The following is a 261,992-nucleotide window of genomic DNA, read 5'->3' on the forward strand; positions in this document are numbered from 1 at the left end:
TGGTCTGGGAAGATCCCACATGCCGCAGAGCGACTAAGCCCGTGCACCACTGCTACTGAGCCTGCGCTCTAGAGCCCGTGAGCCACAATTACTGAGCCCACATGCCGCAACTACTGAAGCCCGCGCACCTACAGCCCTGCTCTGCAACGAGACAAGCCACCACAATGAGAAGCCCGTGCACCGCAATGAAGAGTAGCCCACGCTCACCGCAACTAGAGAAAGCCCACACGCAGCAACGAGGACCCAACGCAGCTAAAAATAAATACATAAAATAAATAAATCTTTTAAAAAATACGTGATGAATGTAACACAGTTTCCCATCTTTGCCTTTAAATTGAGTTCTGCTCTCTCGGCAGGTGGTATAATTTGTTCAAGGCAGCAAAGACTCGGCCTCTGAATATCGCGTTGTCTTTGAAGGAACAATGGGCTGGTGTTGATGTCTGCCTTTAATCTCAATTTAAATATCATTTGATAGTACGCTTTTGTTTCAATGTCCATATTCCTTAATGGTACAGTTAAATCTCATGACACAGAAATTCAATATAGCGAAACTTGAAAGGAGAATTTGTATGTATAAGTATTTATTCAATATATGGTATTGTTGACTGAATTAAAATATGTGGATCCCTTGGCTGATGTTCTAATAAAAGGACTCCTTCATTTGTTCATTTGTTGCTATATTCCATTTGTTACTTTTCTCTGTTCTCTCATCTTCAGTTCCTATGATTTTGCTCATTTCCACAAGTGCTTGGGCACTGTTCCAGCCTACTCCCCACTAGAAAATATGGGGAAGGAGGATTGGCAGAAATTGGCTGATGCAGGCTTTTTATATTTTCAGTGGTAGAAGCAGTATTAGATGTGTGATGAACTGTCTTAGGATAGTCCCCAAATTTAGGAAGCTTACCCCTCTCTGCTAGATCTTACCTAGATTTGTTCCATCTCATCAGGAAGGAGCTGCAGCGGTTACTCCACTCTCTGAGCCTCCCATTCCCCTGTAAAATAGTTACTTTCTGCTCTCACTGACTGGTTCTGTCCGTTTGCCTGCCAGGTACAGTACTTATATCTAGTAACAAATGCTGATTTTTGATACAGAAAGGGACACTCCTTTGCCCACATATTCCATGTGGTTTGGACAGGCTGACCTTAATCCCTGCCACGCACTAGACAGACGGCCAAGCCTGGCCAATCAAAATAAGCCATACTGCCTGGCCCCTAGTTTGAGCAAGGCCATGTGACAAGCCAGGGCCAATGAAAGCCTGTCTACATATGAAGTCATCCTAGAGACAACTGGAGGAAAACACTGAGCCCCTGAATCCAGCCCTGCTAAAGCTACACCTGCCACAGGATTTTCACTTTTATAAACTAATAAATTCTCTTGTTTATTTAAACTACTTTGAGTTGTTTCTGACCCCTGCAGTAGAGTCCTATTATTCTTCTCAGGAGACAAAATCTCTCCCCTCAGCCCCAAAACCACATACAAAGCACACAACTTGATGAGTCAAAGCTGATCAAACTAAGAGCCTTTATAGATGTCTCTGGAGAGATGGGGAAAGAAAAAGATAGGATATAAATAACCATTATGTACAACGTCCAATGGTAAAACCCTCCCCTTCACCTCTTCCAGCTTGAACTCCAAAGTGTCTGAAGCAGAGAATACAAAAATATCCATGTTCTGTCCCCAGGTGCTGATGGAGAAGGGGCAGCTCAGGCCTAGAAACAAAGTAGGAAGCATTAGAAAGGTCTGCCCCTCCACCTCCCCTCCCTCTCCCCAGTGAGTGGAAATCGGTGGAGAAGCTCTGGCTGAGGCTCCCCACTGTGACCTCTTGAGGCCCAAAGGTCATCCAAAGAGAAGATGCCAAGTAGCTCAAAACGATAGCAAAAGGCATGCAAGATAGAACTAAATTAAGTCAAAACTGAAAAATGGGCAGAGGACCTTCCAGAGACACTACCCTCTTCATTTTACAGATAAAGGAGAGCTACAGGAAAAGCAGGAGCTGCCTCTGCCCAACATGCCCAACGTGCGCAGGGTGGGGAAAGGTGGGTAACTACCTCCCGAGCATAGATACAAGGAGCAGATATGACGTAAACCGAACGAGCGTCTCCATCTTCAGGACGATTCCAATCTGAGGACGGGCTGCGGGAGGAAAAGAGTAAGATCCAGACACTTTAAATTCTCATATCTTGTTTTCCCACCCACCAAGGAAGGGAACCCAAAGCCAACCAGAGGAATTGTGAAACGACCCAACCAGAAAAAGGTTGGAGCTGAGATAAGAGAAAGGGACCAATCAAGGAAGGCCCATCAAGGAATCAGGCCAATTGCACTACGGAGATTGATGCAAGAAGCCGAGAGGGACAAGGCTTACGTCTGCGGCCAAGCCCCTCACCTCGGGCCATCCCCGGCACCTTCCCGCGTCCTCATGTTGTTGAGTGCATCAGGGAGCGCGTGGACCGATGGCTCCGGTGTCCCCGCCAGCAAGCGAGATCCAGTATCCCGGCCAGGGCCACGGCGTCGCACGTGGACCAGCAAGAGCGCAGAGCCGGCCAAGCCTGCGGCCACCAGCAGTCCCAAAGCCGGTGGCAAAAGGAAACGCTGCGGGTCCCCGGACCTCAGACCCGGCGGAGCCACGGGCAACGCGCCTGCGCCGTCGGGGTGAACCGGGAACTCGCACCGCGCGCCCATGTAGCCGGGCGCGCAGGCGCAGACGAGACCGGAGAAATGCGCGTAGCAGCGCCCGCCGTGGGCGCAGGGGCGCGCGGCGCATGGGTCGGCGCGCTCGCGGCAGTCGCGGCCACCGAAGCCCAGCGCGCAGGAGCAGCGGCGCGCTCCGCCGCCCTCCAGGCAGGTGCCGCCGTTGGCGCAGGCGCGGCTGGCGCAGTCATCCAGGTCGTGTTCGCAGCGTGGCCCCGCGAAGCCCGCGCGGCAGCGGCAGCGCAGGGCGTGGCCCAGATCCAGGCAGAGCCCGCCTGTGGGGAAGAGGGCGTCAGGGGCGCGGCTCGATTGAGGGGAGTCCCCCAGGCCCGCCGCTCGAAGCCTGCCCGCGATTTCTTCTCAGCTCGGTGATCCCCGCCCTCATTTTTTCTCTGGGCGCCCCTCTACCGTCTAACTCTAGGGCCAGCCTCTGGGAGTTTGCCTGTAAAACCGACCCGCCTCTTTTCCCCCGGTGAAGTCTTGGATTAACTCGGCCTCACACCTCTTTGATTCTCTGGGTCTCTTTCTCTTTTTCTCTCGGCTTTAACCGTACTGAAATAGTTTCAACAGTTCTGGAACGACGGGTTTGAACCACCTGGCCTTTGCCTGTGCCTTCTTCTCCCTTTTCCCTTCCTCCTTTTCTCTCATTCTTTTCACCTGTTCTCTTCTCGAGCTCATCCTCCAGGTCTGTGCTCAGGTGTCCCCTCCTCCAGAAAGCCATCCGATTCTTCCTCCATCCCAACCCTCCTCTGGCTCTATCTCAGGGTAACACCAGAATCCTCCCCATAACCCATGAAGCCCTACAGGATCTGTCCCAGTCACCTCCCTGACCTCATCTCTCACCAGCCTACCCTCACTCCCTCTGCTCCAACCACACTGGCTTCCCTGCGATGCTGAACACACCAGGCATATTCCTACCTCAGGGTCTTTGCACTTGTTCATCCCTCTGCCTGGAACATACTCTTCCCTCATATCCCCCCACGGCTGCCTCCCTACCTGCAGCATGGTCTTCCTTACCCACTCTAGCTAAAATGTCAACCTGCCACCCCATACACACTACTTCTCATCCCCCTTCTGGCTTTTTTTTTTTTTTTCATTTTTTTTGTTTGTTTGTTTTATTTTTGGCGGCACCTCACGGCTTTTGGGATCTTAGCTCCCCGACCAGGGATTGAACCCATGCCCCCTGCAGTGGAACCACAGAGTCCTAACCACCAGGGAATTCCCTATTCTTAGTTTTTATCACCACAAAACCTCCTATATTTACTCATTGATCTTCTTTATTGTCTCTCTGCTCCATCAGCTCTGTGAGGGTGGGGGTTTTCATCTCATTCCCTACTGTATCCCCGGAACAGGGCCTGGCACACAGTAGATGCTCAATAAATAGTTATGAGATAGGAATGTCACCTCGCCCATTTTACAGAAGAACAAACTGAGGCTGGGCAGAGGGGAGCCCAGCCGCAGACCGAGAGGAGGCAAAGTCAGGATCCCCACCCGGGACTGTGTGAGCCAAGCCCTGCTCTTGCCCACTGACCACGCAGGGGCCCCCACTCCCCACCCTCACCGCTCTGTGCTCCCCACCTCACCATTCCGGCATGGCTGCAGGCTGCACCGGTCTACCCTCTTCTCACAATTGGAGCCTTGGAAACCGGGCGGGCAACGGCAGATGTAGGCAGAGTCGGGGTCCGCACCTCCCACACACAAGCCGCCGTTGAAGCAAGGTCCATCCGCACATGTCACCCCGCTCACCTCACACCGCAACCCGTAGAACCCACGGGGACAGGTGCATTCGAAGGACCCCGGGGTCTCCTGAGCACAGGCAAGAGGACTTTGGATCAGCATCTCCTTAGAAATCCCATCCCTGTCCTTAGTCTTTTTTCTTTTTTTTTGGCCGCCCAGTGCGGCATGAGGGATTTTAGTTCCCTGACCAGAGATTGAACCCATGCCTCCTGCGGTGAAAGCATGGAGTCTTAACCACTGGACCGCCAGGGAAGTCCCCCCTTCCTCAGTCTTGACCACTGGGGGGCTGCCCCTGGTCTAGTCCCACCTCCTAGGGTGTAGGGGCCTCACCGAGGAAGTCCCTGAGGCCGAGACAAACTCTCTGGTCCACGTTTCTGGGTCTGCACACCCAACCCCACAGAGGGGAGGCTCTGGAGGCCCGGAGAGATCCCGCTCCCGCCTCTACACCTTTGCTGCCAAATGCTGCCCGCCCTGTCTGCCCTCCCCGATGCTGTCCTCATGGCCCAGGCCTAATTCCAGGTCTCAGCTCTAAGCCCACCTCCTCCATGGAGCCTTCCCTGGATCTCCCCTTCTCAGGCCCTCCCCCTAACTTGAACGCTGAGTGTTTCTCACTGTCCCGTGGTGGCAGTGTCCAGGTGGCCCACACCAGGCTCTGCTTCATCCCAGGCTCACTCCCACCACCACACCTTCGCTTCCCCCAGGCCACTCGTCCGGTCTAGCTTCTCCAGTCGCCTCCTGTCTGCCAAGTGGGGCTTACTTCAGAAGCCCCAGCCCGGGTCCATCTTCAGAAGCCTTCTCTGATGCCCGCCCTTCCCTAATCCTCAACCCACTCGGCCCCACCACCCCTACCTTGAGCTCTGACTTGTTCTCTACCCCATAGGCGGGGCAGTTTGTGGCCCGATAGGATCCCTCATCATTCCCACATCTACACCTTTAGGTGCCACCCACTGGGGCTGCTCTCCCCAACATGTCATCCTACTTCAAGGCCCCAGATGCAGGCTGGACACCTCCAGGAAGCCCTCCCTGATAGCTGTCCCAGCCGCCCCCCCCCCCCCCGCAAGGCTGTTGTCTCATGGAGCCCCGGACAGGGGACTCCCTGGGAAAAGTATTACCCAGGATCGGGGGGTGGGGGTGTGTGTGATACTGACACTACAGCTGCCTCCGTTGGCACACGGATTCCCATCACAGGGCCCAGGCCCGGGTACGAGGCATCCAGTGGTAGCAGAGGATGGGCCCCTGGGGCTGAGGCAGCTGCTAGTGGAGACAGGGATTGTGCAGAGGGGCCCAGTCCAGCCCTCCAGGCATCGACATTCATCGGGCTGCTCACAGAAGCCGTGCTCTGGGCTGCAGCCTGCTCGACATGCCGCTATGGGGGAAGGAGAGGCAGAGGGAAGAGGAATATTGATGAAGGGAGGATAGGAAATCAGAGAAATTTCTGAGCACCTTCCGGGCATCACTTGTTTCATCTTTGTGACTGTCAACCCAATGGGCTAGATGGTATTGCGACTCTCAGTTTACAGACAGGGAAACTGAGGCCCTGAGAGCAGGGTGATTTACCCAGCTAGGAAGTGGCACAGCTAGGATCTGAACCCAGACCAATGAGTTCCAGAGTCTGTGCTCTTGGAAGGAGAATGGAGTGGAGGTTCCCAGGTCTGAGCTTGGAGAGAGGAGAATGAAGGAAGAGGATTGAGGAGGGACCCTTGGCCTTTCAGGGGAAATGGGAGGGCCTTGGATTAGGGGAGGTCTGGGAGGATCTGGATAAGCCTGAGGGTCCTAGGGGATTCAGTGGGGCTCAGACATTGGGATATCTAGGGTGGGTTGGGGGACCCCAAGCTTTAGAACGCAGTTGGGTCTAGAGTGTAATCACAGGGAGGGAGGATGGTGGAACCCCTGGGGGGGATGGGAGGAGCTTCCAAAGCTCCTGAGTGGGGGTAGGCAGGGCCCCAGAATTAGAACAGCTTTGGGGTCCGAGCATCTGGAAAGGGGTGTGGGTATGGATTAGGGGAGGAACTGGGGGTACAAGGGTGGGAAATGGGTGTGCGGTTCTTATTGGGGAGACAAGTGTGCTGGGAAGAGGGAAGGGGGCTGGAGTGCCCAGGCAGGGCTGGAGAGAAGTCTAGGGTCCTTAGCTTCCCAGAAAGTGGTAGCTGGATCATGGGAGCAGGCTGAAGACCATGAGTGAAGCTGGCGAGGGGTTCTCGGGTCCCCAGTTCCCTGAAGAGGGTAACTAGGTTGTGAAAGGAGCCGGAGGGGCCGTGACGGGATGGGGTGGGGTTGAACGCAGGACTCACGCGGTGCCTCGCATTTGTCCTCAATCTGCGGGCAGGGGCGCAGTTCCGGGCCACACCGCGAGGGGGCGCCGCGCGAGCGGCAGAGGCGCGCGCACGCGGCCCCAACGGCCGGCGGCTCGCAGCGCGCGCGGTAGGAGAAGCGCAGCTCCCAGGCGCCTGCGCGCTGCACGTCCCAGGCCCACGGGCTCCCGGCCGCCAGGCGACGCCGGCCCGCCACGCGCGCCAGCAGGCTCCAAGCGGGCCCTGAGGTGAGAAGGGAGATGTGCTAGGCTGCGGCCCGCCGCGGTCTCGGGATGGAGACGGAGCGCGCAGGCTCGCACTCTCCCTTCCCATCTTAAGAAGCCAAAACACCCCTTTTGAGTTCTGAGAATGGCAGTTACTTAGCAAGGCTGCAAACTCCCCTAATGCGCCCTGGGATCTTCGATGACGCGAACCCTATGACCATCATGATGATAACAGTTCTCCCAGAGAAGCCGAAGTGCCCCTATATTTTGCCCCAGAATTTTTGTATATTAAAGTAGCTATGAGACCCCTAACACCCTGGGACATATGATATCCCTAATATGGCCAAAGGGCAATGACAGGTCTTTGAAGTGAGGTCAAAAACACCCCCAAATTGTGTCTCAGGATTTTCCTATACCAAAATGGTGACAGAACCCCCCCTCTGGGCCTTATATAGCATCAAATTCCCCCTCGAATTAAGGTTAAGATCATCCCATATCCCTCCCTGAAACCTCTCTGGTGAAACTGCAGCGTCCCAAAGGGGCCCTGAGGCCCTCTGTATGGACAAGGTGGCAGAGCTTTGCGTACAAGAACCAGAAGGTAACTCATATTGTACCCTGGGTTCTCAAAATCAGATGGTGACAGAGCAGGACTGTGAAACGCTGCTGCTTCGACTCCAAGATAGTAAGAGAGCTTCTTCCCGCCTCTCCCTGCCCCCACCCCGCTTTGCCTGGTATCAGGACATTTCTGTGTCGACATGCCAAGAGCCCTGGGGCTGTCAACACCCAGCACCACACTCCGGGAGCTGTGATGACATCATGGGTCCAGCAATCCCATGAATGCCCCACCCTACAGACAGCCCCATGTCACCCTCCTGGACCTCACATCGGGCCCCAACTCCCTGGCTCTCCCACACTCTACACTGAAATCCCAGAATTGAAGATACTCACCTCCAATCTGTTCTCCTAACTCCTCTCTCCAGGTTTCAATGATGAGAGAGAAGGTGCCCTGGTTGGGTGGAGGAAGGTGGAGAGGGAAGAATGAAGACAGTGGTCAGGGCAGGTAGGTACTCAATGAAGCCCAGATTTTAAGAGGTAAAGAGTGATGACCATTCCAGGGACCAGACAGGCAAGGGACAATTCCCAGAGGCTGGCCCAGGCAAGGAATGACTGTTTTGGCTTTCTTTATTGAGCACTTACTATGTGGTAAGCACTATACTCAAGATACCTGGTTGAATCTCTCAAAAGGGACCACTGTAATGTACCATGATGATCCCATTTTACAGATGAGGATACTGAGGCTGGAAAAGGGAAAGTCACTTGCCCGAAAGCATAAGCATCTAGAATTCAAAAACAATTCTGTTCACCTTTATGCTTTTGGGATTGTGGGATGGGAAGTAGGATTTTGGAGGTGAAAAAGTCATGGATACAGGCCCCAACTGGAAGGTCTGAGAAGAGATAAGGTGAGAGGATATTGGGGGTCCCCAAGACAGAGTGTGAAAGTCTCCCTAGGTGCAAGGAAATTTGGGGACAAAGATGAGGATACCAGTGTTTAAGGATCCCCAAGGAACAGGGGTAGGGTCCTGTGAATTGAGGATTTCTAGAAGGTGAGTTTGGGGTTCTGGGAATTCAGGGTTCCAGGCATGCAAGGCTGTGATCTGGGATTCCCTAGAGGGAAATTCGGAATCAGAAAATTTGGGTTTATGGGTAGGGTTTATGGGTCTGAGAATGTGAGATTCCAGATGATGGAGTTACTGGGAATTTGGGGTCCCCAGGGGGCAGAGTCTTGGAAGTTGGAGGGCAGATGGCAGTCGAGGTTTGGGTAAGGCCCCCAGCACGAGCGTGCCCCGGGGCTGGGTCTCACCGGCCAGGCGTCCCGGAAGGGCACGCGCATGAGGCCGTCTGGCAGCGGCAAGTCAGGCGCTGGCGCTCCGGGCTGCGCAGTGTAGACCGGTCCGCGCGCACTCAGCGCCGCGCCCAGGGTGCACGGAGACTCGGCTGCCTCCTCGGAGATCCCTGGCTTCAGGCAAACCCTGAAGAAGAGGCGGCAGGTGTCCCCGGCCTTGCAGGGGGACCGCGGGGCGCCCGGGCCTGGTCCCGGCCCAAAAGAGTGGATCTGCAGCTCGAAGACGCCGGCCGGCCGTGTCTGGGGCGGAAAGGGGTACAGGGTGAGGGGACTACGGGGACCCAGACGTCTCATCCGCCCCGCGCCCCCCTCCCCAAGACCCCCGGGTCGCACACCCTCCCATCCACCCTTTCCACTCGGGCTCCGACCTGGGGAAGGAAAAAGAGCGCCAGGATCACCGTCGGGGAGAGGAGCTGGGGCATCTGCGGGGAGACCATGGCCTTCCGGAGGTCTTGGGAGCTGCAGCTGCTGGCTCCGGAGCCTTATATCTGAGAGGACAGCTCCGCCCCTTCGGGCAGCCGCCGGCTCCAGGGGACCCTAGGGGAGGAGGTCGCAGGGGAAGGAGAGCGTGCTGGAGCAGCCGTGAGACTGTGTCGTGGCCACAGGCAACGCAGTGAGTGTACATCTTATATGCGGTTGTGGGCATGATTTGTGTGGCTGAGGATAGGGTGGGGTGGGGGGGGTTAAGCTTGTGTGTGAGGTTGGATATGATTTTAAAACTCTGTGTGTGGTGTGTGAGCCAGAGCTACTGGAGGGTGTACATGACTGTGATTGTGTGTCTAGGTCAGATTGTGTGGCTCCACATGTGCTTGAAATTGTATATGGTTAAGCCTCTTTGTGAGGTTGTAAATAATTCTAAGATTCTGTGTGTGTGTGTGTGTGTGTGTGTGTGTATGTATACACGCACACACACACCTGCATGGGAGAATGGAGATGTACATGATTTCATGGTTGTGTGACTTTTGAGATTCTGTGGCTGTGTAGATGCTTCTCTGTTCAGGTGTACAAAAATGTGTTAGCTCCTGGGCCACTGTGTGTAGTCATAGGAACCTGTGACTTTGTGGTCTGTGCAGGTGCCTCTAGGTGGCTGTGTGTGTTTGTGTGTGTGGTAAGGTCTGTGCAAGGTTGTGAATGGCTGAGGGTTTGTGTGTGAAGGAGGCTGGGTGTGGGAGGTCCATGAGTGTAGCCCTGTGTGGATACGATGAAGATCCAGTGTTCTTTGTGGACCCGTGTGTGTGTGTGTGTGTGTGTGTGAGCACGCGCGCATGCTCGAGTGTGTTTCCCCTCCCCAAAACAAAGCCACCCTCCCCAAACCCGCATCACGGATGCACCAGACGCTAGGGCGAGCAGCCCCCGCCTCAGAGGGGGCTCCCAGCTGTATGTAAATGCTGCCATCTGCTGGGCGGCCGCGCCCCTCCCCCTTTGGGCCGCAGCTGGGCTGCCCGTTTGGCCTCCGGAAGGTGTGAGCAGCAAATGGGCAGGAAATTCGGTCCTCACAGATCAGGGGCCCGCTCCCTCACTCCAGGATGAATGGGGGGCGGGGGCACCCGGCGCCCTCCAGAAGCTCCTTAGTATTCCAGGACCACCGCAAGGAAAGCCAGTTAGAGCAGATGTTCCAGCCCTCCGGTCCCAATCATTTACTCTGCCAGGTGCTGAGCAAAGCCCTTTAGATGGAGTAAACTTTTTTTTTTCCAGAAGAAAAAAATTTAACACTTAGAAGCTAATAATTATAGGGGGAGATACAGGTTCAATTATATACGTACATATTTTTCTTTTGGAGAAGGTGCTCAATAAAGCACAGCCCAGTAGAGCCAGGCATACAGTAAGTGCTCAGTCATTTTTAATGAATGAAAGAACTCAATCTAAACAGTTTTTGTCATAATCCTGAGGACGGGAGTCATGGAAGGGTTTTGAACAGGGGAGGGCCATGGTCAATTGTGCAGAACATCCCAGGTTCCTTTGCACAGGTTTTTCTTCTACTTGATATATTCTTTCCACTTCCTTCTTTTTAAATTGTTACCAGACTTCACCTCCTATAGGAGGCCTTCCCTAACACCCCCCAAGGGGGTCAGGCACCTCTTCTGCGTTCCCACAGCCCCTGGGGACTCCTCTATCCCAGCCCCAACCACTCTGGCCTATGAGGTCTTTCTAAGCACAAATCTGACCATGTCCCTCTCCTACATAGACTCTTCCATGGCTCCCCAGTGCCTCCCAGCTTCTGAAATTCTAAGGTTGACATTTAAGGCCCTCCCTCCACATCCCCCTACTCAAACAGGTTCTGTGGCCCCAAAGCACAGAGCCAGACCTTGTGGACCCCAGTTAATGGGAGGCAAATTAGGGCCTGTACTGGGGTAGGTAAAGGAGTGAGCCTCCCATTACAGGAACTATTCAAATGAGATCTGGACAGTTATTAGAAGCTGTGGGAGAAGGCAAATTCCTGCCGTGGATAATAACTGGGGAGGTAACAATTTCCACGTCTGAGATAGCTCAAAATTTTTAAAGATTGTAAAAATAGCCAGCGTTTATTGAGGGTTTCTGCCAGGCACGATAGTGTTTCATGTGAATTCTCTCAAGTCTGTACGTGTACTTTAAGGGATTTCCAAGCATCTTTTTGGCTATCTAGGACTTTTCCTTATGTGCCCACCTTAGAGCCCACAGAAGGCTATGCTGAGGTGACATCTGCAAAGACCTGAAGGAGGGGAGGGAGTGAGCTATATGGATCCTGGGGAAAAAACATTCCTGGCAGAGGGCATAGAAAGTGCAAAGGCCCTGGGGTGACCATGCCCGGCACACCCAGATATCCCCATGGTTTGTCTCACTTCATTCTGGTCTCTGCTCAAATACACCCTCCCAAGAGGCCTTCTCTGACTGTCCCATTCAATCTAAAACAGCACTCCTGTTCCCAAACCACTCTATCTCCTTACCATGCTTTCCTGTATGCATTTATTTTACCCCAAGAAATATCTGACCACTTTCTGTCTCCTCCATGAGAACATCAGCTCCTTTTTTTCTAGAGCTTTTCCTCTAGTTTGTTCACCAGTACACCCTTGTGCCTAAAATGAGGCCTGGCAGTCAGTACTTAGGATATATTTGTTGAGAAAGCAAATGAGAAGTACTATTATTAACCTCTTATGAATGAGTAAACTGAGATGCTTGAGACCTTGCCCAGGGTCACAGGGCTTGCAAGTGGCGTGCAACCTGGGAATGCAGCCCCTGCTGGGATATGCCTCAACACTGGCCCAATCCTGCCCACTGGATGACGCCCTAATGCAGCCCTAGCACCGAGCATTTGATATAAACATCCTACGCCATGTCACGTAAGCAGCGTCTCAGAGGCCACCTGGCACAAGTCAAACCTTCTCCTCCCATCCAGCTTTAAGCAGGTGTGACCTGACAGACAGCACCATCCCTGAACCAGCATCAATGTCGGGGAGAGGCCTTGGAGGAACCCACTGGACACTGAAGCATGTGCCACCCAGAGTGCTAACCTTAACCCCCAGGGCCACGGGCCAATGGACAAACGTACTTCCTCCTTTCATGCCCCGTGGATGGACAGATCTGAGTCACATTTCAAAAGCTTCTCAGAAGGTCCCATGGGTCACCCCCTGTGGTCGGCGAGCACTCACTTGCAGTGGCTCCCTCCGTCCACAAACCCTCTCCCCAGGATCATGTTCCCCAAATACCTTGCTTTCAGTTAGGAGTTTCCAACACTCAAAGCCACCTGCAAAGGAAACACAGGCCCTCCCTCAATCCTGCAGATGCTCACAAGCTAGGGAATCCTGAGGATATCGAGGAAACTCTCTCCTGGATTACAAATGGTACACCTCAGGGTGGGGGTGGAGGGCTGCAAATGTTACTTATTTGTAGATATCTGTGAGCCTTGCTTAAAAATCTAGAGTTCAAGTTCAATCTGGCCCACACAGTTTCAAATACATTTTAATTCTTTTCACAAATACCAGGGAAGGGTTTTTAAAAGTATCCAACTGGTACAAGCACTAAATGCTGGCTAGAGCAGGAGAGGCTGAGACAGCCGGGGGGCAGGCAACTGCCAAAATGGTACAGGACATTTCAGTCTGGGAAGAACCAGCATGGCCTGGTAACAATAAGCCCCACTGAATATACATGCAGCCTGCGCATGAGCTGTCCCATTTACTCCTCGCAGCCACTCTATTACAATGGGTACTATCATCGCCCCCATTTTAGAGATGAGGCAAGGGAGGCAGAAAGGTGCTCCCAAAGTGCATACAGCTGCCATCTGAGTGCCTACCTGGGGGACCTCACTGAGCCTTCAAGCCTAGCCTATGAGGTAGGGACTATTATTTCACAGACGTGGAAACTGAGGCACCGAGAGGGGAAGTAACTTGCTCATTTGCTTGTGATCACACAAGTCAGGACGTGGCATAGAGCTTGGATCCGAACTTGGATTTGGGTTTATAAAAGTCTGGAGGGACTTCTCTGGCGGTCCAGTGGTTAAGACTCCGTGTTTCCACTGCAGCAGGCTTTGATCCCTGGTCAGGGAACTAAGATCCCATATGCTGCGCTGCTGCGCGGCCAATAACAACCAGTCTGGAACTCAACCCTCCTAGATAATACCCAAATGTGCTGTCCATTGCAGGAGCCAGTAGTCACACGCGGCTATTTAATTAAAATGAAACAAAATTAAAAATCTCATCCCTCAGTTACCCTTGCCACATCTCAAGTACTCAATGGCCCCATGAGGCCACTGGCTGCTCTACCGGACAGTGGAGATACATGACACGGGGTACACATCGCGGAAAGCTCCACTGCAGAGTGCTGCTACAGTCTGTTTTAGTTAGGAGCCAACATTTTTAAATTGGGAGATTTAATATAACAACCCCTTTCCTGGCTTCTACTGAAAAACCAGAAGATCAAGCAACTCTAGGCCCACCTTCCCACAGGGCCATGGTTGGCAGAGCTGAGCAGCAGCTGCCCTCGTGAGATGGGGCAGGGCAGCCTCTGGTCCACTGAAGCCCCATGCGCCCACACTTCACACATTTACACAGCAGCCTGGCGGCTACCTGTACTTCAACCCACAGTGCCATCCTCTCTTCTCTTTTCCATAGGGAATCTGGGGCCAAAGAGGGAGATGCACTTTCACAGACCACGTGGCACATGGGAAGACACGGCTAGGGCAGGGCCCTACACAGGTTTTCGGATTCCCAGGCCAGAGTTAAAACCAACCATCACCCCCCAGAGCGCCCTTGCTGCTCAGCAGCCGATCAGCCGCTGTGGGACGACCCCCGAAGAGTCCCACACTGCACCCTGATGCCCCCATCTGGACACTCTCCGGACACAGCAGTGTGGCGTCTGGGATGAACTTTATTGGACATGTGGTTGGCCAAGCCGTGGTCTGGGAGCACTGGGCCTGGGGCCCAGAACCCAGGCACTGAGTTTGAGGAGGCCCAGAGGTCAGGGCTGTTTGGAGCGAGGCCACAAGCGGCTGGTAAGGGAGCCAAAGAAGAGGTTCTGCTTGCTGGATTTGGAGAGCTCAGCCAGGCGCTGCTGCTCCTCCTGGAGTTGGGGGCAGACAGAGTGGGAGAGTCAGCCCAGGGGCCACCTTCCTTAAACCTTTGCCCAGCCCAGACACAGGATGCACCCAGAACCTAAGGACCCAGTTCAGACACTGGCAAAAGCCAGCTTTGAGCCACAGAAGCCCAGACTCAAATCCCAGGGGGCCTGTCCCCTGAACCCTGGGAACCTAACCCAGGCCCTACACTGGACTACAACATGTTGCTCCCTAAGCCCCCAGTGCCCAGTCTTGAGCCCTAAGACCCCTGTCTGGATGCTGAGGGACCCCAGGCCCAAATCTCCAGGGATTCCTCCTTTGGGTACTCAGGAGCTCTAGCCAGGAACACAACCCCAAACTCGATCAACCTCAGCCTAGACTCCTCGGAATCTCTTTCTCAGACTCAATTCATATTCTTATCCCCACTTAAAAATTAGAGGATCACAGGTCATCAGAACTCCTTGCCCAAACCCTTGGGCCAAGTGTCCAAGGATCCCTCTTCCCAGACCTGATCCAAACCCCCACCCCACAAAATACGAGGACCCCCAGACCATCAAGGCCTCTGGACCTATCTCAAATGCTTAGCGTTTCCTGCCTCCTGTGCTCAGCGCAGGCTGCAGAATCAATTCGCCCCTCATTAAACGGCCCCCTGGGATGGGTGGTGTGAAAGAGAAGGCAGTTGCTCAAGGTCACACAGCCAGAGTGGAGACAAGCTGCTCCAGGGCTCCGCCTTCAAGAGCCTGGGGAACTGACGGTGACACCCCCCATCCACGCTGGGAAGCTGAGGACTCACCTGCTCCAGCCGGCTTTGCCGCTGCTTGAAAGCCTCCAGTGGGTCTTCCTCCAGGGCGTAGTGCTCCAGCACAGTTCGGACATCCTCCACACCATTCAGAGCAATGGCTGTGGGGATAGCAGGTGGGGGTCAGCCAGCTGACGGTCAGAGGGAGGCAGGGCCCGCAAGGGTAAAGGTCAGACCGGGGTGGGGTCAGAGCTACGTGGAACATTTCTCAGCATTCTAAAAGGGATTCCCCTGAATATTCCCAGGCATCCCCTAAACATTTCAGAGAAGCATCCCAAACATTCTAAGAAGCTTCTAAAGACTGCACGATGCTCATGGATCTCCTGCATCGCAAGTCCCTGGTTTCATATAAAAAACAAGCCAGAATCAAGCATCTTATCATTCCTCTTGAATGTCAAAGGCTCCAGGGTCAGAGGCCAGGAGGTCAGGGGTCAGCCTTACTCTTCAGGAAGGCAGATAGGTCCAATAAGACCCGGTCATCGGAGTTGCCATTCCAGGGCCGCAGGGCGACACCGTTGTAGGGCTGTAGGCGGAAGGCTTCCTTCTTGCAGTCCACGACTACTACTCGGGCTGGATCCCGATTCAGACACGAAATGTCCTGGAAGTGGATGACAGGTCAGGTCAAGGCCTGTGCTCCTTCCCTTCCCACCAGGAACCCCCAGAGGGAGAGAGAGGTGGACAGACTACACATGCACTTGGTATCACACACTGGGATCATCACGACACGGCCTCCCGAAGACCAGGCTGGGATGAAGACATCAAACCTAGCAGGGAGCAGAGGAGCTAGTCACACAGATTCCTAGACCCAGGGCCTGGTGCTCAGGCAGGCTGACTTGGAGGTTCCCTGGGGAGGGAGGTGGCACTTGTGTATTTAACCACTGCCCCAGGTGATTGTGACAAGCTGCACGTTTGTAAACTTCTCACAGATAGAGGTGCTGACTGATCCACAGCAACACACAGGGAGTCACACAAAGACAGGTACCCAGACAGACCCTTCAAGACCCTCAATCACAGCCCATGTCCTTCCGAACCCTGAAAAACTACACAGACCCCCAGACCCAAGACACAGTGAGAAACCCAACAGACACCAAGACCCATGGATACCTGGACAAAGACCCACAAAGAGGCCCATTCACAGCCCCACAGACTCCTGGACCCCTGGATATATCATTGGTCACAGCAACAGACCCCAAGTCAAATTCCAACACAGTCTCATTTAAACTATTATAATTACATAGTCCCAGAGACACTCAGCTCCAGATACAGAGACAAAAATCCACTTCCAAATGTCATGTCCCTACCCCGTACTCCCAACTGTTTTCTTTGGAGAGACCCCATTTTCCCCTGCTCCCACTCCCAGATTCTGGGACAGAGAAAAGGGCGTAGAGGCCCAGCCCAGGCTGGCGTCAGGCTAGTGTCCTACCAGATTCAGACCTGGGGCAGAACCAGAAGCAGCCGGTTGCTTCTCAACCAGAAACAGATTGAGGCTGGGGTCAGAGCTAGGTCCTCTTTCCTTTGGGAAGTGCCAGCCCTCCCCCAAATCCCAGAGCCCCACCATGGCCCCCACATGGCACCTTAACGTGGTGCCCATCCATGTATCTCGTGGCGTCCCGGAACAGGCGGTAGGAGATGAAGCCGTGGGGGTCCACGCTGTCGATGAGTGGAAAGGCAGTCTGGGGGGTGGGGTCGGGGGGAGAACAAGGTCAGGCTGAGCCTTGGCCCTGCAGCTCTCCCTCACCTCCTGCCACATCGACCATCCCGCCCCTGCCCCGGGGGCCTCACCATGCCAGTCTCTGATGTAAAGATGACGATTTCATACAAAGGGGCGAGCTGCTGGAATAAGGTCTCGATGCCTGGACGCTTCTTAAACCTCCAGCCAGTGGCCAGCTGGAAAGGCAGTGAGAACAGTGAAACACTGAGACCCAGAGGTCCCTGTAGCCCCAAGAGGACAAAGACCCAGTCTCGGGGGATTCCCGGAACCAGAATGCTCTCTCCATCTCTGTGGCTCTTGGAGGGGTGCAGGAGCACATGGCTGTGGCTGAGGGCCCAGGAGTATGGAGGACGTGACTCCCCTATGGCACTTACTGTGTGCCAAGGCACACTTACAACTACCTCCGGGCTGCGGAGTAGCACAGTTGAGGGAAGCAAGGCAATGAGGGGTGATACCTCTTCCCCTGGATCACAGAGTGGAACTGGGGCCTCCAGAGTCTATGCTCTTAACCACAGCATCATAAGCCGGCCACCCAGCCCTATCTGGTGTCCCTAACCCGCTGCCTTCCCCAGGACACACCGACCACTCAGGGTGCAAGAGGACACCAGTGAGCTCCAAGACCAGTGTGTATGGTGGTTGGTAGTACGGCTCCCGCAGAGGGTCTGGGAGAAGGCAGGGGCTGGTGGGCTCGATGATCATCTGTGAAAGAGAGATGTAATGGGGGCACTCAGACAAGGAGGCAGGAGGCTGGGGGTGAAGGGATAGGGACTGGGCCCAGGGCTCCTGCTCACCTGTCTATAATCTTTGAAATATTTGTATGTCCGGCGCAACTGCTGTACCAGAATTGGATCTAGGAGAACACCAGGGCACAAAGGGATTCCAAGATAAGCCACTGCTCAACCTCCTGGACAAACCAGGGGTTTATTTATCTACCAGATACAAACAGGTCTAAATACCCACCTGGTTTGAAACAGCTCATTTCCGAGTACAAAGATAAAAAGCAATGACATATCTAACTGCCAGGTATGAACAAATGTTTTTATTCACCTGTCAAGTTTTAATCTGAATACTTATATCCACACACCACCCCAGATATAAAACAGAATACTTATACATCTGCCCACTTAAATCCCACATACATATAAATAAATCTGCTGACATCATGCCAGTATATTTAGTCCATTTTGAACCTCTAGGTTTCTAGATGTGCCCACTTTAATCAAGTATGTGAAATCTAGTTAAGCCACAATAAACATACACACATCTATACACTTTAAACTAGTGGTTCTCAACTAGAAGCAGTTTTGCTCCTCGCTTCCCAGAAAATTCTGCGATGTCTGGAGACATTTTTGACCGTCACAATACTGGCATCTAGTGGATAGAGGCCCAGGATGCTGCTAAACATCCTACAATGCATAGGACACTCCCCTACAACAAAGAATTACATGATCTATAGCATCAGAATGGCTGAGGCTGACAAATTTTGGGTAAGTGAATACACCAAATCCAGTTTAAAACAGAAATCTTACATGACTACCTTCTTCAATACAATATTTTTAGTGCAGTTAAACTACTGTCTGTGGGCCTGCCTTTTTGAAACCAAAATATCGAAACACCACTTAAGCTAATAAACACACACACTTTAAAACTACAAGTTTACCTGCCCAACTTAAATCAGTATACTGCCTTGTTTAAACCAGTATGATTCTACATCTGCCCAGTTAAACCAGCATACTTACCTACCTGCCTAGTTTAAAACAATCAATGTACTAACATGCCAGTTTGCGAACATCCCTACCACAAGTGGCTTTCTGGACCTACCAATTTTATATTTCTCTTGGGAGGGACCAGATGTGATAAAATTAACAACTACTCTCTACTATCCAACTTGTCAGAAGCTCCCTAAGAGCTGGTTAATCATAAGGGGGAGGAAGGAAGGAGGCATTGTTTCGGAAATGCGGAGTTGGATGGGGTAGGGACCTGGTGGGAAAAAAAGAAGCTGTCATAAAGAAGGGGGTGAGGGGCTGCAGATGCTCAGATCTAAGGCACAGGAAGTCATGTGTCTGGCGATAGAAAGCCCAGTTCGCCCCAAGCACTCCCACCCACCTAGGATTCCCCTCCCCCATCTATCTGTCCCTGACCATCTGCTCTTGGGCTGAGGGGCCAGGGAAGGGGGCTGGAGTTTTGTATGCCCCTCCCCCCAAGCCATCCAGCTGCTGACTCCCCTACCTCCCAATGGAGGGGTGGGGGAGCACCAAATGGGGAGGGCACAGTAGAGAGGGTCAGGGGACCCCAGAATCTGTGCTTGTTTACTCACCGTTGTCGAATTCATCGGGAATCTGGGAGGTAGAGAGAAAAATGGAGGGTTTGGGATGGCAGAGGCAGAACCCCATCACACCCAGAAAAGGAATCTCCAGGGCCCTGGGAAGAGTAGGCAAAGGTCCCTGGGAGGGAGAGGTTCACCCCAGGCCAGAAAGAGCCTGAACAGGCCGAATGGGAGGAGACCCACAGGATGGGACCCCTGGTAAGGCTCTGGGTCTCTCTCCAGCTCACCTTGGCACCATTTTCATCCACAGAGTTGTTTCCTGTAAGGCAGATAGTGATGAATGAGAGGACTGAGGATCCAGTCTCCTGGGTTTTACAGAAGGAAAAGGGCAGGGGGCCTAGCCTCCTGGGTCTGAGGGAAGCGGGCTAGAACATCATGGCCTCCTGAGAGAGAGGAAGGGGCTGGTAGCCAGGATACCTGGGCCTCTGAGACAAGAAGGGCTGGGGCAGAGTCTCCTGGGTCTCTGAGGAATGAAGGGACTAGGGGGACGGTTGGAGTTTTGGGTGCTGAGGGAAGAGGTAGCTTAGGGGGGTGGGCCCAGCCTATCCTTCCTTCTCTTCCAATTGACTCCCCCCATAGCTTAGTGCAGGAACCAACTAGAAAGAGTAGAACGTTGAGTAGAGAGGCAGTAGGGAGACTTCCCTCATTTCCAAATTCTAGTTGGCTGCCCTATTGAGGGAGGAGCCAGGGAATGAAGACGGGTGAAGCCCTTAGGGGAAAGAGGGGGAAGTTCCCAAGCAGAATAGCGGGCCAACAGAACAAAACTGGTGGGCAAGGGTACGTTCCTCACCAAAAATATAGATGACGCTCACGGTCCCACCAGCCCCGAGCAGCCCAGCAAGCCAGAGTGCAACTTTTTTGGCATAGCTGGGACCCTCCGAGTTCCTCTGCTGCTGTGGCCCCTGGGTCTGGGCCTTAGCGCCTGCTCGGCTCCCAATCTCTGTAGCCTGCAACTGAAAGGGGGTAGGTTGGCCAAGAGAGGAGAGAAAGAAGGTCAGGGTGATTTGGGCACCCTGGTCTGAGAAGAATCGAGGTTGGGAGCCAGGAAGCAACCACCCACATGGCCTCCAGGTGTTGTGTGCCTGGAGGGGCAGGCAGGAGACTGGGTCTCTCAGAAGGGTCAAGAACTAAACTGTCTGGCGCCAGGATCCCAGGGGTTCAAGAGTTGACAAGCTCTGGTGCCCGGGATCCCAAAAGCAAAAGATTGAAGGGCCTGGAGCCGGAAAAAGCTGGGCAGGGAGATAAGATGAGGGAGCCTAGCTGAACACTGGGATTCCTGGAGCAAGACAATGAAGGACACTCAAGGGGATAGGACGGAGAGTTAAGTCCTCCGGACGCCTGGGGCTCACAGTAGCGGGGTATGGAGGGGGAGAGAATGGGAGCGGGGCCGGAGGGGCAATCGCTTGCTGCGGCTTAGGGCACGGAAGTAATGGACCCGGAGGTCAGAATGACTGGGTCTCTGTCAAGATGGAGGCAGGTCAAATCAGAAGCCCGAACATCTACCTCACCACCACCACCACCACCACCGCGGGGGAAATACCCGCAAGGCCAGGCTGGGACTCCAGCGTCCCCGGATCCTCCCCTTCAAGTATTACCTGAACAGTCACTGGGATGCGGGAACAGATGACTCCCCTCCCCCGGCGCCCACGTGCGGTCGAGGAGGTGGGGTCCAGAGGACGCACTTGAGCCCCCAAGCATCTAGCCCGGGACGCAAGCGCTGCCTACCCCGGGAAGCGGGGAAGAGACCCAAAATGCTGGCGGTGTTCCATTCAGCACCCTGAGGTGCTGCGTCCCAGAACCTCCGGGCGGCGGCGGTCCGCCTGGAACTCCAGGAAGGAGCCCCAGCACCCGGAGGCCACCCCCACCCCCACCCCGCTCACCTGGTCCGGGGCCCGAGGGGGCGGCGTCGCGAGCCTCGCGCACAGCCCCCGCGCGCCTTGCCGGAGCCCGCTCCGCAATCGCAGGAACGGCACCGCTGAGGCCGCCATCTTGCGCTGACGCCACGCTACCCCGCCCCCTCACTCTCTCCCCGCCCCGGGCCGGGGCCGCGGCCAATGGGTGGTGCAGGAGAGGGGCGGGTGGACGGGAGCCCGAGAGAGTCAAAGGGCTGCGGGCGCACTGCCGCGGGCACTCCAACTAGGACTGGGAGACAGACGGCACCACGCCCCCCTCGCGCCGGACGGCGTTCCACCGCCCACGCCCCAGGTCGGCGCCGGACACCCACTGCTCCGAGGTGAAGCGGAAGCCCTAACGGAGGGAACCTGTGGCTGCGTGATTTGTCCTAAAACCTGAAAGCCACCTTCACACACCTTCTTACTCACGTGCGGCCCAGAGGCCTCATCCGTCTTCCTTCCCATTCTCCGAACCCTTTCTTGCCCCTCCTCCCGTGAGCTTCTTAAAATGGGTCTGGAAAACCAGCCAGTTTCATGGAGGTTCAGCCAAAAGAACAGCTGCCCGTATCTGGCGGACTCGGGGTATTAAGAGGAAGTCCATGAATTAGAGGCTACAGGAACCACGATGAATCTTCCTCAAATTATTTTGAGAGGAAAACAAGTCATACTGTTTATGTAAACTTTAAAAACATGTAAATCACCACACAACATTTAGGGACATTTACTAAGGTAGTAAATGTACAAAGTCAGGAAAAGACAGGATTCAGGGTGCGGTTACTTCTGGAGGGGAATGGACTGGGTGTGCTGCTCGAGTGGGTCCTTACTATCCGGTACACATATGGTTCCTATGCTGGGTGGTGGGGACATGGGTGCTCCTGACATACCTTTTTAAACATTGGAACTATTTTATAATACAGTTTATATTACATTTGTAAAGAGACATGTGAATATCAAATGAGGAAAGTGAAGAAAGGTCAAGTACTAAGCCCACCCTCCACACTGCTCCCCATCCCCACGCCCTTACACAAGCTACAGCAGTTCTGGGTCACTGCTATGTGGGCTCAAGAGAAAAAACTATCAAATGCTGTAACCTGCACCAAAGGAGCAATACAGGCTTCCTGAGGGATACTCACTGATTTTCACTTAACTCGAGCATGAGTAAGATGTAACTTTGTCAATCACATGGCAGGCTCTGTTCTAATAATCTCTTTCCAATGTCTTAAACATTCAACAGCCCTCTGGGGTAGGGAGTATCATTTTCTAGATGGGGAAACAGGCTTTTGTAGGACTGTTATTTGCCTAAGACCACACAGCGTGGAAGTAAGTGGGGTCTGCAAATGACCCCACTTACAAACCAGCACACACACACACACACACACACACACACACACACACACACACACACACACACACACACACACACACACGACTTTTGACCAAACAGCTTTTTATTGAAAGACCGTAACACAAAAGAAAACTGGGGAAGGTGGGGACTGTCCCTGTCGACTCTACTCTGATTCCCATGAATATCAGGGAGGGAGACAGGAACCCAGAAAGGAAAACAAAAGAAATCCTGATCAACCCGGCTAGCCCTGCTCCAGGGCCCAGATCCTGTGTCAGAGCCAAGGGCCAGGAAAGGAAGGAGGGACACTCTCCATCTACCAGATTCATCTGCCAAAGTCCACCCTGCCTGCCTCAGGCCTCCAGGAGCTTCCCCAGGAAGCGGAGGTTGAGGATCTTGAGCTGTTCATCAAGGTCCATGCGGACTATGCCATCCTCGCCATCAATGCTCAGCAGGACACCTGTGGCTTCCCGATCCTCACCCAGGATCACCTTCACCTGGGGGGGGGCGGGGACAACACGACACATGGGGTCACGGTCCTTGGCAGCAGCCCAATGCCCCCACATCCCTTTGTCCTCCCTTACCTTGTTGTTCTTGGTCGGGGTGATGGGCTCCAGGTGCTCACTGGAGATGCTGACAACCTTCTCGCTGTCCTTCAGGTATACGGAGCACATGCCTCCCTGGGGGTGGGGACAGCCTGGTCAGCCTGGCCTGCTCCCAACACAGGACTGATACCGCCCCCCCCCCAAGGGACATAGGATCAGGGCTTATTCTAAGAAGTCACTTTCCCAAAGTGACACAGGGGCAGGAAAGGTGAAGGCTGGGCCTGGTTCCAAGGCCTGGGGTCTGTGGTGTATGGGGACAGGGTGATCAGATCAGCAAGGGAAGCTCCAGCATGAAGCTAACTTAGGCCAAAAGGGAGACTGTTTCTCAGGCTCTTGACTCATCGTGTCCCAAACTGGCCTCAGTTTCTTCCCCACACTCGCTTCTCATCCTGGGTCTCCGTCTCAAGGATGGCCCAAAGGTCCCCGGCACCAGCCAGAGCTCTAGACTTCGTTTTAGTCAGCAACTTCACCAACAACCTCCAGCTCTGAGGCCTGTCCATTCAGCCTCCTGAGGGTCCCTCCCACCTCCCTCTTTCCTCTCCTCCCCACAGCCCTGTAGTACAGCCTGACCTCCCTCTGGGCTCCCAGCCCCGATCCAACTATGACAGAGCAACATAGTGAATTGATTCCAAACCACGGATCTGATCCCACCACTCCCCTGCTTAGATTCCTCCACCACCTACCAGTGCCCTCAGGACACAATCCAAGTTCCCCAGGCTGGCATGTGACCAGCTCCAGCCACTCCTCTGGCCTCATCACTCACCTTCCCCCTTGAATCTTTATGTTCCAGCCACAATGAAGAGACTTCAACCCCCCAATTTGTGCCAGGCTTTCCCTCACCTCCAGGCCTTTGCACGTGCACTCTATCTAGAACACACTCAACCCCTTCCCCAGCCATTTCTCTCGGCTTACTCATGTTCATTCTTCAGGTCTCAGCGCAGTAGTCTCCTTCTGCCGGAAGCCATCCCTGATCCCTTCCAAAGTTGGATAAGGTGCCTCCCTGGGTTCACATAGCTCCCCTTGCCCTCTGGGCTTCCTATATCCCAGCTCTGGCCACTTGGGCTGTCACTGTCTGGAGACGTGTCTGTCTCCCCCACTGGAATGTGAAATCTGTGAGGGTAGGGCCTGGAGCTGTCTTCCTCTCTGGTGTTTAATTAATTCAATTAATATTTACTGAGGGGCCAACAAGGTGTCAGTCCCTCATCTAGGAACTGGGGCTACTTGGGAAGAAAATATAGGCTTGGTAATCAAAGAACCACACCAGGGTAAACTTTAAGCTTTTAAACAGGTAGATAACATGAAAAAGAATTACATGGACCCATAAGAGACAGATCTGAGACAGCCCAAGTGCTTTCTTGAAGGATGAGTAGGAGTTAACTAGACAAAGAATGGCAGGAAGAGAGTTCTAGACAGAGGAAAGTAATAAGCAAAGGCCCTGAGGCTGCTGAGAATTCAGTGACTGAGAAGAATGGAGAGAGGCCAGCAGAGCTGGAGCTGGGAATGCCCGGGGGGCGTGGGTGCCTGGCGCTAAGCCGAAGCCTGGCACAGAGGAGCACTTAGTCCATGTTACTGAACTGATCTTAGAAGAGTATGTCAAAAAGTAACCACACTCCTGGGTGCCAGTCACTGTCCCAGGCCGCTGGGGGCCCAGCCATGAGCACAAAAGGCAGAAGTCCCTGGCCTGTAGAGCTTACGTGCCAAACCTTTCCACATCTGTTTTTCCAGCTATAAATGAGTACTGGAAAATGGGGATAGACAGTTAAAAAGAAAACAGAAAACAGTAACCAGAGAGACTGGGGACCCCAAAGGAAGGGATGCCCGCCCACCCACCAGCCTGGGCGCTTACCGTGACACTGCGGATGACGCCTGTCTGCCCCACCACTTGTGTATCCAGGTAGGTGTCCCGCACCTTCACCTGGATGTCAGTGGTCACCCAGTCGCTGGAGTTCTGCTCAATGCCTGAGCCCGGTGTGTGTGGGTTGTAGCCACCAGGGGAGGGAGCTCCAGGTGTCATCGGACTATAGCCAACAGGGCTTGGGCTGGGGCTGGCCTGTAGGGAAAAAGGGATGGGGTCATTGGGAACAGGTTATTTGGCCTGGTTGTCCCTATAGGCCCAAGGCCCATCCTAGCCCACCACCCTCAAGGGCGTGCCAAGTGAGCAGTACCTGATAGGCCATGGGCGAGGGGGTGGGGTGGTAGCTGGCTGGGGAGTGGGTGTTCTGGTAGCCTGCTGGGCTTGGCGCCACCTGGTGGTAGCTCTGGGGGCTGGGGCTGGGCTGGTAGGAGCCTTGCGGGGAGGGGGCTGCATAGGGGGAGAACTGGTCTGTGTTGTACCTGCAGAGACAAGGAGAGGTCGGGGGCATTAGCTGGGGGCATTAGAAGGGGAGAGAAGGAGGTGGTGGCAGTGGGGAGGGTTTGGACAGCGGTTGATAAGGCCTAGCCCCAGTGGACTCACATGGCTGGCGTCCCTGGCGTCTGCGGGTTGTACTGTGGGTTGACCTGCGGGGACGAGGGGTCTGGGTAGCCAGGTGTTTGGGGATTGGGGGTGCCCCCATAGGCCTGTGGGGATGGTGTAGGCTCATCATCGAACGCGTACTCATATTCTTCCTCAGCCCTGTTGGGGAGAGACGTCTGTTGAGAATGACTGTGGTGATCGCAATGATATAGCAAATGCTTCCAGAACAGCGCTGAACACCAGGCAAAACCAAGGCAACTTCATCCTCACAAACAGCCCCACCCAGAGGCCTCCATTTCACAGGTGAGGAGACTTGGGAAATAGAGATGAGGTTGCCCAAAGTCACATGACCAAGATCACACAATTTGTCTCCAAGCCCAGGTCTTGACCACAGCATGCTACTACGATGGGAGCTGGAAAGATTACTTTGCCCCCAGCCCCAGCCTTGCCTACCCCTTCACATAACCAGCCTGGGGCTGAGCAGAGAACACAGGGTGGACCACACAGACCGGTCCATCACACAGAAACACAGCAGAACCATTCACGCACATGGGCACACACACCCAGTGGCTCAGGGAACCCCGCCCCAGCCCCCAAGCTCCTGGCCCTCACCGTGACGGTGTGTTAGGATTGTTGGGGTCCCAGGCCCCACTCTGGGCAGGAGTGCGGCTGCCATCATGCAGGGGCGTCTGAGAGCCATAATGCGGGGTGCGACTACCTGGAACGGGAGAGATGTGTGTCCATCAGTTCTGTCCTGGCTCCAGATCCCCCCACATTGCCCCTCATCCCCGTCCCGTGGGAGTGCTCACCATCCTGGAGAGGCGTCTGAGAGCCGTACATGGGCGTGCGGGAGCCAGAGCCGTACATGGGCGTCTGGGAGCCATACATGGGTGTCCGCCCATAGGTCGAGGTCATGCCGCCCGGGCGCCGTGAGCCCCTGTAGACACAGAGAACAAGTGGGGTGAGTAGGGCTCTTGCACCACCCAACAACCTCCCTCCCAGCCCTGCCCTGGCCCGTACACTGTGGTGAGGCGCTGACGGTCCACTGAGATGGTCTGGCAGGTGGAGTGTAGCTCCACACGGGCTGTGGACTCCGTGGCATCTTTTACCACGCCAATGTAGCCTGGTGGGGAGGCAGGAGGTCAGGCTGGGTGGGCTCTCCTTCACCGTGCCCCTCCCCAGGCCTCCACACAGTCTTGCAGGTCACCTTTGTAAGGCCCCTGGGAGATGCGCACAGTCTGGCCGATGAGCTCGTTGTCTCTCCGCCCCCGGCCCCTGCTCATGCCGCCGCTGCCACCACCCGGGCTGCCAAAGCCACCACGCTGACCTGGGGAAGAAGACTGTCACCAGTCCCTGGGGCCATCCTCTCATGTGCTGTGCCCACAGTCAGGGTACCCTCCAGCCCCCTCTTCACCTGACTCCCTCCACTCTTGGGTTAGGAGGCTCCTCTGGGGGCCCACCACCAGAGCCCTGGGCTTTCCCATCACAGCCCTAGCCACCCTGAGCTGCACTGTGGTAGGGGGTCGGGTCTTCCCTGGGCTGTGAGCCCCATCATGGTCGGGCCAGCCCAGAGCAGACACTCAGTGAGTGTGGGCTGAACAGCCTCTCTCTTCCACCCCCCAGACATATCCCCACCCCAAATTCCCCTCACCTCCAGCACTGGGGTGCATGGGGCTGCTGATCCGGGGGCTCATAGGGGCAAAGCCACCTACTGTGAAGTTGGTCACATCTCGCGGCTGGGGAAAGGGCAAGAAGTGAACAGGAAGGCAGGGCCTGGATGACAGGCTCCCAGCCCCTGCACCACACTGCCTGCTGCCATTTGGGAACAGTTCCTGATTGAACCTGCCCAGCAGCCTTGCCTCCCTCCTTCTGGTCACAATGCCTCAATTTCCCTTTGGGAAAACAGTCACCCCAATGCCATTGTGGGCCTGTCAATCAAGAGGCCCAGGCCTCCCTTGGGCAAGGAGAATTAAAATGTGGTAGTCAGGAATTTAAACCCCCAGTGACACAGAAACTGCAAGCCATGGGAATTCAGCATTCCACCTGCAGGGCCTGAGAAAACCATCTCCTGGTCCCAGCTCCCCAGATCCCAGGTTTGATTTCCTTTCTGATACCTGGTTCTGTACAACTTCCCTACAAATCCCACCTCAGGAACTCTGCTTTCCCCTGAGACATTCAGGTGGCTCTCTGACCCTTCCTTCAGGTCTCTGCTCAAATGCCACCTGCAGCAGCGCCCATCATTCTCTGTCTCCTTATCCCGTTTTATTTTTCTTCATAGTGCTTGCCATCAGTCCCAATTGTATTATGCATGTATTTATTTATCTGTTCATCTCCAGAGCAGCAGCACTAGAAAGGCAGAGATTTTTCTGTCTTGTTCACTGCCGTACCCCCAGTGTCAAGCACCTAACAGGTGCACAATAAAACTGAATGAACAAATTATTTGGTAAATAGCTCAATATCCCAATAACCCTTTTTTTCCATACTTTGCCAAGGATCTGACACTGACACTTGCCCTCCTAATCCTCCACAAGCCCATTCTTGTCACTCCTGGGGCCAGGGTAGGTCAGAGAGCCGAGTCAGGTGGCCAACAGACAGGGTGCCACCATGCCTGTCTCACCTTCGAGCCCCCTGCCAGCACCAGATGGCGGGTCTTGCAGACAAACATGCCCCCGTTCTCTACCAGTTTCTTGCAATGCAGGAAGGCGAAGCTGCGGAAGAGATGGCGAATCTCGCCCTCCCGGCCCTGGATGGGGAAGGACAGTCACTCTCGTGGCCATGCCCCACCCCAACTCTTTCAGATGTGACAGACGGGCAGGAGCTTATACTCACTGAGTGGGGGCCATCAATGACCTTGACAATGTCTTTCACATGGATGTTGTTCTGTTCTGAGTCCAGGGCCACGGCAAAGCGGTTGTCCTTCTTCCGGGTCACAGCCTGGTGCCTGACAGTCACCACCTTCCCATACATGTTCAGCACCTACGGAGGGAGGGGAGGGGATACTGAGGGGATGAGAGTAGAAAGGGGTGAGGTGGAGCAGGGCTTCCCTACAGTGGGATGATTATTCCTGTAGGAGACTGTCCCAAGCTCTGCAGGACATCTAGACTCCCTGACTCTGGGGCAGGTAATGTCAGAGAACCACCCCCCAGGCACTGGGTCAACCGAAAATGTCCCCAGTCATATTCCAAAACACCCTCTGGGAGGAGCCTCCATTCCAACTGAGCATCAGGGACCTGAGAGATGAGCAGAGGAATAGATGTTAACATAACAGCTAATGTCTACCCATCACTCTGTGCCAGACCCATGCTAAATTCTTCACACAAGATTTCACTGAGGCCTCAAAATTTCCCTCTGAGATGGATGCTGTCACAATTCCCATTTTATAGAGGGGAAATCTCAGGCCCAGAGAGGGCAAGTTACTAGCCCAGGGTCATACAGCACAGAGCAACAGAGCTGAGATGTGAATCCAGAGCCCAGGGTCCTAAGCATTTACGCTCTGTGGCTCCCACACGCACGGTGAAGGGGAGGAAGGCACCAGCAGCACCCAGCCCTTGAGAAAGCACCGAATGCCTGGGTACGTATCTGATGTCACGGATTCAGTCACAACTAACGAAGTATATGCTGCTGCTATCTTCTTTTTACAGGGTGTGATACTGAGGCACCGAGAGGGTAAATGACACGCACTTGCCTGATATCACACAGCTGGCCATGGGTGACAGAGCCAGGTCTGCAACCCTGAGCAGTCTGGGATCTTAGCCACCATGTACGGCCACCTCCCAGGATGAGGAGCTGGAGGGAGAGGAAGCCCCTAGAGTAAGCCTGCCTCTGCGTGCAGCACACACACCTGGAAGGTCTCCCGCTCCAGTCGCACGATGACACCCACGGTCTGGGGGTCCAGCTGCACCAGCTCCCCCCATTCATGCTGGCCCCCGACATCCACACCTGATGCCGTCTCCGAGCAGAGCTGCAGGTCCCGGGGGAGCACCTTCAGCTGTGGGAGACGGGAAAGGGTGAAGTAGGGTCCACGTGGCTCATCGGCCTCGGTCTCCTCCTGGCACATTCACCCCACTCCCAGCCCTCCACTAGCTACCTCGTGCATGGTGAGGTCCGAGAAGAGGATGACGAAGTTCTCCTCCACCCGCACAATGAGGCCTGTGTCGCCCTCGAACCGGCCGGCAATCACCTTCACGTGGTCCCCCATCTTGAAGTACTTCCGAAGTTCCTGGGCCGGGAACTCCAGCATGTCCTAGGGATCGGGTGTGAGGACAACAAGCAAGTCAGGGGAAGTCACCACAACCCATCTGTCTCCCCATCTTCAGATTCCACTCGTGGTCTCAGAAAGACCCTGGCCAAAACCCACTCCAGGCTCACCCCCAACCACAGACTACCCCAGGCCACCTGGACCAACCTCAGCCTGCCCCGGAGACTCAGGATATCAGCCTGGACAACCCTTTACCCCGCACAGAGACAGCCTGTCCCCAAGACATATGACACCAGACTAGACACCTCCTCAGACCCACCTGGAGACAGCCTCACCCCAGACACACCATGTTGGGCCTAGACAAGCCTCAGACACAACCACCCCTAAGCAAACTAAAACCAGTGACCTCAAGATTACTCCATGGTTTCGTCATGCCCTCAACCCACCACGTACACACGGGCAGCATGGTACCCACCTTGAGGTCCTCGTGCTTGGGCATTATGGTGATCTTGTTGCCATCCACGCTGAGGATCTTGCCCTGCAGGTTGATGAGCTCACCCTCACACACCTCCACGTTGTCCCCAGGTTGGAAGTTGTGTTCCCGCTCCTTCCCTGTGGGGGCAGGCACAGGGCTAACTTGAAGGCTGCTCACCATGGGCCGCCCCCTCCTTGGCCTGGGTTACTGACCAGGACCAAATACCTGTGCTTTCAGTCACCACCTCGAGGTCGATGCCCTCTGGCTGGTCCTCAAATTTCTCCAGCTCAGAGAGTGTGGGCTTCACACCCTCCGTGATCTGAGCCCCAAGAGACAAGAGGAAGAGAAGGAAGTGGATGAAAGTCAGTGTCACAGCCCGGCTGAGCGGACTGGAGAGATGGTGAGATTAATCCCCTGGGGATACTCCTAACTTGAGGATCCAAGACAAGCCCAGCTAACCCACTGTTCTGGGGCCTGGACTGCAGGAGGGAGAAAGCTTGGCCTCCCCGCTTCCCACCGCCATTAGCACGACCCCCTCTGGGACCCTCACCACAGCAGACATGGCAAAGCTCTTGAACAGAAAGCCCTTCCGGCTGTAACGGTTCCCCTCGAAGATGAGGAAGTCACCATCAGAGGCAACATCACCCCCCAGGGACCTGGGAGTTTGTGGGGGAGAGAACATTGGAAGTGGAGGTTAAGAGGAGAATCTTGCTGTACCTCAGTCTCCTCTGCTGGCAAAGGGGGAAAAGGGCACAGGATGCCTGAGCCATCCCCCCCCCAAAACACACACCCCTTGGTGAGAGTGACCTCTCACAAAGCCCGAAGGCCCCGCCTCAACAGAAGGGCGCACAGCACCCACCTTCTTGCACCCTGCTGCCCCCCGTCCCTGCTTTATTTTCCACTACAGCAAGTTTGACCCATCTTCCTAACTAGAATGGCAGCTCCAGAAGGGGGGGACTTAGCATCTTTTATTCACTATTTCCCCTATAACAGGGCCTGGCACACAGCAGGCACTCAGTGAGTACTAGCTAGACAAAGTATCAGACACTGCTAACAGTTAACACTCACGGACACATATGACCTCACCGACTCCTCCCCAAAGCCCATGACATCAGTAATATGAGCCTTGTTTCCAGGGAAATGAGAGAAGGAGGCTCAGGGAGGGCACACCACATGGCCAACATGGCCGAGCCCTTGAGTCTGAGAGTCAAGATTCAAATGCAGGGTGGTGGGACTCCCAAGCCTGTGCTTAACTCTAATGGCCCTGCATGTGGGACAGGGGGACCTTAGTTCCTGCCCATGCTTCTAGAGTGGGGAGGGAAAGCCTGCCCCGCTCTCAAAAACGGAGCGCTAGGGAGCAGGCTGAGCTCCTCCTGCCAACTGCTCAATCATCTTCTCATTCCCACGCTACATTTGGCAAGAGGCGAGACTGCTCAGCTGCGCATGTCTGGGCACTGCGTCAGACCGGCTACTGGGGGGCAGGGAAGGGTCACTCTAGTTTGTGCTCAGCAGGGGATGTCCAGATGAGTGGAGACCACTGGTGTAAATGAGTCCAATTCAGGCATGTGAAGTATTAATCTGGCCTGGCCTGGAGGTATTAGCCCAGGCTGGCAAATCAAAAGGCTCATTCTACAGTCCAGCCTTTAAGAGAATGAAAAACTGGCTGCTCATGATGTGTTTCCGGAACAGGACCAGAGGAAAAGTGTCACTGGCTCTTGTTTCTCCAACTCCTCCTCTCCTGCCCTCCCGCTGGAGCCCCCGGCAGCCCTGGAACACTGGAAACCCTGGACTGCTCCAATGCTCTATCCAGCGGGGAGGGGGAGGGAGACACCCTGAGTGGAAGGGGCTCTGTAGCCACAACTGAGGTGTCCAGGCATCAGGAGATGAGGGTAAGAGACTTTATAAAGCCTGATGTGTCGATAAATCTCATTGCAATATGTGATACCATTAATCACACTTACTAGGTGTCAAGTGTTGTTCTGGGTACACACACATATTAAATCATTTGAGTCTCAATACAATCCTAGGAAGTGGGGGTTACTATTATAATCTTTGCAGCAAAGGAAACCAAGGCACAAGGATGTTAAATAACATGGCTAAGGCTATACTGCCAAGTTAACCACTCACAAACCACGGATGGCTCCGGGAGCCCAGCCCTGTGGGGGAACCTGCAAAGGCATATCCTACACCACAGCTCTGGGCACCCGGCCTGGCCCAGCCCAAGGACACTCACCTGATCTTTTCTGCATCAAATAGCCTCTGTGGAGGCCGCTTAAACTTCTTCCTTTTGGCAAACCAGTCTTTCTGTGTAGGAAAAGGGGCATGAGTAGGAAGGGTGAGGGACGAGGGCTTGGCCACCAGCAGGGGTATCAAGCACCCCCTCTCCCCACTGGCAGCACATCCCCACGATACCAAGCTCATTCGGGCCTTGATGCGGTCGTAGTCGATGCGTGGGATCATCTTTAGGGAGATGGTGTTTTGGCTGGGCTCCACGTAATCCACCTGAGAAGGCCAGACAGGTGGTCAGCAGGGGCCCAGCCCTCCCCTCCTGACCCCGGACACAGAAAGGGAAAGGAGATGCCAGGAAGGGCAAGGGACAGAGGGTGATGGGGAAGAAAGGAAACTGCTGACAAGTCCCCCAAATTCACTCTCTAGCCTGTCTTCCCTCCATTCTGAAACTGAGTATCCACTACCATCCTGACATCTCCACCTGGATGTCTAGAAGGTCCCGCACACCCAGCGTAACTGCAACTAACCTCCTGATTGCCCCAAACCCACTCCTCTCCCCATCTTGTCCCTCTCCATCCTTCCTTCTTCTCAGGCACATAACGTGGGAGGCATTCTTCACTCTTTTTCTCTTACACCCATATCCAACCTGGTAGCAAAACTGTCAGCTCTGCCTTCAAAAATTCTGACCTCTCCCCCCTCCTCTACTACTGCAGCCTCAGTCCTGTCCTACCATCACCTGCCACCCAGGCTGTGGCAGCAGTCTCCTCACTGGTCTCCCTGCTCCCGTGGCCCATCCAGTCTATTGCAGGGTTTCTCATCTGGGTAAGCCTTTGTCGTGGCGGCCGTCCCGCGCCTTGACGGATGTTAGCAGCACCCCTGGCTTCTAGCCCCTAGATATCAGACTCAACTCCCTCCCCAGGTGAAACAACCAGAAATGTCTCCATTCATTGTGCAAGGTCCCCTGGGGGTACCCCTGCTTGAGAACCAGTGGTCTAGTCCCAATGCAGTCAGCAGCGTAATCCTATCAAAATCCAAGCCACACTGTATCCCTTAGAACCCTCCCATCTGACTCCAGTAAAAGCCAAAGCTCTAGGATGAGTCACAGGCCCCGTTGCCTTCCTGAACTCATCTCCTGCCACTCTCACCCTCATTCACTCTGCTTCGGCCAGTGACGGTCCTAGCTCATGGGCTGCCTTCTGCCACATCCCTTCCCCGAGAACTCCGCGTGGCTCACTCCCTCACCACCTTCAGATCTTTACTCAACACGCATAGAACATGCACAGAAGATGGTTATCCCTTTCCTGTGTGCTCACAACGAAGTCCAGACTCTGCTTCACCTGATCCTTGTGGGGTTCTGCTCTCTGCACTAGTCAGGGGGCTGGAAAGGACAAAGAGAAAGGAGGGGAGGACAGAACAGAGAGCCCTGGCCTCCTCGGCCACCCCAGCCCAGCCCAGCCCCAGACACCTGAGCGATGTCGTCCTTATAGATGCCCCGCTTGAGGCGGACCCAGGATTTTGGTTTCAGGTTGGCCACCTCCTTCACCACTTTGAGCACATCTGTCATCTCCTTGATGGGCACCATCTGCTGGTTCCAGTAGCCAAGCCGCAGGTTGCCCACGCCCTCGATGGCCTGCTTCACATGGGTCTGCTTGTAGGCCTCCACGTAGATGTAGCCCTTCACATGCTCTGGTGCCACTACCGACTTAATCTGCAGGGGCTGGAGGGCCGAGCCAGTGAAAAGAGACAGTGAGACACGACTGCTGGTACCAGTAATGACCGCCACCTCAGCAGTCTCTCTTCTAGGAATTTATCCCACAGAAACACGTTTGTGCAATGACCCCCACACAGGGACATTCACTGCAGAGCCATTTAGCATAGAAAACAAACAAGACTGGAAATTTTTAAATGCCCCCAAAGAAAGACTTGTTAAGTTATGGAATAACCATATAGACATAACTCGTTTTACTGCTCTTTGGCTTTATAGCACTTTGTAGCTATTGTGTTTTTTACAACTGAAGATTTGTGACAGCCCTGCAGGGAGCAAGTCTATCGGTGCCATTTTCCCAACAGCAATTACTTTTTAGCTAAGGTCTGTACATTGTTTTTTTTAGACATAATGCTATGACACACTTAATAGAACACAGTATAGTGTAAACATAAGTGTTGCATGCAGTGGGGAACAAAAAAATTCATGTGACTTGCTTTACTATGATATTCACTTTATTGTGAGGGTCTGGAACCAGTATCTCCGAGGTCTGCCTGTACCATGAAATACAATGGAGTACTTAAAAAAAACAATGAGATGGATCTATATGTAGTGACACAGAAAGACATCCAACATATGTTCTGTGGAAAAAGCAACTAGAACCAAAGAGAGCTGGAGTGACTATACTAACAGCAGAGCAGACTTAAAGACAAAAATTGTTACCAGAGACAGAGGACATTTAATAATGATAAAAAGTTCAATCCATCAAGAAGATATAAGAATTATAAATATATATGAACCTAACAACAGAGCCTCAAAATACAGGAAGCAAAACCCAACAGTAATGAAGAGAGAAATTGGTAATTCACCAATAATAACTGGCGACTACAATACCCCACCTTCGACAATGGACAGAACAATTAGACAAAAGATCAACAAGAAAACAGAACACTTGAGCAACTCTACAAACCAACAAGACCTATCAGACATCTATAGCTAGAACAGTCTGTCAAACAGCAGTGGAATTCTCAGGGGCACACTGAACACTCTCCAGGATAAACCATATGTTAGGCCACAACACAAGTCTCAAATGTAAAAGGATTGAAATCATATGAAGTATAATATATTCTTCAACCACACAGAATGAAGTCAGAAATCAAAGGAAATTTACAAGGTTCACAAATATGCGGAACACACTTCTAAGTAACCAGTGGGTCAAAGAAGAAATAGTAAGGGAAATTTTAAAATATTTTGAGATGATGAAAACAAAAACACAACATACTAAATTTATGGGATGCAGAAAAAGCCGTGCTTAGAGATAAATTTACAGCTGTAAACACCAATTGAAAAAAAATTTTTTTTCAAATCAATAACCTAACCTTCCACCTTAAGAAACTAGAAGAGAAAGAGGAAATTAATCCCAAAGCAAGCAGAAGGAAGAAATAATAAAGATCAGAGTGGAAATAAGTAAAATAGAGGTTAGAAAAACAATAGAGAAGACCATCAAAACCAAAAGTTGGTTCTTTGAAAAGATCAACAAATTTGACAAACCTTTAGCCAGACTGACCAAGAAAAAAAAGAAAAAACTCAAATTACCAAAATCAGGAATGAAAGAAAGGACATTACTACCAACCAAACTTACAGAATTTTAAGGCATACTATGAATAACTGCATGACAATAAATTAGATAACCTAAAGGAAATGAATGTTTTGTAGAAAAACATAAATTACTACAACTGACTCAAAAAGAAATAGAAAATGTGAATAGACCTATAAGAGGTAAAAATATTGAATTAATAAGCAAAAAACATACACACACACACACACACTCTCTCTCACAGACACACACACATACCCAAAGCCCAGGATTAGACGGCTTCACTGGTGAAATCTACCAAACATCTAAAAAATTAATACCACTCCCTCACAAATTCTTCCAAAAAATAGAAGAGGGGGGAACATTCCCAATTAATCCTATGAATCCATTATTACCCTGATACCAAAACCAGACAGAGACATCATAAGAAAACTACAGACCAACATCCCTTATAAATATAGATGCAAAAATCTGTAATGAAATAGTAGAAGACCAAATCCAGCAACATGTTTTCATACAGTACGTGAATTATATTTCAATTTTTTAAAAAGCACCTAGTTTGTTTCCGTATTCGCTGTGATAGTGAAAAATGGAAACCACCTTATGTTTACTGTCATGGAAAGATGACTATGGTATTGACAAAAGGCTCTCTGCAGAATGATACGTATATAATACCATTTTTTTTTTAATACCTATTTTTCAATATGCAGAGAAGACAGTCTGGAAAGACACACAAAGCAACAGTAATTACTTCTGAAAAATGGGACTTGGGTATGGAGAGATTTTGGCTTTCATGATATACATGTACCACTTCAGTCCCATCTCAAATGGGGTCACTAGAATCTCGCCCAGGGCATAGGGTAGAAGTTTGAGCACATTCAAAATCATGATTTGCAAATCCTGCAACTGTCCACTTGGTCCCACTGACACACACCCACTGTTTTGGCAGGTAAAAGCTATGCACTCAGCCTAACACAAATCATATTCAGTGAGAAAGTTACCAACCAGCACGTCCTGGTTCCAAAACTAACAATTACGCCTATGATAACAATTACACTTACTGAACACAAGCTGCAGAACAAGTCCCGGCTAAGGATTGGACATATTCAAATATACTTAATCCTAACGATGCTGAGGGGCAAGCAAGGGGCGCAACGAGGGGAAGCGGCTTGATAGAGGTCACACAGTGAGGAAGCAGCAGGGGCAGGATTCAAAACCAAGGAGTCTAAAGAAAAATCTGTGCCCTTAATGCAGCATCTGCTGCCTTGCACGCAGCCGGCATTACTTCATGTTTTGTGTGTTGTGTGTGAATGAGCCCTTAAGGGGCAGGGACCAGCTCTGGCATGGTCACAGCTGTATCCTCAGCATCTCCCAATGCCGGGACCGGCCCAGAGGAGGGGCTCAGTGGATTTTGGTAACTGAGTGAAAGGAGAAGGAAGGAATTCTCCTCCCCAAAGGCCTGTTCTGTGATGCACTTAGCCACACTGCCCTATGGTGGGACTCGCAACCAAACAGTAAGAGGGTGACAGCTGCCCACCAGGGTTGGTGAACAGGCAGAACTCGTTCTCAGGCAGAAAAGGCTCAGGGAGCTAGATGGTTGACTTCCAGAGGGGTGCAGAGGCTGGGGAATCCTGCCAGAAATGCAGAGAGAATAAAGACAGTACCTCTATAAGGCATGAAGAACACTTTGATCCAGAAAGTGGTCATTTTCTAGCTGAAGCAGCTCACCTACCAGGCAGTGCTGCTCAGTGCAAGGGGTATCTGGTACCCCTGAACCTGTACTGTCCCTCACTCTGGGCTTTACCTGTCTCTCACCCACAAGTTGCTTGCCTACCCAACTTACCGTGTCTGTAAACTGGTATGCAATGAACTTGCGCATCAAGGAAATGGCTGTGGCCCGTTCCTCCCCAATCTGGAAGAAGAAAGGCAGACTTAAGAGAAATGACAAGATGGAGAACAGGACATAGAAAAGGGGGCAGGAGACAGCAGCAAGAAAGACAGAGTCAGGGGAGGGCAAGATAAGGGTAGGGGATTAAGAGGTACAAACTACTATGTATAAAATAAAATAAAGCTTTAAGAATATATTGTACAACACAGGGGACATAGCCAATATTTTCTAATAACTATAAATGGAGTATCTTTAAAATATTGTGAATCACTATGTTGTGCACCTGAAATTTACATAATATTGTAAGCCAATTATACCTCAATGAAAAAAAGAAAGAAAGAATCATCAAGCAAAAAAGATAAAGTAAGACAGTGGGAATTCCCTGGCGGTCCAGTGGTTGGACTTGGCACTCTCACTGCCAGGGGCCTGGGTTCGATCCCTGGTTGAGGAACTAAGATCCTGCAAGCCACGTGGCGTGGCCAAAAAAAAGATAAAGTAGGAGAGAGGGAGGAGCAAGAGAGATGGAGAGATTACAGAGCAAGAGTAATGGACAGCAAGAAAAACAGGGAGGAGACACTGAGTGAGGGAGGGAGAGGGGAGGGGAGGAGGAGGATGGGGGGAGAGAGACGGATGTAGAGGCAGACAGAAGGAAGAGAGTGACAGATCAAGAAGACCCAGGAAAGACAGAAGGAGAGTTCCCCCCAATGAGGCTGCCTCTCCCATTCCCCTGCCTCCCCCAAGCCATGAGGCCAGAGCACATACCTTACATTTGACAGTCCACAGATTGGGATCCCTGACAGGAGAGGAAAAGGAAGCCTTTTAGTGAAACTGTCTCCTGATCATGAAACATACAAATCACCACACCCATCCTTCTTCCTCTCCCTCCACACCCTCTCCCTTCTCCATCCTTCCATCCATAAGCAGACAGGAGAACAGTGCCAATCTGCCCTTCCCCTCTTTTCCCACCATCCACCACTCTGTGTGACACTGTGACCTGATTTATTTCAGGGAGTGAGCCGTGTGGGCACATCACCCCAGTAAAAATTCCCACCTCGGCCCTCCTGTCCCACCCCCTTACTTGACTCCCGGGAGCAGCTGCTGCTGGGTGATGTCATCCGAGAGCTCATCGGATCCTCCATATACCCTGGAGAGAGAAGGGCCGTCAGGAAGGAAGGGGTCTGTCAGACCCCTGACCCTTCTCGGAAAGGAACCACCTGCTCCCAGCCTCCCATCAGCCCAGCCCACACCCTTACGTCTCTCCCACAGATGACTTTGCGTATTTCTTCATGTAATACTCGCCCAGTTCTTCTTCTCGCTGGTCCCTGGGGTGTGAGGGGGAAAGTAAACAAGAATTGAAGGTTGAGGAGAGGAGGGTGGGCTGACCTGCCCCCAAACCTCCCTTTCCCCTCACTGCTTACCTCCAGAGGTTTTGTAGGCGGCGAGCCCCGGAACGGTCTTCATCCAAGACAACATTGTCGATATTGGAGGCTGCAAAAAAAATGGGCAGATGGGGTGAGTAAGGGGAGATGAAGAGCAAGCAGGGGCCTGGAGAAAGCGGTGCGGGTTAAGGGGGTCAGAGGTGGGTCCTGGGGCAACAGATGCCTCACTGAGGAAACCCCTAACCCTCACCTTCCTATTCTGGCCTACTCAACATCCTGCTTCTCAGTGTCCTCCTTGGGGATGGGGCCCAGCAGTTGGGGACATCCAGCTGTTCCCCATCTCATCGCCACTGCCTAAGCACACCCTGAACTCCATCCCAGCCCCCCAACCCCTTCACCCTGCTACCGGCAATGCTCACACTCACACGCACACATAAACACATACACGCTTTCCCAGGCCAACAACTGCTGGAGACCTGGCCCCAGACCCCCTGCCTCTGGACCCTACGTGAGTCAGAGCCCCCGGGGCCGGGGAGGGGTCAGGGGTGAGGGAGGGTGCCACAGGCAGGAAGGAGGAGATGTCAGGATATGGGAGGAGGGTCGGGGAAGCACACTTTTCAGGTTCTTACCTTCAATCTCTTCTACTTGGAGGAAGAGGAGGTGGTGGTGGTGGTGGTGGTGGTAGTGGTGGTGGTGGTGGTGGGCGAGGGCAGACAAAGTATGAGCCAAATTATAGCAGCGAAATCAACCAATGGGTTGGGGGAAGGGGAAGGGAGGGACACAAGAAGGTTGAAAATCAAAAGTAAAGGCCAGGCACCAGGTGGTGGGGGGAGAAGCCGAAATGTATGAGGCGCACAGAACGGAAAATAACAGGGAAGGGGTGGCACTGGCCCAGGAAGTGGGGGGTATCTTGGGATAGAGCCTGTCCCACCCCCACAGCCCCCAGAAGGGATTCACTGGGGCCCTAGGAGCCCAGAGTCCTCTCCCCACAGCCCCCATCCCCCCAACTCATGGGCCTAAAAGGAAAAGGGTGCGGAGCTGGCCTCTCTGGCAACGACAGAAAGAAGCAAGGTGAGGAGGGTGTGGGTTGGGGTGGCTCCGGGCATGGGGGTGGGGGTGGGCTCTCAAGGCCCTCTCGGCCACACCCCCAGTGGTCTCCCAGAGGTGGGGCCCACACACACCTTTCTCCAGGATGTCCTCTGCTCCATCCTCCCACTGGTCCTCATCCTCATACTCATCGTCCACATCTGAAACGGAAACGCCAGGTGATCAGGGGGGCATCCAGGGAAAAGACGACCTCATGACAACAGCTCCCAGGAAACATCTCCTCTGGGCAACAGGCACTACAAATCCCCACCTCACAGGTCAGGACACTGAGGCTTGGACAGGTGAGGCTCTCACCCAAAGCCTCAGAACTGCCTCAAGCAGTAGGGTCAGGTCTAATGTGCAGATCCGCCTGACTCTAGAAGTCATCCCTCCCCCTACCATCCACAGATCCATTTTAAAAATATGATAAAAATAAGCAAGCAGAAAAGTTCCCTCCCAACTATCAAGGGAAGGGAAAATTGGTATATAGTTTTATTTGTTTGTTTTTTTAAAGATAGGATTTGTGGTTTGTTGGTTTTATTATTATTCGCTTACATCTGTAACAGCCAACCCTTACTGAGAGCGTACTGTGTGCCCTGCCCTCCTCTGAGTACTTCCCAAATTCCTCATTGAATCATCCTGGCAACCCTAAGGGAAGTACCACCATTGTTCTCATTTTACAGTAAGGGCTCTGAAACCCAGAGAGGTCACCTAACTTGCCTAAAGACTCTCAGCTGATACCTGAGAGGCAGTCTGGCTCCAGGGTCCATGCGCTTAACCTCTCCACTACATAACATATACTCTTGTATGTATTGAATATTACACTAAAAACTGAAACAACACACAACGAAAAAATCCAAAGTGTACAGAGGATGTAAGTGTACAGTGAGTCTCCCTCCCATTTCTAACCCCTTTCAATCCCCTTTCTCAGATGCAACTGTGTGACCAGCTTCTAGTCTAGAGGTAATCTGACCTTATACAAGAAATGCATATAAATCCCCCACCACTATTTTCCCTTCACACAATTTTTTTTCCTATAAACTTATTTATTATTTATTTATTTATAGCTGCATTGGGTCTTTGTTGCTGCACGCGGGCTTTCTCTAGCTGTGGTGAGCGGGGGCTACTCTTCACTGTGGTTGCGTGCTTCTTACTGCGGTGGCTTCTCTTGTTGCGGAGCACGGGCTCTAGGCACGCAGGCTTCAGGAGTTGTGGCATGCGGGCTCAGTAGTTGTGGCTCGCGGGCTCAGTTGTTGTGGCTCGCGGGCTCTAGAACGCAGGCTCAGTAGTTGTGGCGCATGGGCTTAGTTGCTCCACGGCATGTGGGATCTTCCCGGACCGGGACTCAAACCCGTGTCCCCTGCATTGGCAGGTGGATTCTTAACCACTGTGCCACCAAGGAAGTCCCCTTCCACACACCTTTTTAACACACTGTTCTGTCCCACCCTCTTTTTTAAAGCAGTACTAGTAGCTTGGAGTTCTTCCATAGCAGCACACACCTCATTATCTGTCCTATAGTTCATTATACCAGGCTCTTATCATCGATGGGCATTTAGATCACCAAACATTTGCAACTGCAAACAGGACCGCAGCAAGTGTCTTTGTTCTTGTATCCTTATGTACCTGTGGGGTGATCTCCTAAAAGGGAATTGCTGGATCTAGGGTCCTGATGTGGTAGATGTTAATGGGCATCGCCACAGGCAGTGCTGAATGTCACTCCCACCACCACCAAGTAGGTGTCCCTAGTGGCCCACATCTTTGTCACATGGCATGTTATCCGTTCTCTTGATCTGAGCCCATCTGCTGTCTAAGACTTTCTCTCTAAGCAAGGACTCCCTCCCTTTCAGCCTTTCAGAAAAGGGCCGAAGCTCTCTGAGAACCAGGAACACCTAGAGCATCTCCTGCCCCTCTGTTCCCTGGTTTCCTCTCAGGTAAGAAGGTCCCAAGAAAATGAAGGGTGGTGTTTCAAGTCGCTTCTCTTTACCTGCGTGTGGGAAACAAGCATTCTCATGTATGGATGGTGGGAGTATCAAGTAGCAACATTTTCAGGAGTTGATATTTGGCCAAAGATATCAAAAAGCTTTAAAAACATATGCATCGGGCTTCCCTAGTGGCGCAGTGGTTGAGAGTCCGCCTGCCGACGCAGGGGACACGGGTTCGTGCCCCAGTCCGGGAAGATCCCACATGCTGCAGAGCGGCTGGGCCCGTGAGCCATGGCCGCTGAGCCTGCGCGTCCGGAGCCTGTGTTCCACGACGGGAGAGGCCACAACAGTGAGAGACCCGCGTACCGCAAAAAAAAAAAAAAAAAAAGCATCCCATTTGTCCAGCAATTTGACTTATAGGGATTTACCATGTAAAAAATCTGCCACGTCTGTGTTAGTTGAAAAAACTACATCTTCATTTTCACTAATCTCTAAGTGAAATTTAGTATTTACATCAATTATGCGCAATGGCAACAAACCACAGTAGTGTTAGCCATGAAATCTGATAATTTTCATAGCACAGTACAGCTATAAATATCTTAAAATATTACTCACAATCAGTGTTACTTCAAAATTAGATTCTTAACAGATCCTCCACTAAATCTTGTTATTTCAATGTGCTAAAAAAGAAGCACATACATCACAATGTTCTCTTAATATTTAGATACTGTATTTCAATATAATTGTTTTCTTTGGAATCCTGTGTATTTTTTTAAATGCATTTCAGAACATGATTCTGAGAAGGGTCAGGGAATCACACTTCCATAGGTTTCACCAGACTCGAAAAGGGGTCACAGTACAAAAAAGATTAAGAATGCCTGATCTAGGTAATAACTTGCATATGTGAGTCTAAATGTTATATGAAGATGCTCAAGGCAATGCTGCTTATACTACTGAAAACTACAAACAACATCAATGTCCCACAAGAGACTGGTTCAATAAAGCACATCACAGAATGGAACAATGTGCAGCCACTGGAAAAAAACAGATATTTCAACAGTGATGATGATGATGATGAGAGCAGCTAAAACTTACAGAGTACTTGCCAAATGTTCAGAAAACTTTCCTTACAAGAATTAACTCATTTAACCTAAACTATCTATGTTATATCTACCTCCCCAAGCACTGAACAGAAAAGCAGTTACAGAACAACAGAGACATTGTGGGTCTATGTAACATAAATAATAACCCTGTTTTCTGAGGGCCTACTGCAGGCTGGGCATTATACTTTGGGCTGCCATCAGCTTGACGTGCTTTACATGCATAGTCCCCCAAATCCCCAAAATATCCCTGCTGAAGTCGGCAGAACTGCCTGTCCCCCTGTACAAGGGGGAAAAGAGGCTCAGACAGACAGGCAGCAACTTGCCCAGGGCCACGTGGAGAAAAGAGCAGAGCGAGGCCAGAAGGGACCTGCATCTGTCAGCCTCCACTACCCTGTCCAGCTGCCTACTTCTAGGTCATCTGAGCTTTTCACGATTAGTAGTTTTTTAAAGGAGGATAATGGCATTGTAACTGGGTTTTAAAAGGATCTATCTTATAGGAATACCTATGAAATATTTTGGGGTTAAATTGTGTATTTGGGATTGGCTTCAACATCATCCAGTGGTGGGTGGGAGTGAGCAGGAATAAGCAAAACAGGGCAGCACTGAGCTGTTCACTACTGATGCTACGTGATGGCACACGGGGGCTCCGTAAACTACCCTACGATTGTGTGTTTGACATTTACCAAAAGAAAATGTTTAAAAAGTACATTGGAGAAATAGAACTGAAGGTGGAAGTCCAGCCTCTGCTCAGCACTCGCCAGCCCTGTCACATACCAGCCTCATCCAGAATGAAGCCACCGTGGCGGGGTTTCTTGGGGGGCCGGTCATCATCTTCCTCCTCCTCTTCCTCATCATATTCCTCCTCCTCTTCCTCCTCCTCTTCTTCCTCAGGCTCTTCCTCCTTCTCACTACCTGCTGCACTCCGCCGCTCCTCCTCTACCTGCAGGGTCAGGTAGGGTTGGGGCACCAGTGTACTGAAACCCCCAAATCCAGACACCATGCTCTCCACCCCTAAATCTGACCTCAGCTCTGCCTGGACGATCACAGCCCCCTCTGCTCTGCATACATGTCCTTCCACCCTGGCCAGGCCTCCCTGGTAGCCATCCTATCTCAGTGACAGCACCGCCATCCACCCAACCAATATCTGGGAGCTGACCCCACCCCCCAAACTAGATCTCCTTGCTAGCCTCCACCGAGCCTTTAAATGTTATTACTCCACTAGGTTTGGTCCTTGGCTCTTGTCTCTCTCCATGCTACAACTCCCCTGGGCCATCTCATCCACTCCCTTGGCTGTGGTGGACATCTCTGTGATGACTCCCACGTCTGTTTCCAGTCCACACTGCTGCCAAGGCCACTGACCGCCTCTCACAGCTGTTCTATGGACATTCTTTGGTCCTTACCTATAAGACCTCTCACACCACCAACCACTCTTCATGCAGGGAAACGCTCTTCCCTTGGTGTCTGCCACATCGCACTCTCCTGGCTTTTCTCCAACCTCTCCGCCTGCTCCTCTGCAGGCTCCCTTTACTGTGCTCACCTCTCAAATACTGGCTTCAATCACCAGGGTTCAACCAAGGGCCCACTTTCCTTCTCCCTCCATGCACCCTCTTCCTGGCCATTTTACCTTCCACGATCTCACTTACTGTCTCTGTAGATGACATCCCATCGGTCTCCAGTCCCCTACTTTTTTCCAGAACTAGAGACCCTCCTGTGCCAGCAGCCTCCTGGATACCTTCCTCAGATGTCCTCTGAGCCCTTCACAACCACCACACCCCAAACTGGCCTCTGTGTCTTCCCCTAGACCTGTGCTTGCCTCCTCTAGCTCCCATCAGGCACCAAATTCTTGACCTTTCTGCTTTCTGAGCATCGTCTCTTCAATCCGTCCCTTATTCCCCATCTGCACAGCCCCTAGCCTAGGCTAGAACATTGCCCTCTAAATCTGAATCCTTGCCCCAGCTTCCTTTCTTGTCTCTTGGCCTCCAATCCCTCTTTTTCATACAAACCACAAAAGGAAATGACCCACACAAAACAGTGTTCCCCAAACTTCAACCTTTCGCTCATTAACTTCATGACTTTTTGCCATGTCCACATCGGTACAACCCATTTATCTAATATTTTCTTTAAATTCACTAAAATTTTTACTTCTGAGGCAAACTTTTTTGTTTTGAAATGTTTCAGAAGTTAAAACTCTTTAAAGGTTAGCTAGTTATAGACAGAAAGTAACCATAAAGATAAAAGTAATGTTACTAAGTCCCAACATGATATTGTTGCCTGCTGCAGGCTAAGTCTAAGGCCTGTTCTCCCTGCCAAACACAGAGACTAGCAAATTTCAGAAAGGTGTTCAAGACACAGTAGCACTAAAGTGAAACTTTCTCCATGACCCAATTAAAAGATAGGGTGTACAACTAAAAAGAAAATAACTTTCTCACTAAATGAGTCAATGTGGCTTCAGGTCTTATTCTTATTCCACCTAAAAGCACTTCTCATTACTCCCCACCTGGAAAACATCCTACAGTCTTGGGAAACTATGACCTAAAACACGAATCTGGGGGACTCCCTTGGTGGTCCAGTGGTTAAGACTCCACACTTCTGCAGGGGGAATGGGTTCAATCCCTGGTCAGGGAACTAAGATCCCACACGCGCACCATGCGGCCAAAAAACAAAAACAAACCAAACCAAACCAAAACAAAAAAACACGAATCTGATCATTTGGTGCCCTGCTTAAAACACAGCCACGGCTCCCTACTGCCCTCAGGCAAAGAACCAGCTCCCTAGCAGCCTGGTCTGGGAGTGCACACTGTGCCCTCTGCCTCTCCCTCTCATCCGCCTCGCTGGGCTCCCCCTCCTAAATGCTAGGTTTGAGCCACACTGAACCACTTGCAGCATGCTCTCATAGCACTGTCCATCATCCATGCCAGTCCTCAGCATAAAAAGCCTTTCTCTTCTGCCTCTTGTTCATACTTCAATCAAAATACCCTCTCCTTTTTATTATTTCTCATAACTTACATACAATTAAATATATTCTTTTGTATATTATCTAATAGTATTTAAAAAATCAAAATCCATTGTCTACCAAAGATAACCCCTAGACATGAATTATAGAGTCCACTTGGAAACAACATACATAGTTACTCATAAATCTTCTGTAGGTCAAAGCTTTTAGCTATGAAATTCTTCCCCCTTCATATGAGGACTTCATGTTCCATAATGAAGGTAAATTGCTCCTACTTTGGGACAATTTGCCTTCTTTATTTAAGTGATACTAGTTAGTCCTTTGGCTGCCTAGAAATTTTAAAAACAACTGATAACTACATCTACTGCCTGCAAGAGAATAAAGGAAAAGGAGCATATGAGGCAATCTCATACATTATTGATAAACACATACAAAGACAATATTGGTACAAAGCTATTTCTCCATATAGCAACTCTGAATTTTATTAATAAATACATATATATATCAAAGATTAATAAAAGAATAAAATTATCCAAAAAAAAAAATACCCTCTCTTCCAGGAAGTGACGCCTGCCCTCTCCCCACCAGGGAAAGTCAGGCACATTCTCTGGGCTCACAACTCTCTGGGCTTCCTCCATCACAGCCCTGACCACCGAGAGCTAGCTCCCTAAGTGAAAGGCCCATGCTAGCTCAGGCATTGCTGGGTCCCTAACACACCACCCAGCCTGGGGCTGGGAACAGAAAATGACTTTAAAAAAATAAGGCTGACCCTTGAATAACATGGAAGTCAAGGGCTTCAACCCTCTGTGTAGTCAAAAATCCACACATAACTTATGGCCAGCCCTCCGAATACAAGGTTCCTCCGTATCCACGGTTCTGCATCTCAGGATTCAACCAATCTTGGATCATGCAGTACAATTTACTATTGAACAAAAATCCACATATAAGTGGACCCGAGCAGTTCAAATCCATCGTGTTCAAGGGTCAATTCTATTTGCTTAATACAGAATCCTAACTAGCCCACAACGTCCCTTACTTTAACAACTCACACTACAAGAGGACCACAGCCTGACTTCTAGGAACCTTGTCATCATCCCCCTGGCTCAGTCCCAGCAGTCTTCTTTCCAAACCTGGCTCCGCATCTTCTGAGGAGATAGCTCTCACTACTATCTCTATGTTACCTCAGGGCTTGAACGTGCTCTTACACAGTCCGTCCTCAGCATCCCCTGGAGTAACCATCTGCTTATAAAACTACCTCCACCTCAAGACAGAGAGCTCATGAGGGTCTCATTACCATCAGGCTTTAACCACAAGCAAAGTGTCTTGAAGCCATGAGTCAGAGACCAAGGACTCAATGAGACAGCTTCAAGTAAAGGCCCTTCGTGTCATCTTCCCTCTTGTCCCATTCCCACCATGGCAAGCTGAGGACTCCCCAAAGGACGCAACAAGGATTGACAATCAAATGCCTGCAGAGGGCAGACAGGAAACGTAAATAAGTAGGGCAGCTCAAGGGAAACCTATGGCACTCTTCACCTACCTGATGTTTTCCAGAACACAGATTTATGAAATCTTTCCTTTTCTTAAATCTGCATGATGACAAATGGCAATTAATATATCCCGGGAACTGGAGAAAATTCCTAACTTTAAAGAAGGGATGCCACTTCTTGAGAAAAGGGCTGGGGTGTCACTCAGATTGCTGGCTCCTCCCATTGTCCCAGAAAAGCAAGAGAGCTTGATTTTTACATGAAATTTCTACAAGTGTTGGCAACTAACTTAAGCAATAAGTTAACGTTTCTATAATCATACTGCCATCTCTTTGTCTGTAATTGTTGCCTACTAACTGTAAACTCTGTGAAGGCAGAAATTTGCCTTGCTCCACTCTCTCCAACGCCTAGAAGTGTCTGGAACATAGCAACAGATGCTCAAACATTTACCTGTTCAACAAACGAGTAAATGAGAAATAAATAAAACAGGCTAATAGCTAATAAAATAATATCTGAAATCAGCTATGTCCCAGGAAATGTTTATTTGGTTCCTAAAACAGTGACATTCAACAGACCCCTTTGGGTTGAAGCTAAAGTGATCCTTTCAAAATATTAGATCACATGCTTCCTTTGCTCAAAACCTTCTCATGGCTTCATCTCACTCAGTTAAGGACAAATTCCTCACCACAGCCTTTAAGATTCGACAAGATCTGGCTCCTGTTACTTCTATGTTGCACTCACTCTGATCCAGCCAAACTGAACTTCTTGTTACTTTCTGAACACCACAGACATGCTCCCAACTTTGCACTTGCAGTTCCCCATTACTGGAACACCCTTCTTCCACATGACATGACTCACTCACTCACCTCACAAATCTTTTTCCAAATGTCACCCTCCCAGACTCACCAGGATCACCCTACCCAAAGTGCAACCAGCACTCCCTATTCCCCTTCTCTACTCTACTTTTCTCCAGAGTGCCTTCTAGCTCACTAAGTGATTTACTTCTCAGTTACGTTTGTTTACCCTCACCAGAGCAAAGAAAGATTCTAAAAATCTGTTTTGTTTACTGGCGTAGCCCAAGGGTAAAGAAGTGTGTCTAGCATGTAGTAGACGCTAGAAGTATATTTCTGGAATGACTGAGCACACCTAAATACAAAAACTAATAGTGAGTTCTTACTATATGCCAAGTCCTTCAAACACATCACTTGTTAAATCACTGGACCTGGAACATCCCGGGTCTCCAGCACCTGAGCCTCTGCTTGACTTGGGCTTGCCTACTTCCCTATCTCTCCCGACAACCTGGAAGCTCCCAGAGGCCAGAGATCCTTCTGATCCCCGCTAAGCTTCCACATGGGCCGTTCTGCCCTGGTCCTGTCCCCAAGCGCAACGCCTCCCCCAGCGTCCCAGCCACAGACCTCGGCCTCCTCGCCGTCACTGCTACGCTCGCTGTCCTCCTCCTCGGAGAAGTTGCTGTCTTCGCTGTCCGACATCTTCTGCTCGCAGGAAAAGACGGCGGCCTCAGCGCTTCCCCCAGTTCCGAGCCCCACTCCGAGCCTCAGTTTCCCCTCGGGTTGCCGGGGAGAAGAAAAAGCGCACTTCCGGCAGCCTTGATCCGGCAACCGTGATCCCAAAATGGGACCACCCCCCGACACACGCCACCCGCTATACCTCCCGAGTCCCCTAATCTGGTCTCTACACCTCCTTGGCCCCCGGCGACTCCCGGGCCTGCCACCACGGCCTCCAACCCAACCGCTCACCGTTCAGGTGCCACCTCCGCCTTCGGCACCAGCTGCTGTTCACACGACGCCTGGCTGAGACTGACGTGACTCTCGCGAGAACCTACCACTTGGCCCCGCCTAACGCGAGATTTCTGGGGCTCATCCCCGGTGACGCACTTCCAGGACGCCATCTTGAGAGTGGCAGAGATGTCTTAAAGTAGAGCGTGGAGCAGACATCTTGGGATGGTCAAATCGGAGTGTTATAACACCCTGGGATCGGCCTTTTCTAGCCAGAAATAAGTGCTTGCTTGAACTTAGTCCAGATCACTAACGTGGTGTGCCAAGCCGTGAGGAAGCATGAGATTAGCAAATAATAACAAATTTGCAAATAAATCAGACTTTATCTCACAGCCTCTGAAACATTCCTAGGAGGTAGATACCCCTAGTTTGTATACAAGGTAACCAAAGCTCAAAAATAAACTATGTAGGGACTTACCTGGTGGCGCAGTGGTTGAGAATCCGCCTGCCGATGCAGGGGATACGGGTTCGTGACCCGGTCCGGGAAGATCCCACATGCCGCGGAGCGGCTGGGCCCGTGAGCCATGGTCGCTGAGCCTGTGCGTCCGGAGCCTGTGCTCCGCAACGGGAGAGGCCACAACAGTGAGAGGCCCGCGTACCGCAAAAAAAGAATCCACCTGCCGGGCTTCCCTGGTGCCACAGTGGTTGAGAGTCCGCCTGCCAATGCAGGGGACGCGGGTTCGTGCCCCGGTCCGGGCAGATCCCGCATGCTGTGGAGCGGCTAGGCCCATGAGCCATGGCCGCTGAGCCTGTGCATCTGGAGCCTACGCTCCGCAACGGGAGAGGCCACAACAGTGAGAGGCCCGAGTACCGCAAAAAAAAATAATAATAATAATAATCCACCTGCCAATGTAGGCGACACGGGTTTAAGCCCTGGTCCGGGAAGATTCCACATGCCGCAGAGCAACTAAGCCCATGCACCACAACCACTGAGCCTGCGCTCTAGAGCCCGTGAGCCACAACTACTGAGCCGGCGTGCCACAACTACCGAAGCCTGCATGCCTAGAGCCCATGCTTGGCAACAAGAGAAGCCACCGCAATGAGAAGCCCGCGCACCTCAATGAAGAGTAGCCCCCCGCTCACCGCAACTAGAGAAAGCCTGCGCGCAGCAACAAAGACCCAACGCAGCCAAAACTAAATAAATGAATAAATAAATTTATATTTTAAAAAATGTATGTAAATTATGTCTCAATAAAGTTGATTTTAAAAATATAGATGTTCAGCAAATATCGTATATTAACGCATATATGTGGAACCTAGAAAAATGGTACAGATGAACCGGTTTGCAGGGCAGAAATAGAGACACAGATGTAGAGAACAAACGCATGGACACCAAGGGGGGAAAGCGGCAGGGGGTGGGGGGGCGGTGGGATGAACTGGGATTGACATATATACACTAATATGTATAAAATAGATAACTAACAAGAACCTGCTGTATAAAAAAATAAATAAAATTCAAATATTCAAAAAATACATATATAGATGTTCAGGATTCACCAGAGACCAATTGTCAAATTCTCTGGGCTGGGACCTGGCCATCAGCATCACTTAAAAGTTTTCCAGGGCTTCCCTGGTGGCGCAGTGGCTGAGAGTCTGCCTGCCGATGCAGGGGACACGGGTTCGTGCCGCGGTCCGGGAAGATCCCACATGCCGCGGAGCGGCTGGGTCCGTGGGGCATGGCTGCTGAGTCTGCGCATCCGGAGCCTGTGCTCCGCAATGGGAGAGGCCACAACAGTGAGAGGCCCGCTTACCGCAAAAAAAAAAAAAAAAGTTTTCCACGTGGTGACTATTTGCAGCCAGGAATGTGAGCCACAAGACTCTTCCTGTCCTCAAGGGATGGGGATGAGTTTGGAGGACAGGTGTGCAATTCTCGGTCCCTTCCTGGAAGAGGAGAGAGGAGGGAGTATCTGAAAGAGAGGGAGAACAACGGGGACAGGTGTGGGCAATTTATCCAACCCTCTGCCCCAGTAGGTCAGAGACTTCAGGCTTCAGATCTCACCTTATATTTTACTTTCTCTCCTCTTCCCCTGGCTTCTGGGGCTCTGGGTGAGATCCTCTGGCCTAGAAGGAGAAGGCTTGGGGTTTGGGAACTGGGGCTGAAGACCGAATCTCCTCTCCCTCTCTCCACGCAGCCTCTCCGGGAGTACCAGGGAGTCTGTATCCTTCCCACGAACCTCCCAGGTTCGTGCTGAGGGCAGATGCTGAGCACAAGCACCCTGTAATAACTCCAAGAGTTTGGCCAGAAAAAGATGGACAGGTCTCTGAGGGTGTCCTCCACAGGGTGGACAAGGGCCCCAGCCAGTCACCCACAGCCAGGACCTGAGGGCATCCAATAGGCGTTGTAGCTGGAACACAGCAGTCTCCATGGATGGGCCCTCCTCAAACCCAATCACAGACAGCTCCAGCCAGAAGCAGCCTAGAGCCTCAGCAGGACACACCTGTGGGGACAGAATGATCTGGTGTCTCTGGGCAAGGACTGATCCCAAGTCCTCACCCCCACAATTTCTGACTTGTGGCCTGGGACAAGCCCCTTCACTTCTCTGAGCCTCAGTTTCCTCGTCTGTAAAGTGGAGCTCTGAATAATCCCTACCTTCTACCTTCACTGGAACTGCACCTGTGTAAGTTAGAAAAAGACACTCCTTCCTTAAAGTACTTCTAAGTGCTGATTTTGTTAGAACGAGATACTTTACTGCCGTCTGCTGGAAATTGACAAATATATCCAAGATGAGAATACTGTCCTTGTAGATGTGGGATTCTTGTGCAGTGTACACCTTCACATCCATACATGATGGCCTTGTTTACCTCATAGGGTCAGTGTGAAGAGTAATTAAGCTAATATGCTGACGAGTACCTGGCACAGGGTAAGCACTATATGAGAATAGCTGTAATCATCACCATCATCCTTTGTTGTGATTATGTGCCAGTCACTGTAGTAGGTGTTGGAGACCGCAGTGAATAAAATATATTTGTTGATGTCCCTGGTGGCGCAGTGGTTAAGAATCCACCTGCCAATGAAGGGGACACGGGTTTGAGCCCTGGTCCGGGAAGATCCCACATGCCATGGAGCAACTAAGCCCATGTGCCACAACTACTGAGCCCAAGTGCCACAGCCACTAAAGCCTACAGGCCTAGAGCCCGTGCTGTGCATCAAGAGAAGCCACCGCAATGAGAAGCCCGCGCTCCGCAACGAAGAGTAGCCCCAGCTCCCTGCAACTAGAGAAAGCCTGCGCACAGCAATGAAGACACAATGCAGGCCATATATATTTGTCAAGGCTGGGGTGTGTCAGGAGCTGGACAACCAGAATACCAGCCTGCCTGTCTCCTGGCCTTAACATGTGCATGTTCTGAGCCTAGTGGGCTCTCCCTAAACTTCCAACTTCAGTAAGGAGCTAATGAGATACCCACCAAAAGATCATCTGCGGTGTAAAGAGTACCATCATTTTTGCTTCCCTACAATGGCGAGGTAGGGAGTAAAATCAAATTTTGGTGGGGGGGAGAGACTGGCCTTTCCTCAACATGCCCCCCACCCACTCCCTAACTAGCCTGCCCCTGTCTGCTGGCTCTTCCCTCCCTACTCACCAGCAACTTCATGATGGCAATGAGGAAGCAGAAAGTCTCCCTTGGGCAGAAGGGTGGTCCTAGGCCTCCCAAGGGCAGCACCAGCAGGAGGATGGTCCAGAGAGGCCACATGGGCACCCTGTCCACCCCCAGACTTTCTCTGGTTCCGGCCTGGGGTCCTGGAAACAAGAGGTACAGAGAGTGGGAGCAAGTTGGAAAACTGGAATAGGTGAGGGAATTGCCCCCTTTCCCTCCCTTCCAGCTTTACTCAATCCACAGATACCCAGGAAATGTACTCCAAGAAGTTGGGGGAGATGGTGACCCTAGAGTAGGGAGGACCTAGGTCAGGGGACTCCCAGACCCACTTCTTTCCCCCCACCCAAGATACCAGACTTAGCAAGGCTACGAGGATCACCGTGGAGAGACTGGAGAGTTTGGAAGCTTCCCCTGCCCCCCAAACAGGCCCATAAGGCAGTACAGAGTGTGTGAAAGCATGTGCATTCTGTGGCCTGTCTTCTCACTGGAAAACACCAGGGTTAGGCTTTATCTGTGTCTGCAGGTACATATTTGGGAGTCTCTGCTCTGCTTTCTACTTCTATTTCTGTTGAAAGTGTCTTGGAATCTTCGTGCCTGCCTGTACCTGCCTGTCTTCTTTCTCTGAGGGTTGGCCTCTCTGCCTCTGGATCTCTGTCACTTGTGTCTCCTGGCTCTATCTTTGACTGACCTGGTGTCTCTCTTCTTTTCCTCTCCTCTGTTGGTCCCGTCTTTGCCTTCTCCTCCATGTGTGCCTGTCTCTCTCTTGTGCTGTGTATCTGTCCGTGGGTCCCTCCAAGTCAGCCACTGGGTCTTCCCTTCCTCTCTCCCCGGGGCCTGGCTCCTCTCCCTCTCTCACCCTTTAGGAGCTGGATTCTGAGCTGCAGGATCCTCCCTCCGGCCCCTGACCTGCCCACCAATCTCCACCCTGTCTTGGACCCTCCAGGAACAGGTGAGCCACCACACCCTTTTGCACTTTGGACTCCAGACCCAGTGCTGCCAGAGAAACTGAGGCAACGGTGGGCTCCCTGCAGCCCTGAGAGGGAGCTCTGGGCTAGGAAGGGAGCATCCTGAGTGGTGGGGGGCCAGGGAGCTACCCAATCCTGAGGTTCCTCAGATGGGCTGGGGGGACTGGGGATAGAGCAGTGGTCCCCAACCTTTTTGGCACCAGGGACCGTTTTCGTGGAAGACAATTTTTCCAAGGACCGGGGGTGGGGGTGAGGATGGTTTCGGGATGATTCAAGTGCATTACATTTATTGTGCACTTTATTTCTATTATTATTACATCAGCTCTACCTCAGATCACCTGGCGTTAGATCCTGAGGGTTGGGGACTCCTGGGATAGAGAATTCTGTGTGGGAGGAGCCTAGAGAGGAGGGTGATTTGGGGGGGTCCGGAGAAAGAGGGTTCTCAGATAGAGACTCTGAAGAGTAGAATTTTGGAGCGTCTCCAAGGAGTGGGGGATTCTAGTGGGGAGGCAAATTTCAGGGGAGACAATTGCTGGGGAGAGGAGGCTCTGAAGGAAAACAAATTCTTGGGAAAGGTAGATTTTGAGGGAGGGGGCTCTGAAAGTGATGATTTTGTGAAAACGGGTTCTAGGGGGACAGTTGCGGGAAAAGCGGATTGGGGGAGGAGCTTCTGAAGAAGGGGGATTCTAGGGCTCGTGGGTCTGAGGAGAGAAAGATTCTGGGGAGAATTATGGCGGGGGGAAAGGGCCCTGAGTGGAGGGAGATTCAGGGAAAGAAAGAGTCTAGTGTGAGGATTCTGAGGAGGGGGTTTTGGGAGAAGACCTCTTAGAGAAAAATTCTGGCAGGAGGAGACTCTAAAAGAAAGGAAGTTCTGGTGAAAGCCAGACTCTGGGGTAGGGGCCTCTAAGAGGAAAAGGATTCTGGGGGGACTCTCTAAGGAAGTGGGTTCTAGGACGTAGGGGGAGTCTGAATCCTGCCAGGTTTCTCAGAAGGGAACTCTAGAGGGGAAGAAGATTGCCGATGATGAAGCAGTAACACAAACCTCCTTCGAAAAGGGCGATAATCGGTTGCGTATGGGAGCGGAGGGAGGTTATTAAAGAGCCTAAATGCAAATGAGAACTGGCGGTGATCAAGGAAGACCAAGGATGTGAATTTCGTCTTGTCCGCACCCTTCTCTGTCAGCCCCCCGACACCCTTCAAGCCCCGCCCCTTCCGCTCCCGGGGCCCGCCCCCTCCGCTCTCTGGACCCACCTTCCCGCTGCCAATCCAAAGCCCCGCCCACTAGCCGTAAAGCTCCCTCCTGTCGCGAAGGTGAGCACAACGCGCCTGCGCAGACCGTGAAAAGCAGCCAGGTTGGGCCCGCATTTTCCTTTTCCGGTTGCGGCGCCGCACGGTGAAGAGCTCCTGTGAACGCTCGCAGCCATGCCGGCTAAGGGCCCTCTGCAGTCGGTGCAGGTCTTCGGACGCAAGGTAAGCCGGGCTCCCGATGGTAGGGGCGAGAGGAGGCCTGGGTCGGGGAGAGGCTTGTGGGCAGGGTTCTGGAGTCGACTTGGGAGCCGGGGCCCGGAGCTCACGTGGCTCCGTTGTTTTCCCTTCGCTTTCCGCAGAAGACGGCCACGGCCGTGGCGCACTGCAAACGAGGTAACGGCCTCATCAAGGTAAACGGGCGTCCCCTGGAGATGATCGAACCTCGCACGCTGCAGTACAAGGTACCGGAATTAAGGATGGTTGTTTGGGTTGACTGGAGGGTTCTGGAGATGGAGATGTTGGAGTAAGTGGGTTCCTGGAGTTCGTCGATCTTGGAAGCTGAAGGGTCTGGTGTCAATAATGGGACGTTTAGAAGCTGAGTAGGGGACAGGAAAATGGGGTATTTGTCGATGAATGGAGTCGGGTGTTGGGGGTTCAGGCGATGTTACAAAAGCTTGAATTGAGAGTGAAAACGTGGATGTTGAAGATTAAGCAGGTGCTTAACTGGGTTATTTGGAAGCTCACTCAGTTTTGGGGACCGAATGGCATGGGGATTACGCAAGTTTATGTGGTCTGATTTCTTGCAATAAGTTAATAGGGATATAAGGTTGTTTATTTCTTAATGTTTTGACTTTTAGGGTCGTATACACTCTCCGACAACAGGAATCAATGTTTTGTTCTTCGAAACATTGTGAATAAAGTAGGGTTTGAATATTGTACATACTTAATAAGCATTATAAGAATTTGAGTTTGTTCTGCTTGGCTGTGAAAGGAGTTCCTCCTCTCTCTGTCTGAGCCTCAGTTTCTTTTTATTTTTTCCCCTGAATAAAGTTTTATTGGAAGGTCTCAGTTTCTTTGGCTCAGAATGGAAAGAGATCCGAGTTTGATTTCTGCCGTTTCTAGCTGAGTGATTTGAGGCAGTAACTTACCTTTTCTGTAAAATAGGAATAATTCCTACCTTGGAGGGCTGTTGTGAGGGTAAATTGGATTTTCCTTGTGAGGTTGTTGGTGTGTGTGAGAATGCATTTGTTAAGTCTATTGCTTTTAAAGGTGAAGAATAACATCTCCGTTGCAGGGTTAGTTAAAACTTAATAAGGTGGTGTCTGAGATTCCTTTGTATAGCAGATAATTGAGTATTGTGGCTTATTCTTACTGTTAGTTTACTCGAAGGCTTTGTGTGTGCAGCCTGTGTTGAGAGCTGGAGACAAATCAGTGACCCTGATGGCTTCAGGGCCTGCCGCCACAGAGCTCCCAATCCAGTGGGGGAGACACATTGGACCCCAGTACCAGACACTGCTCCAAAGTAGTCAAAGCTGGCGTACAGGAGCCCAGAGAAGGTTTCTGGCTCAAACCTGGGTGGAAGCTTCAGAGCAGGGTTGGGGGAGACTTGTGAGCTGAGGCCTGAAGTAGGTAAAACAAAATAGGGTTATAGCATAGTTGTAATTTTTCTGGAAATCTGTGAGACTCAAAGGGAGGGCACAGAGCTCAGGTGGGGAAAGCACGTGACGTAGCTCAGGAGTGGCTTTTCACTGTTTGGGGCAGCCTTGGTGGCTGCAGAGGTGTTCCTTAGTGTTGGGCTAAAGTGCCAGCATTCTAAGAATCAGTCTTAAAGATAGGTAATCTGATGTCCAGAGGGAAACACAGGAGGGAGCCCACCTCAAGTTTCAGGTTGCCTTCAGCGATCTCTTCTGTCTTGGAAACGCCCCTGCTCTGCTGGCTGTGCAGAGTGCCTTGAGTAACAGCCCAACCCTCTTCCACTAATACTTCGAGGCCAGTGGTGGCCGAAGCTACTTGGAGAGAGTTGTGGAGGAATGTTCGGTGAGGTGGCTTGGCTGCCCAGGTTGTGATCTAAAATCCTGTCATGCTTCCTGTTGCTCTAGCTACTGGAACCTGTTCTGCTTCTGGGCAAGGAGCGATTTGCTGGTGTTGACATCCGTGTCCGAGTGAAGGGTGGTGGTCATGTAGCTCAGATTTATGGTGAGTCCCAGGCACTGGGCACATGGGTGGAAGGTGGGTCCTACCCTTGGGTGTTCCTAAAGTTGATGTACCTTTTTTGTGTGTGTGTTTCTTTCTCGCAGCAATCCGCCAGTCCATCTCCAAAGCCTTGGTGGCCTATTACCAGAAATGTGAGTGAGGGTGGGTCCTTCCCATCGGGGGGGGGCAGGTCAAGGTCTAGCTCTGGCACCCTTGCATTTAGTCACAAAGAGCAGGAGGACGCTTCCTGGCATATCTAAATCTTTACCCCTACTTTAATCCCCAGACGTGGATGAGGCTTCCAAGAAGGAGATCAAAGACATCCTCATCCAGTATGACCGGACCCTGCTGGTAGCTGATCCCCGTCGCTGCGAATCCAAAAAGTTTGGAGGTCCTGGTGCCCGTGCTCGCTACCAGAAATCCTACCGTTAAGCCTGTCGTAAAGATCAGGGTTCACCTTTATAATAAAAATGTTACGGGATTTAAGGTTTCAAGGACTATGCTGTGGTCTTCTGAGGTGGTCTTTGTCTAAAAGGAATACAGGAGATGCCCCAGAAGCCTTTCTAGAGGCTACCACTCGTGGTAGGAGATGGGTTGGGTTGGAGAGGCTGGTGGGAGCAGCCCTGGTCTCAGTTTCTGTGCACCTCCAGTAGAGTCCAGTGTGTTGGCACAGCTGAGGTGGGCGTGGTTCTAGGTCATTGGTTGTGTGGGGTATCCTTGTGAGTTTTTTTTTTCCCCCAATCTTTTTGCTGTTGTTTTATTTTTTAATTTATTTTTAAATATTTATTTATTTATGTGGCTGTGCCGGGTCTTAGTTGTGGCATGTGGGATCTAGTCCCTGACCAGGGGTCAAACCCAGGCCCCTTGCATTGGGAATGTGCAGTGTTAGCCACTGCGCCACAAGGGAAGTCTCTTTGCTGTTGTTTTAATGACATGTCAGAGAAGAGCAGGGGAAATGTGTAAGATCAATAGTCTTTACTACAAAGTGAGGAGAAACTGCCTGGATGGAGTCTTTAAGTCAGCAACTAAGAGCCATCCATGCCTGTGTTGGGAAAGGAATTTTCCTTAATGCCAACCTGTAGTGTAGATAGGATTGAGATTGGGGCAGGGGGCTGTAACCACCCCATTGTGGATGGGTGCATGATTTCCCCCTGATTGGCCACATCCTTCAGGATGTCAACAATAACTCCTGAGAAAGTCTGCCACACCCCCATGGCCTCCTTAAAGCAGGTCCCAGTTATGCTCAGTGTGGTGACTGTCCTTATGGGCCTGGGAACATATAGGTCTGAGGACTTGTTCATCTATTGTGTCTGCCATGGGATGATAATAGCTGACTTAGGTGGGCTCTCAGTTGCTACCACTGGGCTGCAGAGATGATAGAGCATTTCCATCATGGAAGAAAGTTCTGTGGGATGGCCCTGGTATACGTATTGGGAAGTACTGTTTGTGAATTAAGTTGCCTTCAGTTTCTTTCCCCATTTTTAAAGGAAGCTAGTGAACATCATTGGGGTGGGAAGGGCATCTGTGCTTCCATACCAGCCTTTGCAGCCAACCTGGATACTTAAGCGATCTGCCCCCAAGTGGGCTTCCTCACTACTCCCCCTGCTGAGTACTGGCAAGAACATCATTACACACTTAATCAAGGAGAGTTTCACAAATTTTCTTTATAAAAGAAGGACTTTGGGATTTACTGACTAGTTGCCCTTTTTGTATGTCTGCCCTACCAAAACCGTAGCCACATGTGGCCGCCAAGCTGGGCTGCACTGATGAGAACATTGTCACAGGAAAATTCTGTGGGACAGCACTGGTGTACAGAGAAAACATACAAAGTGCTTCTTACAGATGGAGAGCGGGGTTGATTGAGCTCCATCTGGTTGCCAGGCTAAGTGTTTACAACATCCCTGTGACGTTGGTGACAGGCAGGTGTCTTCGTGTTAGCTGGTGAGAAAGTTAGCCTAGTGGCTAAATAACTACCTCACCAAGTTTTGCACTGGAGCTGGAGTTAACTCGGGTTAACTGGGTTTGGCTGGCATTAACCTAAACATCCCAAGGAGGGCAGCAGTGTCCCAAAGAAGGCAGTGGACAGCTGCCCTTTTCCTTTTCAAGCCTGTCTTAATTGCAGCTCTAAAGACAGTTTACAAAAGGCAGGCTGTAGTAGACCAGCAAGAAAGGTATTCCTGAGGAGGCGTTGGAGCTGGGGTTATGAAGCAGAGGTAGGAGTTGGGCAGGCAGGAGGAATGGAATTCAGGGGCAGGGAGTAGGAGGGCCCGAGGCAGGCCTAGTGCCCAGGGTTTTCGCACGGGGTCCGGAGACCCCCTTACTGAGACTCTTAGCCCCCTCCCAGAGGCACAGCTGGGACGCATCTGGAGTGGCTGAGGGGGCTTGCCTCTCCTTCCCCACTCCAAGCCTTGGAGTAGACGGCCTCCTTCCTCCCTGCTGCCTCCTCAAATACCAGGAATTCCGGCACCGCTGGGAGCCCAGGCCAGGCTGGGAACTTTCTTTCAGCTGGGAATGTGCAGCCGGGGGCGGAAGAGGGGAGGGCCAGCCTCAGCCCTGACCTTTGTGGGAGGCTGCAGCGGAGCAGGTCCAGGCCAAGAAGCCGACTCAGTCTAGGCCCTGGTGTATGGCATGGTAACCACTCAATAACTGAACAGAAGCCAGCAGCTGACGCTTACTGAGCCAGGACTTACTCAGTTTACCCAGCTAATGACCAATTACCTAGGGCCTTTGGAGCACCAGGCTGCAAGCCCCTTGTGGGCAAGGAATTATTCCCTGTTGTGCCCCCAGTGACAAGAACAGCGCCTGACGCCCTCAAGTAAAAGTGCCGATGGGCTTGGCAGTGTGGATGAGTCCCAGCTCTGCTCCTTCCCACTTGTTTGGGCAAGTCCCTTATCCTCTCTGTGCCTCAGTTTCCTCATCTCTAAAGTGGGGGGTAAGAATCATCCTCACTTGCCTTTTAGGGATGTTGTGAGGACTCAGAGTGAACGAGTTCAAATAAAGTGACTAATGCCTGTGGTATGCAGTTAGTACTCAATAACAGCATTTTTTGTTGTTGCCGTTAATTGATTGTTAAAACCAGACTCTTAGGCTCCTGCCTTGGAGGTTCTCATTCCATGGGTTGGGACTAGATCCTGGGGCATCTGATTTGAACACTGCCTCGGTGAGTCAGGCTTAAATACATTTGGGAAGTAAGGATACGCTCACTGAAACTTTCCGATGATCCTGCGAGGCAGGTATTGCTGTCCTCATCGTGCAGATGAGGAAACCGAGGCTCGGAGGGAAGTTAACACACCAAGTACTAGAAAAGCTGGGACTTCAACTCAGCCATGATGCTGCGGTGTCTCAGAGAATTCCAGGGAAGACTAAACAGATGATGCACTAAAGCACAAGAGGTTAAGTGTTCAATAAAAGCAGCTAGTATGACCAAAGAAACTGCTTAAATTGTGCTTCTCACTGGGCATACCACTGCTGGGAGGAGGACAGAACGATCTTAATATAAAAGCCTTTGTCCCTAAGACCTGAATTACTTTGGGGTGTGGGGGCATATTGAGGCACTGTAGAGGTCCCCAACTAGAGAGAGGGAGTAAAGAGATCTGATAGAAGAATTCGATGGGTGGGTACGAGAACTGGAATACTTAGGAGGGTGGAGAGTGGTTGCCAAGAGAAATAAGGCAGATGTGGGACCCTTCTGCCAGAACCCCAAACCTGATCCATTTTGGCATTAGCGGGGAACTTGTCTCCGAAATTTTGTAGTACCAAGACCCAGAAGAATCCAATTACGGAGGGATGGATGTAAAGAGATTAAAATGGTTGGATGGATGGTGGCAGAGATGGTTAAATGGACGGTTGGCTCGATGGATTAGGAGATGGTTGAGTGATGAGATGTACGAATGAATGGACATAGATGGGAATATGGAGGGACAAATGGATGAATGGAGAGAGTTGGTTGGAGAAGACGGACAGGTGGGATAATAGATGAGTGGATTGACGGAGGAACGGGTGCTAGATGCGGGGTGGGGTAGGATGATGGATGAATAGGGTAGAGAAAGTTGAATAAAGCAAGACATATTGGTGGGATGATGGATTGGAAGACGGATGGACAGAGGGAGATGACGGAGAGATAGCTGGGTGGATAGAATTGGCTAAGTAGATGAGAGGAATAGATGATGGTGGGACACATCAACTGGATAAACTGCTAAGGGAATGAATTTTGAGGGATCTGCTTGGGAGAAAGCTTCTTAACTTGGCCTTCCTAGATAGGCATCAAGCAGTTCATAAACCCTCTAGAATCACACACCAAACTGTAATGGGTCCAGTCTTCAGTAATTCTCAAAGGAGTTTGAGATTCCCCAAATTTTCAGAACGACTGATTTGTGCTGTATCAGACCTCCCCATTCATTGTCGCCTTCTGTCATCCCCCACGGCCCCCAGAATGGGAAAGATACATAATTTCATAATATTAACAAAATATTAATGACATCCCCTTGCCCATCCCTGTTGGGTTAATCCAGGTTAAGTAATAAGGCCCATGTGCCAAAGACGCCAGGTGTTGGAAAGCTGTGGCAATTTTTAGACCTGTGTTCAGCGTCTGGACTTCCGGGTGAATTCTGAGGGTCTGTGGCATCTGGCTGAAGTCTCTGCTTTTCAAGAAGCGCGACATCCTGGCTCACATGTGGAAAGGGGCGTCGGGAGCCCCCTGGGCTCTGCGAAGGCCCACTGATTCCTGGGGGGTTGCCAAGAGAGCAGGGTGGTTCAACCTGACCTGGGCCTTGGCTGGCTGTAGCCGCCCGCCACCCCCGACGTGGATGTTGACCGTGGTGGCATAGCTGAGCCTCCTGGCTGGGGGCGCTGGGGGTTGAGGCTGGGGTGGCGGTGAAGGTGCCCGTGACGTGGGGGCGGAGGAGGGCCAAGGGCCCCGGGAGGCTGGGGGAGCCTCTCCTCCAGGCCCTTGCCGCCGCGCCAGGCTCTGGCTGATGTATGAGGCTGCCAGGTATCTTGACAGGGCAGCTGCGTTGGAGCCCAGGAGCTGCCGGGTTGTGAGTGGGGGACTGTGGGGTGGGCTCAAGTCTGACGACTCTGACCTGGCAACGTGAGAGACCGCGTGGCCTCCTTGTTTAGACAAAACCACCGTGGTCTGGACTCGGGTGGGTAACAGGCCCTGAATGTCCCGAGGGCCCCCTTGCTCAGGCAAAGGTGGGGCAGCTGGAACATGGTCGTTGGTGAGGCTCTTCTGCTCCAACAAAGGTATCAGTTTCTGACCCTGGAGGTCTGTGAGGCTTTGCTCCTCAAGCAGAGGCGCAGCAGCTGGACCCTGGATGTCCGGGAGGCCTCCCTGCTGGGGCAAAGGTGGGAGGGCTTGGACCTGGGTGTCCGTGAGGCCTTGTGGCTGCGGGGAAGGTACGGCAGCTGGAACCTGAAAGTGTGGGAGGTCCCGGGGCAAGGACGGCAGAGTGTTGGCTGGGGTCTGATGGTCTAGGTGGCCTCCATGTGCAGGCAAAGGTGAGGTACCCGGAACCTGAATGTCAGGGAGGTCGTGTTGCAAGGGCACTGGGGTGTCAGCTGGGATCTGAGGGTCTAGGCTGCTTCTGTGTATAAGCAAAGGATCGACGGCTTGGCCACAGGCAGTGGCTGGGGACTGAACAGCCCTAGAATCTCCTTGCTTAGTTAACGGGGTGTTGGTTGAGCTCTGGCTGTCCAGGTGGCCTTCTCGCTTGGGCGTAGGAGTGGCGGCTAAAGCCATGACATCAGAGCAACTTCCCCGCTTAGGCAAAGCTGGGGTGATTGGAACTTGGATGTCCACGTGGCATCCTTGCTCAGGAAAAGAGGTGGTAGATGGAACCGGTATATCCATGTGGCCTCTATGCTCCGGCAAAGGAGTGGCAGCTGGAACTTGGATTTCCGGGTGGCCTTCTTGATCCGGCAAAGTTGTAATAGCTGGCATCTGGCCGTTGGGGGGGTCTTCCTGCTTGGGCAAAGGTGTGGTGGCTGGAATCCGGATATTCCAGAGGCCTCCTTGCTCAGGCAGAGGGGTAGCAGCTGGAACCTGGATGCCCAGATGGTGTTGCTCAGGCAAACTTGAAACATTTAGACGCTGGCCGTCCAGGCAGCCTCGCTGCTTAGTCACAGCTGTGGCAGCTTGAACCTGGGCAGCAGGGCTTAGGGGGACAGATTCCTGGGCGCAGGTCAGCGAGAAGGCCAGCTCACATACGAGCACATGTCCAAAGGCAGGCAGGGGCCCTGTATGCAAAGCAAGGTGGAGAGAGTTAGGATGGATGCCCCCACATGGGCTGCGTCTGCCAACCACATACCTGGACCTCACCTGGCTCAGCCTGCTCACGGGGCAGGCAGGGCAACAGCTGCGGCTGGGCCAGAGCCCGTGGCCGGCGGCGGGGGGCGTTGGCTGATGCCCGGGTCTCAGCCCGCTGCATCTGCTGGATCCGCTCGCTGTAAAGCCGGGCCAACTCTCGCACTCGGGACGCTGACCTCTCCGAAGTTGGGGCTCCTGCCTTCCCGCTTCCGCTGCCTCCACTTAGATCTGAATCCTCCAGGATCAGCAGCGGCTCTGGGAAACCTGGCCGGGCCGGCTGCCCCTGCTCCAGTGCCCGCCAGGCACTCCGGATTTCTGAGCAAGGGCGGAACTCCAGCTCATCTGGGAATTCCTGACCTTGGGTGACATCCCGGGGCTGGAAAGCTGGGTATGATACTCCTTCACCCTCCTCTTGGCCTGCCCTGCTTTCTGAGGAGGGCTCTCCCAGTTTTCCAGAACTGCTTCCAGGGAAGAGCTCTCTCCTGGTGGCTAGAGCCTCATCCGGCTCCTGCAGAGGTCCCTGGAGCCAGGAGTCACAGGGGAGGGTGGGAGCGTTGGAGAGACTAGGAATGTCGGGGACACTGGGTATGGCTGGAAGGCAGGGCATTTCAAAAACACTGGAAATGTCAGAGAGACTGGGAAGGCGGGGCATTTGGGGAATTTCAGAAAGGCTGGGAATTTCAGGGAGGTTGGGTACATCAGGACTTTTGGAAAGGCTGGGAATGTCAGGAATTTCAGCCGCAATGGAACTTTCAAGCCCCTCTAGGACGTGGAGTGGGGAAGGGCCCCGTTCATCCGTATCCAGCTCTTCTTCCTCCTCCTCTTCTGAAGAGTCCCGGCTGGGCGGGGCTTGGAATGCGAGGGTGTCACTGTCGCCTGGCACCTGGGAATCTCCGGGGAACTTGGGAATGTCATGGGGGGGTGGCTGTAGTGGGCACTGAGGAAGAAGCCCAAGGTATCAGGGTGGGTTGGCCCCCCTGACCCCCAGGCTGTGCCTGCCCAGGCCCAGAGCCCCAAGGACACCGTGAGGGGATGCCCGACTCACCCCTGGATCCCGAAGGCCTCTTTGGTTTAGCAGCTCCAGGATTTCTTCAGTGATTGAGGTCCCAGAGGGGTCCAGCGTGGGGGGCCCAGTGTCCTCCAGGTCCTCAGGGGGTTCAGAAGCTGGAACTGGTGGCAGAGGCTCTAAGGGCGGGTAGAGCTCCCCCTCACTGCCAGTGTGCTGTGAGGAAGGAAAGGAAGGAGGGCAGGAGTCCAGGGCCCCATCCCCCTCCTCCCTGAGACAGAGGAATCCAGTCCCCAGCCCCCTTCTTCTTCAGACCCAGCACTTTGGAACCCAAGCTCCCTCCTCCCTCAGACCCAGGAGTCCAGGACCCAAAACAAACCCTGTCCCAGGATGTTTCTCACCTTGAGTCTAGGCTTAGCTGGGGATGAAGACATGAGAAAGAGAAAAGAGTGAGATGTAAGAACAAGTGTTATTCCTTGTCATTGATGAGCTGCCCCTATCACCCCTCCCTCACGAACTCTGGGCATCCCCGGGAACAGACAGACAGACAGGGACGGAGCAGGCCGGGGTGGGTGGTCCCTCACCGTTCTGTGGAAACATGACGTAAGGGTCCTTCAGGGGCTCTGGAGGGAGGACACAGTGATGTCAGGGGCCAGGTCCCACCTGATGCCTAGTTCACTTTTAGGTGAAGGGTACTCACCAGACTGTCTGCGGCCACGGCGGGTAGTGGCGGGTCCTGGAGATGGAGCTATGGGAGAGGCGGATCAGAACCTTGTTAGGAGCCCAGCTCCAGGCTTCTGGGGGAGGAGTGGAGGGAGAGGGAACTCAGGGTTCCATCCCCTTTACCTGTGTTCCTTCGTCCAGGGGTGAAACGTCTAGCATCTCGAGGTCGGGGAGACCCAAGTGGAGGTGTCAGGGGCTCTGGGATAGACTTACTTTTAGGAGCACCTGCAGGGAGAGATTTGGGGCTAACACTTTACTTTTTCTTAGAAGTGATTCCTCTACTGCCACATCCTCCCAACACAGGGCCCCAACTCACAGTGCAGGCTGTTTTCAAGGAGAACTTGTTTTGCCTGAAAGAGACAAGGATGAGGGATGAGGGGGCTGGTCCCTGAGCACCCCAGTCACGGTCCAGGGAAGCTGCTGGGCTTCCCTGGTGGCGCAGTGGTTGAGAGTCCGCCTGCCGATGCAGGGGACGCGGCTTCGTGCCCCGGTCCGGGAAGATCCCACGTGCCGCGGAGCGGCTGGGCCCGTGAGCCATGGCCGCTGAGCCTGCGCGTCTGGAGCCTGTGCTCCGCAACAGGAGAGGCCACGACAGTGAGAGGCCCGCGTACCGCAAAAAAAAAAAAAAAAAAGGGTGCTACTACATGTCAGGTGCCTCACACGACTGATAATGACTAATCCTCACCGCAACCCTATGAGGTTGATGCTATCATTCCTCCAGGTGAGGAAACTGAAGCCAGAGAGGTTAAATTACTTGCCTAAAGTCACAAAGCAGGGATGTGATGGAGCTGGGACTGAAACCCCGGCAACGTAACGCTGCAATTTAACTACCATGTTCTAAGACGGCACCCCCTGCAGTCAGGGTTTTTCGGTGTTACTGGGGGAGGGGAGTCTCCAGCACCCTGAAGACCCCCCGCGGTGGCAGGAGCTGTACCTTGGCAGGGATGGAGGCGGGGTGATTCTCAAAGAAGAGGCGCTGGAGACAGTGAATCCACAGCCTCTTCTCTTCTTGGTTCTTGGCCTGGGGGCAGGGTGGGGTGGAATGGGGAGCCAGGGGTGAGGTCTAGGGACTGGGGGATCCCTGCCCGCCCAGCCCCACCCTCTGCTCACCTGGAGCAGGTGTCTGTGCTTGGGAATGGTCAGATCAGACACCTTGAACCCTAGAGGGTCTCGAGGGCTCTCAGTCACACTCAGGTTGCAACACTGGATGAGGGGCAGAGAGGGGAGGCAAGTTCAGAGGCCTCAGACTCATCCATGTGCCCCTCATGTGTATCTGGGTCCCTACCCCCTAGAAAGATGTCCCCTTTCCCCCTGTCAACCCTCCCCACCAGGCTGGGCTCAGCTCTCCCTCACCAGCCCTCCCCGCCTCATCTGGATCAAGAAGACATGCCTGCCCATGAAGATGCTTGTCTGGTGGGCAAATCCAGGTCCTCCCCCTCCAGGCCTGCACCACCCGTGCATCCCACTGGCCTCACCCCTCCTTATTAAACCCTGCCCCCCCACCTCGGACTCAAGAAAACATGGCCCTTTTAAGCTGGGTTGTCCCTCCTTGCGGATCCTGCCCCCAGCCTTTAGGTCTACAGGTATGCGTGTATAGAACATACCTGGCAGGTAACATTCTGGCCCTGCCCCATCCCTGAACTCACGAAGATGTGGCCCTTGTATGTGTATTCTGGTCCCCGGCGCTTGGCCACGAGCAGCATCCGTGAGAACAGAAAGAGCAGCCGTTCACCCCCTCGAAGTCGGGGGCCGCCCCCTCCACCACCTCGGAATGCGCCCTCCAGCACCAGCTCGCCAAAAGCACTGAGCTCCGGACCGGTCCAGCCACCCAGCCGCCGCTGCACCTCCTGCCGGGACCACGCCGGGTGCAGCGGGCACAGGAACACACCGGTGGGTGGTGTACGCATACCAACACAGGGGGGTTAGCAACCAGACTGCGCTGTCCCAGCCCGCCCTCCAACGCACGGACCGAACCCCGCAAAGGCCATCACGCCCGCTGCCCCCCATGCCGCCGGTCCCAGCCCTCTCCCAGGGGTCACCTGGAGGCGCGCAGCGTGCTCCTGCTTGCGTTTCATGTCATTGATGTACCAGGCGACCGCTGTCATGGACACGATAGCCTCCTCCACCAACTCGCGGCCCCCGGCGTCTGGGCCCTCCACCCAGTGCTTGCCTAGCTCCTGGAGGGCAGCCACCAGGCACCCAGGGAGTGGAAGAGGAACAGAGGAAGAAAGAATGACAAGGATAAGAGAGAGAGACAAATAAAGGCAGGGGCAGAGGCGGAGAGAGACAAACAGGCAAAGACACGAAGTGAAATCAGCTGGCGCCAGCCCCCACTGCCAGCAAGACCCTGCCCCAAGCACCGGCCCAGTTTCTAGGGACCGGATGCCTCCCCAGGCCTTGCCCAACTCGTCCAGGGTCCAATCTCCAGATGTTCACCAGGTGGCCAATGGACAGGACCTTGCCCCTCCCCAAGCAGCCCCCCAGGGGCCACAGCTGACCTGCAGCAGCAGATGGTACTTGAGGATGCGCTGAACAGGCTTCAGCAGGAAGCTCTGCAGGGGCAGTGAGTGGTGGAGCTGGGCCTGGCGCTCCTGCAGCCACAGGGCTGCTGGCGGAGACACTGACAGCTCCCGGAGCAGGGCCAGGGAGCTGGGGGCACAGCACAGGTCAGGGAGACTTGCAGCTACAGTGGGCAAGGCCGGGAGGGGTCAGGGAGTGGCCAGGGTTTTGGAATTCTCAGGGGCCCACCCGGGTCGGGGTGGGTTAGGGAGAGGGTGGACGCTGTCACGGTATGGCAGGAGCTGGATGGGTCCGGGTGGAGGGAGCTTGGCTGGCACATCAGCTCGTGGGCACAGCCTGGGGCCCCGCAGGGGCTCCTTGGCCCTCACCTCGGGTAGTTCATGCAGTACAACGTGTAGATGTCAAAATCCTCGCTCTGTGGGCAGCAAGGGCGTCAGGGAGACCTCAGTTCCCGACTCCCCATGACCCCCCCGCAACGCCTAGCCCAGGCCTGCTCCCCCCTTACCCAGGCCCCAGCCCAGGCCCTCGCCTCACCCTCTGCACGAAGCACTCGGCGATGCCCCCGGCACTGCTGCTGCCCTCCAGGTCCTCCAGGAGCTCGCTGTGGAGGGGAGAGGAAGGGTGAGGGGGCGCCCTGCCCCCCATGGGAGGACTCCAGGAGACTGGGGCCCTGGTGGCCGCCAGGATCTCTCAAGGGATGTCATGTCCATACGAAGGGTCCTTTGATCGCGACATGGGGGACTGCAACCTGCTCAGACTTTGTCCTTGGTTACCATTACATTCCTCGGCCCGAGGTCTTGTTACAGCTGGCATGAGCCTGGGGCATCTCATGGCACAACCCAGGGAGAGGGGTGTCAGGACGCTCAGAGCTGTGATATCTTAAGATCCCACTGTGACCCCGAGACCCTGTCGTGACTCACGAACCTCCTGCAGTAACTTTAAGTGTAATTAGGGAATCCCCTGGCGGTCCGGTGGTTAGGACTCCGCGCTTTCGCTGCTGGGCCTGGGTTCAATCCCTGGTTGGGGAACGAAGATCCCACAAGCCAAGCAGTGCGGCCAAAAAATAATAATAATAAGTGTAATTAGGTGTCATCAAGACACTCGGTGTCATGCTCCTTGGACTGAGTGGCCAACCATTCTGGTTTGTCTGGGACTGAGGGGTTTCCCAGGATGAGCCGGTCACACAAATGCTCACACTGTCATGATGGGCAGGCCCCACACAAGCCTTGGATTCATCACGATCCCAGACCTGACATAGCGATAGCCCCATCTCGCTGCCTGGACCCATCCCGATATTTGGACCTCAGCTGGGCCCTCAGGCTCCCATCCACCTCACTCCTCCACCTCTCTGGATCCTCACTCCCCATCATGACCCCTGCCCAACGTCATGACGCCCCGTGTTCCAGACTGGACAGGGCACTGTGGGGTGCCAAGGTTGGGGTTAGAACACAGCCTGCCTCCCCGACCCCCCGAGGCAGCGCTGCTGCCCATCCCACCCGTCCCTGACCTGCTGAACTCGTAGATGTCCTCAATGTTGGCAAACAGCGTGCCCACCTGCTCCGCGCTCAGCCCCAGAACCCCGCCGTCCAGCAGAGGGCCCAAGTAGTCCTGTGGGAATGACTGGGGTTACAGGGGTGGAGGGGCTGGCCTGGGTCCCCACTGCACTTGGGTGCCTACCCGCCTCACCTCCACGATGCTGCGGAGGTCCCGGACATAGGCCCGCTCCGTCTCCACGATCTCACGGGCCACACGCTCCAGCCTCGAGGGTTTCGCCGAAGCTGGGGTCCCCACGGGCGACAGATGCAGGCGGATGGGGGGCCCCGGAAGGGGCTCTGGCCTGGAGGCCAAGCAGGCTGGGGTGGGCCCCGGAGCCGGGTCCCCCTCTGAGCCCACTGTGCTCAGGGATGTGGAGCTCCCAGAACCTCGGGGGGAGGCCATGGCGGGGGTTGCAGGGGCTGCTGGGGGTGTGGAAGAGGCGATCAGGGGGTCTCCCCAACTGAGTAAGTGCGCTTAGCCCCCATGCTCACCCAGCCCTGCTCAACAGCTCTCCCATGGGCTCCCTGCTCCCCTCACTGTGCCCTGTCCTCTCCCTTCAGGGTCCTCTCTGGACTGCTTGTCTCCATTCCTTAAATCCACCTCCATGTGTCATCCTGGGGGAACTTTATTAATTGGCCTGATTCTGTCACTCCCATGAGTATAACCCCATTCCTGCCCTCAGGGTAAAGTCCAGATTCCTCAGATCCACAGGGGCCTGTGCAAGGTGGCCATTAGAGACCTTTCCAGTCTGCTCTCGTCCCGACACACCACTTCTTACCCTCTGGACTCCAGTCACACTCAGCTTCTTTCAGTTACTCAAATAAGCAGCCTCTTCTCACCTCTGTGCCCCTGCACATACTGCTCCCTCTGTGCAGAACACTCTTCCTTGCCTCGCTCAACTCATTCCTCCTCATCTTTCAATTCTCAGTTTAGATGTCCCCTCCTCCAGGAAGCCTCCCTGGACCTCCCAGATTAAGTTCTCACAGTCCCCGGGGCTTTCCTCATCCCAGCCCTGACCACTCTATGCTGGGCTTCCCCTCTGGACTATCATGGTATGGGGATGGGTCCATCTCCCGGACCAGACCTGAAGCTCTGTGCATGCAGGGCTGGGGCTGTCTTGGTCAGCCTGTGTTGCCAGCACTGAGTCAGCCCCAGAGCGTTGCAGTGTCTTTCATGAAAGAATGAATGCCCAGCAGGCTCCACCCCTCCCTCACAGGCTCACCTGTCCGAGTCTCACACACAGCCGCACAGTCACACACTTCACCTCTGCGGCCGAGGCTAGGGCTGGGTTTGGACAGGCCCAGTCCACGGGCTCCTTCGGGCATGGCTGAGTGGCTCAGCGGCTTCTGCAGAAAGACCCCCTTCCTGGATATCAGGACCCCATAGGCCTCCCTGCCCCCCACGCTCAGAGGCTGGGGGCTGAGAATGAACAGTGTGGTCTAAATCCTGGGAGGGGGCCCTGGGAGTAACTACTGGGGGAGACAGAGGCAAAGTGATAGAAAGAGGGGAGCAAGGAGAGATAACACTGAGAAAAAGATGGAAAGGGTGAGACAAAAGAGTAAAGCGAGCGAAAGAGTCGTCCAAGCTGTGAGTCTGCCGTGTCTGGGGCCGGACGCTCAGGGATCCTGGGAACGTTTGGGCTCCGGCTGGAGCCGAGGGCGAGGGGCAGGGCTGGGAAAAAGCCGTGGGCGGGAGGCCGCGGGGTCCCAGGGGAGGGCGGAGGAGGCTGGGGGACCGGATGCCAGGGTCCTGCAGACGGCTCCCTCCCCCGCGGAGAGCTGCGAGTTGGGGCGCTGGCCCTGAGTTCTCGACCCCCTCCAGCCAGTCCCTCCGTGATCCACTCACTGTTCCCACCGCCGCAGCTCCCCTGCAGCGCCTCCCCACACCCCTCTAGCCCCCAACTCCCGCCAGCTCCTCCGCTCGCCCCCCGCCGGCACGCCCCCTCATTGTTCAGCGGCAGCGGCGCCGCCCCCTCCCCCAACCCGTCGGGGCCCCTCGCCTCCCCCCTCACCTCCCGGGGAGTCTCCAGCCCCGAACCGAGGCAGCCCAGTTCCTATTCGACCCTAGCACGGTCCCCGGGGAGGCGCAGAGCCGGGACTCCTGGGTCTCTCTGCAAGTCAGGGGTTTGAACTTCGGGCTCTCAGGATCCGTGAACCAGAATCCGGGGTCTCTCGGAGGATGGGGTGCAGTGGTCCAAATTTCTTTGGTCCTCTAAATGGAAGATGCTGGGGGCGTCGACTCTTGAGTCTCAGATGGGGGTGCTGGGAACCCTAATTCCTGAGTCTTCTAGATGGGGCCGTGGGGTGGGGGGGCCGGATTCCTGAGTTCCCCTAACTCTAAGAGCAGGGATTAAACCAACTCCAGGAGGGAGCGCAGGGAGCCCCAAATTCCAGGGTCCTCTTGAAGTAGTTGGCGCTTCAACCCCAAACGGGCTGGATGGGGCGCTAGGAGTCCGTATCCCAAGTTCCTCAAACCCGGGGAGTCCTGGGCTCAGCTTTCTGGGAAACTCTGGAGGGAATCTCCGGTCTGGGATCCTAAATTCTTGGAAACCGGGTGCAGGAAGCTCGGCCTCCAGGGTCGCGCGGCGCTGATGTCCCGGACTCCTAGCTCCTCCAGGAGGGGGCGCTGGGCACCTGGATATCTGGGGTCCTCTAGCCTGGACGCTGGGGCCTGGGCTTCGGGGTCCCTCAGGACGCGGTGCAGTTTCGGGAGGCTGGAGTCTGCGACTGTGGACCCCTCAGGCTCCGGGATGGGTGGCGCCGGCTCTGGCGGCGGCGGCGCGACATACATCTGTGGCTGGAGAGCCCGGTCCCAGCAGTGGGGCGGGGGGCGGTCGCCTGGGGCTTCCCCTCCCCCCAGCCGCCCGGGCTCATATCCTGTTCCCGCCCGCAGGGGGGAGGGGCCGCCTTCCGGCCGGCCAGCCAACGAAGGGTTAAGACCCCTCCTCTCTGGTTTCTGAATATTCATGAGAAGGCGAGTCCCAGGCAGGCTACACCCCCACATTCCAAAAGCCTCGCGGACTTTTCCCTTTTACAGCAAGAGCCTTCCAGGCGTGAGAATCCGGAACTGGTAACGCACTTTCTCCTATTGGCCAATCCAAAGATTCCTATTTGTATATGCAAAGACGAGGCGGAGCAATCCATCAAGGTCACGTGGCCAGGAATGACTGAAAGAACCCGCGGCGCAAGGGTGCGGCCGGAGCTCCAGTGGCGCAATCGGTTAGCGCGCGGTACTTATATAACAGTGCGAGCGGAGCGATGCCGAGGTTGTGAGTTCGATCCTCACCTGGAGCACTTTTAGTTTTCTCTTACCGGTTTTTGTCAATTTATGCATCTTATTAATCAACCCGAACATCTATATCACTTAAAAGAATAAACGTTTCGGTCTCCTGAATTTTTAAGCTGGGAGGAATCCTGGGACTCTGGTGACGATCTGTTAGGGAGTGTTTTCTGTTGTGGGGAGATGCCGTTTTCCTCTTGGTCACCAGGGGGTGGTATTGCCTCTTAGATGCCTGGTAATTTGAGTCTGCAAATCAGTAGGCGATGTGTCAGGCTGTGGGTCCTCAGCAAACTGCCTATGTGATACTGTCTCCTTCTCCATCTTTTTGTCTTGGATTCCCGCCCCCCCACAGTCCCCCAGTTTTATTGAAATGTAATCGCCGTATAACATTGTGTTAGTCCAAGGTGTACAAAATAATAATTTTAGTTACGTATAAATTGTAAAATAATTACCACAATGTTTAATTAACATCATTACTTCACACAGTCACTATTTTGTGTGTGTGTGTGTCTTGGAGTTTTCTCTCTTTCTCTCCCCATTTCTGAATCGATTTATTTTTTTTTTCAACAAATTCTGAAGCTTGTGACCACTATGTGACTGGTTCCTGGGTTTAGGGTTTAGGTGTGAGTGATACAGCAGTGAACAAGACAAAGTCAGAGTCCCTGCCCCTGAGGATCTGACATTCTAGTGGGGGAGGAAGATTGCTATAAACATAAGATCTAAGTACATTTGATGTGTTAGGTGGTGATAAACATCTTGGAAAAAATACAGAAAGGTAGGGAGGATGGGGGTTGCAATAATAGTAGTCAGGGACCATCTCACTGAAGAAACATTTGAGCAGAGACCTGAAGAAGGGGAGTAAGCTGTTGGGATACCTGGGGGAGTATTCCAGGCAGAGGGAACAGGAAGTGCAAAGCCCCTGTGGCTGAAGTATGGCAAATGCACTGTTTGGAAGCCAGAGTGACTAGAGCAAGAGTAATCAAAGATGAGAGCCAGGCTGTGTAGGCTGGTGAGGACTTAAGACTTTGACTTTTATGTGATCTGACTCAGGTGTCATGACAGCTTCCCTCTGGTTGCCTAGTGGGGGAGTGGGGAAGAGACTGAGGGTAGGGGCCTGGGCCAGGAGACCAGGAAGGGGCTGCTATGATGGTTCAGGTGGGAGATGATGCCCGATAGAACCAGGGTGGGGGCCAGAGGAGGAGGCAGGAGGGTGGATTGTAATATCTCTTTAGAAGGTGAATCAGACGGGACTGACGTTGAATTGGGGTGTGGGGGTTGAGGAAAGAGTCAAAAGGAATGACTCTCAGGTGTTTGGCACTGGTAGCTGGTGTTAGGTGCCATTTTTGCAAGTGAGGATTTGTTAGTTCGTTTGTTTTCAAGGGGCAGAGAATCTGTTTTTCGCAAAGGGAAGGACCAGAGATGTGTTACTTCTTGTTCTTTCAGTGCCTGTGAATGTCTGCGTGGCTTGCTCTTCCTCTCCAACGTCTTTGGGTTTCTGGGTTTCTCTCTCTCTCTCTTTCCCAAACCTCCTCTCCAAGTATGGGGACCTGAGCCCTTTCCCAAAACGGGGCGCGGGAGCGTGGGTGCTTCGTGGAAGAGGAGATCAAAGGTCAGGGCCTGCCAGTGGGCGAGGGGAGAGGGCCAAGGAGGGCTGAGAGGTCAAGGAGGCATGAGGAGGGGAGGGGAAGAGGAGAACACTCGATGGAGGGAATGGGGTGAAGAGAAATGGGGTGAGGAGGGAGGTGGAACAGAGGGGATGAAGAGTGTGGGCAGGGAAGGAATGGGTGGAGAGAGAAGGAAAGGAGGCCAGAAGGGGGAGGAGGAGGGGAATTGGAAGGAAAGAGAGGAGGGGATAGAGGACGGGGAATGGGCGGCTGGAAGGTAAGGATATTAAAAAGGGGAAGGGGAGAGGAGTGGTGGGGGAGGGGAAGAGCTGGGGAGGGTGGGGGAAGAAGGGGAGGGGAAGGTCGGCGCAGGAGGGTCTGGGCAGGAGGAACTGAGAGGGAGGAGAAGGGGTGAGGTAGGGAGAGGAGAGGGAAGTGAGGGGCGGGGGGAAGAGGGGTAGGAGGCCGCGACGGAAGGGGGCGGGGCGCAGGCACTGACGCGAGGCGGCTTCCTGGCGCTGGGCTCCTCCGCCCTAGTGTGGTTCTCGCCGCCTCTTGCCTTGTATGGTCCGAGGACGCTGCTCTCCCGGGGGCCCCGCCCCGTCCCGGCGCGGCCGCGACCCCCACCCCGCCTGGGGCGCGAGACCACGACTTTCCAAGGCTCAGAAATGTCGAGATCTCGCAATCCCGAACTTCTCGAATTCCGACAGGCCAAGATTCTGGAATTCCGAAGGTCTAGGAGCCCGGAAAGCCAGAGGCTACAGTTCTGCGATTCCCAAACGTCTGGGACACCCAGGGTCTAGAAGTCGCCGAGACCAAGTCTGAGATTCCCCAGTGTTGACATTCTAGAATCCTGAAGGCTTTCAAGCTGCCTCCGCCGAGATGCCGAAAGCCTGAGTCCCCCACACTCTCCGATCCTGGAAGGCCGGGCGGTGGGACCCCAGGACGCCCCGGCTTCCGGGACGACCCCTCCCCCACCCGCCGCGCCGGCCTCCTTCGCTTGCCCTGGGCTCGTGCCCCGGCACATTCCGTCCTCCCCACTCCGCCCCGCCCTCCTCCCTCGGCCCCATGGGGACGGAAACATTCCGTCCCCGCCCGCGCCCGGCCGAGAGCTGGGTCAAGGATCCCGGCGGGACGGGAGCGCCTCCCACGCCCCGGGAACTGGCTCTCCAGGTTCCTACCCGGTGATCTCACCTGGCCCCGCCCTCTCAGGTGAATGGCCGGGCCAGGTGACGTCACTTCCTGCCAGGTAAGCGCCGCTGGCAGCTCGGCTCCGGGGAGGTTTGGAGGAGCTATCGGCTGATTCCATCCCGCTTCTAAAAAAGGCCACACCGTCCTCCCCTCCCATCTCACTACCTCTAGACCGCAGAAGAGCCAGGATTCCAGTTTACACACAGATTTCTTTTATTTAAAAATTCCAAAAAAAATAAAATTTTAACAATATATATTACTTCATATATTATAGTATACTTATAACAATAATTAGTCCATCGTTTCCAATATTACAAAAAAGAGGAAGAAAAATACAAGGGAAGCAGACGACCCAATATATATAAATACTATAAAATCTATTAGAATAAATAAAGTCGTCATAAATAAAAGGCCCAAAGGCGTGGGTTGGGTGGGTGGGAGAGCAGGGGGTTGGCAACGGCTTTGGCTGCTTGTTTTTGGAGGGAAATTTGAGCACCAGGATTCCCCTTCAGGGGAGGATCCAGTCACCATCAGACACCGGAACCTCAGGATCTAGAAAAAATTGGAAGGGGCAGCGGGGGCTTATTATTCACAGCATTGGGCGGGGGAGAGGTGAAAGAGGCCTCACTACCTCCAATTTGCTACATTTTTTTAAGACCCCAGAAAACACTCCTTCCCCCAACAGCATGAACAGCTTGCACACCGGGGACCTGCCCCAGCGTTGGGTCAGGGGAGTGAGTTAATGCACTTTGGAAGGTGGGGTGAAGCTACTTGATTAAGAGTCCCTCAGTTCCCCCGCAGCCTTGGGACCCCTTGTGGAACCCACAGCATAAGAGAACTGGCCCCCCTTAAGATCCAGCTAATCTGCACTAGGCAGTCACTTGTCACTCCGAAACGGAGATACGATTGAAGATGGGGAGTCTCCTGGGGGCTGCAGATGGTTGGGGTGGCCCAAAAACCCCGGCCTCGAAGACAGGCGAGTCAGATCCCCCCAGGCTGCTGCCGCTGCTGGCATATTCGTCAGGATCAGATCCCAGGGAGTGCGCAGAGGGGCTCCGAGCCAAGCCACCCAAGGGCCCCCAGACGCTGCTGGGGGTGGCCCTTCGGCAGGAAGGACAACAGGCTGGGGTGGGGTCCCTTCGGGCCACCGGGGTCCCTGGGGCAGCAGAGAAGGCAGAGGGTGAAAGTGGAAGGTCCCCGGGTGGTGGTGGTGGGGAGCTGGAGGGTGAGAAGGAACACGAGGACAGGGAAAGGCCTGCTAGGCCTGCTGGTGGTGGCGAGGTTCGGCGGCCTGAGGGCAGGCCTGAGAAGCTGATGCTCTGGCGCAGCACGTGGGGGTGGCCGGAGGCACCCAGGTCCTCGCTGGGGTTGTGGATGAAGTGGCAGCGCGAGCCGTAGGGGCAGCGGCCCTGGAGGTAGAACTTGTGGCACAGTTCCGTCTTGTACTTGGGGTGGCGACTGGCCTGGCGCAGCTCACCCAGGCCGTGGGCAAACTGGCACTTGGCCCCATAGCGGCAGCGCCCGCTTTCTGAGAAGGTCCGACATAGCTCGGTCTTGTAGCGGGAGGAGGTGGTGGGGGTCGCAGTAGGCGAGGTGGGTGAGGGCGACAGCTCAGGGCCTGGACGGGGAGCCAGGGGCGCGAAGCCTGGGGGAGGGGGCACCCAGCCGCAGCTGCGACCCTCCACCAGGCTGGTGGAGCGGCCAGGCAGGCGGGCAGCCACCCCAGACGAGCTGGAGTCGGGTGAGCCGAGGCTCCAGAGTCCCGAGGAGGCCCAGGCCGAGCTGGACTCAGTCTCTCCGTGGTCGGAAGGCAGGTCAGGGCTCAGCAACTGGAGGGTCTGTGGGAACAGGGATCGGTCAAGACACCGAAAATGCAGGGTGACGCCCCGCCCCAGCTGCAGGGCACCTAAGAGCTTGCCAGTCCGGTTTGTGGGCTCCCAGACTGAGCCCCACCCGTCCGCAGAAAACAAACATGGGTTCCGGATCGCAAGGATCCCGATTTGGAGGTTCTGAGTTTATTCGCGATTGAAACTTATCCCGAGGGACCCAGGAATCCCGGCTCCCCCGGCTGGATCAGAGGGGCTCTAAAGTCAGGACACACCGCTGTCCTCCAATTTTCAGCCTCTGGGCCTCTAGGGATCTGAGGTTCTCCAGTTTCACAAGTGGAGGAGCGGGCAAAGTTAACCCAGGAGTCCGGATCTCTTCGGTTTTAGAGTTGCCAGAGTCTTCTGGGTCAGGGAGTGAAGAGACAGAAGTCGGCTCCCCCTCACCCTGAGACTCCAGCCCAAGAAACGCCTCCGCGCAAAACCGCACCCTCAGCAACTACCAGGGGTAAGCCAGGTGTGGGGTCATTTCCGCCTGCAGACAGCCCCCGTCTGAGAAAAGTTCTCCAGCTTTCCATCTCCGAGGGCCACCCCACCCGTGTTTGGACCGAGACCAGAAAGTCACGGGCTCCATTTTCACCTCCAGAGCATCACACTGGTCTGAGACGGGAGGCAGGGACCCCGGGCTGAAGTGTGAAGCACTAAGGAGTTCCAGTTTGAGAAAGGAGCCAGGGGTCCCGGGCGGGAGTTTGTGGCGCTAGAGAGCCCTGGTTTGAGAAGGGAGTCAGGCATTGCGGACCTCGGGGTGCCGATCAGCGGGGGCTCACCTCGTAGATGGCGGTGAGATCCATGGCGGCGCAGATGGCCGAAGGCTGAGGTACAGGCCGAAAGTGGGAGCGCTGAAGTCAGGCTGCGGTGGGGTGGAAGAGCCGCCGCTTTTATCCAGCCAGAGGGGGGCGGGGCCTTGAGGAGTTGGCCCGGGCGGGCGGGGCCAGGAGGGGCGCTTCCCGGACGCGCGCCCCCGGCTCAGCCCGCCCAGCCCTGGACCGGACCCCATCCGCCCGGCTCCCGGCCGGGACTCGCCTGAGGGGGGCCTGCGGGCGGTCGCAACACCGCGGGGAGTGCGTGGGGTGGGGGGTGTCGGCCCAGTTTTCAAAGGCTGGAGACTGAGGCGCGGAGAAGGGAACTGGCACGGAGGTGGGGGCAGGGCTCCTGGGGGAATTGACAAGGGCAGAGGCTGAGAGGGCGTGCGATCGAGAGACTGACCGACAGGGGCGGGGAGAGACGCACGGAGAGCAAGAGACAGAAATGGAGAGACCAAAGAGAAAAACACAGGGACACACACAGAGGGAGGGAGTTGCGCACACAGGGAGACATGCAGAGAGAGAGACAGGGTAAGGAGAGGAGGCGAGGTGGGGAGGCACAGATTGAAAAGACAAGATATAGTCGGTCCCAGAGAGACAAATTCAGAGCGGGAAGCGGGAGGGAGGGAGAGTCACATAAAGAAACAGAGAAAAAGGGAGAAAACTGGGAGAAACAAGCATCCACAGACAGAAATCCGCAGGAGCAAAACGGAGAGAGGAGACCCACGGGCCTGGTGGAGAATTCTCTTCTGAGACCTGCCGGCCTGGCACGGTCTCGCTCTCAAACAGCCCAGATCCGGAGACCTGGACCGCCCTCCCCGCCCCTACTCACGGGGGTTGGGGGTGGGTGTGGTTCTGGACACCTGGTGAGGCTGGAAAGGGGCCTCCTTTCCCAATTTCCCAATTCCTCTGTGTCTTCTCACCCTCACGCAGATAATGGCACTTCTGATCGCTTCCTCTGGGCTAGGCACTGTTGCATGAAAGTGCTGTATTTACACACATTAACTCAAAGAGGTATTGTTATGCCTATTTTACACACCAGGAAACCCTGGCAGAGAGAGGCCAAGTTATCCTCCTTTAGTAAATGGCAGCAGCCTAATACCAGGGCCTTAAATTATGTTAAGAGTTTGTGCTCAGAGAAAACTCAAGATTGGAAAGGGGGAGATCTTTATTATGGTGGCGGGTTTCCTTGATGGAAAGCTGTCTCGAATGGCAGAAATGGGTCATCCCCAACTGATGGTCGGATGGGTCTCTAATAAAGGGATGTACCTTGAAAAAACGCTAAATGTGCAGAAATCACTCCCCTTATTGGCAAGTCTTTTATTGTCAAGGGGTTGCACTGAGTGATGCTCTCTTAAGATATGGAGAAGAAACTAATTTTTAAACTGGGTCTCGATGAGCTAGCTGGCTGCCCTGAGTGAAAACACGGGGGTAGAAATAAACCGTTGACACGGAGTGCAGTTATAATGGTGGAAAGTTCATTCTTGCAGGTTGCGACTGCAGGCTGCGGGCTTGTATTGAGGTGGGGAGATTCTGCTAGACACGCCGACTTGCTCGTCCGACAGAGCACGGGGGAATCCCTGGTGCGGCGCTTTCTGGGGCCGAGGGGCCTTCCCGGCCGGTCTCGTGAGCTGGGCGGCTGCGGGCGGCTCTGGCACGGTTGCAGCCTCCCTCTAGCCTGTGACTCACTCGCACGGGGCGAGGGAGGGGGGCTTCCTGGAAGCCATGACGAGGAGGCTAGGCCTGGATGCCAGGGTTCCTCTCTGTAACCAGGGCTTCTGTCGCCTGTAAACAGACGCTCGAGGGCTACGGGAAAAGGGGGAAAGGGGAGGTGCCTGGCACCCGCCACCCGGCTGGGCTCCAAATCCCTGTGCGGCTAGTGGGACTAAGGCGGCGCTAAGACGAGAGGTGGGAGGCACCCTGGGGTCCCCGGTGTCCGGCTCGGCTCTGGCCGCGATCCTGGAGGAGGGATACCAGTTTCGATTCCCTGGAGACAGGGAGCATTTCCCATCCCTGAGTCAAGCAGACCCCCTCCCCTCTCCCAACTGCTGAGTCATCGGCCCGAGAGCCAGGACGCTTCGGACTGGGCGACTCTCGAAGAGGCTAGAGGGGGCTTTGCGCGATGAAGAACAGACCACCCCTGGAAACACTGACGGGGGCGGGGGTCCTAAGAGCCCGGGCCTCCGCCCCTCCTTGCTCAGATCTAGGAGTCCGGGTTTCCAAGCCACCTCCTCGTTCAGACCCAGGAGACCCGGCCCCCAGCCCCTTCCTTCACCAGACCCAGGAGTCCAGGCCCCCAGCTACCCTCGATCTCAAATGCAGGAGTCCGAGCCCCGAGGCCCCTCTCCCAACGGTTTAGGAGTCTGGCTCCCATCCCCCCCTCACCCCCCCCCACCCCCCGCCCCTCCCATCCAGGCCTCAGGCGTCCCAGCCCAGGAGGAAGTTCAGGGCAGGGCTCCGCCCCGCTCCCCACGTAGCCAGCGGGAAAATCCGTGGCACCGGCTAAGGCCGGGAATCCCCTCTGGAATGACGGTGGGGAAGGGGACGGCCGGGGTCCCCCATGGGGCGCAAGGGGGCAGGTCTTGGGCGGGCAGACCGAGGGGGAAAGGGGCGGAAACCAGAGAGGCTAAAAATACGGCGAGCGCTTCCGGCCTAGGGGGAGGGGAACGTTGAGCAGTTTCCAGAAAAACAAGCGGGGACGGGAAACGCGGGGGTGTGAGAGCCGGCCAGAGTGCGCGGGCGAGCTGGGGACAGTGTACGCGCCGGCACGTGTGCCTTGTACGCCCCAGGCGTGATTGACTGGACGGGAGCGGGTGCGGCCGACGCGGGCTGGCAGTGCGCGCGGCTGCGCGGGCCCTGCGGCGTGTGGACCGCGTGTGCGGTGTAGGTGCGAGGTGGGGCTGCCCTGGCGCGCCTGGATGTGCAATTGGGCAATTAGGTGTGGGACACAAGTGCGCCCACTTTCCTGTGTCAACGCTGTGTCCTTACAACCCACCTGGAACGTATGGCTGTGAGAATAAATGCGGGAAACCGCCTATGCCTGCGTGTTTCTGACCAGACTGTATTTACTCTCACCATCTATGGGGGAGGGAGTGTGTACTCAGCTGTAACTGTCTTTGAGGTGGCATCCGTGAGAACGTGTGACTTACATACCTCCCTGCACATCTGTGTGTAGCTCTGAAACACCTTGGGATCTGTAGTGACTGAGTGAGTGTAACTCTTTGAGGGAGGCTGGCGAGAGTCGCTGTCTGTGTCCTCAGGTGTGATGAGGCTCTGTGAGCACACAGCTTGGGAGCTGAGGGTGTGTGGGAGCATGTGCGTGGCTGTAGGCAGCTGTGGCTGTGTGCAGGGCGCCTGCAGCTGACTGTGTGTGTGATCATCAGGTGTGTGAATAGTGTTCCTGTGTCTGTGTCCTCGGGGTGTAGCTGAAAACACCAGGAGGCCAGTGTCTGGAAGCAGTTCCTCTGTGGCTCAGTCACAGGGCAGTGAAACTGAACTTTGGTTCCTGACGTCTACAAGCGCACATGATGGGGAGGGCAGCTGGCCCACTCCTGCGGTTCACACAGGCCTCCGTGAGCAGAGCAGAGGAAAACACGCACGCACACTCGAACCTGAGAAGCATTATCTAAATCCAGCCTCCGCTGCTTTTGATAATGTTGAGCTGAGGGCAGGGCTGAGTCAGCCTGTGATGGGCAAAGTCTGAGATGGGGTAGGAGATAGCGGGTTAAGGGGTGGTTAGAGGGTTGTTTGTATCTTCACATAGTTGGATTGTTCCTTGAGTCTGTTTGTGGGACTGCTCCCAGGACGGAGACGCCAGGGACACCATGGTTGTAGGATGGTGGGTTATGCCATTCTCTGCTAGGGAAGAGGGGTGTCATGTGCGCCTGTGTTTTGCCATGGTCTGTTTTGCCCTGTGTGGCTGTGCATCTCATATGCATGCTTCCCTGGAGTGGGTGGTTGTGCACGAGGCTGTACAGTCTCCCTCTGGGTTTAATAATCCACTAAGAACCTTCACTAAGGTCCTCTCCTATCCCTGCCTCTTCACCGTGGCCCAGGCTTCCACATTATTCCTCAGGCAGGGCCTCTGCACTTACTGTTTCCTCTCCCTGGAATGTCCACAACTTATTCCCTTTCCTTCAAGTTCACTCCAATACTACCTTCTCAGTGAGGCCTTCATGACCTGGGTCAAGGACTTTAACAGGTTTAAAAATAACCTTGTCATCTATTTAACAAATAATAAATACATGTAACATCTATTTACAGATCACATTAATACACGTGAACCACTACCCAACCTAAACTCTCAAACTTTCATGTTTTCCAATAAAGTAACATAATTCTCCATATGCAAATCTTTTTTTTTTTTTTTGCGGTACACGGGCCTCTCACTGTTGTGGCCTCTCCCGTCGCGGAGCACGGGCTCTGGACGTGCAGGCCCAGTGGCCATGGCTCATGGGCCCAGCCGCTCTGCGGCATGTAGGATCTTCCCGGACCAGGGCACAAACCTGTGTCCCCTGCATCGGCGGGCAGACTCTCAACCACTGCGCCACCAGGGAAGCCCCCATATGCAAATCTTGTGTTACTTATTCCCAAATACTTTTCTTTTCCTCCTGTTATCTCTCTCCACTTCTGATCTCACTTCTCTGCTTTATTTTCCTTCTTGGAATTTCTCATTACTTGACATACTGTGTTTTACTTTATCACACTTAACTGTCACTAAAATATCAGCTCCAGCAAGGCAGGGATCTTTGGTTCACACTGTATAGGGCTTGGCCCAAAATAGATGCTCGGCAAACGTGTGTTGAATGAATTCCACTTTCGGGTGCACAATTTCCACCGTGTGGCTGTGTGAACTGTGCGTCCATCATCTCACTGCCCACCAGGTGTCTCCGCAGTCTCCCTGGGTATGGTTTTAAGCACTGCTGGGCCTCATGTCAGGGCTGCTGGGATGTCATGCCCCCATCTGTGTGTGATGTTGTGTTGATGCTGCCTCACAGGGCCAGCTGTACTTCATTCTGAGTGTGTGGGCCTGTGCACTGACACATCTCTACCAGTATGTGGTGTGTGTCCACAGGCTGGAAGCCACTGGGCTCTTCTGAGGAAAGTGTGCTGTACTCAGATAATTGTATCATGTTAGGTGGAAATATAACTTTGTTTTTGTATTTATTTGGACCTTACGTATGGTTAAGGAGATGTGTATGGGTGTCATATTGACAAGGACAAGGTTATGATGGTCAGTTTTATGTGTCAACTTGGCTAGGCTACAGTCCCCAGTTATTTAATCAAACTAGTCTAGATGATGCTGTGAACGTATTTTGTAGATGTGATTAAAGTCTATAATCAGTTGACTTTAAGTAGGTTATCCTAGAAGATCTGGGGAGTCACATGGCGGGGTGGGGGCTGATTCAGTCAGATAAATGGGCAGAGCTGTGGCTTCCTTTCAGAAGAAATTCTACCTATGGGCCGCAGCTTCAGCTAGTGTCCAAGAGTTCTGCTGCCCTGCCTGGAGCTTGGCCCTATGTGCCTGGCACTTCAAGGAAGGTCAGGGAGAAAGGGAAGGAACTTCTGGGATGTGTGTACACACACACACACAGACACACACACACAGACACACACACACACACACACACACACACACACACACACACACACACACACACACACTTGCAGGCTCTGGGTGAACTGCAGGTCTCCATGGTCCCGGGTTTTCCTCACAGATGTGCAGTCCAGGACAGGAGGCCTCTGGGCGGTGCCATGGGAACCAGGGTACAGAAGGTTTTGGGTGGGTCAGTCCCCCAACCAGGCTGAGTCACTTGAGCCTTTCACACCCACCAGCTGGGCCTGGGCTGGTAGCTCCGCCCTGTACTTGCCCAGGCCTGAAGGCCATGGGGAAGCCTGGTGGGGCACTCCCTCCCTGAAGCCCCCTCCCCAAGATCTGCTTCCCGGAGCTGGGGCCCAGGCGCCTGTCTTCTTCCCCGGGACTGATGATTCACCCCTGCTGGGGCCTTTTCACTTCTCCTTTGGGGCTAAAAATACAGGGACCCAGGCATCCAACTGCGCCAGGCTTCACCGCAGATTGCACAACGCCCCTCGTTTGAGTGCTGCTGACGCAGACCCCGGGTACCGGGGGTGGCGGGCTGGGTTGCTCCCCGATCGGGCGTGCTGAGGTCAGGGCCTAGACCCCTCCACTTCCTCTTTCCTGGGTCAAACAGACTGGGGGTTGAGCTGACATGGGAGGTGCTGGGGATCCCTGGATGTGACTGTGGTCCCTGGAAATGAAGCTCCTTCTAGCCCCAGGTAAGCCAGGGGTTCTGGCTTCCATTCTGGCCCCCTGCACAGAGTCCCAGTTAGGAGCTGGGGGCAGAAGACAGCAAAGGGGCACTGGGAGAGAGATGGTCAGAGACAGGGAGATGGGGACAAAGAGATCGGATGACACAAGACGCTCAGAGGAACAGCTAGAAAAAGGAGCAGGACAGAGACCACCCCCAAACTGGGACAGAATCAAGGAAGGACTGAGGGAGAGGGACCCAGTCAGGGTTCCAGAGCCAGGCCAGGTTGGGGGAGAGCCCCTGGAAGAGGTCACCAACAGGCACAATCCAAAGTCCACCCTCAGCCAGGGAAGAGAGAAAGCAGCTCGCAGAGGCCAGGCCCCGCCCTGGGCGCTCCCTGCTGGCCTCTGCTGCCCCCTGCTGGCGCCAGCCGCAGTGCGCAGGCAGGAAAAAAGTCAGAGACACAGCTGCTTTGAGGCCACTCTTCATTCCCTCCTCCACTGCCAGCCCCGCTCCCAGCCCTGCCAGCCCCGCTCCCAGCCCTGCCAGCTCACAGGGCGCCCCCCGGGCCCGTAGGCGGTGCAGGCGTCTTGCCTGTGACCTTGTTGGCGCAGTCCAGCAGGGCAGTGTGAATGTCCTTGGCACAGGCAATCTGGGCTTTGATGACTGCCAGGTACTGCGGATAGGGCAGGCTGTCAGGCTGGACGGCGTCGGGCTTGGTGGCTGTGGGCACCAGTGTTGGAGAGTGCTTGGCACTGTCGCAACTCTGTGACAGGCACTCATGGGCCAGGCGCTGTGGGCAGGCAGGCAAGGTGTGGCATCAGCCTTCACTCTGGGTACTGCCAACCCCACCCCAAGGACCAGCCTGGGGTAGCCTTTTTAGCCTCTGGAATCCTGGGGTCTTGGGGTCAGAGCCTGGCCCTGCCACTCGCTGGGTGACCTCAGGCATGCGGCTGCTCCTCTCTGCGTGTGTTTCCTCCTTTGGAAAATGGGCTTAATAACTACTTCTACTATCTAATAAGGTGAGAATGGTGAGAGCAGCGTGCAAGAGACACAGGCACAGGTCCTGGCAAGTTAACTTAAGTGCTAGTTGATGAATGTCAACTACTATTGTTGTGACTGTCCTGACCCTAGGCTTGGCATTGGCACTAGCTTCTCTGGCGGCACCTGCTCCTCCTGGTTTTCCTCCTACTTCTCTGGCTGGTCCTTCTAGATGCTTTTTAATCTATCTAAGCCTTAAATGTGGTAATTCCCGTATCCCTTCTTCTCCTCTCATTCTCATGCCCTCTAGGGGTTGTCTCACTCACACACACTACTGTTCTGACCTCTGTACTGATGACACCACTTCTGTGCACCCAGCCTCCCCTAAAATTCCAGAGTTCCCATACTCTGCCCCCCAAACCACTCTCCTTCCTGGGTCCCTGTCTCAGGGACGGCCCTACCATTCCAACTAGAGCCCCGGGCCTCATCTTGGAGGCTCCTCCCCCAGCCCGTCAGTCCCATGGCCCTGTGCACAAAGCCTTCTGAGTATCTCTCCCACCTGCCCTTTCCCACTTCCTCAGGACCCTGCTCTGGTGGAACCTGGCCCTCCTGAATCCTGCCATGGGCTCCCAGCCTCCACTCTCAGCCCCTTGCACCCATCCCTCATGTGGCAGCCAGAGAGGCATATTCCTAAAAAAGCAAATGGGTCCATGTCCTTCCCTGCTTGAAACCCTCCATGGCTCCCCAGCACCCTCCAGGCTATATTCAAAATGCAACAAGCACCAACGCCTAGCACACCTCAGCCAGACTGAATTTCATGATGTTCCTAAAGGGAACTTAAAGCAGAAGCTGTTCCGTCTGGCTGGAATACCTTTCTGCCACTACGAGGCTCCTCAGACTGACTTTTCCTTCAAAGTCCAGTTCAAAATAATGATGACAATGAGGATACTACAGGAAACGTTTGCCATATGTCCAGTACCAGGTTAAGTGCTTTATATGCAAGATCTTGCTGAGTCCTTCCCAAAAATCCATTTCCCAAAGGAGGAACCCAAGGCTCAGAGGTAGAGATTGGTGGTCCGTCTGACTCCAAAGGCTGTGCTCTGAGACACTTGCCCTCCTCTCAACTCCTGCCCTTCTTCCATTTTTGTTCCAGCCTCCGCTCAGATGTGCTCTCCACTAGTAGTCTACCCTGAGCCACTTCCTCCCTAAACCTGCCCTAGGCAGGGTCAGGTGCCTTCTCTGGACTTCCACAGCCCCCTGAGCTTCCCTCATTTTAATCCTGCCCCCTCTGCCTGTGCCTCCACGACTCCAGCCCTGAGCCTTCTGTCTATGCTTCCCCCTTCAGAGCCCTCCATGGCCTGAGCTTTTCCCATCAGAGCCCTGACTACTCTGAGCTGTCAGTGTTTGAGGATATATTTGTCACCCCACTGAACTGGAAGCTCTGTGAGGGCAAGGATTGGGCAATATTGTGTCCCCAGCATCAGTTGCAGCATCAGCACAGGTCTGGGCCGCAGGAGGTGCTCAGTGAGCGTGTGTCGACTGACTGAATGAAGGTTCCTGAAGCACCAGGAACTGAGGCAGGGTTGTGGTCACCCGGTGGCTAGGAGACCCCTTACCAGGCAGAGCTCTAGCTGGTCACAGAGTGCGTAGAACTCCTCCAGACACTTGTCAAAGCGCTGAATGGGTCCATCGCTGCTCTTCCTACAGTCCGGGAGAAGAAGGTGCGGAATGTATTTCCAATCTCTGGGACTAAGTGACTACCCAACCAAGTATCCATCAGAAAACCAGGTATAGGCCCAGGAGACCCGAGGCAGGGCCTAGGGGACAGTTAATAGAAGAAGGGGCAAAAAGCGCAAGGTCAGGCGCTAGGGAGCCAGGCTTGAAAATAAGAGAAAAGTGGGGTGGGTGTGGTGCAAGGGGGATGAGTTTCTAAGACTAGGATGGAGTTAGGACAGCCTGGAGAAAGAGGAGTACTCACTGTCCATTGTCAATGTTAGTGTTCTGAATCAAGTTCTGGGCTGCAACCTTCATCAAGGTCTAGTTTAAAGAAAAAAAAAAAAGAGGTGCAGCAGATGGAGAAAGAGAAGAGGTGACACTTTTGGTAGATCTACACTCTTCCTTAAGATACACCCAATCTCAGGCCTCCTCTTCACTTGGCACTTACCCTCCTGTCACTCCAGAGTAACTCCAGCTTCCATTCCTCTATAGCAATAACCACCTGTATTTTCCCAGAGGCCCGCTCTCACCTGGGGTTCTCGCCAATACCCTCCCGGACATACCTTAGAGTCCTCCCTCACCCACCAGTCACGGTCAGTCTCTGTACAGGCCAGTCCTTTCCTCAGGCTTTAACGACCAGAGCTAAGTTTCTCCTTTAAATTCCCTCCCCCTCGAATTCCAGTCAGTCTCAAGCTCATAATTCGCCCTGATCCCACCTCACACTGTCAATCCACAGAGCTTCGCTTTGGCCTCACGAAGAAGATCAAGTCTCATCCCTCTCCCCTGCCTAACGCTCCTTTTGCTCTCTCCCTGACTAAACAGTCCCTCCGCCCGCCCCCGTGGTGTCAGAGAGCCAAATCTCCCGACCAATCACCTGCAGACTTTCCTTCAGCTGAGGGATGAGCATCTTATAGCGCTGCACAGGATCGAAGTCCTGTTGCTGTTGCTGCAAAAGCCCGCTCTGGGCAGGTCCCACAAGCTGTGTTGGTGGTTGTGGCTGCTGCTGGGGACCCGAGCCACCGGCCGAACCCGGACCTGACACACTAGCGGCAGAGGAAGCCGCGGAAGCCTGCTGCTGGGAGGCAGCCATCTTTCTCGCTTCGCGGGCGGGAAGTGCGTCAGAAGCGCGGCTTCCCGGTTTCTTTTTAGCGTCTTGGTCTCTAGGCCCCGTTTGCTGGTTAGCTCCGCCTCCCAGAGAATTTAACCAATGGGGGGAAAGAACCCACCCTCCAACTCGACTCTCAAATCCGACGTCTAGACTGAGATACCGATTCACCAATCACATTGCCTCGCTCCGCCCTTTGCCCAGACGCTCGCCAATCCGGGTGTGGTTCCAATCAGACTCTATTTCCCAGAAGGCGTCGCCGCCTGAGGCGACCTGCGGTCCTCAGAGCACTGGCGGCAGTTGGTGTTCTGGAGCTGTGAGTCAGTCCCTGGCGTTGTTTGCGGGTTTACCTGAGTACTACGTAGTACTCCAGTGTTGCTGGAACTCTTCTCACCAGCCCACCTCACTCCGACCCTATCCCTGAGGAGAGCGGTGTCCACCCGAGCCCTGCCTCGGACTGGGCGTGCGCCGAAGTCGGCACGCCTTTTACCGTGGCTTTTTGAGGCTCTTGTTAGGACTTACCTCGCGTCGTCGCCATGGCGCCCACTATCCAGACCCAGGCCCAGCGCGAGGATGGCCACAGGTAGGCAATACGGCGCCTGACTGTACTGTTTTTCTTTACGTTTGGGTAGGCATCGGCGAGGTGGGAGGGTCGAGCCCAGTTGTCAGCCTACAACCTCACCAGCACCCCCAGGTCAGCCCGTGACGTCACGGAGCGCTCACCCGCTCACGGGGGCGGGTCTCAGAAGGCGTGTTGCCCCCCTCTTTCCCTGCCATGGAGTTCTGGAATTAAGCTCTTGGGGACTTTACCCAGAAGGGATTGAGTTTTTATTCTTCCAGTCAAACGTTTGGAGACCCCTTTTCCCAAAAACAATTGAGCATGTGACTTTTATTAAAGTACTTGAACACATCTCCTTCAAAAGGGATTGAGCACTTGGCTTCATTCATTAAAGCCTTTAGGGACACTGAAAGGAATACGTGACACTCTCATTAGAGCACTTGGGACACCCCTTCCAAGAGGAATTAGCGTTTGTCACTCTCTCCTTCCCTTTTAAAAGCTTGGAGAAACCCCCTTTGCTCTCCTGTCAATCTCTTTCTTTCCATCTTTTGTCAGTGTCTCTCTTTTACCCACCAGGCCCAATTCTCACCGGACTCTGCCTGAGAGGTGAGCTCCACTGTGTTTTCTTAGGACGGGTGGGCCAATGGGGGTTGCGAACAGAGGTGGGGCATCAGGGGCTGGGTTTTGAGCCACTGTGTTCCCAGGTCTGGAGTGGTCTGCCGAGTCAAGTACTGCAACAGCCTCCCTGACATCCCCTTCGACCCCAAGTTCATCACCTATCCCTTCGACCAGAACAGGTGAGACTGCGCATGGGGGTTAGGGAAACGCCTCACTTAGAACATGAGTTCCTTGAGGGCAAGGACTGCTCTTGTTGACTGTTCAGGCATACAACAGTAGCTAGCACATAATAGTAGGTGCCCCGTAAATATTTAAGTAAAGAAGCAGTGTCCAAGTCTCTTCGAGTGCTGCTCGCCTGCTGACTCCAACATGGGGGACATTTCGTTCTGAGTTCCTTCCTGGAGGAGCTTAGCCTCTGGGAAGCAGGGATGTGAGGGATAAGCCTGGAATTAGGCAACCATAATGGGCATGTTTCCCCACCCAGGTTCGTCCAGTACAAAGCGACTTCCTTGGAGAAACAGCACAAACATGATCTCCTGACTGAGCCAGACCTGGGAGTTACCATTGACCTCATCAACCCTGATACATACCGCATCGACCCCAATGGTGTGTTGGGAGACAGGGAGGGCCTCCCCTAGGCTAGTGAGGGCTGGCTGTGGTCCTCGGTCATAGTCCTTCTCTCACCTTGCTCTCTTCTAGTACTCCTAGATCCAGCTGATGAGAAGCTTTTGGAAGAGGAGATTCAGGCCCCTACCAGCTCCAAGAGGTGAGGGGGTGCTGAGTGGGGACTCAGGACTGGCTCTGATGGGAGGAAGGTAGTGGGGTCCTGAGGTGCCCGATTCTCCTGCCCCAGATCCCAGCAGCATGCAAAGGTGGTGCCATGGATGCGGAAGACAGAGTACATCTCCACCGAGTTCAATCGCTATGGCATTTCCAATGAGAAGCCTGAGGTTAAGTAAGTTGTGGTGGGTAGGGAGGGAAGGTGGAGCATTCAGGTATATCCAGTGGCCTCTAAAGGCCTTTTTCTTCCTCCCTAGGATTGGGGTTTCTGTGAAGCAGCAGTTCACTGAGGAAGAAATATACAAAGACAGGGATAGCCAGATCACAGCTATTGAGAAGACTTTTGAGGATGCCCAGAAATCCGTAATTGAGGCACTGGGATGAGGGGGTGGGGGTGGGGCAGACAGAGGTGTGGTTCCAGAGCACTTTGTACTCCTTCTCACCCTGTTTTTGCCTCTGCCAGATCTCCCAGCATTACAGCAAGCCCCGAGTGACACCAGTGGAGGTCATGCCTGTCTTTCCAGATTTTAAGGTCAGATCCAGGGCAGGGGGCAGAGAGGGATAGCCTGCCATCTCTGCCTGTCCCAGTCTAACTCCAGTGCCCTCCATCTCCCAGATGTGGATCAACCCTTGCGCTCAGGTAATCTTTGATTCAGACCCTGCCCCCAAGGACACAAGTGGTGCAGCTGCATTGGAGATGATGTCTCAGGCCATGATCAGGTAAGTGGCCCTGCTGTCCACCTTGGCCTGCTTCTTATTGTCTCTTTCTCCTCACTCACTCTTAACTGCTCCTCCTCTTCCCCCAACCAGGGGCATGATGGATGAGGAAGGGAACCAATTTGTGGCTTACTTCCTGCCTGTGGAAGAAACACTGAAGAAACGAAAACGGGACCAGGAAGAGGAGATGGATTATGCACCAGATGACGTGTGCGTGGGTTGGGGTTAGGTTTTGGGTATTGAGAAGTGTCTCCTTTTCTCCCTCACAGGGAAGAAATGGGGCTGACCCTATCCCTTTTATCCTCAGGTACGACTACAAGATTGCTCGGGAGTACAACTGGAATGTGAAGAACAAGGCTAGCAAGGGCTACGAGGAGAACTACTTCTTCATCTTCCGAGAGGGTGATGGGGTTTACTACAATGAGTTGGAGACCAGGTACTCAGCACAGTCCTACCTCACTCAGATTAGCCTGGGCTTGTACTTCAGTACCCTGGGGTATGCAAGAGCCACCTTGGAGGTCATTTATACCTAAAGATTTGCCATGTGCATTTGTAAGAGCAGAAGCCTGTTCATGCATGTGGGCTGGACCTGGTTCTAACACAAGAACCCAGAAAAAATCTTTATAACACTGGAGATATTTAGAGCTTTTATGTAGAGTAGGACTACCAAGTTTACCGATATTAATAAGAGACTTCGTGTAAGAGTAAACATAGCTAAAGTATGGAGTAATACATAAAATTAGCATGAATGTTTTAAATGAAGCGCTAGATACCCAAGTTCAAAAAACATGACCCCCCAGACTTCCCTGATGGTTAAAAGTTTACTGCTGTGTTGGGACCCTTGGTGTAAGGTTGGTAAAGTGTGACCTGGAGTTTCTATTTAAAGGAGAGATCCAAATTCTGATCCCATTAAGGCAAAAAAATCTAAAAGGGGGCTTCCCTGGTGGCGCAGTGGTTGAAAGTCCGCCTGCCGACGCAGGGGACATGGGTTCGTGCCCCAGTCCGGGAAGATCCCACATGCTGCGGAGCAGCTGGGCCCGTGAGCCATGCCCGCTGAGCCTGCGCATCCGGAGCCTGTGCTCCGCAATGGGAGAGGCCACAACAGTGAGAGGCCCGCATACTGCACACACACACACACAAAATCTAAAAGGCACAGTGGGCTGCTGGGGGCTGGATGACCTGGAGCTCTTGGCAACCTCCAAGGGGCACTGTGACCCAGCACAGCAACCCATCTACCGCTATGCTTGGGGTGGGGGTGGGGGGTGGCAGCGAGGCAACAAAGGCCTGGGGTGGGGGTCACAGAATCTTATTTTCCAAAAGCCAGAAATCCAGATTATGTTCTTTTAAAGTGTTGGTATCTAGTTCACATTAAAGTCTCTTTCTTTATACGTTTATGTGTATGTGTACAGGGCATACATATACACACATATAAAGTGTAGGGCAACCAAACTGCTATCCTGATGGCTGTCATGCTGCCCGTCCCTTACCCCCAAGTTTAGTCTCCTTTATTCAGTCTGTATTTATTCTGGTCTGCTCTAGGCTAAGCATAGATGAGTAAGGATGGTTAAGAACCATATTAGACCAGATTGCCCACAGGGGTCCTTAACTGAATCTCACACACCCCTCCCCCAACTCCACCACCGCAGGGTCCGCCTGAGTAAGCGCCGAGCCAAGGCTGGGGTTCAGTCGGGTACCAATGCCCTGCTTGTGGTCAAACACCGGGACATGAATGAGAAGGAACTAGAAGCCCAGGTAACAAGCACCACTGACCCTGAGCACCCATGGGGAGGGTGGTAGTTCGTGAGGAGTGGGGCAGGAACCAGATAGAACACCCTCCCCTTCCCCTCAACCCTGCTGCTTCCAGGAGGCACGGAAGGCCCAGCTGGAGAACCACGAACCCGAGGAGGAAGAAGAGGAGGAAATGGAGACGGAAGAGAAAGAAGCTGGGGGCTCAGGTAAAGCTGGACAGGTCAAACTCTGGGAGCCCTGGGAGGGTGGGGAACTGGGTCTTACTGTTTCTTGCTCCTTCACAGATGAGGAACGAGAGAAGGGCAGCAGCAGTGAGAAGGAAGGCAGCGAGGATGAGCGCTCAGGCAGTGAGAGTGAACGGGAGGAGGGTGACAGGGACGAGGCGAGTGACAAGAGTGGCAGCGGTGAGGATGAAAGCAGTGAGGATGAGGCCCGGGCTGCCAGGGACAAAGAGGAGATCTTCGGCAGTGATGCTGATTCGGAGGACGACGCTGACTCTGATGATGAGGAGAGAGGACGGGCCCACGGCAGTGACAATGATTCAGACAGTGGCAGCGATGGGGGTGGCCAGCGGAGCCGGAGCGCCAGCCCCTTCCCCAGTGGCAGCGAGCATTCTGCTCAGGAGGATGGCAGTGAAGCCGCAGCTTCTGATTCCAGTGAAGCTGAAAGTGACAGTGACTGAGTCCCAGGGCCTTCAGGGCTGATGTGGATAGTTATTTCGTGCAGGAAGGCACTTTTCAAGTGGTCTCTTTGTGAGCCTTTTGCTTTGTTTCCCTCTCCTCCAAACCTCTGCTGTTAATAAAGCCAACTTCTCTTTACTTACCCTCCAGGCACCATGGTCTCATTCTCCTGCCCCCCACCCCCACCCCCACCCCCACCCCCGCACCCCTGGTGCTTAAGGCACAGAAGCAAAGGCCACAAAGGCAGGGCCACCAGGTTTTTCATGAAATGTAGCATAACAAAGGTCAGAATCCTTTTTGTTTGTTTGTTTGTTTTTTTTTTTCCAAAATAAGCCCAGACCATTAAACAAGTGAAACTCCAACAAATAAGTCTTCTCCAACAGCGAGAAAAACTGTACAGTTACTCAAAGCTGATTCTGCCGGTGGGGCTGGGAATAGAAGGGAGAGTGAAATCATGGTGGAGGGGCAGGGGCCGGGGAGGGTCGGGAGTGGATCAGGGTCCTGCCCATCAGAGTGGGGCCGCCTGCGTCCTGCACACTCTGCTGACAGGTGGGGGGAGGGGGGCAACTCTTGCCTCCCACTGTGTATGGGGGTGTCCCTCACCGCCTCCCAGGGCCAGGAAGACCCAGCTCACCCTTATGGGTAGTGAACAAGACAGGACTGGCTGGGAAGAGGTGAGGGTCTCTAAGAGGAACACCCTGCTGATTCCAAAACGAGGTGGCCCCTGTCCATCCCACTTCCCCGGGCTAGGAGAGGATTGGAGAAGCCCTGGGAGTTGGAGGGGAATGAGCAAAGGCACAGAAACATGGAGGGGCCGGGGTGGGGGACTTGCATAGGTTGATGAGTGTGCAAGAGGTACATAAATAAACCTGACACCCTACCCAGCCCGGCACTGGGAGAGGAGGTGGGGACCTAGAGCAGGTCCCCAGGGCCACCCCACCCCCTGGCTTCCTCCCTCTCCCTGGGCTCAGAGTTGAGGGAGGTCCAGACCAGGAGAGCAGAGGCAAGAAGGTCTGGGGAATGGGTGAGTGCAGGGAGGGTGGTGGTTTTAAAATTTTTTTTTTTTGGTTTTTTTTTTTTCCCAACATTTTGTATCTTTAATAACATACACAATGGTTACCAGCCATATTCATAACAAAAGTTATTCATAAAATGTATCTAAAAATAACATTTTTTCCTTTTCGGTGTGAAAAGCTTGAGAATGTCCCAATGGGGGGGGCCGGTTGAGGGGGACAAGGGGTTGGAATAGAGGACCCTGGCTTCCCTACAGCCTGAACCCCCAAATCCCCTCCCTCCACCTGGGCCCCAGCACAACCCCTCAGGAGGAACAGGGATCAGAGGGCCTGTATGACTCTGGGACTGGGACGAATCTCTGGCTTATGATATAGTGTTCCACTTAAGTGAGGTCATGACAGAATGGGGGGTGGGGGTGGGATAAGGGTGAAAGAAAAGGGGATGGGGGTGGGGAAAGAAACCAAAAACCATCCCCTTTCCCTTATTCCTTACCCCCAAGTCTTTCAGCAACCAGACCTGGGAGTGGAGAAGGATTTGTTTCGGTGGGGGAAGGAGACATTAAGGCAACAGACTTCCTGACCTCACTGGCTGCCCTGGCTCCCAGCCTTCAACCTCTGCATCTGGGGAGCCAGGGCTGGGGGCAAGTGGGGAAGGGCTAGAGGGGTCTGGAGGAGAGGGCTCTGCCCTCTCCCCTCGTAAAATTCAGGCTCCCCCTGCCACTTTCTTGGCTCAGAGAGAGGCCTGGGGGTTCTAAAAACGAGAGGGAATGATCAGAGAGAAAAACCGTTAAGAACTATATAAATATGTATCTTAAATAGGCCTAAGAAATTAATTGCAGAGAACCTCTGATAAACAGGGCAAAAGGAGGTGAGGGAGAGGAGAGTGGCTCCTGTCCTTGGGGAATGATGGGAATGGGGAAGGAGAAGAAGGCGGCAAGGAGGTGAGGGGCGGGGGGAGGGAGAGAGAGAGACAGAGCGCGCCAAGACAGACACGCTCCTCACCCGCCTTTATCTCCTCAGCTCCTCTCAAATAACGTTCAGGAGAGCAGATTATCTACCTCACTCATCTCTCCCCCAATGTCAGATGGTTCTGAGCAGGCCCCACAAGATAGTGGGTCAGTGAGTCTCTGGGGGAGACTGTTTCCTTGGGAGGGGCAGGTGGCCGGCAGTCTGGAGGAGGCAGGGGTGGGACGGGGCCAGGTGGGGGATGAAGGAGGGAAGGAGGGGGCAGGCAGGCTGGCCAGTCCCTGCCCCCTTTATCCTGGCTGCCCCCTACCTCCCTGGGCCTCAGCAGAGATCCCTCGACGGGCCTGGGAGTGAGCAAGGCGTGTGCCAATGTTAAACAAAAGTTAAAAGGGTGAGAGAGTAGAAAAATATTAGAATGTATAGCTGAGCCAGCCCACCCTCTCGCTGTCGCGGAGAAGCCCGTTGGGGGTTGGCCCCCGCCCGCCGCCCGGGGAGCCTATGGGTGCGCTGGGCTGTGGGTCCCGTCAGATGGTGGAGGTTTTGTCTGTCCCATCTGTGGTAAGAAAGGGAGGAAGGGAGGAAGGTCAGGAGCTGGCGGGAGGCCCAAGAAAAGGTGCTCAGGTAGCCTGTCATCCCAGTCGGGCCCTCCCTGGAGTCCGGCCTCCCCTGGGGACCCCTCAGGATGACTCTGAGTTGCTCAGTTCAGAGGTGGAGACGCTGGTGGGTAGGTGGGAGCTGGGTCAGGGAAAGAGGAAATGCTCACCACCCAAGGCGTGTTCTGTCATGCTCAGACACAGAGACTCCAGAGTGGGATTGATCTCCAGGTCAGGCCCAGGGACCGGGCAGTCTGGGTGGGAGACAGGAGAATGGAAGCAGTAAGAACTGGACTGGGGTGAAAGGTAGAGTCATGAAGACAAAGGCTGGCATGAGGCAGAGGCTGAGGGGGACGAGAGGGAAAGGGAGGAAGGGAAAGTAAAGGCAAGAGACAGAGACACAGAGAATGTAAGACATGCACACACTTGGATGGAAGGTATGACTGGGCAGAGTTGAAGGACAGACAGGCCTGGGAGTGCCACTAAGCAGGCAGAGGTGATGATGGCAAGGGCAGAGGCTTGGCAACACAGAGAAAGGCTGACAGGAAGTAATGTAAAGCTGGGGGAGCTGCTTGGAGGCCACGACTATTTTGGACACACTACACGTTCCCTTGGGCACAGTGAGGGCATCTGCCCTGAGCACTGGGCAGCCCCGTGCTCCCTGACTGATGACTTGCTCTGTACTTGGTGCGGAAGCTTAATTAGAGCCGTTCCCTCCCACCTGGACTTGCTCCTCTGTCAGGACGCTGTTGGGGAAGGCCTAGCAGGCACGGCAAATCTGGACAGCAGCCATGGGGGCTGGTCTTCATAGTCTCTCAAAGGGCCTCCTGTTCTGGAACCTGGGCAAGAGCCCACCAGGTCCCTGGGCAGACCTGACACCACCCACTGCTTAAAACCCTTCCTGGGCTCCTCACTGCTTCTAGAGGAACTCTAAGCTTTCTACCTAGGTTTAGAAGACCCTGCTCTTTCGCGCTCCAGCCTCACCTCTCACGACCTCCCCTCTGAACCCATGAGCCATGTCAGACCATCTAACTGTCTCTCCTTAATAAAAAAAATTTTTGACCTTGGGCAAATCACCTGAGACTCAGATTCATGACTAATAAGATGAAAATAATATCAGTGCCTTCACATGTGCAGTTGGGAGGATTTCATTCAACAGTGCAGAAAAGCTGTCTGACACAGTCTAGCACACGGCATACTGGTGAAAAGAACTGTTCTCAGTTTTTACTCCTGTAATTCATCCACCCAGTCATTTAATATCATTTACAGATGCCTACCATGTGCCAAGCCCTGTGCTAGGATGAATGGGACAAATGGGGTCTCCTGCCTCCCACAGATGGCAGTTCGCATAATCTCATAAAGAATCCCTACTGATTTGGCTATTTGTGACATGAAGAGTTTAGGGTTACAGGCAAATCTAAGCTCTCTCTAGAGGCAGCCCTTTCCAAACAAGCCTTATCTGCTTCTGCAGCCTCAGTGCCCAGCAGCAGGCCTGGCATAGGGAATCACCCCTGACTTACTGAGCAAGGCAGGGCTAGCGCTTCTCTAACCTCCCTTTTGCCCACTTTGCCCTCATTCTAATCTCCCATCTCTAGGCTGATCTGTGAGCAGAGGGGAAGACAGACCTTCCACCCTTTAGTGTAGAACCCATTCCAAGAGCTGAAGTCTACTGGTTCCTGCTTGGTCAACTGGCTCCTGAAAGAATGCCAGTGGACTGATAGGCAGGACTCCCTTCTATAGACACCTGGCTGCTGTGACTGTCTCATCCCCTCCACCCTTCCAAACTGAGTACTTAATGATTCTCGAAGAAGATGGGGACAGAGACCAGTATGAACAGTAAGATTATGACACAGGGAGGGAGAGAGATAGAGATTGGGGGGGGTGGGAATGAGGAGTGAGAGAAGATGACAGGGAGGGGGAGAAAGACAGAAAGACAGAGAGACAGAACACATGCAAGGGATAGTGTGTACAAGACCCAGAAGAGAAAAGAAAGGCCAGCTAAGCGTGCTGTTGAGGCCGAGTCGTAAGGGTGGGCACTGTACCTGGAGGGAACATGAGAATGGCCTGGGGGGACGAGTGGACTGGGAGCGAGTGGGTCCGTTGCACAGAGCTGCGGCTCTGGCTGGGCATGCTGTTGCTGCCTCCAGGGTTGGCGAACCACAGGTTCTGCATGTGGCATGGGAGAGAGAAAGCAGTGGGTGAGCGGGGAAGAGGCCCAGATCCAGAAGTGGTGGAGCTGGCAGAGTCGTCCCCTCCCCTCTACGCTGGGCCCAGACACAGAGATATGGACACATATCTCAGGCACCACCACCCCAACCCCAGAAGTGCCAGGTCCTTTGCTTCCAGCTGGCTCACCTGTCGGCCCTGGCCCCCAAGGCTGGGGCTGGTGAGGGCATGTCGAGGGGAGATGCCCCCAATGCCCGAGGGGCTCAGAAGGCCCATTCTGCCAGGCGGAAGGGCCCGGGGAGGCATTGGGAACTGCCGCTGGGTCCGCCGGGCCACCCCCATCCCCACAGAGCCAGCTATGGGGAGTGAGTTGGAGCCGAATGCCCAGCTGTGAGAGAGCAGAAGGCAGGGTGTCAGTTTAGGTGGATGGGGCCCATCTGTTCACCTCTTCCTCACCGCCCCCGCCCCCCGGCAGCCCCCATGGGTAGACAGAACACAGATCTGCTCTGAGCAGGGATTCCCTGTCCAAGGCCCTGCTCTGTACATTGTCTCCTCCTGCCCCAAGGGTACTCCCAGGATGGAGACGGGGAGTGTACGAAGGTTTCCTCAAGTCCACTCAAAGTAGTTCTCCTAACTTCAATTCTCAAGCACAATATTTCTGCTGTTTGTTTGGAGTGAGAAGGGACTTCAGAGTCCTCTGCACACAGGTGAGGAGAACAAGGGACAGGCAAGGGGCCAGCTATGGGGACATGTGCTGGTCTTGCCAGCTCAGCACTCTATTCTAATGGAAAATCAGGGACCACCTGATTTTCTTATGGCAAAGTCCTCACTGGGTGACTTACATAAAGACACCCAGTTACTGAATGAGTACAACAGGATTCCCAGCCCAGAATGCAATCACCCCTCTAGGCACTACCTGTCAACCAACGAGGGCCTAGGGAGGGAAGTCCCTGTGCCCTGGCCGCCCGCCTACCCTTTCTGCTGCCGGTAGTTCTGCATCTCTAGTGCGGCTTTGCGCGGGAAGGTCCGGAGGAGCTTCAGCACTTGCTGTTTCCAGGACAGCAGCCGTTTCTTCTGCGTTTCCGTGAAAGCCTAGAATTAGGGGGGTGAAAGGGGTGTGTGTGCTTCTTTCACATTTGCCTTCCATCCATTTGCTCAAATATTTATCAACTGCCTGTGCTGGTCAAAGCTGGGACACAGAGGTGACCTGTGCTCACGGAGCTTACAGTTTAGTTGGGGAGAAGATACACACGCATTCATAAGTGATAAATGCTGTGAGGGAGAAGCACAGGAGGCACAAGAAACCTGATGTTATGAGGGGCTGGTCAAGGCATCCCTGAGATACAGACGTATCAACTGAGATCTGAGGGGCCAGCAGACGGGAGGGGGACTTACTCCCCAGAGGATTATGTACTAAGGCTCTAAGAATGAGTGCTCAGGGGCATCCACTGAACCCAACACTGGGAAGGATGAAGGCTGGAGAGGTGGGCACGTGCCAGTCAGGCAGGGCCCTATTGGTTATATAAGGAATGTTGGTCCTGAGAGTGATGGGGCAGCCTTTCCCTTCTTGGGACCTCTAGAGAAGGCCTCACCTCATGAGTCAGGCACTTTTCGATGAGCTGGAGGTAACTGGTGATGTTCTCCTCGTCTGGTCGGGACACCAGCAGCTGGGTGCACACTTGGGGACATGGGAGAGGGCAGGAGGTTAGCTACCAGCATGCCCTCTGCCATGTTCCAGCTTCCCTGGCCCAGCTGGGTGGCACAGAAGGTGGGTCAGGAAACTCATGCTGGATGAGTACTAGCTATGTGCCAAGCACTGTACCTGGCTTATCACAAGGATATATAAAGTGCCCAGCATAGTGCCTGGCATAAAGCAGATGTGAAGTAAATGATACCTTTTCTCCTTTTTAAGTCTTGCAACAGTCTCATCAATGTAGGCATTTTTAGCCTGAGGCTCAGAGAGGTTGAGTCACTTGTCCCAGGCCACTCAGCTAAAAGAACTTAGACCTGGGACTTCCCTGGTGGTGCAGTAGTTAAGAACCCGCCTGCCAATGCAGGGGACACGGGTTCGAGCCCTGGTCCGGGAAAATCCCACAGGCCACGGAGCAACTAAGCCCGTGAGCCACAACTACCGAGCCTGCGCTCTAGAGCCCACGCGCCACAACTACTGGAGCCCGCGCACCTAGAGCCCGTGCTCTGCAACAAGAGAAGCCACTGTAACGAGAAGCCCGCACACTGAAATGGAAGAGTAGCCACCGCTCGCCACAACTAGAGAAAGCCTGTGCGCAGCAATGAAGACCCAATGCAGCCAAAAGTAAATAAATAAATAAATTTATATATATAAAAAAGAAAACAAACTTATTAAAAAAAAAAGAAACAACTTAAACCCAAGTGTAAAGTTGCCTACACTGTGCTGCCTTAGGAAAAGGCGAGCCCATTAAGAGCTTCACCATACCCATCCTGTGGACTTCAGTCCCCTCTGAAAGAACCAACGGATTCGCCTTATCTGTTCACTCCTTACTGTATGCAGTTTCCACTGACACAACGTCCCATCTTCTGCTCAGGCTGGAGACACTTTGAGGGTAAGGGCTGTCTCCCACCATCAGCCTGGATGCACCTGAGGGCAGGGGCCCTGTCATCTCAGTCTTAGCCACTCTCTGTAGTGCTCTAAACCCCAGAGTGCTTTGAAAAGTTTTGCTTCCATCATTTAAACTGGATTTGACCTTTGATGCCTGGGTTCACTTGGCACCCTGCCCCAGAATTTCCTGCTGGGCCCTGGGTGGTCTCACCTTTGCCCATCACCCGTGTAAACTGACTGGGGATGTCTCCATCAGCAACGGGAGCCGGGGCTGGCTCACTGCCATCAGTGGGAGCTGGAGCTGGTGGAGGGGGGTAGCCCTCTGCAGCTGGAGGGTCCTTGGCCTCACTGCCCTTGTCTGTGCCAGGGTGAGCCAGGGGAGGCTCCGCACCTGGCAGCGGCGGCTCCCCCCGGCCCCCGTCCTTGGCAGTAGAGGTGGTGGCGGTGGCGGCAGCCACAGTGGCCTGAAGGACACTGTAGGCCTTGATGGGGGTGATGATGATCTGCTGCAGCTCCTGCAGAGCGTTTCGCAGATTCCCGCCTTCCAGCACATCCTGAGTGGGGAAGACACAGCCTGGGTCACATGCCAACCCCCAGAGCTACGTAGAATGACTATACATGTGGGGTCAAACAGTCCTTGCAGAGAGCTGGTGGGACCCTGGGTTCCAGCACACACAGAAGGCAGGTAAGGGCACTGCCAGAGCATACACACACACACACACATGCACAAACACACACATTTGTACATACACAGTCCCTGTTCCCCCCTCAAGGTAGAGTCCCACGGAGCTTAGAAGGTGGGGCCTCAGGGTCCCACCGAGGATGGAACCAGATTCAGACCCAGAGATCTGGACTAAGACACCGAAGGGGGCAAAAACCAGAAGGTAAGTGGCAGGGAAAGGGAAAAAGGGATGCAAATCAAGGCAGATGTGTAAGGAGAGTGAGCGGATAAGAAACAACCAACTGGAAAGAGAGATCATGCACACAGGGGAGACATTCTGCTCTATCAGAAAGAGCTGCTAGAAATGGAAAAGTGAAATGGAAGAGAGGGGCTGAGTCAACAAACAAGATTCTGGAGACACAGGCCAGGACAGACAGGGAGGAGAGCCTCTTAGCTTAGCCACAGCAAGTGAACCCTGTGATCTGACCTGCACTTGGTCCTTGGACCCTGGTTCCCTAGGGCTGGGGAGGTCCCGAGGTGGGGGCCACATGGGCAACAAGGCTGACCCAGAGACTTCAGCCACTAGCACCACTGGGTAGCCAGTTGGCCTTGGATGGGGATAGCAGGTCCTCACCTTCTCCAGGGATTTGAGGACACTCTGCCTCTCGCGCAGCTTCTGGATGCTCAGGGCTATCTTGTGGCGGGCACCTTTGGTGACATTCTGCGGTAGGGCAGAAGGGGAGAGGAAGCTGGAAATGGGAGGCTGAGGTACTGAAGGTGCCCCAACAAGGCCCAAAGAGGCAGAGGAGGCTTGGGCTGCAAGGGTAATGTCAAAATGGTACTGCCCCCAACCCCGCCCCGATGGTCCCCTCGGCTTTACCTGAGACTCCAAGTGCTGCTCAGTCAGTGTCATCATCTCCTCATAGCTCATCTGTGAGAAGAGGGCCGCGTACTTGTGCAAGCGGAGGCTCTTAAGCCACGAGGGCACATCTGTGGAAAAGAAGGGAGGGCCTAAGATCAGGAATCTGGCCCTGGTGACAGATGTGGGGAAGGACCAGGCATAAATCATAGGCAGCCTTAAAAGCTGTAGAAAATTGGAAGGAGGTAGGGAGAAGCCAAGGGTCCATAAGCTACCTTCTTCTGTCCAGCCAGACCCTTCCAGGTGGCCTTCCCTGGTCAGAACACCCGATCCTCCTGAGTTGCTGGGTTGGATGTGTACTAGGATGACCTCTGATGTCTTTAAAAGTATTCCTGGAACCTCTATTCCATCAGTTACCTCTGTGTCCTGGCTTTCTTGTCAGACTGGTGTGCCTGAGGGCAGGGGCTTTTCCCCCATCAGACTGGGACCTGTGGGGGTCCCTCTGCCCAGTCTTAAGCCCTAAGGGCAGGGCCTGTCCACTCTCCTCAGACCTGTCCCCTTCTCGGGGATGGAGTGGGGGAGAGGAAGAATTGGGTGGGGAGGGACAGGACAGGTGGCGTGGCAGCTACAAGCTCTCTTCTGTCCTTGTAAGTTCTGCGGAAGCCTCTTGAGGAGGGTCCTAGTGTTACTCTCCCACATTGTACCTTTCATGCCACTGCCGTCCTCCTGAAAAGTGTTCCGGCTGGAGCCCTGCTCCTCCGTCTGCTCGCTGCCAGAGGAGGCCACGCTGCTCTGGGGCGAGAGGGGTGCGTGGTCGGGCGTGTTGAAAGCAGCCCGGGCCCCAAGCTCCTCTGGACTCGGCCACTCACCAGGGGCCTGGGGGCTCGTGGGGATGAGCGACATGGAGCGCTTCAGCGGGCTGGGGTGGATTTGGCAGGGGAGACCTGGCCAGAGGGGGAGAGAGGCAAGAGGTCAGGCTTGGGGATCTGACCACAGGAGACCGTGTCCCCCTGGTCAGTGCCATGGACAGCAGCTCAGCCCTGGAATTCAACAAGAGGAAGGGACCCTGGGGTCTGAGGGGAACCACCTACCAGGTACTGCTGGTTCCCTCACTCCTCCACCCCCCAATCCATCAGCAAGCTCTCAGCCACTTCTCTGAACCGCTCCACTTCCTCTGCTAGCACCCTGGGCCAAGTCACTGGCGTCCCTAGCTGGAATTACTGTCACAACCGCCTCACCGGTTTCTTGCCTTCATCCTTGCCCCCTACAGTCTAATCAACTCACAACAGCCACACTGATCCTTCTTAAAAATGCAAATCTGACCCAGTCAGTCCCCGATTAAATCTTACCTGTAGCTTCCCTTTGCACTGAGAATAAAATTCAAACTCCTCCCCTGACACCTACAAGGCCCTGCAGCATCTGGGCCCTGCTCACCTCTGACTTCTCATGACTCGCCCCTTTGGTTCAAGCCCTTCTAGCCTTTGCCGCACACCCGCCCCAATTTGTTCCTGGAACAGTCAGGCTTGTTCCAGCCTCAGGACTTCTGTGCTTGCTCGCTCTTCTTGTTCTCCTGATCTTAGCAGTTGGCTCCCCCAGGTCTCATCTCAAACAATCACCTCTTCTGAGGCTTTCCCTGAACCCTCAGTCAGCACTAGCTGTCCCCCACCAACCCCCTATCATATCACTCTGCCTTATCTTTTTTTTTTTTTTTTTGGCGGTACTCAGGCCTCTCACTGTTGTGGCCTCTCCCGTTGCGGAGCACAGGCTCTGGACGCGCAGGCTCCGCGGCATGTGGGATCCTCCCGGACCGGGGCACGAACCCGTGTCCCCTGCATTGGCAGGCGGACTCTCAACCACTGCGCCACCAGGGAAGCCCCGCTGCCTTATCTTTCTTACAGCACCTATCACAGCTTAAAATGACCTTATCTAGTTATTTGTTCACTTGCTTATTAACTGTACGCCCCTCCTACAAGACCTGTGACAGCAGGGCCCTGTCCTGTCTTAAACATCATTGTATCCTCAGTAATTACAATGGGGCCTCGACTAGAGGAGGTTCTTCACAACTACTTGCAAAGTAAGTGAATGAAGTACGTAAACTGCTTCCTCAACATCTCTGTTATTGGGCTTCACCACCTCCCAAAGATTTTTCCTATACTGAGCCCAAATCAGGGTGAATCCAGGCCCTCATCCACAGGATGTTTCACATCCTTCATCCATCCCATTCCTGAGGTGAGAAAAAGGATCCAACTTGATTTTTAACCATTCTAAGGACAGGGCAGGTTCCCATGAGCTTCCAGACCTTTACAAGTGCTATTCCCTCCCCCTAGCTCACCGCTCGTCCACCCTTATCTGCCAGCCACTTCAGCCTTCACTCCTGGCTCAAGTGTTCCCTCTTCTGTGACTCCTTCCTCTGCGTTCCCTGGGCCCCTGTGCTACCTCAAGTCCAGCACTTACTGCCCCCTTCACTAGCCTGCCTCACACTGGACTCTGGGCTTCTATAGGATGGCTGCAAGCCTGCCCAATCATTTCTGTACCTCCAGGTCAGGGCAAGATACACAGGAATTTTCGAAGTTTCACTAAGTCCAAAAGGAGGGCACCCACCATCCTAAGGGTGCTAAGGGGGCCTCTGAGCTTGACACAGGAAATCTAGAAGTATCCCAAGTCAAAAAAAGAAAAGGAAACAAAGCCAAAAGCCTCACCCTGGGTAGGTGAGAACATCAAGGCCTGGGGAACTGAAGTCCTTTGCCCCAATTCCCACAAAGAGTTGGGAGGCAGAGACAGAAGAACCCCAGCCTTGTTTCTGATGGAAAGGCTGGGATTCCTGCCAGTGCTACACTGACACCCAGCCTCAGAAGGACAACCAGCCTGGTACAGGTCCCCAAAGCACCTTCCCTCATCTGTGACAGTTATCTATGATCCTAGCCAGGAAGTCACCTGAGGAAGAGGGCAGTGCATTGATCCCACCCACTAAGGCTAGCCTCCTCCCCCTATCTGTGACTTCTGGGGTTCTCTGCAAGGGGCTCCTCCAAGCCTCTGGACTCCTAGAAGATGTCACCCTCTGGGCCCTGGGGGGGCTGGGTAACCCTTAACACAGGCCTTTTTTTTTTGCCTGTCTTGGTGTTCCTGGCTTCCTCCTTCCTCCCTTCTCAACCAAGAAGCGGGAAGGCGAGGCTGAGAGGGCTGGAAATTATCCTCATTGGAACGATTGTGCAGTTCCTGAGGAGCCCTTTTTGGACCCACACTGGGGTGGAGGCTGGCCACAGCATGAGAACCATAAAAACAGGAATGCCGGCCAGACATCCAGGGCCTCACACTCTCCAAGAAGCCCTGGCCTGTCCTTGGCAGCACCCCAAACCCACCCTGCCTGCCCTTACAGGCCAATCCTTGCTCCCCACTCAAAAATAGTTTAATGGCTTCCTGTTTCCTGCAACTGCTTGAAATTGAAATTGAAAAGCTTCATCCTAGCCTTCAAGGCCCCCTCTGAATGTGGCCCTAACATACTGAGATCTGAGAGTCAAGACAGACCTGCGTTCAAATTCTGGCTCTGCCATCTATTAACTTCATGATCCTGAGCAAGTCACTTCATCTTCCCTCTCTGTCTCCACTTCCATGTGAAGTCTCTGGCACAGGGTAAACATGAATATTTGCTACTGCTATTACTCATTTAAATCCTCGCACTTCTCCATCCTAGCTAGACCTGTCTGCATACTGTCCCCTCCAATCTGACACCCCTATACCTTCAATTCATGCTGTGCCCTGTACCTGGAATGCCCAATTCCTCTTCTGGTTCAAATCCCCTATTCAACATTGTTCCAGCTTGGTCCTCTAAAGCTGCTGTCCCCATCGTGGGGAGGAAGGACTGTATGGGCACCCTGCATGGGTGACCCCTCCCCTTGATGAGCATCTTCGGGAGGGTCACTTTTAGGTGGGGGCAATGTAGCACAGTAACAAAGAATATAAGCTGAGGAGCCAGACTGCCTCGATTGAAATTCTGGCTACACCACCTTGGGCAAGTGACTCCTCTGTGCCTCAGCCAATGAATTTATAAGTATAAACTTCTCAGAACAGCTCTTGGCAAAGACTAAACACTGAATATATTTTAGCTAGAATTACGATTATTAATATACCCTCCCAACATGGACCCAGAAACTGTCATGCTCTGAGACTAGAAAACAAGGTCCAAGACACCTTGGGTTGCTAGAGCTCCCGGAAGCACCCTTCTACCCCTCTATCTTCCCTGATTCTTGCCAGCATCTTGGAAGGAGGCAGGTGACCAGGATATCCATATTCAGCTGGGGAAGAAGGAGGCTCAGGGGTAACTGATATGTAACAGGTGCCACACAGCTGGGCAATGAAGATCCAGGGTTCACCCCACCCACTGGCACAGGTAACATTTCACTGCCACCCTCTCCTGGCCTGCTTTACCCAGTGCCTGCAAAAAGGGGCCGGCCACCTTGAGGTTAAATTTGGAAATTTCTTGCTTTGAGTCAGGTCCTGTCACCTCATCAATCCTTGGAAACGCCATTCTCCCTTATACTGTTCAACTAATATTTCAAAAACTCACTGGAATACCAGCTCCTCCCGCTGACCCCAGCCTCTGCGGGTGCTTGCTAAGAAGCCACTTAGTTGAAGGATGGCACAGTGGTCAGATGCAAGCTCTGGTATCAGACTGCCTGGGTCTAAACCCTGGCCAGTTCCACCACTTGTTCTGTGACCTTGAATACAAGACTTCGTCTCTTTGAGTCTCAGTGCCTTCATCTGCAGAATGGGGCTAATGATATTGTTGTGATGAGGATTAAATGAGATCATGCCTGAAAAGTGCCTATAAAAGAGTACCTAGCACAGTCAATGCTCAACAATGTTACCTACTATTACTAATGCCTTGCAGCATGAGTTACACCTAATATGAACAGGCTTACAAACATACATTTCTCAGAAATGAGTCTGTAGGCTGGAGCCAGATACAAAAATCCAGAATGTCTGGGCTGGAAGGGACCTCAAATTATGATGGTCTATAACTGAAGTCAGGCAGTTATCACACATGCCCAAAGTGGGATGGTAGGGGCAGAGGCCGACTGGGACACATGTGCAGGGTCAGAAGGTGGTGACCAATATTCAACTCCATCTTACGGTTGCCACCAGGAATACAGGCCTTGAGTTGCCAGATCTTTTGACTTTTCAAGAGAAGCTGAAAATCCAGATTTTTAGGAGAAAATTCCCAATTCCTTACATCACCAAATTTATTTAAAAACATAACAAAACAAAAACCGAAGTTTTGTTGAGTTTGAGCTCAATAAAACATGTCTGCAGGTCAGAAATGGCTCTGGGAATGCCAGTTCACAACCTCTGCACTGTCTCATAAAGCTGAGGCCCAGAGAGGTTATGTGACTTGCCCAGGGACACAGAGCGAGTGAAGAGAGAGCCCGGTCCGACCCTTTTCAAGTAGGCATGGCCTCCCGGACTCCCACCTCCTCACCTGCGTTTGCGTTGCTCCCAATACTGTTGATGGCTGGCGGCACTGAGCTGGGTGGGTGGAAGGGCACGTGTCCATTTTCCCGGGGTGGCTTGTCCTGCCAGCCTGGTCCTGCCTCCCCAGGGCCCAGCTCTGCAGGGCCACCCCACTCATCCGAGCCCTGGCGTGAGTGGTAGGTGGGCTCAGGCCGGGTGCGGAAGCCGCTAGCTAGCCGCTCTTCCAAGTGACTCAGCCAGAGGGCCAGCGCATTGCGGTCCTCCAGAGTGGTGGCCGGGTGGATAAGGGCATAGGAGAGCAGCTGGCGGCTCTCCTCGATGAAGGCATTGCTCTCAATCGAGTAGGCCAGCACTTTCTGCAGCAGCCTCATGTACTCCGACTTGGCCTCTGTGTTGCCTGGCTGAAGCAGGGGTAGGTGGGACAGCAGGAGGGACACCACCTTCTCTTTGGACTCCTGCTGCCACTGGCTGACGATGGCTGCAGAGGGGACAAGAGGGAATGTCAGGGGAGCCAGGGTGGGGGACTCCCATAAAACCAGGAGAGGTGCCTATAGCCTGCTCCCTCAGCTCCAATCTCATTTCCCTTCTCCTTTCATGACTCCGACCTTGTCCCTCATACAGGTGATATCTAACACACTCAGCCTGCTTCCAGAGTAATTTTTTTTCTGGTTCCATCACTCCCACTCTCAGAAACCTGCTTTGACTCCTAATAAGCCAAACTTGCTACTTTGGAATCTGAGCCCCTCCTGCTGCCCCCAGGCCTGCTCTTCTTGCTGTATCCCGACTCTTTAACTTCATGGCCTGTACCTGCTTTCCCCTGACTATCAAAACACCCTCTTTCCTGACTTGGAGGACAATGGAATACAGTGGTTAAAAGCTTGGGCTCAGGAATTCCCTAGCAGTCCAGTGGTTAGGACTCCACACCTCCACTGCAGGGGGCACAGGTTCAATCCCTGGTCTGGAAACTAAGATCTCACATGCCATATGGCTTGGCCAAACAAAACAAAACAAAACAAAACAAAAAAACCTTGGGCTCTGGAATCAGATGGTCTGGACTCCCCAACTCACTAGCTGGACCTCTGTCACTTGAACCTCACAGAGCACTGATTTCCTCACCTGAAAAATTCTGAAGATAATTACAGTACCCAATTCACAGTGTTGCTCTGAGATTCAAGAAGCTAAGAAAGAATGGAAAGTGGCCTGGCATATAGAACATAGTTAATAAATGCTTACTGTTGCTTTTTAAACTGGACTCAGCCTCTAGATTCTCCCCTTCCAATTCATCCCATACACCCAGATGGAGTGATCTTCCTAAAGCACACCAGGATATCATGTTCCTGACCAGGAGCTTATAATGGCAACCAGCACCAATGGACTCAAGCTCAAGAGCTCCTAGCCCAACATCACCTTCATTTCCAGGGCACTCCCCCACCTCCTATTCCTCCAGATAAAAACTTGGTTTAGGATATCCCCATCCTCCCTGGGGCTCTCTCCATGCCATATTCATCCAAGCTTCCATACTCAGGCTGAGATTCAACGCTTTAGCCTGCAACAGTCTCCTTCCTCCTATCCAAATTCTACTTCTTTTAGGGATTGCCTACACCTGCCCTTCTCCAGGAAGCCTTCTGTGGCTACTCCATGCCCTGGTGATCTGGTGATGTCTCCTTCCCATCCCATCGTCTGAGGGCCTGTCTGTCCTGTGAAGATGAGTGAGGCTTCCTCTCTCTACCCAGAAGTGAGCACCCCAAGAATAAGGCCCCAAGCTAGCCACATAAAGGAGGCCTCGGTACTCCCTGGTGGTCCAGTGGGTAAAACTCCACGCTCCCAATGCAGGGGGCCCGGGTTCGATCCCTGGTCGGGGAACTAGATCCCACATGCATGCCGCAACTAAGGGCCTGGATGCTGCAACTAAAGGTTCCTCATGCCGCAACTAAGACCCGACACAGCATGAATGAATGAATGAATAAATAAATAAATATTAAAAAAAAAAAGGAGGTCTCAGGAAGGAACTGTTACAGGACTGACTGTCCTCCTTGAAAACCTTGTTACCACTTCCATGACTAGCTCAATGGAGTGGAGGATGGCAGGTAATGCTGATGGGGCAAGGGAAAGGGACAAAGTATACCAATACTTGAGAAAAGAGACAATGATCAAAGACTGGGACCAACTCTGCCCTCACTCTTGGGCAACTGAGCTCATATCTATAGCCACGGTAATGATTTTCAAACACCTAACAAGGAAGTTCTGAGAGTTGAGTTACTGGGATATTGGTGAGGTCTTGGAAAGGGACAAAGGAGCTGGTTCTAACCAAACAGAGCTAGGACCCCAGAGGGGTGGGTGATGAAAAAGAACAGGCAGTGATGTGGCTTATGTCCCTCCTCTCCTACTTACTGATGTAAATGTGATCACCTCACTGAGCTCTACTTTCTCTGTCCATAAAGTGGGGCTCACAATCATTCCTACCTGGCATGGTTGCTATGAATTGAGACCAAAGCACAAAGGAAGGCACAAAGTAAGTCTTCAGTAAACATCAGCTGTCATTTCTAACACCATGGTTATTATAACTTACAGGGGCTCCCTCCTTTTGAATACCCACAGAGATTCTCAAGGCATAAGCCAACTGCCGGACCAGGAAACAGAGAGGCTGGGAATGGGCATGTATAGAAGGAGGGCCTCAGAATTCTAGCCATCTGGATTTCAAGTGAGCCCTGATCTGGATCCCTCTGCCTCTGATGGTGTCTCAACCCAATTTCCTTAAGGCTTAATATTCCAAGGACCTCTGGTCTCCTTCGGCCACACTACAGACCAGACACCTGGCCACTGGAAGCCTTGCATAAAAACCTGAGAAATACTTTTTTCACACATTTCTTTCCCTTAATGACCTGTCTGGAAATCTATGGCTTGGGAATTCACATAACTAATTCTTACATTTGTAGCTCTAAGAAAATGAAACACATACACCTCTCAACTCCTGGCCATATAAGTGCACATTTTCTTGCCTGCGCCTCTCTGACCCAAGCTTCCTAGAGAACCCCTGTTAAAGTGTTCAAGGGTTCATCCATTTATTCAGAGTCATGTTATGCCCACAGTACTGGCCAAAACAGAACGAAGAGTAATACTACACAATAATAGTAATAATGGATATTTACTGACCATTTATTCTGAGCCAGACACATGCTAAGAACATGACTGTCTTTCATCCTCACCTCAACTCTTGTTTTAGCACCCCCATCTTGTAGATGAGAAAATACATTTGGGAAGGTGATGCCAAGGTGACAGAGCCAAGATCTGAACCCAGGTCCCTCTGCCTCGAAAACTGGGAGGAACTTTTACCCACAACCCTCTACTATCTCTCCAATGCTGCCTATCTTCTTCTTCCCCCTGTCCCTGGCTTTCAAGATCCCTTTCAGGACCTGCCACACAAGGCTAGGAAACCTCATCCCCTCCATCCATCTTCTGAACTAGCTCCCCATGACCATGAAGCCATCTCTCAGGTCAGCTCCATATCTAAAGATCTTTCCAAGGTGGGATAAGCCTTCCTGACTTCAGGGAGTCTTCACCTTTCGAGCTCTCCCACCTCCATCTGGCACTGGATCACATGGGAAGGACCTCCCTGGTACTCCATTTTCCTGACTTAGTCCCTGAGTTTTTAGTTTTTGATGAGAAGGAAGAAGAAATATAGTGACTGAAGATTAGGGACAGAAAGTTAAGGACTTGCATCCCAGGTGTGGTACAGTTGCCTGGGCAATATGCCTCCTCCTCTGTAAAAGAGGGATTACAGGGCTGTTGAGAGGATTTAGGGAGACAATGAATATAAAGCACCTGACAGAGTCTGCCCATAGTAAGCACTCAGTATGTGACTCGATGATTGGTGTTTTTCTCCCTTCTCCTCCAGCAGAGTTGGCCTACCCCTTTAGCCCTACCCTGATGCTCTCAATCGCTGTTGTTCAGGCCTTGCAGGGTAGCCAGAGGCATCTGGGACAGAGAGAAGCCTTGTCTAGTCCCTCCCCCACCCCAGAGTACTGCCAGGGCTAAGGGACACAGCTTCTCCTCTGGTACTGCCAGGGGACATGACAGAAGAGCCCCAAGGGTTGGGCTCAATGAAGGACCTTGTTCTACTGCAGTGAAAGGGGAGAGTGGTTTTGGAAGAATGGAGGCTGACCCTAGGGAAATGTGTGTTCATGTGTCTGCACAGCGGTGAACTGGGAAGGGTGGGCCTCCCATGACTGGAAAGCATCAGAGAGAACTGGAACTGGTCCAAGGAATCTGCACAGCCTCAGGCCCCTTGGGGTGAGCCCAGCAGGGGCTGCAGATGATAGGTAGGGATGGAACTTCTAGTTTCCTGCCCAGGGCAGAAAAGTCTGGCCCAGAGTTGAGGCACAGCAGAGGCCCAATGAATACCTGCACAGCTGAACCCTGATGGTCCCCTGGAAGGTAGTGGTGTCTGTGTGTGTATAATGTGCCCTGTCTAGGATCCCTTGACCTCAGGTCTCTCTGTCTCATGTCCTAGCAGAGTATACTGAGTAAAGAGTACAAGTTCAACTGGCAAACTTGCCTGGATTCGAAATCTAGCTCTGCCTCTAAGACTAGGTCAACATAACTGTGGGCCAGTCCTTTAAACCTCTCTGAGCCTTGGTTTCCTCTTCTGTACAATGGGGGTAGTTAAAAGCCCCTACATCACAGGGTTATTGTAAAGATTCAATGAGACAATCGTGCAAAGCACCTGATCTGTGTTAAGTGCTCCATGCATTTCAACTATTATTGTCATTGCTGATGGTTGAAGATCTAAAGCCTACGCTATTTCGGGGCTGGAGGGAGCAATTCACACAGGAGGGCACATCTGGTCTCCCCCTTCAGATGTGGGGAATTTCATGCAGTTATTTACCAAAAACAGACACGTCTCTGGTTCCTCTGAGCTAGAGGCACAACAAGCAATGATGAAATTCTGGAGGTGGGCGGATGGGGGAGGGCACTGGGGAATGCTGTGATGTCAATGACTGCTGTTCACCAAGCTGCAAACCTGGACTCCAGAAAGGATGAGGGAGACTGCATATGAGTGCTCTCCTTGGCCAGGTGACCAGAGCTAAGTAGGTCATGACCCTGGTTGCTGGCAAATCACAGGAGCCAAATATATCTTGGAGACTGCCATAAGAGCAAATCCATTTTTACATGCTGGGCTGTTGCAACAATCGTGGCAGCCTGAGGCACCAGCCAGAGGGGATGCGTTTTGGCTCCAAACATGCCCCTCTATGCTTCATCCCATCTCACACAAACATAGGGGAGGGCAAGGGGGTTCACATTTTTGTTTGATGAACTGTGTTAGTAGAGCTTGAAAGGGGAGGGTGGAGGCATTAGAGTTGAGCTTGGGTGACTCACTCACCCACAGCCCCTTCTTGACCTCGGTTTCCCCACCCAGATTCGATGAGCCAGAGAGGGCAGGGCTTAAACCTGCTGGATAGGGGGACTCTGACTCAGAGGACAGGCGGAGGGAAGAAATGCAGGAAATGTGGCCCAGGAAGCTATAGGACCAGGGAGGGAAGGAGATTTCAGCTTCCCCGGCCCCACCCTTCTGGTCCAAGTCAGCATGGGAAGTGGGGTGGGTTGTAGGATTACTGTAATAGCTCCAAGCAGGCAGAGAAGACAGCACTGAGAGAAGGAACAGGGATAATGACAAGGGGAAACCTGGGGCTTCTCCTTCCCTGTTCCAGAGACCCTTGGGTGTTCCTTTTCTGTTCCCAGGTTTTATCTCAGACTCTGCTTCCATGAAACCAATGCTGGCTGCCCGGGCTGGGGGACTTCCCTACACCCTCTTAGCTGCTTGAGATGAAGGGACACAGCCCAGACCAGAGCCTCTTCCATGCCCCTCTTCTCTCCACTCCCAGTAGGTCATGTGACAGTACCTTCACCATCTTCCTGGGCCCACCCAGAATCAAGTGTCAGCATCAAAACTAGTAGTTCTCCACTGGATGCACACAAGGGCCAAGTAGGGAGCTTAAAAAACACCAAAGTCTCTGGAGATAGGACCGAGGCCTCAGGTTCTTTTTATAAAGTGACTCTGACATGAAGCCAGCATTGGAACCCACTCACCGAGATTGAGCTCTCTGCATTCCCTGGCCCTTTCTGAGAAGGAGATGGGTGGGTAGGCAGCTCTGACCCAAACCTGAACCCAGGGTCTCCCTGGGAGAACTGAAGGAAGTAGCAGGATTGGATGGGTGGGACATGGAGTATAAACCCAGAAAAAGGCAGAGGATCTGCCTCACTGTTCGGCCCTCCTGGCCTGATGGGATCTGAAAAGCTGAAGAAGAGCTTCAGACCCTGTTATAGGCAACCCTTATCCAGAATTGGTAGACCAACTGAACTGAAGATTTGGTTTGTGGGGTAAGTGTGCATCTTGGTGGGAAGGAGGGACAGGTTCGCTGAGGGGCCCACCCCATAAAATACTAAGGGCTACTGATGTACTTGGAGAGTATCTAGAACAATCCCCGTACTGTCTAGTGAATCCTCAGGCCCAAGAGGGATGGGGCTGGCCCACGTCACAAAAGGTGTTAGTGGCAGAGCTTGATCTAGAACTCCTGGGTGTCCTGATTCCTATTCTCATGTCCCATGACAAATGAATCATCAGTAAAGCATCATCTCTCAAACTGCCTGGTCAGCAAGAGAACTTGGGTACCCACTACCAGGCCTATCCTCTCAGGACTCTGATTGAGTGGGTCTGGGTTAGGGGCCCAGAAATCTGGATTTTAGGTCACATTCTCCCCCATCAGGTGATTCTGATGATGCAAATTTGGGAAACACAGTGGGATGGGAAAGCCGTAATGAACAGAGGATGCAGAGCTCCTCCAAGCCCTCCAAAAGGATGCAGGCCTCCAAGCCCAGGAAGCAGCTCCTTCCTTCACAAATAAGGCAGGGCAGCTGCTCTACCTGAGGTTGGGAGGGAGACAGGAGACACAGTCTTGGAGTCCCCATGTCTATTAGGAAGAGGCCTTCAAGGCCCCACAGGATTTACCTCTGTGATCACTTCTCTCTCCAGTCATGCTCTGCTCTAATCCTGGCAGGCTTCCTGCTGACTCTGGAACACACCATGGCCCTCCCTCTCTTCCCTCATTTTAAGTTTTCCCTAACTCTCCATCCACCTAAGTACCAACTTGTTTTCCTCTCACCACCTGACATGGGGCTATGGTTAAAGACCTTGATTCATATATTCATTCACTAGTCAACTCATTCCACAGCAGTTCTCAAGGACAGGCATTAACCACAATATCTTAATGTAAACGGTCTGAGATGGGTCTCAGGCATAAAGTATACCATGGTATAAAGTGTACCATGTCTTTCAAGGGCAATGTGGTAACAACAAATATTTTAAACGTACATAACTTCAAACTAGCAGTCCCACAGAATTCTAGAAATTTATCCTAGAGATGCTTAAAGGGTACTCATTACAGCACTGCTTATAAGAGTAAGACAAAACATACCATGCAGTAGAGCCTACTGATCAAGAGGAAGAAATTTAAAGTCAAATTCCAGCTCCACCTCTGACCAGTTGTACAACCCAGGGCAAGCCACTAATCTCTGCAGACCTCAGTCTTGTTTGTAAATGGGGGAGTTAAAAGACCTTCCTTACAGAGCTGTTGTGAGGGTTACGAGTAATAAAGGTAGTAAAGCACTGCCTGATACACAGGTCAGGCTCTGTTACCTTACTACTCTTACAATCAAGCAGCCATTAACAACAATGAGGTATACACGTATGTGCTGAATAAGGAATGATCTTCAAGTAATACTGTTAAGTGAAAAAAGCAAATTGGTTAATATGTGCAATGTTCTTTGTGCTAAAACAATCAAAACAATGAAAAAGCTGGAGGGAGAACTTGTATGTGCTCATACATGCACAGAATATCTCATAAAACATACACAAATTGGGAACCTGGAAGTCTGGAAGGGGACCTCACTTTTTACCTTTCATATGGTTTGATTTTACCACAAATTTTGAAAACAAAAGCAAAAACTAAAAATGCTCTAATAAATAAACAGCAGTAAGCACGGGTGTGATTCTGATATACAGTCAGGATTGGCACCCAGTGCTCACCCAACTCCCTGCTCAGGATGGGGTGGTGGGGATGTGTGACCAAGCTTCTTAAGACACTGGCCTGCCCCAAAGGAGCCCCCACTCTAGGGGCAGAGCCATACCACAACCCCAGAATGCTTGCCCTGGTGCTAGAGCAGAGGGGAACCCTCCCTGGCGGGGAGGATGGGAGGGCTGTGAAATAGCTGAGGTCTGGGCTTGCTGGAGCCAAGCTGGGTTCCTGCTGCCCACTGTCTGCGAGACAGGGACTTAAGCTGATGATTCCTGGCCTGAGGAACTGTCTTCCCCTACAGCCATGGTGCTTCTGTGAATTGTACATAAAAACTCAGAAAAATGAAGGTGACTGCTGCTAAGACGGGTAGGCCTGAGAAGAGGAAGGAAGCAGCTCTGGGGGTCCCCAAATCCCAATCCTAGCAGCCCATGCTGATTTCCTCACCTATAAAATGGAGACAACAACATTACCTATCTCATGAGGTTGCTGCGTGGACTAAATGAGTTACTGACAATAAAAATAACAGTTAACATTTATTGAGTGTTTAGTACATGCCAGGCACTGTTCTCAGAGGGGTCGTAACTAACCTAGTAGCACAGTTATCATCTTGATTTTAAAGAAGAGGAAACCAAGGCTCAGAAAGGTGAAGTTACTTGATTATACAGCAAGTGACACAACTGGGATTTAAACCTCGACAGTCTGACTCTAGAGCCACCAAAGAACAGTTTTCAAAGTTACTATACAAGTAAAACCAGTACTTGGCTTGTTGTAGGGACTCAATGTGAACTGTTATCCTGAGGAAGAACATGGGAAAGTTTGGACACATGCTACATGGGGTCCTGGGGTCCTCTCCCCAGCTAGCTTTCAGGTGCACATACTCCCCCCTTCTTTGGCCTCCATCACTCCCACCCGTCACCTAGGTCAACACCTCTCCATCCAGCCTTGTGGAGGCCCAGAAGGCCAGAATGGCTTCAGCAGTGCCCCTTGAGATGGTTCTCTGGACTAACTCCTAGCTAGACCTGGGGCCTGAGGGAGAGGTTCTAGCAAAGCCTAGCTCACCCATCCCAATGTCAACTTCGTGGGACAAAGAGCACTTCTCTACTGAGTGTTCAGGAAACTGATACGGACTATATCTAAATTCAAAACTCTCTTGAAGCTGTTTATGCCTTAGGTGCAACCTACCTTTGAGGGGGTAAAGAACAGTGTAAGATGACATGTGAATTTTGGAAGAGTTCTAAAATTTCCTCCTAGCTCTGACGTCCCGTAGCTTGAGAAATGAACTAATGCTCACCTTCCGTCCCCCTTTCATAGGTAATGACTTTAGTCTGTTCCTTTTAGCCACCCAGACCAGCCACCCTACATGATCCTTCCTCTGTTATGGGTAGTTTCTAGTTTGCACTGCACTCCCCCAGGAGCCCCCCATTCCATGTCTGAGGATTTCTGGCAACTAAGCCCCAGAAGAGCCATGATGATGACCTGGGAGGTCAGGGATTTCTCACCTACCAACAAGCCTAGAACCCACATTTCTTAGTGCCATTGCTGGGTAGGCCTCCTCAGACACCTGATATCTGTTCCCGTTCCAGGTCTCCCTCCTGCTGTGCACCCATCGCTGGAGACTCACCAGCACTGTTGGCCTCCGACTCCAGCAGGTGAATGTCATTGCAGTCCGCCAGTGAATGCTCCAGGCAGAGCTGTAGGAAGCGGGCCTGGGTGCGGGTGACCCGCTTCAGAAGTGACAGCAGGGCCACTGTCTGTTCACACTCATTCCAGCCCTTGAACCAGCCAGCGAGGATGCCCACCTGGTCTCGGAACATCATGGTGCCAGGCCTGGGGCCAGGGTGGGGGGGACGGCGGTGGCAAGGGCCAGCGCCGTCACATGGTCTCGGCTGCGGGCTCCTGTTACCTCTCCCCTGAGGGCCAGGGCTTGAGGATGTTCCCTGGCGTGGTGGCAATGGGTGGTGCAGGGAGGAGGACACCTGCTCACATCGGGGGAGGTCTTGGTCTAGCCACTCCTCTCCAGGCTCCTGGAAAAGGAAGCAAGGTCGTCAGAGAGAATGAAGGGGCTGGAACTGGCCTGGTGAGTGTGGGCTGAAGGGGTAAGGAGGCCTCATGCCTTCCTCTTTCAAGGTACCTACCCTGCTGAGCTCCTGGGAGAAAGATGAAGCTAACCAGATACTAAACCAACTCTCCCTCCAATCTCCAGATCCAGAGAAAAGGCTTGATTGGGACTCAGAGACCCAGACAAAGGAGAAGATGCTGCCCCTCAGGTCTGGCTGTCACAGGGCCAAAGGAAGTGGATTTAAAGCAGAGAGTAAGTTGGCAAGATATTCTAGATGGGAAATAGGAGACAATGCACACTGTGGCAAAATATCTGAATTAATGGAGACCTGGCCCCAGGTGACATGACTAAGCAGACATGTGATGCTGAGCACATGCCCTTTCCTTGCTGGTCTCTGGTCACCTCCTTCAGGGGGCTGGGCAGAGTGACTGCTCGCCTGCTAAAAGGACCCTATGGACTCTTTGTATTATTTCAAGCTAAGACCCACAAGGCTAGGATATAGGTGGGTGGTGACCCTGGTGGAGATCTCAGGTATGTGGATAGCTAACTGATCAGTAACTGGGTGCCTAAGGGTAGGGGCAGAGGTCCTTTTCAAAGATCTCCAACATGCTGGGGGGAATCTCATCTGTTCCAACCCAGCTCTCCTACTCTGATCTCTAAGATCCCACCTATCCCTGTTCTGAAGTGAATCTCTCCCTTCTTCTTCATTCCCTTGAAGGTTACTCCTGACCCAGGTCCTCTGGGTTGGGATGTCCCCTTGGCTCCCAGACATGGCAGCTTGTCACTCAGACTCCTAAGAGCCAAGAGGATACCAACCTGAGAAGGCAACACATCAGATGTTAAAAACTCCCAAGCAAGAAAGTGTCCAAATTCCTTTTGCAGGCAGGAACTACACAGGAGCTGTGTCAACTGGGCAGACAACAGGCCTATTCTTCAGTTGACTGGTTTCTGGACACTACTCTTAAGGCTTTTTCTAAGTGTCTCCTGCTCCAGGTCTCCACTCACATTTCCCCTCTGCCTCTCTTGCAACCAGTGCTCTTGGCTCCATCCCCAAACCATTTGGCTCCATCTCCCTCTGGCTGCCAAGAGGACTGAGAACTCCATACAAAGACCCATTGAACCTGCTGGGCTAGGTTTTAGGGAGCTATTGCCATCTCCCTGAATGTCTACGCTCCTGCTGAGGAGGGCTGTGAGGTACAACTGACAATGGCTGTGACTCACCTCAATAGATCCTCAGTGGGACAGTTGAACAGAGCAAACTGGTCTGGCTGTCAATCCCTTTGGATATAAGAAACAAGAGAAAGTGTGTGGGGTGGGGGAATGAAACCTTGCTCCCCCAGCTAAACAAGCCTCCCAGAAATCTTTTCCAAAGACATATCAAATGTTGCCTCCCTGGCTTAAAATCCTCCAATGACTTCCTACCGTATTTAAATAAAATGCCTACAGGGCTCCCTGCAAGACTCTGGTGGCCCCTCCACCCTCCCTGTGTACCAAGCTCTTGTTCACTTGGACCCATCCATGGCTTCCCCCAGACCTATGCATGGCTGGCTTCTACTCGTCACTCAGGTCTCAGCTCAATGTCATTTCCTCAGAGAGATCTTCCCTGACCATCCAATCTAAGGAGTTTCTCTCTGTCACTCTATTAATGCTATTTCATTTATTCTATATAATTTGGCACCCTCAGATATCATCATATTTTTGTTTGTTGTTTCTCTCCTCCCAACAAATGCAAGCTATATAGTTGCGCAGTGCCCAGGACAGTGACTAGGACTTAGAAGGTGCTCAATATATATTTATTGAATGAATAAATGAAAGTGAGCATGGAAGCCACACTTGGGACTTCTACAGCCCCTGGGGAGAAGGTGATAGAAGGAATGGCCCAAAGGATGGTAAAGGGATTTGGAAACCTTGCCCTAAGAGAAAAATTTGAAGGCACTGGGGAAATTTCCCCTGGGGAAGAGAAGACTCAGGAAGAATGGCATAACTGACTTCAAATACCTGAAGGGGTAGCACACAGAAGAAGAATTAGATTTGTTTATTTACTCCAGAGGAGAAAAAGGGTAGATGGCTCTAAGTGAGAGGCACTTAGATATGGGAAATGTTGAAACTCAAGAAAATTCAGTTCTAGTCTTGCCCCAGCCACTCTGTCACTTTAATCTTTAAGCTAGTCTGCTTCCCTTCTCTAGAATGTGTGAGATAAGGAGCGAGACTGACATTTGTCAGACATGACAAATGTGTTTTACCTCACAGGCTAACTCCAATCGATTGGTAGTGGCTGCCCGGAACACTGCAGTGAGAAGGGTCCTGAAGAAATGAAGCAATGGCAATATCCATCACTGGAGAATGACTAATAAATTGGAGCACACCTCATATAAGGGGATGTTAGATAGTAATTAAAAATATGCTTGATCTTGATAGCAGCATACAAACAATATATTTAGATCTACGTACAGTGTTTGATCTTTAACTACGAAGATGGAGGGATGTCCATAAGTACACAGTAATATGTACAATCATGCCATTTTTGTAAAATGAAAAAAAAAGAGCCATATACAAAAGCCCTTATATATCTCATATGTCAATGTCTATGTATGTATGTAGAAAAATGTGCATGCTGTTCATATTGGTTACCTTGAGAGAAGGAGGAATTATTAACACTCTCTTTATATAACTTTGTACTATTTCACTAGTTGCAAATGAACATACATTACTTTTGTAATTTTTAAAGATAAATTTAATTTAAAAAAATTAAGGCTGCATTTTACTTTCTGGCTCAGTGAGAAAGAGTAATGTGATTGATTATCAATGTTTGCCCTGGATACGGGATGGATGAGTGGTAGCTCATGTGCCTGAAAAAAATCAGTTTCCCTTCCCAGCTCCAGCATTTTGTGGCTTTCAGTCCCAAGGAGACAGCAGCTGCCTCAACATAAGGAAGAATTTTAAAATAATGTATCTGTCCAAGAATGGAACTGGCTGCCATATGAGGAGGTAATAAGCTCCCTGGCTGCTGGAAGTGGTCAAGCAGAGGCTGGATGAATATCCCTTGGGAGTGGGAGGGATTCCTTCACTGGGTGGCAACTCATAAGATAGAAGGACATGTTACTATTTCAGAGGGAACAACTGTGATGGGAGGTTTGCTATGCCAACAGCGTTTACGGCAAAAAGATGACCAAATCCACAAACAGACCAAAGTTGTGCACACTCTTTCCTATAAACACTTTTACTGGGTTGTTACTTTTCCCAAGCAACAGCACTCTGCCCCCCAACAGCACTGTGCCCCCCAAATAAACTGCTGACTGAACATTAATCTAGTTTCTTCCCCTGAGCCAAATGCTAGAAGCAAAGCCTTGGGACACAGCAGGATCTCAAACATGATGCTTACAAGGCCAGGTTTTGAATGGAGCAGGCTGGTGAGGACTACGGTGAGCTGGAAAGCACACACCCTGTCTAAAGGGAGAAGTTACTATTTAGCTCTAATCAACTGCTGCCATGTAGGAATTTGGGTCCAGTATTGTTAGATCTTAGATTATTATATACTTTTTTTAAAGAGGAGCCAGAAATCTGGATTTTAAAATAAAATCCCCCTATTTTTAAATGTTGGAAAATAATTCATATTAAAAGAGCAACAATGAACCACTATACAGAACAAACAAAGCCTGGGGCCTGCAGTCCTTAGACCAGATAGACACAAACTGTGATAAGACCACAAGTCCGATAACTATCCCTCTCGAGGGCCTAGAGAAGGTCCTACACGTTTAAGCCACCCCACTGCTCAGGAAACATGATTGGCAGAGAGGATCTAGTGCCCAAGTATGGCTTGGACAGTCCTCAGGAAACACTGGGGCTTTAGGTAACAAACAGTCATGTTTAAGAATAAACTATTAGGGGAGGGACAAATTAGGAGTTTGGGATTAGCAGATACGAACTACTATATACAAAACAGATAAAACAACAAGGTCCTACTGTATAGCACAGGGAACTATATTATCTTGTAATAAACCCTAATGGAAAAGAATATGAAAAAGAATACACACACACACACACACACACACACACTTAACTGATTCACTTTGCTGTACACCAGAAATTAACACAACATTGTAAATCAACTATACTTCAATAAAAATCATCCCTAAAGGAAGTGTTCCTATGTTTTGGACAGGAGAATGCTGGGTGTTTGGTCTGGATGGTGACTGGAGAGGAGAACTGCATGGCTTTCTTCCATCAAAAAGCCAGAGGCCCCCAGCTACCTCCTCTCCTGCGTGCTTGGCAACAGTGAGAAAGGAAGACCTGGCTTGGTGAGACTGGCCAGGGAAGAGGCATCAGCCCTGACTATTTGAAGACATCTTACTGTGGTAGCAAATTACTATGATACATTCTGGTGGATTTGTCTGCCAAACATCCATGCCCATCTTCTGGTACCAGGCCCCTAAATTCCCTTTGGAGAATTAACTGTCTTTCTTGGATCTAGAAGCATACATGGAGTAAAGCCTGGCCAAGGAAAGGCCTCCCTGGACTTTGCTGGAAATATTGGGGAAAATAAGTTCTTGGTTAGGGTTGCTCAGATTATACAACATCTCCTGATATTCCTGGTTGCCACTTCTGCTACCTCACAGTGAGGGCCTACCTCAGAATGAAGCCAATACAGATGAAAGCAGAGTCAAAAGAGGGGAGAAAAAGAGAGACCTGTTCACATCATTTGAAGACCTGTCTCCAGTTAGCCTGAAGCCCCCCATCCCACCTCCCCATCCCAGACTTTTCAGTTACATGGTCCAATAAATTCCTTTTGTGTTGAGGTCAGTTTGAGCTGGGTTTCTACCACTTAAAGTTTCAACTTTAAGCCTTGACTGCTCCCATACAAGAGAATTCACCACTGCTCTAGTCTCCATCCTTATGTGACCAAAAATGACTCCCTGCCTTTGAGAAAAGACACTAGAGGGGAACCCCTATGGTAAAGTCTTTCAAATAGTCCAACAATATGGCTGCCATACTTGGTCTCTAAGAGACCAAGTAACCTTCTTGAGAAGCATCTTCTAACCCTGGAGGGTGCGAAATGGAGTCAAAAGTTGGCTAAGAGGTTCCAGGAAAAACTGTCCACTGGACTCTTTCTTTGGCCCCAGTGAAAAACAGCCCACATACAGGAGGCGCCTCTGGAGGTCAGTTCTCCTTATCCACAAGCAGCACTGTGGAGTGAGACCTGGCTGAACCAGAGCTCTCCTACTGATACCAACTTGCTGTGCTGACCTTTGGCAAGTAACTCAGTTTCTTCCTCAGTGAAGCTTGTTGTAAGAATGAAAGAATATATATAAAAACACCTAGCATGATGCTTCAAATGTCTTCACATCATATATTATTGTATCATGTGCCAGGCCTTATGCTAATAGCTTTCCATGGATGAGCTCATCTGATCTCAAAAACTATAACTACAAATATATATATGTATATAATAGTATTCTCATTTTACAGATGAAGACACTGAGACACAGAGGTCAAGCCACTTACCCAAGACTGCACACAGCTAAGCTGAGATTTTTAAGGCCAAGCAGTCTGCTTCTTCCTGCAAATAATGCTACAGCGTATTTATTTATATTTAATTATATAAACTTATAAATATATATATGTTTATAAGTTTATACATATACATATATTTGTAAGTTTATATATTATATATTTATATATATTTATAAGTTCCCTTCCACTGCCTAGAAAGCTGGACCAAGCTGGACCAAAGCATACACCCTTTAACGCCAACATCTCTGGACAAATAACGGGAGGGTCCTATTAGCCTTCCCACCTAACCCTAGCCTTTCTACAGCATCCACATAGGCCTTGGAGGAGCTTGTTCATTTCATGAGTAAAGTAATAGGCTAGTTACCTAAGGTTAACTCACTATCCCAACTTGAGAAGAACAGGAGAATGTCAGAAGCCAAGGGACCCCAACTTCTCTCTTATGAAAACCAACCATTATTTTCAGAAACTCGTGAAATATGTATACAAAATATGCATATTACTGCCTCAGCCAAGAATGAGGCTCTTGTATGAATGGTCCTGGAGAAGGGAAGGAGAGGAGCGGAGAAGCCAGGCAGGGCCTCCTGGAAGATAACAGAGCCTGGGGAGCTCTGGGAAACCTGCATAATTTGGGGCAAATGATTTTACCTTGCAGTGTCTGTTTTCTCATCTGTAAAATGGGTTTAATAATAGTACCTACTCTCATAGTGTTGTGAGGCATAAATACCCTCACAGACTTGTTACCTAGTATCATCATCCTGGATTCCTCTTTCCCTAATCCCATCATTAACTCCTGTTTTCTCAACATGGAACATGTATATCTGTATCTCCATTTTTACTACCACCACCATATTCAATTCATCATCCTTCTCATCTGGACAAATGTATTGCCTCCTGCTTCCATTCCTGCCCCTGTTTTCCTTGCAGAAACCAGTGAATTTTCTTTACAAACAACCAAACAAACAAATCATGTCACTGTCTTGCTTTAAAAATCCTCTAATAGGGACTTCCCTGGTGGCGCAGTGGTTAAGAATCTGCCTGCCAATGCAGCTGACACGGGTTCGATCCCTAGTCCGGGAAGATCCCACATGCCGCGGAGCAACTAAGCCCGTGTGTCACAACTACTGAGCCTGCACCCTGGAGCCTGCGAGCCACAACTACTGAAGCCCGTGAGCCTAGAGCCTGTGCTCCGCAACAAGAGAAGCCACTGCACGAGAAGCCCGCGCACCGCAACGAAGAGTAGCCCCCACTCGCCGCAACTAGAGAAAGCCCGCGCGCAGCAACAGACCCAACGCAGCCAAAAAAAAAAAAAAAAAAATCCTCTAATAGCTTCGCAATGCTCTTATGTGAAAATGTAAACTCCTTACCATAGCCCACAAGGCCCCACATGATCTGGCCTCTGTCAACCACTCCAAGCCCTTGCCCCTTCTGCTTCACTTATGCTTCAGCCACGAGCTCCTTGATGTTCCTTGAACACATCTCAGGGGTTTTGCACTGGCTGACCCCTCTACCCGAAATGTTCTTCCCCAGATCATCACATGGCTGGTTCCTTCTCATCAATCAGATCTGGGTTCATGTGTGCCCCAATCTTCCTCATCTCCCCAGTAGGAAGGAGTCTTTGGTCTGATATCGTCGTCAAAAACTGTTTCTTCAAAGGCTGCAGCTCTTCCGGAAACACCTAGACTGTAAGATCCACGAGGGAAAGGAAGACTGTGGCTGTATTATTCACGGCTACATTTTCAATTCCTAGAATAGTACCTGGCACATAACAGACCCTCAGTAAGCATCTGTGAAAAATTTCCCCACCTCGCAGCAGTCCTTTCTCCACATGTAACTATGCTTAGATTAGAATGCCCAGCTCTTAGATCTTCCCACAACTGGTGCCTTCTCATCTTTCAGGTTATCAGGCTCAACTGTCACCTCCTCAGAGGCCAATTCTGACCATCCTGTGTACAGTGGCCAACCTCCCACCCCCTTCACACTGTTTTAATTCCTTCATAGCACATATCACTATCTGATTTCTTTTGTTTATATATCTTCCCTCCATCAGAATATAAGACCCAAGAGCTCTAAGACCTTGACTGTTTCATTCACTGCTGTATCTCCAGTACCTAGAAAAGTGCTTTCATAAATTGTTTAATTGCTGGAGACGTTTGAGATGTGCACACTCTACACTGCTGTTCTGTTACTTGCCCTCGACCAGACTCTATTCAACAAATTTACCCTAAAACAAACAAAACAAAACTCTACGCACAGTAATCTACTTAACCTTCTTCTAAAGTTCTGAGTCCTAGAAACCCAAAGCTGAGGTAAGGAACTGAACATGAGTACTCCTGGATTCCACTACCCCAAGGCTATAACCAAACCAGGCCAGTCATCTCATTCCTGTTTCTCCCAGTGAGATCCCAAAGGAAGGTCTGGTGGGGTGAGACCGGCCATAAACTCTCTGGATCCAAACGACCATAGAGAAGAGAATGATTGGGGCTGGGGAACAGTGAAGAGGGGGACTACCATCAACCCTCAGAAAGGTCATGGGATGGAATCACAGTCCTGTCTGGTTTAGCAAGCAAGAGAGTCTCTAAGAGCGCCGCTCACCTAAACATGTCTCAAAGGATCTTCTGTCACCATTTCACACTTATTCAGAGAGGAAACTGTTTTCAAACTGGGGCTCTCAGGAAAGAGTTCTCTTTCCAGTGAGACTGCTAAGAAGGTGGGGTTTAAGCCTACAGTTGCTGAGGGTCATCTTTGTCGTCACAAAGCAGAAACCAGTTGAGGATGAAGCTAAGTCAGTGGAGAAATGGGGAGAGATTACTAGGAAGACTAAACTCCTGGATGCAGGTAGGTCTGGAGCCATCCTAGTTCTGGACTTTTCAGTAACATGAGCCAATTAATTCTCTTTATTTTTATTAAACCAGTTTGAGCTAACATACTGTCACCTATATCTTAGAGTCTTGGTTGATATGAACTTTTTTTTTTTTTGCTAAAACTGAGCACTTATATACAAGGCATTGTTCTAAATACTTTATACATATTAAGTTATTTAATCCTTATAATAGTTCTATGAAGTAAGATACCATTATTACCTTCATTTTTCAACTCTGGAAACTAAGGACCAGAGAAGTTCAATAACTTGTCCTAGGTCACAAAACAGGGGGTAAGCAATGATGTGGGATGCAAATCCTGTCTGGCCCCAGAGTCTGCATACTTGATCACTACACTACAATGCCCCATTGCACCCAACCCTATCTGAACAGAAAATCCAACTCTCTGACCCCAGACACTATCATCCCGGGACGGACAGAGCCCAGAGACCTTCTATCTGTGCCACCTGTCCTCAATTTCATCCTTTGTAAAATGAGGATAATCACAGTTTACCTACCTCATAGAGTTCCTGTGAATATGAGATGAGACAATACATGTGAAGCACTTAAACAGTGACTGGCAGATAATAATTACTCAATAAACAGTGGTCATTAACATTATTACTCTGTGGGTCACTAAAGTGCATCTGGCAAATACAATGCAGATGGAAGAGATCTGTTTTCTTTCACCTCTGTCCTTTAGGTGAAGAGAAGAGATGCCATGGGTTAGAGATGAAGAGTCTTTCTTGTCTTTAACCCACTGCATAAGCTGCATCCTCTGCCTGGAAAGCCACTCATCCTTGTCCCAACTCTTGTGGAACAGCACCCAGAACAAGTACCACTTCTTCTATGAAGTCTCTCCAGATAGAGGGTGCCTTCTCTCACTGCCAAATTTCCACAGTATATAATTTGTACCTCACGTTCTGTCCCGTGTACCTGCCCAACCTCTCTACTGTACTGTGAGCTCCCTGAAGGCCAGCCCCAGTATTTACCTCGTGATCTGTTTATTCTTCTCAAACTTAGAGAGAAACAAAAACCCTTGGAGAAAGTTGAGAGCCCTGTGGAGGCCCCAAACCTACAAAGGCTGAGGAGGGCTGAGAAGCCAACTAGGATGGGGTGAGGCAGATCCCCAGGAATAGGACGTGGGGTAGCTAAGAATCAGGAAACAGCACAAAGAAAAGTTCCAGATGAGAGAGGGTGGGGAAGGCAGCCTCTCCTAGGAGGAGTGGCAAAAGGAGCTGGGTAGAGAGAATAAAAGAGGTGAGAGGAGAGGAGGGGCGGGGGGATAAGATGTGTTGAACCTGGATGGGGAGTGAGAGTAAGGAACTCAGAGTTTCTGACCAAATGCAGGAAGAGCTGCCCATGAGCCAATGATTCCTCATAACTTACAGAGGGAAGGATCCCAGCTTGTGGGATTCAGAAAAGAACAAGTTACATCCTGGTACTTTCCAAACTCCCAGGTCAGTGAGGGTGAGTGGACAAGTACATGAAAAACTACAAGGAAGAAGATGAGCGGTGCTCTAAGAAGTACAATGGAAGGCTCTGGGCAGTAAGACACAGAGAATGAAAAGACTGGAAGGTGCCTTAAGGCAAGAGTGCCTATGTGGAGAACAGATGAGGATTAGATAAGGATAAGAGATGGACACGTGTGTTCAAGAAGGGAGCAACTTGAAGCAGAAGCACAGAAAGGGGATGGTATGGAGGGGTGGAGGGGAAGCCAGAAGGAGAAAATGCTGAGGAAGATCTGAAAGGGAACCATTCAAAGACGGAATATGAAGTAATTGCTCAGAGGGTGGGGTAACCTTGTGGAGAAACCAGAAACCTTTCAAAGAGGGTAAGGAATCTTCTGGAGGGTAGGTACTTCACAAAGGGGACTCCCAGGAAAATGGGGGTGGGCAGTAGGGCACAGAGGCATATGCTGAGATATCTTTCAGGGGGGCTTTCTGTGGGGAAAGGGAAATCCTCTTAGAGGGCAGTGGTTCTCAAACTTGAGCATGCATCAGAATCACCAGGAAGGTTCCTAAAAACAGCTGGGCCCTACTCCTAGGTTTTCTGATTCAGCAGGTCTGGGTTGGGACCTAAGAATTTGCATTTCTAACAAGTTCTCAGGTGATGCTGATGTTGCTGGTCCAGGGACAACACTTTGAGAACCACTACTACAGGGGGAGGGATTCTTTTGTGAGGAGGCCCTCAAAGTGGAAAAAGGAAGGAGAAGGCTTCAGACAGGAAAATCAGGGGAGTCTTCAAGGAGAGTCTAAGGAGGGTGGGAATTCCCTGGCGGTTCAGTGGTTAGGACTCCATGCTCTCAATGCTGAGGGCCTGGGTTCAATCCCTGGTCAGGGAACTAAAATCCCACAAGCCTTGCAGCACAGCCAAAAAAATAAAAACCTTAAAAAAAAAAAAAGAGTCTAAGGAAGGTGTTAAGGGTCTCTCCATCTCTCTGAAGGGAAGATCTAAAGGGAGGAGGGGTCTATGAAGATAGAACCTAAGAAAAATGGTCTGAGAGAAAGATCTCTGAGAGTTGGGATTTCAAGAGGTGAGGGTATCTCTTGAGGATCTGTTTAATAAAAGGGGACATAGAGACTCTTGAGAGGAGGAGTCTGCAGGATGCTGGGGGCCTATGGTGGGATAATGGGGGAAGGAGGCTCAGATCTGAGAAGGATCTCTAAGTTGATTGCAGAAGAAAGAATGGAGGAGATGAGAGGGTGTAAATGGGGGTTCTAAAAGGGGTATATCTGATAGGGCCCTGAATAAGGTTTCTTGGGGATGTCAGAGGGAGAACCTGAGAGAGAGTGTTCTGAGGAAGTCTTACAAAGTGCTGGAGTTGCTGATGCACAGCAATTTTGGAGAAAATTCTCTAAAGGGAGTCTGTGGAGGTGTGGTCTTCTGTGAGAGATCTTAGATTTACTGGAGCAGGATGACAGAGGCCTTTTTAGGAACAGCTCTCAAAGAGCTCAGATGAGAAACTCTGAGTAAAGGTCTCAATAGGATATATGGGGAAGGTGGGTCTTGGGGTGGGGGAATATGGGAACATCAGAGTAGAGGGTTTTTCAAAAAACAATTCTGGGACTTTCTAAGAAAAGGAGCCGGTTGGTGCTGGGGGTCTTCTACAGGTGGTTCTAGAGGATTTGAGGGAAGCTGTGAGGGTGAGTTCAGGGAGGGAACTATCTAGGAAAAGTCTCTTAGTAAGGCAGGAGGTCTCTAAGTGCTGATTCAAGGGTGTCTGTGCTGGAAGGGTCTCTGGGAGGGATTTCAAGGGCATATCTCAGAGGGCTCAAGGAGGTGGCTGGGGTCTCTGTGAAGACAGGAGGAGGTCTTGAAAAGCTGCATCTCAGAGGGGTCGTGAAGAGAGGGTCTTAGGGTTTACAGGGCTTGTGAGGAGGAAAGTTCATCTGAAAGTAGGTCTAGAAGGAGAGATTTTGAAAGGGGGATTCGAAGAGCGATTCTAGAAAATATCAGAGAGAAACTATGAGGAAACGTTTTGGAATCCTGAGGAAGCAATTTCTGTAACATTTTGTGTGGGTTACTAGGAGATTTGGGATACATAAAAAGGGTTTTGGAAGAGACTTGTGGAATGTGGAAGAAGAGTTCTCCAGAGATTTCAGGGAATCTCTGGAGAAGATTTCTGGGATAAGTGAGGACGGTCTCAGGGGAAGATTTCTGGGGTATCTGAGGGTGATCTCTAGGGCATTTCAGGGTGGTGAGATTTGAGAAGCATGAGGAGGTCTTTGAGAGAGATTTTTGGGACCTGTGGGAGAGGCCAAAGGGATGACTTTTGGGATATGTCAAGGGGGAGTGTATATGGGAGATGGATTGGTGGCGGGGGGGGGGGGGGCGCTCCAAGTGAGTTTTGAGGATCCGAGGCCATTTCAGAGAGTCTCTGAGGAAGATTTTCAGGGGACATCAGGGGCATTCTGGAGGATTCCAAGGGGAGGGGCTCTGAGATTTGGGGGCTATGAGTGGAAAATCTCCAAGGCGATTTCTGGTATGGGGGTAGGTGGGAGGGAAAATTCTTGGGATGTGTGAGAAGGAAGTCTGGGGGAGACTGTTGGGATGTGCGAAGCAGGTCGCTGGGGGAGATTTCTGGAATGTACAGGGTCTGGAGGGGATTTCGGGGAATCTCTGATCTGAAGGAGATTTTTAGGGCTTACGAGGGAGGTTCCTGGAGAAGATATCTGACACATATCGTTGGAATATGAGGAGTGGCCCCGGGGAAATATTTCTGGACGGAGGAGGTTCGGGGATCTGGGACCAGACGGGGGTTCTCTGAGGAAGATATTTGAGGCGTAGGACGGGGTCTGGAGCAGACGTGTTAATATCAGGGGTGGCCTCTCGGGAAGCCTTTCGTACCGCGGAAAGGTACAGAGGGCTTCGGGCGGATTCGGGGGGTCTGTGGGCGTGCCCTCCAGGGAGGTGTCCGAAGTACACCCGGGGGGGTCACGAGATAGGCTGCTGCCAGGCCCCCCGGCCACCCCGAGGGGCAAGAATTTCGGAGAGAAGCTCGAGAAGCGGCCTGTGAGGGCGACTCGGGGGATGGGTGTGGGAGATCCTCTCGAGGGTCGGGACCCCGGAGGCCCGCGCTCCGCGCCCGCCGCCTCCCAGGGTCCCTGAGGGGGCGGGGCCGCCCGCGGCCTGGGGCGCCCTGAGGTGAGCCCCGCGCGCTCCGACCCGCCGCCGCCCCGCGTCCGCCCGACCCTGCCCACCACTCACCGCCTCGGCCTCCGCCGCCGCCGCCGCCGCCGCCCGGGCCTCCTCAGGCCTCCGCCACTGCCGTCGCCCCCTCTCCGGCCCGCGAGCTCCCCTCCCTCCTCCCTCACCGACCACCGCCGCCGCCACCGCCGCCGTCGCGCTGCGTCACCGCGCCGTGCGTCACCGCCCCTGGCCCCGCCCCGACGGGACTGCCGCGCGCCGGCATTAGCTGACGCCGCGGAGAGGAACGGTACGCCCGCCAACGGGCTGCGAGGGCAGCCCGAAGGGCGGGAGGTGTGCGCGGAGAAAGGCGGGGTCCCAGCGGAGAAGGGGGCCGCGGGGGTTGAACGAGGCCCACGAGGCCCGCCCCCCGCTCAGTGGGATTGGCCTGCTGCGCGGCTGACGGGCAGTCAGCCCGGCGGGCGGGGCAGGGGCGGGGCGCGCGCGGCGTTGCCACGGGCAACGGGCCCTGCGGAGCCCGGCGGAGCCTGGGATTGGGCCTCCCGGCCTGCAGGGGACAGTCTCGCGCGCGTCTACCTCAGCGGCCTCGAGCTAAGTCACAATTCCTGATTCTGGCGTTCAAGGCCCGGCTGTGTGACCCGCCTGCACGCTCCGCTCTAGGCCTGGGCCCCGCCACCACCTGACTGTCTAGGTTGCGAGTAACCGCTCCGGCTGCTGGAGTCTCAGCTTTCCCACCGCAACCGTCTGTGAACCTGTTGCTTCTTCTCTCAGATAGGAATTGAAAGAGAGGAAGCATTTAAAAGTGCCGGGCAGGGCTACCCTGGTGGCGCAGTGGTTAAGAATCCGCCTGCCAATGCAGGGGGCAATGGTTCGAGCCCTGGTCCGGGAGAAGCTAAGCCCGTGTGCCACAACTACTGAGCCTGCGCTCTAGAGCCCACGTGCCACAACTACTGAGCCAGCGTGCTACAACTACTGAAGCCCCCACGCCTAGAACCTGTGCTGCACAACAAGAGAAGCCACCGCAGTGAGAAGCCCGCGCCCTGCAACGGAAGACCCAATGCAGGCAAAAATAAATAAATAAATAAATAAAATTTAAAAAAATTGTTGATAAAGCGGTGGGCGCAAAGCCTTCAATAAGTGGGAGTTGTTGCTCTGACTGTTGTAACCTATTCATTCCGCATTCATTCCGGTTCATTCCCCGAACCTCCTCCGTCCATTTAGTGTCCTAAATGCACACTGTCCTGGATCAGCGTGAACTAATCAGAGCGGGGCGCTCACTCAGAAGGCTGTCAGGTGACAGAGGCGTGGTTGTTAGAGGAACCCAAAGAAAGGCAGTCGGAGTGGAACATAGAGTTCACCGCGGCCAAAAGTTTGGCCACTTGAGAGAGTTTGGATTTGTCCCGAGGACGCTGAGGAGCCATGGAAGGGCTTCAAGCCAAGGAGAGTCAGTGGGGGTTTGCAAAGATGTCTCTGGCTTTTATATGGAAGATGGATTGGAGGAAATAGAACTGGAGCTGAGAGTCCAGGGAGGCAGCTGGGGTAGGAGAGGGGCGTTTGCACCAGGGTGGGACTGTGGGGAGGGGAGGAGGAGTGGGTGGCAGGGCTGGATGCCCAGGAGGCCCGGGGAACCTGCTCTGGGACTGGGTGGCCGCAGAGGGGTAGGGAGGGAGAAGTTCAAGATGAGGCCCTCTGGCTAGAAGGTTGGGGGGATTGGGGGCTTCCCTGAGAAGGAGACCCAGAGGAGAAACAGGTTAGGAAGATGCTGAGCCCAGTGTGTGCCACCCAGCATGAGGATTTAGGCGGCTCCACACCCCTGGGGCTGGGGCTTAAGAGAAAAATTGGGGCTGGAAACCAAGATCTGAGGGTGATCAAAGATGGTAATTGAAGCTATGGGAGTTAGTGACCTAGTGTGCGGTGGGTATGAAGGATGAATGGAGACAAGGACTGGACAGAACCTTGAGAAGAGGAGACGTATAAGGTTTGAGCAAAGGAATTGACACTCTCAACAAAGATTGAGAAGGAACAGCCAGAGAGAGAGAGGAGGAAGAAAACCAGGAAAACATGGCATCTCAGATGCTGTGAGGAAAGGCCATTTTATTAAAAAAAATTTTTAATTAAAAAAATTTTATTTATTTTTGGCTGCGTTGGGTCTTTGTTTCTGCTAGCGGGCTTTCTCTAGTTGTGGCGAGCGCGGGCTACTCTTCGTTGCAGGGCGCGGGCTTCTCGTTGCAGTGGCTTCTCTTGTGGAGCACGGGCTCTAGGTGCGCAGGCTTCAGTAGTCATGGCACAAGAGCTCAGTAGTTGTGGCACACGGGCTTAGTTGCTCCGCAGCATGTGGGAATCTTCCCGGACCAGGGTTCGAATCCGTGTCCCCTGCGTTGGCAGGTGGATTCTTAACCACGGCGCCACCAGGGAAGCCTGGAAAGGCCATTTTAAAACAGAGTGGGGGGGGATATCACAAACCCTAAGCATTACCCCCTCCATTTAAGCAACAACTTTCACACCATATAGAATGGTTGTGCTCTAAGGGTGCTGGTTCATTTATTCATTCAATAAGACTTCTTGAGTACCTAAAATGTGCCAGGCACTACCCGAAGTGCTAAAAATTCAGCAATGAACGAGGCAGACAAAAATCCCTCTCTTCATGAGGCTTACCTTCTAGTTGGGGGGGACAGAAACAAATAAATACAATGTAACTTGGTAATAAGTTCTATGGAGAAAACTTATAAGGGGATTGAGAGATGCGGCTGGCACTGTTTTAGATGGGGAAAAGCACCTTTGATCAGGTGACATTTGAACAGAAATCTGAAGGAGTGAAGGGGTGAACCATGAAGGAAGGAGGGTTCCAGAAAGAGGAGCCAGCAAGTGCAAAAGCCCAGTGACAGGATCATTCACAGAACCAGAAAGGGGCTAGTGTGGGTGGAGAGGAGTGAGCAAAGAGGAGAGTATTGAAAGACAAGGTCCAAGAAGTAATGGAGGAGGGGTCGTGGCAGATGATTTAGAGTTTTTAAGGCCACTATAAGGACTTTTGCTTTCACCCAAATAATAGTGGAGCCATGAGAGGGTTTTTGAGAGGGCAGGCATGTCATCTGGCTTGGTTTTCTTTTTTGGCCACGCCGTGCAGCATGCAGGATCTTAGTTCCCCTGACCAGGGATCGAACCTGTGACCCCGCAGTGGAAGCACAGAGTCCTAACCACTGGACAGCCAGGGAATTCCTGGCTTGGGTTGTTTTAGGATGCCTCTGACGGTCCTATGAAGAACAGAGTGTTGAGAGGCGGGCAGGAGCAGAGAAACAGGGAGGAGGCTGCTGTGAGATTTCAGGCAGAAGAATATGGGCTGTGGAGGGGAGCAGTGGACCAGTTCTGGTTATATTTTGAAGTTCAGAGCTGACAATTTCTGAGGTACGTTGTCAGAGGAAACAGACGGGTCAAGGATGACTCTTAAGACATGCAGATGGATATGTCACACTGGCATTTGGATATAAGAGCCTAGAGTTCAGGGAGAGGCCCAGCTGGAGAAATAATTAAGGTATCCCCTTTGAAAACCAAGAAGCTGTTGCTATCAGGAAGACAGGAAGATGGATGGAAAAGAGAAGGGGACCAAGGACTGATCCCTGGGACACCTGGCTGTTAAAAGGAGGCTGACATATGATCCTGCAATCGCACTTCTAAGCACATATCTAGAGAAAACTATAATTCGAGAAGATATATGCACTGCGATGTTCCTTGCAGCACTATTTACGATAGCCAAGACATGGAAACAACCTAAATGTCCATCGACAAATGAATGGATGGACCTAGAGATTATCATACTAAGTCAGAAAGAGTAAGACAAATACCATATGTTATCACTTATATGAGCAATCTAAAATGTGACACAAATGAACTTATCTACGAAGCAGAAACAGACTCGCAGACATAGAGAACAGACTTGTCGTTGGAGGGGTGTGGGAGAGGGATGGATTGGGAGTTTGGGGGTAGCAGATGCAAACTATTATACATAGAATGGATAAACAACAAGTTCCTACTGTATAGCACAGGGAACTGTATTCAATATCCTGTGATAAACCAAAATGGAAAAGAATATGTAAAAAAAGTATGTACATGTATAACGGAATCACTTTGCTGTACAGCAGAAATTAACACAACATCGTAAATCACCTATACTTCAATAAAATTTAAAAAAAAAAAGAAGGTCTGGGGCTTCCCTGATGGCACAGTGGTTGAGAGTCTGCCTGCCGATGCAGGGGACACGGGTTCGTGCCCTGGTCCGGGATGATCCCACATGCCGTGGAGTGGCTGGGCCCGTGAGCCATGGCCACTGAGCCTGCGCGTCTGGAGCCTGTGCTCCGCAGCGGGAGAGGTCATAGCAGTGAGAGGCCCGCATACCGCAAAAAAAAAAAAAAAAAAAAAAAGAAGGTCTGAGCAGGCACAGCCAGAAGAACCAGAGGAAAACCAGGCCAGGGTGGTGTCCTGGAAGCCAAGTGAAGAAAGTGTTTTGGGCATGGGGAGTGATGGATGGTGTCAGATGTGGCTGACAGGGCACAGCAGATGAAGACTGAGAATTGACCATTAGGTCCAGCACCACAGATGTCCTTGGTGGCCCCGACAAGTGTATGTCATTGGAGAGAGACAGGAGTGAGTCTGCTGGGAGAGAGTTGAAGAGTGAAATGGGAGGAGAAATTGGAGGCAGTGAGTGTGGACAGTTCTTTCAAGAAGTCTTGCTGAAAAGGGAAGGAAATGAATGGGCAGTGGCTCGACGGGAGACAGGGTTTTTAGTTTTTAAGATGGAAGACATAACACGGCGTGTACGCTGAGGGAAAGATTCAGTAGAGGTGAAGACATTGATGATGCAGGGAGGAGAGCAGCTGCAGCAATGCCCTTGAAGAGGTGAGAGAGGGTGGGATCTGCCCACTGCTATGGAGGGAAGTCAGTACAGTGGGCCAGACATCGTGGGGCTGGATCCTTTAACAATTCTCTATTGTTTGCTTATATTTTCTCACGGAAATGCACAGGTTTCTGATCAATCACTTCCCTTTTATTTCTCCTTTATATGACAATTAGGACATTATATTGATTTGGGGGAGAACTTATGTGTATAACTATGTTGCGTTATCTAGGAATTTCATTTCAGGATGGGAACTTGGCGGGGGGGGGGCAATACAAAATGCTCTTAATAAAAAAGGAGGTATTGGTCTGATAGGATGGAACACCATTGTTGTAGCACCATTATAAGGCCCATGAGGTTGAATAATTACAGGAAAAAATTCATCATTACTTGGGTGCTGTGGAGTCTTTTCTCTATTCTCCATTTCCCCATCAACCTAATAAGTGGCAGTTTGACCAGCAAACATCTCTAAGTTCCCCCTTTCAGCTCTGGAATTAAAATATTCCAGATTGGGTGGGTGGGAATCCAGGAAGTCTTCCTGGAGGAGGAGCTAAAGAGCTCATTATTCCATTATCAAAAAATCTACAGATAATAAATGCTAGAGAGGGTGTGGAGAAAAGGGAACCCTCCTACACTGTTGGTGGGAATGTAAATTGGTACAACCATTATGGAAAACAGTATGGAGGTTCCTTAAAAAACTAAATATAGAACTACCATATGATCCAGCAATCCCTGCGCATATATCCGAAGAAAAACATAATTCAAAAAGATACATGCACCCCAGGGACTTCCCTGGTGGTGCAGTGGTTAAGAATTCGCTTGCCAATGCAAGGGACACAGGTTTGAGCCCTGGTCTGGGAAGATCCCACATGCCACAGAGCAACTAAGACTGTGTGCCACAACTACTGAGCCCACGTGCCACAACTACTGAAGCCCACGTGCCTAGAGCCTGTGCTCTGCAACAAGAGAAGCCACCGCAGTGAGAAGCCCACGCACTGCAACGAAGAGTAACCCCCACTCGCTGCAACTAGAGAAAGCCCGTGCACAGCAATGAAGACCCAACGCAGCCTCAAATAAATAAATTTATTTTAAAAAAAAGATACATGCACCCTAATGTTCATTGCAGCACTATTTACAATAGCCAAGTCATTGAAGCAACCTCATGTCCATTGACAGACAAGTGGGTAAAGAAGATGTGGTACATACATACAACGGAATATTACTCAGCCATAAAAAAGAACAAAATAATGTCATTTGCAGCAACATGGATGGACCTACAGATTGTCATACTGAGTGAAGTAAGTCAGACAGAGAAAGACAAATATATGCCACTTATAGGTGGAATCTAAAAACAATGGTACAAATGACCTTATTTACAAAACAGAAATAGAGTCACAGATGTAGAAAACAAACAGGGTTACCAGTGAGCAAAAGGAGGGGAAGGGATAAACTGGGAAATTGGGATTGACATATATACACTACTATACATAAAATAGATAAGTAATAAGGATCTACTGTAAAGCACAGGGAACTCTATTCAATACTCTGTAATGACCTATATGGGAAAAGAATCTAAAAAAGAGTGGATATATGTATATGCATATGTTTGCTATACACCTGAAACTGACACAACATTGTAAATCTACTATACTCCAATAAAAATTAAAAAAATAATAAAGCTCATCATTACCTACTGTATATTGAGTGTGTCCACCATGCTGGGAGATATGTGAAACTATTTTATCCTCATAACAATCCTGAATCAGAGGCGTGAAGTTACTTAGCTAGGGCCACACAGTAAGGCAGCATTCGAACCTGGTCTGGGTGACTGCAAAGCCTGGAAGGTCCCAGCAGATGAGGGGAAGGAAAGAGGGGGAGGAGTCATCTGTGACAGTTGTCCCAGAATGGGCATAAACAGGATGTGGTGTTAGATGAAACCTTTCCCCTACCCCACACCCTGCCCCCTGTAGCCCTGGTCCCCACCCCTAGAGGACAGCGGAACCCAGAAAAGAAGAGGCCTGTGGACAGAAAAGTCATGGTTGGGGCCAGGGTCGTATGGAAAGGGCTAGGGGCTGGAGTGGGGCTGGGGCTAGGAGGACACCAGGGTGAAGGGCAGGCTGTGGAAGGGAGGTCAAGGCTGGGGGAAAAGAGACTGTGGTTCCGGGTTTAGCCCAGGCAAGCAGATCCCTGGGCCACCCCGGGCGTTGCCCAAGGGCACCTGCTGAGAGGGCTCGAGTCCAGCCTCTGCTCTGCAAAGGGGCAGCATCTGCCCTGAGGGAAAGGAGCCTTTTCCTAATGTTCACAAAGGCAATCTATGGGCTATTGGGTCTTCCTCCTCATTAGTAGATGGAAAAACTGAGGTTTGGGGAAGGGGGCAGGGCTGAGGCCAGGCGACTCAGCTCTTGCTGGGCTCCTCTGACAGTCTGACTCCCTGGTGGTGTGCGAGGTGGACCCAGAGCTAAAGGAAAAGCTGAGGAAATTTCGCTTCCGAAAAGAGACGGACAATGCGGCCATAATAAGTGAGTGTCATCTTCCCTCCTGGAAGGATGGGGTATGGGGACAAGCGTGGGGGCAGATGGGAGGGGCCTCTAACCCCCATGTGCCCTCCCTCCTCAGTGAAGGTGGACAAAGACCGGCAGATGGTGGTGCTGGAGGAAGAATTTCAGGTGAGGGGATCGGGGGATGGGACCTCCAAGAAGGGCAGGGTGGGACTGGGAGACCCAAGCGACTGTGACTGATGCTAAGAGCCTGGCATGGGGGGCCAGAAAGACCCGGAGGTCAAGTCCCAACTTAGCTGTGACCCTAGGCGAGAGACTTCACCTGTATGGGTCTCTCTTTCCTCATCTGTGAAACGGTGATAGCAGTCCCTACCTCTTAGAGTTGTCTGTGGATTCAATGATTTAATCCTTGTAGGGGGTTTAGAAGAAAAGTGTCTTAACACCTCTGGGCTTCAGTTTGCTCATCTGTAAAATGGGGATAACAATAAGACCAACCCCTCTGGGATTTGGGAGAGGTCAATGAGTTAATCCATGTATGTGTATTTCTTGGACAAGTGCCTTGGCACACAGTAAGTGTTCATTTAATGGCAGTCTTTTTTTTTCTCTCCCCTCATCCCCAGAATATTTCTCCAGAGGAACTAAAAATGGAGTTGCCAGAGAGACAGCCCAGGTATGCTGGGGGAAGGAAGGGGACGGTCAGGCCATGGGGAGAGGGGTGACGATAGGGATACAGACTGAGGGACTGTTTGGGTTCCAGTCCTATTCATGGGCTCGGGATCTATGTCTCTGAAGTCAAATGTTCCTGTCCTAGGACTTTTGGTTTGTTTACCAAAATTTTATTGCAGAATTTTACACTAATAGTCATATGTAATGTTAGAGTTTGCTTTTTTTTTTTTTGTACAAACCATGTCAGGTTTTGGTCTCAACATTGCACTTGCTTCATTTAAAAAAAAAGTTAAAATTTCCTTATTTTTCAATATTTGGGCATACTTTGAGTAGCAAAGGATTTATTTGACCTTTAATGATTGGGGAGAATCCTGTGTGAAGCCAGAGGAGCCTGGTGCTTTTGTGTGTGGAGGAGCTTTTCGATACTTCTGTGAAAACTGGTCTCTTTAGATTTTTCATCTCAACTGATTTTTGGGTGCCCTACAACTCTGAGCCTCAGAGTTGAGATCTCAGGCTCTAGATCTCAGCCAGGACCAGCATCCTGGGCGTCTGACAAGTGCAGTCACACAGGGCCCCGTACCCAGAAGGGAGCCTTGAATGCAGGGCTTGATGCTCTACGACTGCCTGCTGTCTTGAAATTCTTTATAGTTATATCTTTGAATCTGTGTTTTGTGTGAAGTGTGATGGAACAATGGAGCATGCGCTGGGGGCTTGGAGCCTCCCTCAGCTCATATCTCCAGCCTGGATGGGTTCTCAGCTACCCATTCCCTGCATTGCCCAGCAATGGCTGCTGCCCTCTGTCCTAGGCAGGGGACCCGATTACAGGTTCAGGGAGTGTCAGGGTCAGGGTCGGTACTCACCCCCTGCATGACAAGTTCCAGGGTGTGCCTTTGAGCATTTCCATTCCCTCTGTGAGTGTCCCCATGCCCAAGAGAGCGTGATTTTAAATAGGAAATTTTAAAAGATCAATCTGAAGAGAGACTGCAGAAGAAAGGAAAAAAGCCTTTCTCCTGTGTTTATAAAAAGGGGCCCTGCATTTTCATTTTGTGCTGGGCTTGGGAAATTATGTAGCTGGCTGTAGTCTCAGCCCCTGATTCTAGTTCTCTGTATAGTAAAACATAGTGGTTGAGCACTTATACTCTACCAGCCAACTTCCTGGGTTCAAATCTATCCATAGAAACTTGGGCAAGTGACTTCACCTCTCTGGGCCTCAATTTTTCCATCTGTAGTATGGGGATAATAATAGTACCTACATCATAGGGTTGTTGTGAATCAAATAAGCACTTATTTATTTATTTATTTTGGCCGCACCACTCGGCATGTGAGATCTTAGTTCCCTGACCAGGGATGGAACCTGCGCCCCTGCAGTGGAAGGGCAGAGTCTTAACCACTGGACCGCCAGGGAAGTCCCTAAGCCACTTTTTCTTAAAAAAATTTTTTATTGAGATATATTTGACATATTATATTAGTTTCAGGTGTACAACATAATGATTTGATATTTGTATATACTGTATTACAAACTGTTCACCACCATAATCTAGTTAACATCTGTCATCATACATAGTTTAAAAAAATTTTTTTCTTACGATGAGGACTTTTAATATCTACTCTTTTAGCAACTTTCAAATATACAATACTGCACTGTTAACTATACTTACCATGCTGTACGTCATATCCCTAGGACTTATTTAAAATAAATAATGGGAAATCAAATAACTGGAAATTTGTACGTTTTGACTCCCTTCACCCATTTCGCCCACCCCCACCTTTGGCAACCACTAATCTGTTCTCTGTATTTATGAACTTGGTGGCTTGTTTCTTTGTTTTTATTTTTTAAATTCCACATATAAGTGAGATCATAAGACATTTATCCTTCTCTGACTTATTTCACTTAGCGTAATGCCCTCAACATCCATCCATGTTGCATATGGCAAGATTTCGTTCTTTTTTATGGCTGAATAGTATTCCATTGTGTGTGTGTGTGTGTGTGTGTGTGTGTGTGTGTGTGTGTGTGTGTATACTGCATCTTCTTTATCCATTCATCCATCAATGGGTACTTAGGTTTTTTCCATATCTTGGCTATTATAAATAATGCTGCAATAAATATGGGGGTGCATATATCTTTTCAAATTATTGTTTTCATTTTCTTTGATAAATACCCAGCAGTGGAATTGCTGGATCACATGGTAGTTCTATTTAGCATTTACTATTATTATTATTATTTTAATCATTAAAAAGACTTTTAATTTTGAAATTATTATAGATTCACAGAGAGTTGCAAATATAGTACCCCTTATCCAGTTTCCCCCAATGGTTACATCTTACCTAACTACAGTACAGTATCAAAACTGGGAAACTGACATTTATACACTGTATGTATAGTTCTATGTTATCTTTTTTTTAAAAAATTAATTAATTAATTAATTTTAATACAGCAGGTTCTTATTATTTATCCATTTTTATTATTATTTTTTAAATCATTTATTGTGTTTGAGGCTAGTACCCTGCGTCTCAGTTGTTAACCCTAGGTTCTCAGACTCAGTCAAGATTTCAAGGTTGTGGTCTCAGGTAATGGGCACTGGGCCTGGGCTCCAGGCCAAGTCTTGAGTTTGGATTCCCTCTTGCTGCTGTAGGTTCGTGGTCTACAGCTACAAGTACACGCACGCCGATGGCCGAGTGTCCTACCCCTTGTGTTTCATCTTCTCCAGCCCTGTGGGTGAGACACAGCTCTACTCATCCTGAGAAAGTGGTCTTAGATTCTGTGTGAGGGTGTGTAAGTGTGTGTGTTTGAGTGCAAGTGTGTGTGCATGCCTGTGACTGGTGATTGTGTGACTGTGTGCATGTGTGTAGGTGCCTGTGTGAGAGTGTGGTGTGTGTGGTGTGAGTCCTGAGAGGGCATTGGGTGGAGGTGGAGGCACAGAGCCCCCATCCTCCTTAGTCCTGAGGCGTATAAGCAAACTCACTTCTTCCTTTTACCTAGAAACCCCTGTCTGGCCCCAAACCAACTCCAGGGACCCTAAAATAACTTCAAGCCCCCGAACAAACCTGGGGACTCTGACTATAGCCTCCAGGGACCTCCTTAGAACAGTTCCTGGGACTCTTAGAAAACTCCAGGGTCTGCAGGACATTACTAGGGCCTTAGAGAACACTCTGGCATCCCCCAGTTATGCTTCCTCCTTCTCTTTTCCACACAGGCTGCAAGCCTGAACAACAGATGATGTACGCAGGAAGCAAGAACAGGCTGGTGCAGACGGCAGAGCTCACAAAGGTCTGGGCCTGGGGCTGAGGCTCCCGAGTGTGAAAGGGAGAGTCTGGACTCCTGGTCTGTGCCATGAGGGGGCTGGGGATCTGGGTTCCTGGGTCTGAAGGAGGAGGGGGTCAGGGCCCTCACTCTTTTCGGTTCCTGAGTGGATTATAATACTGAGCCCTCTCTCTGCCCAGGTGTTTGAAATCCGCACCACTGATGACCTCACAGAGGCCTGGCTCCAGGAGAAGTTGTCTTTCTTTCGCTGACCTCTGGGCGGGGGACCTGAACTCAGGCCCCCTAGGACCTGAACATCTGAGACCTTAAAGAAATTAAAATACAAGAACTCAGAGACCCTCAGTTCTGGCTCAGTTTCTGTTCCTCACTGTGGGCTGTAGGTGGCAGTCCTGCAGTACCAGCCTTAGGCCAGTAGAGGGCAGGCAGATCCAGTGGACGCCTGCTGAGGCCTGGGAGTAGAGGAGGATTCAGTACCTGTTCCTCTGAAAGAAAGGGAGGGGCCTGCAGGATTTCCTAGGGAGAAATGAGGGAGGCCTGGTCTCCTAGAGGGATTGGGGGGATATCTGAATCTGTGGAGGGGCCACTCCCAAGGGGGACAAGGACACCTGCGTCCCTGAGAGTAAAGAAGGCCGAGTGCCTGTCTCCCCACCTCTCACCTTCCCACCCTAGCAGGCATTAGCTGGTACCTATGCTAATTTTCTCAGTAAGCCCCCAGGCAGGAAGATTTTAAAGGCAGAAAAGTTGTTGAAGTTGCTATAAAAGTGAAATAGAACAGCTTCAGGGGCTGGGGAGTTGCTGGGGGTGGGTGGTTTGTGCAGTTGGGTAGGCCTGAGGGCCCAGGTCTGGGAAAGATTAAGAGGATCCAGGACTCTCAGTGGAACCCCGAGGAGTATGAGGTTGAGGAGGCAGGAAAGGGACACTGCCTGCCCCTGTCTGGAGATTCTTCTTTCTTTCTCTGTCATCTCTGGGTACTTGACTCTCTCAGGCTTTCTGTTTCTGAGGGACATTCACTGAGCACCCACAGTGTACCAGGCTCTGAGGATTCTGAGATGGGCAGGTTTTCACAGAGTTGAATCACTGTCTCTCTCTGCCTCTCCTCCAGGTCTCTGATTGTTCCTCTCTCTGTCCCTAGATTCAGGGACCTGGGAACTCCCTCCTCCCACCCTTTTCCAGGTTCCCAGTTGAGAGGTGGCTGTTGCCATGGTAACAAGGACAGAGTGACCTTGGGCCCTGGCTGCCCCTCCCCCGGCCCTGTCATTCCTGGGGGAGGGTCCACAAGCCCAGCTCCAACCCTTCCCCTTCCTTCCCAGCCTTAACATGTCCTCATCACCCCACTCTGTCCCATCCCTTGCCCCTTGTCCCCAGTCAGGACAAGCCCTTTGCATGAGGGATTCAGGATAGAATCGCTCTACACTGGACTATAGAGAGATCCCCACTGCCCTCAGTTTTCTGTGGGGAGAGGGTTGGGTTGAGCGCCTCTCCTCTCTTTCACCCATGCTGGTGCCCCTATCCCATTTCTCTTGCTAGGGATGTCTCTACACATCCCTCTGCACAGCCTCAGTTCCTAAAGGCTAGAGATGAGGAGATAGGACGGGTCATTCAATGAAGAGGTCAGCAACTCCTGGTCTGCAGGGATCAGAGAGGCAAAAGGACTTGTCCAAGGTCATGAACTTACATGATCAAATGGATAATAATAGCCAACTCTGATTGAGGGCTTCCTATGTGCCAGGTACTTCTATAAGCACTTTACAGGTATTAACTAATTTAATTCCTACAGTAACCCGTGAAGAAGGTACCAGTTTTATCCCAATTTACAAATGAAGAAACTGAGGCACAGAAGTCAAAAATAGTTGCTCAAAGCCACACAGCTAGTGGTCTGTACAGTTAGAACTTTAACCCAAAGCTATCCTGTGGTCCACGGCCACTCCCTCTCTTAGGCAGGGGATTCAGGGAACCCGCTCCTCTTCCTCTACCTCCTCTTTCTCCTCCCACTACCCCCCACACCACGGTTAAACTGTCTGCCTCCAGGTTCATGATTGCAAACGATCCAATCAGAAAGAGGCATGTGCAAGGACTTGCCCAATCAGGAGCAAGGAGTTTGGAAAGCAGGGACCAATCAGAGAGGGTGACTCTGAGGGGCAGTCCAATGCAGAGTAGGTTTGAGTAGAGGGCTTGTGGAGGGACCAATCAAAGAGGTCAGAACAGAATACCGCTGTACAATGCAAAGTGGGCTCAATGGGGCGTTGCTTTTGGTTTGGGGCCAGGCCTTTGAGGGGCGGTACAAACTGGGAGCCACCTCCTCTCTTTCCACCAACCTCCTCTCTAGGTTCCCACAAATCCAGGCTCCCTAGGCTTTTCCTGGGGCACTTCTCCCTGCTAACCTTGAATGTGAGCAGGGCTTATGTTGAACAGGTGAAGACTGGACGTTAGGTCGGAGCTGAGAATGGGGTACCCAAGTTAGGCTTGAAGGGCCAGTGCTTAGGCTGAAAGCTTGACGCTTTTGGAGTGGAGCCTAAGGTGGAGGGGTGGGGCTTAGGTGGGGGCAGGGCCCAGGCTTAAGAAGTATGAATGTTATAAATTTTAGGGTGGTGACTAAGGTAAAGGGGTGGGGCTTGGGCTGTGAGGGTGAGACCTAGGCTTGAGGGGTGTTATTTAAAGTATTTATTTATTTATTTTTGGCTGCCTCGGGTCTTAGTTGCGGCATGTGGAATCTTTCCTTGCGGGGGGTGGTGCGTGGGCTTCTCTCTAGTTGTGGCCCGTGGGCTCTGGCCGCGTGGGCTCTGTAGTTGTGGCACATGGGCTCTCTAGTTGTGGCGTGTGGGCTTAGTTGCCCCGCAGCATGTGAGATATTAATTCCCCGACCAGGGATAGAAACCGTGTCCCAAGCATTGGAAGGGGGATTCTTAACCACTGGCCCACCAGAGATGTCCCGAGGGGTGTTATTTATTTAGGTCAGATAGGGGAGAGATTTTGCTGTGGGGTGGGGCCTTAGAGACAGAGGGTGGAGCCTATGCTTGGGGGCAGGGCCTAAGTTGTTGAAGAATTAGATTGGATCTCTATTAGCTGGTCTAGGTCAGGAATTAGGGCCCCAGGGAATTAATCATACTATCAGCTTCCACCTGTTGCCCTGTTTTTCAGGCCATCTCACATTCCCTGACCTCATGGGGCATTCCCCTGCCTCTGGGGTATATCCTTCCCTTTGCAGGGACCCCAGGCTGGGAGATCCTGTGTATTCCTGAGTGTGGGCTCTCCAGTGAGTCTGCAGCAGATCTAGCTTCCAGACCCTCTCTTAAGAGGAGTTCAAGAACACATGTTTACCGAACACCTACTGGGTGCCAATTACTACTCTGGACACCGGAGAAAACTGGTGCCCATGCCACCTCCTTCAGGTGGCTTACATTTCAATGACTAGACAATAAGCAATAAATGAATAAGTAAATGATAAATAGGTAAACAACAAGCAAACAAGAGTATTAGCAAGTATTAGCAAGAGTGATAGGGCTATGAAGGAAATAAAATGAGGTGATGGGATGATAAAAATGGTGGGACCCATCTGAGTTTTGTGTTTTTTTTGCCGCCTCTTTAGTCTCTAGAAGAGTCCTCTGTTTTTTTCCCCACCAACATTTATCATGAAGAATTTCAAACATACAGCAAAGTTGAAATAATTTTACAGTGAACACCCATATATCCATCACCTAGATTCTACCATTAGCTTTTCTTTTTGGCTGCGCCATGTGCCATGTGGGATCTTAGTTCCCTGACCGGGGATTGAACCTGTGCCCCCTGCATTGGAAGCTTGGAGTCTTAACCACTGGACTGGCAGGGAATTCCCTACCATTAACGTTTTGACTGTGCTTGCTTTATCACATAGCCATCCATCTATCCATCCATGAATCCATTTTTATTTTTAAAGTATTTCAAAGTAATCTGCAGACATCAGGAGAATTGGTGGTGGTGGGGATGTAAATTGGTCATGGGAAAGAGATCTCTGAAGAGATTACATTTGAATTAAGAATTGAATGAAAAGATGGGATCAGCCATGGAAGGGGAAAACAGTGCAAAGGCCAAGGGGCTGGAATTGAGGTGGTATGTTGGAGGAAGAGAAAATTCATTATTGAGGCTAAAAGACAAACGTGGTCAGGGATGATGTCAAGAGGTGGGCAGGGGCCAGAGCTCACAGGGCCAGATATGCTCTGTGAGTGAGGCTGTCTTTGCCTGGGCTCAGGCTCTTTGTTTCTCCATCTCTGTATACCTTTGTCTCTCTTATTATTAACTTCTCACCACCCTGCCCCCTTCCACTCCCGTCCATCCCAGGCCTGCCCTCACCCTCTTTCCCCTTCGCCTCCACCTTGTTCTGACATTTACCATCTGTGTGACCTTAGGCAAGTGACTAAACCTCTCTGTGGCTCAATTTTCTTCATCTGTAAAATGGGGATAATAATGCGACTTCCTCATCTGGCTGCTGTGAAGAGTGAATGGAGTCATATATGTGAAGCCCTTAGATCCACTCCTGGTACATAGTAGTGTTTGACACGTGTCCACTTTTGCTGTTGCTGTTATTATTCTCCCACATCTGTCCTCCCAGCCCTGGTCCTCCACATCCTGGCAGGGAGCACCAAATACCAGGGTGAGAGGTGGGGATGGTGCCTGGGTGGTGGTGGTAATGGTGATGGTGATGGTGAAATTTAAAGACTAGGGGGTGGGAGGTGGGATTGTGAGTGTCCCCAGGGGCATCTAATCGTTGTGAGTGGTTCACTGGAGCTTCACTAGAGGGAGGTTCACTAGAGGGAAGCTCTGCAGAGATGCCCTTGATCTGGGGGGCAGGGCAAGCTCCATGTGATGATGTGGCTGGGAAGAATTTAGGGAAGGGGTTTAGGGGAAGACCTTGGAATCCAAATGGGATTCAAAATGGGAGGGATTTGCGCCACCAGGAAGCTGGGGAATTGCAATAAGACAGATTTTGAGGGGAGGACTTGCTGGGTTTAGGGGCCAGTGAATATCTCAAAAAGAGGTGGAAAGTGGCCTGAGATACTCAGTGGGAGAAGGGCTGGGGGTCAGCTATTTGATAGGAGTTGGGCAAAGAGGTCTGAACAAGGAAGGAACAAGGCATTCTGGACTCCACAGAAGTCACAGGGAGGGGGAAAGGTCTTCAGGGTTCAAGAGAGAGAATAGGAATGGGGAGGAGGCTGGGTCCTCAGGAGGGCAGCACCGGTGGGGAGGAAGATCAAGAATCTGGGGCAAATTGGGCATTCTGTAAACCAAGGGGTGCCTTGGAGGGGAGGACGGTCTGGGATCTAATGGGGGTAATCAGGAACGTTTAGGGTCTCCCATGTGGGTAAGAGACATATTTGGGCCTCCTAGATGTTAGACGTGGTCTGGAGTTCCTATTGGGGGGCAGGGAATGGTTTGAGGTCGAGAGGTTAGAAGGACATAGAGGGTCCCCAGGAAGGAGTGGGATATGGTTTGTGGTCCTGAGTGGCTGTAGAACATGGTTTGGGTCTCCAAAGGGAGTAAGGCGCGATCTGGGGTCTCCCTGGATGTTGACATATAGTCTGAATCCTCTCTGGATGTTGGGGTGTGATCTGGGGGCCCTGAGTGATGGGGTGTTGTCTGGGGTCCACCTGAATGTTGGGGTATGACTTACGGTCCCTGATGGGGGTGCTGTGGATCCCCTTGGATGCTGGGATGTGGTCTGGGGTCCCCTTAGATTTGGGGGTACAGACTAAGGTCCCTGATGGGTTTGGGGCAGAGTCTGAGGTCACCAAGGAGAGCAGGACATGATTTGTGGTCCTGGGTGGCTGAGGAACATGGTCTGGGTTCTCAAAGGAGGTAAGGCATGATCTGGAGTCCCCCTGGGCATTGGGACACGATCCGAGGTCTCCACTGGGGCTTCAAGGGTTCCCCATGCCAGTCGGGGCGTGGTCTGGTGGTCTCCCGGGAAGCCGGCAGGGCTGGAGGTGGGGCTGGGGAGGGGTTGGGGGCGGGCCGGCAGCTCCGCAGGGGAGAGGGGTCTGCAGCTGGCCCAGGGGCGGGGGGCGGGGGCGTGTAGCCGCCCCGCCCGGCCCCTCCGGTCGGCGTCCCCTCCCCGCTTGCGGTGGTGGCGGCGGCGGGGCTCCGGCGGCGGGCGGTGCGGAGGGCGGAGCTCGGCGGCGGCTCGGGAGGGAGGGCGGGAGGCGGGAGGGAGGCGGCCCCGCGGCACCGCGCCCCCTCCCCCGGCCCTCCCCCCACCATGGCGCGGAGCGAGGCAGCGGCGGCGGGGCCGGGCCCGGGGCCCCCCCTTGACTGGGTGAGCGCGGCCCGCAGCGGCCAGGGAGGCGGCGGGCGGGGGCGCCGGTGTGAGCGCCGGTGTGAGCGTGCGAGCGTGTGAGTGTGTGTCCGCGGCGCTGCGGCGGGCCCGGCGTGCGCTCGCGCGGCCCTCTGTGTGCCCGGCGCCGGCGTGTGCGGCGCCCTGCTTGTGTGGCCATCCGGGTGTGTGCCGGGTGTCGAGCCGAGGTGCTGTGTCCTGCCGTGCGTGTGTGTCCCCCCGGGTGGCTGCCCCTCCTGCTGTGTGTCTGGGGGGCTGTCGCGCGCCCATCGGAGGGGCTGTGTGCAGGTGTGTGTGCGTGGGTTGTGTGCTCAGGTGTGGGTCCCCCACCCTACCCCCCCGCAGCTAGTGTCTTCGCGCGGCTAGCTGCGTTGGGTGTTTGTGTCCGGGTTGGATGTCCATCCCAGGATCTGTGTAACCGGGTGTGCCCGCTTGGGTGTCCATTTGTGCGTGTGTGTGTGTGTCTGCGGGTTGTATGTCTCCGAGGGTGTGTGTCTGTGCGTCCATGTCAGGTTCCCGGCGGAGGGCTGGGGCTCAGCGCCTCGTGGGACCAGGCCTCTGTGTGGGTTTGGGGGAGGGGAGTTTGCCGCTTCCTCGGTCCATGTCAACTCCGGGGGGGGTGGTGGTCCTCGGTGGTCCTTGGGGGAGACGGCCATGTCTTCCCCTTCCTGGTGGCTGGGTGGGGGGGGATGGGCAGCCGGTAGGTGGACAGATGGAGGGATGAGAGGCCGAGGGATGGACAGATGGGCCCTAGGGGAGGGATGCAGACCCGGCCCTTTCCCACACCCATCCCACCCCACTCCCTCACCGGCCAGATCTCCGCAGATGGGGCCGGAGTTGCCTGCATCCAGATAGCCAGGCTGAGGGACCTTTGGGCTGCTGGTGGGAGGATTGCCTTGGACCAATGCTCTACGACTCAGGCCCTCAACCCTCTGAGATTCGACCTGCTGAACTCTGACCTGGCTGGGGAGGGGTTGTGCTGGGAGGGAGGGATGTTAGGATTTCTTTGGCCTGGGCAGTAGGTGGGGCGGGGGTGCCTCAGGTCTGGGAGGCATGTGTGTCCATGACTGTGTGTGAGTGGGGTTCTCTGCTTATCTGTTGACTGTGCCACTGTGGTTCAATATTTTGTGTGTATTTGTAAGTGTGTAAATCCCTCACAGGGCAGTTGTGCGAGCACGTCTGTTATGAGTGAGCACCTGGGAGTGTCTGTGCAGAGGTGGGTCTTTCTGTACCTGTGTGCTTGTTTGAGTGTGTATCAGCCTTGTAAGCATCTGTGCATGTTGTGGTTCTGTGTATGTGTGTGAGGTGTGTATTCGCGAGTGTGTGCATTCGTGCATCTGTTGGTGTGGTAATGTATGTGACCATGCATCATGGGGATATGTGAAGTTGCATGAGTGTGTTTGGGCATTTAAGAGCATGCACCTGTGTATCTGTGCACGTGAGCATCTGTTGTATGTGTGTGCCCCTGTGTGTTGGTGAGTGTGCAAGGGTAGATCGGTTATAGGTGCACGCACCTGGGGACACGTGGGTTTCACTCTTGTGTGTGTGCATCTGTGTGTGAGTGTACAAGGGAAAAGGCAATATGGTATGTGTGGTTGTGCATTGGGGTGTCAACCTTGAGGGTATGTGTCTATACTGTGAGTCCATTTTTGTGTTCACGTTGGTCTCTGGGGGGTGGGGTTGTGTATGTTCAAATACATATATTCAGGATGATATGCGCACATGTGCCTGTGTCCTTGACACAAGGCTGACCCCACTTATGGGCCCAGTGAATTGGGGCCCATGTGGCATGACCTGTGGTATGCTGGGATCCATGGATACAAGTGTGCCCACATCCTGGACCAAGAGTCTGTTGAGGGCGGGGGGCACACAGATCATGCTGCTGTGTCCATGGAAATCCAGATGGAGAGTCGTGGGTTGTGGGCCCATGTGGGTTTTGGCATGTCCACACATGTTGGTGTGACAGTGGTGTGATGGTGAAGATGAGAATCTCTGGTCCTCCCCCAGCTCCTGGTACTGTTCAGGTCTTTGAAGTTGGGGGACTGGGATGTGGATTCTGGAAGGAGGAGGCTGGGAGCCTAGAATCCTGGGTTTGAAGGAGAAGAGGGCTGGGGGGCCAGAGTCCTGTGTCTTGAGAAAGGCAGGAACTGAGACCTGGACTCTTGAATCTGAGGGAAGGGGAGGGTGGGGTTCTTAGCCTCTTGAGCCCCCAGAGGACAAAGGACAAAAGTCCTAGACTCTTGGGTTTTGGAGGGTGAACAGTCTTAGGCCCAGACTCCTTGGTTTCCAGAGATGACTTCCTGGGTCCACCTGAGACTATGCAGAATCTGCAGCAGGAGAGCTGAGAGAGTGATCACACCAGGGACTTCCTTGGCTGAGATGGTCTCTGCGGCAGGTCTCCGGAGAGGAGCCAGAAGAATGTTAACGGTGTGGTTTTGTTCCTTTGCAGGTACTGGCCCAGGCCCTGATTCCCTGAAGAGAGGTGAGTGGGGGTCCCACAGGCTGGGGAGAGAGATGTGGAGTGACTGGGCTTGTTCTGAGCCAGCTGGAGGCCTGGAACACTGCCTTGTATGGATTTCAGTGGCGGTTATGGCAGGGACCAGGTGCCCCCCAGGCTGGGGGGTAGGGACAAGGTCAGGAACATCGTGTTTGGGTAAGGGCTCGAAAGAACCATGGCATGGGTGGTAGGTGGTGGTCTCAGACCTGGAGGCATCCCCTTTCAGGATGAGTCAAGTGGTCGGAAAAGGGAAGTTTCCACATATCAGTAAAGGATCCAAAAGAGTTTCCTGACGTGATATGACCCTGCATTTGGAGAGTGGCATGGATATAGTTTACCATTGTGTGTGTGTATGTGCATGTACGTGGGAAAATCTCCTGATACTCAGACCTGCTGGTGGCTGAGAAAAAGCCAGAGAAAACGATAATTTAACGCTAATAGCAGCTAACGTTTATATAGTGTTTACTCTGTCAGCAACTACTCTAAGCATGTTACAGTGTATTATCTCATCTAATCCTCACAATAATCCTGTGAGGCAGGTGCTATCATCCTTGTTTTACAGATGAACACACTGAGGCACAAAGAGAGGAAGTCACCTGATTAAAGTCACACAGCAGGGAATTGGGGGTGTGAACCTGGAAAGGTTGGGGCCAGATTCTGTCCGGCAAGGCTGCACTGCCTCTCGATGAATGTTAGCTATTTTCAGTGTTATTATTACAGTTTCAACTTGAGTCCCACCCAAGCTGTGGGACTTCCCGTTGCATAGATTGTGGTTCTGAGCCCTAGAGACCCTACTGCCAAGCAGGTACAGAGCTGGGCCTCCTACCTTGGGAGCGCCACCGCCCAGGCCAGGGTTTTCTGTCCATTGTAGAGCAGTGTCCTGGAGGGAGTGCAAGACAAATTAGTGGGGGGCCTCAGAGATGGTGGGATACCCTGACTTTGCCTTTTTCTCTCTTCAGCCCCATCACCGTCTCCCTCAGTCTCTCTCTTTCTTCCCGTCTTTATCTGTCTCTATAACACTCTTACTTTCTCTTCCTGTCTCTCCCCCTCTCCATCTCTGTGTCTCAGTCTCTCTTTTCTGTGTGTGTCTCCTCCACCCAGTTTTTCTGGCTCTCTTTGCTTCAGTCTTACTGCCTCTTCACCTTTCTTTCAGATTCTTTCTCTTGTTATCTCGTTGTCTCTCTCTCTGAATCTGTCTCTCTGTAACTGCGAGTCCATCTCTCCCTCCCCCTCGTCTCTGTCTCTTGGCCCCTTCTCTGTGTCCACAGTCCCCCTCCCCATGGGCCGAAGGATCAAGGCCACATCAGGTCACAGGCCCCAAATGCAGATTCCTGGGAGGTGGGCCAGCAGGGACTGGGGCATGGGGTGGGGTGAAAACAGTTTCAGGGACCCCCCCCTTCCCATCCTTTTCTCTTCACCCCCCACCCACCCTGTGTTGTGATGGGAGTTGACATGTCGTGGGCTGCAGCTGCCGCAGGGGGAATCCCTGCCGGAAGGTTTTGCCTGGAGCAGAGGCACAGCCTGATTTTGTGTGTGTGTGTGTGTGTGTGTGTGTGTGTGTGAGTGTGTGTGTGTGTAGGCATATATGGGGCCTTGTGCCCATTAATGTGAGCATGAAAGTCTGCCCCCTGTGTGGGAGCTCAGCAGAGCCCAGGATGAAACCAGCCTCAGAGAAAGACTTTTCAAGACTGAGCAGGGAGACTGATGTGTTTTTCTCAGCCTCTCCCACCATCAGAACCCCTCTGCTACAGCCAGAGGTTGCGGGGGGTGTATTACCCTTAACATTTACTGAATACTTACTGTGTGCCAGGCCCGATGCTCAGTGACCCCTATGAATGAGTTCACTGAACTCTTGCAGCAACCCAATGAAGACAGTACAATTATCAGACCATTTTACAAATCAGGAAATTATGGCCTAGTTAGGGAAAATCATTGGTTTGGGGTCACAGAGCTAGCAAGCTGGGGAAGCCAGGACTTGAACCTGAGTCTATTTGATCTAAAGCCCTTGCTCTTAATAATAGTGCACATTTTTATCTCTGGCACATATTGGACACGATGATAATAATAATAATTATCCACTTACATGTATTGAACACATTTTATATGCTGGGCACTGTTCTGAGTATACCATGCTCATTAATCCATTTAATCCTCACAGAGGTAAGGCCTGTTTTTATCTCCATTTTACAGATGAAGAAACCGAGATTCAGAGAGGTTCAGACACTTGCCCGAGGTCACACAGCTAGTAAGTGTCAGAGCTGGAATTTGAACCCAGGGAGTATGGCTTTGATATCCATGACTTTAAGCCCTAGTCAGCTGTGATTTTTCAAAATATATCATGGGTAGTGGAAGACACAGGCTGGGCCAGATGACATCCCTCTGGTTGTGAGATTATAAGAGGTCTGGGAGCTCCTAGAAGAAGGGCAGAGGTGGGTAGGACACTCAGAGGTGGGGCAGTGGTAATTTACCAAGCAGCAATGGAAATACTGTTATCTATTAACAAGTGCATGCCAGCTGATAATCAGTCTTGTCACTGTTCTAAAGGACCCGCTTGTCAGGAAGGGAGGGATCTGGGTCGGACTCCTAGCAGGAAATCCCAGGGTGGCCAGGCTGGCGGTCAAGCCCTACGCCTGGGTGACCCTTCTCCTTCCTTGCAGATCTCACCTCCCACTCCTCCCGTCTTCCCCCTGCACCATGGCTCCAGGCCCCTTCTCCTCGGCGCTCCTCTCGCTGCCGCCTGCTGCCCTGCCCTTTCTGCTGCTTCTCTGGGCGGGGGCATCTCGAGGCCAGCCCTGCCCCGGCCGCTGCATCTGCCAGAACGTGGCGCCCACGCTGACCATGCTGTGCGCCAAGACCGGCTTGCTCTTTGTGCCTCCGGCCATCGACCGGCGCGTGGTGGAGCTGCGGCTCACCGACAACTTCATCGCGGCCGTCCGCCGCCGAGACTTCGCCAACATGACCAGCCTGGTGCACCTCACCCTCTCCCGGAACACCATCGGCCAGGTGGCGGCCGGCGCCTTTGCAGACCTCCGCGCCCTCCGCGCCCTGCACCTCGACAGCAACCGCTTGGCGGAGGTCCGGGGCGACCAGCTCCGCGGCTTGGGCAACCTCCGCCACCTGATCCTCGGCAATAACCAGATCCGCCGGGTGGAGTCGGCCGCCTTCGACGCCTTTCTCTCCACCGTGGAGGACCTGGATCTGTCCTACAACAACTTGGAGGCCCTGCCGTGGGAGGCCGTAGGCCAGATGGTGAACCTGAACACCCTCACGCTGGACCACAACCTGATCGACCACATCGCCGAAGGTACCTTCGTGCAGCTTCACAAACTGGTTCGCCTGGACATGACCTCCAACCGCCTGCATAAACTGCCCCCTGACGGGCTCTTCCTGAGGTCCCAAGGCCCCGGGCCAAAGCCACCCACGCCGCTCACGGTCAGCTTCGGCGGCAACCCCCTGCACTGCAACTGCGAGCTGCTCTGGCTGCGGCGGCTGACGAGGGAGGATGACCTGGAGACGTGCGCCACCCCTGAGCACCTCACTGACCGCTACTTCTGGTCCATCCCCGAGGAGGAGTTCCTGTGTGAACCTCCGTTGATCACTCGGCAAGCAGGCGGCCGGGCCCTGGTGGTGGAGGGCCAGGCGGTCAGCCTGCGATGCCGCGCTGTGGGTGACCCTGAGCCGGTAGTGCATTGGGTGGCACCTGATGGGCGGTTGCTGGGGAACTCGAGCCGGACCCGGGTCCGGGGGGATGGGACACTGGATGTAACCATCACCACCTTGCGGGACAGTGGCACGTTCACTTGCATAGCCTCCAACGCCGCCGGGGAAGCCACGGCACCGGTGGAGGTGTGCGTGGTGCCTCTGCCTCTGATGGCGCCCCCGCCGGCCGCCCCACCACCTCTCACCGAGCCTGGCTCCTCGGACATCGCTACACCTGGCCGACCTGGTGCCAATGAATCTGGGGCTGAGCGCCGGCTTGTGGCTGCCGAGCTCACCTCCAGCTCCGTGCTCATCCGCTGGCCAGCCCAGAGGCCCGTGCCTGGCATCCGCATGTACCAGGTCCAGTACAACAGCTCCGCGGATGACTCCCTTGTCTACAGGTGGGTGCTGCAGTCCCAGGACCTCCTCCCACCCCAGGGGCCCTCCCTCCCATCTGCCGGCTCACTAGGCCTTCTTGCTCAGCTGGGGTTCTAGATGGGTACGTAGAGTGGTCTCCGGCTCTCATTTGCCATATTTCCTTCTCTCTCTCTTTCTGTCTCACTGTCTTTGTGTTTCACACATTTTGCATATCTTCGTTTCGCACCCACATGAGCCAGACCGGGGCTGGGCACTGGAGTTATAACTGAGTGCGCCCAGCATGATCCCTGCTCTCGTGGGGCTCGTGGTCTACGTCACTGCTCGCCAAAGGTGTCCGATTGTCTACCTTGTCAGTTAAACATTCTAGAGCATGAAGTATACTCACACATATATATTTACAGTTACATTCATATTTGGAAATTATATACCAGTGCTACTGTATCAATACATTGGGTACATTATAGAAACAGAAAAGTATGAGAAAAAGATATAAATACAAATTATTTCCACCATCCACTGGGTTAGAAGCCATCGCCCCGGTGAGGACAGACACGTATGGTGTAGACAGATGTTAAAGAGTTACTTTCCCCCATCATCTGTTTTTCTCTTGTTCTCGCCATGTCTCTGTCTGTCTGTACCTTCTCTCCCTCCTGCCCTCATGAGGCACTAAGCCCCGGCTCTCTGCTAGGCCCTGAGCTGGGTGCAGGGGACACAGGGAGACCAAGAGAGCAGTCCCTGCCCTCAGGGAGCTCACAGCCCGGAGGGAGGAGGCCGTACACGATGAATTAACAGCCTTGGCCTTGCGTTGCCTCTCCAGCTGGGTAGTTTTTGAGTGTGGCTCACAGCCACAGACCTGGCACACAGTGGGAGAGTTTGATAGGTGGTTGTGGACTCTGTGGACGTCTCTCCTTCATCCTGGCTCTGCCTCCCTTGGACACACTGTAGAGTGCCCACTGAATGCTTAATCCTGTGTTTGACTTCACTTGGGGGCGCCAGAGCGGGTGGAGCCATTTCCCCACCCGTGGGCAACCTCAGATCTTGGGGGTGCTCAGACCTGCACTGAGATGTCTGCCTCTTGGGCTCCATCTTCACCTTGCCCAGCGTTCTCTTGGCCACGGTCCTGGCACACAGTAGGCATTTTCCCATTGTTGGTTGAATGAGTAGATGCCTCCCTTTTTTCTTGTCTCTGTCATCCTCATTTTCCTCTCTTTTTGAATCTGGTCACCAAACACTGAATAAATGCCTACTGCATGCCAGTTTCCATGCTGGGCCCGGGCCTACCGAGATGGATCAAACACTGGCCCAGTCTTACAAACATTAGGGCAAACAAATGAACAAAACAAAAACTTTTATAACGTGCTACCAAGGATTCTACTCCATTCGACCTTCCCAACTCCGCTGTGAGGCAGCCATGATCCCCCTCCCATTTTACAGACAGGGGAAAGTGAGGCTCAGTTGGGGGAAGTCACTTGCTCAAGGTCACACAGAAAGAGGCAGAGCCAGGATTCCAGTTCTTACCCTTCTAACACCTAATTCTGCCCTTTTTACACTGAACACGTTTATCGAGCACCTACTGTTTTCCAGGCAGGGATTAGGGGAGATGGATAATACATTTCTGTAAACAGCTCTTGGTTTCTGTGATTCTCCACCTCTCTCTTTCTCTTTTCCTTCTCTCTCTAACCCATGGTCACTACATGATGGAGTGGAGGGAGGTTTACAGGTCCCCAGACCCTGCATGTATGCCAACGTTGGTGGCCCTCTGTCTCCAGCTGGGCAGCAGACCCTGGGACTCTTCCATTCCCTGTAGGGCCACAGTTCCTATCCTCCGTCCCCCATTGCAGGCCCCTGTGCTACAGCACTGCAGGGGTTAACTTCCTCACTGCCGCCATGGGCGGAGGTGACAACCAACCAGAAGCCTGCTCTGCTGCTTGCTTGGGTCTTACAGCCAATTAGAGAAACATGGGCTCAAGCTTTCTTAAGGAGCCAGCCTCTGTCCTTGGAAAGGGGGGAGTCCCTAGCAACTGGTTATTTTGGGGGAAGGAGCAAAAAGAATCCAAGGCTTTTTGAGAAGGGATGATGAGAGGAAGAGGAAGACTTAGAGCCAGGGGCCCAAGGTTGGATGGGGTGGGGGGGGGCACTGGTCTGTGAAATGGCAGGCAGGGGGAGAGTCAGAGAGGTGGTTGGCCTTTATGAGGTGGTGAGGGCCTTACCTGAAGTCTTTCGGTGGGAGGATGGCTCTTGGTGGTGGTGGAACCTTCTGGAGGTGGAGGAACTGAGGTGGGTTTCAGGACCAGAAGGTGGCCTGTAGAGATGGGGGCATGGCCTTTAGAGGAGGTGGCGCTCCTACAGCATAGTCCCCACGCAGATGAAGAGGCGGTTCTTGTCTCTGGTGACCCACTAAGAGCTTTGTGGGAGAGGAGAGCTTGCGAGATTGAGTGCATGCAAATCTATGTGGATGTGGCAGTCCCAGGTTAGCCGAGGCTGGACATGAAAGGGGTGTGCCAACAGAAGAGGGGCAAGGCCTAGTGGGAATGGCCTTGTAGATGCGGAGGAGCACAGCTGGCAGGAGAGTGTGAGCCACAGCAAGGGTTACTGGCCAGCATCGTGTGGGACGCAAGCTGTTAGTGAAATTATTAAGTGCCAGCCTTTGGCTATGTTAACTCATCATACTTCACGCCATCTCTATGGAGGAGGAATTGTTAATACCCCCATTTGGGGGAAATGAGACACAGAGAGGTTAAGAAACTTGCCTGAGGTCACAGAGCTAGCAAGGAGCAGAAGAGAACTCAAACCCTGGCATCGTGGCTCTCAGACTTTGTCAGCTTAACCACTTCTCTACACTGCTGCTCATTTGAGGGCAGGGGCCCATAGCAAGAAAGGAGCATGCTTTCTTGGCTACATTTGCCCCAATTATGGATGAAACTTACCGGGGGGCAGGCTTTAGTGACTTCAGGCAGTATAGGGGCAGGGCATGCACAGAGTGGTTGCCTTTATTACATGGACACATGCGGGACATGCAAAGAGTAGACATGGTCCTAGGCACAGTAGGGGAACCATCTCCAGTGGACCGTTGTGGGGTGTGGCTTGGAAGGCACCTGTCAATCAGAAGGGAAGTGGCCTTTAGCCCTGGCCCCTTAGTAGGTGGAAATATGGAGTTGAGGGGCTTGGAAATTGTCCCAGAAAATAGATGCAGCTATGAGATGTGTATACCCAAGGATGTACAGATGAGGGGGAGTGGTCTGTATCATGGTTTCCCCGAAAGGACAAGAATGTGTAGAAGAGAGGAACTAGAAGAGCACCCATTGCCCCAGTAGGAGTAACACGGGGTGTGAGGTGACCTCACTGTCCACTTGAGTGAGGGTGGGGCATGCAGGTAAGGGGGCGTGGCCTGTAGCATCCATCCCCTTAAAGGTGGGAGTATGTAGATAAGAACGCTTGAATGGCATTTGTCCTAGTAGGAATGAGACACTGCTAGGGAGCATGCCCCTTGAGGGCAGGGCATAAAAACTGTAGCATTCCTCCCTGGCAGGGGCCAGGATATGTAGATGAGGGTAGATGAATGGCTAAAATTATCCTAGTAGGTGATGAGCCACGGACAGGGGGTGGGTCTGAGGGTGGGGCATGCAGATAAGGGGCATGGGCTGTATCAAAGGCCCTGAGAGGGTGAGAATTTGTTGCTTGAATGGCTGCTGTTGTCCCAGTAGAGGGTGAGACACTGGTAGGGATGTATCGTTTGGTCCCCCCGGGTGGGACGTGCAACTGAAGCATCGCGGTTCAGAGTGGAGCTAACCCCGCGCTGATCCCGCCCCCTCCCGCAGGATGATCCCATCCACCAGCCAGACCTTCCTGGTGAATGATCTGGCAGCGGGCCGCGCCTACGACCTGTGCGTGCTGGCCGTCTACGACGATGGGGCCACGGCGCTGCCCGCCACCCGAGTGGTGGGCTGCGTGCAGTTTACCACGGCGGGGGATCCCGCGCCCTGCCGCCCACTGAGGGCCCATTTCTTGGGCGGCACCATGATCATCGCCATCGGGGGTGTCATTGTCGCCTCCGTCCTCGTTTTCATAGTTCTGCTCATGATCCGCTACAAGGTCTACGGCGATGGGGATGGCCGCCGAGTCAAGGGCACCTCCAGGTCGCCTCCGCGGGTCAGCCACGTGTGCTCTCAGACCAACGGCGCAGGCGCAGGCGCAACGCAAGCCCCGCCCCCGCCGGCGCAAGACCGCTACGAGGCGCTGCGCGAGGTGCCAGCTCCGGCTGCGGCGGTGGCCGTCGAGGCAAAGGCCGTGGCGGCCGACACGGCTTCCGCGGAACCGGAGGCGGTCCTTGGACGCTCCCTGGGCGGCTCAGCCACCTCGCTGTGCCTGCTGCCGTCCGAGGAAACCTCCGGGGAGGAGTCCTGGGCCGCGGCTGGCCCTCGGAGGAGCCGTTCTGGGGCCCTGGGACCGCTGGCTTCGGCGCCCCCCACTTTAGCTCTGGTTCCTGGGGGAGCCCCGGCCCGGCCGAGACCGCAGCAGCGCTATTCGTTTGACGGGGACTACGGGGCGCTCTTCCAGAGCCACAGTTACCCGCGCCGCGCCCGGCGGACAAAGCGCCACCGGTCCACGCCGCACCTGGACGGGGCCGGAGGGGGCGCGGCCGGGGAGGACGGAGACCTGGGGCTGGGCGCCGCCAGGGCGCGCCTGGCCTTTACCAGCACCGAGTGGATGCTGGAGAGTACCGTGTGAGCGGCTGGCGGGCGCCGGGACGCCTGGGTGCCGCGGACAAACGCCCAGCCGCCCGGACGCCGGGGCAGGACTCGGGGGACAAAGCTCCGAGCAAAGACGTCGGACTGCAGGGGAGGCGTGCCCTTCTCCTCCCTGGATGGGGTGGGCGGCCTGGGCTGCGGCTCGAAGTCACGCCCCCGCGCTTAGGGGGGTTGGAGGGTGGGCCGCCGAGCTCCTCTCCCCCACGGACTTTAAGCCCCCCTCCTGCCCCTCCCCCCGCGCGCTCGCGGACCTCGCTGGAGCCGGTGCCTTACACAGCGAAGCGCGGGGAGGGGCAGGGTCCCCCGACACTGCAGCACTGAGACACGAGACCCCTCCCCCTGCCCGGGACCCGGGGCAGGGGCGAGGGACCCATTTCTTGTATCTGGCTGGACTAGATCCTATTCTGTCCCGCGGCGGCCTCCAAAGCCCCCACCCCCACCCCATTCAATTCCCTGGTCCCGTCGGGTCTGGCTTGGGGTGCCCCTTTCTCCGTTCCCTTCGTTTGTCTCTGTCACGCCCTCTGTCGTCTTTGTCTTACGTCCTTCCCTGTTTGTCTCTTATTTCTCTGTCCCGTCATCTCTTCTCCCTCTGAACTCCCGTATTGCGTCCAGCCTCCTTGTCTCTCCAGATTATATCTCCCCAGTACACATTCTCCCGGGCAGGTCCCACTGGAAGGACCAGACTCACCCCTCTTCCTTCCTCTTAACCCCCAAATAAATCCCCACATGAACAAAATCCAAAACCAAATCCCCCTCCCTACCGGAGCCGGGACCCTCCGCCACAGGAGAATTAAACATTTTTCTGTGTCTGAGGCCACTCTGCTGACCTCTGTGTGTGTCCATGTGTCTTGGGGAGGTTGAGGGGGAGGGTGACCTAGATTACGGCGTAAGGGCTCTTAAGTGAGTCTGAAGGTAGGACAGCTAACTGGGCCCAGGAAGATTTGCAGACAGTTTCCTACCCTCTGAGAGACTTAGAGGTGGGGAATAATATGTCAAAAACAAAACAAACAAACAAAACCCCAAAGGCACAAACAATAGCTAAGGTTTAGTGAGTGCTTGCTGTGTGCCAAGCACTTAATTCGTTTAATCCTCACAACAGCCCTAGGACATCAGTACCATTATCCCATTTTATAGATGAGTAAATTGAGGCCCAGAAGTAAAGTAACTTGCCCCAGGTCACATAACCAGAAGGTGGCAAAATTGGGTTTTAAAAAGGCAGGCAGGTTTCTGAATCTTTAGTGCTGAGCAGCTAGGAAATGTTCATTCTACACATAGGCACTGTGCTAAGCACAGCTCATCTCTCCAAGGTCGGACGGCTGTTGGAGGCAGATGCATTTGGTCCCATTTTACAGACAGGAATCTGCACCCGAGAGCGGTGAAGTCACGTGCCCGAGGCTCCCCTGGTGAAGACATTGGAGACCTGGCAGTTTGACCTCAGTATCTGTTCCTCACCACTACCAAATGTAGCCTCTGATGTCTGTGTCTGGAGGCTAGGGAATGGCCCCCAGGACCTTAGTTAGCTGAGTGTGGGTGTCCAAAGCCAGCCTGGTGGGGGAGGGGATGAGGGAAAGGGCTCATTGGTCATGCTGTCTGGAATCTGAGGGCTCTTAGGTAGAGAAGGGGTCTGCTTAGGGCGCAGGGCTTGGTGTGGGGAGGGGAGTTTCTCAGGTGAAGGTGTGGGCTGTGGCTGGGGAAGGGAAGTTGTTTTGGTGTGTGGGCCCTGCAGTGAAAACTCTTTCCCAATCCTGGGGAAGAAGGAAGAAGGCCTCATGCCAGCCAGGGGCCTCCTGAGGCCTGGGGAGGAGGAGAGAAAGACAGAAATAGAAACAGAGCAGGAGGGAGGGGAATGGATCTGGGCAGACAGGGTGGTAGGCAGCAAGGACAGAGGCACCAGAGAATCACAGGCCAGAATCACCCAGTGGCCTAGCCACACTTATCTCAGTCATCACGACTCCTGAGTACTGAGGGCTTCCCACACACCAGGCACTGTGCTCACAAACCCTCCCTGATGCGTGAATAGAGAGTGTGCAGCTCAGCCCCTGGCACATAGCACTCACAAAATGGACTCAAGACAGTAAGCATGATTACATCTATACTCTGCAACAGATGTGTGCGGTGTGTGCACCCTCTTATTTATTTTTGGATAGGTAAGAAGTGGGTTTACTTAGAAACACGCTCCACAGACAGAGTGTGGGCCATCTCAGAAGGCAAGAGGCCTTGTGTACCCTCTTTTTTTAGATAAGGAAACAAGTTCAGAGAGGTAAGGACTTGCCCAAGATCATGCAGGCAGTAAACGGCAGAGCCATGATTGGAAAGTTTACTGCCTCCAAATCCTGCACACCTAACCATCTGACTATATTGTTGCTGATCCACCTGATAAAGCTTTCTTGAGCATGTACTATGTACCTGGCCCTGTGCAGGGGATACAACAGTGAACAAAATAGACAAAACGAGAAACCCCTGCCCCATGGAGCGAGAAGACAGTAATCAAGCAAGTAAATAATGAGTGTCTGGTAGTGAATAAGTGTCACGTTGAGAATGAAAACAGGATGCTGGGATGGGATGACTGAGAGGCTTACTTTAGGATAGAAGGTCAAGGAAGGTGATGTTGGAACTGGAGAAATCCATTGTGGGCAGAGCCAGGGAAGAGCATTCCTGGCAGAGAGAAGAGCATGTACAAAGCCCCTGAGGCAGGAGTGTGCTTGGTGTGTTGGAGGTACAGCGTGTCTGGACTGGAATAAGGGGGAGAGTGAGAGGAGAGCAAGTGGGAGAGGCAAGCAGGGAGCAGGTTCTGCAGAGCCTTGTGGGCTGTGGTCAAGAGTAAAGATTTTATTCTCAGAGCTGTGGGAAGCCCGTGGAGTGTTTTCAGCTGGGGCAGTATATGGCCTGATTTCCATGGAGAATCCAGCTTCGAGCAGGGTGTGCCTGTCTTCAAAACAAAATCAGGAACTGCCACCTCAGAACTTGGCATCCACCCATCGGCACATTTGGGACCCACATGGTCCCTGGTTCAGCCCTTTGGATGACAGCCATCACCTTCCTTCCCCTGTAACTTCAGGTCTTTCATTTAACAGAGAAGTATTTATCAATGCCAATGACATGCTTGGTTTTGTTTTTTCCCAAAATTGAGAGCTTTAAACCCAAGAACAGGTACATTAGTGAGAGAGGGCATGGTATCATTCGAGGGGAGTATTGGAACATCTGCTCTGTGCCCTGGCCCTGTGATGGGCACTGGTGACCCAGCAGTGACCAGTTGGTCAACAGTGACTGACTGACCAAGACAGCTCCAGTTCCTGCCCTCTTGGAGCTCAGGCAGACAGATATGGCAATAGGGCTGCGGTGGGAGAAACGTAAAGCCTATCAGAGCCCAGGAGAGCTGCCTGACCCTGCCTGGAGGTTCAGGGACGTGTGTTAGAGTCTTGGTAGCAAGTGACAGGAAGTCAGCTTAACTGGATTACGTGTAAAAAGCGTGCATTTGTTGGCTCATGTAGCTAGGAAGGAGACAATCAAGGGTAAAGCTACCAGGAACTTGGCCTTAGAGACTGGAACCCAGGCTCAACTCCATCATGACACTCTTCCCATTCATTTCTCTTCTCCGCTTGTCTCAACTCAGATTTATCCCCTTCAACTGCATGTAGTAGGGCAGACACAGACTCAATCCTTCTAGCACCATAGCCCAGAGGTAAAATGGCAAAACCTCCAGTCCTAAATGAAAAAAAAAAATCCCAGGGAAGGGCTCTGATTGGCCTGACTGGGGACACATGCCACCCCTGCATTGATTGTGATATCCAAAGGAATGGAATGCTTTGACTGGCCAGGTTGGGGTCACATGTCCAGTTCGTTTGGCCTGGGGAAGGGGGAGGTGCTAAAAATATTAGGGTGAACCATATGAAATTGCCAGTTTTGTAGGTTAGAGATGGCAGAACATTGGCAATTTCATATGGTTGAACCTAAATGGTCACTGGGAAAGTAGGATGGGAAAACTTATTGGGCATATAAAAGCAATAGAAACCCCAGTGCTCCACTCAGAAGGATTTTGTTTCTGTTTTTGCGGTACGCGGACCTCTCACTGCTGTGGCCTCTCCCGTTGCAGAGCACAGGCTCCGGACGCGCAGGCCCAGCGGCCGTGGCTCACGGGCCCAGCCGCTCTGCGGCATGTGGGATCCTCCCGGACCGGGGCACGAACCCGCGTCCCCTGCCTCGGCAGGCGGACTCCCAACCACCGCGCCACCAGGGAAGCCCACTCAGAAGGATTTTTGGTGGAGGAAGTGATATTACTGAGACATAGGGAATGAGTGGAAATTAGATGAAGATGTGGTAGTGGTGGGAGAGTAGTGGGGACATGTCCCAAGCAGAGGGAGCAGCTTATGCAAAGGCTGTCATGAGGGAGGCAAGGGAAGACTGGTCACTTTACTCTGGAGACGGAGTGCTCTGACTGGGCACACCTGAGTCTTGTGTCCAACCAATGAGGGAATGGGAAAGGGGGATCCTGCCCCAAAGGAAAATTGAGAAGCTTTACCAGGTGAAATGGACGCTGGGCAGGCAAACCAAAGTATATCCAGTTCAAAATTTCTTTGTTAGGCCTTGGCATCTCCAAGCAGAGGTTTGCAACCTTGTTTCAATTACATCACTCATACTGAAAAGGGGTATATGCCTGAACTCAGACATGTCCTACATGATTCAAATTTTTATTATCAAATAATTGGTCTCTTTCTCTGGGTTCTTTGCTGGGCATACAGAGATGGATTTCTGAGGATACATTTGGCTGAAGAAACAAAACCCAATTAACATGACTCAAGATATTTGGTTATCTCATTTAATATGTCTGGAGTTGGGAGTTTGGAGCTGTTAATGCAACAGTTTATTGATATCACCAATGACCCATTCTCCTACTCTTTTGGTCCACCTTCCTTGGAAGAATAGTTTCATATTCTAGGCTTGCTGCCTCATTGGCCACCACAGCTCCAGGTCTCTCATCCTTATACCAATGAACTAAGCAGGAAGGAAGGGAACAAATGGAAGAGTTTTCTTTGTGTTAGGGAAGAAAAAAATCCGAAAATAATAAAAATGACAGCAATAAACGCATATATGGGGCTTAACCTGTGCCAAGAATTGTTTTCAATTCTTTACATAAATTAACTCCCTTAAGAAGCCCTTTAGTCTCATGGCCACTCCAAACTGTAGAGGCGGGTGATCCACACTGGACCCTGTCCAATTTCGTGACCCACAGAATCTGTGAGCATAATAAGATAGTTGTTGTTTTACTCCACTAAGTTTGGGGTGTTTGTTATGACTTGGAGAATATTGTTTGTGTGAAAGCTGGAGCCATGGCTGCTGTCTTGAGACCGTGAGGTAGCCACAGTAAGAATCGGTCAACAGAAATGGAAAGAACCTGGTTCCCCAATGACATGGTTGAAAGAATGAATGAATGGGTTTTGGAGCTGCCCTGCCAATGCACTTTTTACTGTGACATAATAAATTCATTTTTGTTCTACCCATTTGAGTTGGGTTTCTGACACATTATAGGATAAAGCATCCTGACTGATATAGACTTCCATCTGTCCTAGGTACATATGGAAAAGAGAGAGATACAGTTCACACAGACAGGGAGAGATATATAAACATGTGCATAAATACACACACACTTACACACACATGGGCATGAATATGCTGTTATACATCTTCAGTTGGACTCAGGTTCGGGCAGATATTCACTTGGATGCGTGTACATACACAGTCACAGAAGTCAGGCACACGCAAATATACGCAACCTGTCATGAATGTTGCCTGCACTACACAGACATCCACATTCAGTCACAGACCCGCAGTCACACACACACACACACACACACACACTCAGAGATTCACTTATCGCAGAAGATTCCAATTCCTTACTGTTTATTTCTGCATATTATATAAACGTAGAAAAAGAAACATTTCTTTCAGGTCTTAGTCAGGGCTGCAGGGGTGAGAAGAAATAACTTAAGGCAGGGCTGGGGTTAGTGCATAAATAAGGTCTGGGCTCCCAGATGGGCTGGGGTAGGTCCCAGTGCTCAGATGCACAGGTCTCCTCTGGCAGCACAATTCAGGTCCCAGGTGAGGAGGTGGAAGAGGATGAATGTGACAGAGGCCTTGAGGCCATCTTGAAACTCCTGTGGGAGAGACGAGAAGGTGGTTTCCCATTGCCCAGGCGTCAGGCTCCTCCTTACCCAGGGCCCAGGCATCCACCCTCTTCCCGGGTCACTCACCTTCTTTGGGGCCTCCTGGAGCCAATGCAGCCGGTACTGGAAGTGGCTCCTGGGGCCTGGAGCCTGCTGTGGGCTGAGCCTGGACCTGAGAACAGAGGAAGGTGGTGTGTGAGACAGGGCTTGGGACAGAGGGGCGAGGTCCTATCTGCCCAGAATCCACAGATATGGCCCGGGTCCCCCGAGCGCTCACGCAGGCCTGGAGCTTGGAGTGGATGTGGTGCAGCGTGTGAAGGGTCTGGTCCAGGATGTGATCCAGGGTTGAGTTAGCCACCGTCCCCAGGACCCTTCAGTGTCAGAGCCAGCTCCGCCTCCAAGGCTGTGGGGTGCTCCTACACCTGAGGAGAGGTGAGAGAGAACAGGTGAGGTGGAAAGGTGAGGAAGGATAGGCAAGAAGGCCCAGTTAAGTGGGGACAGGTGATGGGACAGGTAAGAGAGAGACAGGAGAGGGGAACACATGAGGAAGGCGGCAGATGAAGGGGATACAGGTGAGGCAGAATGATAAGGGAAAAGAAAAGTGAGGGAACAGGTGAAAAAGTGAAATGGGGACAAATGAAAAGTGACTCATGAGGGAGGTCACAGAGGTCTGAAGAACAGAGATGGGAACAGGTGAGAAGAGAACAGTTTGGGGAGGTAGGTGAGCACGGGACAGTTGGCTGCATAGGTGAGAAGCGTGGAGGAAGGAGGAGTGTTTGCTGGGAAAAGACCAGCGGAGGAAGATGACAAGGGACAGAGAGGTGAGAGCGTGGGGAGGGCAGGTGAGAAGGGAAGAGGGAATCAGTGTTGAGAGTAGATGGTGACAAGGTGGGCAGGGCAACGGGCACAGGCTGGGGACAGAGCCGGGAGAGAAGAGAGAAGTGAGAAGGAACAAGGTAAGAGTGCAGGTGAGAGGGACAGGTGGGGGAGATAGGGAAGTAGGACAGGCAGAGAGATGATAAAAAGGAACCCAGGGGAGGGACAGTGTCAAGGGAGCAGTTGGGGAGGCACAGGGGCCCAGGACAGAGGAGGAGAGACCAGAGAGAGGGAAGCACAGGTGAGATAAAGGACATCAGGGGCCGCCTGCAAAGCCAGAGGAGCGGGGCCAGGTGAGGGCAGGTGGGCCTGACTCTCCCAACTCACCTGCAGCTGCTTCAGGTCCCGGGTCCTGGGGAAGAGGCGGGAGCTGCAGTTCCAGTCCTTCTGCAAGAGCGACACTTCTCAGAGAGCAAGGGCAGGTTCAACCCACAACGGGAGGGACAGAGGCTAGCAGCAAGGATGAAGGTCTAGCAGGAGGGCTTGAGTTTAATCCACAGCAGAGAGAATAGATGTTAGTCATAGCCGAAAAGCTAGCAGGAGGATAGAGGTTAGGCCAACAGTAGCGGGCAGCAGCTTGGCTACGGTAGGAGAGGTAAAGGTTAGCCCACAACAGGGACTTACCAAGGCATCTTTGGCTTTTTTTCTTTTTTTTTTTTGGCCGCACCCCGAGGCTTGTGGGATCTTAGTTCCCTGATCAGGGATCGAACCCGGGCCCGGCAGTGAGAGCGTGGAGCCCTAACCACTGGACTGCCAGGGAATTTCCATCCTTGGCTTTCTTGAAGGCCACCTGCTCGTTTGGCAGCAGGGATTTGAACACGCCAATGTCGAAGCCCTTCCTGGTTGTGGTGGGGACAGGACATGCTCTAGCCAAGCCCAGCCCCATGGTCGTCACCAGAACTAGCGTCAAGTCTGCAACCATGGTCAAATCGCAAACTGCTTCCCCAGCTGCCTGGCTCGGCTTTTTAGCCAGGCTAAATGCGCAACCCTGGCTGAGGGCTTTGACTTTAAAAGGCATGAATGGATGGGGCCAGCAGCTAAGCCAGGTGAGTTGACAGGTATGGGTGGGACCAGGTGAGCTCAGAGCTATGCCCAGAAGGAAAGAGAAACTGAAATCCCAGGAGGGAGCCTGAGAAGTTCCTGAACCTAGTTTAGGAAACCCTGGGATGTTGGGGAGCCCCTGACTGAGGCTGAGGCAGGAAGAGAAATGGGAAGCTGTCACAGCAGGGCAGGGGCTGGGGCGGGGTGTGTGTGGGCGGGGCTGCTGGAGCAGCAGAGAGGGAGCTTCCTCCGCCGGTTTAAGAGTGTTCCACGAACTCATTCATATTAGGCTCCGAACATTCCCGTGAGTAGTTATTTTTATGATCATTCCCCATTTTACCAGTGAAGGAACTAGGGCACAGGAGGGTAAAGTGACTTAACCTGAGGTCCCACAGGTGTTTAATGGCAGAGCTGGGGTTTGAATGGAATCCCATGCAATTACTCCCTATTCTGTGTACAGCCAAAGCAGAAGATGGGAACCTCTGGGACTCACAGATGTCCAGCTTTCCTTTCTCTCCCTCTGGGTAGCGTGAAAAGCTAGGAAGTTCCTCGTCTGCGGTGCAAGAGCACGTACTGGGGACTGGAGGGGCTGCCTGGAAAGAAGGCAGTGAGTAGGGCTTCCAGAAGGCAGGCAGAGTCTGGTCGCTTTGCTATCATCATCCCCTGCGGCGATAATCACTGTGTAGCGAGAAGGGAACTGCTCTGATGTACGGGCACTTCACATTTTTCATTCCTTTATTTTTTTCTTGGCCCTTAGGTGCAGAAAGATACTAATCATACTCTTCGGATCATAATATAGAACCACAATTGGCCCATGAAAGACCCTCTAAGGTTTTACCCCCAGCCTCATGCCCAATCCCTATCCCATCCCTCCCCTTCACAGACACCCACTTTAATGTGCTTGATACATAGCTGCGAAGATATATCTTTATACTTTGTGATTTTGTGTGTGTATATGTCTCCAATTTACATAAATGGGATTGGGCTATAAATCTTGTTCTGTTTCTTCCCCCTCTTTTTTTTTTTTTTTTTTTTTTTGCAGTACGCGGGCCTCTCACTGTTGTGGCCTCTCCCGTTGCGGAGCACAGGCTCCGGATGCGCAGGCTCAGCGGCCATGGCTCACGGGCCCAGCCGCTCCGCGGCATGTGGGATCCTCCCGGACCAGGGCACGAACCCGCGTCCCCTGCATCGGCAGGCGGACTCTCAACCACTGTGCCACCAGGGAAGCCCTTCCCCTTCTTCTTTTTTTTTTTTTTAAACTTAACAGTATGTTTCTGAGGTCTCTGCATGTAGTGGTGTACCTCAATCTCTCTGTTTCTTTGGTTTTTAAAAATAAATTTATTTATTTTATTTTTGGCTGTGTTGGGTCTTCGTTGCTGCGCGCGGGCTTTCTCTGGTTGTGGCGAACGGGGTTACTCTCCATTGCGGTGCGCGGGCTTCTCACTGTGGTGGCTTCTCTTGTTGGGAAGCATGAGCTCTAGGCTTGCGGGCTTCAGTAGTTGCAGCACGCAGGCTCAGTAGTTGTGGCTCATGGGATTAGTTGCTCCGCGGCATGTGGGATCTTCCCGGATCAGGGCTCGAACCCGTCTCCCCTGCATTGGCAGGCGGATTCCAACCACTGCGCCACCAGGGAAGCCCGGGAAGCCCCCAAGCTCTCTGTTTCTAACTGCTGTGTTGTATTCCATGGTGTGCCAACAGCACTCCTTCACTTATTTATTCCTCCAGTGACGGACATTTAGGTTGCCTCCAGCTCCCTATCACCATAAGGCTCACACACATCCTCTCTGCGGGAGGTTTTCTAGGCTGCTGTAGCCCCAAGCGGGTGCCCCCACCATATCGCTTCAGCTCATTTTCTCTCTCACTTGTACATCTGGTTCCCACACGCGCTGACAGCTTCCCACCTCATGTGCCCGTATCTATCTGCTTCTCCATCTGAGGTCTTTCTCCTGTGGGCATGCAGAACAGACTGGAAGTGCCAGGATTAATTCCCCATGGGCAATCTTCAACCAGCGAGGTTCAGGAGATTGTGACTAAATACTTTTGCTTCCCTTTTCCTCAGTGAGTCAATTCTGAGTTATGTTCTACACGATTTCTCAACTCCTTAGAGGGTCCTGGGTACCAATGAGCTCTAGTTGTTCACAGTGGTCACCCTTTCGGGGCTGGGACTAGGGTGAGGAAACAAGGTGTCTAGGGAGCAAAATTTAAGAAGCCAGCCCCCCTCAGGTTCAGGTAAGCGCCCTAGGTGCCTCACTTGCCTCACTCTAGTCCACACTCTGCACCATTTATTGGCTTTTCCCCTCTTTCTTTAAAAACAATTAAAAAAAGATTGTGGGCTGTGCCTTGCAGCTTGTGGGATCTCAGGCCCCCGACCAGGGATTGAACCCGGGGCCAGGGCAGTGACAGCACCAAATCCCAACCACTAGGCCACCAGGGAACTCCCAGCTTTTTTCTCTTTCAGTCTCAATTTTCCCACTCACTTGTATTTCCTGGGGATACCTCCCAGATAAACTACCTATACCCTTTGCTCAGGTCATGCTTTGGGGAGATCCCAAACTAAATCCTGATCCCTATTCAGGAGTAAGATTTCTGAGGCAGGGGGCACACCTGTGCTTATATTGTCTAGTTAGCACCATTCCGTAGAACTTTCTGCAATGATGGAAGGGTTCTGTATCTGTAATGTCCAATGCAGGATTTACTAGCCACATGTGGCTGTTGAGTACATGTGGCTGTTGAGCCACATGTGGCTAGTGTGTTGGAGGAACTGAATTTTCAATTTCTTTTTTTCCCTTAATTTAAATCTAATTGCTATATGTGGCTGGTGGCTTCCATAATGGGCAGTGCAGTTCTAAATACTCATCTTGTTCTCCCAAATTGTTGCACCTGCTTCACTCCCTTTGGAGGTGCTCGAGAGATCCTGTATCCCTGCAATAGGGTGGCCTCCTCAACACCTAGCTCTGACTTAGATGATGAGGTCCTAGACTTTGACTATGAGCCTGATGCAACATAGATGAGACTTTTGAGGTTGAGGATAGAGGTGAGTGAATTTTGCATGTGGAAGGAATGTAAATATTTCATGGCCAGAAAGCAGACTGTAGTAGTTTCAAAGCATGTCTTCAAAAACTTTGACCCTTTCCCTACGGAGAAGTGGGTCTGTCCCCTTCCCTTCAATCTGGGTTGACCTTTGTTGGGCTGTGCCCTGCAGGCCTGCAAGCCCTGTACTTGCCCAGCCTCAAGGTCAAAGAAAGAGCCCAGAGTCAGTGACAGAGACATCAATGGTTTAATGGGTGGGGGGATCTTACATTTCTGAAGCAAGGTCTTGGAGTGACACCCCACCTGGTGTGGCAGACAGTGGGCGGGACATGGTGGTAGCAGTATTTGCTACGGGGGGTTGGGAGGGAGGTTACCAGTTAGAGGGGGGAACTGATGTCAGGTTGGTTCACCGGTTACCAGGGAAAACAGCAGAGGAGCATGGCCCCTCACCACCCCTCGGATAACCTGTCTTGGTGGAGACATTCTGATCTAAAGATTAGAACAATCACTAGCTGGGGCTGGAGGCAAGTCTGTAGGTGTTTACTGATTAAGCTCTATGATTTAGAGGAAGGGTCAGTCATGTGAGTAGGGTGTAGGTGAAGCAGGGACTGGTCAAGCAGGGGATGTACAGAGAGCAAGAGAACAGCCATCTTGGGTGGCCTTATCATATAACCTAGTGGCTCACTTGTAACCATAGGTGCTGCATGACCTCTGGGTCTAAGTCAGAAAAGACTTAGGTAGCTTCTGTGTGGTACTCTCTCTCTCTCTCTCTTTTTTTTTTTTTTGCCATGCCGCAGGGCATGTGGGATCTTAATTCCCCAACCAGGGATCAAACCCATGCCCCCTGCAGTGGAAACGCAGAGTCTTAACCACTGGACTGCCAGGGAAGTCCCTGCATGTTTCTCTTGAGAATCTCTCTCTGGGGAAGGCCAGCTGCCATGTGAAAAGGATGAATAACCTGAGACCACCATGCTCCCACCCTCACTCAGCATCAACTACCAGCCATGTGAATGAGACATCTCGGACATCCAGCCCAGCTCTCAGAACCCCCAGACTCTGGTTGGGGCTCTATCATCTCTAATCCCCACCCCACCAAAGACTCTACACAGCCATTTTTACTCTACTGCTCCCAGGCCTCTGTGGCCCAGAGAACAAAATAATTATATAGGCACACATACATTCATACATATACAATCTCCCCTTTTATATACAAATGGATATATATATATATATATACACACACACACACATATATATACATACATTCATACATACATACATACATATCTGGTTACAATTACTATGAAACAAATTATCCAAAACTCCAAAAAATGTGATTCAGCCACTGTACAAGGTGACCAGCACTGGGAATGTATAAACAGAGCTCTGATTATTGCTCTGGCAGTAACATTTTAAGAAAGGAATTAGAGCCTCATATTATAATCCTCCAAATATCCAGGATACAAAAGAAAATAGTTCATTATACTTGATATCTCAAGAATCAGGAAAATCTTAAACAGAATGGGAAAAGCCAATAAGTAGATACCAACACCAAGATGATGCAGATATTAGAATTATTTGACAAGAATTTTAAAGTAACTATTGTAAAAATGCTTCAAGGAGCAATCATGAACACTCTTGAAACAAATTAAAAAATAGAAAGTCTCAGCAAAGAAATAGAAGACATAAAGAACTGAATGGAGGGACTTCCCTGGTGGCACAGTGGTTAAGAATCTGCCTGCCAATGAGGGGACACGGGTTCGAGCCCTGGTCCGGGAAGATCCCACATGCTGCGGAGCGACTAAGCCTGTGCACCACAACTACTGAGCCTGCGCTCTAGAGCCCGTGAGCCACAACCACTGAGCCCGTGTGCCACAACTACTGAAGCCCACATGCCTAGAGCCCGTGCTCCACAACAAGAGAAGCCACTGCAGTGAGAAGCCCGCGCACCGCAACAAAGAGTAGCTCCCACTCGCCGCAACTAGAGAAAGCCGGCGCGCAGCAACAAAGACCCAACACAGCCAAAAATAAATAAATTTATATTAAAAAAAAAGAACTGAATGGAAATTTTTGAATTGAAAAATACAGTACTTGAAATAAAACTCACTGGAAGGGGTAAATAGAAGAATGAAGATGAGAGAGAGAAGAATCAGTGATCTTCATAATAGACCAATAGAAATTATCCACTTTGCACAACAGAGAGTAAACAGACTAAAGTCCAAACAAAAGAGAAGTAGATTTTTAAAAATTAAAAGGGAGCTTTTGGGACAAAGGGAGCCTCAGGGACCTTTGGGACAATAAAAAATGATCTAATATTCACATCATTGAAGTTCCAGAAGAAAAACAGAAAGAAACTGGGTCTGAAAAAATTTTTTGAAGAAATAATGGCTAAAAATATCCCAAACTTGGCAAACTATATAAACCTACAAATTCAAGAAGCTGAATAACCCTTAAACAGGATAAATAAAAGAAACCCAAATCTAGGAACATCATAAAAACACTTCTGAAAACTAAGGACAAAGAAAGAAACTTGAAAGGACCCAGAGAAAAAAGATGCATTACATTTTATAGGGGGACAATAATTTGATTGACAATGGATTGCTCTTCAGAAACCATAGAGGCCAGGAGAAAGTGACCCATTTTTCAAACGCTGTAATAAAAGAACTGTCAACCCAAATTTCTTTATCCAGTGAAAAATATTCTTAAGAAAGGATATGGGACTTCCCTGGTGACTCAGTGGTTAAGAATCCTCCTGCCAATCCTCCTGCCAATCCTCAAACCCAGGGGACATGGGTTCAAGCCCTGGTCTGGGAAGATCCCACATACCGTGGAGGAACTAAGCCCATGTGCCACAACTACTGAGCCTGCGAGCCACAACTACTGAGCCTGCATGCCACAACTACTGAAGCCCGTGTGCCTAGAGCCCATGCTCCACAATAAGAGAAGCCACTGCAATGAGAAGCCCATGCACCGCAATGAAGAGTAGCTCCCACTCTCTGAAACTAGAGAAAGCCCGTGCGCAGCAACGAAGACCCAACGCAGCCAAAAATAAATAAATAAAATAAATAAATATTTTTTAAAAAGTAAATGGATGGAAAAAGATATAACAATCAATAGAAAGCTGGAGTGCCAATAGAAATACTAGATAAAGTAGGCTTTAGGAAATTATCAGAGACAGAGAAGGACATTACATAATGATAATAGGATCAATGTACCAAGGAGACAAAACAACCTTAAAAGTGTATACACCAAATAACAGAGCTTCAAAGTACAGAGCTTAAGCAAAAATCAACAGAATAGAAAGGGGAAATAGAAAAATGCACAGTTACAGTTGGGTACTTCAATGTCTCTCTCTCGGAATGACTAGACACAAAAATCAGCAAGGATATCGTAGACTGAACAGTACCACCCACCAACAGGATCTAATTGACATTCGTAGGACATTCCACCCAACAACTGTAGAATATATATTCTTTTAAAGGGCACATGGAACATTAAACAAGATAGACCATCTCCCAGGTTATAAAACCAACCTCAACAAATTTAAAAGAATTAAAATCATGTAGAATGTATTCTCTGGGTACAATGGAATCAAACTGGAAATCAATACAGAAAGCAGGACATTTTTCAAACACTTGGAAATGAAACAATGCACTCCTGAACAATCCATGGGTCAAAGAAGAAATCTCAAGGCAAATAAAAAATACACTGAACTGAATGAAAATGAAAATACACCATATAAAAATATGTGAGATACAGCTAATGCCGTGCGTAGAGTGAAATTTGTAGCCTTAAATGCTTATATTTGAAAAATATTTTCTCAAATCAACAATCTAAGCATCCTCAATAAGCTAGAAAAAGAAGAGAAAAATAAACCCAAGCAAACAGAAGGAAATAAATAAGAAAGATAAGAACAGAAGTTAATAAAATAACCAGAAAAACAGTAAGGACAATCAATAAAACAAAAAGCAAAGAAACAAAAGTTTCTTTGAAAATATTGTAAAACTGATAAACTTGTAGCAAGACTGAAGAATAAAAAGAGAAGACACAAATGACCACTATCATGGATGAAAGGAGGTATCACTATAGACCTCATAGACATTAAAATACAAATAAGGGAATACTACAAGCAATTCTATGCATATACATTCAACAACTTAGACAAAAAGGACAAATTCCTTAAAACCCACAAACTACCAAAGCTCACGTAAGTTGAAATAGGCAATATAAATAATCTTATTAACTATTGAAGAAATTTAATCTGTAATTACAAGGCTTCCAAGAAAGAAATCACCAGGCCCAGATGGTTTAACTGTAGAATTCTACCAAATATTAATTTAAGGAAGAATTAACATGAATTCTTCACAAACTCTTCCGGAAAATTAAAGAGGATGCAACACTTTCCAATTCATTTTATGAGGCCAGCATTGCATTTCATTCCAAAGCCAGATAAAGACATAACAAAAATAGAGAAAAAAAGAAAGAAAAGGGAACTGAAGATCAGTATTCCTCATAAACATAGACCAAAAAAATACACCTAAAACTTTAGCAAATTTTATCCAGCAATAAAAATACATGTAAAAAGTCAGTACATACCCAGAAGAATTGAAAACAGGAACTCAAAAAGTACTTGTATGCCTATGTTCATAGCAGCATTATTCAAAATAGTCGAAGGTGGAAACAAGCCAAGTGTCCATGAACAGATGAATGGATAAACAAAATGTGGTATATACATATAACGGAATGTTATTCAGCCATAAAAAGGAAAGAAATTCTGATGCATGCAACAATACGGATGAACCTTGAAAACATTATGCTAAATGAAATAAGACAGACATAAAAGGACAAATATTCTGTGGTTCTACTTATAGGAAATATCTAGGGTAGGCAAGTTCATAGATACAGAAAATAGTTTAGCAGTTATCCAGGTCTGGGAGCATGGGAGACAGAGGAGTTATTACTTAATGTGTACAGAGTTTCTGTTTGGGGTGTTGAAAAAGTTTTGGAAACAGATAGTGGTGATGGTTGGTGATGGTTTCACTAATGCCACTGAATTGTACCCTTAAAAATTGTTTAAATGGCAGAATTCCCTGGCTGTCCAGTGGTTAGGACTCCACGCTTCCACTGCGGGTGGCCTGGGTTCCATCACTGGTTGCAAAAGTAGGATCCCACAAGCCATGTGGCACAGCCAATACAAACAAACAAACAACAACAACAACAAAAACCCACAGAAAATTAAAACAAAAAAATACCAAAGATAAAAAAATGGCTAGGGCTTCCCTGGTGGCCCAGTGGTTGAGAGTCTGACTGCCGATGCAGGGAACACGGGTTTGAGCCCTGGTCTGGGAAGATCCCACATGCCGCGGAGCAACTAGACCCATGAGTCACAACTACTGAGCCTGCGCGTCTGGAGCCTGTGCTCCACAACAAGAGAGGCCGCGATAGTGAGAGGCCCGCGCACCGTGATGAAGAGTGGCCCCCACTTGCCGTAACTGGAGAAAGCCCTTGCACAGAAACGAAGACCCAACACAGCCAAAAATAAATAAATAAATAAATAAATAAATAATTAAAAATGAATATCTAAAAAAAAAAAGGCTAAAGTGGCAAATTTTACTATATGTATATTTTTTACTATAATTAAGGGGGAAAAAGGTAACCTTACGGGAAGAATGGAAGTCCAAAGTGAATAAAGATGTTTTATATTTTTTAAAAACATCTCATACACAATGACCAAGCAGAGATTTATTCCATGAACGCAGGTTCAATATTTGAAAATCTATCAATGGAATCCATCATATTAACAGACTAAAGAAAAAAAATCATACTATCATAAAAGCTTTTACACAGCAAAGGAAACCATTGACAAAATGAAAAGACAACCTACTGAATGGGAGAAAATATGTGCAAATGACATGACCTATAAGGGATTGATATGCACCATACATAAATAGCTCATACACTCAACATAAAAAAAAACAACCAAACAATCCAACTAAAAAATTGGCAGAAGAACTGAATAGACATTTTTCCAAAGAGGAACTGCAGATAACCAACAGGTACATGAAAAGGTGCTCAACGTCCCTAATCATCAGGGAAATGCAAATCAAAACCATAATGAGATATCACCTCACACCTGTCAGAATGGCTATCAACAAAAAGACCACAAATAACAAATGTTGGCAAGGATGTGGAGAAAAGGGAATCCTTCTACACTGTTGGTGGGAATGTAGATTGGTGCAGCCACTGTGAAAAACAGTACAGAGGTTTCTCAAAAGACTAAAAATAGAATTATCATATGACCTGGCAACTCCACTCCTGGGTATATATCCAAAAAAACCAAAAACACTAATTTGAAAAGATACATGCACCCCAATGTTCATAGCAGCCTTATTTATAATTGCCAAGATATGGAAGCAAACCAAGTTTCCATCAACAGATGAATGGATGTTGAAGATGTGATTGATACACACACACACACACACACACACACACACACACACAATGGAATACTACTCAGTCATAAAAAATAATGAAAATTTGCCATTTGAAGCAGCATGGTTGGACTTGGAGGGCATTATGCTAAGTGAAATAAGTCAGAGAAAGATAAATACTGATGTTATATATGGAATCTAAAAAATACAACAAACTAGTGAATATAACAAAAAAGAAGCAGACTCACAGATATAGAGAACAAACTAGTGGTTACCAGTGGTGGGGCAAGGGGCAATACTGGGGAGGGGAAGGGGAAGTGGGAGGTACAAACTATTGGGTGTAAGACAGGCTCAAGGACGTATTGTACAACACAGGGAATATGGCCAATATTTTGTAATAACTGTAAGCAGAAAATAAGCTTTAAAGTTGTATAAAAATTTAAAACATTAAAGAAAATCATGTGATCATATCAGTCAATGCAGAAAAGGCATTCGACAGAGTCTAAGGTCCATTCCTGATTGAAAACTCTCAGCAACCGAGGAATAGAAGGAAAGTTTTTGACTTGATAAAGAGAATCAGTGAAAAACATTCAGGTGATCTCATAATGGTGGAATACTGAATGCTTTTCACACTAAAATCAGGAACAAGGTAAGGATGCCGACTCTCACCACTCTTGTTGTTTTCATTGTGGTAAAGTACACATAACATAAAATTTACCATCAAACATTTTTAAGTGCACAGTTCAGTAGCATTAAGTACATTCACATTGCTGTGCTATCATCACTGCCATGCATCCACAGAACTCTTGTCACCTTGCAAAACTGAAACTCTGTACCTAATAAACGATAACTCCCCATTCTCCCTTACTCCTTGCCCCTGGCAACCCCATTCTGCTTTCTATCTCTATGAATTTGACTACTCTGGGGCACCTCATATAAGTGGAATCATACAGTCTTTGTCCTTCTGTGACTGTCTTATTTCACTAGCATAATGTCCTCAAGGTTCATCCATGTTGACATGTGTCAGAATTTCCTTCAATTTTAAGGCTGAATAATACGTATAATCCATCATATGTATAGATCACATTTTGTTTATCCAGTCATCTGGCAGTGGACACTTGGGTTGCTTCCAGCTTTTGGCTATTGTATATAAGGCTATTGTGAACATGGGTGTACAAATATCTGTTTGAGTTCCTGCTTTCAATGCTTTTGGGTATACACACAGAAGTGGAATTGTTGGTTGGTATGGCATTTACAATTATTTTTAGGAACTGCCATACTATTTGCCAGAGGGGTGGCACCATTTTACATTCCCACCAACAATGCATAAGTGTTCCAATTTCTCCACATCCTTACCATCACTTGTTATTATTATTTTTTTGGTAACAGCCATCCTAATGAGTGAGAAGTCTCACCACTCTTATTTAACACAGTACTGGAGATCCTAGGCAGTACAATAAGGAGAAAGAAAGAAAGAAAGAAAGAAAGAAAGGAAGAAAGAAAGGAAGGAAGAAAGGAAGGAAGAAAGGAAGGACGAAAGGAAGAAAGGAAGAAAGGAAGGAAGGGAGGGAGGGAGGAAGGAAGGAAGAAAGAAGGAAGAAAGAAAGAGAGAAAGAAAGAGAGAGAGAAAAAGAAAGAAAGAAACAAAGAAAGAAAGGGAGAGAGGAAGAACGGAAGGAAGGGAGAGAGGAAGAAAGGAAGGAAGGAAGAAAGAAGGGAGGGTGGGAGGGAGGGAAAAGGGAAGGAAGGAAGGAAGGAAGAAAAGAGAAAGAAATAAAGGAAGATTGGAAGGGAAGAAATAAAACTCTGTTTGTAGATGACATGAATGTGTATGTATAGAGACACCAGGAAAATACAAAAACTCCTAGAACTAATAAGTGAGTTTAGCAAGAATAAGGTACAAGGTAAACACACAAAATGAATTATGTTTCTTTATACCAGCAGTAAACAATTGAAAATCAAAATTAAAAATAGGATACCTCTTACAATTGCTAAAAAAAACCCACTTAGATATAAGTCAACAAAATATGGATAGAATCTGTATGTTAAAAGTTACAAAATTCTGATGAAATGTTACTGAGTCCAAGCTCATATGGCTTTCTGCACAACAGGCCAATAAATCGAGAGATGAGTTGGGGCAAGGAATAGGGACTTTATTCGGAAAGCCAGCAGACCGAGATGGTGGTGGACTCGTGTCCCAAAGAACCATTTTACCCGAGTTAGAATTCAGGCTCCTTTCATGCTAAAAAGGGAGGGGGTGTGGTTCGTCGTTGCAAGCTTCTTGGTGGGGAAATCCTTTGTTCTCGCAGCTATTCACTGTAGGGTTGGTTGCAATGCTCCTATAAACCTCCAACAAGACAAATGTTATTCTCTATCCTGCAACTTTTTATCTCTATATGAATGGAAAAGTGTTATATATTTAAAGGTCAGATGGGCTATCATGTATATTTCAGGCTATAGGCAACATTCTTTTACAAAAGTGCAGAGCCAGAATTACTAAGCAGAGGCAGCAGAGCACAAAGGGTTAGAGCTAAAGGAATAGGTCGGATATGGAATCAGGTTTGTTCTTCTCTTTTTACAGAAAGGCATCAAAGGAGAAATAAATAAACGTAGAGACATACAGTGAACAGGAATGCTCAATGTAGTAAAGATGTCAGTTCTTCCCAAACTGATTCGTAATTCAATGCAACTCCTATCAAAATGCCAACCAGATTTTTTTTTAGTATATATACACAAGCTTATCTTAAAATTTATATTTGCATGGATTATTATATTTAAATTTATATGGGAAAGAAAAAGAACCAGAACAGTGAAAACAATATTAAAAAAGAAAAAAAAGGTTAGAGGAATCACACTACCTGATCTCAAGACTTATTAGATAGTGACAGTAATCAAGACAGTGTGGTACTGGGGGAAGCATAGACGCATTAATCAATGGACCAGAGTAGGGAACCTAAAAATGGGGCCACATAAGTATGCCCAAATGAATTTTGACAAAAATTGAAAAACAATCAAAACGGAAGGATAGTCTTTTTTTTTTTTTTTTTAGCGGTACACGGGCCTCCCAATGCCGTGGCCTCTCCCGTTGCGGAGCACAGGCTCCGGACGCGCAGGCTCAGCGGCCATGGCTCATGGGCCCAGCCGCTCCGCGGCATGTGGGATCTTCCCGGACCGGGGCACGAACCCGTGTCTCCTGCATCGGCAGGCGGACTCTCAACCACCGCGCCACCAGAGAAGCCCAAGGATAGTCTTTTTAACAAATGATGCTGGAACAACTGGACATTCGTAGGCAAAAATATGAACCTTGACCTAAACTTCACACCTTATACACAAATTAACTCAAAACAGGTCATAGATCTTCATGTAAAATGTAAAACTGTAAACTTTTAGAAGAGAACATAGGAGAGCATCTTCATGACCTGGGATTAGGCAGAGTTCTTAGACTTGACACCAAAAGCACGATTCTTTAAAAAAACAAAAAGGATCCATTGGACTTCATCAAAATTAAAAATTTTACTCTGTGAAAGGCTCATTTAAAAGGATGAGAAAATAAGTAGCTGACTGGAAGAAAATATTTGCAAACCACATATCTGACAAGGACTAGTACCTAGAATATATTTTAAAAACCTCAGAAGTCATCAATTTTTAAAAGTCAAAAAATCCAATTAGAAAAGGGGCGGAAAACATTGACATTTCACCAAACGGTATATTCAGGTGGCAAATGAACACAAGAAAAGATGTCAGCATCACTTGCTGTTAGGAAAATGCAAATTAAAATTATGCAAATTGAAATCATGATGAAATGATGATTCATCATTCACTACACACCTACTAGCCTGGCTAATAATAATACCGATAGGACCAAATGCTGGTGAGCATTAGAAGAAACTGGAACTCTCATGCATTGCTAATGGGAATGTAAAATGGCACAGCCATTCCAGAAAACAGTTGGAGATTTCTTAAAAAGTAAAGCATACACTTACACTGCAGCGTGACTCAGCAGTCACGCTCCTGGGCATTTATCCTAGAGAAATAAAAATTCATGTTCACACAAAAATCAGATATGAATATTCATAGCAGCTCCAATAGCCCATTAAACTATTTAATACTAGCTAAACTGGTTAATATTATTAGTTTGCAGTAGCCCCAAACTAGAAACAATCTGTATGTCCTTCAACGGCTGAGTGGTTAATATTCCTTTGTTGTCACATCCATGCAATGGAAGAGTACTCACCAATAAAAAGGAAGGAACTAGTCATACACAAATTGGATGAATTTTAAGGGCACTGTGCTGAATGAAAAAAGCCAATCTCAAAAGGTTACATGCTATAGGACTCCATTTATATAATATTCTTGAAATGACAAATTAGAGAGATAGAGAACAGATCAGTAGTTGTCAAGGGTAACAGAAGAGGAGGGAAGGTATGACTGTATAAACGGGTGGCACTTGGGCATTCCTCTGTGGCGAGAAGATAATTCTGTATTTTGATTGTGGTACTTATACACATGATAAAATGTCACCGAATTATACACAGAAGTCCAAAAACAAACAAACAAACAAAAGAGTGCGTTGGAAAGCTGGGGAAGTCCCAGTCCCAGTAAGGTCTGTGGTCTAGTTAATTGCATTGTGACAATGTCAATTTCCTAATGTTGAGACAGTGCTATAGTTACGTAATAATGGATACAGGGAGCTTCTCTGTAGTATTTTTGCAACTTCTTGTAAGTCTATGGTATTGTAAAATTTTAGAAATTTTTATTTTTTTATGTACTGTGCAGTAAATGTACTAAAAGAAAAAAATGATTCCATGCGCATTTTTCCTTTCAGCTTATACTCCTTTTCCCCTTTCTTTCTTACCTCCCTTTCTGCCCCTCTCTGCCCTACTCCAATCGCCTTAGATAACCATTGTTAACTCATAGCTTTTCCTATACGCTTATATCAAATGCAGATTCGTGCACACATTCTCGTTTTGGTTTTACAAAAGTGACATCAGTCATATGTTTTTCTGCAATTTGCTTTTCTCATTTTGCAGTGCTCCTGGAACTGGCCAGCGTTTTCCTGGGGGGTCAGAGTAGGTCTGGGGGAAGAAGTAAAGGGGAGGCACGAGTTCCCAGGTGGGGGTGGGAGGGGCTGAGTCAGGGGACCCTGACTGGGGTCTCAGCCCCCCTCCCACTGCGCATCACTCCCACGGTGCCTGCCGGGCCACCTTGAAATCTCTGGTGCGTCTCTCAGGAGCCCCACTGCAGGTGTGGAGGGGACCCAAGGGGCAAACACGGGGTGCGCGTTTTCAAGGGCAGAGGTTGGGAGACGGCAGAAAGGGGCACTTCGGTTCCGCTGGGGGTAGAGGAGGTGGACTGGCTCCACCGGCTTGCCCTGCAGAACGTTGGATGCCACCCCGAAGTTGCAACCCCAGGGAACCTCCATCTCCTACACAGCCTTTTCTGCACGCTCCTCCCTACCTCTTGCCTATACCTCCTGCGCAGGTCTGAATAGTTCCCCGGCCCCTACATTCCATCCCAGCCCTGAGGTCCACAGCCCTGCCCAACCCTGCCCAGGGCGCCCAGAATCCCTGAGAGCCTTTGGGGCGCCCTGCGTGGGAAACAGGAAGCCCTTGCTAGCAAAAAGGATACAGAAGAGGAGACAAATGGGCAATAAGCGAAGGGGAAATGATGAAAAAGACAGAGGCAGAGGGTTAAAGGTGAAGGGGGAGGTCTGTGAGGAGTGTCCGAGAGGGGACAGGTGGGCAAGGCAGGCGAGGGAAGCCACAGCTGGATTAGAACAGTTGAGAAGGTTGAGTGAAGAGGGCAGGGAGTTGGGACAGTGAGAGAGTTGAAGGGAAGTTGGGAGAGGGAGAAAGGTGAGGGGAGACAGGTTATAGAGGCGGGGGAGGAGAGCCGGATGAAAAGTCCAGGTGAGGCGGCCAGGTGAGGTGGCCAGGTGAGGCAGGAGAGTTAAAACGCCCATTGGACTCTCCTCCTCTCTGACTTGCTTCTTGCCTGTGCCCGCCACCTGTGCCACTCAAATGTGTCTCCTCACCTCTCTCTCTTCAACCTGACTTTGTGGGTCTCCTTCTCATTGATCACCTGTCCCCCTTCACCTGACCCCACTGTCCTGCTCAGCTTTGCCCCTCACATGTACCCATCTTTAAGCTCCCCCAGCTCCTCGCTTGCTACAGCAGGTCCCAGCTTTCAGGTCCTCTGGAGGGGCAGGAGCCATGCCCACCAAGTCCCTAAGGATTCTCTCATCTGTTCTCTCATCATATATTAATGAGCCCCCAGTGTGTGCCCTGGGTGATCAAATGTTTACTGCCTTGGTCCCTCAGAGAGGAGTGGGTCTGAGGACAGCGGCAGGGCGGGAGGAGGTCTCAGCCCAGAGCACGAGGGATGGGGGAATAGACCTCAACAGTAAGAGCTACCACTGTTATCTCCCAACGAAGGAGACTGAGTCCACAGACGACCTGAGAGAGCAGTGCCAGGAGTGAGCGCACCAGAGGCGAGCCTTTAGCCGGACAAGTGGGAAATCATAAACCACAGTGGTGACTTTGAATGCTTACCCTATACCAGGCACTGTTCTAAATATGTCACTTGTGTTGTCCCCCTTAATCCTCAGAATAGTCTTAGGACCGAACTCAGACATATTATTTATATTTCCCATTTTCCAGAGGAGGAAACTGAGGCACAGAGAAGTAACGTAATCTGCCCTAGGCTACACAGTTTATAGGTGGTGGAGTCAGATTCAATCCCAGGTCTGCCTGACTTGAGAGCCTCTTAACACTCATGGGGGAGGCTTACAAAGTGATGGCCTCTGCTCTCTTGGATGCCTGCCGACTAGAACCTCAGAATACAGCAGTCTCTCCCAGGTGTGTGTCCCCAAAGGTGCCACTTGGACAGGGCTGGACCTGTGGCCCTACCTGTTGGATGGACAGGCTGAAGGGACAAGGACATGGCAGGGAGAGGGGAGTCACGGCTGGGGGGGGGGCATGGATTGGACAGATGGATAGATGGATAGATGGATGGGCATTGATCAGGGGAGGGAGGTCTGCCTCACCTAGCTTTGCCTCTAACTTCTGGCTGTGGAAAGTGTTGGTACTTCTTCTCTGTGGGTGTATTTCTCCCGGAGTCTCTGTCTCCCCCCGTTGCGTGAGTCTGGGGTTCAGCTTTTGATTTCTTGGATCTCAGTCTCTAGCACTTTGCCGCTGTCTGTTTTCTGGCTCTAGCCTCTATCTTGGTGTCTGCATCTCTATTTCAGTCTGTTTTCATATTTTATCAATATTTCCATGGCTCCTGGGGCCCCAGGGGGCAGCTTTCAGCTTTTCTCAGTGTTTTTCAGCCTCTGCTGCACATTAGAAACACCTGGGGAGTTGATAATACTCATAACAAAAATAGAAAATATTTATTTGGTGCATATCCTATGCTAGGCACTGTTATACTTATGTTAACTCATTTAATCCTGACTATGCCCTGATGAGATAGGTATTATTATTATCCCCATTTTACAGACGAGAAAACTGAGACCTCAAGAAGCCACTTCCAAATCTCATAGTTAGTCATAGGCAGAACTGGGATTGAACCCGGTACTCCTTAAACTTTAACATATGTATGAACCACCTGAAGTTATTGTTAAAATACAGATTTGTGATTCAGTAGGTGGGGGTGGGGTCAGGCCTGAGATTCTTCATTTCTAGCATTCTCCCAAGGTGATGCCAATGGTCTGTGGATCACACTTGAGGAGCAAGAGTTTTAACCATTTCAAGTTACCACCTCTTGGTATAGAGCAGTGCTTCTCAAAGTGTGGTCCTTGGACCAGCAGCATCAGCTGCACCTGGGAACTTTTTTTAAAAAAAATTACTTTATTTTTTGGTCTTCGTTGCTGTGCGTGGGCTTTCTCTAGTTTCAGCGAGTGGGGGCTACTCTTTGTTGCGGTGCGCAGGCTTTTCATCGCGGTGGCTTCTCTTGTTGTGGAGCACGGGCTCTAGGCACACGGGCTTCAGTAGTTGTGGCGTGTGGGCTCTAGAGCGCAGGCTCAGTGGTTGTGGCGCACGGGCTTAGTTGCTCCGCAGCATGTGGGAATCCTCGCGCATCAGGGCTCGAACCCACGTCCCCTGCGTTGGCAGGCGGATTCTTAACCACCGTGCCACCAGGGAAGTCCACTGGGAACTTCTTAGAAATGCAAATTCTCTGAGCTACACTGAATCAGAAATTCTGGGTGTGGAGTCCAGCAGTCAGGTTTAGCAAGACCTCCAGCTGATTCTGATGCACATTAAAGTTTGAGAACCACTGATTGAGTGTGACAATTAAGACCAGTCAAATCTCTGGGACTGCAGCCCAGACATTGGTGTCTTTACAGTTCCCCAGGTAATTGCAAAGCAAGCAAAGACCCTGAACCACCAGATTAGCTGGAGGGACAATCCCAGTTTATGTAAGTAAATGAACACACTAGCTGAATTGGAATTTGCTAGCAGGGTTTGGGCAGGCCTGAGGAAGCCCAGGTGGGCAGTGGCCAGGAGATGACAAATGGGAAACTGAATTTGGAAGAGTACCAGAAAGGAGGCTAGAACAGGGAGACTGGTATCCTTGCAAGAGACTCCTGGACAGGCAAATCCTTAGAACCCATGGAATGGTGGGAGGGGAGGAAGTTGCCCGGAGTCACCCTTATTTTCCTTGTGAGGGACACAAAATAAGGGGTCAAATGTTTTTGAAGAAATTGGGGCATAGTGGAGGGCTTTCTTGGAGTCTCAGTGGACACATGTAGGGTTTGGGGGTGTCAGAATAAAGATGATGGGTTTAGATGAGTTGTCTCAAACACATCCCATAATAAATAATGATGACAGTGGTATATGAAATGTGCTAAGTGTTTTATACCCACTGTTATAGAGATTCCCTGTGATGACCCTATGCAGTAAGTATTGCTTTCCTCCTCCTGTCGATGAAATTGAGGCTTCATTGTAACCATCAAGTCATACTTGATTTTTCTTTCTCCCTCTGTCTGTCTCTCTCTCACACATGGTCTGTACTATTTTCAATTTATCAGCAAATCCTGCTGGCTGTACTTTCAAAGTGTTTCCAAATTCACCCACTTCTCATCCTCTCCACACCCCCATCTGGTCCTGTTATGCTCACCTCCTACCTGGACGATCACAGCAGCCTCCTCCCTGGTCCCTCACCCCCACCTTAGTCTGTCTCCCACATACAGTCAGCGATGATGTCCCCCTTCTATTCAAGACCCTCTCATGGCTCCCATTTCACTCAGAATCAAATCCAAACTCCCTGCCATGCTTTACAAAGCCCTTTGAGGGCTGGCCCTCCAGGTCTTCTAACCTCATCCCCCTCTTCACCCCCCTCTCCTCCACCACATGACCTTACTGCTGTCCCTTCAGCAAGCCCCTTCCTACCTATATCTGTCAGGGCTCTTAGCTGCAAACAACAGAATCCACACTGGCTAGAGCAGTAAAGACATTCAATTAAAGACACTGGGAAGCTCATAGATTACCAGAGAGGGCAGAGTGGCAGCTTATGGAGCCAAAAGCCGGGAACAATCTCCAGCCACACCATGAGGGCCTCTCTGGGGAGAAAAACCCTGTACCTGAGGCTTAGAATCTCTAAAGGGCAGAAGCAGGCTCCAGGAACATCCTTCACAACCTTCCCCAAAGAACCAGAGGCTTTTCTGTTTTTTTAAATTTTACTGAAGTATAGTTGATTTAAAATGTTGTGTTAGGGGACTTCCCTGATGGTCCAGTGGTTAAGACTTCGCCTTCCAATGCAAGGGGTGTGGGTTTGATCCCTGGTCGGGGAGCTAAGATCCCACATGCTTCGCAGCCAAAAAATCAAAACAAAAAATAGAAGCAATATTGTAACAAATTCAATAAAGAGTTTAAAAAATTCAATAAAGAGTTTAAAAATGGTCCACATCAGGGCTGCCCTGGTGGCGCAGTGGTTGAGAGTCTGCCTGCCGATGCAGGGGACACGGGTTCGTGCCCCGGTTTGGGAAGATCCCACATGCCGCGGGGCGGTTGGGCCCGTGAGCCATGGCCGCTGAGCCTGCGCGTCCGGAGCCTGTGCTCTGCAATGGGAGAAGCCACAACGGTGAGAGGCCCGCGTACCGCAAAAAAAAAAAAAAAAAAAAAAAAAAGGTCCACATCAAAAAAAATCTTAAAAAAATAAACAATATGTTGTGTTAGTTTTTGCTGTACAGCAAAGTGAATCAGTTATACACATACATATATCCGCTCTTTTTTTAGATTCTTTTCCCAGAGGCTTGTATTGCAGAGGCCACCAGATGACTGCTTTCCACTTTTGTGCCCACCTCTTGTGGCTCTCTCTCTCTCTCTCCTTTTTTAAACAACAAAACCCAACATTGATTGAGCACTTATTATCTCCCAGATACGGTTATCTTCTTCATTTAATTCTCATAACCACTACCTGAAGTAGATATTATTATTATTCCAGTTATATAGATGAGGAAACTGAGGGTCAGCAAGATGAAGCAACCTTCGCAAGGTCAAGCGGTTTTTAGGTGGCACCAGGCTTTATAGTCAAGTCTGTCTTATGTACTTCAAACTCTGTATCCCTACCTGACATCAGCTTACATATTTTTTGGTAACAGCTTTGAGACATAATCCGCACACCATATAATCCACCTATTTAAAGAGTACAATTCAAAACGAACACAACATTGTCAATTAACTACAATTTAAAAAAAGTATAATTCAGTGGATATTAATATAGTCACACAGTTGCGAAGCCATCACCACCATCAATTTTAGAACATGTTCATCACCGCCAAAAGAAATCCTATATGCTTTAGCAGTCACTCCCCTTTTCCTCTCCATCCCCGCACCCCACCCCAGCCCTAGGTAGCTGTTAATCTACTTTCTGTCTCTATGGATTTGCCTATTCTAGACATTTCATACAAATAGAACCATAGAGTATGTGGTCTTCTGTGCCTGGCTTCTTTCCCTTAGTATAATGTTTTCAAGGTTCGTCCATATGGTAGCACGGATCAGTACTTTCTTTTTATGCCTGATAAGATTCCATTGCATGGATATACTACATTCTGTTTATCCATTCATCAGTTGGTGGACTTCCGGGTTGTTTCCACTCTTTGCCTATGATGTATAATGCTGCTATGAACATTTATGTACGAGCTTTTGTGGGGGTATACGTTTTCATTTCTCTTGGTTATTTTCACTTTTGAACTCAAACTTATGCAGATGCATCTGATTGGTGGAGCCCAGGTCACGTGTCTACAGAAATACTATCTAGGACAAAGGGAGTCTGGGAGTGTGAGTTTTTTGGCTTCTACCTGAGGAAGTCTGAGTCTTGTAATGTGGTAAATTACCAAAATGTGGGAGGATATTGTTGTAAGTTTTAAACATCCTGCTTCTTGTTTCCACATTCACTCTTTTTGCCTGCTTTTTTTTTTTTGGCCACAGTTTGTGTGATCCTGGTTCCCAGAGCAGGGATTGAACCCAGGCCCTCAGCAGTGAGATCATGGAGTTCTAACTAGTGGACAGCCAGGATATTCCCTTGCCTGCTCTTTGATAGTAGAGCTAGGCCTTTTATGAATTTTTCCTTGGCCTGTCAGGAAGGTGTTCAGCCAGGCCAGTAGAGGGCGCCAGAGGTTACACCGTAGGAGAAAGAGGCTTTCTGTGGTGGCTTGTTGGCCACTGCTTGGTCCTGTGTGGTTTCTCCTGGCCACATTACAGCAGGGTACATTTTTCTCTTCTTCTGTGTCCTTTCTCTCTTGACCTGAGTGGCAGTAGGGTATCTGGCAGCCTCAGGCAGCATGGGCTGTGTCCTGATGGGTCACTGATTTCACCTCCTTTCCTCAGCCCTATGAAAATTAATAAAGGGGAAACCTCCCTAAAAAGGAGTCAGGAGGTACATACTTTGCATGTTGGGCAGGAAGTGACACTAGTTTGCTACCACCAGCAGGAGGAAGAAAAATTTTCTACTTGCCTGGCAACAGCTGAGACGATGAGAGTCTCTCACATCTCAGCCAAGGAAAAGCCACTATACTTCAAACTCCCAGTTTCCTCTAATGGGCTTTGTGTTTATAACAGCCCCTCCCAACTTTCCCTCTCCTCTATAAAAGAGTTCCTTCTCCTTTGCCTTAGGGGACTTGCATGTGGTTCACCATAGCTGTGTGTCCTGAATTGCAATTCTTTGCTGCTTCTGAATAAATGCATTTTGTTGGTAAAATAACTGGCTGTTTTATTATTTTAGGTTAATAGCCCCAAGCATGTGCATGCTGGGGAATGAGGTGGGATGGGCTGGGGACATGGGGCTGGCTGTCTAATGAGCTGATGATCCAGTTCTTGTCCCATGCACCTGACCTGGATCTGCCTTGGCCAAGCCACACAGAGAAGTGCACAAGACCCCTGAAGTTGATGTCCTTTTTAGCACCCAGTTCCAATAGCACCCTTCAGCCCACCCAACTCCCTCTGTGAACCCACCCACTAAAAGCCTTTGCTTACCTGCACCCACAGCATTGTTTCTGCTTACCTGATGACTGGTGACCAGCTCTGGCCCCGGTGACCCAGGGAACTTTCCCACCATCCAGTGGTAGAGGTCGGAACCCCCCTTCCAAGTTTGTCCTTCCTTGGGTATTCCTCCTTGGACCCAGGGTGCCCTTTAGCGTTCTCTTTTATCTTTATAGTCACTCTCCTACCATTGCTTAATAATTCTTTATACTAAATAAATAATTATATATAATTTTAAATATATTAATATCTTAATATTTCCTTATATGAAACTTCTCCTGCTTAACTTACTGGGTGGTCTCTGTCTTCTCTTAGGACCCAGACTGATACAGCAATCAATACATGTTGGACAGAAAAAATAACCTCTGTCCTCTATACTACCTCAGGGCCTTTGCACTTGCAGTTCCTGCTATCTAAAATGCTTTTCCCCCAGATGTTTGCATGACTTACTTCTTCGCTTCATCCTCTGCTCAAATGTCATCCTGTTTAAATGAGTGCTTCCACCATTCTATCCCTTTTTCCCACTTTATCTTTTCTGTATAACACTATTCATTACTTGCCATTATATATATATTTGTGTGTCTGTTTGTTTTCTCCCTGCCCACCACTAGAATGCAAGCTCTTTGAGGGCAGGGACTCTGTTCGTCTTGGTCCATGTTGAATCCTCAGAACCTAAAACCACATCCGGCATTTAAAATCATAAGTTCAAATTTAATTTCAACAGAGATTAGTAGCTATTTTTTCTACTTTCATGTAGATTTTTAAAACTTTTTTTAAAAACCATTTTATCAAGTGTATCAGTCAGGGTTCTACTAGAGAAACAGAATCAGTAGAATATCTATCTATCTATCTATCTACCTACCTACCTATATATCTAGAGATGGATGCATTACAAGTAACTGGCTTATGCAGGAGGTGATGGGTTAATATTTATCTATTTCATAGGGTTGCGAGGATTAAATAAATTAATGCATGCAAAATACTTAAATCAATGCCTGGCATGTAGGTAGCACTCAATAAATAGTACCATCATTGACACTTTCCCCATCAGCGCAGGCTGGATTGTTGATGTTCCTGAGGGCTCTTGTGTCAGTTATGAATTATATTTGACTGTTAGAACAGAGACCACCTATGCAAGATAGAGATTTATTTCTCTCCCATGTAAAATACTAGCCCTACATCCAGAGGTAAGGTTGGTATTTCAGTTCTGCATCAGGAATCCAGGCTCCTTTCAGCTTCCTGCTCTGCCAGTCTCAGCACATGGATTGCATTCTTAAGATCGTTTCTTCAAAGAATGAAGAATGAAGCGATCTCTAGAAACGAACTACGATTTCTCACCCATGGGCCAGAAAAGGTGCTCAGGTGTCTCACTTGGCAAATTTTAGCTGACAGAGGTTTACACGGTGGTGGCGGGATGGTGTAGGACACAAGGAAATAATCTGTTTTCTCAGCTTTTTTTTTTTAAATTTATTTTTTGTTGAGGTAAAGTTGAATTACAATGTTGATTACTGCTGTACAGCAAGGTAACTCAGTTATACATTAAAAAACAACAAAAACAGAAAAGAGATCTTTGCTTGGTTCACTGTGGCTGCTGGAGCCCAAGCCATATTCAAAGCAGAAATTCCATGGAAGGAGGAAAGGGCATACAGGGTACCTGCCAGCTGCCTATTCCCTTTAAGAAACTTTCCTGGAATCCCCACCCAATCACTTGAGTTTTTTTTGTTTTAGCAAGGGAAGCTGGTAAACATCTTTTGACCTGGTCCATTGCCATCTGCAATTAAATCAGGGTTCTGTTACTGAAAAAGTAGAGAATGGATATAGCCCAGGCCAGTAACAGTCTTTGCCCGGCACCTATAGCCAGATGGTGAGCGTGCTGTTGTGGAGAATAACAGCAATGTCAGGTTGAGAAGCGTTTTCCACTAGACTGTTAAAGTTCTGTGAGAGCAAGGATTTTTTTTTTAACATCTTTATCGGAGTATAATTGCTTTACAATGTTGTGTTAGTTTTTGCTGTATAACAAGGTGAATCAGCTATACGTAGACATATATTCCCATATCCCCTCCCTCTTGTGTCTCCCTCCCACGCTCCTTATCCCACCCCTCTAGGTGGGCACAAAGCACCGAGCTGATCTCCCTGTGCTATGCGGCTGCTTCCCACTAGCTATTTTACATTTGATAGTGTGTATGTGTCAGTGCCACTCTCTCACTTTGTCCCAGCATTCCCTTCCCCCTCCCTGTGTCCTCACATCCATTCTCTACCTCTGTGTCTTTATTCTGGTTCTGCCCCTACGTTCTTCAGAACCTGTTTTTTTTTTTTTAAGATTCCATATATATGTGTTAGCATACGGTATTTGTTTTTCTCTTTCTGACTTACTTCACTCTGTATGACAGACTCTAGGTCCATCCACCTCACTATAAATAACTGTTTCATTTCTTTTTATGGCTAATATTCCATTGTATATATATGTGCCACATCTTCTTTATCCATTCATCTGTTGATAGACACTTAGGTTGCTTCCATGTCCTGGATATTGTAAATAGTGCTGCAATGAACATTGTGATACATGACTCTTTTTGAATTATGGTTTTCTCAGGGTATATGCCCAGTAGTGGGATTGCTGGGTCGTATGGTAGTTCTATTTTTAGTTTTTTAAGGAACCTCCATACTGTTCTCCACAGTGGCTGTATCAATTTACATTCCCACCAACAGTGCAAGAGGGTTCCCTTTTCTCCACACCCTCTCTAGCATTTACTGTTTGTAGATTTTTTGATGATGGCCATTCTGACCGGTGTGAGGTGATACCTCATTGTAGTTTGGATTTGCATTTCTCTAATGATTAGTGATGTTGAGCATCCTTTCATGTGTTGGCAATCTGCATATCTTCTTTGGAGAAATGTCTATTTAGGTCTTCTGCCCATTTTTGGATTGGGTTGTTTGTTTTTTTGATATTGAGCTGCATGAGCTGCTTGTATATTTTGGAGATTAATCCTTTGTTGGTTGCTTCGTTTGCAAATATTTTCTCCCATTCTGAGGGTTGTTTTTTGTCTTGTTTATGGTTTACTTTGCCGTGCAAAAGATTTTAAGTCTCATTAGGTCCCATTTGTTTATTTTTGTTTTTATTTCCATTTCTCTAGGAGGTGGGTCAAAAAGGATCTTGCTGTGGTTTATGTCATAGAGTGTTCTGCCTATGTTTTCCTCTAAGAGTTTTATAGTATCTGGCCTTACATTTAAGTCTTTAATCCATTTTGAGTTTATTTTTGTGTATGGTGTTATGGAGTGTTCTAATCTCATTCTTTTACATGTAGCTGTCCAGTTTTCCCAGCACCACTTATTGGAGAGCAAGGATTTTTATGTGTTCTGTTCACCACTGCTTACCCAGAGCCTAGAACAATGCCTAGCACACAACAGGTACTCAATAAGAATTGAATGAATGTGCTTCTGGCTAACACTCCAAGGAGAAGGAAAAAAAACCCAAAAAACAAACTTAAAATCGTTTGGAATGTGGTAGAAGTTTAAAAAAAAGGACTTGTCCCCAATTTTTTATTTTGAAAATTTTCACTCTTACAGAAAAGTTATAAAAGTAGTACAATGGACACTCATACACCCTTCACCTTGATTGACCACTGTTAATATTTTGCTTCCCTTTCTCTCACCCACTTGAAAGTAAGTTGCAGACATCACTACTTCCTGCCTAAAAACTTTCTATGAAGCTCCTAGAAACAAGGACATCTCCTACATAAATCACAATAGTTCACAATTTTAACATTAGAGTAACAAGATCAACACTATATTATCTAATATGCACTCCATGTTAAAATTTATCCAGTTATACCAATAATAGCTTTGTTCTTCCTATGTTTTCAAATTCAGGATCCTATCCAGTCTAGGACAGTGCATTGCATTTAGATGTCAATGTCATGTCTCTTGCCATCCTTTGATCTGGAGCAGTTCCACAGCCTTTTTGTTTTGTTTTATTCTTTCATGACATTGACATTTTTGAAGACTCCAAGCTAGCTGTTCTGTAGGATGTTTTGTCTTGGGTTTGTTTGATTCTTTTTTTTTTTTTTTTTTTTTGCGGTACGCGGGCCTCTCACTGCCGTGGCTCCGGACACGCAGGCCCAGCGGCCATGGCTCACGGGCCCAGCTGCTCCGCAGCATGTGGGATCCTCCCAGATCGGGGCACGAACCCGTGTCCCCTGCATCGGCAGGTGGACTCTCAACTACTGCGCCACCAGGGAAGCCCTGTTTGATTCTTTATTCATGATTTCAATTCAAGTTAAAAGTTTTGGCCAAGAGTAATTCAGAGATGACATTGTGTCCTCAGTGTGTCATATCTCAAGGAACATGCTGTCAGTTTATCTCCTTTTTGGTGATTGGGTTAAGGTGGAGTCTGCCAGATTTCTCCATCATAAAGGTTTCTTTGCTTCCTTCTAGGTAATAAGTCATCTGTGGGAGGATGCTGGAGATTGTGTGAATATCCTGCGCTCCAACTTTTCACCCAAAGGTTTTAGCATCCGTGGATTACCCTCATCTGAATCATTGATTCCACTGATGGTTACAAAATGCCTTGAAGATTTTGAAATATCCATTTTTGTTCTAGCATAAACACTGCAGATTTTGCATCAAGATGGAAACATTTTTAGCAGTCTGGTATTCTTTGACAACAACGTGGAAACAAGTTTTTCTTGCTTTTTTCTTGAAATCTTTTCGTAGCTAGATTCCCGCACAGCCTGAATCTATCTGTCTGTCTTTTTCTCTTTCTGTCCTTATTGATTTTTTCCCTCTCCTGGTTTAGAATTTCTTGGAAAGACTGGCCAAACGTCCCTATATTCTAGTGTTTGTGGAGAAATCATTCAACTCAAGCGGGCAATGAAGCTTCAGGAGCACGGAGAGGTGGTGATGATGATAACTAACATTTATTGAGCACAGATGATGTGCTGAGAATTATTCTGTGGTTTATATGCATTAACTAACTTTAGATTTTCAATAGCCTTATGAGTTAGGTGTCATTTTTACTCTTATTTCAGAGGAAAGTGAGGTACAGAGAGGTTAGATGATTTGATCAAAGGCGCATACCTAGTAAGTGGCAGATCTGGGACCTGAATCCAGTGATCTCACCTGAGATTATCTATCTGACTCACCTCAACTTTAACAAAGAGACTTTGTAAAGAGGAAGACTTTGAAGCAGCTCCCAAGTATCTTGCAAAAAGACTGATATTGATATCAGTCAGGTTCATTTCTAGAAGAAATAAACCACTCTAGCTATTCTAAACAGAAAGGAGTTTGATAGTAAGTATTAAGCACTTACTGTGAGGGTTAATTTTATGCGTCAACTTGACTAGGCCATTGTGCCCAGGTATTTGATCAAACATTATCCTGGATGCTTCTGTGAGTGTGTTTTTGGATGAGGTTAACATTTAAATCAGTGGACTTGGAGTAAAGCAGATTTTCCTCCACCATGTGGGTGGGCCTCATCCAATCAGTTGAAAGCCTGAATAGAACAAAGAACTGACCTCCTCTGAACAAGGGGAAGTTCTGCCAGCAGAAAGTCTTAGGACTTGAACGGCCACCTCCCTTCTTTCCAGGATATCCGGCTTTTCAGTGCACCCTGCAGATTTTGGACTTGCCAACTTCCATAATCATAAACCTCTGTCTGTCTCTCTCTTTCTGACTCTCTCTCTATATCTAAATCTATATCTCCTATTGGTTCTGCTTCTCTGGAGAACCCCGACTAATACACGTATAAAATCACTTAAAGGCTCAGAGGAGAAAGCTGTAGGCTTGGCCTCCAGAAATGACTCTCAAACAATGCTGCAGAACTTACTCTTTCTGCCACAAACAGAAGATGGGAGTTCAAAAGACTATAGCGGGACTGTTGAATTCAGGAGCAAATGGGGAGAACTGATTATTCATCTATAGTCTCAGCCTCCAGCTCATTTGTCTCCACTCTGCTCTATGATTATAGGGCCGAAAGCCTACAGACTACATTTTCCTGGACTCCTTTGCCATCTTCTGATTAAGTTCTGCCAATGAGGGAAGAAGGGATCAGGAACTTTCTTCCTGCTTCTAGCTCAGATCGGCATCCTCTCAGTCGCTGTGTGTCACAGCTGGGGTTCCCAGGGAGAGCACTAGGGAGGGCTCCTTCACACCTGTGAAAGAGGGAACTGAATCAGCATTGGGCAGAGGGGAAGTTGAGCTGTAATGCTTTCCCAGTAACGATCTCTCTCGACCTTGTGGGACCTCTGGCTGACTCTTCAGAATTGTCTTGAGTTGGGGTGAAGGATCTGGGTCTTTATACCTCCATGTTCATCAGTTATTGGATGCAGGCTGCCCTGGAGTGAGGTGTGAATTTAGGCAAAGCAGTTTCCTTCAACTCAGGCAATTCCTAAAGAGAGCCGACAGCTAAGCAATGCCGGCACCTGGAGAAGTTCTTCATTCCTGAATGGGAGTCTGGGTCATTTATTGTAGCATCTACAACACAGTGGATAACTCTAGTTTCAGCTGGAATACTGCAGTATTCCCAGTCTTAGCTACTCTGTTCCTTCCCTAAAATATTCTAGTAGGCCAATATGCCATGCACCTTTGCATGATCAAAGAACCAGCTGCAGGGAACCTACATTTGATGATCAGAAAAATCAGCTTCACAGCTCTCCATTCAGAGCCTGTGCACCTGATGCAGGGGGCTCCCTTCAGAGGCCAGAGCATGAGCTGCCTTTGTGCCTCCTTGGAGGTTCCAGCCCCAGCTCTTGGTAATCTGGGACTCCACCAAGTGGGGCCTTATCTCTCAGACCCTGGGTTCTGAGAGTACCACCTGTCTTCTTTTGTTCCTTCAGTCCCAGAGGTGACAGTGGATTTATTCCATTACAATCTTCCAGTTACTCTGACATCCTTTTTTTGCTTATTTAGCCTTGCAAACCTCTGTGCAACCAAATATCTGAATTATTTGATTGATTGATTTATTTTTATTGAAGTTGAATTACAATGTTGTGTTAATTACTGCTGTACAGCAATGTGAGTCAGTTATACATACATATATATATATATATACATTCTTTTTCATATTCTTTCCGATTATGGCTTATCACAAGATATTGAATACAGTTCCCTGTGCTATACAGTAGGACCTTGCTGTTTATCCATTCTATATACACCAGTTTGCATCTGCTAATCCCAAACTCCCAATGCAATCCTCTCCCACCCCCTTCCCCCTTGGCAACCACCAGTCTGTTCTCTATGTCCCTGATTCTGTTTCTGTTTTGTAGATAGGTTCATTTGTGCCACATTTTAGATTCCACATATAGGTGATATCATATGGTATTTGTCTTTCTCCTTCTGACTTACTTCACTTAGTATGATAATCTCTAGTTGCACAAATATCTGAATTTAAAACCCTCTTGCTTGAAATAACCTAGCGTGGTTCTCTTTTCCTGACTGGACCCTGACTGATCCCTCTGCCACAAATAGCTGAAGATGGGAGATCACGAGGTTATCACTGGAACAGATGACTTCAAGAACACATCCTGTGTTGGGACTCAGTGATTATGAGGTTGTCCTATGTTTCTTTTTTTTAAAAAAAATAATTAATTAATTTTATTTATTTATTTTTGGCTGCGTTGCATCTTTGTTGCTGCGCACAGGCTTTCTCTAGTTGCGGTGAGTGGGGGCGACTCTTCATTGCAGTGAGCGGGCTTCTCATTGCGGTGGCTTCTCTTGCTGCAGAACATGGGCTCTAGGGGCGCAGGCTTCAGCAGTTGTAGCATGTGGGCTCAGTAGTTGTGGCCCGCAGGCTCAGTAGTTGCGGCTCGCGGGCTCTAGAGCACAGGCTCAGTAGTTGTGGTGCACCGGCTTAGCTGCCCTGAGGCATGTGGGATCTTCCCGGACCAGGGTTCAAACCCATGTCCCCTGCGTTGGCAGGTGGATTCTTAACCACTGCGCCACCAGGGAAGTCCCCCTACTGCTTGTTTTTCTTTTAATTTGTGGTACGCGGGCCTCTTACTGTTGTGGCCTCTCCCGTTGCAGAGCACAGGCTCTGGATGCGCAGGCTCAGCGGCCATGGTTCACGGACCCAGCCGCTCCACGGCTTGTGGGATCCTCCTGGACCGGGGCACAAACCCACGTCCCCTGCATCAGCAGGCGGACTCCCAACCACTGCGCCACCAGGGAAGCGCCCCCCTACTGCTTCTTTTTTTTTTTTTAATAAATTTATTTATTTATTTATTTTTGGCTGTGTTGGTCTTTGTTGCTGCATGTGGGCTTTCTCTAGTTGTGGCGAGCGGGGCTACTCTTTGTTGCGGTGTGCGGGCTTATTGTCGTGGCTTCTCTTGTTGCGGAGCACAGGCTCCAGGCATGCGGGCTTCAGTAGTTGTGGCACGTGGGCTCAGTAGTTGTGGCTTGTGGGCTCTAGAGTGCAGGCTCAGTAGTTGTGGCGCACGGGCTTAGTTGCTCCGCGGCATGTGGGATCCTCCCAGGCCAGGGCTCGAACCCGTGTCCCTTGCATTGGCAGGTGGATTCTTAACCACAGTGCCACCAGGGAAGCCCCCTACTGCTTCTTGACACCTGTGAATCTCTCTGTAGGAATTTTCTGGAATGCTGCTGCACAACAAAATCAAGACAGTGGGAGGAAAGTCTTTGTCTCATTTCTCCCTTTTAAATCTCTGTGACCACACCTAATTGGCCAAACCTAATTTGCATCCAGAACTTGACTGGAAAGGAGTCTGAGAACGATTTTTAAGTTTCCAGCTTCTACAATTCAGGATGATACAGTGGAAGGAGGTTGAAAGGATGCCACTTTACCAATTATCTCTCCTCTCCCCACTGAACAAAAGGCTCCCCGAAAGCTTTACCACTGGCAGTCGTGGTAGGCTGGTGAGGCTGGGGGCCAGATTGCAGGGGTTGAGCGAAGGATTCTGATGAGTCTAGAAGACTTAGAGGCTGAGGTTAGTTTGAGCAAATCCAGGTTGATTGGAAGATGGAACAGGGCCTGAGAAAGTTGTTGGGTGGATAAGACAGAAGTGAGTGGCAGGGGAATTCCCTGGCAGTCCAGTGGTTAGGACGCCCGGCTTTCACTGCCGAGGGTCCCAGTTTGATCCCTAGTCGGGGAACTAAGATCCAGCGAGCAGTGCAGCATGGCCAAAAAAAAAAAAAAAATAGAAGCGAGTGACAGAAGTATGCTACAAGGCAAAAAGGACTTTATAGATGTAATTGGGGTTTCAGACAATAAAATAGAGAGATTATCCGGGGTTATGTGAGTGGGCCCAATCTCATCCCATAAGCCCTTAAAAGCAGAGGACTTTCTGTGGCTGGGGTCAGAGAGTAGAGGCAGAGGGAGAAGTCAGAGAGATTCAAAGTGTGAGAAGGATTCCACCCAGGGTTGCTGGAAGGGGCTGCGTAGAAAACAAGAACAGGAACACAGGCAGCCTCTAAGAGTAAAGACTGGTCCCTGCCAGACACCCAGGGAGGAAGCCGAGAACACGGCCCTACAGCGGTAAGGAGAATTTGGCCAGCAACCTGAGTGAGCTTAGAAATGGATTCTTCCCCAGAGCCTCCAGGAAGGAAGGCAGGCCTGATAACACCTTGATTTTGGCCTTGTGAGAGACCCTAAACAGAGGACCCAGTTCAAGCCATTCAAAATTCTGATCTACAGGGCTTCCCTGGTGGCGCAGTTGTTGGGAGTCCGCCTGCCGATGCAGGGGACGTGGGTTCTGTGCCCCGGTCCGGGAAGATCCCACATGTCGCGGAGCGGCTGGGCCCGTGAGCCATGGCCGCTGAGCCTGCGCGTCTGGAGCCTGTGCTCTGCAACGGGAGAGGCCACAACAGTGAGAGGCCCGCGTACTGAAAAAAAAAAAAATTCTGATCTACAGAAACTGTAAAATAATAAACGTGTGTTGTTTTAAACTCCTAAATTTGTGGTAAGTTATTATGGCAGCCATAAAAAATACTAAAAAAATAAAATAAAATAAGAGAGAAAAAGCCCCCAGATGAGCATTTTCCCTGCCTGATGATCTCCATGTGTGTCCTCATCAGGCTGCAGAGGAAAAATCAGCCCAGCCTGAGTGGTTTCTGAGTCCAGGGTCTATAAATGAATCACCCAGTATGTGGCCCTTTTCTGGCTTATTTCAGGAGTGCAAGGAAGGGAAGAATTACAAAGTAGCAGGAGAAAACTTTAGCAGTTGGTGATCTATTATCTTGATTGTGGTGATGGTTCCACAGATGTTTTCATATGTCAAAATTGATCAAATTGTAAACTTAAATATGTGCAGTTTATTGTATGTCAATTATATCTCAAAAAAGCTATATATAAAAAATAGGGACGTCCCTGGTGGCGCAGTGGTTAAGAATCTGCCTGCCAATGCAGAGGACATGGGTTCGAGCCCTGGTCCGGGAAGATCCCACATGCCACAGAGCAACTAAACCTGCGAGCCACAACTACTGAGCTCGCGTGCTGCAACTACTGAAGCCCGCACGCCTAGAAGCCCGTGCTCCGCAACAAGAGAAGCCACCGCAATGAGAAGCCCGTACACTGCACCACTGGCTGCAACTAGAGAAAGCCCATACACAGCAACGAAGACCCAACGCGGCCAAAATAAATAAATAAATGAATGAATAAATAAAAACAGTAAACTGATTTAAAAAAAAAATAGTCACTCCTCATTTCAAAAAAAAAAAAAATAGACAAGGTTAAGACAGGAAAAGACAAGCCATGGATGGGGAGAAGATATTTGCAAAACAATGATTAGATAAAGGCTTTTTATCCAGAATATATTTTTGAAAACTTGCAACTCAATAATAAGCCAAAGAATCCAATAAAAATGAGCAAAAATTTTGAACAGACACTTCACCAACAAAGATACATAGATTGTAAATAACAGTATGAAACCATGTTCATCATTATTAGTCATTAGGGAAATGCAAGTTAAAATCACAATGAGGCACCACTACTCACTCACCTGAATGGTATTAAATACAAGAACTAGAAGTACGAAGTGCTGAGGAGTTTGAGAGTAACTGGCCTGGGAACTCTATGAGGGCAGGACCTGGGCTCTCTTGGTCATCACAGTGTCCAGTTGTCACCTAGTTCAGGGCCTGTCACAGGGGTAGGTACTCACTCAGTAGATACTTATTGAGTAAGTGGACAAAATTCTTTGGGAGGACATTTCTTGATGATTTCTGGGGTCCAAGAGCAATGGGACTTTCTCTCCTAGGGGCTCCCCTGAGGTTATGTCCCACCTCAAGGGTGATGACTTTCACTATAGTTGTTGGTTCATTCCTTCATTCATTAATCACATATTTCTTTTACTTATTTATGTACTTATTTACTGAAGTACAATTGATTTACAATGTTAGTTTCTGGTGTACAGCAAATTGATTCAGTTTTATATATATGTACATATACATATGTACATATATATACACATGTATATACTTTTTCATATTCTGTTCCATTATATTATGTTATTATAAGATATTGAATATAGTTTCCTCTAGTATACAGTAGGACTCTGTTGTTTATCTAATTTATATATAGTAGTTTGTATCTGGTAATCCCAAACTCCTAATTTATCCCTCCTCTCACCCCCATTTCTCTTTTGGTAACCATAAGTTTGTTCTCTATGTCTGTGAGTCTGTTTCTATTTTGTAAATAAGTTCATTCGTATCATATTTTAGATTCCACATATAAGAATCACATATTTCTTTTTTTTTTTTTTTTTTGCGGTATGCGGACCTCTCACTGTTGTGGCCTCTCCCGTTGCGGAGCACAGGCTCCGGACGTGCAGGCTCAGCGGCCATGGCTCACGGGCCCAGCCGCTCCTCAGTATGTGGGATCCTCCCGGACCGGGGCACGAACCCCTGTCCTCTGCATCGGCAGGCGGACTCTCAATCACTGCGCCACCAGGGAAGCCCCAAGAATCACATATTTCTGCCACGTGTATTCTGGCGTCTGCAGAGTCCAGGACTTTGTCCTCGATACTGGAATCCAGTGTGGCCCACCATCTCAGCCCTCTGAGGACTCAGAGGCCACATTAAGAAAGAGCTCATACACTCAGTATGTGTCGGGTGCAAAGTGTGTAGGAAGAAAGGTGAATGTGACTTACTGATGGAGCCAATGAACGCCTCTCAGAGGAAGAGGGGATCTCGTTAGACCTTAAAGGATAAAGAAGAATGTCTGAAACTCCACAAGGACAAGGAAGGGTCTGTCTTATCATTACTAAAACTCCAGTGACTAGTACATGGGCAGATGCAAACTGGTAAATTTTTACATAAAAGAACGCTGCTGTTTTATATGAGACCCTCTATTTCCACACAGAAAGATTGCCTGTGTGAGGTCACCAGGAGGCATTGGCTGCAAGTAACTGGAAACACTGTCTCACCTGGGCTTAAGCATTAAGGAGAATGTATTTCATCACAATGAAGGAATCTAAATGTAGGTGGCTCTGGAGGTAGTTAATGAATTTTAGAAGATGAAGGAAGTATGGAAGGCTTAGATTCCTTCCTTGTCTCTGATCTGCTAGTCTTAGACAATTGACTTGTCCTCAGATCTTTATGGTCCCAAGATGGCTGCTGCAGCTCCAGGCATCACATGGAGATACAGCGACGTCTAGGGTAAGAAGGGGATGGAAGGATCTCCTGGTCCTATTAGCAACCAGGAACCCTGTCTTGAATATGTAGGTTGATGCTCTGCATTCACTTCAACTTCCCTCTTGTACGCCGTCCTGCCTGCAGGGGCAGAAAGGTTTAAAACAACTTTTCTGACTCTGGTGCAGCTGGGATCTGCCTTACATTTGGGTTCTTCCAACCAGATGCACTCAGACAAGATTTGAATGATGGACGAGGGGTGGAGGCCATTCTTCTGCTGGCTCTACCCCCATGGAAGTGTCTGCTTTTTTGTGGTGGTCTTTCTGATCGTAGCAGTTTCCAGATGGCAGTTGTCCCATAACTGTGACAGATCCCTGGTGTGTGGCCTGTGGCCTTCCTGATCATGGGAGTGGAAGCCAATTCCTAATTAAGCAGTCAGGATCCTGATGCTAGAAAGGAAGTGGGCCTTTGAAAAGCTCTGGTTTATGGTTTGGCTCTTAAAGTTATACCTGAATGATCAACACAGAGTCTATTTGTTCAACCTTCCTGACACTTCTGTAAGCCACTTGTCATCCTATAATAAATCCTTTACTGCAGACATTAACCAGAATTGGTCCTGGTCTCTGTAATAAACTGTATAAGTTTGCCATGGCTACTGTAACAAATTACCTCCAATTTTGTGGCATAAAACAACAGAAATTTATTCTCTCGCCTTTGTGAGGCCAGAAAGCTATAATCAGGACCACTGGGCCAAAATCAATGTGTTAGCAGAGCCATGCTCCTTCTGGCAGCTCTAGGAGAGAATCTGTTCCTCGCCTCTTCCAGCTTCTGGTGGCTGCCGGCACTCCTTGGCTTGTGGCTGCATCTCTCCATGTCTGCCTCCCTGGTCATGTTCCTTCCTCCTCTTCTGTGTGTGTAATCTCTCTCTCTCTCTCTCTCTCTCTCTCTTTTCTTTTCTTTTTTGGCCATGCAGCTTGAGGGACCTTAGTTCCCAGACCAGGGATCGAACCCAGGCCCTTGTCAGTGAAAGCACAAAGTCCTAATCACTGGACCACCAGGGAATTCCCTCCCTTTGTGTCTCTCTTATCATGATGCTTGCCATAGCATTTCAGTCTCACCCTGATAATCCAGGATAATCCCATCTCAAAAACTTAATTTAATCACATCTAAAAAATCCTTTTTTTTCCCCCCAAATAAGGTCACATTTACAGGTCCCAGGGATTGGGACATGGATATATTTGGGAGAGCCATTTTTCAGCCTACCGCATGAAACACCATAAAACCTTTCTTAGAGGGCTTCCCTGGTGGTGCGGTGGTTAAGAATGCGCCTGCCAATGCAGGGGACACAGGTTCGATCCCTGGTCCAGGAAGATCCCACATGCCGTGGAGCAACTAAGTCCGTGCACAACAATGACTAAGCCTGTGCTCTAGAGCCCACGAGCCACAACTACTGAAGCTCATGCGCCTAGAGCCCATGCTCCGCAACAAGAGAGCCACCGCACCGAGAAACCTGCGCACCTCAATGAAGAATAGCCCCCGTTCGCTGCAACTAGAGAAAGCCCGTGCGCAGCAACGAAGACCCAACATAGCCGAAAGAAAGAAAGAAAGAAAGAAAAAAAACAAAAACAAAACCTTTCTTAGAGCATCCACCTCCCCGCAAGCCAAATTCCCCTAATCATGGGCCAACTGGATCACTGTGAAACACGTCCTCTCTCCTTTTGTTTTTTGACCACGCCGTGCGTCACGAGAGGATCTTAGTTCCCTGACCAGGGTTCAAACCCGTGCCCCCTGCAGTGGATACACTGAGTCTTAACCACTGGACCACCAGGGAAGTCCGAAAACATGTCCTCTCTTTTCCCTCTAGATTCACTCTCCACTCTGCTCTAGGTCCGGGAATGCGGATTACATCAGTTGGGACTCCCTTGCCTTCTGTCTTCCAGCTGGGTTCAGCAGTGGGAGATGTTAGCAGAATATTGGAGAGAGGAAAAGAGAGCAGGTGGGTATTGACTCTCCTACTTCCCTGATGGGCTGTGGGCTGGCAGCAGTGATGTTCCAGAATCTCTGTCAGGGGACTGGTAACCGCTCCCTCCCAGGCCCCTTCTGGTGGTTTAGGAACAGTGATAGCTTCCGGCTGTTGGGTGGGCCCAGGTGCTGCCCTGTGTTGGTTTCCCCTAACCATACCCCACATCTGTACTTTGTTGCTTAAATAACTCCCTTACCCCATTTGACCATTTGGTCTCCTGCGGGGATCCTGGCTGACGCAGACACAGAGCCAAGCCTACGGGAGTCTTTAGCAAGAGGGCTCGTGTAGGTTGGTTTAGGTCAATCAAGAATGACGTGGGGGAAGGGTCGTGCCACAAAAAATGACGTGAGAGATTTTTGCTGGGCTGGCAACTACCGTGTCTCCTTTATCCATTTTAGGGATTAGGGCCCTAGGATAAAGCTTCCTGTCTTCTTGGACAGTTCACATGTTAGAAAAAAATTTTAATGGTGATATATTGATTTAATAACGAGTCCTTAGGTTGTGCCAGGGACTGTGCCTTGGTACTTGACATGATTTACCACATTTAATTCCCACTACCACCCAGTGACGAAGGATATTATAATATAGTTCACTGATTGGAAACTAAAAGTTTAACTGACTAGCCCAAGGTCATGCAGTAACTAAGCGAGCAGAAGTTGGGATTCTAAGATCTCTGTGACCTCAGAGCTTGCACTTTTAACCACTACAACCATACTGTCTCCTTTATCGTACTTGAGATACTTCTGTCCACCAGGTGAGATGCTAATTGCTTTACGTATATTGTTTCTAATTTACAGAAGAACCTCTCTACGTGAATGCACGTCACCATCATCTCACACCTAAACTCCCTCCTCTACTCTTAGGCATTCCTGGGTGCTCTCCTCTTATGAGGCCTGAACTTTTAGAAACATAAACTGGAGCAGTTGCTTCTTTGCTTAAAACTCTGCAGTGACTGCCTGTGTATCTTCCAGGAAAATCCAAGTGCTTGAAGATCTCACAGACATCCAAGGCCCTGGTCCCTATCTACCTGTCTAACTTCACTCCTAGCCACCTCTTCGTGGAGTTCTGGACTGCAGCACACTGGCCTCCTTTCTGTTCTTCAAATTTTAATGACCAGCTCCCTCCCCAGTCTGAAGCTGCCCGAGGAGAGGGGCCTGTGGCTCTGTATTCCCAATACTGGCAAATAACAGGCAGCTAGGAAATACTGTCCATGTATATAATGAATGGATGACTGAATGGCTGCGTGGATGAATAAATGAACCTTTCAAAGAGAGGTATCCCTAAGGTATTTTCAGATGAAGAAATCTAGAGGCCAGGAAAGGCAAATATATTACTAAATGTCACTCAGCAGATAAATGTTCCATCTAGGTATCAAATTCAGGTCTGAGTTCAGAGTTGGGCTTCCTCCAGTCACACTGTCTCAGAATGACTGCTCCCACTAGTAAGTGTAACACCATCTGATAATGAAAATGAATTGACACCGGGAGAAAAGATTGACACCCGAGGTACAGGGTTTGCAAACACGAGGACACATAAACAGCAGGAACCAAAGTATCATAACTGGGAACTTTGGGGATCTGTGATCCCCAAAGCCCTCAGGGAACGAGACATGCTCAGGTGGGGAAGTCCAAGAGTGACAGATTTATAAAATCCCCAAAAGGCGTTGGGGATTCACATTAGAGGACCAGGCCTGTAATGGTCAGAGGAGCCCAGGCAATTATGTCAGACTGGTTCATGGTATGTGGGGGTCAGTGACCAAAGCAACCCAGGAATCAAGTCTTCTGCTGACCACCTTGAAAGATATTCTGGCCATGCATCCCACGGAAATGTCACTGCATCCAGGGAGCTCGTTCTGGTCTTGGGAAAGAATCCATGCCTCTTGCACCCAGTGTGGGTGGGTCAAGGTTCAGCTGCCCAGCTGAGCTCCCTGCCAACAGCTGCCCTGTGGGTGAGCCATCAGCTCCCTCCAGCCCTGACAAGCCTTCAGGTCAATCAAATCCCAGCTGACATCCAACTGCAACCATGGGAGAGACCCCAGGTGAAAAATCACTCACCTGAGGGAAAACAGGAGGAGGAGAAAGGCACGGCATGGACAGGTGAGAGGGTACTGTCTTACTTCCCCACAGACAGCAATTGCCAACTCTGAACAAAATATTAAAAAACAAAACAGAGCTTCCCTGGTGGTGCAGTGGTTGAGAATCCGCCTGCCGATGCAGGGGACACGCCCCGGTCCGGGAGGATCCCACATGCCGCGGAGCAGCTGGGCCCGTGAGCCATGGCCGCTGAGCCTGTGTGTCCGGAGCCTGTGCTCCGCCTCGGGGGAGGCCACGACAGTGAGAGGCCCGCGTACCGCAAAAAAAAAAAAAAAAAAAAAAAAGAATCGTAGAGCAAAACTCAAGAAAGCCAAATACTGAGGATTTTCAGTCAGAACAGCAAGAAGCTCAACAGCCATTATCTGAGGCGGGAGGCAAGATCAGCTCTTCCAAGGGAAACATGGATACACCTCCCAGGTCCCCTGATGGTACCTCCCCTGCATCTCTAGTTTATATGGATCGTCCAATACCTTCCTTCCAACTCAGCAGGTGGCGCAATTTGAAGGCTGTCACAGACCATTCTCTTGGCCACAAAATGGTCCATTCTGGCTACTGCCAAGACCCTAATATATACTGCCTCTATCCCATTTTGGAATCCCAAGCTCTCTCCACAAGCTTCAATTCTAATTCTTTTGGCTCTTTTTCGCCATAAAGATCTTAGAGAAGCCAGACACGAAAAGTCATAGATGATTTGTAATGATTCCCATACAAGGGAATACTTTTCAGCAGTGAAAGGAAAAAACAAGATATACACGACGTGGATGCAGTTCAAGACCATTATGTTGAGTGAAAGAAAAAAGAACCCACACAACAGAGTACACAGTGTATAATTCTGGATAATTCCCACTACATGAATTTGTAGAGCAGGCAGGAAAAACTAATCTACAGCAGCCAGAAGCAGACTAGTGACTGTCTATGTCGTAGAAAGAATTGAGTTGAAAAAGGCACAGGATGATGTAGAGGTTTCATGTCTTTTTTTTTTTTTTTTTTTTTGGCCACTCCGCATGGCTTACAGGATCTTATTTCCCTGAACCCGGCCCACAGCTGTGAAAGCGCTGAGTCCTAACCACTAGACCTCCAGGGAATTCCTCTCACGTCTTAAAATGTCAGTTACTTAGGTGTAAAATTCATCAGAGCACTACATTTTATACTTGAAAGCTGCAAGAGACTGGATCTTAAATGTTCTCACCACAAACAAGAAATGAGAATTATGTGATGGGATGGATGGAGGTGTTAGCTAATGCTAGGGTGGTCATCATTTTGCCACATATAAATGTATCAAATCAACATGTTGTATACCTTAAACTTAGGTGAAGTTATGTGTCCATCATATCTCATTAAAGCTGAAGGAAAAAAAAACAATGGAACACACTATGTGAGATCAAGTTCATAGGGCTTTTCCTCTGAGGACGCACCTCCGTTCGTGTGGCAAGGGACAGCTTGAACTCAAGCAGAAAAACAGTCATTTATTTATTTATTTTTTCGCGGTACGCGGGCCTCTCACTGTTGTGGCCTCTCCCGTTGCGGAGCACAGGCTCCGGACGCGCAGGCTCAGCGGCCATGGCTCACGGGCCCAGCCGCGGAGGCGGCATGTGGGATCTTCCTGGACCGGGGCACGAACCCGTGTCCCCTGCATCGGCAGGTGGACTCTCAACCACTGCACCACCAGGGAAGCCCAGAAAACCTATCATTGACTTGAAGTATCAGACCCTAGAGTTCAGGGCGGCAAGAGTAGTTGGAAACTGAGAGGAGAAATCCTAATATGGAGGGAGCCCCAGAGAAAGAGGACCTAAGTCCGTATATAAATTACCCTTGAATCTTTAATGTACTGAAAGAAAAAGAAAGCTGTCAACACAGAATTCTATATCCACTGTAAATATCCTAGAAAATTGGCAAAATAAGATGGCTGCTCTCATTTCTGTCATTCAGCAAGAGTGGAGACAGGAAACGAAGAGGGCATTGCCATTTCCTTTAAAGGACCAACTCATAAGGTGCTCAGATTGCTTTCACTCATTTTCATTGGCCAAAACATAGTGCCATAGGGAAAGCTGGAAAATGTTGTCTTTAGTACAGCACTCTTAAATCCACTAGGTAAAGGAAGAAGGGATAACAGATATAGAGACAGCTAGCTGGAGTCTCTGCCATCCAGCTTTATAGACAATTATGTGGTTGTGTGATGGCTGGAGCTGTGGCAGCCATCTTATGACCATGAGGGGAGACAGTACTGATACACTGAGGATGGAGGAGCAGCCAGATGGAAAAACCCTGGCTCTACTACGACATTATGCTCTCTAAACTGGCACACTTCAGTATAAATATTATGTGAGCCATGCATACCATTTAAAATTTTCAGTAACCATGCTTAAAAAGTTTAAAAATATATATGAAATTAATTTAAAATATACTTTATTTGACCCAGTATACCCAAAATATAATTTAAATATATAATCAATGTAAAATTATTAATGATTTAAAATCTTTTAAACAGTAAATAAAAATTCTGTATGTACACACATCTGTTTCCTAGCTCTATCCACTGAGAGAGTATAGAAGCAATGATATCCTTGTAGCAATCAGTTCACCCAGGTCTTGGTTTCTAAATACTGTTCTCCACTAAAAGGAACCAGAGCTCCTTGGGGAAATGGCCAGAGTTACAGAGATGAGGCAGGATAATTACAAAAGGAGCCTGGGAATCTGATACCAGAAAGCGAGGAGGTGCTCAACAAATGATGGGGACACATAAAAGGACACGAGCCCTCTTGAAAAGGTTCCCATTGGCCTCATCTGGGACAACTTGAGCATCACGATAAATGATAGTAAAGAACTACAATTATAAACTAATAACTCATGAGTCCATGTTGATATAAAGCCATTGGTAAATACATGAATCAGGAAGGGGAGGAAAGCTCTTCCTAAGAGGAGAATGTCGACTAAGAAATGTAGAAAGAATGATGACATGAGAGGCTCACTATTTGGTAATGGTCATAATAGTAACCGTAAGGCAAACTCCAATGGATGCTAAAATGAATGGGTCAGAGTTTGAGAAGTAACGGGAATTTACATGGTCTCAGACTCTCTCCACATCCTTATTAACGACAAAGAGAAAAACTAGTAAGCATACAGTGGAGAAACGAGGCAGGCAACATCTGAAAAAAGAAAAATAAGAAGTCGTTAAATTCTGGGAGATATTTTATACTTAGAGCACAGCTCAGCTTGTACCAGTTACCTTTCAAGTGCACAATGGCTACCTGTGATCTGGGAGCCATACTGGAAGCTCAGCTTAAGTGGACCCTGCTGTTTGAGATTTCCCATCCTGTACAATAATAAATGTTCTCATTATGAAGGCACTTGGAGTTAATATTACTTTACGTATAACAGAATGCAATCTAATGACACCATCATACCATCACAAACATACTGTGGGAGGATGAATTATGGCCCCCAAAGATGCCAGCCCGCAATCTCAGACCTATGAATATCCCCTGTTACGTGCCACAGGGACTGTGCAGCTGTAATTAAGATTTATGGACTCTAAAAGAGAGAAATTATCCTGGATTCCCTGAGCGGACCCAGTCTAAACACACGAGTTCTTAAGAGCAGAGAACTTTCTCAGGCTGGAGGTAGAAGAGGAATGTGGCAGAAGGAGAAATGAGAGGGATTCCAAGCATGAGAAGGATTTGACTCACCATTACAGACTCTGGGAGGTAGGGTCAATGTGCAGGGACCAGAAAGAAGTTGCAAAGAGCTAAGGATGGGCCCTCACAGCCAGCAAGGAAAAAGGATCTCAGTCTGACAAGCGCAAGGAACAGAATTCTGCCAACAACGTAAATGAGTTTGGAAGAGGGTCCTGCACAGAACCTCCAAAACAATCCAGCCAGCGACACTTTGATCAGCCTTGTGAGACCCACAGCAGGGAAATTAGCTGAGCCCACCCAAATTTCTGACCTGCAGAAACGTAAGATAATGAATTTGTGTTGTGTTGTGATGCTCAGTTTGTGAGAATTTGTTATGGCAGCAAAGAAAAACCAACACACACACACACACGCGCACACACACACACACACACGGTCCAACACCACAAAGAGCATCTTTTCTTCATCGTTTATTTGTACAGTTTTTATAAAAAGTAGAAAAATAAACATTTTATGGGGTCTGAGCTTGAGAAATTACACAAATATAAAAATAGTGATTTGGAGGCAATAAATTAAAAAAGGGTTTTCACACATAAATAATATCGAAGATGCTGAGACACATTGCAGGTGGGTCTCTGGGGTCAGACACACTGGTCTCCACTGGCAACACATTTCAGGTCCCGGGTGAGGAGGCGGAAGAGGTTGAACACGACAGAGGCTTCGAGGCAGTCCCGGGACTCCTGGGGGCAGAGGGGGATGGCTCAGCAGCTCCCACGTCTGGGCTCCCAGCTGAGCCCAGCCATCGGTTTCCCCTCCCCGGTCACTCACCTTCTTCGGGGCCTCCTGGAGCCGGTGCAGCCAGTGGTGGAGGCGGCCCCGGGGCCTGGGGCCTGCTGTGGGCCGAGCTGGGACCTGTGGGCAGAGGAGGGTGGTGTTGAGGGTGTGAGGCAGGGCCTGGGACAGAGGGGCACGTACAGGTGGCCAGAGCCCAGACGCGGCCCGGGTGCCCCGAGCGCTCACACAGGCCTGGAGCTTGGAGTGGATGTGGTGCAGCGTGTGAAGGGGCTGGTCCAGGATGTGATCCAGGGATGAGTTAGCCGTGGCCTCCAGGACATTCAGTGTCAGGGCCAGCTCCGCCTCCAAGGCCACGGGGCGCTCCCACACCTGAGGAGGAGACAGAAGACAGGTGAGAGTTGCACGTGAGAGAGAACAGGCGCGGAGGCACAGGTGAGGGGGACAGAGGAAGGGACAGTAGAAGGTGAAAGTCAGGGTCAGGTGAGAGCCGATGTGGTTGCCTGAGGGGAAGGGGTCAGGGGACGGGTGGGGAGGGCAGGGAGAGAAGGACGTGAGGGAAGGAGGAGGTGAGGGGCCACCTGCAGAGCGGGAGCAGGGCGAGCAGGTGAGGGCAGGCGGGCCTGACTCTCCCAACTCACCTGCAGCTGCCTCAGGTCCCGGGTCCTGGGGAAGAGGCGGGAGCTGCAGTTCCAGTCCTTCTGCAAGAGCGACTCTTCCTGGAGAGCAAGGGCAAGGTCAGCCCATGGGGGGAGGGACAGAGGGAAGACCCCAGGGAGACTGGAGGATGGCCAACAACAGGAGGACGGGAGGTTGACTTCCAGAAGGACCGCAGAGGCAGGTCCACCGCAGGAGGACAGGAGATCGCCCACCGCGGGGAGGGTGGAGGTCAGCCCAGTGCGGGGAGGGCAGGCCCACCTTCAGCCCAGGTAGCCTGGGAGCGCACAGAGGGAGGGGTGGAGGGTCGCCCACTGCAGGAGGTGTCGGGAGAGACTCACAAAGGCATCCTTGGCCCTCTTGAAGGCCTGCAGCTCTTGTGGGGACAGAGACTTGAACTGGGCCATGTGGCAGCCCCTTGCACCTGGGAGGGCCCCGAGGGGTGAGGGCACAGGAACCGCTCCTGTCCTGCTCGGCGCCACAGTCATCAGCACCAGCAGCAGCCTGCAGCCGGGGGCCACGTCTGTGTTAAGGCAGGACAGAAGGTGAGGGGAGGGAGGGCGTCGCGGGGGGGAGGGGGAGGCTCTGGGGAGGCGAGGGTCCCAGACAATGATGTAGGGGCTGACCCAGCTTCATTTCTGCTCTCTGGTCTCTGCAGCAGATGGGGACCAAAGTGTCTGCTCTGAGGCTGCCGCCTGGGGTCTCTCAGTCTCGTCCGGCGTCTCTGACTTCAGCCTCCTCCTCTGGATCTCAGCTCGCTGCTCTGTCCTTGTCTCTGAACTTCCAGCTCCGTCTCAGGTGTAATTCCTGCCTGAGTTCCATGGCGCAGCTTTTAGCCTGTGCAGCTGGGCAATCCCAGCTGATGTAGGAAAAGTGAAAACACAGCTAGCGGCTGACACTGGCAACAGGGGAGGCGAGCGCTGGGAAAGCCCAGAGCGGGGCGGGGCCTGTGAGCCATGTGAGCTGCTCAGGGAAAGAGAAACTGACATGGATTCATGTCCCATTTCACCTCCAAGAAAGTGAGTAAGGAAGTCAAAATCAGGGCTGGGGCAGCTTCAGCCCCCCACGGCGGGTCTCCTGCGCCGGTGCCCAGGCTGATCTAGGACTGCGGTGGGGAGGGGACAGAGGGACTGCCTTTTTGGCAGAGTCCCCAGTACAGGGAGTAGAGGGAAAAGGCACCTGTAGGAGGTGTTGCCATGAAGAGCCTGGAACTTCCAAGAGGGAGGCTGTCTAGGAGACGGCAGAAGGTCCAGGGGTGCTGCTGCGGGTGGGAGGGAGAGTGAGAAAGGCAAAACACTCGCGAATTCAGAGAGGACACCAGCTGCTCCCCACCCTTCCCCACCTGGTACCCATAGAGACAGCATGGGAGCCTGCACCGACCTGCTCTCTGACTGTCAGGCGCACAAGGACCCAGGAATAGGAGGATGTGCTATGAAATTGAGCTGTGACCAGTACTTCAGGGAAATCAGGTGGGGTTGAGAAAAATGCCTTCATTCATTCACCAAGTACCTATTTGCCCTCCCACCCCCGCTTTGGGTCAGACCCTGCTCAAGGTGCCAGGAAGAAAGCATTGAAACAAGAAAAGACATGAAACAATCCTTCATGGGGCTTTTTACTGGAGAGAGGTGCAAGGTAGTACCTGTGTGGGACACGGGGATTAGGCATGTGGTATGTATTACGTTAGGTAAAGTCAGATAACGGAAAATGAAAGAAGTGAAGCAGGGACGAGAGCAGAGTGCGAGAGGAAATCTGTATTTAATAAGGTCATGAAATGACATTTGAGGGAAGACCTAAAGGAAGTGAGGGAGGGAGCTCTGTGGAGATCTGAGGGGGAGCCTTCCAGGAAAAGGGAACAGTCAGTGAAAAAGAGAAACAGAGACACGCCCCTCCTATGAGCCTGTACATCTCACCCTGTTCACAGAGGCTCTGCCACAATATGGTTTGTTTTCTTTGTTGTTGTTGTTGTTGGCCGCGCTGCCTGCAGGATCTCAGTTCCCCGAGCAGGGATTGAACCGGGCCCTCGGCAGTGAAAGCGCAGCGTCCTGACCACTCGAATGGCAGGGAATTCCCTCGCAACGTGCTACTGAATACTCATGGTAGCACCAAGGACATCCTGTGCTTTGCCTACATTGCAAATACAGAGGACACTGCAGGGACTCAGAGGAGGTAAGAGACTTCTCCAAGGTCCTACAGCAAACAAGTGGTGAGGGCAGGATATTAACTGAGTTCTGTCTGACACCAGAGAGTAACCACTACACTCAACGGCCCCAGTGTAGCGACATCTCCTGACTTGGAGGTAATGGACGTCTCGAACAGAAGGTGTGGAGTCCTTTTGACTATTACTCCCACCCCCTCTTTCCCTCATTCATAATTCCGGGGAGAGCGTGGACCAAAGTCCTCATTTGGGAATGTCCTTGAGCTCTGATACATAACTTTTTTAGAAATTTTTTTTATTGGAGTATAATTGCTTTACAACGTTGTATTAGTTTCTGCCGTACAATGAAGTGAATCAGCCATATGTATGCCTATATGCCCTCCGTCCTGGACCTCATTCCCACGCCCCCATCCCACCCTCTAGGTCGTCACAGAGCACTGAGCTGAGCTTCCTGTGCTTTAGAGCAGGTTCCCACTAGCTAGCTATTTTACGCATGGTAGTGTATATATGTCAGCCCTACCCTCCCACTTCGTCCCACCCTCCCCTGCCCCCACTCTGTCCACATGTCCATTCTCTAGGTCCACGTCTCTATTCCTGCCCTGCAGATAGGTTCACCTGTAACAGCAGGTGGACTTCCCTGGGGGTCCAGTGGGTAAGACTCTGTGCAGGGGGCCCGGGCTCCATCCGTGGTAGAGGAACTAGATCCTGCATGCATGCTGCAACTCAGACCCAGAGCAGCCAAAATAAATAAACATGTTTTTTAAAAATAAAAGCAACAGGGCTTCCCTGTTGGTGCAGTGGTTGAGAGTCTGCCTGCCGATGCAGGGTACACGGGTTCGTGCCCTGGTCCGGGAAGATCCCACATGCCGCGGAGCGGCTGGGCCCGTGAGCCATGGCCGCTGAGCCTGCGCGTCCGGAGCCTGTGCTCCGCAACGGAAGAGGCCACAACAGTGAGAGGCCCGCGTACAGCAAAAAATAATAATAATAATAGTAAAAAAAATAAAAGCAACAGCAGGGATGTGCCCAAGTCACCTACCAGTGTTCTTTCTGGTCAGTTTCTATTAATTGCATCGGCCTTACATCAGGGGAGGACGCATTGCAACAACTGTGAATCCTGAAAATTGACAAATTATCTCAAAATCCCTCAACATCATACTGTTTCTCTTAGAAAGGAAGTTCAGGGGAGTGGTTAGGAGCATGGGAGCTGGAGCTAGACTCTGGGGCTCAAACCTGGCTCCGACCCTCTCTGGCTGTGTGACCTTAGCAAACAGGCTTTGCAGTTGGCCACGAAGATTGCCCATCCACAGATGCAGACAGATTTTAAAAGTGCAGTTGTTGTGCATTTACGTGTGTGATTATTTAATGGAGACCAATTATTAAGGCCATTCTGTGGCTTCAGCTGGAAGCTTCAGAAACATTATTTCAATGTATAGTACTCACTGCAAGGGAAGTGTAACAATGCCATGGCATAAATGAGTAAACTGAGGCTCAGAGAGAAGTAATTTGCCCAGGCACGCAACACTTAAGGGGCAGGGGCAGACCTGAAACTCAGGTCACCTGATTTCCCTGTCTCAGCATTTTGTGCTGAACAGCCCCCCTCAAAATGATCACGGAATAAACAACCCAAAGTAATGCAAAAATAGTTAATAATTCGCAATAAATTAACAACAGAACACAGAACGGCAAATACACACAGGAACTTCATAAACACAAAACACGCTTAAGTAACGGAACTCAAAAAACTACTTATCTAGAGGACTTTTGGCCCTTTCACTACCCAGTCCCTCAGGGAAAGAGACTTCCCCAGCGGGGACGTCCAAGAGTCACATATTCATGGAATCGCAAAGCGGGCACTGAAGGTTCAAAGCAGGGCTGGGACCTGTCATGAGACAGGGCTGTTCCTGTAACCGCAGAAGTAGAAACTGGTCCATGGTACGTGGTGGTCAGTGACCAAGGCGGACACGGACTCCAGTCTTTTCCTGCCAGCCCGGGCCCTGCAAGATCTTAGGGCAACGCATCCCGCGGAAATATCGCTGCTTCCGGGGGAACTCGTTGTGGTCTTTGGGAAAAGGGCGCCTCTGGCACCAGCGCCGGCGGGTCCAGGCTGAGAGATCCGCCTGGTCCGATGGGGCCACGGAGGAGGGCGGCGTCCGCAGCCAGGCGCCCCCAGAGTTTCGGCTCCCAGGCGGAGCCGCGGCGGGATCACAGACAAGGACCCAAGTGCACCACCAGCCGTAGGTCCCACGCGAGCAGGCGCAGGAGGTTGAAGATGACGGTGGCTTCGTGGCACCGAGGCGAGTCCTGCAGCCCGGGAAGGAGGCGGAGCGGGGCTGAGTCAGGGATCTCCTTCCCCGAGAGACCCCTCTCCAGACCCTCACGGCTCCAAGCTGGGCTCCCGTCTAGCCGCTTTCCCGCCTGCTCCACTCACAGCTGTGCGAGTTTGGGGACGCCTCCTGGGCCTCCGCAGGGACTTGCTCCAGGAGCCTGGCCGGACCAGCTCGAGCTGGAGGGAGAACAGGAGGTTAATGAAGGCGGCGGGGAACCAAGCCCCCCCCCCCCCGCTTCCCCTCGCAGCCGCAGACCAAAGCCCGGATTTGGGGACACCGAGAGGACGTGAATCGTGTCTGCGCCCGTTTCTGGCCTCATGGGACAGATTCGCAGTCGGGGGGCCTGGCCTCGAGACCAGGGGCGCAGAGCGAGCCGGGAAGTGTGCGGGGCCAGGGCGCGGCGCACTCACGCAGGCCGCCACGTCCCGCCCCGCGGCCGCCAGCAGCTCCAGGGTCGGGCCGACGCCGGGGAACAGCTCGGGGCTCGGCAGGCTGCTCAGCACGTCATGGGCGTCGGCCAGGCCGCGGGTCACCTGGCGGAGCAGCGCACGGGACTGCGGGCACCGGGCGGGAGTTAGACGGGGCCGCGCACCAGCCCGCGCTCCCCCACCCCACCCCCACCCCGCCCGCCGCCCTCGGGCCTCACGGAAGGCCGCGGAGGGTCCCTCCTCCGGCGGAAGGAGCAGTTGCGCGGCCTCCAGCTCAGCGTCTCTTCTTCCTGCGGGGCAAGGGCTGGGGTGACACGGGGTCTACTGGCAGGGGCCCCTGAAGCGCTGGGACGTCGGAGATTCCTGGACGTGGCTGGGGACTGGCCGGGACGGTTGTGCTTATCGTGTCCCGAACCAGGCAGCGCGCCGATGGCTGAGTGGGGCTCAAAGGCACCTGTGCTCCCCGTGCGGAGCCTGTGCCCCGATGTGGAGCTGAGTCCGCCTGGAGGGGGCGCCCCTCTGTGACCCGCACCAAGGCCATGCATGAGCTGACCACCGGGGCCTCCGGGAAGAGGTCGTGGTCACAATTCTGGATCCTGAAATCTGAGATGTGCCTGCTGGACGCTAGGACGCGAGGGCCCCTCGGGACAAAGTCTGGTGTCTCCGAGCCCGGTGGGCCCGCGGTCCAGGGGGCGGGGGCGTCTGAGCATCACTCACATAGCGGTCCCTCAGTGCCTTGATGGCCAGCAGCGCCCGGGGGTCCAGGGAGCGGTAGTGTGAGAGGAAGCGGCGCGGAGGCTCCACCACCTCGGGGTCCGCTGCCACGCCCACCGTCACCAAGACCCACAGCCCCACAGCCCCACGGCCACCGCGGCTGCGCCACTCGGCCCCATCTCTGCTCCTGCAGGACGCGACGGACGTCAGCGAGCTCAAGGAGAAGGCCCCGAGTCCAAGCCCCTGCCTGTGGTTAGACTTGCAGAGGGACTGACGCTCAGAGCGTGGGCTGTGGACACACGCAGGGGAAGAGACAGGATGGGCCCCCTCCTACCCTCAGCCTGTCTCCTCTCACTCCTCAGCTACAATGTGTCTCTGGAGCCTGGTGCCGCAGCAGGGCCTGCCTTCCACTGTCCTCTGGGTGGTGTCCAGAGTGGTGTCCACCTGGGACAGTGGTGCCTGCACCCTCCGTGGTGGCTTTTAAGTGCCCAGCTGAGAATGGTGAGCAAGCGGGCTTCCCCGTGCAGGGTAAGCTTTCCCAACGTCATTGCTGGCCATTGACTAGCCCAGAGGGTTGCAGGCAGGGGTTTGAGGACTTTACCCACCTGTGGGCCAGTGCCAGCGATGACTGTGCTCAACCCTCTCTCCTGAGCCAATTGCTACGTTTGTTTTCTGCACCTTTTGTGTTTTCTGTGTGTCGGTCTTTCTTTTGCACTCTAGGAATGAACTCAAAACACACCTTTTCCTTTGGCTAGAAGCTGCAAGCTTGGCAGAGGAACCCATACAAGTGCCTGCTGTCAGGAGTTCATACTCGGGTTTCTTTCTTTCTTTTTAAAGATTTTTTTTTTCATATGGACCATTTTCTAAAAAGTCTTTATTGAATTTGTTACAATATTGCTTCTGTTTTAAGTTTGGTTTTTAGGGCCAGGAGGCATGTCAGATCTTCGCTCCCCAACCAGGGACTGAACCCACGCCCTCTGCATTGGAAGGTGAAGTCCTAACCACTGGACTGCCAGGGACGTCCCCATACTAGGGTTTCTAATGCTTGCTCTTCAATCTCTCTCTTGTCATTATATCCTTCCTCTCCCTGTCTTTTTTTCCCTCTTTCTCTGCACAAATATCCTTCCCTTCTGTTTTCTCAGCTTCTTTCCTCATCTGGGACTTAGACAAACTCTCTCTGGCTTCCTTAGTCTGTTATTAAATGACATGTATTCCTTTACCAATTATAAAACCATTCTTCGTTTGCTGTTGAAAATTGGAATTGCAAACATGTTTTTCTCAACCACTGTTAATAATAATTATAGTTGGTACATACTGAGCACTTCCTGTATGCTTGGCTTCCACTTTAAGCTCTTCTCATGTATTTACTGCTTTATTCTCCCCATCAAGTCTGTGAGGTAGGTCCTCTTACTGGCTGACGTTTTATAAGATGAGGAAACTGAGGTACCGTGGCCGTGCGTCTGTCCAAGCTCACACAGCTTGTAGATGTGATCCCAGGCTGTCTGGGTTATTACTGGTGATGCTCTGCCACTTCTCACCTATACAGACAGATCTATTCATGTGCAGAATAGTTAAGGTATGTTTTCGGCAAGTAAAGCAAAGTTTCCCACATGAGACCACCTTTAATTAATTATAAAGTTTATTAATAAATATTGATAATTACAGGCAAGTAATGGCTGTTTTTCCCATGTATGTCTTCCTCAGCATTAATATGAAAAAATTATTTTGTCTTTCAGTGTATACTTTCCTTATTGAAAGGCACAGAGGTTTTAAAAAACATCAAAGTGGTTGAAGCAGAAGTACTCTGAAAAAAACATGAGAGAAATTCTACTGAGACACTAGACGAGATCAGCCAATGTGTCCATGCGCAAACTTTCCAGGCTTCCATTACCTCTCCCCAACTCATCCCAGCATCCCCCCATTTCAGCTGGAGATCCAAATGGTTTGGGGAAGGTGACTTGACCCCCCGTCTCTGGTTTGGCATATGTGACTTGGCTGCAGCCATTGACCTCAGTTAGCCTCCTTGGCCACAGTGATTGCATTTGGGGGTGGGCATGTGACCTAAGCCAATCTAATCAGAATGAATCTCAGTGCTGGACATCTTATCCCCAGATAGCTGTGTGTATCGAGTTTGTTCCTTTTTATTGCTAAATGGTATTCCGTGGTATGAATGTACTACAGTTTTGGGGTTTTTTAAACAGTTACCTGTTAAAGAACATCTGGGTTGTTTTTTGGCTGTTATAAATAAAGCTGCTATAAACAATCATGTGCAAGATTTTGTATGAATGTAAGTCTTCATTTCTCTGGGAAAATGCTCAGGAATGCAATCGCTAGGTCATATAGTAGTTGCATGTTTAGCTTTTGTAAAAAACTACCAACCCTATTTTCCAGAGGGGCTGTACCATTTTGCATTTACACCAGCAATAAGCGATCAATTTCTCCATATCCTCGTTAGCATTTGACTTTATTTATTTATTTATTTGTTTTTAGGCATTCGGATGGCTGTATAATGATATCTCATGGTGGTTTTAATGTGCATCTCTTTGTTGGCTAACAATGTTGAACATCTTTTCATGTACTTATTTCCCATCTTTCACTCTTCAGTGAAGTGTCTCTTCATGTCTTTTGCCCCTTCCCAAACGGACTGTTTAAATTTTCTACTGTTGATTTTTGAGAGTTCTTTATCTATTCTAGATACTAGTCCTTCATCAGATAGGTGGTTCGCAAGTATTCTCTCCCAGTCTTTAGCCCGTTCTTCTATCTTCTTAACATGGTCTTTTACGTAGCAAAAGTTTTGGATCAAATTCAGTTGATCAATTTTCCCTTTATGGATTAAGCCCTTGGTGTCAAGTCTAAGAACCCTTTGCCTTGCTCTAGATCCTCAAGATGTTCTTCATCACTTTTTCAAAACGTTTTATAGCTTTATATTTTACATTTAAGTCCATGATCCATATTGAGTTAATTTCTATTTTAGTGTGAAGTTTAGGTCAAGGTTATTTTTTGGCCTATGGAGGTCCAATTACTCCAGCACTATTTTTTGAAAAGGCTAGTTTTCTCCACTGAATTGCTTTAGTATGTATGAGTATTTCTACATGCAAGGAGTGTCACACCATGTATATTATTCAGTGATTTACTTTTTTCACTGTGTCTTGAAGATTTTTCCATGTCGGTGCCTATAGATCTGCTTCGTTCTATTTAACTACTGCAGGTCTAGCTTAACCTGGAGTTCCTGGACAATAGGATTCAGGGGAGGGTGAACTTGCATGGGAAAAAGCTGCATCTCCATCTTCACTGACCTCAAACTGAAATTGAGCATTTCTTTCCATTATGAATGTAAGCAACAAACCACAATAATATCAGCAGAACCTGTGACTTTGTCACTAAAAGAAGCCACAGATACTTCCTAACACATTACAGATGTGGCACATATCTTTTTTTTATTATTTTTTTTAATTTTTGGCTGCTTTAGGTCTTTGTTGCTGCGCGCGGGCTTTCTCTAGTTGCGGCGAGCGGGGTCTACTCTTCTTTGCGGTTCGCGGGCTTCTCACTGGGTGGCTTCTCTTGTTGCAGAGCACGGGCTTTAGGCACGTGGGCTTCAGTAGTTGTGGCACTTGGCCTCAGTAGTTGTGGCTCGTGGGCTTAGTAGCTCCACGGCATGGGGGATCTTCCCAGACCAGGGCTCGAACCCGTGTCCCCTGCACTGGCAGGTGGATTCTTAACTACTGCGCCACCAGGGAAGTCCTGTGGCACATATCTTGAAAAATCATTTACTCCCATTACTCCCTCAACAGTATAGTAGTTATTAAACCTACTGCTATGTCTTGTATTTAGTTCATTAATAAAGAGACATATGTATTACTTATCACAAAGTTACTTTAATGTTGTGGTAACTGTGTTTCAAAATAATCGGTTTTCTTAATAGTCCTGTGTATCTAAAAACACATTTCTGAACAAATAAGTGATTATAGCAAGGTTGCAGGATACAAGATTAATATGAAAAACTATACGGCTTTCTTGTATAACAGCAGTGAACAGTTTGTAGTTGAAATTTAAAATTCCAGTTACATCAGCACCCCCAAAAATGAAATACTTAAGTACAAATACAACAAAATATAAATAAAATCTGTGTGAGGAAAACTGTAAAACTTTGATGAAAGAAATAAAAGTACATCTAAAAATGGAAATATTCTATGAATATGGATAGGAAGACTCAATATTGTCAAGATGTTGGTTCTTCCCAACTTAATCTATAGATTCAATGCAATCCAATCAAAATCCCAGCAAGTTAATTTGTGGATATTGACAAAGTGAAAGTTTATATAGAGATTCAAAAGACCCAGAATAACTTTCACAGTATTAAAAGAGAAGAACAAAGTTGGAGGACTGACACTCTCTCACATCAAGACTTACTATAAAGCTATAGTCATCAAGACAGTGTGATATTAGTAGAAGGACAGACAAATCAATGGAACAGAATAGAGAGCCCAGGAATAGACCCACACAAATATAGTCAACTGATCTTTGAGAAAAGAGCAAATGCAATTCTATGAAGAAAGGATAGACTTCCAACAAATGGTGTTGAAACAACTGGACATTCGCATGCGAATAAATAAAAAAATAAACAAACCAAGCTAGACGCAGACCTTGAACATCTCACAAAAATTAACTTAAAATGTATCATAGACCTAAATGTAAAGTGCAGAAGTATAAAACTCCTAGAATATAGTATAGGAGAAAATCTAGGGAACCGTGGTGATGATTTTCTATATACACTGAAAGCACGATCCATGGAAGAAAAAAAATTGATGAATTGGAAACATTTTATACTCAGCCCTATGAAAGACACTATTAAAAGAGTGAAAAAGGGCTTCCCTGGTGGCGCAGTCGTTGCGAGTCCGCCTGCCGATGCAGGGGACACGGGTTCGTGCCCCGGTCCGGGAGGATCCCACGTGCCGCGGAGCGGCTGGGCCTGTGGGCCATGGCTGCTGGGCCTGCTCGTCCGCGGCGGGAGAGGCCACAACAGTGAGAGGCCCGCGCAAAAAAAAAAAAAAAAAGAAGAATGAAAAAATGACTCCCTTTCTCTCCCGCAGTCTTGAGATCCATGATTTTAACAAAAGACTGGAAAGAATATCAATGCTCACCAATAGGGGATTGGTTATTCAATAATCCTGTTACAATGCAAGCCTTACCAGTGGTATATGCAGGATGTCTCCCATTACCCCTCCAAGTTCACTCTTCCCACTTCTCCACCCTCCTCTGGGCCCCAGGAAGCTGGCCTTTGGTTTCTGTTGGGTGCAGCCAATGGGGAGCCTAGCGGTAGGGCCAGAGAGTGGGGAAGGAGAGTAAAGTCAGAGTATTTATTCCCCAGGCTTCCTCCCTGCAGGGGCATCATGACTTCTCTGTCCCTCCCCCTGTGTACATGACTCCCTCCTTCCCAGGTAAGGTAACCACTCCCTCCCTTCTCCCATTCCTTCAGGCCTAGGGATGACAGACCCTCATCTAGGTGGGCCCCAAGGCCTTGCATTCCTCCTCCTCTGTTCTCTTCACCATCCAATCCCTTTGTAAACACCCTTGATATTAAACCACCACAGATTATCCTACATTGATTAGGCCATCTGTTTCCTGCAGGGGACCTCACTGATACAGTACAATTAAAGATGTGGGCGAATGTAAATGAGAGGTAATGGTAAGACACACAGAGCAGGCTACCAAACTCTATACAGACTCATTCCAATTTAGAAGTTGCTCAAAGAAAGAGAAAAAAGAAAAAAGAGGAGAACTAGCAACTAACTGCTAAAAAGATTACATCCAGGAAGTGGGATTAAAGACTTTCTTTAACTCTCCAAGTTGTATTTTTTTTTAATATTTATTTATTTATTTTGTTGCACCGGATCTTAGTTGCAGCAGGCAGGCTCCTTAGTTGCGGCATGCATGTGGGATCTAGTTCCCTGACCAAGGATCGAACCCAGGCCCCTGCATTGGGAGCATAGAGTCTTAGCCACTGCGCCACCAGGGAAGTCCCAATGGTATTTTTTTACTGACTGAATCTTTATAACAAATGTGTTACTTCGATAATCAGAAAACATATGTACAAATAAATATATGTAACATTTCTACTCATTGGAAAAATTGTTCCAGATCTGGGGTGATGGAAGACAGGTGGGTGGTGAAATTATAGGTGGGTTTTTAGCTTTATCCAATGACCTTGCCTTGCTAATTTTATCAGGAAAAGTAGTAGATTTTATTTTTAAAGCAAAACAAAGAGACTGATTGAGACACATGGAGACAAAGAGACACTGGCCTGAATGTTTGCTAGAAAAAGGAATGATAGACAGATGGAGTTATCGACAGAGACAAAAACAGGACCAGAGAGACAGAGACAAAAGAGGAGGCAAACAGAGAGGGAAGAAAGAGAAACAGAATGAAATGGGGACAGAAATGGAGAGAGAGAAGGAGGCACTGAATCAGAAATTTAGGGGTAGTTGTGGCTTGGAGATCAGGCTTTGGAGCTGGATTGAGTGTAGGTTCAAATTCTGCCTCTGCCAATCACTGACTGTGTGTCTTGGAAAAGTTCCTTCACTTTACTGTGCCTCAGTCATCCCATCTATACAACGGAGGTGGAACAATTCTTGCAGTGTCATTTTTTGAGCATTAAATGAGATATGTACATATCAGTTACTTAGAACAGGGCCCAGTAACACCAAGCACTGTATAAGGGCTGGTTGTTATTATAGAACAGAGATAAGGACACCCAGGGTGATGAAAAGAAAGTGAGAGGATACAGAAAGGGACAGAGACCAGAACTGGTGGCAGAGAGCTGGGGTAGAGTCATCGCTGGCACTGGCCCACAGGTGGGTAAAGTCCTCAAACCCCTGCCTGCAACCCTCTGGACTAGTCAATGGCCAGCAATGACGTTGGGAAAGCTTACCCTGCACGGGGAAGCCCGCTTGCTCACCATTCTCAGCTGGGCACTTAAAAGCCACCACGGAGGGTGCAGGCACCGCTGTCCCAGGTGGACACCACTCTGGACACCACCCAGAGGACAGTGGAAGGCAGGCCCTGCTGCGGCACCAGGCTCCAGAGACACATTGTAGCTGAGGAGTGAGAGGAGAGAGGCTGAGGGTAGGAGGGGGCCCATCCTGTCTCTTCCCCTGCGTGTGTCCACAGCCCATGCTCTGAGCGTCAGTCCCTCTGCAAGTCTAACCACAGGCAGGGGCTTGGACTCGGGGCCTTCTCCTTGAGCTCGCTGACGTCCGTCGCGTCCTGCAGGAGCAGAGATGGGGCCGAGTGGCGCAGCCGCGGTGGCCGTGGGGCTGTGGGGCTGTGGGTCTTGGTGACGGTGGGCGTGGCAGCGGACCCCGAAGTGGTGGAGCCTCCGCGCCGCTTCCTCTCACACTACCGCTCCCTGGACCCCCGGGCGCTGCTGGCCATCAAGGCACTGAGGGACCGCTATGTGAGTGATGCTCAGACGCCCCCGCCCCCTGGACCGCGGGCCCACCGGGCTCGGAGACACCAGACTTTGTCCCGAGGGGCCCTCGCGTCCTAGCGTCCAGCAGGCACATCTCAGATTTCAGGGTCCAGAATTGTTGACCACGACCACTTCCCAGAGGCCCGGGTGGTCAGCTCATGCACGGCCTTCGTGCGGGTCACAGAGGGGCGCCCCCTCCAGGCGGACTCAGCTCCACATCGGGGCACAGGCTCCGCACGGGGAGCGCGGGTACCTTTGAGCCCCACTCAGCCATCGGCGCGCTGCCTGGTTCGGGACACGATAAGCACAACCGTCCCGGCCAGTCCCCAGCCACGTCCAGGAATCTCCGACGTCCCAGCGCTTCAGGGGCCCTTGCCAGGAGACTCCGCGTCACCCCAGCCCTTGCCCCGCAGGAAGAAGAGACGCTGAGCTGGAGGCCGCGCAACTGCTCGTTCCGTCGGAGGAGGGACCCTCCGCGGCCTTCCGTGAGGCCTGAGGGCGGCGGGCGGGGTGGGGGTGGGGTGGGGAGCGCGGGCTGGTGCGCGGCCCCGTCTAACTCCCGCCCGGTGCCCGCAGTCCCGTGCGCTGCTCCGCCAGGTGGCCCGCGGCCTCGCCGACGCCCATGACGTGCTGAGCAGCCTGCCGAGCCCCGAGCTGTTCCCCGGCGTCGGCCCGACCCTGGAGCTGCTGGCGGCCGCGGGGCGGGACGTGGCGGCCTGCGTGAGTGCGCCGCGCCCTGGCCCCGCACACTTCCCGGCTCGCTCTGCGCCCCTGGTCTCGAGGCCAGGCCCCCCGACTGCGAATCTGTCCCATGAGGCCAGAAACGGGCGCAGACACGATTCACGTCCTCTCGGTGTCCCCAAATCCGGGCTTTGGTCTGCGGCTGCGAGGGGAAGCGGGGGGGGGGGGGGGGGGCTTGGTTCCCCGCCGCCTTCATTAACCTCCTGTTCTCCCTCCAGCTCGAGCTGGTCCGGCCAGGCTCCCGGAGCAAGTCCCTGCGGAGGCCCAGGAGGCGTCCCCAAACTCGCACAGCTGTGAGTGGAGCAGGCGGGAAAGCGGCTAGACGGGAGCCCAGCTTGGAGCCGTGAGGGTCTGGAGAGGGGTCTCTCGGGGAAGGAGATCCCTGACTCAGCCCCGCTCCGCCTCCTTCCCGGGCTGCAGGACTCGCCTCGGTGCCACGAAGCCACCGTCATCTTCAACCTCCTGCGCCTGCTCGCGTGGGACCTGCGGCTGGTGGCGCACTTGGGTCCTTGTCTGTGATCCCGCCGCGGCTCCGCCTGGGAGCCGAAACTCTGGGGGCGCCTGGCTGCGGACGCCGCCCTCCTCCGTGGCCCCATCGGACCAGGCGGATCTCTCAGCCTGAACCCGCCGGCGCTGGTGCCAGAGGCGCCCTTTTCCCAAAGACCACAACGAGTTCCCCCGGAAGCAGCGATATTTCCGCGGGATGCGTTGCCCTAAGATCTTGCAGGGCCCGGGCTGGCAGGAAAAGACTGGACTCCGTGTCCGCCTTGGTCACTGACCACCACGTACCATGGACCAGTTTCTACTTCTGTGGTTACAGGAACAACCCTGTCTCATGACAGGTCCCACCTCTGCTTTGAACCTTCAGTGCCCGCTTTGCGATTCCATGAATATGTGACTCTTGGACGTCCCCGCTGGGGAAGTCTCTTTCCCTGAGGGACTGGGTAGTGAAAGGGCCAAAAGTCCTCTAGATAAGTAGTTTTTTGAGTTCCGTTACTTAAGCGTGTTTTGTGTTTATGAAGTTCCTGTGTGTATTTGCCGTTCTGTGTTCTGTTGTTAATTTATTGCGAATTATTAACTATTTTTGCATTACTTTGGGTTGTTTATTCCGTGATCATTTTGAGGGGGGCTGTTCAGCACAAAATGCTGAGACAGGGAAATCAGGTGACCTGAGTTTCAGGTCTGCCCCTGCCCCTTAAGTGTTGCGTGTCTGGGCAAATTACTTCTCTCTGAGCCTCAGTTTACTCATTTATGCCATGGCATTGTTACACTTCCCTTGCAGTGAGTTCTATACATTGAAATAATGTTTCTGAAGCTTCCAGCTGAAGCCACAGAATGGCCTTAATAATTGGTCTCCATTAAATAATCACACACGTAAATGCAGAACAACTGCACTTTTAAAATCTGTCTGCATCTGTGGATGGGCAATCTTCGTGGCCAACTGCAAAGCCTGTTTGCCAAGGTCACACAGCCAGAGAGGGTCGGAGCCAGGTTTGAGCCCCAGAGTCTAGCTCCAGCTCCCATGCTCCTAACCACTCCCCTGAACTTCCTTTCTAAGAGAAACAGTATGATGTTGAGGGATTTTGAGATAATTTGTCAATTTTCAGGATTCACAGTTGTTGCAGTGCGTCCTCCCCTGATGTAAGGCCGATGCAATTAATAGAAACTGACCAGAAAGAACACTGGTAGGTGACTTGGGCACATCCCTGCTGTTGCTTTTATTTTTAAAACAACATGTTTATTGGGCTTCCCAGGTGGTGCAGCGGTTGAGAGTCCGCCTGCCGATGCAGGGGACACCGGTTCGTGCCCCGGTCCGGGAAGATCCCACATGCCGCGGAGCGGCTGGGCCCGTGAGCCATGGCCGCTGGGCCTGCGCATCCGGAGCCTGTGCTCCGCAATGGGAGAGGCCACAACAGAGCGAGGCCCGCGTACAGAAAAAAAAAAAAAAAAAAAAGTTTATTTATTTTGGCTGCTCTGGGTCTGAGTTGCGGCATGCATGCAGGATCTAGTTCCTCTACCACGGATGGAGCCCGGGCCCCCTGCACAGAGTCTTACCCACTGGACCCCCAGGGAAGTCCACCTGCTGTTACAGGTGAACCTATCTGCAGGGCAGGAATAGAGACGTGGACCTAGAGAATGGACATGTGGACAGAGTGGGGGCAGGGGAGGGTGGGACGAAGTGGGAGGGTAGGGCTGACATATATACACTACCATGCGTAAAATAGCTAGCTAGTGGGAACCTGCTCTAAAGCACAGGAAGCTCAGCTCAGTGCTCTGTGACGACCTAGAGGGTGGGATGGGGGCGTGGGAATGAGGTCCAGGACGGAGGGCATATAGGCATACATATGGCTGATTCACTTCATTGTACGGCAGAAACTAATACAACGTTGTAAAGCAATTATACTCCAATAAAAAAAATTTCTAAAAAAGTTATGTATCAGAGCTCAAAGACATTCCCAAATGAGGACTTTGGTCCACCCTCTCCCTGGAATTATGAATGAGGGAAAGAGGGGGTGGGAGTAATAGTCAAAAGGACTCCACACCTTCTGTTCGAGACGTCCATTACCTCCAAGTCAGGAGATGTCGCTACACTGGGGCCGTTGAGTGTAGTGGTTACTCTCTGGTGTCAGACAGAACTCAGTTAATATCCTGCCCTCACCACTTGTTTGCTGTAGGACCTTGGAGAAGTCTCTTACCTCCTCTGAGTCCCTGCAGTGTCCTCTGTATTTGCAATGTAGGCAAAGCACAGGATGTCCTTGGTGCTACCATGAGTATTCAGTAGCACGTTGCGAGGGAATTCCCTGCCATTCGAGTGGTCAGGACGCTGCGCTTTCACTGCCGAGGGCCCGGTTCAATCCCTGCTCGGGGAACTGAGATCCTGCAGGCAGCGCGGCCAAAAACAACAACAACAACAACAAAGAAAACAAACCATATTGTGGCAGAGCCTCTGTGAACAGGGTGAGATGTACAGGCTCATAGGAGGGGCGTGTCTCTGTTTCTCTTTTTCACTGACTGTTCCCTTTTCCTGGAAGGCTCCCCCTCAGATCTCCGCAGACCTCCCTCCCTCACTTCCTTTAGGTCTTCCCTCAAATGTCATTTCATGACCTTATTAAATACAGATTTCCTCTCGCACTCTGCTCTCGTCCCTGCTTCACTTCTTTCATTTTCCGTTATCTGACTTTACCTAACGTAATACATACCACATGCCTAATCCCCGTGTCCCACACAGGTACTACCTTGCACCTCTCTCCAGTAAAAAGCCCCATGAAGGATTGTTTCATGTCTTTTCTTTTTTCAATGCTTTCTTCCTGGCACCTTGAGCAGGGTCTGACCCAAAGCGGGGGTGGGAGGGCAAATAGGTACTTGGTGAATGAATGAAGGCATTTTTCTCAACCCCACCTGATTTCCCTGAAGTACTGGTCACAGCTCAATTTCATAGCACATCCTCCTATTCCTGGGTCCTTGTGCGCCTGACAGTCAGAGAGCAGGTCGGTGCAGGCTCCCGACCTCCCCTACGCTGTCTCTATGGGTACCAGGTGGGGAAGGGTGGGGAGCAGCTGGTGTCCTCTCTGAATTCGCGAGTGTTTTGCCTTTCTCACTCTCCCTCCCACCCGCAGCAGCACCCCTGGACCTTCTGCCGTCTCCTAGACAGCCTCCCTCTTGGAAGTTCCAGGCTCTTCATGGCAACACCTCCTACAGGTGCCTTTTCCCTCTACTCCCTGTACTGGGGACTCTGCCAAAAAGGCAGTCCCTCTGTCCCCTCCCCACCGCAGTCCTAGATCAGCCTGGGCACCGGCGCAGGAGACCCGCCGTGGGGGGCTGAAGCTGCCCCAGCCCTGATTTTGACTTCCTTACTCACTTTCTTGGAGGTGAAATGGGACATGAATCCATGTCAGTTTCTCTTTCCCTGAGCAGCTCACATGGCTCACAGGCCCCGCCCCGCTCTGGGCTTTCCCAGCGCTCGCCTCCCCTGTTGCCAGTGTCAGCCGCTAGCTGTGTTTTCACTTTTCCTACATCAGCTGGGATTGCCCAGCTGCACAGGCTAAAAGCTGCGCCATGGAACTCAGGCAGGAATTACACCTGAGACGGAGCTGGAAGTTCAGAGACAAGGACAGAGCAGCGAGCTGAGATCCAGAGGAGGAGGCTGAAGTCAGAGACGCCGGACGAGACTGAGAGACCCCAGGCGGCAGCCTCAGAGCAGACACTTTGATCCCCATCTGCTGCAGAGACCAGAGAGCAGGAATGAAGCTGGGTCAGCCCCTACATCATTGTCTGGGACCCTCGCCTCCCCAGAGCCTCCCCCTCCCCCCCGCGACGCCCTCCCTCCCCTCACCTTCTGTCCTTCCTTAACACAGACGTGGCCCCCGGCTGCAGGCTGCTGCTGGTGCTGATGACCGTGGCGCCGAGCAGGACAGGAGCGGTTCCTGTGCCCTCACCCCTCGGGGCCCTCCCAGGTGCAAGGGGCTGCCACATGGCCCAGTTCAAGTCTCTGTCCCCACAAGAGCTGCAGGCCTTCAAGAGGGCCAAGGATGCCTTTGTGAGTCTCCCCCGACCCCTCCTGCAGTGGGCGACCCTCCACCCCTCCCTCTGTGCGCTCCCAGGCTACCTGGGCTGAAGGTGGGCCTGCCCTCCCCGCACTGGGCTGACCTCCACCCTCCCCGCGGTGGGCGATCTCCTGTCCTCCTGCGGTGGACCTGCCTCTGCGGTCCTTCTGGAAGTCAACCTCCCGTCCTCCTGTTGTTGGCCATCCTCCAGTCTCCCTGGGGTCTTCCCTCTGTCCCTTCCCCCATGGGCTGACCTTGCCCTTGCTCTCCAGGAAGAGTCGCTCTTGCAGAAGGACTGGAACTGCAGCTCCCGCCTCTTCCCCAGGACCCGGGACCTGAGGCAGCTGCAGGTGAGTTGGGAGAGTCAGGCCTGCCTGCCCTCACCTGCTCGCCCTGCTCCCGCTCTGCAGGTGGCCCCTCACCTCCTCCTTCCCTCACGTCCTTGTCTCCCTGCCCTCCCCACCCGTCCCCCGACCCCTTCCCCTCAGCCAACCACATCGGCTCTCACCTGACCCTGACTTTCACCTTCTACTGTCCCTTCCTCTGTCCCCCTCACCTGTGCCTCCTCGCCTGTTCTCTCTCACGTGCAACTCTCACCTGTCTTCTGTCTCCTCCTCAGGTGTGGGAGCGCCCCGTGGCCTTGGAGGCGGAGCTGGCCCTGACACTGAATGTCCTGGAGGCCACGGCTAACTCATCCCTGGATCACATCCTGGACCAGCCCCTTCACACGCTGCACCACATCCACTCCAAGCTCCAGGCCTGTGTGAGCGCTTGGGGCACCCGGGCCGCGTCTGGGCTCTGGCCACCTGTACGTGCCCCTCTGTCCCAGGCCCTGCCTCACACACTCAACACCACCCTCCTCTGCCCACAGGTCCCAGCTCGGCCCACAGCAGGCCCCAGGCCCCGGGGCCGCCTCCACCACTGGCTGCACCGGCTCCAGGAGGCCCCGAAGAAGGTGAGTGACCGGGGAGGGGAAACCGATGGCTGGGCTCAGCTGGGAGCCCAGACGTGGGAGCTACTGAGCCATCCCCCTCTGCCCCCAGGAGTCCCGGGACTGCCTCGAAGCCTCTGTCGTGTTCAACCTCTTCCGCCTCCTCACCCGGGACCTGAAATGTGTTGCCAGTGGAGACCAGTGTGTCTGACCCCAGAGACCCACCTGTCTCAGCATCTTTTTTATTTTTTTTTAATTTAATTAATTAATTTATTTCTAACTGCATTGGGTCTTTGTTGCTGTGCACGGGCTTTCTCCAGTTGTGGCGAGCATGGTGAACTCTTCATTGTGGTGCATGGGCTTCTCATTGCGGTGGCTTCTCTTGTTGCAGATCGCTGGCTCTAGGCGTGTGGGCTTCAGTAGTTGTGGCACGTGGGCTCAGTAGTTGTGGCTCACGGGCTTAGTTGTTACGCGGCATGTGGGATCTTCCCAGACCAGCACCCTAACCCGTGTCCCCTGCATTGGCAGGTGGATTCTTAAGCACTGTGCCACCAGGGAAGCCCTGTCTCAGCATCTTAGATATTATTTATGCACAAACTACCTCCACTGGATTATTGCTTCCAGATCCCTATTTGTTTTTGAAGCCCCTAAAAGATATTTATTCTTGTACTTTTTGTAAAATGTGTGAAAATAAACAATTTGTCTATGACATTGACCTTGTTTATATGTGACTGTGTAAGTGACTGCACAACTGAGTGTGTGACTGTGGCCCTCTGAGTGTGCGTGTATTGTATTTGGAAGGAGAAGTGAGAGATGAAGAGATTATGAAAGAATAAATGAATGAGGAGTGAAAAAATCACTGAGGATGTTTTCAGCCACAACAATGGAAGATTTCATTGCATCACAAGCTATCATTACATTAAGTAATAAGATGTCTAGAGGAGGCTGTGTCTGGGTCAGATCAGCGGGACCATGGCTTTATCATGGACCTACGGTCTATAACTGTTAGTATTTCTAAGGATATGTGTTATAATTGTGTTTGCGTTACATTCACCCCAACCTCCTGTGGTTCTAAACCTGGGATGACTATTGTCAGGGTGGCGATGTGCTGGGAGAAATATCACAGAGAGAGTTGTCACCAAAAAGTCATTAAGTTCCACTGTGGGCATTGTTCTATGTAGACAGTGGTGTTGACTGCAAATAATTTTCTTGTCTGATCTGTATGTCTTTTATTTCCTTTTCTTGCCTTATTGCACTGGATAGAACTGTAGTACTATGTTGAATAAGAAGGGTGAAAGAGGGCATCTTTGCCTTCTTCCTGATCTTAGGGGGAAAACATTCAGTTTCACCATTAAGTGTAAATGTCAGCTGTAGGTTTTTTGTAGATGCTCTTTTTCAAGTTGAGGAAGTTCCTTTCCATTCCTATTTTTCTAAGAGTTTAAAAAAATCATGATTGGGGACTTCCCTGGTGGTCCAGTGGTTAAAAATCTGCCTTCCAATGCAGGGGACATGGGTTCGATCCCTGGTCAGGGAACTAAGATCCCACATGCCACGGGGCAACTAAGCCCGTGTGCCACAACTACTGAGCCCACGTGCTCTAGAGCCTGTGTGCCGCAACTACTGAGTCTGTGAGCCACAACTAGAGAGCCTGTGTGCTGCAACTACTGAGATTGTGCACTCTGGAGCCCGTGCGCCGCAACTAGAGAAGCCTGTGTGCTCTGGAGTCCACGTGCCACAACTAGAGAGAAGCTTGTGCACTGCAACGAAGAGCCTGTGTGCTGCAATGAAAGATCCTGCATGCCACAACTAAGACCTGACACAGCCCAATTAAAAAAAAAAAGATCATGAATGGATGTTGAAATCTGGCAAATGTGTTTTCTTCATTGATTTATATGATCATGTGATTTTCTTTTCTTTAGCCTGTCTTGGTGGATTGTATTGATTGGTTTTCAAAGACTGTCATTGATAAAAAGCTGCAAAGAGTCCTTGTATTCAGTATCCATGGAAGGGGGGCAAGAAGATGAATAATCTGGGGCTGCAATCTGGGGAAACATGCTCTTCTGCCTACTCCTGTCTCTATGACATTACTATTTCTTACCTCTGTAAGAGTACATGGTGTACCATGCACTGGCTCTTAGAACTTCTGCTCAGAAATGATACACACCACTTCCATCCCCATTTCATTGGCCCAAACAAGTGACATAGCCAAGCCTGAGGTCAATAAGGCAGAGATTAATAATTTTCCCCAAGAAATGGATTCCTCACTTTGGAAAGGAAGAAGGTATTTGGAATGATAAGGCAGTATAACACATCCTAAGTTCTTATCTCCAACTCTGACTTTATTGTTTATTTATTTTTTGGCTGCATAGGGTCTCAGTTGTGGCACGTGAGATCTTTCGTTGCGGCATGTGGGCTTCTCTCTAGTTGCAGCACGTGGGCTTCTCTCTAGTTGTGGTGCATGGGCTCTAGAGCACGTGGGCTCAGTAGTCACAGCACGCGGGCTTAGTTGCCCCTCGGCATGTGGGATCTTAGTTCCCCGACTAGGGATCGAACTGGCATCCCCTGCATTGCAGGACGGATTCTCAACCACTGGACCACCAGGGAAGTCCCTCCAACTCTGACTTTAAAGACAAAGACAAATTAGCTTTATTATTGTGTGTAGAAACCAGCTCAAGTTCAGATCCAAACTGGACCAGCTGATAAGCCAGTAGCAATGAAGACTCTCATCCTAAAAGTTCCCATGCCATTTTCCGACTAATGATCCGTAGAAAGGGATTTGCTGGTGGAAACCCCCATTAAGAAGAGCTAGTCCACAGTGCTGAGAAAGCAGGACCACTGTCCACTCTCCATGGTCCTGAACACCACTCTTGGCTACAGGAGGGTGGTTTCTTTCATCCCTGGGACCTTGGTGGATGCCTGTTAACCTCTTCAGCACTTACAGATTTTTAAAATGAAATATTGTCACATCACATAATGGTTATGGGATTTTTTTCTTAAATAACATAAAACTTCAACTCAACTTGCTTAAACAATCAGGAATTTGTAATCTCATATACCAAGAAGCCCGAGGGGAAGATAGATAAGGAGTTGGCTAATTCAGGAAATCACACTAATGTTATTGATCATTCAGATCCTTTCCATCTTTCAGCCTTGCTGTCCTCAGCATTTCAGCCTCATCCTCAAGTTTGATCATCTCAGGTCACACGGTGGCTACCGCAGTTATGGATATTAAATCCTTTGAGCAATGTCCAGAGGAAGAAAAGGGACAGCATTTCCATGTATCTTTCTTATCACTGAGGAAAACTTTTCCTAGGAGCCCCTAGCAGACTTTCCTTCAATCCCACATTAACATTCCATTAAAAATTGCAAACCCGGGCTTCCCTGGTGGTGCAGTGGTTGAGAGTCCGCCTGCCGATGCAGGGGACGTAGGTTCGCGCCCCGGTCCGGGAGGATCCCACATGCCGCGGAGCGGCTGGGCCCGTGAGCCATGGCCACTGAGCCTGCGCGTCTGGAGCCTGTGCTCCGCAACGGGAGAGGCCACAACAGTGAGAGGCCCGTGTACTGCAAAAAAAAAAAAAAAAAAAAAAAAAAAAAATTGCAAACCCCCTAGTGCTCCTGATATCCTAGTGCTCTACTTCCCCCCCGCCATAGCACATATCTCCTTCTAACACACCATAAATGTGCTTACTTTAAAAAAAAGTGTATTTATTTGGCTGAGCCAGGTCTTAGTCGCGGCACACGGGGCCTTTGTTGCTGCGTGCGGGATTTAGTTATTTCCCTGACCAGGGATCGACCCCAGGTCCCCTGTATTGGGAGTGTGGAGTCTTAAGCACTGGACCAGCAGGGAAGTCCCAAGAATGTACTTACTTATTGGGACTTCCCTGGCGGTCCAGTGGTTAAGACTTCGCACTTGCACTGCAGGAGGTGCGGGTTCGATCCTTTGTCTGGGAACCAAGATCCCACAAGCAAAAAAAAAAAAAAAAAAAAAAAAAGAAATGTGGTTACTTATTATGTTGTTGTTTATGACCTGTCTCTCTCTACTAGAATATAAGCTCCACCAGCTCAGAGGTTATTGCCTGTTTTGTTCACCTCTGTCCCCAGCACCCAAAAGAGGCACAGAGTAGGTGCTCAGTAAATACTTATTGAAAGAATGGATGACTGTCACATTGTGTCACATGCCTCAGCCCGAATGATTTGCTGGAAAGGGACATGAGACAACTATAACTGGCTCAGACCAGAGATGGTCTGCTTTGTAGAGCGGGGTTGGGGCCCACTTCTCCTGAAAGCTCAGGTCACAGCAAAGACGGTAGATTTCTGATCAAAATGGGGGTTATTTCAGGCCTCCATAATCTATTACAAGCCTCCAATACTTATTTCATATTTTCTCCCCTCTCCTTAAAACTCCAACTCCTCTCCCCCATCCTCACTCTCACAGATGGCTTTGCTTCTTCCACTGAAAATACGGAAGCAATAGAAGAGACATCCCATATGCTCCCACTACCACATCCACATACCTACCAGCATCGGGGCCTGGATGCTCTGCTATCCTCCTTTCTAAACCCAGCTTCTCCCTTTGGACCCTGGATCCTACCTGTTTCTTACTCATAATTCTCCCCTCACCGCTTATCCTGCATCATCAGTTTTCCCCTGTCTATTCCTATCATTTCTATTATTTATTCTATCTCGGGAACTCCCTGGTGGTTCAGTGGTTAGGACTCCACGCTTCCACTGCCAGGGGCACAGGTTTGATCCCTGGTCAGGGAACTAAGATCCCACATGCTGCGATGTGGCCAAAAAAAAATACATAAAAATAAAAACATAGAGAAATTCTATCTCAATCCCACACCCCCTCCAGTTACCACCCCATTTCTCTGTCTCCTTGTACTAGTCAGGCTTCTCCAGAGAAACAGAACCAACAGAATACAGATATATATATATATATATATATATATACACATATATATTTATTACGAGGAGTTGGCTCATGCATTATGGAGGCCAAGTCCCAAGATCTTCCGTTGGCAATCTGGAGACCCAGGAGAGGCGATGTGTAGTTCCAGTGTAATTCCAAAGCCCTGAGAACCAGGAGAGCCTATGGTGTAAGTTCCGGTCCAAAATCCAGGATGCTTGAGACCCAGGAAGGGCCAATGTCTCAGCTCGAATCTGAAAGCCAGAAAAGAACACCATCTCAACTCAAAGCAGTCAGGCAGGTGGCACTCTCTCTTACTCAGCCTCTTCCTTCTATTCAGGTCTGTCGTTGATTAGATGAGGTCCACCCACAGTAGGGAAGGCAGTATATTTACTCAGTCTACCAGTCCAAATGTAATCTAATCCAGAAAAACCCTCGCAGACACACCCTGAACAACGTTTGACCAAATGTCTGGGCACCCAATGGCCCAATCAAGTTGACACATAAAGTTGACCATCACACTCCCTTTTCAGCAACGTTTGTCAAAAGAGTTGTCTATGTCATTGTCTCCTCTTCCCCTGTGTCTCCTCTGAGTAAGGCTTTTGCCCCAACCACTCCACATTCAGCTCTTGTTCAGACCACCAATGACCTCCATGTACCAGGGGCTCATCCTGGCCCTTATCTCTCAACTGTCTGTGACGCATGTATCTATTCTCATGGCTTAGAACCCAACCCCACCTCTACAGTCATGGCTCTTGTGGCAGATTGAATTCTTGGTGCAAATTTTCCCCCTCCCTGCATCTATACCCTTCCCATGGCCTCATTGAAGGCAGAGTTTAATTCCCTGCCCCTTGATTTTGGACCTAGCCATGTGACTTTTTTTTTTTTTTTTTGCAGTACACGGGCGTCTCACTGTTGTGGCCTCTCCCATTGCGGAGCACAGGCTCCGGACGCGCAGGCTCAGTGGTCATGGCTCACGGGCCCAGCCGCTCCGCGGCATGTGGAATCTTCCCGGACCGGGGCACGAACCCGTGTCCCCTGCATCGGCAGGCGGACTCTCAACCACTGCGCCACCAGGGAAGCCCGTCATGTGACATTTTTTTAGCCAATGGTATGTATGTGCAATGATATACAATAATGTCCTGTTCTCAGTCTAGTCCTCAAGAGGCCTCATGGGTTTCCTGTGTCCTCCTGGGATTTTGTCATGACAATGAGAAGAGCTCCCCTGGCTTGCTGCTTTCCTTCAGCCTGGCCTCAGACCTGAGCCAGCCAGACCCTCAGCTTGAATCAGAGCCACCCAGCTGAACCCGACCTGCATCACCCAGCCCCAGAGGTCAGCAGAGCCATCCCCAGCTCCTCTGTGGATGGTTGAGCTAAGTAAGTGGTTACTGTGGTTTTGAAATTTTTGTGGTTGTTTGTCAGTCACAGCACACACTGACTGATACACCTCCCAAATTTAGCTCTTCAGACCTCACTCCTGAACTCCAGGCTTATACATCAAACTGACTACTGAACAACTTCATTTGGATGTCTAATGGGCTTCTCAAACTTATCATGGCGGAAAGGCAACTTCTTCCCTTCTCCACCCTAAACCTCTCCTTCTATTATTTTTCTCATCTTAGTAAAGGGCAGCTCCATCTTTCAAGACCCACAGGCCAAAGACTTTGGAATCATCCTCGGCCCCTCTCTTTTTATCATCTCCCACATCCAGTTAGTAAGTCCAGTCGATGCTACTTGAAAGAATATGCTGCATTGGACCATCGCTCGCTCCCTCTCTGGCCCCACCCTCTCCCAGCTGGACCATGGCAGCAGCCTCTTGCCTGTGCTCCCCAGTCCTGCTCTGAGCCCACCGTCTGTTCCCCACATGCAGCCAGAGGGACTCTGTGAACACCTGAGTCAGGTCAGGCCCCTCCCCTGCCCAGAGTGCTCTCCTGGCTCCATCTCACTCACAGTGAGTGTCTATTGACCAATGAATGAATAAACAAAATAATGATATATATGTCAAAGAAAAATTGACCAGTCGATCTAAGAAAGAAATGGAATGGATTTGCATTTCCTTAATGATCAGTGAACATATTTTCATATGCTTATTGGTCATTTGCATCAAAATGAGTCTTAGAGGGCTAAAATCAAGGTGTCAGCAGGGCTGATTCCTTAGGGAGGATCCTGGGAAGAATACGATTCCTTGCCTTTTTCAACTTCTAGTGGCCACCTGGATTCCTGGGCTTGTGGCCCCTTCCTCTAGCTTCACAGAACATCACCCCAGTCTCTGCTCCCATCATCACCTCTCCTTCTCATCTGTAGTCACATCTCCCTCTCATAAGGACATTTGTGTCTCCTTTTACGGTTCATCCAGATAACCCAGCACAATCTCCCCATCTCAAGATCCTTAATTCAATTACATCTGCAAAGTTTCTTCTGCCAAAAAAAAGGTCACATTCATAGGTTCCAGGATTAGGACCTGGATATCTTAGGAGACCATTATCAATCAGCCTACCAGAGTCAGCCTTCCCTCTACTGTACCCAGGTTGTGGAAAGACTGAATTCCCTTTATTTTCCCCTGGAGATCTGTGTCCTGTCTGACTCTCTGATCATCCCTCAACCTGCTGCTCTTACCCAAGCTTTGTGATAATACCTTAATATCTATTCTTCCTTTATTAATAGGAAACTTGACTTTTACCAGGCATATGGCTAACCTGAGTCATGACTCAGCTTCTTATGGCATCATATGCTCACCTGTAGCTAAGTTCTGACAGAAAGAGCTCTTAAAGGGTGGGGCATTCTCTTCTTCTTCCCTCCCTCCTATTCTCCACCTGTTGTCTGGGATACGGATGCAAAGGATGGAGTTCAAGCAATCATCTTGGACCGCGAAGAGGAAGCCACATATTGACGATGGAGCAACAATATAGAAGGAGCTTGGGTTCTCGCACTGTGGAACCCCAGACAGTCTGACACTGGAGCCCCAGACAGCTTGGGTGGCACCTCTCTTCATGAAGGAGAGAAGAATACTCCTCATTTGCAGTAAAATCAAATACAAATTAGTGATAGGCAGAATAATGGGCCCCCCCAAAGATGCCCCTGTCCTAATCCCCAGTTATGACAAGGAGGAGATAAGGTGGCAGATGGAATAAAAGCTGTTAATCAGCTGACCTCAAAATAAGGAAATTATCCTGCATTATCCGGGTGAGTCCAATGTGATCACAAAGATCCTTTAATATGGAAGAGGGGCAGAAGAGGAGGTCAGAGTCAGAGAGAGATTTGAGGATGTTGTGTTGCTGGCTTTGAAGAAGGAGGGGGCCACAAGCTAAGGAGTGTACGCAGCCTCTAGAAACTAGAAAATGCAAGGAGATGGATTGTCCCCTAGAGCCTCCAGAAGGAATGCAGCCCTGCCAACACCTTGATTTTAGCCCAGTGAGATCCACTTTAGACTTCTGACCTCCAGACCTGTCAGATAATGTCTGTGTTGTTTTAAACTACTAAGTTTGTAATCATTTGTTATGGCAGCAATAGAAAACTAATATATAATTGATCCAGGCTTCTTCCCCTGAATCTTTCTGTCTTTAAGGCCCATCACTAATAATAATAATCAAGGGACTTCCCTGGTGGTCCAGCGGTTAAGAATCCACCTTCCAGTGCAGGGGACACCAGCTCGATCCCTGGTCGGGGAACTAAGATCCCAAATGCCATGGGGCAACTATGCCTGCACGTCGCAACTACTGAGCCCGTGTGCCACAACGAAGAGCCCGCACGCCTTAATGAACGATCCTGCATGCTGCAGTGAAGATCCTGAGTGTCGCAACTAAGACCTGACGCAGCCAAATAAATAAAAATAAATTTAAAGAAATAATAATCAAAACCAACATCAACATTAATAGTTAACATACTGAGCATTTTCCTGTGCCTGACACAATCTCAGCACATGACACTTATTATCTCACGTAAGCCTCACAACAATCCTACAAAGGAAGTAGAAAGCCTTAAATACAAATGTGGGAAAAGAAAAATAAGGCTGAAAATTAGCAAGCTAAACATCAATCTCAAATGTTAGGATAAGAACAACACAATAAACTCAAAGAACGAATGAAAACCAAATGCACAATAGAAACTAATGCTGTTTATTATTATTAATGAAATAAGATCAAATGAAAGAAAAAACCCAAATATGCAATAGAGAGGATCTACAAAGCTAAATGTTGGTTATCACTAGTAATTTGAAAAGACTAATAAAACCCTTGCAATTATATCTCAAAATAGATGAGAAAAAAGATTCAGCCATTAAAAAAAAGAAGGAAATCTTGCAATTTGCGACAGCATGGATGGCATTATGCTAAGTGAAATAAGTCAGACAGAGAAACAAATACTGTGTCATCTCGCTTATATGTGGAATCTAAAAAAACAAAACCAAAAACAAATGAAAAACTGAACTCACAGAAACAGAGAACAGATTGGTGGATGGATGAAGGTGGTCAAAACGTACACATTTCCAGTTATAAGATAGATGAGTCCTGGGGATGTAATGCACAGCGTGGTGACTATAGTTAGCAATACTGTATTGTATATTTGAAAGTTGCTAAGAGAGGACATCTTAAAGGTTCTCACCACAGGGAAAAAAATGCAATTATTCGAGGGGATGGATGTTAACTAAACTTACTGTGGTCATCATTTTGCAATATACGCATATATCATTATGTTGTACACCTTAAACATATACAATACTATATGTGAATTATATCTCAATAAAACTGGAAAAGAGAAGGAAAAAGAAAAAAGAGAGATAGAGAATATATCAATGACCAATATAAGCAACAGAAAGGGAAACCTTCCGAAATTTTGCCACTTGCAGCAACATGGGTGGACCTAGAGGGTATTATGCTCAGTGAAATAAGTCAGACAGAGAAAGACATATACTGTATGGTATCACTTACATGTGGAATCTAAAAAGTACAACAAACTAGTGAGTATAATAAGTAAGAAGCAGGGAATTCCCTGGCGGTCCAGTGGTTAGGATTCAGTGCTTTCACTGCCGTGGCCCGAGATCGAGTTCAATCCCTGGTCGGGGAGCTAAGATCCCACAAGCCTGGGAGCCAAAAAATAAAAAATAAAAATAAAGTAGACATAGATACAGAGAACAAACTAGTGGTTACCAGTGGGGAGGGGCAATATAGAGGTGGGAGAGTGGGAGGTGTAAAGCAGGCTATAAGGATGTAGTGTACAACACGGGGAATATTGCCAATATTTTATAGTAACTGTAAAAGGAGTGTAACTTTTAAAAATCGTATAAAAAGTAAAATAAAAGGAAAGGAAACGTTCCTTACAAGCCTCAAAACTAGAAGAGGTAACTAGCTTTTGTGTGTATTGTCTCCACTTCACACACGAGGAAACTGAAGTTCACAGAGGTTGAGTATCTTCCCGAGTTCACGCAGCAGGTAAGTGGCAGCGTCGGGATTTGAACCTGAGGCTCCAGCACTCACCCGCCCGCTACACGAATCTCTGGCTTTGGCGCCACCTCGCGAGAGTGCCCAGCCTCCCCTTCCCGGCCGGCAGCCCGCGAAACTCCGCCCCCTCCCCGGATTGAGTTTAGGGTTTCTACCGCCCACCTGCCGGGAATCTCCGGTCAAAGTTGTTGCAGCCCTTAGGAGGTTCAGACTCCGCTTACTCCACAGGCTTCCTCCTGAAATTTCATTTGATTTTCTCTTTCAGTTTCAATCACTCCCCTGCAGTGGCCCCCACCCTGCAGCCTTGATCACCTCTGAATTCCTGCCATGCCCTCCTGGTGGCAGGTTGCCTATTTGGAGCTCAATTATTGCTATATCTGTCTCAGCTGGGAGCGGCCGCCTTGCTCAAGGGCCCCCAGCAGCCTGACATCACCTGGGAGCTGGTAGGAAATGCAGAAACGAAATCCTACCCCAGAACTGCTGAATCGGGATCAGTATCTTGACCCCCCCACACCCCACCTCGACCCCCAAGTAATCTGCGGCACAGTGAAGGCTGAGTAGCTCTGGCCTAGACCACAAGGGCACCGTGGGACCCAGGGAGCCTTCCAGGTAGGCCCCTCACCTGGAGCAGGTGTAGCTGAGAAAATGGTCTTCAGCCACATCCTGAAGTTAGATGATTTTGTGTCTGAGCTGGAGAAGATTCAAGTGCATTCCAGGCACCTGGGTTCCAGGCACTGTCTTACGAGGCTCCGTCGTGGACCCTAAGAGATGTTCCTTTTTCTATTGCTAATGGAATTTTAATTGGTTTGGAAAATTATATGAAATAAACTTTATAGGAGCTGAGCAAATTGAGGTATCAACACAGAAAATTCTAGATGTGATAAACAGTCAGTGACCTATGAAGTCTTAGAAGACCAAAGCCCTAACCCAGTGGTTCTCAAACTCTAGCATCAAGTCACCAGGAGGGCGTTTAAAACTCAGACTCTTGGGCCCCCACCCCTAGTTTCTGATTCATAGAACTGGGGTGGGGCTGAGAATCTGCATTTCTCACACGTTCCCGGGGATACTGATGATGTTAGTCCAGAGACCATGCTTTGAGAACCACTGTTTCCAAACTACAGAGTCAGGGCTGCTTTGGAGGGTTGTATTAGCCCTTGAGAATTATATAGAAATGATCCCAGTCAGTGACCTGTCATTACAGAAGAGTAATTCATTCCAATGATCCAGTGTAAATTTAAGTACCGATCTGAATATTTTCCTATATTTATGCACAGATTTAGCATTTTCATTTAAATTATGTGTCACCTATAATGGGATTTATGTTCAGGTTCTACCCTGATTGAGACAAAAACTTTCTTTTTTCTTCTAGTGGCACTTTCAAGTGTATACCCACCTCCTTTTTTTATGGTCTGATGAGAAATGTCAAATCAAGATGTGAGATCTAAAAAGGGGATTTTTTTCCCCACATGTTACGAATCAAAATACATCGGTGGATGGTTTTTTAAAAACCTGCTGTTCTTCCCACTGCATTCCCAGAGTCCTTTGCAACGCACCTGTAATAGCTCTTTTCACATTGTGTTCGAATTATTGATTTCCCATCTAACTTTCTGAAGGGCTCATGGGTTTCTCAAGGGCAGGACATTCTTCCATTTGAAGAAAAAAAATGTGCAATAAGGAGATGTTTATTTTTCTACTATTTGTCCACTCTGTGTTATCCACAGCGAGGAAACTGTTTCTGGGGGAAGATGCCTGATGCGTGCTCACATGGGCATGTTTGATGTGTGCATGGAGTTTTGTGATTTTGAGATTTCATGGGGCGTAGGGTGGGAGCAGTTGAGAACGGGGGTTCTGTTGATGATGGTGGGCGTGTGATTCTGTTGGAAGGATATTGTCTGGGACCGTGTTTCTCTGGCACTGTGGTATCAAGCATGTGCCTACACTTGATACCTGTAATCCTCTAGGATCCACCAGTGAGAATCAGTGACCATCAGTGGCTGACTGTGTGAAGGGGTACCCCTACACCCCCGAACCCATGTGTGTGTCTCTGGACTGGGGATGCTGTGCCCATGCACCAGATCTCTGTGGGTTCTCTCTGACGCTGGCTGTGTGCTGTGACTCCGTGGGTCCTGCGTTCCTGTCCCTGGTCTGCCTCCGTGTCAGGGTCTCCTCACCATTCCATGTTGCTCTCTGTGTCTGAAGCTCATGGCCCTCCTGGGTGGCTGGGGCTCTGGGGGATTGTGTCCATCCCCAAGTCCGGTGGCCCTTGCAGAGCTGGGAGGGTGGGGACTCTGTGTCCCTGAGGTTAAGGAGGCCCGCTGGGAAGTTAGCAGCTGGAGATAAGATTTCACAGTCATGAGCGGAAAGGAGGGAGAAGGATCCAGATTTGGTCTGAGGCAGGGCCAGGCCAGAGTCCAGGGTCTCAGAATCATTATAAGAATAGTTCTAGGGACTTCCCTTGCAGTCAGTCCAGTGGTTAATACTCTGAGCTTCCACTGCAGGGGGTGTGGGTTCGATCCCTGGTTCAAGGAACTAAGATCCCGCATGCCATGCGGTGCGGCCAAAAAAAAAAAAAAAGTATAGTTCTAATAGCTCCTGTTAATTGTGCATATACCACGTGCCAGGCACTGTACTTCATGTTTTATAGTTATACTGCTTTTATATTTATACTGTCATTTATAAATATAACTATATTTATACTGTTGTATTTATTCAATATCACAATTAAGTATTTATAAATAATTATATGAATTGTTCCTAATGTTTTTGAATAATATTCTATTATTTATAAATTACATAGTAATTTTTTTTTTTTTTTTTCGGTACGCGGGCCTCTCACCGTTGTGGCCTCTCCCGTTGCGGAGCACAGGCTCCAGACACGCAGGCTCAGCGGCCATGGCTCACGGGCCCAGCCGCTCCACGGCATGTGGGATCTTCCCGGACCAGAGCACGAACCCGTGTCCCCTGCATCGGCAGGCGGACTCTCAACCACTGTGCCACCAGGGAAGCCCCATAGTAATTTTTAATTATCATTTTCTATTATCATTTTCTATTATCCCATTGAAGGTAGGAAGAAAAGTTCAGAGAGGTGAGTTCACTTGCCCGAGGTCATTCAGCAAGGTGACAGAGTCAAAATTTGAACCTAGTTCCAAGTGTTTCCGGCCTTTGGCTCGTGACCATTGCATTACCCTGGTCAAGGCGGAAGACGGCATCTGGGGGACCAGGAGGGAGCAGTGTTAGCTGGGTGGCCGTGCATAATAGCAGATTGTTGTCGGTGTCGCGTTGTGCTGGTGTGTGTTTATTGAGCCTTTAGTGTGTGCCAGGCACCGTGCTAAAGGCTTTCACAATAAGAATATGGCAAGTGCTCATATGGCATTTAGCAAGGGCCCTACTCTAAGTACTGTTATGTGGATTAATTCATTTACTCCTTATACCAGCGTCCTGAGGTGGATACCGTCCTTGTCTCCATGAGGCCCTGAGGTGGAATCATGTGTGAAAGCTCGTGGAGGAGCTGGGAACTGGCTCCAGGCAGCCTGGCTCCATAAGCTGTTCCTTTAGCCCCCATACTTTCTATTATCCCTTGTAATCTTCACAACAATCCTATAGTGTAGGAAGAAATATCACCCATTTTACAGATGAGGAAACTGAGGCCCAGTCTTGGACTCACCCACAGAGCCACAGACTTGAACCACTGTCTGTCTGATCAGCTCATCCACACACCTGACCCTGTTCCTGTCTGGTGGGAGGCCAGGAACTCCAAAGAGCCTCTGAAGGGCCTTGGCCAGACTCCCAGATGCCAGGGGCCCTGTCTCTCCCTGAGGTCCCAGCCTCCCTAACCTTCTTGTGCAGCTCCTTAACTTTGCCTTTGGCTTGTGCCATTTCAGCTTGCTGATTAGTAAGCAGTCATGTTAACAAAAATTGTCTATTTTCCCCCAGATTAGGTTTTTATTTGTTTGTTTGTTGCTCTACAAAAGGTTTAAGTTTTGTACTGTTCAAAAGGTCCTTTGTTTATATTATAGATGCAAGATTTCCAATCTTGGTTAAGAGAATCTCCTAGCTCCTTGGGAGTGGGAATGCCGGGCAGTGGAGTGGGGGGGAGGCAGCCTCTTCTTCCTTCTCTCTCTCCCTCCTTGGCTTGTCCTTGGAGTGGGGACTGGGGGCGGGGTTGTTTGATATCTTCTTGTCAATTTATAAGCCCTCTTTATATATTATAGCTACTAATTCTACGCTGTCCCAAGTGTTGCAGAATTTTCCCCAAGCCTTTTGTACATTGCCTTGCAATGGTTTTTGTTATGCAAATATGTCTAATATCTTAAGATTGGTTAGGAAGATCTCCTGCTCCTGGGGAGGTGGGGGGGTCCCCCTCCCCATCTCCCCTCTCCCCCCTCTTCCTTCCCCTCCAGGGTCTCTCTCTCCTTATCTCCAGCTGTTCTATTCCCAAGGGCCTGCCTCCCGGGAAGGGGACCTGCCCAGCGTGGAGGCCCAGCTCCCCTCCCCCTCTTTGGGTCTCTTGGTATTTGGAAGGGGGTTGTCCATTCCTTGTCAATTTTTAAGAGCTTCTCCTCCTTATAACTTTTTTTTTTTTTTTTTTTTTTTTTTTTGCGGTACGCGGACCTCTCACTGCTGTGGCCTCTCCCGTTGCGGAGCACGGCCTCCGGGCGTGCAGGCTTAGCGGCCATGGCTCACGGGCCCAACCGCTCCGCGGCATGTGGGATCTTTCCGGACTGGGGCACGAACCCGTGTCCCCTGCATCGGCAGGCGGACCCTCAACCACTGAGCCACCAGGGAAGCCCCTCCCTGTAACTATTAACTCTATGCTACCTTCTGTATTACAAGCCACTGGTCCTGTCATTTGCCACATTAAATCTTAAGCTGCTGAGTTTTATACAAATAAGCCCGTCTTGTATTCATCTGTTGTGGGTTTCCGACCTAGGTTGGGAAGACTCCCCGCTCCTAAGCGCCCTCCTCTTCCCTCCCTAAGTCCTTATCTCGCAGCTTTTCCCTTCCCACGGGTCAGGAGCATAAAAGCGCGGGAGGGCGCTGCCCTGCAGTGTCAACATGTCCCCTCTGTGCTCACTGCTGCTGGCCGTGGCCCTGGCGGCCGTCCCTGGCGTCCGAGGCAACTGCCCGGAGCCCGCCAGCCTCAAGAAACCCGACGGGACGCGCACGTGCGCCAAGCTCTACGAAAAGAGCGACCCCTACTACGATAACTGCTGCGGCGGCGCCGAGCTGTCGGTGGAGCCGGGCACCGACCTGCCCTACCTGCCCTCTGGCTGGAACAACGCCATCTCGTCCGCCGTGGTGGCCCCGCGCTGCGAGCTCGTCGTGTGGTCCTCTCGCGGCAAGGGCGGCAAAACGCGCAAATTCTCCTCCGGCACCTACCCGCGCCTGGAAGAGTACCGCCGCGGCATCTTCGGGGACTGGTCCAACTCCATCTCCGCGCTCTACTGCAGGTGCCCGCCCGCTGGCCCGCGCGCCTAGGGACTCGGCCCTCCAGTCCGCACATCCACCTGCCTAGCTCCCAACAGAGCACCCGGGCTCCAGCCCCATCATCCAGACTGCTGAGCCTCTGACCCAAATTGGGCATCCTTAGAACCAGTCCAGGAGGTCCCCCTTCTCACCCACGCCCCCTCCGCCAAGCCCATGCCCCTTGGATCTCCCAGACCCAACTCTGGGATTCCCAGGCTCAGAAGCTGACCCAGTAATCCAGCCTCCGTTCTGGGAGCACCCTCTCCAACCTCAGATCCCAGAGCTCTCAGACCCAACTCTGGGACTCCCAGATTCTAAACCTGACCCAGACCTCAAGACCCCAGACCTCATTCTAGGATTTACCCTATCTAGCCCTCATGCTCCACCCCCCTAGACCCTCTAGATCAGCCTTGGCCCCAGAAACCAGTTCCAGAGCCCCTGTTAAGGTTCTGAAGCCCCCAGACCCAACTTGGAGGCCCCTGAGCCCACCCTGGACTCACATATCCAAGCTCACAGACCTGGGGGCCCTAAATGTAGCCAGGGCACCCTCTAAAACCACCCCACCTGTCCCTCTACCCCCAAGAACTCCAAGAGCCTCCAGCCCCAAACTTCCAGGCCAGGATGCCTAGCTCCTGAACTTGGAGTCCAGCCCGGGAACCCCACCCCATTTCAGGCTTCTAGAATCCCTCCCACCTGGCACCCCCTGGTAATAATTTTTGATTCTGTGGCAGGTGCTACTGACACCTTAGCAATCCCTCATCTCCATCCCCCGCAAAGTGCTGAGCCCCTCACCTGGCCTTGTCCGTGGGGTCTGCTGAAGTCCGCAAGACCCAGAAGAGAGCTCACCGCCTGCCTCCACCACCCTTCCTTCCCTGTAATACAGCTGTTATGAACTTGTCCCTGTCTGCCATCTATTGCTGCCTGGGACCCAAGCCCATGCAGATGCGGGTCAGGATGGAGGAGAGAGCAGGGTGGTCAGGCCTGGGTCAGCCCATACTTGGGACAATGCCGTGGATGGGGACACACCCATAGATTCCGACATGGGTTTAGGTGTGGACACCCCCCACACACACAGGACATCTGGGTGACATGCCATGGTACTGCCGGTTGATTGTTAAACATTGAAATGCTTCCCACACTTTTTGATGGCTAGCCCTTCTCTGAATGCCCCCCAGCTGTTCAGGCCTGCCGGGACCTCCAGACTCCCTCAGGATTTATGAATAGGACAGTAGGAGGCCTTCAAGGACCCTGCTCCAGGCTAGGGCCAGGGTCCGTTTTGCAATCTGGTCACAGCCCAGGACTTATGGGTTGTGAAGTGCTTTCACTGCCCCTCTACCCAACACATGGAGAATACTTTAGTTCTAATTTGTGTATTTTTGAAAATTCGAATTTGCAATTTACTACTCCCAAGGAGCAGGGCCCTTGATGGGTACCTGGGTTTGGGCGCTCTGGAGGAGTGAGGGAAGAGAAATGAGGGGTCTTGGGGGGAGAAGAAGTAGGGGGACAGCTCTGGGGGATGATAACTTGGGATTGGAGGAGGAAGGGAATCTGGGGGGATTCTGAGTTAAGAGACATGGGAGAAGAGGTAAGTGGAGAGGCTACGAGGCCATAAATTGGGGATATGTGAAGAGATCAGAGGTCAACGGAGGTACTGGAGGATCAAGGATTAGAGGATGTGCAAGTTGGAAAGTGGGAAATGAACACAGTGAAGTTTTTTTCTTTTTCTGGCCACCACGCACGGGTATGTGGTATCTTAGTTCCCCTACCAGGGCTCGAACCTGCGCCCCCTGCAGTGGAAGCGCAGAGTCTTAAACACTGGACCGCCAGGGAAGTCCCTTGGTGAAGTTCTAAGGATCAAACACCACGGAAATAATCAGCATCCTTGGGCACATGTATTTATTCATTCAGTCAGCAAAGATTTATTGAGCCCCTACTATCTGTCAAGCACTGACTCAGGAAGAAGTGGCCACTGCCCTCATGGAAAATGCCAGAGAGTCAGACATTCAAAGATGTGTGAAGATGTCAAATGAGAAACCGAGGGTCAGGCAGGATTACGGGGGCATAGGAGGTGGTACGTGATCCAAGAGCAGCTGAGGGGTCGTGAAGGTCTAGAGGGAGCAGGGAGGTGCTCAGGGAACACGGTAAGCTTAAGGGTCAAGGAGGTGCCAAGGGTTAGGGACTTCTAAGGGTCAGGGAGCTGCTACGGGGTCAGAGAGACGCTAAGACGTCAGAAGTGATAAAGGAGCAAGAAGATGCTAAGGGCTCAGGGAGGTGTCAAGGGGTGGATGGATATGACAAGGGGTCAGAATGGGCCCGGAGCCAGCCAATCACTCCCTGAACTGCACAGACACAGAGGAGTCGGTCACCCTCGTCCGCAGCAGCCCACCGCGCTCCATCCGGTTCTTGGTCTTGTGCAGGAAGTGGACAAAGCGGACGCCAGGGCCGTACTGGCGGAATACGTGGGACACCTGGGGCAGCACCAGGGTCAGGAAGAAGTTCTTATGAGGGACCCATAAACCCTGCTCTCCTCCCTCTGTGAGGTCTTGGGATGCGAAAGCATGTGTGCGGGTGGCAGACGGGGTAGGGAGTCTCACCTGGACCCAGTGGCCAGGGGGGCCTCTCCCAGAGGTCCGGGGGGCCACGTGGTGCTGGGCGATGACTGTGCGGCGGTCAGCTGCCAGCAGCCAGACGTGCAGCTCATACACACACACGTCCAGTCGGCTGTCCTCATACCTGGGGGTGGGGGCCAGGCCTTCAGCTGCCTCCACTGCCCCTACCTCCCAGCCCCAAACCCTGGCTCAGCCGCCTGTCAACACACACTCCCCGGCACCCACTTTGTGCACCGGGGCTGGGTGGTGCTAGCACCACAGCAGTGACCAAGACAACCCCACACCCCACCCTCATGGGATTCATGGTCCGGTGGGGGAGGTGGACATGTCACCAGGCAGTGACAAACAGGAATGGTCAGGGCCGAGATAGGGGAAATCCGGGGCCCCGGAGGGTAATGCATCTGACACAACCTGGGGGCGGCCAAGGGAAGGCTTCCTGGTGGAGCCACATGTACCGACTCCTGAAGGAGACAGGGGACTTCGCCTCCAGAAAAGAGGGTGGCCACATCCAAGGAAGAAGGAACAGCCTCTGGGCTGGCACACTGCAAGAACGGACTCAGAGAGAAGGGGCCACAGAGGTGGGCAGGGCTGGGTCCTGCAGCGGCAGGAGGGTCTCTGGGAGGATGGCGTGAGGCTGGCGCTTCGGGGAGCGCCTGTGTGCGACCTGGCTGGGCAAGCCGGTGGTGCAGAGGCGCATACCAGTCCATGACTGTGATGTTTGGCTGCTCAACGTCGAGCAGCTCCTCCCACAAGCCCTCCGCCAGAAGGTCCACACTCTGCTGCTTCACGGTCCAGCTGTGAGAGACAGCACGGGGGAGGCGGGGTCTGCCATCTGCCGGGATTCTCCCAGGCCAGCCTGGCCCCAGCAAGCAGGGCACCCTGATCATTGCACCCTGGAAGTGATGTCAAGGGTACCGGCATAAGGGCACTGAGAGCTCACTCAGCCTACTTCACGGCCTCAGTTCCCATGAACTCCTCTGAAGGTAATACATCCTGAGCCTCGTGTTGCAGATGGGGAAACCGAGGCCCACAAAGGGAAGTGACGTGTCAAGATCGAGCAGCAAAGAAGTGGCAGAGCTGGGATCCCAACCCAGGTGCCTGTGACTCTGAGCTTCTGAGTTGCACCATCCCACCCACCGTTCAGAAGCAGGGCCTGGTTTAATGGCGGATAGCTGGTGGCCTGGGTGACCCTCCCCCTCCTACGGAAAGAGGCTGAGCATAGGAACAATATTAACTGCTGTTTATTTAACACCTACTATGTGCAGGCTACTCCCAGCGAGCCAGGCGTGTGTTTTATGGGCATGCTCTTATGACTAACCCTGTTTACAGAGCAGAAGACTAGGGCCCAGAGAGGCAGACTGTTTCTCCAGGTCTCACAGCGAGGAAGGCCGGAACAAGGAATCACAGGCAGGCCACCGTGGGTCCCGGCCACTCACCTGAGGCCCTGCTGGAGCTTCTCCGTCTTAATGTGCCAGCCTCGGAAATTGCCTGGCGGGTGGACGAGCAAAGGATTAGAATGTGCCCATTCTCCAGGGCCAGCCCCTCAGCACCGGGCTAGCCACAAAGCGCTTACCCAGAGTCTCCAGGGGTTGCTGTGTGGGACCAGTAGGGGGCGCTGGCTCATAAATGTTGATGCCTGAAATGTGCAGGAAAGCAGAGCCTCAGGCGCGCTGAAGCTGCCCCGCTTCCGAATGCTCCCCACTTTCTAACCCCAGGGCAGGTTGGAAGAGCAGGAATCAGTGCCCTGCCTGCCAGACCAGACCAGCCAGGCAGGGGTGAGTGGTGAGTCATGGCCCTGGGAGAGCCCTGAGAATGTCCTGGGGGCAGAGGGACAATGCTTGGAGAGGGAGGGCGTTGTGGTGAGACAGAGACAGAGGGACAGAGAGAGAGGCACCAAGAAAAAGAGATAAAATATGGGCGGAGGGAGGGAGGGAGAGATACGGAGTGAGACCAAGAGACACAGGGAGAGATAGATGGAGACACATGACGTAGAAAGAAACAGAGACGCAGGTGGGACAAAGAGACACAAGGAGACAGAGAGAGGCACAATGACAAAAAGGGACAGAGAGGGATGTAGAGGAATAAAAAGACAGAGGCACACTAACAGACAACGACGGAGAAACAGAGTAGAGAGACAAGCAAACAGTCGGAAAGAAGAGACAGACGGTCTGGGTGAGTGAGCCTGGGGAAAGAAGGCGGAGACGTCTCCAGCTCCGCGCGGACTTCTGTCCCGCACCTTCGGGGTTGGGAGAGCGGAGCAGGTTGCGGTAGAGCGGCCGCTGCAGGAAGAGAAGCTTCCAGGTGAGGCGCGGGGGCAGCTCCAGGCTCCCTCCCGGCGGCACCCATTCATGTAGCAGCAGCTGCTGTGCATAGCCCTCGGTCGGCTGCTCAGGCACCGGGAGCCCGGGGGTCTCGGGGGCCGCGGGCGACGGCGGCGACGGGGGCGGGGGCGGCGACGGCAGCTCCTGGGTGCTCGAGGGTTCCTCCATCCCGCCACCGAGCGCTGGTCCTTCCCGCACCTCCTCCATCCGTCGGGTCTGGGCGACTGCCCCGGCTCCTCTGCAGGGCTCGGTGTTAACCCAGGGCGGGAGAGGGCGGAGCGCCTCGTCTGGCATTTAAGCGAAGGATGTGTTGGGGGAAGGCTCTGGGGCCCCAGGCCCGACTCCCTCAGATCCAGCAGTGCAGGTCACAGCGCCTCCTTTTCCCAGACTGTAGAAGTCCGGGTCCCGGCCCTGCTCCGTTTCCCAAGCCTCCTGCCCCAGTTTCCCCAGGGCCAGTTGAGGACCCAGACACCAGCCCTGGGAGAGGGGTGGGACCAAGGCGCTAATGCCAGGGATCCGGGGCACATCCACCTCTTTAAGATCCCACATGGCAGGATTAGAGGTTAATTCATGAAGCCCCCCTCTTCCCACCCCCGTCAGCTAGGCAGTAAGGGGTGGGGGCTGGGAGGGTAGGTCCTCTGCCAGTTCCTCCTCTGCCCTGACATGGGACACAACCTTGGGACCTGACATTTCCTGTTCTGGAAACATAGTGGGGGTGCAGTGGAGGTCAGAGAGAGACCTGGAGCCTGAGATGGGGAGTCACAGAGATGGGGAACATCAGGGAGACACTGAGATAGCACCAGAGAGGGAAGAAGCAACCCCTTCTGGGTATCAGGGTGCCTTGCATCCCTTCCTTGGGCTGGGGGAGGTGGCACTGCTGCCAAAGCTTCCTCCCTCGGAGGTCGTAGGGAGTTTGGAGTGAGGGCTGGAGTGATGGTAGGGGTAGGAGGTCGGGGTGCAGAGGAAGTGGGGTGGCAGAGGAACCTGTAGGGCCAGACACCCACAGCCACTTTCTGCCCGTGCCACGTCCCACACCCGGCCCCAGTAAGCACAGGCTCAGAGTCCCACACAGGTTACCAGTAACAAGTGCCACAGTGAGAGATTTCTGCTTGCTAGGTGCTGTCCTAAGCGCTTACAAGTTCATTTCATCCTCTAACGACGTAGGTGCTACTATTGTGGGCATTTTATAGGTAAAAGAAAGAATAGAGAACGTGTGTGGAGCTGCATGTCGGCGCAAGCGCTCCAGCATCCGCCTGCACACCAACCCTGAGTGGGGAACTGTTGTTATCCCCATTTCACAGATGAGGAAACAGAGTTCCACCTCACAGGCCTGGTCCCATACTGCCCCAGATAACCCCATATGCTTCCATGGGTGCCTCCTGCCTCGGATTCCCACAAGACCCTGAGAGACACATACTGCAGACATACAGAATTGAGCTCACACCGGAATAATGATGCTTGAGGAAAGTGAGACTCAGAGAGGTCTAGTAACTCACCCAAGGTTGCACAGCTGGTGTGTGGCGAGCTGGACACAGAATCTCAGTGAGATACACAGGGATTCAGATTCAAACTGCCCCTAGAGAGAAACACTGGCTCAACACAGAAACAGACAGGAGAAAATGGTTACATTTATTGTCTGTCTTTAACTCATTAAATCTTACAACCCTGGGAGGTGGGAACTGGTAATAGTACCTCTATTGACAGATTGGGGAACTGAAGCAAGAGAGGTGAAGAGGGAAACTTGGGAATTAGCCAGGGCCCTGGGAGGAGGGAGGACCTATGGAAGCGGGCAAACCAACGAATGTGCAATAGCCCCGCTGCACCTGGAAGTCTCCAGGAGATTCCGAGACAAACACTCGCAGAGCCCGCAACACACACACAACCGGAAATACTCCCTTGGCCCACTACAAGCACACAAACCCACAGCCTTGTCTGGCTGGCTGCCCACCTGTCTTCATTGGAGGAGGGGGAGGGGGAGGGGAAAAGAGGGGGAGGGGAGGAGAGGGAGGGGGAGGGGAAAGGGGGGAGGAGGAGGAGGGGGAGGGAGAGGGGAAAAGAGGGGGAGGGGGAGGGGAGGGGGAAAAGAGGGGAGGGGGAGGAGGAAAGGACAGAGCGAGAAGGAGGAGTGTCTGTCTAGTGGACTCAGAGCTGTCCCCTGGTCAGAATCCAGGGCAGGGAGTGGCTCGGAGCCAGAAACCTAAAAAAAAGTGCAGCAAGTCTATAGAATGGGGATCAACACCCCTCCTCTGTCTGCCCCCCTCCTGCCATGGTGTCCACATTATCTCCCTCCTGGCGTCCTCACCCCCTTCTCTTACACACACACACACACACACACACACACACACACACACACACGCCACAGCCAGAGGGGTCTTATGAAAGCTTAAACCCAAGCAGTTGCTCCCCCACTTAAACCTGCCATGGCTCCCCAGTGCTGGAGAAAAACCCCAGCTCTTTGCCAGCATTAGAGACCCTGGATTTCTGTTCCCTGTTCTCTCCCGTCTTAGGGACTTCGCTCAGAAAGTTCTTTCCTCCCAGAATGCCCTTCCCTCTCACCCATATCCCATACTCAGTGGTTCCCAAGCTTTAGGGCGCATTAGTTTCACCCAGGGAGCTTATTTTATATGTGTGTTTTCAAGCGCCACTCCCAGGAGTCTAATTCAGTCCCTCTGGGCCCCAGAATCTAAAAGTTTAGAAGCACCCACCCCATCATTCCATACTATGAGAAACATTTTTACTTAAATCTGAGGGATCCAGGGACACAACCAGGGCCATACAAAGCCAAATGTCTTCAACATTAGATCTCAAACGTCTCCTTTCTCCACCTTCTGAGCGGTAAAGTTCCCAGTGTGGGGACTCAAGCTCTGAAAGGCTGTTTTTCAAAAGGGCCAAGGCCTGGATGACCAACACAGCACGCCTCCCCACAGCCACCTCTCATGTGTCATGAAACATTAAAAAGTACGAGCGATGGTGTGACCACTTTGGAAAACAAATTGGCAATCTCTCATAAAACCAGATATGCTCCCACGCTACAACCCAGCCATCCCACTCCTGGGGATTTAGCCGTGGCCACCAAAAGACCCACACCCAATGCAGCTTTTCCATGATGACCCCAGGGCAAGCCCACCAAAGTGCCCGTCGACAGGCGAGTGGATAAACCAGCCGTGCCATGTCCACACTGTGGGATGCTCTCCATAAGAAAACGGAATGACTAGCCAAACGTGCAGCCACATGGATGAACCTAAAAATCCTCACACAGACTGACAAAAGCCCTGCAGAAATGAGCACGTACTGTGTGAGTCCGTTTCTAGAAAATTCTGGACAAGGCAACAGGAATCTAGAATCAGAGAAACAGGTTGGTGGTTTCCTGGGCTGTGGGGCAGGGGCATGGACTTTCTGGAGTGAGAAAAAAAGCTCTATCTTTCTTTTGTGTGTATTTATTTTTTTTAATTTTTAACTTTTTTGGTGTCACCTCAGGTCATGAGGGATCTTGGTTCCCCAACCAGGGATCGAACCCATGCCCCCTGCAGTGGAGGCGCGGAGTCGTAACCACTGGACCACCAGGCAAGTTCCCAAAAGTTCTATCTTAATTGTGGTGGTAGTTATACGGGTGTATACATTTGCCAAAACTCATCAAACTGTACCTTTAAAATGGGTGTATTTTCTTGTATGTAAATTATACCTCAATAAGGAACAAAGCAGAAAGGATATGGTAACTCTCTCCACGTACAAACAAGGAAATAGCAACAAGTCTATTGAGTGAAAAAGGCCAGATCTAGACTAGTGGGCCTCATAGGCTACTATTTGTGTGAACAAAAAATATATATGAAGAAAACAAGGATCCATAACTTCCCATTGCCCTTTCTACCTTTTGTTCTTTTAACAAATACTTATTAAACATCCACAGTGGCCAAGGCCTCTGCATTGCGGATATAATGGTGAAAGAACAGACAGATTCCTGTCCCCATGGGGCTTCCTCGTGGGAGGAGGGACAGGCTTCAACTGTTCAACAAGTAACTAATTGACAAGCAGCATGAAATGCTTTGATGGTGAAAAAAGGTTGTGATGACAGGGAAGAGCAGCGGGTGGGAAGCCTGTTTTAGCTGAGGTGGTCAGGGAGGGCTTCTCGGAGGAGGTGACATTTGAGCAGAGACCTGAAGAAGAGGGAGAAGCAAGTGCAAAGGCCCTGAGGTGGGACCAGGCATGGTGCACTGGGAGGCCAGTGTGGTTGGAATGGAGGGAACGCAGGGGAGATGAGATCAGAGAGAGGATGGGGTGCGCAGCTCTGTAGGATTTATCTAAGTGTAATAAATGCAAAGTGAAACTATGGGGAAGTTTTTGGCTGGCAAGTGATGAATTGATCTCTGGCTGAGTGAGGGCAGGGAGGGGGCAAGGAAACAATGAGGAAGGAGATGGGGGTGGGCAGGACCAGGGTGGGGCCATAGAGTGACTTGTCGAGGACAAGTTTAATATCTTTGCTGATCTGACAAAGAGGAAGGGCTTGATTGGACTTGAGGGTTGAGCAATGGGCAGAAGAAGGTGGCACCATTTGCAGAGAGGGGAAAACGAGGTCAGAACAGATCGAGGGCGAAGAGTGGGCACGAAATCAAGTATTTTATCTCAGGTGTCAGTACTGGACATTTAAAGGGGGTGATGGGAATTCCCTGGCGGTCCAGTGGTTAGGACTCCGAGCTCTCACTGCCGAGGGCCCAGGGTTCAATCCCTGGTTGGGGAGCTAAGATCCCACAAGCCGCAACAAAACAAACAAACAGTAGCAATAATGGAGCACCTACTGTGTGCCTGGCACTATGTGCTCTATGTCTGTTAACCAAATGCACCCTCTAAGGTAGGTATTATCATTAAACCTATTTCACAGATGAAGAAACTGAGGCACAGAGAGGTGATGTGTCCTGCCCAAGGTCACACAGCCAGAAAGTGGCAGAGCTGGGATTTGAACCCCCGCTGTCTGGCCCCAGAGTCTGCATCCCCAGGGAGGGGAGGGTGGCCCAGGTTAGCGTTCAAGCTCCTCATGCTAGTGTCCAACTCCCAGCATCATGATCCTTTTTACCAGCCATCTGACCATGGCTCTGCTCTCCCTGAAACCCCTCCCGGCTCCTCAGACCCCCCCCCCCAGATCAGATTCTAGTTTGCAGCCCCATTTCTAAGTCATCCAGTTGGTCCCAGTGCACCTCAACCCCACCCCTGCCCCTCTCTTTACATCCCAGCAGCTCTGAATTCCACTCCTAAGAAGACTCAGAGCTCTCGGGAAAATGACAGGATGAAGCCAGTGCCGGGCACGGTGACAGGGAAGCCCGGGTGGGCTCAGTCTTCTGCCTGAGGTGGGAAGTCAGGCTGGAGTCTGCTGCTCCGTCTGCCCCATCAGACAGTGGATTCATCTCCTAGGGCTGCTGTGACAAATTAGCACATGCTTGGTGGCTTAAACAACAGAAATGTATTCTCTCATGGTTCTAGAAGCCAAAAGTCTGAAATCAACTTGGCAGGCAGCACTCCAGAGGCTCTAGGAGAGAAGACTTCCTCGCCTCTCCCAGCTCCCGGTGGCAGCCGGCATCCCTTGGTTTGTGGTCGAATCACTCCAGTCTCTGCCTCCGTGGTCACATTGCCTCCTTTGCTCTCAAATTTCCCTCTTTCTCACTCTTATAAGGACACTTATTGAATTTAGGGCTCTTCCGGATAATCCAGGATGATCTCATCTCAAGGTCCCCAAACTAATTATAGCTACAAAGACCCTCTTTCCAAAAAAAGGTGGCACTCACAGGTTCCGGGGATTAGGATGTGAACATATCTTTTGGGGGGACCATCAGTCAACCCACAATGGACAGGGATTCCTCATAGGGCAAGAGCAAAATTGGGGGAGGCAGGAGAGCCTGCTTCAGTGGTTCTCAAGTTCGTGTGTTAGAACAGGAAAAAAAAAAAAAAAAAAGATCGTGTGTTGGAATCCTCTGGAGGGCTTGTTAAATGCAGGCTTCTGGGCTCCACACCCTTGTGCCCACCTGAATGGTGATGCTGCTGCAGATCTGGGATCTTGGTGGTGAGAAGCAGAAGGCTGCCTGAGCTCAACAGTCCTCACCCTTACTCCGTGTGTCCTTGGGCAAAGGACTTGCCTTCTTTCCAAAGCTTAGTCTATAAAATGGGGCTATCTTCTCCCCACAGTGCTACTTGAGGTGACCCATGCTTTCCTCTTCACCCACTGTGAGTCCCACATTTTTGCTGGGCCTTGACCCTCCAACTTCCTTCCCACCTCAGGACCTTTGCACATGCTGCCCCTTCTGCCTACAAGGCCTTCCACTCCACGCCTCCAGTGGATGCCTTCATCTCCATTCAAATGTCATCTCTTCACAAGGCACACACCCTTCCTGCTTTATTCTACCTAACAATACATCTCGGTGATGTTCCCTATTGATTCCTATAAAGCATCTTGGGCCCTCCCCCACCAGGTCAATTTCCCACCCCCCGCCACACCCTGTTCTTTCTTTCTTGAACTGAGTGTTGTCTGTAAATACCTGTGAATACATGGGTATGTTCACTTGGTCATGAACTGTGTCACCCGGTAAGAATGTCAACCTCACCAGGGCAGGGCCTTGGGTGGGTTTGTTTATTATTTGTCCTCAGCTCAGGGTTGACACTGACTGGTTGCTCTATTTGCTGAGCAGGGAGGGCAAGAAGGCCGGTCCCAAACAGGAGGAAGAGGCTCTGTCCAGCCCAAGAACCACATCCAACCTGCGCAAGTCTAGCTCCCACGGCTCCTGCTGCAAAAGCAGTATCACCCCCAGGTGCATCGGCGCGTTCCAGGGCCCAATCCTGCTGGTGCAGAGAAAGAATGTCCTTGAGGGCGGGCATCAGGGCTTGGAGGAGCAGATGGTGGCTTCTCCACCAGGGCTGCAGGGGATGGGGGAGCCCAGCCAGGTCAGGCGTGGGGTGAGGGTGGGAGAAAGGTGTGCTAGGTTGGGTGCCACGTCCCCCAAATATAAACCCCTGGGCTCTGAGGTGGGGATATGTGTTGAGCCAGCTTCACCCTGTAGGGGGCGACAGAGAGGTGGGGATGAGTTGGGGTAGAAGGAAGGAAATGAGAAGGGGTGGGAGGAGGGGAGACGGAGGAGGGACGCTGGTAAGGAGGAAAACAAAGAGACATCCAGACAGAGTGATGAAGAGGAAGACAGAAGGAAAGAGAGGTAGAGAGATCTAGAGAGGCTGAAGCAGACAGACAAAAGGAGAGATGCTTATAGGGACTGGGATGGAGTTGATCAGATCCAGGGAAGGATCCAGAGAGTCAGAGATACCCACAAGGCATTACCTGGGACAGAGGGCAGGTGGGAGTCCAGGGGCAGGCGGGGGAGGCGAGGCGTACGCACACCAGATAAATTTGCCAAATAGAAAGTCCGTGCAAGGTCTCTCCCGTGGCGTTGTTTAGAACAGCAAACAGCCGCAGGCTGAACGTCCTGAATGTCTATCAACAGAGGCTGTTTCAGTGAATCAAGGTTCCTATGCGTCACGGAATACTACCCAGCCATTAACAGGAGCGAGGCTGCTTTTTAGGTACCGACTGGGATCAACCACTAGAATACATTGTTAGGTCACAAAAAAACAAGGTGTAGAAGGATGTGTACAGTATGCTAACATTTGCGCAAAGTGGAACATATATCAGTATATGCATGTAGGTATTTCCTGGTGTATGCATACATTTCTGAAAGCAGATACAAGAAACTTCCATCAGTGGCTGGTCCTGGGGACGGGGACCGAGAGGCTGGGGATGCAGAGGAAGGGAGGAAGACTTTGCAATTTATTCCCTTTGGAATCTTCTATATTTTGTACCATGGGCTTCAGTTACCTGTTCAAACACTAAATAAGATTAAATGATAGAATAAGAAAGACAGAGGGAGACAGAAAGTCGGGGATAAAGCTGTGGGGAAGAGAGGGATGGAGGAAGAAAGGGAGAGAGAGTTTAACTCTGTTTAATCCAGTGGTCCCCAAACTTCTGTAGATGCCTTTGGTCATCCGGGGAAAGGCTGTGAGGGGTCCTGACCTCCCCAAATGACAGGCCAGGACCCTATTTGCTGCCCCATTTTGTCCCCCCAGGCCTAATACCTCTCAGTCTTCTCCTGGAGTGGCCATCTTTCTTCCGGAGTCTCCTTTTTTGGGGTCTGGCCTAGTTGAGTTGACTGGCGGCCCTGGAAGACAGAGGTTGACCCTTTCCTGTTGAGACCTGTGGTCCCTCAGGTGCGGTTGGAAAGGGAGGTCCTGCTCAGTCTTCAGGAGGCTGTGGCATGGTGATGGCTTTGAACCCTGCCTCTACCACTTTCTTGCTGTGTGACCTCAGGCTGGTGACTTCGAGTCTCTGTTCCTCAGTCTCCCAGCTATAAAATGGGACAAGGAAGGTACTTCCTCGGAGGGCTGCTAGGAGGGTTGTGTTAGTTTCCTGGGGCTGCCATAATGAATTGTCACACACTGGTTGCTTAAAACAGCAGAAATGTATTCTCTCACAGTTCTAGAAGCCGAAGTCTGAAATCAAGGTGTCAGCAAGGACTCGCTCCGTCTAGAGCTTTAGAGGGAGAAGACTTCTTTGCCTCTTCCTGCTTCTAGGGGCTCCCAGTGCGGTTTTGCTCGTGGCCCCAGGACTCCAATCTCTGCCTGTCTTCACAAGGTCTTCTCTGGGTGTCTCTAGTCTACCTCTGCTTTTCTTTTATAAGGATATTTGTCACTGGATTTAGGGCCCACCCAGATAAGCCAGGATGACCTCACCTCAAGGTCCTTAATCACATCTGCAAAGACCCTTTTTCCAAATAAGGTCACAGTTACAGGTTCCACGGGGACACGTCTGGTTTTTTTTGGGGGGTGGGGTGGGGAGGGGACACTAACCCACTACAGGATTAAATGAGGTAAAACTAGGAGCTCAGCAAAGCGCTGGACACAGTAAGGCTTTGATCAATGTTAACTATTCCCTTGATTTCGCTTGGCCCACATGATATTGTTAAATGTTTTTCATAAGTTGCCTACCTTTGAGTTCAAAAGCTTTCACATGAAAATGAGGATCTCTTGAGGAAAATCAGAACATTTTGCATCATTGGACCAAACCCCCGCAAGGCCAAGGAGCCCTGAGAAGTGACTGACCTTCGAAGGGGCGTGTGTGTGGCCACTTCCCCAGTCCCCAGTGTCACCTGCCTGGCCCTGGGGCATCAGAGTTGGAGCCTCCTGGACCAGATCTGTCCTGCTCACTGTTGCAGCCCCACCGCCCAGCCTGAGGCCTGGCTCAGAAAGCCAGTGAGGGACCCAGGACTTCAGGCCTGGCCCTCGTAGGATGTATGACCCTGGGCAGGCCCTTCCCCTCCATGGACCTCAGTCTCCACATCTGTGAAATGGGGGAAGGTGTGAGATGATTCCTGGGCCCTTCTCGTTGTGGGGCGTTGGCAGGAGGCAGGCACGAGTTTGAGGTCACCAGTGACTTACTGTGGCAGATAAACTGCCCTTCTCAATCCTGGCTGCATGTTATAATTGCCTGGATAATTCTCATTTTATATACCTATGACCAGACTCCAATCCGCACCAAAGGGGGTTGCCCTTTGCTCACAGAACAGACCTTCAGCATGGCCTTCAAGGCCTTTATTCCTCCCAAGACCACTCTCTCATTCATTCATTCTTTCCCTTTAGCCCACTCCTTCTTCCATTCTCCTCACTGTGAGCCATTCTGTTCCGTAAATGAGTCTCTTTTTTTGGTCTTGCCAAATGAGGACAATTCTTTTATGTCCACAATTTTTTGATTTACAGACTTGGTTGGCTTGGCTCCCCATTCCCATGGGCACACTTGGTCCCTGGCTCCTGATGGCTTCACAGGAGCCCTTGCCTTGTGCCCTCAGATCCTGCATGAATACTGCATGGTCCCGAGGGAGAATTTCTTTGGGAAGTCACCCAGGAGCGGAATTACTGCGAGATACGTACGTGCAGCACTTCAACTGACTAAGCCAGACTTTCATTTTTACCAGATTCGTACTGTTAATATGACAGCTCATCGCTGAATTTGCTTTTCTCTGATTACTAATTGGTTTGAGCACCCGCGCACATCCCTGTTGGCCTTTTAATTTGGTATAATCAACTTGATTTTTTTCTTCATAATTTGTTTCTTTGGGGGAGTTTTCAGAAGTCCTTCTCTGGCTTCCCTGGTGGCGCAGTGGTTGAGAGTCCGCCTGCCGATGCAGGGGACGTGGGTTCGTGCCCCGGTCTGGGAGGATCCCACATGCCGCGGAGCGGCTGGGCCCGTGAGCCATGGCCGCTGAGCCTGCGCGTCTGGAGTCTGTGCTCCGCAACGGGAGAGGTCACAGCAGTGAGAGGCCCGCGTAACGCAAAAAAAAAAAAAAAAAAAAAAAAAAGAAGTCCTTCTCTGCCCCTAGCTCATCAATTATTTTCCTC

General features: G+C 50.9%; 17 protein-coding genes and 1 non-coding gene across 37 annotated transcripts; 8 read left to right on the forward strand and 10 right to left on the reverse strand.

Moving 5' to 3' along the window:
• Positions 1–506: 506 nt before the first annotated feature.
• On the reverse strand, positions 507–14,016 carry DLL3 (delta like canonical Notch ligand 3). Of its 2 annotated transcripts, XR_010939022.1 has the most exons (10): positions 9,213–14,016; positions 8,803–9,084; positions 7,890–7,947; positions 6,718–6,960; positions 5,575–5,792; positions 4,273–4,495; positions 2,385–2,964; positions 2,050–2,134; positions 1,616–1,710; positions 507–775 (listed from the first exon to the last, which is right to left on the reverse strand). XR_010939022.1 is itself a non-coding variant. In XM_067718910.1 (9 exons), exons 1-9 carry the CDS (start codon positions 9,279–9,281, stop codon positions 1,705–1,707), a joined length of 1,764 nt encoding a protein of 587 aa, XP_067575011.1. In that variant the 5' UTR covers positions 9,282–14,016; the 3' UTR covers positions 1,506–1,704. The 2 variants fall into 2 exon arrangements, 1 of the variants encoding a protein (XP_067575011.1); XM_067718910.1 differs by lacking the exon at positions 507–775 and having other exon boundaries at positions 1,506–1,710.
• A 150-nt stretch (positions 14,017–14,166) lies between these two features.
• Positions 14,167–22,403, reverse strand: TIMM50 (translocase of inner mitochondrial membrane 50). 2 transcript variants are annotated; one of them, XM_067718912.1, is made up of 12 exons: positions 21,088–22,403; positions 20,803–20,928; positions 19,998–20,160; positions 19,435–19,466; positions 19,199–19,220; positions 17,673–17,731; positions 17,461–17,580; positions 16,953–17,057; positions 16,745–16,843; positions 15,612–15,768; positions 15,165–15,271; positions 14,167–14,376 (listed from the first exon to the last, which is right to left on the reverse strand). In XM_067718912.1, exons 1-12 carry the CDS (start codon positions 21,193–21,195, stop codon positions 14,275–14,277), a joined length of 1,200 nt encoding a protein of 399 aa, XP_067575013.1. In that variant the 5' UTR covers positions 21,196–22,403; the 3' UTR covers positions 14,167–14,274. The 2 variants fall into 2 exon arrangements, with proteins under 2 accessions (XP_067575013.1, XP_067575014.1); XM_067718913.1 differs by lacking the exon at positions 20,803–20,928 and having other exon boundaries at positions 21,088–21,244.
• A 126-nt stretch (positions 22,404–22,529) lies between these two features.
• Positions 22,530–49,376, reverse strand: SUPT5H (SPT5 homolog, DSIF elongation factor subunit). Of its 2 annotated transcripts, XM_067718908.1 has the most exons (30): positions 49,278–49,376; positions 48,936–49,013; positions 43,858–44,023; positions 40,154–40,219; positions 39,602–39,613; positions 39,012–39,081; positions 38,847–38,915; positions 38,672–38,737; positions 38,356–38,386; positions 37,549–37,617; positions 33,869–34,120; positions 32,587–32,676; positions 32,408–32,478; positions 30,725–30,830; positions 30,400–30,493; positions 30,175–30,311; positions 29,589–29,744; positions 29,343–29,489; positions 28,331–28,477; positions 28,119–28,244; positions 27,153–27,237; positions 26,709–26,828; positions 26,522–26,624; positions 26,311–26,438; positions 26,114–26,219; positions 25,502–25,660; positions 25,212–25,380; positions 24,893–25,096; positions 23,026–23,121; positions 22,530–22,938 (listed from the first exon to the last, which is right to left on the reverse strand). In XM_067718908.1, the coding sequence occupies exons 2-30, from the start codon at positions 49,008–49,010 to the stop codon at positions 22,795–22,797; spliced, it is 3,264 nt and encodes a 1,087-aa protein (XP_067575009.1). In that variant the 5' UTR covers positions 49,011–49,013; positions 49,278–49,376; the 3' UTR covers positions 22,530–22,794. The 2 variants fall into 2 exon arrangements, with proteins under 2 accessions (XP_067575009.1, XP_067575010.1); XM_067718909.1 differs by lacking the exon at positions 39,602–39,613.
• A 5,808-nt stretch (positions 49,377–55,184) lies between these two features.
• RPS16 (ribosomal protein S16) lies at positions 55,185–57,806 on the forward strand. Of its 2 annotated transcripts, XM_067720608.1 has the most exons (5): positions 55,185–55,345; positions 55,483–55,584; positions 57,223–57,319; positions 57,421–57,468; positions 57,603–57,806. In XM_067720608.1, the coding sequence occupies exons 1-5, from the start codon at positions 55,298–55,300 to the stop codon at positions 57,746–57,748; spliced, it is 441 nt and encodes a 146-aa protein (XP_067576709.1). In that variant the 5' UTR covers positions 55,185–55,297; the 3' UTR covers positions 57,749–57,806. The 2 variants fall into 2 exon arrangements, with proteins under 2 accessions (XP_067576709.1, XP_067576708.1); XM_067720607.1 differs by having other exon boundaries at positions 57,223–57,468.
• A 1,156-nt stretch (positions 57,807–58,962) lies between these two features.
• On the reverse strand, positions 58,963–72,303 carry PLEKHG2 (pleckstrin homology and RhoGEF domain containing G2). 3 transcript variants are annotated; one of them, XM_067720606.1, is made up of 19 exons: positions 71,420–72,303; positions 70,631–70,754; positions 69,559–69,827; positions 69,380–69,480; positions 68,407–68,473; positions 68,241–68,287; positions 67,851–68,001; positions 67,392–67,529; positions 66,999–67,199; positions 66,463–66,555; positions 66,287–66,373; positions 65,669–65,702; positions 65,476–65,577; positions 65,330–65,377; positions 65,214–65,252; positions 65,031–65,047; positions 64,669–64,845; positions 63,636–64,560; positions 58,963–63,553 (listed from the first exon to the last, which is right to left on the reverse strand). In XM_067720606.1, the coding sequence occupies exons 2-19, from the start codon at positions 70,731–70,733 to the stop codon at positions 61,983–61,985; spliced, it is 4,170 nt and encodes a 1,389-aa protein (XP_067576707.1). In that variant the 5' UTR covers positions 70,734–70,754; positions 71,420–72,303; the 3' UTR covers positions 58,963–61,982. The 3 variants fall into 3 exon arrangements, with proteins under 3 accessions (XP_067576707.1, XP_067576705.1, XP_067576706.1); XM_067720604.1 differs by having other exon boundaries at positions 69,559–69,830; XM_067720605.1 differs by lacking the exon at positions 71,420–72,303 and having other exon boundaries at positions 69,559–69,830; positions 70,631–71,325.
• Positions 72,304–72,608: 305 nt separating this feature from the next.
• Positions 72,609–72,701, forward strand: TRNAI-UAU (transfer RNA isoleucine (anticodon UAU)). Its single transcript is given in 2 exon segments — positions 72,609–72,646; positions 72,666–72,701. It is a non-coding gene; the product is annotated as a tRNA-Ile (tRNA).
• Positions 72,702–75,677: 2,976 nt separating this feature from the next.
• ZFP36 (ZFP36 ring finger protein) lies at positions 75,678–78,286 on the reverse strand. Its single transcript, XM_067717868.1, has 2 exons — positions 78,133–78,286; positions 75,678–77,320 (listed from the first exon to the last, which is right to left on the reverse strand). The coding sequence occupies exons 1-2, from the start codon at positions 78,154–78,156 to the stop codon at positions 76,367–76,369; spliced, it is 978 nt and encodes a 325-aa protein (XP_067573969.1). The 5' UTR covers positions 78,157–78,286; the 3' UTR covers positions 75,678–76,366.
• A 6,324-nt stretch (positions 78,287–84,610) lies between these two features.
• Positions 84,611–88,336, reverse strand: MED29 (mediator complex subunit 29). 2 transcript variants are annotated; one of them, XM_067719449.1, is made up of 4 exons: positions 88,009–88,336; positions 87,397–87,455; positions 87,035–87,119; positions 84,611–85,160 (listed from the first exon to the last, which is right to left on the reverse strand). In XM_067719449.1, the coding sequence occupies exons 1-4, from the start codon at positions 88,222–88,224 to the stop codon at positions 84,624–84,626; spliced, it is 897 nt and encodes a 298-aa protein (XP_067575550.1). In that variant the 5' UTR covers positions 88,225–88,336; the 3' UTR covers positions 84,611–84,623. The 2 variants fall into 2 exon arrangements, with proteins under 2 accessions (XP_067575550.1, XP_067575548.1); XM_067719447.1 differs by having other exon boundaries at positions 84,937–85,230; positions 88,009–88,301.
• A 135-nt stretch (positions 88,337–88,471) lies between these two features.
• On the forward strand, positions 88,472–93,480 carry PAF1 (PAF1 homolog, Paf1/RNA polymerase II complex component). 2 transcript variants are annotated; one of them, XM_067719445.1, is made up of 14 exons: positions 88,472–88,822; positions 89,354–89,404; positions 89,503–89,595; positions 89,901–90,022; positions 90,116–90,182; positions 90,270–90,371; positions 90,454–90,559; positions 90,660–90,728; positions 90,813–90,916; positions 91,007–91,123; positions 91,221–91,349; positions 92,560–92,665; positions 92,778–92,868; positions 92,947–93,480. In XM_067719445.1, exons 1-14 carry the CDS (start codon positions 88,776–88,778, stop codon positions 93,342–93,344), a joined length of 1,602 nt encoding a protein of 533 aa, XP_067575546.1. In that variant the 5' UTR covers positions 88,472–88,775; the 3' UTR covers positions 93,345–93,480. The 2 variants fall into 2 exon arrangements, with proteins under 2 accessions (XP_067575546.1, XP_067575547.1); XM_067719446.1 differs by having other exon boundaries at positions 88,473–88,822; positions 89,375–89,404.
• A 156-nt stretch (positions 93,481–93,636) lies between these two features.
• Positions 93,637–130,998, reverse strand: SAMD4B (sterile alpha motif domain containing 4B). 4 transcript variants are annotated; one of them, XM_067719442.1, is made up of 15 exons: positions 130,858–130,993; positions 124,654–124,969; positions 119,000–119,056; positions 117,341–117,743; positions 107,655–108,125; positions 102,883–103,122; positions 102,200–102,309; positions 101,954–102,040; positions 100,870–101,212; positions 99,673–99,758; positions 99,054–99,172; positions 98,270–98,468; positions 97,957–98,080; positions 96,085–96,168; positions 93,637–93,770 (listed from the first exon to the last, which is right to left on the reverse strand). In XM_067719442.1, exons 4-15 carry the CDS (start codon positions 117,534–117,536, stop codon positions 93,685–93,687), a joined length of 2,145 nt encoding a protein of 714 aa, XP_067575543.1. In that variant the 5' UTR covers positions 117,537–117,743; positions 119,000–119,056; positions 124,654–124,969; positions 130,858–130,993; the 3' UTR covers positions 93,637–93,684. The 4 variants fall into 4 exon arrangements, with proteins under 4 accessions (XP_067575543.1, XP_067575542.1, XP_067575544.1 ...); XM_067719441.1 differs by lacking the exon at positions 124,654–124,969 and having other exon boundaries at positions 130,858–130,998; XM_067719444.1 differs by lacking the exons at positions 93,637–93,770; positions 124,654–124,969 and adding an exon at positions 93,792–95,874 and having other exon boundaries at positions 130,858–130,997.
• Positions 130,366–142,445, forward strand: GMFG (glia maturation factor gamma). Of its 3 annotated transcripts, none has more exons than XM_067719451.1 (7): positions 130,366–130,506; positions 138,108–138,204; positions 138,302–138,351; positions 138,804–138,853; positions 141,483–141,565; positions 142,044–142,117; positions 142,291–142,445. In XM_067719451.1, coding segments are annotated over exons 2-7 (330 nt in total). In that variant the 5' UTR covers positions 130,366–130,506; positions 138,108–138,203; the 3' UTR covers positions 142,363–142,445. The 3 variants fall into 3 exon arrangements, with proteins under 3 accessions (XP_067575552.1, XP_067575553.1, XP_067575551.1); XM_067719452.1 differs by lacking the exon at positions 130,366–130,506 and adding an exon at positions 135,636–135,687; XM_067719450.1 differs by lacking the exon at positions 130,366–130,506 and adding an exon at positions 137,641–137,723.
• A 5,833-nt stretch (positions 142,446–148,278) lies between these two features.
• On the forward strand, positions 148,279–160,554 carry LRFN1 (leucine rich repeat and fibronectin type III domain containing 1). 7 transcript variants are annotated; one of them, XM_067717908.1, is made up of 5 exons: positions 148,279–148,397; positions 150,865–150,897; positions 153,103–153,157; positions 153,570–155,012; positions 158,808–160,554. In XM_067717908.1, exons 4-5 carry the CDS (start codon positions 153,607–153,609, stop codon positions 159,715–159,717), a joined length of 2,316 nt encoding a protein of 771 aa, XP_067574009.1. In that variant the 5' UTR covers positions 148,279–148,397; positions 150,865–150,897; positions 153,103–153,157; positions 153,570–153,606; the 3' UTR covers positions 159,718–160,554. The 7 variants fall into 7 exon arrangements, with proteins under 7 accessions (XP_067574009.1, XP_067574014.1, XP_067574011.1 ...); XM_067717910.1 differs by lacking the exon at positions 148,279–148,397 and adding an exon at positions 148,488–148,603; XM_067717912.1 differs by lacking the exon at positions 148,279–148,397 and adding an exon at positions 148,589–148,703.
• A 50,163-nt stretch (positions 160,555–210,717) lies between these two features.
• LOC137215501 (interferon lambda-3-like) lies at positions 210,718–212,878 on the reverse strand. The gene is made up of 7 exons (XM_067720780.1): positions 212,875–212,878; positions 212,705–212,786; positions 211,867–212,110; positions 211,510–211,587; positions 211,097–211,240; positions 210,905–210,988; positions 210,718–210,816 (listed from the first exon to the last, which is right to left on the reverse strand). The coding sequence occupies exons 1-7, from the start codon at positions 212,876–212,878 to the stop codon at positions 210,718–210,720; spliced, it is 735 nt and encodes a 244-aa protein (XP_067576881.1).
• Positions 212,879–215,882: 3,004 nt separating this feature from the next.
• LOC137215503 (interferon lambda-4-like) lies at positions 215,883–217,697 on the reverse strand. The gene is made up of 6 exons (XM_067720781.1): positions 217,693–217,697; positions 217,153–217,336; positions 216,654–216,725; positions 216,418–216,561; positions 216,109–216,183; positions 215,883–215,981 (listed from the first exon to the last, which is right to left on the reverse strand). Exons 1-6 carry the CDS (start codon positions 217,695–217,697, stop codon positions 215,883–215,885), a joined length of 579 nt encoding a protein of 192 aa, XP_067576882.1.
• Positions 217,698–223,297: 5,600 nt separating this feature from the next.
• LOC137215504 (interferon lambda-4-like) lies at positions 223,298–225,877 on the forward strand. Its single transcript, XM_067720782.1, has 6 exons — positions 223,298–223,308; positions 224,419–224,602; positions 225,031–225,102; positions 225,194–225,337; positions 225,577–225,651; positions 225,779–225,877. Exons 1-6 carry the CDS (start codon positions 223,298–223,300, stop codon positions 225,875–225,877), a joined length of 585 nt encoding a protein of 194 aa, XP_067576883.1.
• A 3,006-nt stretch (positions 225,878–228,883) lies between these two features.
• On the forward strand, positions 228,884–231,044 carry LOC137215505 (interferon lambda-3-like). The gene is made up of 7 exons (XM_067720783.1): positions 228,884–228,887; positions 228,976–229,057; positions 229,652–229,895; positions 230,175–230,252; positions 230,522–230,665; positions 230,774–230,857; positions 230,946–231,044. Exons 1-7 carry the CDS (start codon positions 228,884–228,886, stop codon positions 231,042–231,044), a joined length of 735 nt encoding a protein of 244 aa, XP_067576884.1.
• A 15,188-nt stretch (positions 231,045–246,232) lies between these two features.
• Positions 246,233–246,655, forward strand: SYCN (syncollin). The gene has a single exon (XM_067720785.1). The coding sequence runs from the start codon at positions 246,233–246,235 to the stop codon at positions 246,653–246,655; it is 423 nt and encodes a 140-aa protein (XP_067576886.1).
• A 1,956-nt stretch (positions 246,656–248,611) lies between these two features.
• NCCRP1 (NCCRP1, F-box associated domain containing) lies at positions 248,612–251,780 on the reverse strand. The gene is made up of 6 exons (XM_067720776.1): positions 251,489–251,780; positions 250,826–250,888; positions 250,689–250,740; positions 249,952–250,047; positions 249,238–249,376; positions 248,612–249,111 (listed from the first exon to the last, which is right to left on the reverse strand). Exons 1-6 carry the CDS (start codon positions 251,778–251,780, stop codon positions 248,971–248,973), a joined length of 783 nt encoding a protein of 260 aa, XP_067576877.1. The 3' UTR covers positions 248,612–248,970.
• Positions 251,781–261,992: the final 10,212 nt, after the last annotated feature.

The sequence above is a fragment of the Pseudorca crassidens genome, chromosome 20 (assembly GCF_039906515.1).
Source record: "Pseudorca crassidens isolate mPseCra1 chromosome 20, mPseCra1.hap1, whole genome shotgun sequence".
In the NCBI taxonomy this organism is placed as follows: domain Eukaryota; kingdom Metazoa; phylum Chordata; class Mammalia; order Artiodactyla; family Delphinidae; genus Pseudorca; species Pseudorca crassidens.

Bases quoted from the DNA above. Each gene is read 5' to 3' on its own strand.
- PLEKHG2 (XM_067720604.1), bottom strand. From the start codon at position 70,733: ATGCCCGAAGGAGCCCGTGGACTGGGCCTGTCCAAACCCAGCCCTAGC. The intron at 69,831-70,630 runs GTGAGCCTGTGA...CCACACCCCCAG, and splicing joins TGTGTGTGAGACTCGGACAG to CAGCCCCTGCAACCCCCGCC. The intron at 65,253-65,329 runs GTGAGTACCCTT...TCCTCCCTCCAG, and splicing joins CCGTGGCCGCAGACAGTCTG to AGCCCCTGAAGGACCCTTAC.
- RPS16 (XM_067720607.1), top strand. From the start codon at position 55,298: ATGCCGGCTAAGGGCCCTCTGCAGTCGGTGCAGGTCTTCGGACGCAAG. The intron at 55,585-57,222 runs GTACCGGAATTA...CTGTTGCTCTAG, and splicing joins CTCGCACGCTGCAGTACAAG to CTACTGGAACCTGTTCTGCT. The intron at 57,469-57,602 runs GTGAGTGAGGGT...TTTAATCCCCAG, and splicing joins GGTGGCCTATTACCAGAAAT to ACGTGGATGAGGCTTCCAAG.
- ZFP36 (XM_067717868.1), bottom strand. From the start codon at position 78,156: ATGGATCTCACCGCCATCTACGAG. The intron at 77,321-78,132 runs GTGAGCCCCCGC...CTGTTCCCACAG, and splicing joins ATCTCACCGCCATCTACGAG to ACCCTCCAGTTGCTGAGCCC.
- SUPT5H (XM_067718908.1), bottom strand. From the start codon at position 49,010: ATGTCGGACAGCGAAGACAGCAACTTCTCCGAGGAGGAGGACAGCGAG. The intron at 40,220-43,857 runs GTATGTGACAGG...TTTCCGTTTCAG, and splicing joins CTTCATTCTGGATGAGGCTG to ATGTGGACGATGAGTATGAG. The intron at 26,829-27,152 runs GTGAGGGGAATT...CTTCTTCCCCAG, and splicing joins CATGCACCCCAGTGCTGGAG to GTCAGCGTGGTGGCTTTGGC.
- TIMM50 (XM_067718912.1), bottom strand. From the start codon at position 21,195: ATGGCGGCCTCAGCGGTGCCGTTCCTGCGATTGCGGAGCGGGCTCCGG. The intron at 20,929-21,087 runs GTGAGCGGGGTG...TTCCCGGGGTAG, and splicing joins CCCCTCGGGCCCCGGACCAG to GCAGCGCTTGCGTCCCGGGC. The intron at 17,732-19,198 runs GTGAGTAAACAA...GTGTTCTCCTAG, and splicing joins TCCCGATGAATTCGACAACG to ATCCAATTCTGGTACAGCAG.
- MED29 (XM_067719449.1), bottom strand. From the start codon at position 88,224: ATGGCTGCCTCCCAGCAGCAGGCTTCCGCGGCTTCCTCTGCCGCTAGT. The intron at 87,120-87,396 runs GTGAGTACTCCT...CCCGGACTGTAG, and splicing joins ACTAACATTGACAATGGACA to GAAGAGCAGCGATGGACCCA. The intron at 85,161-87,034 runs GTAAGGGGTCTC...TGGTGCCCACAG, and splicing joins ACCAGCTAGAGCTCTGCCTG to CCACCAAGCCCGACGCCGTC.
- SAMD4B (XM_067719441.1), bottom strand. From the start codon at position 117,536: ATGATGTTCCGAGACCAGGTGGGCATCCTCGCTGGCTGGTTCAAGGGC. The intron at 99,759-100,869 runs GTGAGACCACCC...CATGTCCCCAAG, and splicing joins TACACGGGTGATGGGCAAAG to TGTGCACCCAGCTGCTGGTG. The intron at 93,771-96,084 runs GTGAGCATTTCC...TTCTATTCCCAG, and splicing joins GACAGAACACGCCTTGGGTG to CCCCACCGGCAGAATCAGCT.
- GMFG (XM_067719450.1), top strand. The intron at 138,205-138,301 runs GTGAGTGTCATC...CTCCCTCCTCAG, and splicing joins GGACAATGCGGCCATAATAA to TGAAGGTGGACAAAGACCGG. The intron at 142,118-142,290 runs GTCTGGGCCTGG...CTCTCTGCCCAG, and splicing joins AGACGGCAGAGCTCACAAAG to GTGTTTGAAATCCGCACCAC.
- LOC137215501 (XM_067720780.1), bottom strand. The intron at 211,241-211,509 runs GTGAGTTGGGAG...TCTCCTCCTCAG, and splicing joins GGGACCTGAGGCAGCTGCAG to GTGTGGGAGCGCCCCGTGGC. The intron at 210,989-211,096 runs GTGAGCGCTCGG...CTCTGCCCACAG, and splicing joins ACTCCAAGCTCCAGGCCTGT to GTCCCAGCTCGGCCCACAGC.
- LOC137215505 (XM_067720783.1), top strand. The intron at 230,253-230,521 runs GTGAGTTGGGAG...TCTCCTCCTCAG, and splicing joins GGGACCTGAGGCAGCTGCAG to GTGTGGGAGCGCCCCGTGGC. The intron at 230,666-230,773 runs GTGAGCGCTTGG...CTCTGCCCACAG, and splicing joins ACTCCAAGCTCCAGGCCTGT to GTCCCAGCTCGGCCCACAGC.
- LOC137215503 (XM_067720781.1), bottom strand. The intron at 216,726-217,152 runs GTGAGTGATGCT...CTTGCCCCGCAG, and splicing joins AGGCACTGAGGGACCGCTAT to GAAGAAGAGACGCTGAGCTG. The intron at 216,184-216,417 runs GTGAGTGCGCCG...TTCTCCCTCCAG, and splicing joins GGCGGGACGTGGCGGCCTGC to CTCGAGCTGGTCCGGCCAGG.
- SYCN (XM_067720785.1), top strand. From the start codon at position 246,233: ATGTCCCCTCTGTGCTCACTGCTGCTGGCCGTGGCCCTGGCGGCCGTC.
- NCCRP1 (XM_067720776.1), bottom strand. From the start codon at position 251,780: ATGGAGGAGGTGCGGGAAGGACCAGCGCTCGGTGGCGGGATGGAGGAA. The intron at 250,889-251,488 runs GTGCGGGACAGA...TGCACATTTCAG, and splicing joins CCGCTCTCCCAACCCCGAAG to GCATCAACATTTATGAGCCA. The intron at 250,048-250,688 runs GTGAGTGGCCGG...TGTCTCTCACAG, and splicing joins AAGCTCCAGCAGGGCCTCAG to CTGGACCGTGAAGCAGCAGA.
- PAF1 (XM_067719445.1), top strand. From the start codon at position 88,776: ATGGCGCCCACTATCCAGACCCAGGCCCAGCGCGAGGATGGCCACAG. The intron at 88,823-89,353 runs GTAGGCAATACG...ATCTTTTGTCAG, and splicing joins CAGCGCGAGGATGGCCACAG to TGTCTCTCTTTTACCCACCA. The intron at 92,666-92,777 runs GTAACAAGCACC...TGCTGCTTCCAG, and splicing joins AGAAGGAACTAGAAGCCCAG to GAGGCACGGAAGGCCCAGCT.
- LOC137215504 (XM_067720782.1), top strand. The intron at 224,603-225,030 runs GTGAGTGATGCT...CTTGCCCCGCAG, and splicing joins AGGCACTGAGGGACCGCTAT to GAAGAAGAGACGCTGAGCTG. The intron at 225,103-225,193 runs GTGAGGCCTGAG...CGGTGCCCGCAG, and splicing joins GGGACCCTCCGCGGCCTTCC to TCCCGTGCGCTGCTCCGCCA.
- LRFN1 (XM_067717908.1), top strand. From the start codon at position 153,607: ATGGCTCCAGGCCCCTTCTCCTCGGCGCTCCTCTCGCTGCCGCCTGCT. The intron at 155,013-158,807 runs GTGGGTGCTGCA...CCCCTCCCGCAG, and splicing joins GATGACTCCCTTGTCTACAG to GATGATCCCATCCACCAGCC.
- DLL3 (XM_067718910.1), bottom strand. From the start codon at position 9,281: ATGGTCTCCCCGCAGATGCCCCAGCTCCTCTCCCCGACGGTGATCCTG. The intron at 4,496-5,574 runs GTCAGTATCACA...GCCTGTGCTCAG, and splicing joins CCAACGGAGGCAGCTGTAGT to GAGACCCCGGGGTCCTTCGA. The intron at 2,965-4,272 runs GTGAGGTGGGGA...TCTTCCCCACAG, and splicing joins CCTGCAGCCATGCCGGAATG to GCGGGCTCTGCCTGGATCTG.